General features: G+C 46.2%; 2 protein-coding genes, 2 long non-coding RNA genes, 1 other non-coding gene and 2 pseudogenes across 46 annotated transcripts; 2 read left to right on the forward strand and 5 right to left on the reverse strand.

Annotated features, from left to right (window-relative positions):
• The first annotated feature begins 363 nt into the window (after nt 1-363).
• On the forward strand, nt 364-59290 carry LOC129540271 (liprin-alpha-1-like). Its single transcript, XM_088841572.1, has 11 exons — nt 364-439; nt 11579-11835; nt 39160-39261; nt 39731-39895; nt 41003-41224; nt 43136-43282; nt 47264-47395; nt 48883-49106; nt 50880-51090; nt 56292-56461; nt 57770-59290. Exons 1-11 carry the CDS (start codon nt 364-366, stop codon nt 57816-57818), a joined length of 1755 nt encoding a protein of 584 aa, XP_088697698.1. The 3' UTR covers nt 57819-59290.
• Nucleotides 59291-65654: 6364 nt separating this feature from the next.
• Nucleotides 65655-73385, reverse strand: LOC148778636 (uncharacterized). Its single transcript, XR_016036074.1, has 3 exons — nt 73246-73385; nt 71516-71625; nt 65655-66024 (listed from the first exon to the last, which is right to left on the reverse strand). It is a non-coding gene; the product is annotated as an uncharacterized LOC148778636 (long non-coding RNA).
• Nucleotides 73183-225386, forward strand: LOC129540268 (liprin-alpha-1-like). 40 transcript variants are annotated; one of them, XM_088831295.1, is made up of 17 exons: nt 73190-73312; nt 82705-83224; nt 84604-84807; nt 90133-90280; nt 106462-106657; nt 147440-148560; nt 159352-162719; nt 163850-163944; nt 195910-196011; nt 196480-196644; nt 197778-197999; nt 199913-200059; nt 210511-210573; nt 212081-212304; nt 218581-219297; nt 219566-219732; nt 221034-225386. In XM_088831295.1, exons 8-15 carry the CDS (start codon nt 163942-163944, stop codon nt 218603-218605), a joined length of 951 nt encoding a protein of 316 aa, XP_088687421.1. In that variant the 5' UTR covers nt 73190-73312; nt 82705-83224; nt 84604-84807; nt 90133-90280; nt 106462-106657; nt 147440-148560; nt 159352-162719; nt 163850-163941; the 3' UTR covers nt 218606-219297; nt 219566-219732; nt 221034-225386. The 40 variants fall into 40 exon arrangements, with proteins under 40 accessions (XP_088687367.1, XP_088687421.1, XP_088687418.1 ...); XM_088831292.1 differs by having other exon boundaries at nt 218581-218720; nt 221034-225383; XM_088831194.1 differs by lacking the exons at nt 218581-219297; nt 219566-219732; nt 221034-225386 and adding exons at nt 91465-91576; nt 92281-92398; nt 213999-218573.
• LOC148778637 (acidic leucine-rich nuclear phosphoprotein 32 family member B pseudogene) lies at nt 81094-85003 on the reverse strand (annotated as a pseudogene). Its single transcript, XR_016036073.1, has 2 exons — nt 84901-85003; nt 81094-82042 (listed from the first exon to the last, which is right to left on the reverse strand). The product of XR_016036073.1 is annotated as an acidic leucine-rich nuclear phosphoprotein 32 family member B pseudogene (transcript).
• Nucleotides 102016-102597, reverse strand: LOC148778638 (large ribosomal subunit protein eL21 pseudogene; annotated as a pseudogene).
• On the reverse strand, nt 158472-158578 carry LOC129540270 (U6 spliceosomal RNA). Its single transcript, XR_008682653.1, has one exon. It is a non-coding gene; the product is annotated as a U6 spliceosomal RNA (small nuclear RNA).
• A 51091-nt stretch (nt 225387-276477) lies between the features above and the next one.
• LOC148778639 (uncharacterized) lies at nt 276478-285400 on the reverse strand. 2 transcript variants are annotated; one of them, XR_016036076.1, is made up of 3 exons: nt 281207-285400; nt 280195-280361; nt 276478-278893 (listed from the first exon to the last, which is right to left on the reverse strand). It is a non-coding gene; the product is annotated as an uncharacterized LOC148778639 (long non-coding RNA). The 2 variants fall into 2 exon arrangements; XR_016036075.1 differs by having other exon boundaries at nt 280630-285400.
• Between the last annotated feature and the right edge of the window lie 2958 nt (nt 285401-288358).

The following is a 288358-nucleotide window of genomic DNA, read 5'->3' on the forward strand; positions in this document are numbered from 1 at the left end:
ATTCCTTTCTAAGACAAAGTGCCACTCCTAGGATGGGAAGCTAAAATGGGAACCCCTTTACCTTGGGAGTAAGCCTGTCAGGTAAAATACAAGACATCTACTTAAATTTGGTTTTCAGTGAATAATTTTTTAGTATAAGTACATTCCAAGTATTGCAGGAGATGGGCTTCTACTAAAAAAAAAAAGTTTCCATCGTTTCCCTAAAATTCAAATTTAACTGGGATTCCTCTATTTCTGTTTGGTAAATCCAGCCACCTAAAAGGCATGATTAGAACGGATTCCTTCTTTAGCTAAAAGAGAGTACATCAGTGGTGAATGAACACAGCTCTCTCCCATCAGGGCCAGAGTTACGATCACGGGAGGATGATGTGTCATCAGGTGGCCAGTAGAGTTCGGAAGTGTAAAAGTTTGTCTTCATTGGCCCAGCGCAGACCACAAGGTACTGGCAACCCCACAAAAGAGGAGGAGATAAAGGCAGAAGAGATGAAGGCAGAGGGAGAAAACGTGGCCAGCTCAGGAAGCAGCAGCAGGTGATGGTGCCCAGGAGGCCACAGGCCAGCCTGCTGGGGTGCCTCACAGTTCCAGGTGTGAAGCACTCTTCCCAGGGTCCAGTGGTGATCACACCTGCAGAAAGGGGCACAGCTAAGCAGTAGGGGGTCACTGAAGCCCAGTGGCTACTCTGCTGCACCCTTGTTTCTTTTTCATGAAGTTACAAAATATCCATACATCCTGTTCATTGGAAGGACTGATGCTAAAGTTGAAACTGCAATACTTTGGCCACCTCATGCGATGAGTTGACTCACTGGAAAAGACTCTGATGCTGGGAAAGGTTGGGGGCGGGAGGAAAAGGGGACGACCGAGAATGAGATGGCTGGATGGCATCACCGACTCTGTGGACATGAGTTTGAGTGAACTCCGGGAGTTGGTGATGGACAGGGAGGCCTGGCGTGCTGTGATCATGGGGTCGCGGAGAGTCGGACACGACTGAGCGACTGAACTGAACTGTACTCCCGTGAACCTTGTGCAAGACCTTGATCTTAATGTGGCATCTGCTCCTTTCCGACCTGCTGTGGAATTTTCTTTACCAATAAAATTGGCCTTTATTTTTACTTTATGTACTAAGAACTCTCACAATGGGTGACGAGAGAGAAGTATCGTGTCCAGCTTATTAGATATTCCTTACTGTCTTCCATGTGAGAGGGTGAAACATGCCCCCCCAATTCCTAAAATTCCAAAAGAGTAGTACCTGGTTAAAGCTAAGGGGCACAGTGCTCCCAGAACCTTGGGGAAGATGTGTTTCAGATTGATTTAGTGTTGAGCATGTGTAAGGCTTGGAGAAATGATACAGAGAGTCTCATAGAGTAGATCAGGGTGGACCTTGAGAATCTCCATTTTTAACCACTTCCCAGGTGATGCTAACACTGCTGGTCCAGTGATGACCCTTTGAGAACCACTGACTTACACAAGGAGAGAGCTTCCACAGAAGCTGAAATGGCACTTTTGGAGACACTTCCTCTCTTCTATTCTGAGAGCTTCCTCACACGGAAAACCCAGATGCCAACCTGAAAATTAGCAGAGTAGCTCTTCCACAACTAAGGATGTAAAGAAAAAACCACATGGAGATGCATTGGAAGGGCAGAGATTCAGTCTAGTCAGGACCCATACTCCTGATGGGTGACCCAGAATTAGGAGGGGACATTTCCAACTTGGTATCTTCCCTGGGGGGACATGCTGAGCACCTGAGCCCTGGTAACCTGAATGAGGAAGACGAGCCCCCATAATATCCTGATTTGAAACCAGCAGAGCTATGTCTGGGAGAGAGCTGGGGGCTGTGGTGAGCCAAGACCCCATGCTTAATAGGTTAGTGCCAATTAAGTGCTGAACGTTGGCCCAGGTCACATGGGAAGGAGAATGATTTTAGGACACGTGCCAAAGGGGCAAGGATTTCTTGAAACTTTCTCCAGGGATGAAGTCACTGATTGATGACATTTAAAAAAATCCTCCCTGTACCCAGCTGGCCCAGTGCTAGCAGGAGACGTTTTTGACATTCCCCACTTACCTTGCCAGCACTGCTTGCCCTGCTAGTCTCTGTGTTCCCTGTGGAACAGACATATCCAACCCAGCCACGCCCACAACGCTCCTCCAAAATGGCTTCACCCCCAAGGGCCTGGATTCCCCCACAATAGCCTCCTTTCCTACCATTCACAGTGGGTGGACTCAGCCGTGACTGGCATCCCCTCAAGGTGATTTCCACTCCAGGTCACCTCCAGCCAGAAGTACATCTGCGACTGTTGAGGTAGGGCTCAAATTCAGCTGCACTGGGGGCCAGCCAGACCCACCAGCATGCCCAAAGCAACATGGGTACATCTAACAGGACACCACACTCAGCCTACAGAGGAGACACCCTGGATTTCCTGTCTCTGGTGACCTGGGGGAACTCTTCCTTTGGGCCGCACAGGAGACACTCTACATAAATCCACTTATTCAACATGGAGATATAATTTATCTACCTAATATTAATGCATAGAAACAAAAAGGCAAAATAAAGAGACAAAGAATCTATGCTAAGTGAATAGCTAAGACATAAACTCAGAAAAAGAACTAAACAAGATGGAGATAAATAATCTATGTCAGATGACTGCAAAGTAAGGATCATACTTGGGTCTTCCCTGCTGGTTCATTTGTTAAGATTTTCCTGACAACGTAGGCGACAAGGGTTCAACCTTTGGTCTGGGAACTAAAATCCCAGGCTGCGGGACAAGTAAAGCTGCATGTCACAGCTACTGAACTCATGCACCCTAGAGCCTGTGCTCCACAACAGGAGAAGACAGAACAATGGGAAGCCCACGCACCAAAACTAGAGTGTAGCCCCCACTCTATGCAACTAGAGAAAGCCAATGACACAGCAAGACCCAGTGGGCCCATTAAATCAATGAATAAAAGATGTTTACTTCTATCAGGGGAAGCATGAAAGAACGGAGTGAGAATCTCCACAGAGAGGCAATAAGTATAAAAAAGAACTGATTATAATAGAAAAATACAATAACAGACATGAAAAATACAGCAGATGAGTGAGCAGATTAGATGATTCAGAGGACAGATCAGTAAGCTGAAACACAAAGTGGTGGAAATCACCCAGTTTGAGCATCAGAAAGAAAAAAATAAGTCAGAAAACTGAGGATAGTTTAAGGCATTTGGTGGACAATATCAAGCATATTAACATTCACATTATAGGGATTCAAGGAGAACAGAAAGAGAAAGATGAAATCTCACTTAAAGAAACAATGGCCAAAAATTTCCCTCTATTGTTGAAGGAAACACACCCAGGTCCAAGAAGCACAGAGAGTCCAACACAGGGTAAATGAAAGGAGAAATATGCCAAGGCATATATTAATCAAACTAAGAGAAATTTAACAAAAAGAGAAAATATTAAAAGCAGAAAGGGCAAAGCAACAAATAACAAGGGAATCCCCATAAGGTTAACAGCTGATCTTTCAGAAGAAATGCTGCAGGCCAGAAGGGTGTGGCATGATACAGGTAAAGTTATGAAAGGGAAAATCTTACCAGCAAGATTACTCCAACCAGCTATGATCTCACTCAGATTCAAAGAACTCAGTACCTTTACAAATAAGAAAAAGTTAAGAAATTCAGCACCACCAAAGTGGCTTTACAACAAATATTAAAGGACATTCTCTAGACAGGAAATAGAAGGGAGTGAATAGACATAAAAGAAAAAAACAGAATAATAAAGTAAATAATAATAGTATCGTGCATATCAATGATTACCCTAAATTTTTATAAATGGATTAAATGGTCCAACTGAAACACAAACTGGCTGAACGGAAACAAAAACAAGCCCCATATAAATGTTGTCGCTAATACATCTACCTCAGACTTAGGGACACACACAGACTAAAACTGAGGGCCTGGAAAAAGGTATTCCATACAAATGGAAATCAAAAGAAAGCTGGAGTAGCAATTCTCATAGCACATAAAATAGACTTTTAAATAAAGACTATTACAAGAGACAAGGAAGGACACTACATAATGATAAAGAGATCAATCCAGGAAGAAGATATTGCAATAATAATACACACGCATCCAACACAGGAGCACCTAAATACATAAGACAAATACCAACAACCATAAAATGAGAAATCGACAGTAAGAAAATAATACTAGGGGATTTTAACACCCCACTTATACCAATGGACAGATCATGCACAAAGAAAATTAATAAAGAAACATACGCCTTACATCACACATTAGACTAGATGGACCTTATTGGTATCTTTAGCATATTCCATCACCAAACAGCAGAATGCATTTTTCTTTCTCAAGTGCACATGAAACACTCTCTGGAATGGATCACATCTTGGGTCACAAATCAAGCCTTGGCAAATGTAAGAAACTGAAATCCTAGCAAGCATCATTTCTGATCACACTGATACTGATTAGGGATCGTTTATAAGAAAGATTTGTAAAAAACACAGACACATGGAGAACTCAAACAGGTCACTGAAGAAATAAAAAAGGAAATTTAAAAATACCTAAAAACAAAGGGCAATGAATAAATGACATCCCAAATCCTATGTGATGCAATAAAAGCAATGCTAAGAGGAAAGTTTAGAGCAATACGAGAAGCCTACCTAAAGAGATGAAAAGAACATCAAATAAACAAGCTAATCTAACACCTAAAGAAGCTAGAAAAAGAAGAAAAAGGGCCACAAAATCTGCAAAGTTAGCAGAATGAAATAAATCATAAAGATCAGAGCAGAAATACATGGAAATGAAGGAAACACTAGCAAAGATCCATAAAACAATAAGATATGTCTTGGAGAAGATAAACAAAATTGACAAATCATTAGCCAGACTCATCAAGAAAAATAGGGAGAAGACTCAAATCAACTCGAAATGAAAAAAGAGACTTTACAACAGACAACACAGAAAGAAAAAGGATCATAAGAGACAATTAGAGAAAACTGCATGACAATAAAATGGACAACCTGGAACAAATGGACAGGTTCTTAGAAAAGTACAGTCTTCTAGGACTGAACCAGGAGAAATAGAAAATGTGAATAAATCAGGCACTAACACCAGTCACAAGCTCTAACGATGAACACATCAATCACAAGCACTACTAACTGTGATCAAAAGTCTCCAACAAACAAATGCCCAGGACTTCACAGGTGAATGCTCTCAAATGGTAGTGATGTGATGATACCTACTGTGGTCAAACTCCTCCAGAAAAGCGTGGAGGGAGGAGCATCCCAACCCACTCTGTGAGGCCATCATCACCATGAACCACAATGAGGCAGGAACGCCACCCAGGAAAGAAAACTACAGGCTAACGTCACTGACGAGCACCAGCGCAACAATCCTGAGGAAACGCGAGCAAGAGCAAAGCAAAACAAGACACATGGAAAGGGTTACACACCACGTTCAAGTGGGGTTTATCCCAGGGATGCAAGGAGTCTTCACTATGTGCACATCAGTCAATGTGATACACTATATTAACAAATTGAAAGATAAAAACCATATGATAATCTCCATCAATGCCAGGAAAAGTTTTGACAAAATTAAACACCAGTTTATGATTTAAAAAACGCCCCATAAATGGGCATGGAAGAAACCTACCTCAACATAATAAAGGTCATAAGGGAAATCTCTCAGCACATTATCCTCAATGATGTCAAATTTTAAGCATTTCCACTAAGATCAGGATCAAGACCATGGTGCCCACGCTCCTTCCTATTATTCAATATAGATTTGTACGTCATACACACAGCAATCAGAGAAGAAAACGAAAAAGAATGCATATTGGATAAGAAGAAGTCCATCTCTCATTGATTGCAGGTGGCCTGTTTCTATTCACAGAAGACCCTAAAGATGCAACCAGGAAATTACTAGAGCTCTTCAGTGAATTTAGTAAAGCACAGGATACAAAATTAATACACAGAAATCCTTTGCATACTTATAGCACAACAAGAAAAATCAGAAAGAGAAACTAAGGAAAAAGTGCCATTCCCCACTGCAACAAGAAGAATAGCATAGCTAGGAATGCTGCTGCTGCTAAGTCACATAAGTCATGTCCGACTCTGTGAGACCCCATAGATGGGAGACCACTAGGCTCCTCCGTCACTGGGATTCTCCAGGCAAGAACACTGGAGTGGGTTGCCATTTCCTTCTCCAGTGCATGAAAGTGAAATGTGAAAGTAAAGTTACTCAGTCGGGTCCGACTCTTCGGGACCCCATGGACTGTAGCCTACCATGCTCCTCCATACATGGGATTTTCCAGGCAAGCGTACTGGAGTGGGTTGTCATTTTCTTCTCCAATAGCTAGGAATAAACCTACCTAAACAGACAAAACACGTGTATGCAGAAAGACAGGCTGCATGATGAAAGATAGCAAAAATGAAACAAACGGATAGAAAGATATGCCATGTTCTTGAATTGAAAGAAATCAATGTTGTGAAAATGACTACACTACCCAAAGCAATCTACAGATTCAATTCATCCTTATCAAACAACCAGTGACATTTTTTAAAGAGCTAGGACTAATAATTTTACAATTTATATGGGGGGGAGAAAGACCCAGAAAGGCCAAAGCAATCTTGGAAAGAAATGTGGAACTGGAGGAATCAACCTTTCTGACTTCAGACTATACTACCAAGACACTATGGTCCAGGCACAAAAACGGAAACATAGAGCAATGGAACAAGACACGAAGCTGAGAGAGAAACCCGCACTCCTTTTCTTTGACAAGGGAGGCAAGGATGTACAATGGAGAAAGGACAGAAAAGAGAGCCTCTTCAGTAAGTGGTGCTGGGAAACTGGACATCTACATTCAAAAGAAGGAAATTAGAACACTTCTTCACACTGTACACAAAAACTAATTCACAGTGGATTGAAGACCAACAGGAAAGCCAGAAACTATAAAATTCTTAGAGGAAAACATAGGCAGAACACTCTTTGAGATTTATCATAGCAAGATCCTCTTTGATCCACCTCCGAGAATGACTGAAATAAAAAGAAACATAAAAAAAAATGGCACCTAGGGAAACTTCAAAGTATTTAAGCAGCAAAGAAAACTATAAATAAGATGAAAAGACAACCCTCAGAATAGGAGAAAATAATTGTAAACAAAGCAATTGACAAAGGATTATCTACAGAGTACACAAGTAGATCATCAAGCCTAATATCAGAAAAAAAGCAACCAAATGAAAAGTGAGCAGAAGACATGAATACATTTCTCCAAAGAAGACGTTAAGAAGGTGAAAACATGCTCCACATCACTCATTATTAAGGAAATGCTAATCAAAACTACATGAGCTATCACCTCACACCAGTCAGAATGGCCATCATCAACAATTCTACAAATAATAAATGCTGGACAGGACATGGAAGAAAGGGAACTCTCTTGCACTGTTCGTAGACATGTAAATGGATACAACCACTATGGAGAAGGAAAGTAAGGTTTCTTAAAAAAGTAGGAATAAAACTACTGCATGATGCAACAATCCCCTACTGGCCATATACACTGAGAAAACCACACCTCTAAAAAGACTTATGTACCCCAATGTCCATTGCAGCACTATTTAAAATAGCCAGGGCATGGAAGCAACCTAATGTCTATCAAGAGAACAATGGATAAATAAATTGTGGAACATATACACAATGGAATATTACTCAGCCATGAAAAGGAACAAATACGAGTTGGTTTAACTGAGGTGGATGAACCTAGAAACTGTGATACAGAGTGAAGTAAGTCAGAAAGAGAAAAACAAATACAGTATATTAATGCATACACATGGAATCTTGTAAAATGGTACTGGTGAATATTTGAAGGGTAGAAATAGATACACAGATGTAGGGGAAGGATTTGTGAACTCAGCTGGAGAAGGAGAGGGTGGGCCAAATTGAGAGAGTAGCATTGAAACATTGCCACTACCATACGTAAAATAGCTAGCTAGTGGGAAGGTGCTATATAACATAGGGAACCCAGCATAGTGCTCTGTGACGACCTAGAGAGTGGGATGGCAGGAAGTGGGAGGCAAGCTCGCCAAAGAGTGGATAATATACTTATGGCCTATCCGTGTTGTTGTATGAGGAAAACCAACCAAACATTGTAAAGCAGTTATCCTTCAATCAAAAATAAATAAATACAGTCTGAAAACTATCATTCAACATATCTGTACTGTAATCTAAAGTTATATGGGATCATCTTCTATTCCTAGCAATTTTTCCACTATAAGAGCTTATAAATGTCATTAAAGGTATTGAAAATATGATTTTAATAGCTACACTGTATTGCTCAATATCTCATACATAAATAATAAAATTTCAGTCTCAACATAGAAACATAATTCCAAAAAAGCTTTCCATTTTAAACTAAAGCTTGCATTTTAATTCAGTTTAATGAGAATTCCTCTGAAGATCTAAAATTCTTATGAAAAATAAATTATGTGCAGTCTTTCTTGCTTTCAACTGTCAGCCCTTATTGTCATTTACTTCTAAGGACTCTTGACATTTTTGCCTTAGACTGTAATTTTTGACTGAGATAAAATCTTAAATTTAGATATTAAGGAAGTCAAGAAGCATTCTTCTAAGTGTGAGTCACTCAGTCATGTCCAGTTATTTGTGACCCATTGACTGTAGCCCAACAGGTCCTCTGTCCACAGAATTTTCCAGGCAAGAATATTGGCGGGGGTAGCTATTCCTTTTTCGAGGGGATTTTCCTGACCCAGGGGTCAAACCCAGGTCTCCCGCATTGTAGGCAGATTCTTTACCATATGAACAACCAGAGAATCCTGACCCTGGTGTACACGCATGTAAAAATCCTCAAAAGAATATTAGCAAACCAAATTGAAGATACACTAAAAGAATCATACACTATGATCAAATGGAATTTATTCTGTGCCTGCAAGCGTGATTTTTTATCTGCACATCAATCACTGTGATACACAATATAAGCAAAATTAAGAATGAAATCGTGTGATCTTCTCAATAATTGCAGAAAATGCTTTTGACAAAGTTTAACATCAATTTTGGTACAGTCTCTCAATACAGTGGTTATACATGGAACATCCTAAAGGGTATATAAGACAAGCCCACAGCTAACATCCAACTCAATGGTAAAGAGATGAAAGATTTTCCTAAAAGATCAGGAATAGTACAAGGATACCCACTCTCACCAATCTTGTTCAACAAGTAGTGGAGGTGTCCTACCCAGAATAACCAGGTAAGAAAAGGAAATAAAAGCCATCCCCATTGGAACAGATGAAGTTACACTGCCACTATTCGATTATGACAGGATTTAAATGAAACCCTAAAAACTCCACCAAGTAACAAGTATTAAAACTAAGAAATTCAGCAGCATAGCAGGATATGAACCGTCAGAAAGAAAACAGAACAGCCCCACATACAAATGCATCAAAAACAGCAACAACAAAAAACCCTGAAATAAACTTACCCGAGGAGCAGAAACACCTGTACAGTCACGAGCTCCAAGACATAGAGTCTGGGTTCAAATCTCACCTTACCCACTGACCTGCAGAGTGACCCAGAGCAAATCACACAATGATCTGAGGCTCAACATATTCAACTGTAAAAAGAACACAAACCCAGTATCTCCTCCCAGGGCTGTGAAACTCCAAGGAAATGCTTACTTAGGCCTGGGGGTTGGAGTGTCTCTGGGAGCCTCTCCTTGTATGAAACGTCTCTAGAACTGGGCTCTTCTGATCCTGTGGGTGAGGGTCAAGTGTAGAGCCTGCGAGCCAAATGGGAATGGACAAGGACGAGGACAAAAAAATACTAGTTCTGTGTCAGGAAGGGAAGCTACCTCCTTTCCAGATCTCAGAGTGGGGCCTGCACTGGAGGCCCAGGGGATGCACAATCAGATGTGATAACTCCGAACCCCCACAGCAGGAATGGAGCCATCCTGGCAAGAAGCTGCTCTCTGGGCCAGGCTCCAGTGTGATGTGGTGCTGCTCCCTGAGTGCTCCATGTCTCCAGCAGGCAAAGAGCTCTCTGGAGTTGGAGGTCTATTAAACCACAGGTGCCTGAGAGTCAGAATGACACAAAGACTAACAACATTGAAAACTAGCTATATTAAAAAAAAAAAAAAAAAGACAGAAGTACAGACGAGGCAGGGGATGAGAAGCAGAAGGACTGACTACCTCTCAAGCCTTGAACAGAAATATCTCCACACCAGCTGAGCAGAGCCCACAGGAGGAAACTATAAAGGAAAAGCAGGCTGTGGGTGTATCTCTCCACTGTTGGATCCAGGGACCCAAGCCCCAATCCACCAGAATCACTTTGCGTATCCAGACACCAAGAGGAAGAAAAGCAGAGCTTGCCTCAGGAAGTCGCAGCCAGACTCAATATCGGGGTCGCTGAGCACGGCCACATGGTCACTGGGGACACAGCCCCTCCTCCGTGCTCACATCCTCTGTCCTCACAGAAACACAGCTCACTGCAGAGAACCCTCTGAGGGCACCCGTGCACACTAGAAACTGGCAATGGTGAGATGCGGAGAGAAGTCACAGAAGGGGAGACATACCTCTGGGGTGCTGCACAAACTACCAAAGATCTGAAGTTCTTGATACGCGGCATTTTTTAAAAAGCTTCTTAATGTGGAAACGCAGAAAGGACATTTCCAGGAGAAATGACAAACGAATTGTCCCATTGGGACAATCTGGTATCCATGTGGGACGGTAAGCTGGATCCCTACCTCAAAACACACCACCAAACCAAACAGACACATACCAAACACCAACAATTGAAGGAAAAACTTTTACAAAATTTTGAACCATTTTTGATGAGGGAATATCTTTTCTTTAAATTGAAGTCTTGTTGATTTACAATGATTTGTTTGTGTAAGGTGTACAGCAAAGTGATTCAGCGATTCAGCCTCTCATGTGCCTCCCTTTGGGAAGCCCCTGGGCCATGCCCTCTACTCAGAACAGCTAAGAATCCTGATAGGCAAAGCAGCATGTGGCGGTGCTCGTGGGGGTTTTAAGACCGAATAAATTATTCTAACATGATACAAGAAATGAGATGGCTGGATGGCATCACCGACTCGATGGACATGAGTTTGAGTGAACTCCGGGAGTTGGTGATGGACAGGGAGGCCCCTAGCATGCTGTGATTCATGGGGTCGCAAAGAGTCAGAGACGACTGAGCGACTGAACTGAACTGATACAAGAAACAAGCCCAGAGGTTAAGAGAGGATCTCCAAACCTACCTTCGAACAGGAGGTCTTGCTCCCTTGAATGTGGGTGCGTGAAACAGCACTTGGGAAGGGAAGAGGTGTCTCATGAATATCTTTCCTGCAGAGAACGCAGCAGTGTGTAGAGAAGATGCACAGTCACGTCCCAGGACACTGAGCACACGGACACAGTGACTGGAATCTCAGCCCTGCGCCGGGTGCACCGCACTGTCTCCACCCCAGACACAGGCTGAGCGGCTCGCACGTGTCCGGAAGAGTGTGGTCACATGACCTGGACCTGGCCAATCGGTGTGTTCCATCCTCCCTGGCCACCGTGATTGGCTCAGGGCTGGGGCGGTGACCAATCAGGGCCCAGGGCCGGGCCTCACGCTGGAATCAAGGGAAGAGGCGCTCTGGTTGGCCAGAAGGGGTGGGGCCAGGAGAGGTCAGGCTACAGCAGTGGGAGGGGCGTGAAGGAAGCCTGCGGCAGTTGGCAGCTTTCCCGCGCCCGTCAGGGCAGAGCCGCCGGCAGGAGAAGGAGGCCGCTGCTGGGCCCAGGGTTGAGAACGCCGTTTCCTGCTGTGGTCCCCGAGCTCCACCTGAGACCGGAGGGAAGCCGTCTGCCCGTGAGTCCTCTCCCGCTTGTCTGTCAGCTTGTTTGAACCACGCTGGATTTTCTGTCAGTGAAGACCGTGGAAATGCACCTGTGTGGGTTTTGGCTGGCTTCAGGGAAGAAATGCCAGATGACGCTGGGAGACTCCAGTTTAATCTGGATTCAGGTCCTATCTCTTGAAATTGACGTGAAAGTCCCTCAGTCGTGTCCAACTCTTGGCGACCCCATGGGCTGTACAGTCCATGGTCCTCCAGGCCAGAATACTGGAGCGGGTAGCCTTTCCCTTCTCCAGGCCATCTTCCCAGGCCAGGGGTTGAACCCAGGTTTCCCGCTTTGCAGGCAGATTCTTTACCAGCTGAGCCACAAGAGAAGTGCAAGAATACTGGAGTGGGTAGTCGGTCCCTTCTGTAGCGGATCAGCATTCCCGACCCAGGAATCAAACTGGGGTCTCCTGCATGGCAGGAGGATTCTTTCCCAGCTGAGCTATCAGGGAAGCCCAGTATCTCTTAAGGCCAGCTATTAATTGTAGGATTATCCTAATTAGTCTTCATGGGATTAAGGTAGCAACCTGCTAAGGTAGCAATCGATGTCCTTTTTCTAGAGGACAAAACTGGGGCTCAAAGAAGGGGGGTAACAGCTACAGCAAGGAAGTGTGTACCTAGACAAACCTCGCAGATCCTGCTGTTGGAACTCAGGGAAGCCATATGGTGTGGCTTGTCCATGTGACAGGGGCTAAGGCACCCGACCCACACTGGATACTGTGGGGACCTGACTTGGTGACTGCCTTCTGGCAGCTCTGAGACTCACAAACGCAATGTGCACTGAAGAAAGGAGGGACACGTCCCTCCATCCACCCCACCACACCCTCCGGGTACTCCCACACCCTGCTCCCCCCTTTTTCTTGCTTTGTGAGGGAATAAGAGTCATGCTCGTGTGACCACATTGGCTGTCCACTGTTCATGAGCTACCAACTGGAGCTGCTACAGGAGAGGCCAAGAGCCTTTGCCCCTGAGTACCTCTCTTTCCTTTGCACCGTGGGGGCCCTCCTCCTCACCTGCACACCGGAGGCCTTTTCTGAGACATTCAGGGACCCTCCTTTAGTTTGCAACAGGTTGCATCCATCGCTGTCCTTTGAAACTCAGCTCATGAGCTCCGTTGTCTGCATCACGGCCCACCTTGCTGCTAGGGGAGGGACAGAGTGACAATGAATCCAAAGATCAGACCTGACAGGCGGGAATCTGTGTATAAAGGACCTGATTAATCGCACTGTAGAGGCTGTAGTAGGCTCCAGGGATCTGTAACCAGGGCTTGGGCCAAAGTGACTCCACAGCTGTTTTAATGCCTGGGGAGGGTTCTGGCTATAGTGGGGATGGGGTGAGTCTCCTGAGGTTCAGAAGGCCCACTGTGTGCAGGTTCATGGCGCACAGAGAAGAGAAGGCGGAGTCCTTCCCTGCAGGTGGTCACAGCTCATGGGTGAGCCAGACAGGCAGGCAGGACAAGGTAGCACCTGAGCTGCCTTCATGAGTGAATGGTGTGGGGCAAAGGAAGAGAACCAGGTCTGTTCCCTTATGTGGTGCCCAAGGCGGGTTGTCACCAGACTAAACACTTCCTATGGTGACAACCATCACTGCTGCCTGCAAAGGGTTTATATTGGTGTGCGTCTTCATCTGAGTGGTCAGGCCGTCTCTAAACTACACTGGCCATGGGCATTGCCTGTCTTTGGAACTTGACATGTTTCGTCTCTTCCTTACTGAACATTCATTTCCAAGAGGGTTTTGGGGCCACAGGGATGTTGGATTTTTTTCTAGCTTTGCCTCGTGAGAAATGCTTTTCTGGTTGTTGGTGTGGTTTGTTTTTCCAGCTCTCTTTCTTGGCTTATCTTGTGAATTTGTTTCTGCCAGAGGAAGAGCTCAGAATTTGCCTTCTGGTTGAGATGTGACACTTACAACAGCAACGTCTACCTGGATATTATGACCACACTTGCCAAAAGGGTTTTGTTTTGCAGAAGACATCTTGAAAGTACCTACACTGTCCTTTCAGATGCCCAAAGTCTATTTGAAGTAAAATAAAATTAAAAAAACAAGAATTCTCAAGTTTAGTCTTACAGTATGTGGGGAGTCAGAAAAAACTCCTGCAGGAGGGAAACATTACCCACTCCAGTATTCTGGCCTAGAGAATTCCATGGAGTGTATAGTCCATGGGGTTGCAAGGAATCAGACAAAATCTGATAACTGAACAACAACAGCAATGAAGCTTCACCATTTGTCAAACAGAGACAACAACAGTATTTACACGACTGTGTGCATGTTCAGTTGCTCATTCGTGTCCAACTCTTTGCAGCCCTGTGAACTCTAGCCACTAAGATCCTCTGTCCGTGGAATTTTTCAGGCAGGAATACTGAAATGGGTTGCCATTTCCTCCTCCAGGGGATCTTCCCGACCCAGGGAGCGAACCCAGGTCTCCTGCATCTGCTACATTGGCTGGCGGGTTCTTTTCTGCTGAACCACCTGGGAAAGAAGGCATTACATCACTGGGTTATCCAGAGTGATACCGCACACAATACTGGGTGCCCTGGGCCGGGAACCCAGTGGAGGGGGCAGTGGCGGGTCTGGACAAAATATGCCCATAACTTCGTGTATAGGATGGATGGAGGCTGAGCCTGGCTGACTGGCTGTGACCACAGGTGACCCACTTGCCCCCTATTCTCTGCCAGGCACCGTGGGCCCAGAGGGACTCAGCTTAATAATTGCTTGCCCAGCCACCCACAAGAGGGACCCTGGTTGTCAAATGAGGATCTGACACCTTGATCCAAAAGACGGCCCCCGAAGTCAGTTTCACACATGAGGGTCCAGGAGGGGTGTCATGTCAGAGACCCCTGGGACAGCAGACAGGATAGAAATGGTGGGGGAAGGTCCCGGAGGCAGGCGGCCCAGGCCTGCCTTCTGCAGGAGCGCCTCTTCCGCCCACCCCCCACTCTTCTGTCCCTCCGATGGCCTTGGGGTCAGCAGCCAGGGTTCCTAGGAAATGGACACGAGCAGCTTGTGGGCCAACATGCTTCCTTGTAACTGAAACCCATCAGCATTTTTCAAGTCCGAACTCAAAGCCAGGGCATTATTTATGTCCACTGGTCATTGCTGAGAAGGCCACACAGGAAAATCCTGGCTGTGTACTGGGGATGACGGAGGCCTGCACTGACCTGATGTTGAACTTGACTCCGGCTTTGGCAGAATTGTTAAGGCCGCAGACAACGTGAACCCTACAAGGTCAGTTTGCTTTCAAGCTGCCGTTCAGGGCTCGCCACCGCACCCCGGGGCGTTCCTCCCCGGAGCTGGTGTGGGCCACAGCGGCATCTGTTTCCCCTCTTTGTGGATGTTGTTTTTTGAAAAGCGAGCGAGGAGCTGCCTGCTGGAGGATGGTAGCCACCTCCACACCAGACTCCAGGACCCACGGTCAGGTGGTGAGGGTACCTGAGCTCCCAGGGAGGCTCAGACCCTGCCTAGCCCCTCTGAGGCCACGTGTGCGGGTCCAGACCCAGCCTGACCACTTCTGGGGGCTGAGCAGCCTCAGGCACATGGCTTCCGCACTCAGAACCTCAGTTTTTCCATCTGTAGAATGGAGCTGATGGCACGTCCTCCCTGCTGGGGGGTGGGCAGGGTTGCCATGGACATGGGATAGGGGAGAGGGACGTGTTTCTTGCAGTTTCCAGCTGAGGCCTTGTGGGCATGAGCTGGTGTCCGAGACAGTTCCCCGACTTGGCTGAGTGTGGTGATGAGCATGGAGTTGGGGGCGGGGGTCTGTCCTCATAGCCTGGACATTGGGGTGGGAGTTCTAGACTTTGAGGCACCTCAAGTCTAATTTCGACAACTCCGCATGTAAGGACAGTGCAGCAGCAGGTGTTCTTGGGGACTTGTCAGCCTGGAGGCAAACCCCCATCCCCACCCTGTGTGGGCATCCCGACCCGGCTTGTGGTGCAGGGTCAGATCCCTTTACCGAGGGAAGGAACTGAGGCTCTGAGAGGTGGGGCAAGGAGACCAAGGCCACTTGGCCTGGCAGGGGCAGAGCCAGCACTTGAACTTGGGTGCTGGGCCCTCGTGTCAGACTCTTTGCCCTGAACCATGAGAATTGGACTATAGAGCAGGCTGAGCACCAAAGAATTGATGCTTTAGAACTGTGGTGTTGGAGAAGACTCTTGAGAGTCCGTTGGACTGCAGGGACATCAAACCAGTCCATCCTAAAGGAAATCAACCCTGAAAATTATTCATTGGAAGGACTGATGCTGAAGCTTAAGCTGCAGTACTTTGGCCAACTGATGTGAAGAGCCGACTCATTGGAAAAGACCCTGATGCTGGGAAAGATTGAGGGCAGGAGGAGAAGGGGGCATCAGAAGAAGAGATGGTTGGATGGCATCACTGACTCCATGGGCATGAGTTTGAGTAAGCTCTGGAGATGGTGAAGGACAGGAAAGCCTGGTGTGTTGCAGTCCATTGGGTCTCAAAGAGTCGGACGTGACTTAGTGACTGAGCAACAACAAAACGTGGTCTTCAGCCCCCATCTCACTCGTACCCCCAGGCTTAGTGCCTATGCCATGAGCCTCTCCTACAATGAGGTGTCAGGGACCATTGTCTAGTTCCGAAGCTATTCATATCTCTATTCATAATTCCACCATTACACATGCATTTCTTTGCTGGTAAAGTTTTTATGTCTCTTGAATCTTAAGTGCTGAGGCTTTTATACACCCCACCTGGCTTCCTTTGGGCCTCTCTTGGTTTTGTGGAAGCGTACTTGTTATAAACTGGAGAAGGAAATGGCAAAGTTATAAAGTGAATTCTAGACGTGTTTTAAGAGTCTTGTCTTTAAAGTTCCCCAAGGTCAGCTCTGCCCGGGTCCCAGGTTCAGTTCAGTTCAGTTCAGTCACTCAGTCGTGTCCGACTCTCCGCGACCCCATGAATCACAGCACGCCAGGCCTCCCTGTCCATCACCAACTCCCGGAGTTCACTCAAACTCATGTCCACAGAGTCGGTGATGCCATCCAGCCATCTCATTCTCGGTCTTCCCCTTCTCCTCCCGCCCCCAACCTTTCCCAGCATCAGAGTCTTTTCCAGTGAGTCAACTCGTCGCATGAGATGGCCAAAGTATTGATGTTTCAGCTTTAGCATCAGTCCTTCCAATGAACACCCAGGATCGATCTCCCTTAGAATGGACTGGTTAGATCTCCTTGCGGTACAAGGGACTTTCAAGAGTCTTCTCCAACACCACAGTTCAAAAGCATCAATTCTACGGCGATCAGCTTTCTTCACAGTCCAACTCTCACATCCATACATGACCACGGGAAAAACCATAGCCTTGACTATAGGTTCAGTTCAGTTCAGTTCAGTCGCTCAGTCGTGTCCGACTCTCCGCGACCCCATGAATTACAGCACGCCAGGCCTCCCTGTCCATCACCAACTCCCGGAGTTCACTCAAACTCATGTCCACAGAGTCGGTGATGCCATCCAGCCATCTCATTCTCCGTTGTCCTCTTCTCCTCCTGCCCCCAACCTTTCCCAGCATCAGAGTCTTTTCCAGTGAGTCAACTCGTCGCAGGAGGTGGCCAGAGTATTGCAGTTTCAGCTTTAGCATCAGTCCCTCCAATGAACATCCAGGATTGATCTCCTTTAGAATGGTAGTTGGGCTGAAATCTGTGCCCCTCGGGTTGCAGTTCTGACGTCCTCCCATGTCTCTTGGCCGGTGGTGTGCCAGAGTCAGCTCTTTCTGTCTCATCGGGAATTCTGCCAGCAGGGTGTTAACACTTTGGCCACGGCGGGAGTATTTACACCGCGGAAATTGGCAAATGATGCAGCTACAGATCAGGGTTGGTTTTTCTTCCTGGAGGGCACGGGGTTGGGCAGGGGGCTGCATACATTATCAGTATGCCCCTGCTCTGTGCCCACGTGTCTCCCTTTCCTGAAGAGGTCAACTGTCTTTAAATGTGTCTGTTGTATTTTCGCTTCTCGTTATGACACTTTTTAATTCTGCATGTTCTGTTTGGGTCTTTTCCAAGTTGGCTGTGTCATTTTCTTTAATGGTTTCCTGTCTTTGCAGGACCTTTCTATCTTGAGGTTTATTTCTCTAAACGAGGTGAGCTTAGCTGATTTATTAGATTTATAGACTCTGATGCTGGGAAGGATTAGGGGCGGGAGGAGAAGGGGATGACAGAGAATGAGATGGCTGGATGGTATCACCAACTCAATGGACATGAGTTTGAGTGAACTCCGGGAGTTGGTGATGGACAGGGAGGCCTGGCGTGCTGTGATTCATGGGGTTGCAAAGAGTCGGACACGACTGAGCGACTGAACTGAACTTAACTGAACTGAATCATCTCAGAATCCCAAAGCTGAGGGGGTCACTTCTGCTGGTTCTACTCCAGCTGTCTTTCATCCTGATGGGCCTGACGCTCTTCCCCACTGGTCACCACCCTTCCATAACCCACGGGGCAGTTCCCAAGCCTGGGAAGAAGGTGCCCTTATCCAGAAAGAATTGGCACTTGCATTCTCCACTCATCTGAGGGCGTTATGGATAGGATCCCCTTGAACCAAGGTCACGGGCTGATGTGCCTGCACCCACTGGGGTCTTCACCTGCTTCTTCCCCTGCTCGGCACCAGCACCACCTTCCTTGTAATTCCCATGGTTGGAGGAGGGAGGCCCTTTCTGGGTCACCTGAAAGTGTGAGTCTGGCTCCATGGGGAGCGAGGGGTCTTCTGTTAGATCCCTCATCTTGGGCAGTTGCTCCTCTGGGTCTTCTCAGGTCTTCAGCAACTTTAAGGTGTGACACTTTTTTTTTTTAATAATTGTTTTCCATGAGAGGCTGGATCTGAGTAACCTACTCACCCGTCATTAAAGCAGGCCTGTGAATGAATACATGTCTTTTATTCCTTCAATAAGCCAGGCCTTGGGAGCCAGACCCTATGCTGAGAGCTGAGGGAGTAAATCTGCCCCAGCCAGTCCTGCAGCCCCAGTTACCTCAGAGACCATGTTCTGGGTCCCGGTTCACTGGAGACAGTCGAGGGTACCATGTCCAGGTTGTGTAGAAGGCATGCTTGGGCCAGCACCCATGTGACCGTGCCAAAGTGACTGCAGCCGCTCTTCCAGGGCGGTGCAGATGTGGTCAGCAGGAACCACGGTGCATAAATGCCTCCCTGCAGACCCTTTCCCAGGGACTGAGCCCTTTCCTGTCCCCTCCAGGAGCCGTCCAGGTAGAGGGCAGGCGTGAGCAAGCCAGGGTCAGCCCCCAGTGGCGGTCAAGCCTGCCCCCTCGTCCAAGAGTATTAAAGTGAACCCGAGGATGCTGCCAGAGGTCGAGGAAGGACCGTGGGAACATCCTCTGCCAGCACACATTAGGAGCTCAGCAGGACTGTATCCCCACCCCACCCCCCGGATCACTCAGCAAATATCATAAAGCCACGCTCCCATGAGATGACACGTTCTGGTGACCCAGTCTTCCCAATCCAGGAACTAGAAGGAAGCTGGTCCTGGCACTGATCAGGAGAAGGAAAGGATGAGGCCCACCCCGTGCCAGATGCTCTTCCTCCCGGGAGGCATGTCTCTCACCTAAAGACCCAGCCTGGAACAGGCCTGCCAACTCACACGCATGCGGGACCCCGGTGCCAACAGAAAGAGCAGGCAGGCCCCAGGGCTGCCAAGAATGCAGCCAGTCATTAGGGACTGACCAGGCATCACATGCCTTGAACACATTCAAGGAGAACATGACCCCTCCCACAGAGCAGCCCTGGCATCAGAGGCTCTCCGAGAGGTGGTGTTATCCTTGGAGCTGAGGAAGCCTAGGGCACAGAGAAGGGGAGGTTGACCAGGCCCCTGTGGTGGTCAGAAGTCTGGCCCAGGCCTCTCACTGGGGCTTCGGGGCTTCAGGGCTTCCTGGCCGGTGGTGCTCAGGAGGCGTCCTGTGTGTCCCTGCCGTGTACACATGCTCCCCACAGCTCCTGCTGGACCGTGAGCCGAGGAGGGGTGCACACAGGATGCCATGGAGGTGCCCCCACCACCCTCGGGTCTGAGCACTCGGCACCCCCTAATTCCCTGATGGCAGTGACGGGGCCCTCTGGGGTGGGCAGCAGCCGTGGGCTCAGGGTGGGATGGGGAGGTGTGCTGCCCGGGAGCCCTCTGGGGGCAGCTAGGGACCCCATCTCGGCCTCACTGAGGCCAACCTTCCAACAAGCTCGGAGGCCGCCCCTCAGTGGAGACGGGTGACTGTGATGCACAACACACAGGCTCAGGCAGCCGTGCAGACGCAGAGGGGCCCTTGGCATCCTCAACCGCCAAGAGTCCCCCACAGGGATGGTGTTGCTTGTTCTGTGATTCCCTTTTTCCTTCGAAAAGGAAAGTGTCAGGAGTGACTGTGGTGGGGTTCCTATGAGTTGAGCTGGAGCAGAGGTTTAACCCCGTCCAGTCTGAGCTGGGCAAGCCTCCCCCTGGTTACTCTTCTGGGCCTTCTTGGCTCTTGAGCAGCTTTAAGGTGTGGCATTTGTTTGCTTACTTCTTGTCTTTGTCCAGCCTTTGGTAGCAGTCCATTGCAAGGGCCCTGACCCTGTCGCCTCCCCGAGCCCCTTGGCCCTCCCCATGCCCACGCCAAGCCTCGAGGCCCCTGCGGTTCTGTGGCCTCCAGACTCCCCACCCGTGGGGCCAGTCCGGACAGAAGCCACCGTCTGGGGCGTCTGACTCGGGGAGGGGACTGGCGTCTCTCGGTTTCTTCCCGCCAAGATCAGGCTGATGTCAGGCTGGGTGCCAGCGTTTAAAACATCCCATGTGTGTAAGAACGAGGACATCATCCCACTTGTCCAGTGAGTCCCACGACCCTTTCCTGATCTGGCCAGATGTTTTTCTTGAAGGGACCCTGTCGCTCATGTAAACAGCGGAGCGTGTTTTCCCAGGGATGCCGGCCCAGGCACTGCTTCCAGACCACCGTTGAGAGAAATCTCCATGGACTCGGAGGAATATATTTTGGGTCTTTGCGTGCGGCTGAGCAGAGCACACAGAACTAAACCTGGGCTGTAACAGGAAAGACGGGGTTGGCCATATGGGGCCATCCATGGTCACTCCCAGTGCCCCATGCGGTCAACCCCTTGCACGGGAGCCCCCAGGCTAGAGGCATTGCTGCCTCTTGGGTCTGGGTGCCCCAGTGCTCCTGGGGTAGGAGAAGCGGCTTCCAGCTTCTTTGCAAAGAGAGTCTGTGCAGGGGTGGTCTTAGCGGCCTCAAGGTCGTGGAGAGGCTGCATAGCCCCAGTCACGGGGTTGGGCGGGGCTGCTGAGAGCACTGAGAACTCCCCACAACTGTGAAGATAGTCACGTGTGGCAAAGATTTGCAGAGGAGCAAAAGGTGGGCTCAGAGAGGCTGAGTCACTCGCCAGAGACAACACAGCAGCAGACCAAGACTCCGACCCAGGTCGCTGAAACCTCGGCTCCCTCCTGTGCCCATCTGACCGGCCCCTTGAGGGCAGCAGGAAGATCTGGGCTCCCCTGGCCTGAGTCCCCGGGCCTGCCTCCTCTTGTCCATGCTGGGATGTGTCCATTCCCAAACCATGCGCTGTGTCCCCCACCCCTGGGCCGTCATGTCAGGCTCCAGGCTCCATGTAGGTGAGCCCCACACCCACCAGCACACCTCCAAGCCTTGCCCATCTGGTCCCTGTGCCCGAGTGTCCTGATCCTAAGTGTGTTCTTGAGGCAGCCCAGGACTGGAGCCCTGCTTCTTCGAAGCTCCCTGCACCAAGCCCAGTGAGGCTCTGCCTTGTGGCTTCATGACGAGTGTAGTGAGCTGAGTGGTGGCCCCAAAAGCCATCCATCCTTCTGCAGCCTGCCAAGGTGACCTTATTCCGATGAAAGGTCTTGGCAGATGGAAGTAAGTTCCTGACCGCTGCACCAGATCACCCAGGATGCATGTGGACCCTGAATCCAATGACGGGTGTCCTTGGAAGAGAAGAGGGTGTGATCTGAGGCACAGAGTCACCCAGGGGAGAAGGTTTGTGCAGATGGATGCAGAAGTCAGGGTGATGTGGCCACAAGCCCAGGGAGGCCTGGGGTCTCCCAAGGGCTGGACAAGGCCAGAGGGACCCTCCCCTGGAGCCTCTGGAGGGAGCTCAGTCCTGCCCACACCTTGATCACAGGTTTCTGACTCCAGAACTGGGGGAGAATGAATTTGTGTTAAAGCTGTCCAGTCTGTGGCCAGTGGCTGCAGCTGTCCCTGGACACTGAGAGTGAACTTGCCGGCTCCAAGGTGAGAACAGTGGCAGGACCCGCCCCCCACCCGCCGACACACAGTTTTGTCATGAGGTTAAATGAGTCAGTACGCACTGCTGCCTGAATCAGGGACTGACAGTTGGACCTCAGCCCCCTTTACCTCCCCCTCGTCATCATTTCTGGCATTGTAGGGGCCCTCATCCACTCGTTCAGCGGACACGTGGTGCTCCTGCCTGGCCCCGATGTGGGCAGTGAGGCCAGCGAGCTGGGAGGCTCCGCGCAGGACTCACCCTGCCTGCTGGGGCTGCACGGACAAGGCCTGTGCAGTGACACGGAGGCCCGGGAGAGGCTGGATCCTCCGGTCGTGGGAGGCACGGGGGCCTCAGCATCAGAGGTGGAGGGGTGAGCCAGGTTCATCCGGGGGTTGCAGCCCTTCACTCAAAGTGCGGGAAGAACCCCACGTGGCACCCAGTGTCTGGGGGCCTCCCCTTGCCCTGGTGGGCGACGGGCACAGCCATGGATGACTGCCGGGAGTCTGCATCTCACTAGGGGCCGAGGCTGGTGCTGAGTGAATCCTCAGTGAGGTTTTCTTCTTAAAAACCATCCTAAGTGACTTCAGCTCCATTACTTTCTGCCAGAAACCTGCAATGATCCCAAGAACTTTGTACACTCCAAGGGTGGTGACTGGACGTGGAGCCCAGCCAGACCCAAGTCAGCCCTACCCTGTATCCCTCGGGCTGGCCACACCATCCCCTTCCGTGGCCTGGCTTTCTTCTGCCAGGACTCCCAGAATGGTGGAAATGCAAGTGTGGCCTCAAGCTGAGGGGCCCAGTGTGGGATCCAAGCCCCTGGGGGTCCCCTTGGGAAGTCTGGTGGACCATAGTCCCCACTGCTGTCGGGCAGCTCTGTCTCAGGCAATGTCGTGTTTCTTTGCTTTCTGTTGTGATGGGGCACCCCAGTTATCTTGGGGCGATTGGGAGGTCTGCTGGGGTTACATGCTCCCACCTTAGATGGGGAAACATTATCGCTGCATTGATGCTGCTCACTCGATACTGGGAATCTGTTCAACAGAAATGGCAAGGGGAACAGAGAAAAACAGAAACAGAAAAATGGAGAGTTGCTGGGTTGCTTCAGGTCTCACCTGTGATTAAGAGTGTGTGCAGCCTGCCCGTGAACCCGGGTTCCCACACCTTCCAACTACCAGGTGTCAGGCGCTGATTTTAGACCCCCAGCTTCACTAAGGAGTCATTGACAGATACAGTTTGTGTGTATTTCAAGTCTACACGGTGATGGCTTGATGCCCATAGACGTCGTGGAATGATTGCCCAACATATGCATCGCCTCACACGGTTACCTCTGTGTGTGTGTGTGTTTTATGTTGTTCTTATAATCCATGAACACAATATAGATAGCTCTCCATTTTTTTAGATCTTTAATTTATCTTAGAAGTCTATAGTTTGCTGTAAGTCTTGCACATGTTTATATATCTTGATATTTTCAGTGCCATTATAAATTCCTAATAGATAGAGATAGAATTGACTTTTCTGTATTCACTTGCTAAATCCGTTTATTTCAAATCATCCTAATTGTATTTTCTTATGTATACACAATTATGTCTGCAAATAAGTGCTTTTTCCCCCTTCACAGCTGTGATAACCCTTTTCTTTTTCTTCCCTTATTGTGCAGACTAGGATCTCCAGTTCCGAGGACAGTGGTGGACAGAAGTAGTGAGAATGTGTATACCTTGCCTCTTTCCCGTTATCAGAGGAAAGCTTTCAGTGTTTCACCCTCACATATGATGTTAGCTTTTTTACTTTATTTCCTTATTTTTACTGCTTAAACTTATATATTTTTTTAATTTATTTTTTTATTGGAGGCTAATTACAATATTACATTGGTTGGTTTTGCCATACATTGACATGAATCCGCCCCGGGTGTACATGAGTTCCCCCTCCCGAACCCCCCTCCCACCTCCCTCCTCCCCTTATCCTCCCTCTGGGTCATCCCTGTGCACCAGTCCCGAGCATCCTGTATCATGCATTGAACCTGGACTGGTGATTCGTTTCACATATGATAATATACATGTTTCAATGCCATTCTCCCAAATCATCCCACCCTCACCTCTCCCACAGAGTCCCAAAGACTGTTCTATACACCTGTGTCTCTTTTGCTGTCTCGTATACAGGGTTAAGGTTACCATCTTTCTAAATTCCGTATATATGGGTTAGTATACTGTATTGGTGTTTTTCTTTCTGGCTTACTTCACTCTGTATAATAGGCTCCAGTTTCATCCACCTCATTAGAACTGATTCAAATGTATTCTTTTTAATGGCTGAGTAATACTCCATTGTGTATATGTAGCAAAGCTTTCTTATCCATTCGTCTGCAGATGGACATCTAGGTTGCTTCCATGTCCTGGCTATTATAAACAGTGCTGCAATGAACATTGGAGTACATGTGTCTCTTTCAATTCTGGTTTCCTCAGTGTGTACGCCCAGCAGTGGGATTGCTGGGTCGTATGGCAGTTCTATTTCCAGTTTTTTAAGCAATCTCCACACTGTTCTCCATAGTGGCTGTACTAGTTTGCATTCCCACCAGCAGTGTAAGAGGGTTCCCTTTTCTCCACACCCTCTCCAGCATTTATTGCATGTAGGCTTTTGGATAGCAGCCACTCTGACTGGTGTGAAATGGTACCTCATTGTGGTTTTGATTTGCATTTCTCTGATTATGAGGGATGTTGAGCATTTTTTCATGTGTTTGTTAGCCATCTGTATGTCTTCTTTGGAGAAATGTCTGTTTAGTTTTTGGCCCATTTTTTGATTGGGTCGTTTATTTTTCTGGAATTGAGCTGCAGGAGCTGCTTGTATATTTTGGAGATTAATCCTTTGTCAGTTGTTTCATTTGCTATTATTTTCTCCCATTCTGAAGGCTGTCTTTTCACCTTGCTTATAGTTTCCTTTGCTGTGCAGAAGCTTTTAATTTTAATTAGGTCCCATTTGTTTATTTTTGCTTTTATTTCCAATATTCTGGGAGGTGGGTAATGGAGGATCCTGCTGTGATTTATTTCGGAGAGTGTTTTGCCTATGTTCTCCTCTAGGAGTTTTATAGTTTCTGGTCTTACATTTAGATCTGTAATCCATTTTGAGTTTATTTTTGTGTTTGGTGTTAGGAAGTGTTCTAGTTTCATTCTTTTACAAGTGGCCGACCAGTTTTCCCAGCACCACTTGTTAAGGAGACTGTCTTTTCTCCATTTTATATTCTTGCCTCCTTTGTCAAAGATGAGGTGTCCATAGGTGCGTGGATTTATCTCTGGGCTTTCTATTTTGTTCCATTGATCTATATTTCTGTCTTTATGCCAGTACCATACTGTCTTGATGACTGTGGCTTTGTAGTAGAGCCTGAAGTCCTTCAAGTTGATTCCTCCTGTTCCATTCTTCTTCCTCAAGATTGCTTTGGCTATTCGAGGTTTTTTTGTATTTCCATACAAATTGTGAGATTATTTGTTCTAGCTCTGTGAAAAATATTGTTGGTAGCTTGATAGGGATTGCATTGAATGTATAAATTATTTGGGGAAGTATACTCATTTTCACAATATTTATTCTTCCAATCCACGAACACGGTATATTTCCCCATCTATTAGTGTCCTCTTTGATTACTTTCACCTGTGTCTTATAGTGTTCTATGTACAGGTCTTTTGTTTCTTTAGGTAGATATATTCCTAAGTATTTAATTCTTTTCGTTGCAACAGTGAATGGAATAGTTTCCTTAATTTCTCTTTCTGTTTTCTCATTATTAGTGTATAGGAATGCAAGGGATTTCTGTGTGTTGATTTTATATCCTGCAAATTTACTGTATTCATTGATTAGCTCTAGTAACTTTCTGGTAAAGTGTTTAGGGTTTTCTGTGTAGAGGATCATGTCATCGGCGAACAGTGAAAGTTTTACTTCTTCTTTTCCAATTTGGATTCCTTTTATGTCTTTCTCTGCTCTGATTGCTGTGGCCAAAACTTCCAGAACTATGTTGAATAGTAGTGGAGAGAGTGGGCACCCTTGTCTTGTTCCTGACTTTAGTGGAAATGCTTTCGGCTTTTCACCATTGAGGATAATGTTTGCTGTGTGTTTGTCATATATAGCTTTTATTATGTTGAGGTATGTTCCTTCTATTCCCACCTTCTGGAGGGTTTTTATCATTAATGGATGTTGAATTTTGTCAAAGGCTTTCTCTGCATCTATTGAGATAATCATATGATTTTTACTTTTCAGTTTGTTAATGTGGTGTATTACGTTGATTGATTTGGGGATATTGAAGAATCCTTTTGATGTATGATCTTCTTAATATGTTGTTGGATTCTGATTGCTAGAATTTTGTTAAGAAATTTTGCATTTATGTTCATCAGTGATATTGGCCTGTAGTTTTCTTTTTTGTGGGATCTTTACCAGGTTTTGGGATTAGGGTGATGGTGGCCTCATAGAATGAGTTTGGAAGTTTCCCTTCCTCAGAAATTTTCTGGAAGAGTTTGAGTAGAATAGGTGTTATCTCTTCTCTAAATTTTTGGTAGAATTCAGCTGTGAAGTCATCTGGACCTGGGCTTCTGTTTGCTGGAAGATTTCTGATTACAGCTTCTATTTCCGTGCTTGTGATGGGTCTGTTCAGATTTTCTATTTCTTCCTGGTTCAGTTTTGAAAAGTTGTACTTTTCTAAGAATTTGTCCATTTCTTCCAAGTTGTTCATTTTATTGCCATATAATTGCTGATAGTATTCTCTAATGGTCCTTTGTATTTCTGTGTTGTCGATTGTGATCTCTCCATTTTCATTTCTAATTTTATTGATTTGGTTCTTCTCCCTTTGTTTCTTGATGAGTCTGGCTCGTGGTTTGTCAATTTTATTTACCCTCTCAAAGAACCAGCTTTTGGCTTTGTTGATTTTTGCTATGGTCTCTTTTGTTTCTTTTGCATTTATTTCTGCCCTAATTTTGAGATGGCTGGATGGCATCACCGACTCTGTGGACATGAGTTTGAGTGTACTCCGGGAGTTGGTGATGGACAGGGAGGCCTGGTGTGCTGTGATTCATGGGGTCGCGGAGAGTCGGACACGACTGAGCGACTGAACTGAACTGAACTGAACTTCCTTCTACGAACCCTGGGGTTCTTCATTTCTTCCTTTTCTAGTTTCTTTAGGTGTAGAGTTATGTTATTTAGTTGACCTTTTTCTTGTTTCTTGAGGTCTGCCTCTATGGCTATGAGCATTCCCCTTAGCACTGCTTTTACAGTGTCCCACAGGTTTTGGGTTGCTGTGTTTTCATTTTCATTCATTTCTATGCATAGTTTGATTTCTCTTTTGATTTCTTCTATGATTTGTTCGTTATTCAGCAGCGTGTTGTTCAGCCTCCATATGTTGGCATTTTTAATAGTTTTTCTCCTGTAATTGAGATCTAATCTTACTGCATTGTGGTCAGAAAAGATGCTTGGAATGATTTCAATTTTTTTGAATTTACCAAGGCTAGATTTATGGCCCAGGATGTGATGTATCCTGGAAAAGGTTCCGTGTGCGCTTGAGAAAAATGTGAAATTCATTGTTTTGGGGTGAAATGTCCTATAGAGATCTATTAGGTCTAACTGGTCTATTGTATCACTTAAAGTTTGTGTTTCCTTGTTAATTTTCTGTTTAGTTGATCTATCCATAGGTGTGAGTGGGGTATTAAAGTCTCCCACTATTATTGCATTGTTGTTAATTTCCCGTTTCATACTTGTTAGTAATTGTCTTACATATTGCGGTGCTCCTATGTTGCGTGCATAAATACTTATAATTCTTATATCTTCTTTTTGGATTGATCCTTTGACCATTATGTAGATTCCTTCTTTGTCTCTTTTCGCAGCCTTTGTTTTAAAGTCTATTTTATCTGATATGAATATTGCTACTCCTGCTTTCTTTTGGTCTCTATTTGCATGGCATATCTTTTTGCAGCCCTTCACTTTCAGTCTGTATGTGTCCCTCGTTTTGAGGTGGGTCTCTTGTAGACAACATATATGGGGGTCTTGTTTTTGTATCCATTCCGCCGGCCTGTGTCTTTTGGTTGGGGCATTCAACGCATTTACGTTTAAGGTAATTATTGATAAGTATGATCTCGTTGCCATTTTCTTTATTGTTTTGGGTTCAAGTTTATACACCCTTTCTGTGTTTCTTGTCTAGAGAAGATCCTTTAGCATTTGTTGGAGAGCTGGTTTGGTGATGCTGAATTCTCTCAGCTTTTGCTTGTCTGTAAAGCTTTTGATTTCTCCTTCATATTTGAATGAGATCCTTGCTAGGTACAGTAATCTGGGCTGTAGGTTATTTTCTTTCATCACTTTAAGTATGTCTTGCCATTCCCTCCTGGCCTGAAGAGTTTCTGTTGAAAGATCAGCTGTTATCCTTATGGGAATCCCCGTGTGTGTTATTTGTTGCTTTTCCCTTGTTGCTTTTAATATTTGTTCTTTGTGTTTGATCTTTGTTAATTTGATTAATATGTGTCTTGGAGTATTTCGCCTTGGGTTTATCCTGTTGGGGACTCTCTGGGTTTCTTGGACTTGGGTGATTATTTCTTTCCTCATTTTAGGGAGGTTTTCAACTATTATCTCCTCAAGTATTCTCTCATGGTCTTTTGTCTTCTTCTTCTGAGACTCCTATGATTCGAATGTTGGGGCGTTTAACACTGTTCCAGAGGGCTCTAATATTGTCCTTATTTCTTTTGATTCGTTTTTCCTCTCTGTTTCATTTATTTCTACAATTCTATTTTCTAGCTCACTTATCCTGTCTTCTGCCTCCGTTATTCTACTGTTTGTTCCCTCCAGAGTGTTTCTGATCTCATCTATTGCATTACTCATTGTTTATTGTCTCTTTTTTATTTCCTCTAAATCCTTATTAAACTTTTCTTGCATCTTCTCAATCCTTTTCTCCAGGTTATTTATCTGTACCTCCATTTTGCTTTCAAGATTTTGAATCATTTTCACTATCAAAATTTGAAATTCTTTATCAGGTAGATTCTTATATCTTCCTCTTTTGTTTGTGTTGGTGGGCATTTATCCTGTTCCTTTACTTGCTGAGTATTTCTCTGCCTCTTCATCTTGCTTATATTGCTGTGCTTGGGGTGGCCTTTCCGTCTTCTGGCAGTTTGTGGAGTTCTCTTTATTATGTAGTTTCTTCGCTGTGTGTGGGGTTGGATGGGCGGCTTGTCAAGGTTCCCTGGTTAGGGAAGCTTGTGTTGGTGTACTGGTGGGTGGAGCTGGATTTCTTCTCTCTGGAATGAAATGAAGTGTCCAGTAATGATTTTGAGATGTCAGTGGGTATGGAGTGGCTTTGGGCAGCCTGCATATTGAAGTTCAGGGCTATTCTCCTGTGTTGCTGGTGAATTTGCATGGTATGTCTTTCTCTGAAACTTGTTGACCCTTGGGTGGTGCCTAGTTTCAGTATATGTATGGAGGCATTTGATGAGCTCCTATCAATTAATGTTCCCTGGAATAGGAGGTCTCTGGTGTTTTCAGGATTTGGACTTAAGCCTCTGCCTCTGGTTTTCAGTCTTATTCTTGCAGTAAGCTCAAGACTTCTCCATCTGTCACTTCCAAGGCAGTTCCTTCTGTTTAAGCTCTTCTGTTTGCTGGTTTCTTCAGTGTCTAATTCCTGTCCTGACACAAGGGAGCGGTGGTGGACACTTTTATAGGGTCACCTGTTCAGTCCTGCTGTTTGGAGGGAGGAACGCTGCTAACAAATATCACTGGCGTCTGTGGGGAGTGCTCACAGTGTCTCGGCCACACTGGGATTGCCCCCTCTCACAGCGTGTGTGCTTTCCCTGTTTATGCTGCTCAGGCTCTCAGTTGCTCTGCCGGGAACTGTCCGCGGCCGTCGCTGGGTTGCATGCACTTCCCAGGTCTGAGCAGCTCAGGTTCAGGTACTCGGGTACTCCACAAAAGCGCAGACTTGGTTGGGCCTGCGTTTTGTGCCTTCCCCGGTCTGAGCAGCTCAGGTGACCAGGCATTTGGCGAACGCGGTTTCTGTGACTTATCGCCTCCCTGGTCCCTGCCGCTCAGTTTTCTGGGTGTACAACCGGTGCACCTTCTCAGGTGGATATTGACTGGCCCGAACCCAAGAAGTCTTGGTTAGCAATGAAGCCTGCCTGCAGCTTGGTAGGGGAAGCCTCTCTGGGGCCGCGGTTGCCCCTTTCTGGCTCTGGCTGCGCTCCCCTGCCTGTCTCGGTGGGGGATGGGGGGTGGGCCGAACACAGCCAGCTAGCTCTGCTCAGTCCTTTGTTCTGTGAGTGGGTCTGGTGGTGTCTTAGGTTGGGGTTTTTTGCCTTTTTGCGGGGTCGCTATCCCACAGTCTGCTTGGCTGTCTTAAGTTAGCGCCCTCAGATTGCAACTCGGGGCACAGGCCTGGTCCTCGCTCTAAGCGATGCCGCCCGCGCCTCCCTGCCCAGCCCCTGCTTGCTGGTGGCGGGTGCGGGCGGTTGTGCTGCTTCTCCGCTGAGTTTCCTCTGGGCACTTAGTCTGTGGGTTTTAATTATTTATTTCTTTTTTTCTCCTGGTTATGTTGCCCTCTGAAGTTCCAAGGCTCGCCACAGACTCGCCAGTGAGTGTTTCCTGGTGTTTGGAAACTTCTCTCCTTTTTCAGGCCTCCCTTCCCGGGACAGAGCTCCGTCTCTCCCTCTTTAGTCTCTCTTTTTATCTTTTATACTATTTCCTATCTCCTTTCTAAGACAATGGGCTGCTTTTCTGGGTGCCTGATGTCCTCTGCTGGCATTCAGAGGTTGTTTTGTGGAATTTACTCAGCGGTCAAATGTTCTTTTGCTGAATTTGTGGGGGAGAAAGTGGTCACCCCATCCTGTTTCTCCACCATCTTCCTGTCTCTCTACTGATATTAGTTTTTTAATAGATATTTTTATCAAAATATGTAAATTCTTCTCTGTTGGCTTACTAAGATTTTTTTCGTAGTCATGCACTGAAATTATTACATTAAGTTTTCTTAAGTTTATTTTCTGTATATTTTGAAACAGGTGACTTTTCTTTTATGTGGTGATTTAACTTTAAAAAAATTTTCTGATTCTAGAACAACCCCAACCTGATCTTGATGTATTCTCCTTCTGTTGGATTTTATTTGTTAGTGTTTTATTTAGGATTATTTCATCTATATTCAGAGCCTGTAGTGTTACTTTCTTGTACTTCTTCCTTGTTGGTTTTAGTATCAAGGTTATGCTAGTCTTATAAAACAAGGTTGGAGAGTGTTCCTTGTTTATCCCGAGAGTTCCTGTGAGATTACTGTTTCCTTCCCTCGATTTTTGGAAGAATTGATTGGCAAAACCAGTTGGTTTCATTGTGGGGAGGCTTTTAATTTCAGATGTAATGTTTTTCATGCAAATAAGATTTTCTGATTTTGTATGTCTTCTTGGGTCTAGTTATGTAAAGCCTTTCCCCCCTGCTAGGAATTTATTGAGGCCAGCAGACTCTCCAATTAGTAAGTGAACTGTGGTTCATCATATCTTTCTTATCTGCAAGATGTGTTGTCTCCTTTGAAAAACCCTTGATACTGGTGATTTGTGCTTTGTCTGTTTTTCTTAATCAGTCTCTCTAGGGGTTTATCAGTTTTGGCAGTCCTTTCAAAGAGCCCACTTTTGGCTTTGTTTAGAAAAAATTCCGTATTTGCTTTCAGTTTCCTTATTTTCTGCTCCTTTTTTCCCCATCTGCCTTGTGTTTCGTTTGCTTTGCTTTTTTTCTGGTTTCTGCAGCCCATGGGATCGCTAAGGGTCGGACACGACTGAGCAACTTGACTTTTGACTTTTGACTTCATGCATTGGAGAAGGAAATGGCAACCCACTCCAGTATTCTTGCCTGGAGAATCCCAGGGATGGGGGAGCCTGGTGGACTGCTGTCTATGGGGTAGCACAGAGTCAGACATGACTGAAGTGACTTAGCAGCAGCAGCAGCAGGGATAGAGGCTTAATTGATTTTTAGCCTTCCTTCTTTCCCAGTATATGTGTGTAAGGCTTTAAGTTACCCTCTAAACACAGTTTGCTGCGTCCCACAGTTTGAGTAGGCCAGATTTTTTATGGAAAAGTATTTTCTAATTTTCATTGTGTTTTTTAAAATGATTATTCGTGAAATTCTTCAGGCAGTATGTCATTTAACAATGTTTGGGGATGTTTTTCTAGTGACCCTTGTTTGATTTCTAGCTTAGTTCCATGAAGAGCCCCGTCTTAGTCTTTTGGGGCTACTGTTATAAATACCATAGACTAGTGATAAACAACAGAAAGTTGTTTCTTATAGTACTGGAGGCTGGGAAGTCCCAAGATCACCAGCGGGCACCACGTCTGGTGAGGTCTGTCTCCTGGTTCCTAGACTGCCTGCTGCTTCTCCCTGTCCTCACAGCACAGGCGCCTGTTCCCTCCTGCCCTGAGCCCTCCCAGAGTGCCTGCCTCCTGGGCTCATCACCGCGCACGGGGTGCAGTTTGAGGCACATAGACCGTCAGCCCACTGCAGCCCCTAAGTGTACCCCGCATTAGTTCAGTCCTTTGAAAGAGTTTGAGCTTTCCTAATGGCCCAATATATTAATTTTGTGATACGTTCCTTGGGCCCTTGAAAATTATATGTATCAGTGAGAAAGCAATATTCCGTGTGTATCAGTTAGATCAGGTTTGTGACTCATGTAATTCAGATTCCAGTAGCCACGTTTTGTAAAGCAGAAGTAGGTGAAATTACTTGCAATGTATTTTATTTTAACACACCCAAAATATTATCATTTCAGTGTGTAATCAACATGATACAACCTAATGAAATATTTCACGTTCTTTTGTTCACGCTAAGTCTTTAAAATCCAGTGTGTGTTTCATGCTTGCAGCACATCTCATCGTAGAGCCAGTCGCAATTCAGGTACTTCATGGCTGCAGGTGACTACGTCTCAGGGAGCCCAGTTCCCTGAGAGATGTGTCTTTAACGTCTCCCACTGTGATTATGAACTTGGCTGTTACTCCTTTTCTATTTCTGTCAGTTTTATGTATTGATATTTTGAGGTTATGTTATTCGGTACATTCAAATGTGGAATCCTCATGTTCTTGCTGGACTGAACTTGTATCAGTATGAGAAGCTCCTTTTTAAGGCTAGTGATGCTTCTTACTTTAGACACTATTTGACAGTGATATTGCCACATCAGTTTTCTGTCCTTGTTTGTCTGGGTATCTTTTACATTCACCTGTCTAAAAGATCTTCCATCTTAACAGGAACCTCTGTGACTAGTGTACGGTTTTCATTGTCATCAGTTCAACACTTTTTATCTTTTAATGAGAGTATTTGCTCTGTTTATAATGCTGATATTTCAGTGCATAGATACTGTGTTACTGTTTGTTTTCTGTCTGTCTCACCTATTCTGTGTTCTTTTCTCTTGCTTCTTGTAGAAGTGTGAAGTCTTTTTCTAGTTCTGTACTCCTCTGTCAGGTTGTTGGGTGTCCATTCACAGATAGAGCGTGTGTTTTACATTCAAGTCTAACTTAGTACTTTTACTGCCTCCCTGACACAACTGTTTCCTCCTTGTCACTGTTATACTTTAAATTGTTAGATATATTTTTGGCGTTAACATCATTGTTTTGTAGAGTTAATATTTACCCTCACAGTTACCTCATTGTTGGTCTTTACTTGTTTTTTATATTTTTATCAGAGACCTCTTTTCTTTTTCCCAAAGCACTGCCTTAATATTTTTTTAGTTCATGTCTGTGGGTGATGAGTTGTCTCATTTCCACTTGCCCTAAAAGTCTTTATTTTGCTTTCACTTTGGAAGAGTGTTTCTGTGGGGTATAGAATTCCAGGTGGGTGGGTGGTTGTTTTCCAGCATTTTACGAATGCCAGTCCATTATCTTCTGACTTCCTTGTTCTTGAAAAGTCAGCTCTCAGTGTTGCTGTGCCATTCAAAGCCACACCTTTTTTCCTCTGAGCGCTTGAACATTTTCTTCTTGCCTTAGGCACCCGCGGAGCTGCCAAAACCAATGTGTGGTTTTCATTTCTGAGTCAATGGTCTGATTCTTGAGCCAACTCTTGCCACTGTCCCTGTCATTCAGTTCAGTCGCTCAGTGTCGGACACGTGGCGACACCATGGACTGCAGCATGCCAGGCTTCTTTGTCCATCACCGACTCCCGGAGCCTGCTCAAGCTCATGTCCATTGAGTCGGTGATACCATCCAACCATCTCATCCTCTGTCGTCGCCTTCTCCTCCTGCCTTCAGTCTTCCCCAGCATCAGGTTCTTTTCCAATGAGTCAGTTCTTCGCATCAGGAGGCCAAAGTATTGGAGCTTCAGCACCAGTCTTTCCAATGAATATTCAAGACTGATTTGCTTTCGGATTGACAGGTTGGATCTCCTTGCAGTCCACGGGGCTCTCAAGAGTCTTCTCCAACAACATAGTTCAGAAGCATTGGTTCTTTGGCATTCAGCCTTCTTCATGGGTCAACTCTCACATCCATACATGACTGCTGGCTTTGACCAAATGAACTAGTACTAAATGAACTCCAACATAGCTTTGGCTAAATGAACCTTTGTCGGCAAAGTAATGTCTCTGCTTTTTAATATGCTGTCTAGGTTTGTCATAGCTTTCCTTCCAAGGAGCAAGCATCTTTTAATTTCACCATCTGCAGTAATTTTGGAGCCCAAGAAAATAAAATCTGTCACTGTTTCCATTGTTTCCCCATTTATTTGCCATGAAGTGATGGGGCCATATGCCATGATCTTCATTTTTTGAATGTTGAGTTTTATGCCAGCTTTTTCACTCTCCTCTTTCACTGTCATTAAGAGACTCTTAAGTTTCAACCCCTGTAGGCATTTCTTATTCCCCTCTCTGTCTTTTCTCCACCATGAGGGTCTCCATTTATAGTAGTTTTTAACAACGTAGTTTAACAACGGGCTCCTCAGATATATGCTATACTTTTTTCCCCACGTATATATGTTTTTTAACTGATCCATCCTTCAGTTCACTGATCCTCTCTTCAACTACGTCTAATTTGATGTTAAGCCCAGAGACTGAGTTCTTAAATTCAGTTCACTGTTATTTTAAAGCTCTAGAATCGCTTTTGATTCTCAGAAGTTGTTCCTTTTTTCAAGTGTATTTTTGAACTGGTGACGTTTGCATCTGATCCCGCTAGCACACCTCTGATATGCTGATATACACTGATACCTCTGGATCTGTTTCGGTTCTTTTTCCCTTGCTCGTATTTGTTGTTACACCCTTTTTTGCTTTTTTGGTTGCATGTTGGACATTCTGTATGGAAAACCCTAGAGGTTCTGGTGATGCTGTTTTCTCCAGAGTTTCCTCTGACACAGACCTCTAGTGGACACAGAGCTCTCTTGTTCACTCAGGCCTTGTAAGCTCAGTCTCAGCAGCCTTCCCCCACCGTCCCCCCGACCCCAGGGAGGAGCCCTCCAGCGTCTCCATCTGGAAGCCGGGGGTGCCTCCCAGGGCCTGCCCTTCTTGGCAGGTCCTGAAGCCCACCTTCTGTCTCCTGAGCACCACGAGGCGACTGATACTCAGCACTTAGCCGGTTTGGGCTGAGTGTTGGGTGCGTTTTCTGTGCCTCCCTTTTCTTGGGGAGCTTGGTCTCTGTCATCCGGCCTGACTTGTGAGGCCTCCGCTCAAATTTTTGTCTTCCCAGCCCAAGGAACTGTCCAGAGCTGTGTTAGCCAGTCCCCTCTGCTTGACTTTTTCCCTGCCTTTTCTTCGCAGAGTCAGCTTTGTTCAGATGCCCCGAGGAAAGGAGCAGCCCTCTCAGTCTCCAGCTCCCTCACTGGGCTTCCTTTCTGTTCGAAATCTTGGATTGTGGCTGCCTAAGGACCTCTGGCTCAGACTGTAAAGCATCTGTCTGCAATGTGGGACACCCGGGTTTGAGCCCTGGGTTGGGAAGATCCCCTGGAGAAGGAAATGGCAATCCATTCCAGTACTGTTGCCTGGAAAATCCCATGGACGGTGGAGCCTGGTAGGCTACAGTCTAAAGGGTCGCAAAGAGTCGGACACGACTGAGCGACTTCACTCTCACTTTCAAGGACCTCCTTTAAATTGTGTTTAGCTTTTCTAGCTCTCGGTGGGCTGCCCTACAAGCTGCTTGCGTCTGCAACTGGAAGTGGGGACGCCCTGGGTGTCTTCTCTTATCTGAAGCCACATGTAACAGTCACAGTGATTGTATTGATCATCTCTATTTGCTACCGGGGTAAACAAGAACCAGGGGTCCTTGCCTAGTACCCACGGTTGTGTTTCTGATCAGAATCCCCAGCTTGCCTGGGCTGTTTCAGTGCCTTCAGTTCCACCTTGTGAAGAAGGTGGAACAAGCGGCCCATGCAGCCTGGGGACAGAGGAGCCGGTCAGGTCACTTCCCCTGTCCGTGCCGGCCCAGAGCGGGCCTTGTGATGATGGGCTGCTGGGGGTGGAGAAGGCTGAGGGAGGGGTTACGTGACCTGTATTCTGTGACGTGGTCACATGTGGGTTTTCTTTTTCAGTTTGAAAAATTAACTGCGTTTAGTCTTGCCTCCAGTTTCATTTTAAGGTTGAAAATGAAGATTTTATTCTTAAAGTTGAGCACAGTGATTTTACAGTCTTTTTGAAAGCAGTAGTTGAGGTATCAAAAAGACATCTCAGAGAACTCCAGTAGATAAAGCCAAAAAAAGAGAACGTGTTCAGGGTGACCTGCGGGAGGGACCCCAAACTGTCCTCTGTCTCTCCCAGAGTCTGTAATTGCTGAGATGGGTGGATATAGGACCCCAAGCACCCCGGGGCCTGAGGTCCTCAAGTGATAGCAGAGGTCCGGGCTGAGCCAGGAGCAGTGTGGCCTGTGCCCTGGCGAGTGGAGAGCCACCACTCTGGGTGGGAGTGGGGCCAGGAGAGGGGGTGGGAGACTCGGGGGCGGAGGGAGAGGCAGCACCTGGCAGGGTCTGGGAGGCGCTGGCTGCTGCGGCTCGAGTCAGGGGCACCCCAGACCTCCACCATGCAGCCCCCACGGGGCAGAGTCATCTGGTAGCCCAGGGTCGAAGTTAAGAGGGCGAGTTCGCAGCAGGTTAAATGAACCCCTGTACCCACTGTGGGTTCATTTTAAGTGCCTGGAGCGAGGTTGGTCAATCCCTTGCTGAGCTCGAGTGAGGGAGTCAGTCAGGGAGGACTTAGCTCAGGGTGAGAGTGAGGGGCGGCTGGCGCGGTGAGTCCTTCTCAGCTGGGTGGGTTCTGGGGATGCCCTTGAGTTCAGGGGTACCCTTTCTGTAGCCTCACTGAAGGCTTGTTTGGGGGGTGGAGGGGGCAGAAGGCCACTTAGAAGACATGCTCATTCCTAGTGGTGGTGGTTTCTGAAGCAGTTTCAACTGTTCGGTCCGACTGTGACCAGTACCTTGCAGGGTCATGTTTGGCGGTGGGCCTGAGCTGTTGGCACGGCCTTCCCTCTCCCGTACCCCACACTCACCTGCCATCTTTTTGGCAGCCCCTCCCCCGCTCTGCACCGTTGATGGTGGGCCCGAGCCCAGCCCCCCTGTTACCATGGAACCCCTTGTGACTGAATGGGTTCTGGTTCCGTGCTCCTGGGAGACGTGCTGGGGGCAGAGACTTCGTGCCATTTCTCCTTGAGACAGTGGTCCTGGTGGTCATAGTGTGAGAGCGGTGTGTGTGAGAGCAGTGTGTGTGAGAGCAGTGTGTGTGTGAGAGCAGTGTGTGTGTGAGAGCGGTGGTCATAGTGTGAGATCAGTGGTGATAGCTCAGGAGCTGAGGTAACCTACTGTGAAACAGCAGTTGCCCCGAGTGGGGGTCTGCCCCTATCCGCGAGGATGGGTCGCAGAAGGGCCCGCCTGTGGGCGTTATTCCAGTGCTGCAACCCCAAAGCAAAGGCCAAGACAAGGAGGAGCTTGGCCTCGGACCGAGTCCTGGAAGCAGAGTGCCCTGAGGTGAGAGCAGCCGGGGGCTGGGCCCGTCAGATTGGCCCTCACCCGGCGAAGCGTTGGGGTTGTGTTTCCTTTTGTTAGCTTGGTTGTGGGCCCTGCTGGGCAGGGCGTTTTGACCTTAGTGGGCAGGATCGACCCCAGCAGGTTGACCTTGTAAGAGGTTGGGCAGGTGCTGCACGGAGGATGGGCGGGGGCCCCACAAGAAGGGAAACACTGGCTGGAGGAGTCTCTGGGGCACGTGGACTGAGCTAGAGAGCCAGTCCTTGAAGCAAAAAGGCTAAGCCCCTTAACGTCCCCTGTCTTACAAAGAAGGGAAACACTGGCTGGAGGAGTCTCTGGAGCGTGTGGATCGAGCTAGAGAGTCAGTCCTTGAAGCAGAAAGGCTAAGCCCCTTAACGTCCCCTGTCTTACAAAGCACAGACCAGTGTGTCCAGGATTTTAATGACGGGTACCTACTGCTTACGTGTATAACATACACCCTCATGGCTTCACATGTCTACTGCATGCCTCTTACAAGTGTAGGGCACTACTCTGGGTGCTGCATACTCAGTATGGAATAGGGGATATGTAGCCCAGGATTTTTGTATCTGTGCCAAGAAAAACAGAAGAATGGATGACGCCGTGTGGTTCAATTTGAGCAAGTTCACCACGTGGACGGCCCCGCGTGCACGCAAATTGTGGTAAAATACATATAACATGAGTTTAACATTTTAACCAGTTTATTGAATGACTGTGTGACTTCAGTGGAGTCAAGCTAACAGATGGCCTTGGGGTGCCATCAGCCTTTTTCCCAGAGGAACACTCCAAAGCCTGGTGGCCTTGTAGACCTTACTGTTCTTCTTCACTCTCCCCAGTGATTCTAGGTCACTTGTCTGTGTGTCGTTTAAGAATCTCTTCATCCACTTTGTTGTTAGGTTTATGTTTAGGAACGTTTCTCAGACGTCCCTGGGTGTTGAGAAGGCAGGCTTGGATTCTGGGTTCTCCCTTGCCGCGTGCCGGCCAGGTCATGGTGGAGGCTGATGGCCGGTCTGTGTTGTGGTGGCGTGTGTGGTCTTGGGGTCGGCAGACCCCCTCTTCTGTGGGGGGGCAGGGAGATCCTTTGTGTGGAGCCTGGAGAGACTTGACAGGGTCAGTCTTCATTGTCTCGCTCTCTTTTTAACTTGTGTTTGCATTTAGTGACTCATTTAATTGTTTTCTAGAAGTCTCCAGCTTCTAACGAGGAGGTAAATGTATACAAGAAGCAGCTCCTGGAAAGGGAAGAAGAACTCGCCGAGCTCAGAGCCGAAAGAAACAACACCAGGGTCAGTAGGGGGATTCTCACGTGTTGACATTTGCCCCGCGGGGGTCACCACTGGGCTCCGTGTTAGTGACTTTAAATTCTGTCTGATTTTAAAGTCATTTTTCACATCTTCCCACTGAGCAGACTGGCGTGGATCAGTTCGGGGTTCTCATACCTTGCTTCAAATTTATGATGAGAGCTAATGTAATTTTAGTACATTCAAGGGGGAGTTCTCTTCACTTACATTTTTGTCCACGCTACACTTTTTGTGGGATCTTAGTTCCCCAACCAGGGATTAAAACCCATGACCCTGCAGAAGTGTGGAGTCTTAACTACTGGGCCACCTGGGAAGTCCACCCTAGCTTTAGACAGAACTGGCAGGATTCCGATGTGCCTTAGCATGGTTTCGGCTTTAGCGTGAGGCTGAGAGGAGTTACTGACCCTGAATGCAAGTGTGAGGTTGAAGGTGCTCCTTTGGCCCCGCCCTGCAGCTGCTGCTGGAGCACCTGGAGTTCCTGGTTTCCCAGAACATGCCGTCCCTCCAGATGACGGCGGGCAAGCAGCAGGAGCAGCCCCCAGCCAGCATGACCAGCGAGGTGGAGGTGCTCAGGGCGCTGAAATTTCTTTTTGACCACCACAAGGCCCTGGATGAGAAGGTACCAGCCACCCAAACCTCCTGGATTTGTACACTTGCTGCCTTGTTAGGTGGATGATGCATGTATTTATGTAACTAGTTGACTTTTGAGCTTCTTGAATTCTTGTAAATACATTTTTTCTGTAAGATGTCAGTTTTATATGGCTCAGGCATGTCCGTATCTTTGCGACCCTGTGGACTGTAGCCCACCACGCTCCTCTCTTCATGGGGCTTCCCAGGCAAGAATACTGGAGTGGGTGGCCATCTTCTACTCTAGGGGATCTTCGCGACCCAGGGATTGAACCTGCCCTCTTGCATTGGCAGGCAGATTCTTTACCACTGAGCCACCTGGGAAGCCCCCAGTTAAAAAGTATTAGTTGGCATAAATGTCTCAAGATTTATTATATTCTGTATATCAATTTGCAGTTAAAAACTGGGTACTAGAATTAATTTAGGATAACATTTGTTCTCTCAAACTTAGAATTTAAAGCTGTTAACAAGCAGATTTTCTTGATGTTAAGATCAATGAGAGCCATTAAAGATACTCTGTTACAGTAGCCATGTATTAGGGTGAGCATAGAATGAGGAGTGCACTAAAGTGTATACACACATCAACACACAGTGACTCGACCCCTTTTATTTGAGTTGAGAGAGCGATTACGTATAGCACACGAAAGGTGTCGTTTGTTAGAAGAAGAATTAGGTGCTACACATAAAGAGGTAAGTTTGATCAGTCATCGTGTAATTTCAGTTATGGGTTTGTCATTTGTATCCTTTCATTTTAAAAAAGTATGAAGGCTGTAGTGGTGGGCATCACATGCTATTTAGCGTTCTGATTGAGGACCCGCCCACCTGGGGTATTTTAATGACTAGCAAACTAGACTTGTGGCTCAGAGCTGCAGGATCTCTTAAGCACCCCTTTGTCCAGGAGAAGACAAAGTCTGACTCTAATCACCCGGTTCTAATCGGGATGGACAGCATCACCAATGCACCATGTAGGTCTGAGCAGCCGTGAGGGTCCTGTGAACTCCCAAGTGCAGAAGGCAGTTTTGACCTCACCGATTTCCCGGAAGTGCTGTGTTCCCTCCCTCCCAAAACAAGGCTCTCTAAGGCTTCCTTTCCCCCTTAGAGATCGTCCGACGGCTCTCTAAGCCACGAGCAAACCCTGGCTAAGATAAGCGAGCTCCAGGAAGTCATAGACAAGCAGTTGCGGGAGCAGAGCCAGATGGAAGAGCACCTGGCAGCTCTCTCTGCCCACATGAGAGAGCTGGAGGAGGACCTGGACACGGCCAGGAAGAAACTCCTCAAGTCCAAGGAAGTGAACAGGAAACTGGAGCGGGATGTCCGTGAAGTGAGTGACGGCGGCCGTGTCTGTTGCCCTGAGGTGGTTGTGGGTCCCTTGTTCTCCCGGTGATCTCAGCCTCGGGATGGCTGCGCGAGTAAGAGCAGAGCTCTGGCGAGACACGACAGGCTGTCTCCCTGCCTCTGTGTCGAGGTCTCGGGGGTAGAAGAGGCCTGATCCAGGCGGTCCATTGGCAGTGGACCAACATGAGGGTAGCCCTTGCGCTGTGCTGCACCCTGGGTGTGGACTCCTCATTCCTACAAGTTCTAGGGGCCCAGTGTGTTCCTTTTAAAACATTCATTTATCCGTTCATTCATTTCGTAGCATGTAGTTGCTTTACACTGCTGGGTCAATTTCTGCTGTGCAGCAAACTGAATCAGTCATGTATATGTGTATATATATATCTACATATATCCCTGTTGTTTAGATTTCCTACCCATTTCCTTCACCGCAGAGCACTGAGGAGCCTTCCCTGTGCTGTACACTAGGTCCTTACTCGCTGTTGACTTGATGCGTAGTATCAGCAGTGTATATATGCCAGTCCCAGTCTCCCAGTTCATCCCCCACACCTGCCTGTCGAATGTATTTCTGACGATGCTGAGATTTCCTTCTGATTCGCTCAGGCGAGTCTGGTGACGTCTGTGGAGGCCGTTCTCTCGGAGAGATGGGAGCATGCTGTGTGGGCTCTGCCGAGGCAGCTTGCCTGGCCGTTTTCTCTGGTTTGCTGAGGTTCCGCTCCTTGACAGGGATGTGTGACGGTGATCCCGGCGGTCAGACCAGTCGAGTGGCGTTTGCTCACCCTCAGGTCCTCAGGCCCAAGCTGTGTAACCGTGTAGAATCCTGATGTTTCTGGCGGTCGTGTCTGCGGGTGTCATGATTTATGAGAAACTACCTAACGGTCACTGTGAAAACAGAAGAGTGCTGGGGGTTCAGGCCTCCTCCTGTGAGCCTCACCTCTCCTCTGTACGCAGACAGACAGCGCCCACCCTGCCCCACCCCTCCCCTGTGACACCGTCTCAGACAGAGCCCCTCCAGTATGTGTTCCAGCAGGTGTACTTGTTTAGTAGCTTGGTGTGAGGAATTCTGTGTGAGAACTCAAAACAGAAATATTTGCACATGTTTGTATAACCTTCTCACACTACTCTTTGGCAACAGGAGGAGATTAGGTGGCAGAGTTTAATACGCTGAGAATTCTGGAAAAAGCGTTTTTAAGACCTTTCACTTTTAATATTAGGACTTGGCCCACATTGGTTACTTAGTGACCGCAGAGGGACCCGAAATGGATTTTGAGCTGGCAGACAGGAGTTGCACCAGCAGCAAGTTCTGGTCCTGGTTTGAGCATTTCATACATGTGGTTTAATTCTGCTTGAGAAGGCTGCTTCCAGTTGTGTTACACTTTGACTTCTGTTTCCACTCGTTAATAGTCTTACTTTAATTTTGAGGAAATTGCATGAGATTTTTCCAACTTTTACCCGAGGAAACGAGCCTCAGAGCTCCCTCTTGGGTCTGTTGTAGGTCCCTCCCTGTTCTGGATCACGTCCGCCTGTATGGTGTAGCAGACAGAGGTCCTGACTTCATGCCAGATACCTTCCCTCCTGGAATTCTTGCAATAACAGGGTAGTTTAGTATACTTTTTGTTTGCTGTTTGGATTTATTATATAGCAAAGAAGCTTGGTAAACCGAGTGGCCAGACAGAACATTCAGACAGATGGCTGCCCATCGTGGCAAATGTGACCTTTGAGGTAGGTGCGTTTTTGCTCACGTCCGAGAAAACTGCCACGTCTAGGAGTTTAATTTTGAGGACGCTAACTTTATGTTTGATTTGAAACTTAGGATTTAGTCCAGTTTTGTTACTCTTAAGTGTATCGGAGTGTTCCATGATAACGGCTTACCTTTTCTCCTCTGCAATGCCCGGTGTAGGCCATGGCCCAGACGGAGGACATGGAAAAGAGAATCACTACCCTAGCGAAACGCTCCCTCGCCGCACAGCGCGAAGCTGCCTGTGTGCATGACTTCAATGATAAACTTGAAAATGAAATCGCAAATGAGGATTCTATGCATCGACAGGTAATGGCCTTTACTGAACTGTGTCTGACTTTTATAGCATTGCATTACTGAGGAGGGAAGGTAAAGAAAGACCTTTTCATGTGACTCCCATGTTGAAAATCAAGTCCCCGTGTAAAGTTCTTATGACCCTAAAACATTGCGTTCAAAAGTGTGGATGTACGTCATGGTAAATCAGCTGTACTGGAAGGAAATACATTTTTTAAAAATTGGGGGTGACTACAACTTCCAGGTTTGAATTATGTGGGACTTGGTTTAACCATTTTGTGGAATTCCTCTCCTGACTCCCTTGTTTTACTTGAGCGTGACTCTGTTGGCTTGTTAGCGTTTTTACTGAAAGAGCAGAGAGCAGCAGGGAACTTCAGGGCAGCGGGCTGCCTGTTGAGAACTGGGTCACTGTGACAAGAGGCAGGGTTAGAGCTCCGGTCTGGTTAGGGATTGTCCTTCCTATGGTTTGGTGAGCCTTACTCGCTCCTGTTCCCGTGTGGTCTCAGATAATCAGGACTTAACCAGGAAAACCAAATCTGGCTTCTCTCAAAAAAAGTGAGTCGGGCCGGTGTGTGCCAAAGTGTATCATTGGCTCCACCACAAAAATAAAGCACTAGGAAGTCATTGAAATATATGAGGTGGAACACGTTCAGTTCAGTTGCTCAGTCGTGTCCGACTCTTTGCGACCCCATGAATCACAGCACACCAGGCCTCCCTGTCCATCACCAACTCCCGGAGTTCACTCAAACTCATGTCCATCGAGTTGGTGATGCCATCCAGCCATCTCATTCTCTGTCGTCCCCGTCTCCTCCCACCCCCAATCCCTCCCAGCATCAGACTCTTTTCCAGTGAGTCAACTCGTCGCATGAGGTGGCCAGAGTATTGGAGTTTCAGCTTTAGCATCAGTCCTTCCAATGAACCCCCAGAACTGATCTCCTTGAGAATGGACTGGTTGGATCTCCTTGCAGTCCAAGGGACTCTCAAGAGTCTTCTCCAGCACCACAGTTCAAAAGCATCAATTCTTCGGTGCTCAGCTTTCTTCCCAGTCCAACTCTCACATCCATACATGACCACGGGAAAAACCATAGCCTTGACTAGACGGACCTTGGTTGGCAAAGTAATGTCTCTGCTTTTTAATGTGCTATCTAGGTTGGTCATAACTTTCCTTCCAAGGAGTAAGCAGCTTTTAATTTCCTGGCTGCAATCAGCATCTGCAGTGATTTTGGAGCCCAAAAAAATAAAGTCTGACACTGTTTCCACTGTTTCCCCATCTATTTCCCATGAAGTGATGGGACCAGATGCCATGATCTTCGTTTTCTGAATGTTGAGCTTCAAGCCAACCTTTTCACTCTCCTCTTTCACTTTCATCAAGAGGTCTTTGAGTTCCTCTTCACTTTCTGCCATAAGGGTGGTGTCATCTGCATATCTGAGGTTATTGATATTTCTCCTGGCAATCTTGATTCCAGCTTGTGCTTCTCCCAGCCCAGCGCTCCTCATGATGTACTCTGCATAGAAGTTAAATAAGCAAGGTGACAATATACAGCCTTGATGTACTCCTTTTCCTATTTGGAACCAGTCTGTTGTTCCATGTCCAGTTCTAACTGTTGCTTCCTGACCTGCATACAGGTTTCTCAAGAGGCAGGTCAGGTGGTCTGGTATTCCCATCTCTTTCAGAATTTTCCACAGTTTATTGTGATCCACACAGTCAAAGGCTTTGGCATTGGCCCCACCACAAAAATAAAGCACTAGAAAGTCATTGAAATGTATGAGGTGGAGCGCATTACGATATACAAAATAGTGGCTGCCAAAGGCAGATCAGAAAATACTACGTACCATATGCTATTGTTTTCTGAGGATTTTAAAGCCTCACGTGTCAGTACTGTCCCCAGCATGCCTGTGTTCTTGGGCCTGGACTGCAGAGCCTCAGACGTGGGCTCCCAGCGGGCAGTGGTTCTGACTCCCATGGTGAGACCCACGGTGAGGTGCCCTCCCCGCTTAGGCAGAGAGCTCAATGTCTTCCGATCAGGGGTGCACTTCCTTACTTGCAGAACAGCTGCTCAGAGGCTGTTGAGCTCGGGATGCTGTTTATGACTAAGCCAGTTCAAAGTAAACTTTTGTTTTGCTTTAAAAATATTTGAATGCCGATGCCTTACTGTGGAAGCTGTGAGAGGTTTTGTTTCCTTGGGCACAAAAATCACTGCAGACGGTGACTACAGCCATTAGATTCAAAAATGCTTGCTCCTTGGAAAGCTATGACAAACCTAGACAACATATTGAGAAGTAGAGATATCACTTTGCGACAAAGGTCCATATAGTCAAAGCTGTCGTTTTTCCAGTAGTTACGTATGGGTGTGAGAATTGGACCATAAAGAAGGCTGAGCACTGAAGAATTGATGCTTTCGAACTGTGTTGCTGGAGACGACTTTGTTTTAACAGAAAATAACCTGTTTTTTAATTTTTTCAGGTGGAAAATTTCAAACATGCACAAAAGTGGTATAATCATATACCACTTCTATAATATAGTATAATAAATACCCATGACCCATCAATTAGCCTCAGCAATTTCTAACACAGGGCCAGTCTCAAATAGATCATTCTTTTATCTTCTCTCCATTTTTTTTTTTTATACAGTAGGTCCTAAAACAGCTTTTTAAACCATGAGGTTGATGCTCATTTTATAAAACACAGACTTGCCAACTTTGTTATTACATTTAAAAATTGCTTGAGGTAATTATTTCCAGTTTTTTAATATGAATTTTCATATTGGAAAAGACCCTGTTGCCGGGAAAGATTGAAGGCAGGAAGAGAGTGGGTGACAGAGGATGAGATGATTGGACGGCATCACCAACTCAATGGACATGAGTTTGAGCAAGTTCTGGGAGTTGGTGATGGACAGGGAAGCCTGGCATGCTGCAGTCCATGGGGCTGCACAGTCAGACACGACTGAGCAAGTGAACTGAACTGAATATGAATTATCATTGGGAGAAAAGCTATGACCAACCTAGACAGCATATTAAAAAGCAGAGACATTACTTTGCAGCTATGGTTTTTCCAGTAGTCATGTATGGATGTGAGAGTTGGACCGTAAAGAAGGCTGAGCACCAAAGAATCAATGCTTTTGAACTGAGGTGTTGGAGAAGACTCTTGAGAGTCCCCCTGGACTGCATGGAGATCAAACCGATCAATCCTAAAGGAAATCAGTCCTGAATATGCATTGGAAGGACTGATTCTGAGGCTGAAGCTTTAATACTTTGGCCACCTTATGCGAAGAACTGACAGATTGGAAAAGACCCTGATGCTAGGTAAGATCGAAGGCAGGAAGAGAAGGTGCGACAGAGGACGAGACGGTTGGATGCCATCACTGACCTGATGGATGTGAGTTTGAGCAACTTCTGGGAGATAGTGAAGGACAGGGAAGCCTGGCATGCTGCAGTCCATGGGGTCACAAAGAGTCAGACACGACTGAACAACAGCAATCATTACAAAGAATTTAAGTGATGTTGCATGTAAAGAAAAATATGTGAATGTCTATCTCCACTGGCTTTTTTCCCTAAAATGAATTTTCTCACCTTTTACTTTGTAAATTGAATTCATTTTACCCCCTAAACCAGACTCAAGCTTCTGTTTATATACTGGGAATTTCCTCTACCAACGTGTGTGTAAGCCGATCCCCTTTAAAGTCTGCTTGTTTCTGAGTGTCAATCTGCTTGCTCTCCGAGCTCCTCTGACAGGTAATGGCTGGTGACATTAAGGTCCCCCAGGTGCTCAGCCAAAGGGAAGCATTGGGAGTGACTTTTGACAGGTGAAGTCTCTGCCTCCCTCTGCACCTGTCCGTCTGCTCTGGTGATGCTCAAGAGCCCACCAGAGGTGGCCGTGGGAGGGGACCGCCTCGGGAACCAGGGCACAGGCTGCTCACGTCACGGCTCCCCGGTGCTTTTAAAAGAAGGACCGTACTTTGCTCTTGAAGTTTATGAGTTTTTGTTTTTCCTGTTTTAGGCAAGGCAGGGAGAAGACGTGAAGGAAGAACACAATAAACCCTTATCTGATACCGTGGATAAGCCTGTGTCCGAATCAGATGAGAGGCTTCAGCTTCATCTGAAGGAGAGAATGGCTGCTCTGGAGGATAAGGTGAGCCAGCCCCAGGGCCCCTTTACAAAGAGGCACATCTGGCAGGGCCTATCCCGGCCTGGTCTGTGTGTGGGGAAAAGCTCCAGGACAGGAGTTGGAAAACTGTCCCCAAGAGGGCCTCAGAGTGAATGTCTTTACTGGTTATGAATAATTGAGTAGCAGCATTTCATGCTAGTCAATAAGCGTGACAGCATCCACAGGCAGTGTGTAAAGGAACAGACGTAGACGTGTGCCCACAACCCTTACAGAAAGCATCAGTGAGCCGGATCCCCCGATGGCCCCAGTGTTAGCAGCCGCCGTGCTCGAACTTTGTTCTCGGTCCACCCTCACCCCTTCGTTTCTTTCTTAGAAGTTTATTTCTGGGGCTTTGCTGGCAGTCCAGGGGTTGAGAGCCCCCAGGGTGCTGCCCTGCGGGGCGGGGCACACTGCCTGCTTGCAGAGAGCTGGAGACCAGGCAGGGAGGGGGACAGTAGAGGCCGCTCCCAGGGAACTTTCAGAGACTCGCAGCAGGCGCTGCAGGGAGCCCTGGAGGAGGAATCTGCTGGTTCCCGTTGTGCGATTTGAAGGCGCGGGGTTGAATGGGGGTGAACCCATAGGCAGTTGGTTCGTTGGAGTGGAGCAGGAATGATGGCAGGTGGTCCTGGAGCCAGCGAAGGGGGTGGCCCTGCCCTGGGGAGGGGTCGTGATGAAGACAGGGGGCGAGGGCACTGGCCCCGGGGGACAGGGAGCCGGCAAGCCAGCATCTCGAGGTTGCCCCTCAGTTGCTTTGAGGTCATGTCTGGGAAAAGAAGGCAGGACCTGGGTGACAGTGGGGCAGGGGGGACATTTGCGGAGAGAAGGGTGTGAGGTGTGAGAGCGGGAGGGCGGCACGGGGCCCCGCAGGCACGCTCCCGTGCGTCTCTGATGACAGAGCCGCCCTTGCAGTGCGAGGGGCCGCCGCCCAGAACAGCTGAGGGCCTGTGCCCCGAGAGGAGAGCTGCGGCGGGGCTGGCCCTCCTGTCCGCTGGCTGCCCCTGCTCTCTCCTGTCTGTGGGAGTTCAGACCAGCCTGGAAAACGGAGGGCTGGGAACGTGCGAGGACGGCCCTCCTCGGTGAACCAGTATAAGTGATGACAGCTGAGGTGGACCCAGCGGCTGTGGAGCTGAAGGATTGCTTTTCCTTATTTTCCTTCAGCCTGGCTGATGGGGGCATGGATGTATTTTTTTTAATGTTTGCTTTCTGTCCCTGACTCCATCAGCCCTCGCTTGTGAATAACCTCATAGGATTGCCTTCTGTCCACGCTAAGAGCTGAGTGTCACCAGGCCATATGGGAACTGAATTCTCCTCCTGCCCGTTTCTTCAGTACTGCTCGCTTAAGAGATGCCAGTGTCTCCTAAGCATGGCCCATTTATCCTCAGTCAGGGCTTCCATGTAAAATTGTGTTCAGTTCCTGATAGACTTGAGCTGCCCTGAATGTCGCTGACGAGACGTGGTCCTCTCTTGCCCAGGTGCAGACCCTGAAGGAACAGGGCTGGGATCGCGCGCAGCAAGCCAGCGTGCTGGCCAACATGGCCCAGGCGTTCGAGAGTGACGAGGGCATGTCTGACGGCGAGGGCGACGGGGTCACCCTCTTCAGCTCGGCCACTCAGCTGTCACCGAGAGGGCAGGACGATGCCGAGACTCCGACTGTGATGCTTCAGGGGCAGCTGGACGCCATCAACGAAGAGATCTGGTGGGTGCGCCTGATGCCAGCTCCCCGGAAACTCGGTTTCTCTGGGGAACTGTCTTCTCCTTAGAGAAGTCTGAGTGTTCCATAGTAAGAAAACTGACTTCAGGTCTGCCTCAAGAATTTTCAGTTCCAAGATTGCCCTTGATTCTAGAGCTCAGTCAGCCAGGGCGTTCTGTCCACAGTGTGGTGTCAGCACTCTGCAGGGGGGGGGGGCGTTGTGGGGTGTCCCCCCCTCAGCTCTGAGCCCCAAGTTGGGTGAGGTGCCGAGGCGGTGTCCCCTGTGGCCCGTGCACCCTGCAGCACTGAGGGCGCGCCCTCATGTGTCGCTCAGAGACTCCCACGTTCTGGTGAAAAGCCGCCTGTATCAGAAAAGCTGGGGTTTTGGGGTTGGCAAATTCCCACTCAGATCTGCATTTTCCTTTTTAACTTAATACAGTGTGAAGATTGGCTTGTGGGAAGACAGTGGTCCAAGGACATGTGTTTGAGTTTTTCTCATCTCATCAGTAGATTTAAGATGTTTTCTTTAGACACGGTCTTGGCAGTTATAAAAATTTACAAAAGGGGACAGAATCCAAAGGCCCGCCTCGTGGTGAGCAGGGGGCCTTGGGTCTGGGTACAGCCGGGTGGCTGGGGGCCCCGAGGCCTGCCTGGTGCCACACCCGCACAGCGGTTCCCCTGTCCCAAGTCCACGTCCTGCACAGGACCCGGCAGAGCTGCTGCTCAGGTTGTTCTCGTCACGTCAGCTGAGGCCGAGGTGCCCGTCCCTGTCAGTCGAGCGTGGGGGGACTAGGGGAAAGGCAGGGGATGGACGGCACAACCAGCAAACGCAGGTGGTGCCGCCTGCACTTTTGACGCCATAGACAGACTGCTTTGTAGGCCGTGTTTGAGCACAGACGAGCTCAGAAAGATTGTCTTTCCCCTTCCCCGCAGGAAATATGGAACGGTTATATATTCTTATTTTTATAGCAAGTTGTCAGGTAAAAGTGATTTTTCCTTGACTTGATGTAAATGGTAAATTCTGTCCATCAACTTATCAACAGTGAAAAACTTTCAAGATGTATAAGTAGAAGTGAAACTGGAGAGTTTAGTTCCTGTAAGAATCTTGTATTTTAATTTGAAAATCATTTTATTTGCATAATCGAGTATTTAAACTGCTGTATAACATCTTCCATGACACATTAGGGGAGAAGAGCAGTAATCGTGAATTCTAGGTTAATGCGGCCCATTGACATGAATCCAGAAACTCACACAAAGCTGGGGGAGAACCTCATCAAGTGATGCGTTTGTACATATACAACCTCAAAAAAAAAAAGAAAGATCAACTCAGCACTTCATCTGGTCTGCAGACTTGTGTTTAGAAACTCCAGCTTGTTCGTGAATCGCTGTTTTGATTGTACAGAGTTCCCGACTCCCAGTGGAAAAGACTTGAGGCACTGACGTGCATCTCTGCCCTGAGAGCAGGGAAAAGGTAGAGGTTGTCAACTTCAGGTATCTCCTCACAGGGAGAGAGTCGCCACCCAGGCCCCGTCAGAATGTTAGAGTAAATAAGTGCAATCAAACGTGAATGATCAGGGGCCACTTTGTGAGACTCAGTGCTAAGTTATTCTAAGTTTGAGAATATTCAAAAGAGGGAAAGTTGAACCTTTTTGCTGAGATGTTAATTGAGCAACTGTTCCTGGAATTTGCTAATCGTGACACAGAATGCCAGCCCAAATGTGTTGTCCAGACACACTCCTCTGCTGACAAAGGCGGGTGACGGGTTTTATTCTATTTTAGGTTGATCGAAGAGAAGAACACAGAGCAGTCGGCCAAGGAGACTGAGAGCAGGGTGGACAGGGGGAGCTTAGGCAACCTCCGTCGTTGTAAAACGATGAGCTCCCTCAGCCTGTATCCCGGCTCCAGCTCGCCCAGCAGTGGGCGCTCCAAGCCCCAAAGGAGGCGGCACAGCCCGCCGCAGGAAGTAGACAAGCTGGGCATCACGACTGGGGTATGTGTCTGCCTCCTCCCTGCCGCGTCCCTCCCCCAGCACACTGGTTTTCTTTTGTTTGTTTGTTTTTTCTCTTTTTACCCAGAAGAAAATCAGGTACATTTGCTATGCTCAGAGGTCTAAGATTTTTAAAACTTCCTAGCCTTTAATCATTCCATAATGGCACAGTGACAAATTCAGTTCAGTTCAGTTCTGGACCACTGGCTTAGCACGTCATCGTGAACTCAGCCAGAGCCTGCCTCTGTAACATTGGGCCTGGCCTGTGCTGGGCACAGCAGCTGCAGGGAAGTTTCTGTTCTCAGGGAGCAGACAGCTTCGTGAAAGTTACCATAGGCAGCTCTCATGGCGTGTGAAAACCGTGCCGCACATTTTCCACTGGGGATGCCTGGCTGCAGGGTGCAGGGCATGCGGTGGGAAGAAAACCCAAGAATCTAAACTGGTCTGCTTGCTGATGGGCCTGGCCGTGCGCTCAGGCCAGCTCTATGTGTGAAACCGGGTTAAAAGCCGGGGGCCCCAGGGAAGAAGTCGGGCTTCCTCACTCTTCCGAGTCTAAAAACAGGATGACGTCCTAGGGCTTTTGGTGACAGAGTGTGTGGCTCTAAAGCACATGTCCCAGCTTGCTTTCATGTTTAGCTTAAGTTTTGTGAGTGCGTTGCTGTTTACCCCATGAAATCACGTGTACAACACTCTGCTTTGTAACTGCACTTGCATTATCACTGTTTCCGTTACCACCCATTTCATGTTAGCTATGTTGTTAGTCAGCCTATAATTAAATTCACTGTGAATCATTTTAGTGGCATGTGAAGTGGTAACTAGTCCATGTTGTGGTCTTCTGACACGCTGTTTTTATAATTTGCATCATTGACTAAGTAGTTGAAATTTAAAATTCTTTGACGATTTCTCTGTGGTTTCATGCTTGATTTCTTTCCGAGTATTTGTAAAAGAACAGTTCTGTATATGTTTTCCTTGCTGTTGGACTTCTCTGACGGTGTGTCTGCTTTCGTTATTGGTTTTGATTTCCTGTCTCATCCTGCTGTCTGCTTAGTCGTTGTCAGTCAGGCAATGGTCAATCAGTCGTTGTCAATCAGCTGTCGTTTGCCCATCCGTCTCCCCTCCCCCGTCCTCCCACTTGCTCTGGTCATAGCGGTGCTGTGGTCCACAGCGTGAGTCCCCTTAGTCGGGTTTGTGCTTTGTCTTCATGTCTCATTAAATGGTGTTTTTCCCCCATAGCAGTAAGTTTGAATTAGCGTATCACTAAGCAGTTACAGGAGAAGGCAATGGCACCCCCACTCCAGTACTCTCGCCTGGAAAATCCCATGGACGGAGGAGCCTGGTAGGCTTCAGTGCATGGGGTCGCGAAGAGTCGGACACGACTGAGAGACTTCACTTTCCATTTTCACTTCCATGCATTGGAGAAGGAAATGGCAACCCACTCCAGTGTTCTTGCCTGGAGAATCCCAGGGACGGGGGAGCCTGGTGGGCTGCCATCTATGGGGTCGCACAGAGGGGACACGACGGAAGCGACTTAGCAGCAGCAGCATGCAGTTATAAGCGTAATGTAGATGGATCCTAAACTACATAACGTGTGTAATTCATAAATGAGATGATCCTTACATAAAGAAATGACCCTCTTAAGTGTAGATTTAATGGACTTTTGACACAATATCCTTTCTGTGTAGGTGCTTGTATTTAAGACTCTCAATCTCATCAGCTTTTGCACAGTTAATGTCTCTCTTAGACTTTAAAAAAGTATCTTCTATGGCTAATAAAATGTAAAGACTGCACCTGCTATTATGCTAGCTTTCATTCTTACATATTTTCACAGGGAACCTGCTTTAATGAATTTATTTTGCGAAGTTTTAAATCAAATTCTTTGTAAGGATTTTACATTAATGTCCAGTAGGTGGTTAGATTTGTTCAATGTTGAAATAGGTATTATGGTAACTTTCTCATCAGTTAAATTACTGATTTAACGTTGAACATATTTTTTGTTGAGAGAAACTAACTTATAGAGAAGTTTGGCTGAGAATAGACAGCTGTTAAGGCCCTTTATTGTACAGAATGCTGTGCTTTATTAAATCATGATGTTGTAATGGAATTGTATCTTCTGAGTAATAATTGATAGTGTTTCTCTAGTAAATCTTCAATAGCTTATTTAATTTCTGTGGTAAAAAAAAATGTTCTGTTTCCAGTTACATGTTCTCTAAATCTTCATCTCACTTATATGTTTGCAGTCTTTTTTGCTTTACTGTCTTTGCCTATACTGATTCTTGAATTTTTAGCTTCAGAGTCGCAATAAATCTGGTTTCTCTTCATTTCTTTGCATGCATCTATCAGCCTAGTGATTTAAGGAAGCATCGTTGAAAGGTAAACTCCTTAGAACTTTAGCATGCCTTTGTTTCTCTGTGAAGTGTTAAATAGTCCTTATCGTTTAACGTGAATGAACACTATGTGGTTATGTACTGGTGAATAATTGACGTTTTAATGGAAGTAATGAAACTCACCCACCACGTAAAACATGCTGATGGTTCTGTTGGAAATAGGTCATTCGTTGGGACAATTGTAACAGTTTGCCTTTCTCCCACTTGTTTGCCTTCTAATCATCTCATGCTTATTTATAATAGACATAGTATCATTGGTTACTTTTTAAATTTTCTTTACTTATTCTTTTGGCCATGCTGCACAGCTTATGGGATCTTAGTTCCGCAACCAGGGATCAGACCAGTGTCCCGGCAGTGAAAGTGCCAAGTCCTAACCTCTGGACCACCGTGGAATTTATGCTCAGTGTTTTCTTAAAAGACGTGACTGTTAGATTTTCTTAAAAGACATAGATGTTAGATTTGCGGGAAGCCAATTTACCAACGGTGGGTAGCAGTGTGCAGGAGACTGTGTGCCGGGCACCGTGTCGAGTGCTTTGCGAGTCTGTCATCTCATCCCGCAGACACCCAGGTGAGGTCCAGGCTGCTGTTATCCCTATTCAGCAGACATGGACACTGAGGCTGAGAGAGGCTGGGCACCGTGCCCAGGCTCACACACACAGCAGTGTGGTGCGGACTGGTCTGATCAGAGCCTGGACGCGTACCCGTGGTGCCGTCCAGCCCGCTTTCCTCCTGAGGCTCTCGTGTCCATCACGGCATCCCTGATGGAAGGAGCATCAGGAGGGAGCTCGGTGCCGCTCCCCTCGGGTCACTTGGATGAGCCCCTGTTGTTGGAGTCCAGTGCCCCAAGGGCTGGCCTTCCTTGTCCCTCTCCTGCTCCCAGCCCTCTGACCGAGCACTCCTGGGGCCTTCCTGCAGGACTCGGGCAGCCGCACTCTGGTTCAGGCAGCTCAGTGCCCGGGAGCCCTCCTGCTGGGCACAGCAGGGCAGCGCCGTCACCCTGGGGTTGGTGTCCTGGGTGTGCCGCTCTGTCAAACCTTAACATGGATCAGCCGTAGGCACCCATATGTCCTCTCCCTTTTGAACCTAACTCAAATCTCCCTCCCCATTCCACTGCTCTAGGTTGATACAAGATCATCTCTTAGTGAGACCTAGGGGTGCTTTATGGAAACCACAGTGAGCAAATTACACTCGAACTGTGTGTAAGCACTTCAGGGTGTAGCCCCCAGTCTGTGTGTTCCCGAGAAATACAAGCCAGACCCATGGTGTTCGCATGGAGGGGTTAGGTACCTTTTCTGTGTTTCTCTGGTCGTGATGGGTTCCAGTAACCTGCATCATCACTACAAATGCTCTTGGGTGGTGGCACAAGCGGTGTCCTTTCCTCCTTCAAACAGAAAGGTCTGGACGGCTTTGCTGAGAGGTTTCTTCTTACTCTCGAAACTGGTGCTTCTGAGCAGCGTCTGGCGATGAGCACAGTCTTTTCATCAGGGCAGTTCATGCCATGCAGGGTTCACGGTGCTGGCATCGCTCTGCCCTCCTGCCCGGCAGGGCCATCTGGTTGTTGGATTCCAGGGAGGGCAGAGCCCGGCTGCAGGGAGGCTCTGGTCCGGGGTCTCTGCACTCAGTCGGGTGCTCTCGCTGCCCCACAACCCTGCCTCTCTTGAACAAGACAGTCCTTTAAGATGGCATTAAGCTATAACAAGGGTTTATTTTGTACTTGGGGGAAAGCATAGCTAATAGATTTTCAAATAAGTTTCTGGTTATAATGTAAAGCCTGTGAGATTGCCTTTTACGACAGTCTTTTGTTACCCAATTTTACACTTACCTCATTCCCTCAGCCGCCAGCTATCCGGGAAGAGGTAGGAGGCATCGAAGGCAAAACCTCGACGCCTGCCCCACCGCGGTCCCTTCGGCTGGACCGGTTGCACACGGGGTCGCTGCGCACAGCCAGCCACGAGGCCATCAGGGACGCCTGCAAGTAAGGGGCCTGTGCGCCTCGGCATCAGTTTCAGGAGCCCTGCGCCTCTTGTCTTGAAAGAGTTGCAAGGATGATTTTACATGAATCCCACTGGGTTCGGTGCCTGGGTTTAGTGGTGGACTTCAGGTGCTGGGGGAGGAGAGCTCAGTGACCTCAGTGATTTTAGGAAACGTCCGTCTCGATGGATTGACTCCTGTGGGAGCTTTCCTCCTGCTCTTGCTAGAGGTCTGCCCAGCCCGGGGCGCGTTCCTGCCGGTGGCGGCCCCTTGCCTCTCGGGTTCACTCTTGAGGGTCCCTCCCTTTTCCTCAAGGGTCTCCTCTCAGGAGACTCTGTCCACTCCCGTGACTGACACTGTCCTCACTCAGACGACCACCTGCTGAACTCCCGTCCTGAGCCAGGCAGCGCTCGATGGAGGGCACGTGTGGTCACCTGACCAGCAGCCCTGCATGGTGACCGTCGCTCTCCTGCCACTGCCAGGGGCAGTCACCATGCGGGAGGCAGGGGGACTGCCCAGAGCGGGGGAGCTCGCCTTCCCTGGGAGTGTCGTCACCTGCCGAGCAGCGACCCTGAGGGAAGGTTGGAGCGCCCTCTGCACCAGCTGGCCTGGAGTCAAGCCCTCCTTGGGCGAGAGCTAGAGGCAGGGAATTGCAGCTTTCCCGGGTGGTTGTCTGTGTCCAGGAGTCTGCATTGCTCGTGTGGAGTGTGCTTGGTGAAGGAGACTCCACGGTCTGCTGTGAGGTTGAGGCGCGGAGGTTGCTGGGTGCCCAGTTCTATCAGTAGGTCCTGTGGACGGGTGTATGTTTGCACGAGGGTGCTGGATAACGGTCGTTTTCTCTCCCTGAAGCTCGACAGGCTCCCAGGACAGCCCCGGGAGCAACCCCAGCAGCAGCACCAGCCAGGACTTGCCACACAAAGCAGCAAAAAACAAAAGCATCAGGTACTCCATCAGCCGCATATTTCAAAAGAAGTAAAAGGGCCGGCCCGGACACCCCGGCAAGGAGGCATTCGGACCAGGTGGGTGCTTCACCGTTCGGAGTTAGGGGGCCTGCAGGCATGTCCCTTCTGCGTCTCCCCCGTCATCCCCACGAGGCACCTGTCACTCACGCTGGGGGTCCTCCTGGGAGCAGGAGCGGAGGAGGCGTCTATCTTCTCGGTGGGTCTGAGATGATCTGATGAGTTAATGAGTGGTTGGGTGGATGGATGGATGAATTCGTCAGTGGATGGGTGGATAGATTAGTGAGTGGATAGATGGATGAACAGATGGCTGGCTGGATGGGTGGACGAAGGGAGCATGGAATGAATAAAGCAGATGTTTATACTCCAATGCTAGAAACATATTCTCCGAAATTGCTTGAGTAGGAGCTGGGCAATGGTTGTTTCCTCCAGAACAGTGACAGGTGTTTGGAAACGGCTAAGTGCTCATCAGTGAGGGGTGAGGTACAATCTGTGGACAGCCCACAAGGAAGAGCCCCCTCCTTCCTGCCACCGTCCCCACCCCCAGGAGCCTGTCAGGGGCTCTGCCCACAGCCCCCGTCCCACCCCACAGCCGCGCAGGTCCTCCTGGGGGCTCCTCAGCACACAGTGTCATCACCAGGCCCCCACCTCACTCGGCGCCATCTCCTGGAGGACAGGGTGTGTTCCTGCCTCTCCAGCCAGATATTTGCTGAGTGTCTTGTTTGTGCTGGGTGTGGGATGTACAGGGGTAAGTAACGCAGATGTGGTCTGGAGCGCAGTTTAGGGACAAGAGGGGAAAAGGAGCAGGTTATTACATCTCTCCCTGTTATTCAGAAATACAGCACTGCGAGGGATGCTGCATTGACTGTGTACCAGATGCTGCGCGTGCCCCTCACCAAGCAGGGGCTGCCACCTCCCGATTTACAGAGGAGACATGGCCCCGCGGTTAGGGAGTGGTGAGGCAGGTTCACACCCACGCAGTGGGACCGGGCACTTTGCCGAACCCCAGCCACCTCTCCGGTGGATGCAACAGGAATGAGATGGTTCTATGGCATCACTGATTCAATGGACGAGAGTTTTAGCAAACTCCAGAAATAGTGAAAAGGACAGGAAAGCCTGGAGTGCTGCCGTCCATGGAGCGGCAAAGAGTCGGGCACAACTGAGCGACTGAACTAAAACCTGAGTGTGTGCTGAACTGCTTCAGTCGTGTCCGACACTCTGCAAGCCCAGGGACTGTAGCCCAGTAGCTCCTCTGTCCAGGGGATTCTCCAGGCAAGAATACTGGAGTGGGTTGTCATGCCCTCCTCCAGGGCATCTTCTTGACCCAGGGATCGAACCCACGTCTCTTGTTATCTCTTGCATTGGCAGGCAGGATCTTTACCACGAGTGCCACCTGGAAAGCCCCAGTGAACGCTGACAACTAGGAAATGCAGAAAATAAGGGCTGCTCCTAAGTTTTTTTTTTTTTTTTCACTGACATATTCAATTCTTTATTTTTTTTTTAATTTCTAAAAAAGAATTTTATTAAAAAAGCACAAATGCAAAGAAATGAACAGAGGAAAATTTATGCGTCGAACCTGGACTGGTCACTTATGATAATATACATGCTACAATTCCATGCTCCTAAGTTAAACCAGAAGAGCAGCAAGCACAGGTTGTAAAGAGGGAAACGCAGGATGAGCGACAGCAGTGCTGACGGAAACAAGCAGGGATGCGCTAACCCACATAAAGAGAATACCTGTACCGTTCGGAAGAGGAACCCGTCAGCCCTCGGAGGGACAGTAGAACCAGAACGGAAACCGAGGCCGTGGTCAGCAGTGCCCACCCACACGGCCCAAGTGGAGTAGTGTCACTCACCAGGCTTCCTGCGTCCACAGAGCTGCCGGCGGTAACATCTCTTGAGCGCTAGGCCGGGCAGCATCCCCGAGTGAGCTAAGACATCACTGTTCTCCTTCCAGTGCTGCTGCGGGGCCCTCTGTGGGCGGCCAGGCTCATCCCCTGCCCTGCCACCCTCTGGGGCCCGGCTGTCCCCCGGGATCTTTTCAGCCCTTGATCTTGGGTGTTCCCAGCCCTCTGCCATGCAGGACTGGGACGCAACTCAGGTCTTGGGCTTGAGACATCAAGGAGACCGTGAATCTGGAAGGACCCCGCCCTGGGGCCCGTGAGAGAGCAGGAAAGCAAAGCCCCTAGTCCAGCATCAGGCCCTCCCCCACCCTCGGGGAGGATGCAGAGCTGGGGAACGTGCCCTCAGCCACCACTGCCTCCTGCACAAGTGCCTCCTCTTCGCCTGTCCTTGACCTGAAAGGAACCCCAGCTGCTGCTGCTCCGCAGGTGATTCATAAAAATGCACCTCCTGCAAGAGCTATTGTCCTGCTGCACTGGGACTGCCTGAGTGTGCTAAGGAGTGTCAGAAAAGTGGGGATGCCACACCTCATACTGGAGGTGGAGGGCCTGATACTGGGAAGGGTCTGATGCCTGGGGAGGGTCTGAGGGTGGGGGTGGGCCTGATGCTGGACTAGGGTCTCATTTTGGGGGAGGGTCTGTGACGGGGTGTGCCTGACACTGTGGGATGGTCTGATTCTGGAGGAAGGTCTGATTTGGGGAACTTCTGATGCTGAGGGGAACGTCTTATGCAAGACTAGGGTCGGAAGCTGGGGAGGGCCTGTTGCTGGGCGAGTGTCTGATGCTGGACTAGGGTCTGATGCTTGGGGAGGGCCTGCTACTGGAATAGGGCCTGATGCTGGGGGAGGGTTTATGTTGGACTAGGGCCTGATATTTTGGGTAACCTCTGATGCTGGACTAAGGTCTGATGCTGGGGGAGTGCCTGACGCTGGGGCAGGGTCTAATGCCCCAGAAGGTCTGATTCTGGACTAGGTCCTGATGCTGGGAGGGATGGTCTGATGCTGAGGGGGGAGGGAGTCTGATGCTGGGGGGGGCTTCTGATGCTGGACTAGGGTCTGATGCTGGGGGAGGGCGTGGTGCTGGACTAGGATCTGATGCTCGGGGAGGGCATGATGTTGGACTAAGGGCTGATGCTGGACTAGGATCTGATGCTGGGGGAGGGTCTGATGCAGGGGGAATGTCAGATGCTGGACTAGGGCCTGATGCTGGGGGATGGCCTGATGCTGGACTAGGGTCTGATGATGGGAGAGGACCTGCCCCCGGCAGATGCTGAAGTGATGGAGCCTCTTGGCTCCGGAGCCAAGGGCATGAACACCCCGTCGGTCGTCCTTTGGGGACACCTATGTCTTCGCCTTCTGGCCTTTCCATTGTATCCATCGACTCCTAACAGAATGCCCGTGTGATGACACGTGCTCCCATTACCAGCTCTGGTCTGTTCTCAGGGAGAGGACAGCTTACCCTCGGCACTCTTGATTGGCAGTGGGAAATTTTGCTTCAGTATTTTATTGAAAGAAAGCAATAAATAATACTGCAATAAAAAAAGTTCAAAAGTAGACTGTTCGTACTTTGTCACATATTCAGGAAGTTCACAAAAGATTAATAGGAAAACAGAACAGTAAGAATGAATTGTACGAGTAAATTAAAGGCAGAACCCACATGTAAAGAGACATGCTGTCTCTGTCTACCGAGATCCAGCTGCATATAAATATCACACCGTGATCTGAACGCATCTCTTGCTGGCTTTTTTAATGTGCCGCTGAAAAAGTAAAAGTTACATTTGCTACTTATACAATCCAGAATGGCTATGTCATTGCAATCTAAAAATGTACGCCTAGGTCCATTCTTTAAACATGTTTAGAAACAGATGTAAAAAGATGATTTACATACAAATAAGGCCTTTGTCAGAGCTGCACTACGCTGTCTGTCTGGGAAGTGGCACCTTCGCTGTCCAGCTGGATGGCTCCGCAGCAGGTGCAGGGCATCACGATTGGTCCCCGAAGAGTCTCACCGGAGAGGAGGGATCCGAGTCCAGAGACTAGGTTACCGGAGAGATTTTCATAGTCGTCTTCTAGTCATCCTTTCAGCCCAAATTTCATCAGAAGCTCACATTTAACACCCAGTACTTTTAAATCGCTTCGCGCTGCAGAGAAAAAGCATTTCTTGCCAGAAAAAGTACGGTTTAGGTCAGTCGTTAAAATCCAACAACCATTGGTTGGAATTAAGTTTGCTGATTTCAGAGTGATTGTTGGAGAGCTCGGTTACATTCTGGAAGGAGAATGCACACCGTGTCATGATGATTTTACAATCGCAGGAAAAGCCTTTCTCTCATGGTTTAACATGTAAAAATTAAACAAGAATAATTACAACAAATGCATCATTTACAAACGCCCTATATTTGTTCATAGGATTGATACAGACAAGCACTACAGTACATTCATTTGAAAGACTAAAATCAGGTATCAGAATACGAATTGATCTGAAAGGATATTTATAGCCTGAATATACAAGTAAGTAATTATATAAATGAAGTCATAAGTTTACATAAACATAAGAAACATGAAATTCTAAAATTATTTTCTCTATGGTATCCATGAGCTTTTCACTAATTAAAAACCCTGTCATAAAGTATCTTCGGGTCCATATAACAAGTATCAACAGATTAAAGATTGCATCGAGTTGAAAATGTAGTCTCTGTCGTATCCTGGACGCTGTCTAATCACCTGTAGAAGTAGTGTGGGTAAACTGGAAACACACAGACGAGTCAGTCCTGGGACGGCGGCTGGTGCCCGAGCCCCTGCCCCTCCAGACACACCCCCCCCAACCCCATTCAGGGCTTCAGGGGCTTTGAGAATTCAGAGAAACACGGAGGACCAAGCAGATGAAGGAGAGAACTCTGTGGCGGACTTTATTCTGACGTATAGCTAAAAGCTGCTGGTAACAATCCCCAAAACCCAATCCAGCTTTCTAGCTGAGAGAACAGGACAGAGCAGACAGCCTCCTGCCCTCAGAGCGTCTCGAGCAGAGCTGGGCCCCCGGGCCGGCCCCACCAGAGGACCGCCCAGAGCAGCACCTGCAAGGGAGGGTGGCCCCTCAGTGGCGGCCAAGCCCCAGCTGCCGGTGCACCTCCGTGAGAAACGCTGGCAGGGCAGCCTCGAGAACCCTGACGCCCTGGGCCCTGCTCCCTCTGAGACCGTGCACGCAGGGCATGGCCAGCAGCACTGCCGCTGTGGGAGGGACACCTGTGCGCACAGACGCGCGGGAGCCTCAGGCCGAGCTCTGACCAGTCCGGCACCAGCCATGCGCCAAGGTCACGTTCTCTGCTGCTGAGGGCTCTCGCCGGCCGACCTCCGGAGACCCGCTGACCCTCCACTCTCAGGGCGTGGCCTCCGTGCCCCCGCGGGACCAGGCCGGCCAGTACTCACCCCGAAGCTCAGCAGGAGCAAGTCCTGACTGCAGCAGAATCCAGTCTCTGCGTTCCCGCCATGCTGCCCGATCCCAGGAGCGCGGGAGGAAGCGTGCAAACACAGAGTGCGGCTAGCCGTGCAACGTCACACGGGGCACGAGGACACACTCACACCCGCAGCAGCGCCCACTCCTACTGAGGGTCTGGGGAACCTTCTAGAGGGAGGATGAGCCGAGGAGAGCGAGCCTGGCGGCTGCCATCTACAAACCCCTACCACCCGGGGGCGGGCGGTCACACTAGAGCAGCAACGGCACATTCGATGACAGAAACGCCGACATGGGGACAGCTACTCCACGTGAGCAGCTGCCACTGTTTCTCCCTGGTCTCTCATCCCCTCCTTTCCCTAATTAACAACTGCCTGAATCTGCCCAGTGGAACTCAGGGAAGGTCATGGAGGCTGAATGAAGGCCGTTAATCAAAGAAACGGGGACACAGGAAGCCCTGTGCTCAGGAGCCCCAGGGGGCCCAGCTGCGGTTTGCTCATACTGTCATCCTATTCTGGGCCACCCTTCCCTTTTCCATCCCCTGCTACATTTCACTGTCAGGGCACCGACCATGACACCCTTTCTCCGGGTTCAACCACAGCAGGGTCGAAGGGCTGCAGCTTCTCAGCCTCCCCTCTGCTGGCTCCTTCACCACACAGGACAGGGGCTGTGTGCACCCTGCTTGTTTACTACGGCTGGAGACCACAGGTGGTGTGTTTGCTCGTGTGCTCACCCCTTTCGCTTCGGGGCAGGTTTGGGGGGGTACTGGAGGAGCCCACCACAAGGCGCCCTGGAGGTGGGGCATCAAGGCCCGGACAGAAGGATAGGTTCTTCCAAAATTGCTGGGGATGGGGGATGGGGCAATTTCAGGGCCTCCTCCTCCTGACACTTGGGAGTCTGTTCTTGGTTTTACTTTGCGTGTTTGTTGCAGGCTTCCCCTTTCTCTGTGAGCACTTTCTGAGCCCCCTTCCGCTGTCCCTAGACCCTAGGAGAAAGCCTGGCGAAGGCGGAGCCAAACAGATCATTTACTCTCTGTATATCTTTGGTCGAGTTATTAACTCGTCTACACTTCGGTTTCAGAAAAACATCTATTTCTGCTTCATTGACTATGCCAAAGCCTTTGACTGTGTGGATCACAATAAACTGTGGAACATTCTGAAAGAGATGGGAATCCCAGACCACCTGACCTGCCTCTTGAGAAACCTGTATGCAGGTCAGGAAGCAACAGTTAGAACTGGACATGGAACAACAGACTGGTTCCAAATAGGAAAAGGTGTACGTCAAGGTTGTATATTGTCACCTTGCTTATTTAACTTATATGCAGAGTACATCATGAGGAACGCTGGGCTGGAAGAAGCACAAGCTGGAATCAAGATTGCTGGGAGAAATATCAATAACCTCAGATATGCAGATGACACTACCCTTATGGCAGAAAGTGAAGAGGAACTCAAAAGCCTCTTGATGAAGGTGAAGGAGGAGAGTGAAAAGGTTGGTTTGAAACTCAACATTCAGAAAACAAAGATCATGGCATCTGGTCCCATCACTTCATGGGAAATAGATGGAAAAACAGTGGAAACAGTGTCAGACTTTGTTTTTTTGGGCTCCAAAATCACTGCAGATGCTGATTGCAGCCATGAAATTAAAAGACGCTTGCTCCTTGGAAGGAAAGTTATGTCCAACCTTGATAGTATATTAAAAAGCAGAGACATTACTTTGCCAACCAAGGTCCGTCTAGTCAAGGCAATGGTTTTTCCCGTGGTCATGTATGGATGTGAGAGTTGGACTGTGAAGAAGGCTGATCGCCGAAGAATCGATGCTTTTGAACTGTGGTGTTGGAGAAGACTCTTGAGAGTCCCTTATACTGCAAGGAGATCCAACCAGTCCATTCTAGAGGAGATCAATCCTGGATGTTCATTGGAGGGACTGATGCTAAAGCTGAAACTGCAATACTTTGGCCACCTCATGCGACGAGTTGACTCACTGGAAAAGACTCTGATGCTGGGAAAGGTTGGGGGCGGGAGGAGAAGGGGACGACAGAGAATGAGATGGCTGGATGGCATCACCGACTCTGTGGACATGAGTTTGAGTGTACTCCGGGAGTTGGTGATGGACAGGGAGGCCTGGCGTGCTGTGATTCATGGGGTCGCGGAGAGTCGGACACCACTGAGCGACTGAACTGACTGAACTGACACTTCGGTTTCCTTTCTAGGAACAGGCCAGAAACTCCTAGCTCCTGGGACATCCCAGAGGATGAAAGGAGGCAACCAGTTGACAGCCCATCGCCAATCCTGGCACCAGCACATAAAGAAAGCAATGCCTTCTCTCTGTTCTCCCAAATGTCAGGCCCCAGAGTTTCCTCCCTTATGATACTCGGCCCCCGCCCCTACCCCCAGCCCAGGAGAGGTATTCAGCTCAGCTCAGCGTCAGGAGACATGGGGGCAGGTGAGGGAAATTGACGGTGATTTTCCACTAGCTGTTCAGCACTGTGCTGGATATTTTAGGCATTGCTAGATATTTCAGGTGTTATTTCGTTATTAGGCAGAAAGCACACAAAAAACGGTAATGACTCAGGCCTGCCTTGAACTTTCCTGCCTTCTGTGTGGCAGATTTCAGAGACTCAGGCCCTGGATTTCTCGTCCTCTGAGCCTGGCCACTGGGTGAGACCTGGTCCCCACTTCCCCTTTCCTGGCTGGCCCTGCAGGCCAGCACACAGACCCCTTTTTCAAAGTTTCACAGACAGACTGACAAAGGATGTAACACAAGTTTCAGAATCTCACAGGGCTCTGTGACTGCGGTCTGGATTCTGCCCCCTTTTAAGAGCTGGTTCTGAGACCCCCTTGACCTCTTGCCTGTTGCAGCCATGCCTGGGGCTGGGGGTCTGCAGTCTCCTGTTTCTTTTCCAACCTGCCCCCAACTCACCCCTGGCCGCAGAGTGTTCAGGCCACAGAGTGTTCAGGCCACAGAAAGAGGGACCTTAGGACCTCCTGAGGCATTCGCGAGGAAATCCCCTTGGGGAATTTTCTCAAAATGGGATTTGGAAATTCTGCACCTTAGTCACTCTGGACAGAGGCAGCTCTGGGCAGTGACAAGATGGGGGGACAGGGATTTAGATCTGGGCTCTGGCCCCAGTTCAGCTCCAGTCCTCTTTGTGAGATGTTGGCAGACCTCTGCCCTTTGAGGCCCTCCATTTCCTCATCTAGGAAGTGGAGGTTTGACAGTATTGTTCCTGAGGCTGTTCTCGGTTGAAAGATACAAAACTAGAGGATTTGTGGTATTCCGGAGGAGAGTTGGGGGTACGTGTGCTATTGCCCCTAAAATCGATTCACATCACTTCTCCTGCAGCTAAGGCTGAGGGGTTATCTTATTATCTCTCCTTCCTTCCCGTCCAAGGGAAGGGATTCACCAAGGCCCGGGACTCACCTTACTCCCTAGCTCATGAAGTCCTTGTGTGGGCAGTACTGGTCGGTCCTTTCACCTCACTCCCTCCGTCACTCCTTCCCTTTCTCCACCCGCTGCCGCCCCCCCCTCCCCGCCACCTTTCCATTCATTTCTACGTCTGTGACATGTAAAATTCTTCGGGGCTTCCCTGGTGGCTCAGTGGTTAAGAATCCACCTGCCAATGCAGGAAACACGGGTTCGATCCCTGGTCCAGGAAGATCCCACATGCTGTGTGACTACTAAGCCTTTGTGCCACAACTACTGAGCCTGTGCCCTACAGCCCAGGAGCCACAACTACTGAGCCCACGTGCCACAACTATTGAAGCCCACACGCCCTAGGGCCTGTGCTCCACAACAAGGGAAGCCACCGCAATGAGAAGCCTGTGCACTGCACCTTGAGGGCAGCTCCCGCCTGTGCAACTAGAGAAAAAAAGCCCTCACGGCAATGAAAATCCAGCACAGCCAAATAGAAATAAAATAATAAAAAATAGAATTCTTTGTTTATTAATGTAGAAAACAACTTAAGCAGGAGGGTATTGTACTGGGGGAGATGCTGAGTAGTTCACAGAGTGGACAGAGCATTGGAGAACCTGACTTGGAAAAAGGGCAAGTGAGAAACCAGGGCATCTGGGCGGCAGTGCTACTGGACAGTCTCATCAGGGTACCACTGTTGAACCAAATATACCCCAGCCATGTTTCCTATCCACGTCTCAATCTATTAAAGATTCATAGTCCTAGAAGAGGGAGGGTAAACAGCCAAGCTGGTGTCACTTGCTTGCTTCATCGCTGGGAGAGGATAGAACTCTGGGCTTCGCAGTACCCCTGAGACTGTAGAGCCTGGAGGAGAAATAAGTCCATAAAAGGATATCAAGATGATATTTGGAAGGGAGAATGGATACTGTGTAAGGAAGTTAAAAAACAAACACAGAAACATATTAAACCCATACTCCACCCAACCATCTACCCATTCATCTCTCCATCTGTCCATTTATCTATCTATACTTTCGGCCAACCAAGAAACACACTTAAAAAAAAAAGCCAAAACCTTTTATTTTGTATTGGGGTATAGCTGATTAACAATGTTGTAACAGTTTCTGGTGAACGGTGAAGGGACTAGGCATACATATACATGTATCCCTTCTCCCTCAAACTCCCCTCCCATCCAGGCTGCCGCAAAATAGTGAGCAGAGTTCCCTGTGCTAGATCTGTAGGTCCTTGTTGGTTATCTATTTTAAATATAGCAGAAGAAACACACTGAAAAAGCCTTTTTTTTTTTTTGGTCTGTGTGGCATGTAGGATCCTAGTTCCCTGACCAGGGATGGAACCTGTGCCCTCTGCATTGGAAGAGTGGAGTCTTAACCACTGGATCACCAGGGAAGTCCCTGAAGAAACATTTTTTATTCAGCACCGCTGGCTCAGTCGGTAAAGCGTCTGCCTGCAATGAGGGAGACCCAGGTTCGATCCCTGGGTTGGGAAGATCCCCTGGAGAAGGAAATGGCAACCCACTCCAGTACTCTTGCCTGGAAAATTCCACGGACTGAGGAGCCTGGTAGGCTATAGTCCATGGGGTCGCAAAGAGTCGGACACGACTGAGAGACTTCACTTTCCCTTTCATGTTCCAGAGGCCATACCAGGCACCTGATAGAGTGCAAACGTATCCCTCAGAAATATCCCAAGAGTCTTCTTGGATGTACATACAAAGGATGTATTTATGGAGCTGAAACAAAGAAGAGGACCCAGAGAAAGGAATTCATGTCTATCTACGCACTGGAGGGCCTCTAACAACATTTCTAGGGACAGAGTGACTCGCTTTGCATGCGGGCAGACAAGGGATGGTTTTTGTGGACGTGTATTGCAGGAGATTGCTCACCACAAGTGCACAACAGGGTGTGGCCAGGATTTAACCTCTGAATCCTAGGCTCTGCCTCTAGTCTCTTTACCTCTCTAGCAGTAAGGAAGTCCTAGTTCCTTTTTAACAGCTCTCAAACGGGGACTGTGAATATAAGAATCCCTGCCCGGCAGTGTTCTTGCCTGGAGAATCCCAGGGACGGGGGAGCCTAGTGGGCTTCCGTCTATGGGGTCACACAGAGTCGGACACAACTGAAGTGACTTAGCAGCAGCAGCCCGGTATAACTCAGAGAAGTTCTGTGAAGTGGGGTGAGTTAGTGGGTGTGAGGTACTTTCCAAGTACAAAGACAGAGAACTATTTTTGCTGTGCTTATTTCTGTCTCCAGAATGGCTAATGAGAACACTCCTGGCTCACGTGTCCCTCTCACTTCTTTCCAGTCCTCACTGCCCTCCACCTAGCGGTCACCACGGAGAGAGTCTGGTGAGATTTTTGGTTCTTTAGGCTGGTGGATGAATGTCCAGGATAATCACTGCTATTCACCTTGGAACCTTGGATCTGTGAATGGTCAGGGCTCTGTGGGCCCCATCCTGGTTGGAAACAGTCCCTGGGTGAGTGTGTGTGTGTGTGTGTGTGTGTGTGTGTGTGATAGATCCCGGTTTCTTGTAGAGGTGAATACAGTGACTCAGAAAGCCCTGAAATACGTGGGTGGCTCAGCTTTCAGTTCACAGTAGAAAGGAGCTGGTTCTCCAAGTTTTTGCTAAGTCAGCGCAAGAGATCAGAGCTGAGATCAGAGGGTGAAACAGATATTGTCTGGAAATTGCCCCATGCTTACAGGACCCAGGCCATGACCCTGGGTGAAGCTTGTCAATTCCCAGTGCCTGTTTTGTCATCTGTAAAACGGGTGGCTTGCCTGTTGGTGGTGTTGCCTGATCTTTGTCACTTGTCCTAGGATGAATATCTGTCCACGCACAGGCCCCCAGCTCAGCTCTTGCAGCTAACAGTCATTCCTCATATGGAAAGCACTCTCTGCGCTGCCTTTCATTGCTGGTGGTCTAAACACACTGCCACCTCTCTGGAGGGTTGCTTGGCAAAATTCAGTCGAATTTTTAAAGCGCATACTGTATTTAATAAGCACTAGCAATTCTACTTCTAGGAATTGATCTTACATTCATATGCACACGTGCACAAACTAATATTTACAAAATAGTCATGGTCTGTAACAATGAACGCTGCAGACAGCCTCATTGTCCATCAGGAAGGGGCTGACTGGGGCTTCCCCCATGACTCAGTGGTAAAGAATCTGCCTATTGACATGCAGGAGCTGCAGGAGATGTTTGTTCGATTCCTGGGTCAACAAGAACCCCTGGAAGAGCGCATGGCAATCCACTCCGGTATTCTTGCCTGGAGAATTCCATGGACAGAAGAGCCTGGTGGGCTACAGTCCACAGGGTTGCAAAGAGTTGAAAACAACTGAAGGGCCTGAGCATGCAAGGGGCTGATTAATCTGGTGCTTCCATATAATGGAATTTTAGGCCGCTACTAAAAAGAATGATGTAGTTCTTTATGTGCAGTTATGAAATGATCTCTAAGATACAAGCGGTAAGAAACAGAGTAGCTTTTGAAGTGTGCTTCATGTGTGTGACAAAAGAAAACTCATCCATGCTTGTAAATATACAGATTCTCTTCTGGAGGCTCGTGGGAAACTAGTAATAATTACCTTCCCTTCCTATCAGAAAGGGCAATGCAAAGGAGGCCTGGGGGCATGGGTAAGAGGGGCAGTGCTTTTTTTCTTTTAAGCTTTCAGACACTTAAACCATGAGTTTAGGGACTTCCCTGGCAGTCCAGTGGTTAAGACTCCAAGCTCTTAATGCAGGGGGTACGGGGTTCAATCCATGGTAGGGGAACTAAGACCCTACATACTGCATGGCAGAGCCCAAAAGAAAAAGGTGAGTTTATTTAGGACAAAAGTACACTTTGAAACATTGACATGAGTCCTTCTTTTTTAATTTGTTATTATTATTATTATTTTACTTTTTGGCCACGCTGCACAGCATGTGGGCTCTTAACTCCCTGACCAGGGGTTGAACCCAGGTTCCTGGCATTGGAAACACGGAGTATTAACCACTGGAGCACCAGGGAAGCCCCAACATGTATCATTTTAAACAGTTCAGTTCAGTCGCTTAGTCGTGTCCGACTCTTTGCGACCCCATGAACCACAGCACGCCAGGCCTCCCTGTCCATCACCAACTCCCGGAGTTCACTCAAACTCATGTCCATCGAGTCGGTGATGCCATCCAGCCATCTCATTCTCTGTCGTCCCCGTCTCCTCCCACCCCCAATCCCTCCTAGCATCAGACTCTTTTCCAGTGAGTCAACTTGTCGCATGAGGTGGCCATAGTACAGTATAACCATTCAAAATTATTATAGTATATATTTTCAGTTTCTGGTAAAAAAGAAATAACCTTTTTTACATGACTCCTTCACCCAACTTGCTTGATCTTTTTTCTAAAATTTTAATTTTATATTGGAGTGCCACTTTGCTGACAAACGTCTGTATAGTCAAAGCAATGGTTTCTCCAGTAGTTATTTATGGATTTGAGAGTTGTTCCTCTGCTTCATTGACTATGCCAAAGCCTTTGACTGTGTGGATCACAATAAACTGTGGAACATTCTGAAAGAGATGGGAATCCCAGACCACCTGACCTGCCTCTTGAGAAACCTGTATGCAGGTCAGGAAGCAACAGTTAGAACCGGTCATGGAACAACAGACTGGTTCCAAATAGGAAAAGGAGTGCGTCAAGGTTGTATATTGTCACCTTGCTTATTTAACTTATATGCAGAGTACATCATGAGGAACGCTGGGCTGGAAGAAGCACAAGCTGGAATCAAGATTGCTGGGAGAAATATCAATAACCTCAGATATGCAGATGACACTACCCTTATGGCAGAAAGTGAAGAGGAACTCAAAAGCCTCTTGATGAAAGTGAAAGAGGAGAGTGAAAAGGTTGGCTTGAAGCTCAACATTCAGAAAACAAAGATCATGGCATCTGGTCCCATCACTTCATGGGAAATAGATGGAAAAACAGTGGAAACAGTGTCAGACTTTGTTTTTTTGGGCTCCAAAATCACTGCAGATGCTGATTGCAGCCATGAAATTAAAAGACGCTTGCTCTTTGGAAGGAAAGTTATGACCAACCTTGATAGTATATTAAAAAGCAGAGACATTACTTTGCCGACCAAGGTCCGTCTAGTCAAGGCAATGGTTTTTCCCGTGGTCATGTATGGATGTGAGAGTTGGACTGTGAAGAAAGCTGATCGCCGAAGAATCGATGCTTTTGAACTGTGGTGTTGGAGAAGACTCTTGAGAGTCCCTTATACTGCAAGGAGATCCAACCAGTCCATTCTAAAGGAGATCAATCCTGGATGTTCATTGGAGGGACTGATGCTAAAGCTGAAACTCCAATACTTTGGCCACCTCATGAGACGAGTTGACTCACTGGAAAAGACTCTGATGCTGGGAAAGGTTGGGGGCGGGAGGAGAAGGGGACGACGGAGAATGAGATGGCTGGATGGCATCACCGACTCTGTGGACATGAGTTTGAGTGTACTCCGGGAGTTGGTGATGGACAGGGAGGCCTGGCGTGCTGTGATTCATGGGGTCGCGGAGAGTCGGACACGACTGAGCGACTGAACTGAACTGAACTGAACTGAACCATAAAGAAGGCTGAATGCCTAAGAATTGATACTTTTGAACTGTGGTGTTGGAGAAGACTCTTGAGAGTCCCTTGGATTGCAGGGAAATCAAACTAGTCAATCCAAACGAAAAGCAGCCCTGAATATTCACTGGAAGGGCTGATGCTGACGCTGAAGCTCCAATCCTTTGGCCACCTGATGCGAAGAACTGACTCATTGGAAAAGACCCTGATGCTGGGAAAGATTGAAGGCAGGAGGAGAAGGGGACGACAGAGGATGAGACGGTTGGATGGCATCAGTGGACATGAGTTTGAGCAAGCTCCAGGACAGAGTGAAGGACAGGGAAGCCTACTGTGCTGCAGTCGAAAAGAGAAGGACATGACTTAGCGACTGAACGACAACAGTTGATTAACAATGTTGTGTTTCATGTGTTCAAGAAAGTGATTCAGTTAAACATATACATGTATCTGTTCTTTTTCAAAATCTTTTCCCATTTAGGTTATTACAGAATATAGAGCGGAGTTCCCTGTCCTTGTTGATTATCTATTTTAAACGTAATAGTGTGTGTATGTCAATCCTGAACTCCCAACTTATTCCTCCCCACCAGAGGGATGCTATTTTTGTATCTTCAGAATTTAGTATCATGTGGATTTTCTGTCAGTTTATAAACAGTCATCTGGCAGGAAGTGCCCAGGAGTCCCTTGGCATTTCAGGCTCGGTCTTAGAGTCTCTTTGATCTCTAAGTCCAGTGAGGGACCCAGGTCTCACGGGGGTGGGAAAACTCACCCAGAGGCTCATCCTTGCTGCAGTCTTTCACCCAATCCCTCGTCCCACCAGCTGCATTGGCTTTTGGAATCGTGCTTTGGCCCCAAAAACACAGCCTTCTGTGCCTTCCCCTAGAAGAAGAATGACGTCTGAACCCTGGGAAAGGAGGGACGGATTACTATCCCCTCCAATAGAGGGTGTTGTGTAGTGGAAACTGCACCGGCTTTGCAGCTGCACAAGCTTAGTTTCCAATTCCAGCTTCTGCTGCAGAAGCTGTGAAAGTTCAAGAAACTGCCGTGATCTTGCTAGACGGTCTGCTCATCTGTAAAACGGGCTGACTGCTACTGAGTCCTGGGGCTGGAAAGATGAGAGGAGGTCATTGTATACAGTGCCTGGCACACAGCAGCTGCTCCGCGAATAGCTGCAGCTGCGCCCATGGTCACTGAAGTTGGGGTGGCCTCTTCTCACGAGGGAGGGAAGAACGGTGGTGGGTGGAATTGAGGGCCCCCTGAGCTTGGCCCCTTGCTGGGTAGAGGTGAAAGGGCATGGTGCCTGCCTGCCAGGAATGCTCGGTGATTAAGTAGTCTGAGAGAGCCTCAAGTCTGCAGCCGCCTCTCTGTAGCTCTGACGTCTGGAGATGGTGTGGTCGGCCCCAAGGTGACTGTTTGCAGGACGGGACTTGCCCTGGTATTCATGGTGGTGACTCTGGTCAAGGAAGAGCCTGACTCAGGAAGAAGCAGGAGTGCTGGAAGCTGCTCTGGGAGGCTGGCATGACCCCGGCATCAGGGGTTCTTATTTCCTGGCTCCACACGTGTCTCTGCAGCACACTGGCCTTTCCTGCCACTTGGAAATTGTTTTAAAAATGGGCTTTTCCTCCCAGCTACAGAAACACCCGCGCCTTCAAGGCGGGGGCAGTGGTGGAGGGCACAGAGTTTCGAGTAAGGCCCGCCTGGCTTGGAGTCCTTGCCTGGATGTTGATTCACTCATTGGCTGTGTTCTTTAACTTTTCAGAGCCTCAGTTTCCTTGTCTGTGAAATGGGGATAATAATGCTGCCTACTTTTCACTGTGAGGATTCACAGAGATGTGTGAGGCAGTACAAAAATGTCTCAGGAGAGCTGGTTAAAGCTGAGCTGATTGGTCTAAAATGAGGGCAAAAATCTTCTTAGGGAGGGAATTACTGTTGGGTTTGGGGAAAAGGTGCATAATGGGCATGTCTGATTAAAAAGGGGAGACTCCCTGCCTTACCCCACCCTTCCTCTGTTGTCTAGAGAGGGCTAATTTTTCTGCAAAAGAAAGAAACAGGTTTGAGAGTTTTCATGGTCAGTGTGAGAGCTGGTGTGGAGTCGTGAGGGAGAAGAAGGGAGATGCCCAAGGGTCCCAGGGCTCCCCCATCCCTGGCATTCTCCAGGCAAGAACACTGGAGTGGGTTGCCATTTCCTTCTCCAACGCATGAAAGTGGAAAGGGAAAGTAAAGTCGCTCAGTCCTGTCTGACTCTTCGCAACACCATGTACTGCAGCCTACAGGGCTCCTCCGGCCATGGGATTTTCCAGGTGAGAGTACTGGAGTGGGTTGCCACTGCCTTCTCTGATTTAACTGCTACCCAGAAGCTGGGCTCAAAATGCGAGCTCGCAGCCGAGCGAGCGCAGCGCGCCTGCGCCGTACGTGCGCGCGCATGCTCCCCGCCCCCGCCCGCCCCCGCGCCCTGGCAGTTGGAAAAGCTCGCCGGCGCTCGTCGCTGATGCCGCTTACCTGAGGGACCCGCGGCCGCCCCCGGCCGGCGTCGCAGCCTCCCGGGAACCCGGCCCCGAGGTGTGAGGTGAGCCCCGGGTCGTGCAGGCCCCTTCCCGTCCGGCGCAGCGGGAAAAGGAGTCGGGAGTGGGGACTGAGGAGGTGCCGCCGCGGCTGCCCGCTCCTCGGTCTGACCCTGTGCCGAGGAGGCACCAGCGGCCGCGGCCCCTCCTCCTCAGGGAGCGTTATTCGCGTCGCCGCCGAAACAACAGCCGCGGGCGCCGCGCTGTGGAGGGGTGTGTCGGGGCTTTCTCGGGGCGGGCGGCGGGCCGGCGGGGCGCGGAGGAGCCCGAGTTTGGGGCTGGGCGCCGGGGCGGGCCGATGCCCGCGGACGGGGTTGACCCTCTGGGTCCCGAGCCCGCGCCGATCAGCCTGTTGGAGGGCGGCCCGCGCTCCCTCCGCGCCGCGCTCCCTGCGCCAGCCCTGGGGCTCGGTCGGCGCCGCGGGGGCGTGTGGCGCTCCCGGGCCGCTGGGGGCTGTGGGGGGAGGCCGCGGCCGCTGGCGGGAGGGCAGTGCGCCGAGGGCTGGGCGCGGGGGCGCGGGGGGCGTCGGGGCTTCCCGGGGCCGGGCGGCGTCGCAGCATCTGGACTGCCTCCTGTTTCTAGTCCTGAATGTTGTCCCCTCTCTTCCCTCCCGTCAGTTTTGCAAAGTCTGCATATTCCTCCTCGAGCTTTCCCCCTCTGCCCCCTTGGACGCTCCGTGTGTTTGCCCTGGGGTAGGGCGGTGAGATTCATCCGTAGCCTCTGAGACTTAGCAGCAGCAGCAGCAAACATGTCAAGGCATTGTAGCATCTTCCTAGAGGCCTTTATCAGAGTTAGGTGCCTTCCTCAATAAGAGAAAAAGGGGTGTGTTTTCTTTCGTTCTTAAAAGAACAAAAGCATGTGCCACTAATTTAGGCAGAGGAGCCAACTTGAAGTTGCAGCATATCTAGGAAGGAGGACAAAAGGTCTGGGTTTTGGCCCAGAATAAATGAAATTTTGAATTTTGGTTCCCTTCTGAATGTAGGCAGACAGAACAGCAGAGCAGCTCAGCAGCTATAGAAATAAATGACTGCTCTATAAGGTTGGTCAAGCAAGATATTATTTTATAGAAGTAGTTTGGAGAGACCTGTAATGTTTACTTACGGGAATTGGGTTACTTGGCAAAGCTAATATCGCAGGAGCAAGGAAACAGAGACTTGACAAGGGGGATGTTACCTCCCTCTTGAGCCTTCTTTTAGCCTTTAGTGATGTGCTGACAGTCAAAGGGATAGAGGAATCCATAGTTCTGTTATTAAGAACCATTTACTCCTCAAGATAATGCTTTCCATCCGTACTTTTTTTTTTCCCCCATCTGTACTTTTAGGCAAATCAATGCCATCTTTTTCCTCCAGAAGAAGAAGGAAAATAACAAAAAAGTGTTTGTTTGAAGTACCAAACCACAACATAGAGGTAATAAGATAGGAAAGTGATGTAAAAGCTTAAGTGGCCTGGCTTCCAAAGAGAGAGCTGAAAATAAAAGATAATCGAGATGCAATTCTTCTTACAGTGTTGTTTTTTCTATAGGGGGTTCTTCCTCTACCCCCCTCCCCCCAAATGCTTTGAAACTGTCAGGAAAGTAAGGTAATTAGTAAAGCCTAGTGTCCTACCTTCTCTTTCCTCCTCCTCCGTTATTTATTTTTTTCTCATCCGCTGATATTCCCTGCCTCTCCGTCTCTCCCGAATCTACCAGTGCCCTATTAATAGAAGAAGAAAGGACTGTAGGTTCTTTCATCCCGTTTTCATCTTAGGTACTGTATTCCTCTGAACTTTGTTTTGTGCTTTGAACATTGAGGTGGATTTTTGTAGAGAGATCCCCAGCCATGATTGAGATATTTGAAGTAGGGAGCCTTGCGGGGAAGATAAACAGTAAAGTGCACGTTCTTTCTTTGTATAGCACAGTGCTGTGAGAGCGTCATCATTGGACAGAGAGAGGGGCTTTTAAATTCCCTGTAAGTCCTCTGTTGCCCACTTCACAGGCAGAGAATCTCTCTCTCCAACTTAAGTTTCGTATGTGTTGGTAAAACTATGAGATTTCATACTGAAAACTTACTCTGAGCTTGTTAGTTTGTTGATGCTAGACTGCTGTTGACTTTATTTTCTTCAGGAGACTTGTGATAGGAAACAGTTCTTACTGCATCTTTACCTTCTTTCACAGGGAAGAGCAGTGTTGGCCTCAAGTGTTTTTTAACCCCTAAATCTCTAGAGTTAGAGACGTTTAAAGCTGCAGTTGGCCACAAAAAGAGCAGTAGTGCAAATGAAAAGCAAGATTTTGAAATATGTACCAGAGGAATTGTTCAGTATAGATTTGTGAGAAGGGTCACAGCGTCTTGAGGAAACAAGGGAAGGTTTTTAATAGTGGCATTTCTGGAAGGTTAGGAATGAATGTTTGAAGAGTAACAACTCCTCCTTGACTAGAAAACAGTTTTAACTGACTGTTGCATCGTAAATGGTGAATCTATCTTTGAGTTACAGTCTTTGAGTTATGCTGAGAACTAGCAACAGTTTCGGTGGATCCAAGGAATGCACTGTGAATGAAGTTTAAGAAAAAACAACTAGGCTAGTAGGCCTAAAAAAATCTTGGTCCCCAAAGTTTATCTCATTAAACTAATTTTATAGTCAAAACATGCAACCATGCTAAAGGGGGGGAAAAATCAGGAGCTTGATATTAGAGCATTTTCTGAACACATTTTAATGAAAAAGGGAAACCAGGCTGGAATTTCAACCTGATTTTTTTTTTTAAAGTCCAGATTCTGGCCATCTTTCCAGTTTTGCTTTTAGTTTTAAAAGAGCTTCTGCTTTCTCTAGTCTTAAAAGTAATGTATAATTTGTAAGATGGACTGGATTTTGATGCCTACTGTTCATTTTAATCTTGAACTTGAATGTTTTCCCTGTATTTTTTTAAGCCCCATCACTCAGCACACTGGAAGATTAGATTATCTTTTGTAATCAGTAGATGACTAGATGGACTTTAAAAATTAGATAAAGTAGCAAAGTGATACCTTGAGATTAGTAAGAATCTAGGCCCTCAGAATTAAATATGGAGCTATATAAACTTTAGCAACCAGAAAACAGTATCCTGAGAGTGAATTTATTTAAAAAAAAAAAAAAAAAGATATGGAAAACAAAAGGCCAAAACCCACATGAGTTTTAGGAAAAGGAATCTAGCACTTTGAGCAGTGATATGCTCTCAGTGTGTACTTTGCTGTTTATGTTCCTTGAGAGAAGAAGCTTCAGAGGTAGTGATTGCTAATCCTTATAATGCAGTCTTGGAAAACTCTGAAAGAAGACAAAAGAATATCCTCCTGTTCCCATTGTAGCCAGTGTGTTTGAGGCAACCTTTAATTTCTGAATTGGAAACGCAAAATATTACGTACATTTGTAGTGTGTCAAGATAAGTAAATCTAAGCTGAGAAAGATGAAAGGAATCACTTTCTGTACAGGAAGTGTGAATTGGAATAGAATTGCTAACATCTTTTGTTGCAGGGCCTTGCTGACAAGCCCCCAGGGCCCACTTTTGTCATTGTCTCTTCTGGGATTCAGCCTGCTTTCTTTCCTCTTCACAGTTGCCATCTCCTGCTTTTCCCACCTGAGTTCTTTGGGTCTGGCTTTGTAGCCAGCCTCTGAAGACAGTTCCAAGACTGCATCCCCTTTATTGCTGTTCTTCAGGACAAATACTCACCTTATTTTATGGGCTTTTACTTTTTATCTTCAAAAGAGAACTGGTAAATTGGGGAATATCAGATTCCTGATGTTACACATTGATAAAAATTAAAGTGTAGGGTTCAGTGTATCTAGTCCTTTTTGTTTTCTGATGAAATAATCATCAGGTCACTTAATCTGAAATTAGTTTTCCCAGATATCTTGTATTGCTCTGTAAAGAAGTGAATGTCTCTTTTCTCAGGGTTAGGGCATGGAAAACTGTTTACAGACCCCTCATTTTCTACTGGTCCTTGGCGCCTGAGACTGTTCCCTCCAGTTAATCCAGCAATTCCCTTATTCAGCTGAGATTCTGCAGATTTCTGTAGTCAAAGATATAATATCAAAAAGAATACAAAAAGTCTTTTAACCTTTATGTAATCAGTTGCTGTATTTTGTCAGTATTTCTTGGTTTGCTCAATCTTCTGTGTCCTGCTGTCTGAAACTTACAGCTTCTTCAAGGATGGTTCTCTTAGGAAAAAGGATTGTTGCTATCCATACTCACGTGATCCTGATTAGAAGCATTTATTTCACTATATTATTGAAAAACAATTTAGAATATATATCAACTTTTTTTTTTAAATTGTGCATAATATTTGGTTCAGCTGAGAGGTGATCTGATTTTTTTTCAGTAGTGAAAATCAATTTTTGACTCAGTCTGAGTTTATCATCTTTTTTTTTTTTGCTTTTCTTGCTGCCTGTAGTAGGGCATTTTTGTGTCCCTTGGCTTGTTACTTAATCAACAGTCAGTAAACATTGATTCAAGTAGTAGTATTGTCAGCACACATTTACAGATTTAGCAGACTTAATTTTCCCGTACACAAATAACATGTGACAGATTTAAAAATAACATTTCAGCATTTATAATACTTTACTCCTTTTTTGTTTTGTTTCTGTTTTTTGACCACGCTGTGCAGCTTGTGGCACCTTAATTCTCTGACAAGGGATCAAACTCGAGCCCCCTGAAGTAGAAGTGTGGAGTCCTGGGAAGTCCCTATAATATTGTATTTTTAAACAATTCAGGTAGTTTTATTCTGTTTCATGTATGTATATTTTTGACAAAAGTGGGAGACTCTATGCTGTTTTGTAAACCATTTAAAATTTTATTTTTCACTTACTGTATTGTTACTGTCTTTTCAAGTCAGCATATACAGATCCTGCTCATCATTTTTAGTGAGTGTGTTATGTGTTGGTTGTGCTGTAGTTTAACCAATTCCTTATTGGTAGACTTTCAGATTGTCTCTGGGTTTTTATTTTATAAACAGTGTTGTACTAACATTTCAGTTATACATCATGTGTACTTGTGTTTACTTGCTTAGAATAAATTGTAGAATAGGTCTGCTGAATCAAAGTATATACATTTTAAGAGCTTTTGATGTCCATAGCTATTTTTTTGAAATACCAACTAGTTTACTTTTCCTCCAGTAGTACTTGAAAATGGAGAATTTCCTGGCGGTCTAGTGGTTAGACACTTCACTGCCTTGGTCTGGGTTCAGTCCTTGTTTGGGGAACTAAGACTCTGCAAGCTGTGAAGGAGTGAAGGACAGCCAAAAAAAAAAAAAAAAAAGAAAAATGTATCTCCAAGTGTGGGAATGTTGAAGATATTCTTTTTTCTGCACCCTCTCCTATGCTGTGTTCTGTTATTCTTTTTGCTCATCTGATTGGCAAAAATGTTATATATCATGTTTGTATGTTTTTATTAGTAAAGTTGAATATCTTTTCATGTGTTTGTTGGCCATTTGTATTTCTTTTGTAAATGTATGTCCTTTTTCCATTTTTCTGTTAAAGTAGTATTCTTTATCTGCTTTTTAAAAAAATTCATTTTATATATTACTTTTGCTCAGCACATAATTCGGAGGAGGCAATGGCAAGCCACTCCAGTACCCTTGCCTAGAAAATCCCATGGATGGAGGAGCCTGGTAGGCTGCAGTCCGTGGGGTCGCTAAGGGTCGGACACGACTGAGCGACTTCACTTTCACACATTGGAGAAGGAAATGGCAACCCACTCCAGGGTTCTTGCCTGGAGAATCCCAGGGATGGGGGAGCCTGGTGGGCTTCCGTCTATGGGGTCACACAGAGTTGGACACGACTGAAGTGACAGCAGCAGCAGCAGTGTTCCCTTTAGCTTTTATTTTTTAAGTTGCAAGCAGATGAACATGCTGCATAAGCAGCAAACTACAAACATGGAACTTATATGGATGTTTTGATACTGCAGCGAAATAAAGCTTTCAGGGCTTGACATATTTAATGATATGCATAATTGTTACCGTGCTGCATGATAAGCTTCCATATACATGACTGTGTTTAATATCACTTTTCCATAGCCAGACATCACATTTCTGGGCCCAGCTTGAAGGAGGAAACAATACAATGGCAGGCCAAGAAGCTTTAACAAATATTTCTTACTTAGAGATTTCAGTATTAGATTAGACGTGTGGGGCAGAGGTCGCTTGTAACTTTGGTGTTCCTAATTCCTAAGGTTGTAGACTTTGCTTTTCCCTTCTTCTACTCAAGACCATGTGCTTGAGGGAAAAATTGGGAAGATTCAGCCATGGCTTTACTTTCTCCAAATAGTTTTTTCTGCCCAGTAATTAAAGCTTGGGATGCAGAGGTCCCTGTCATTGGTAGTGCACAAAGGACAGTTTCTTTCTCTGCTTTAGCCAAGCCAGTTCAAGTTTTCAAGGTCTAAGCTGTCACGGGCCCTAATATCTATTTGAATTGTCCTGTTAACCTGGGTCTCTGAGAATTTCTGAACCTGACTTTCTCATGTTTTCCCAACTGAGGTTGTGTACTTCAAACAGAAATATTTGCCATCTGTGAAACGAAAATAAAGTAAAAGCAGGCTTAACATCATTACAAAACCAAATGGAAGTATGATAGTTTTAGAATATGCTTTTTTCCTACCAGTCCTGTCTTCCATTCTACCTACCCTTCCAGCCCCCAGAGAGATGCATATTTTTGTCCCTAGAAAAAAAGTGAAAGTTGCATCCAACTTTCTGCGACCCCTTGGACTGTAGCCTGCCGGGCTCCTCTGTCCATGGAGTTCTCCAGGCAAGAATACTGGTGTGGGTTGCCATTTCCTCCTCCAGGAAATCTTCCCAACCCAGGGATCAAACGCATGTCTCCAGCATTGCAGGCGGATCCTTTACCGTCTGAGCCACCAGGGAAGCCCCCAGCAAAGGCAGTGTCAAATCGGACTCTGAAACTTGGTAGAAACTCTTAACTGGAAATCATTCGTATCCCACACTGTAACTTTCTAGGGTTGACTCTTCTCTGCAGCCTGACTGTGTGTAATGAAGCATTTGTTGGTCAAACGTTTTCTATGTACTGAATTTTTGTACTATCTAAAAGGATGAAGCGTTGTTGGGAAAATGTCCTGATAATACTCTTAGAATCTTCTGTTTGCCAGTTCAGTATTGGTTGATAGAAGTAAGTCTTTGTATCCGCAGTAATTCAGTAATGAAACTACCTAAAGTTTGATGTTGCTTTACCTTTTATAGAGTACATTATTTTATAATTCACTTATGTACCATCTTTGATAGGGAGGTGCAATGTTTAGAAAGGAAAATTCTGAGCTCAGAGAAGTTAAGTGATTCACATAGTTGGGAAGAGGCTTGAATCCATATCTATTGATTTCTTTATATTTTACACCTTTCACAGATACCATCTGCTGAATTTATTTATTTATTTTTAAATGTTAAGATTTTATTTACAAAACTTCTTTGTTGTACAGAAAGTAAAAATGCTGTTACGATCTTGGTGTGACTGGTAGCCACGGACAGTTGACTCACCAATCACAGCTATCCACACTACAGCAAGTCTTACACAAAAACCTAACAACGCTTACAATTTTGTTGGGGTGAAGTCCCCAAGCTTGGTGGTGGATTTCCAAGAGGGACTAAATGGAGGAAGGTGGAATGTCACAGGAACTATTCTTTGGCTCTTTGGGTGGGTGGGTGTCCTGGGGTTTGTATCACAGCTACCTTTTTTTTTTTTTCTTAAAAAAAAAAACAAAAAACAGCAGCTACCAGATCCATGTCAGCAGTCCAGCCAATACTGAACAGTTCTTTTTTTGCAGGTTATTGGGGTCTTATTAATCATCTTCTCCTTTGTCATCTGTTTCTCTCTTCCTCTTTTCACCTTTCCCGCTTTCTTCCTCTTCTTCATCCTCATCTTCATCAACTGCTCCATGATGTCCAAATTCTTCTTCCTCCCCACTGACTTCATCTTCCTCCTCCTCCCTTCTACATCTTCATCGTCATCCTCTTCATCATCAAACTCTTCTTCCTCACCATCTTCATCTTCCTCCTTATCCTCATCTTCTCCTTCTTCATCATCCTCTTCTTCATCCACACCATCCACCTCGGCATCTGAATCTGGGGCTTCACGATCCTCTCGGTCATAGCCATCCAGATAGGTCAGCTGGGGCAGGAGCTTGAAGACACTCTCTCGGTAGTCGTTCAGGTTAGTAACCTCACAGTTAAACAGATCCAGGCTCTTCAGACATTCCAACTTTTTCAAAGGTTCCAGGGTGCTGATATCTTTCAGTTTATTTCCACTTAAGTTGAGATGTGTAAGATTTGGAAGTTTTTCTGCTAACATATCCAGACCTCCACAGATTCTGTTGTCACCGAGCTCAAGCTTTTTCAATTTAGGTAGTTTGGGAAGATTTGAAACTGAAATCAAGCCTACATTTATTAAACTGGGGAACTCGTAAGTTCACAAATTCAGCTGTTACGCCCTCAATTTTCCCATCATTTGATTTGCAATTGTCCAGGACAAGTTCTCGAACAGCTGCCGGGGTCCGGTTCCTCAGCTCCAGGTGGATCCTCCTCTTCATGCCCATGTTTCTCTCTCTTCCCCCCTCTTCAAACTTAACTTTCCGTGGAGAGGGGAGAGGCGTCCCAGCCTGCGCAGCGAGGGCCATCGGAAGGGGTCTGCTCGAGGCAGAGGCCGACGGCACGGTCCTGGGTGGCGGGCGGCGTGCAGGCAGGCGAGCGGAGGCCCTGGAGCCAAGTTACTCGCGGGAGCAGAGAGAAACCCTGGAGGGAAAAGCTGAATCATTTAATGATTAAAACATTTATAATAAAATGTAAATAACTTGTTATTAAGTGTGGCAGATATTTAAATAAAATTTAGGACAACAGCATGCAAGTTTTTCCCAATGGATCAATTATGTCTTGTGACAAATGAAAAACTACCATTATAGATGGGAAGTTAAACTGTATGGTATATAAACAACTGAGGGAGGAAACAGTGCCTTTAAATGCTATTTATGGATTCTCTGGTATATCTAGAGCAAGAATGCTAAGGTAGAAAAGCTATAGGATTTGTTTATGAAATACCCATGTGTTTTATCTGTAAGGCAGTATTGTGTCTCTCGGTCAAAGTCTGTGATTGTTGTTGTTGTTTGCCACACGCCCGGCATTTGGAATTTTAGTTCTCCACCAGGGAGTGCACTGGTGCCCCAGGAGTGGATGTGTGCAGCTTTAATCACTGGACCACCGGAAGGTCCCAAAGGCAGTATTTTAAAATTTCTCTTCCTAGAACTGATTGTTAGTGTGTAGAAACGCAACTGATTTTTGTATACTGATTGTGTATCCTGCAACTGTACTGAGCTAATCAAAGTTTTAATATCAAGCCTGTAATATTTCAAGAGGAAATTGCTAATTTCTCCCATTTTTAAAAAACAATTATTTTTCAGATAGTTCAGCCAAAGGCAGAAAGAGTTCTTCTCCTAAGATGGAGTCTGTTGTTTGGGAATGTGGTTGATCCACTTGACACGTTGGCCAGATGGTGCCCAATGTAATAAAATGAAAACAAGAGGCAAGATGATGTCATTTTCCCATATTGTGAAACCAAAAACAAATGCCTCTCATGAGACCAAGCTAACAAACCTCTGATGGTGCAAAGAATAACTCTGTTTGAAGAACTTAACAGCAAGATAGAAGAAGTACTTTCAAGCTGAGGTGTACAAAGATCTAAAATACATATTGAGTAGGCCTGATCATCTGAATCTCATTCAGTCGAGAAAGCATGGCTGTGAGTTGGATCGTCTTCTGTCCGTGGCCCTTGACTATGTTTGTGGGCTGTATAGATGGGCACAGTTTGTTTTCTTTGAGCCTATTACCTTGAGGATGTGCCAAGATTTGCCTTGTAACACTGCCCTCATTCCCAATCTTCTGAATCATTATGACCAACAGACGGCAGCTTTAGCAGTGGAGGTAAGACTTCATCTATTATTTGGCATGTCGTAGAAAATTGTTCTTGTATTGCCCTTTTAATCAGTCTAATGAATGTATTTGATAAACAACAGGAAAAACTAATATGTTATTTTGAACTGCATCTTGTACATTAAAAAGTTATGTATTTAGGTTCAGACTCTGATCGATTGAAGATTTCAGGTTTGGGGAATGTTACTCATCTTAGTTTTCAGATATTATTGTTTTATGAAGAAATTTGGAAGTTTGGAACTGGGGAAGTAATAGCCTTTCAGAAGTTTAAATTGTCCAAGTTATGGTTACATCTTTTCTGCTATTTGATAATAAGACTTTAAAGAGCAGACTATAATAATAATAATATTCATGATTCACTTAGTAAATATTGAAGGTAACATGATTTTGAAAATGGGTTCTTTGGTTCAGCCTTCAGGCTGGTGGGTTTACAGTATTTACATTGTCTTAAATAATTAAGATGGTATCCTGGTCTTACTATCTTCACATCGATTTAAGAACAGCAACTCCCAAGCAGTGATAAAGGTTTTGTTGTGTGAATTATCTGTTCTTGACCTCAGGGCTTCATGAAAATCTGTTGCCTTACTTGAATTTTTCTAATGGTAATTCTTTAGGCACTTTTTAATTCTTTTACTTTAGAAGCTATGACCAGTTAATGGATATAGTTAATAATAGGTTTAAATAATTTCGTATGTGTTTCAATAATGGTTTTAGAATTGTGGACAAAGATATGTTGACCAGATAGGAATTAGGGGGCAGTAAACTGTGACAGTAAGAGGTAAAAGCTTTGGAGTTGTATAAACTGCAGCAGCAGCTACCACTTTCTATCTGTATTACTTTGGGCAAGTTACTTGAGTTTTCTTACCATTGTCACTTTGCTTGTAAACTAGAGTTAACACTTTGGAAGATACAAAATGAAGTGTTTCTAAAGTACTTGGCACAGTACTTTTGGAGTAAGTTCTCTGAAAGTGATAGCTTTTACCATTTTCCCATATTCTAATATTAATGTAGCTACATAGTACATAGAATTTAAAGTACTTGAAAATATTTTAGAGGTTGAATGAAATATTTCTGCTCTTCCACTGACTACACACAGTCTAACTGGTAAGGAGAGATTTGGTATAGACTGTGAGATTGAGTATATGAAAATGGGTATTGGTTTCATATAGGAATTTGGTTCGGGCATGGTAGTCCCTGCCGGGTATTAAAACTACCCAGTTCTCTCACCAAGAAAATGAAGGAGGAATATCTTTGGTTCTGGTGTCATTTTAAGTCAGTGTAACTCCTTTGGACAGCAAATAGGGTTGTAAGAAATAAGTCATAAAGATTTATGTACTGATTTGGGTTTAACTTTTGCCTCTTTCACGTAGTAGCTTTCAGACTTTGAAATTAAGTCACCTAACATCTCTGTGATCTGGAGAAGGAAATGGCAACCCACTTCCAGTACTCTTGCCTGGAAAATCCCATGGACGGAGGAGCCCGGTAGGCTACAGTCTATGGGGTCGCAAAGAGTGGGACATGACTGAGTCACTTGACTTCACTTCAGCATCTTTGTGAAAATCATTTGTGAAAAGGTACTGATAACAAAAATACTTTGAACGGCTATTAGGATTAAATGAGAGATTTAAGTAGCTAGCACAGTGCATGACGCAGACTAGATGACCCACCAGTGTTACTTCTATTCCAAATGTCATTTCTAAGTGACACTAGAGCGAAAGTGCGAGAAGGACGATGTATTCGTTTCAGATGAGTTTGCATCTCTCATTGTGGGCTCTGGGGGCTTTCATGATGGTGGCATGGTGGGCTGTCTGTCCTCTCTTCAAACATGCCCATATAGGCTAGACATTTTGCTGGCAGTGAGACTGCATCTTTTTGAATTTCACTCATTCTAGGGAGAGCACCTAGATGAGAAAGAGAAAGCTTTGGTGATGTGAAGTGATGTTGGGGATAGTTGGCTTGGTTGTCATATCAGGATAGTGATGCCACTGACAGTCTCCTGACAGTCTGAGAGTGTAAAGTTTCTATAATAGCGAAGGATATGGAATCTCAGCAATCAACACAGCACACTTGCAAATAGAAGTAAGGATTCTTAGATCCTTACAAGGACTTGTCTGCTGATGACACGCTCCTTTCTCTGACCCAGGACCTTTGGATCAACTTGTCAGCTTTTAGTGGGAGCAAATAATTGGAGCAGGTAACCCCAGCACATTCTTGAGTGTTCTTTGTGGGACTGGATGAGTTGAAAGACATTTCCTAGGTAATAGCATCGTTCAGCAGACTCAGGCTTCAAGCCTACCTCAGGTTCATTCCTGTACTGATATTTGGTGAAATCAAAATGAGTGCTTCAAATGAAATAATATATGGTATTGAGCTAAGGGTGCCAGGAGAGAAATTGCAGAATGTGGGTTATTTCAACTTTGCTTATTATTGTTCACAGTCAACAAGTTGGGTGTTCTTTCATTGTATATTGAGAATTCCTCCTCAATACTTCGATTGAAATTGGAACATGTTCAAATAAATGGGGTGAATGTCCACTTATTAAATTGGAGAAAAGATCCTTGTTAGTTTGTTAGTATGTATATTTTTCTTACTTTACAAAAAGTGCGTTTCTACATAAACACATACATTAAATGTTTCTTAAGTTCTTAACTTGATGTCTGTCTTTTCCCCGAGTATTGTGGCTTTTGATAGAAACAAGATTGCTCATTCCTCAGTTTCCCACACCATTTTGAACTGTCTAAATTGCCAAGTACAGGATGCAGTGCAGTTGTCTCCAATGTACAGCTGACATTGTACAGGAGACAGGAATCAAGACCATCCCCAAGAAAAGAAATGCAAAAAAGCAAAATGGCTGTCTGAGAAGGCCTTACGAATAGCTGTGAAAAGACTGGAAGCGAAAAGCAAAGGAGAAAAGGAAAGATACACCCATTTGAGTGCAGAGGTCCAAACAATAGCAAGGAGAGATAAGAAAGCCTTCCTCAGCGATCAGTGCAAAGAAATAGAGGAAAACAATAGAATGGAAAGACTAGAGATCTCTTTGGAGACGGGAATGGCGGCCCACTGCAGTACGCTTGCCTGGAGAATCCCATGGGAGGAGCCTGGTAGGCTGCAGTCCATGGGGTCGCTTGGAGTCGGACACGACTGAACGGCTTCACTTTCACTTTTCACTTTCTTGCATCGGAGAAGGAAATGGCAACCCACTCCAGTGTTCTTGCCAGGAGAATCCCAGGGACGGGGGAGCCTGGTGGGCTGCCGTCTATGGGGTCACACAGAGTCGGACATGACTGAAGTGACTTAGCAGCAGCAGCAGAGATCTCTTCAAGAAAATTAGAGATACCAAGGGAACATTTCTTGCAAAGATGGGCTCAATAAAGGACAGAAATGGTAGGGACCTAACAGAAGCAGAGGATGTTATGAAGAGGTGGCAAGAATACACAGAAGAACTGTACAAAAAAGATCTTCACGACCCAGATAATCACGATGGTATGATCACTCACCTAGAGCCAGACATCCTGGAATGTGAAGTCAAGTGGGCCTTAGGAAGCATCATTACGAACAAAGCTAGTGGAGGTGATGGAATTCCAGTTGAGCTATTTCAAATCCTGAAAGAAGACACTGTGAAAGTGCTGCACTCAGTAGGCCAGCAAATATGGAAAACTCAGCAGTGGCCACAGGACCAGAAAAGGTCAGTCCTCATTCCAATCCCAAAGAGAGGCAATGCCAAAGAATGCTCAGACTACCGCACAATTGCACTCATCTCACACGCTAGTAAAGTAATGCTTAAAATTCTCCAAGCCAGGCTTCAGCAATGCTTGAACTGTGAGCTTCCAGATGTTCAAGCTGGTTTTAGACAAGGCAGAGCAACCAGAGATCAAATTGCCAACATCCGCTGGATCATGGAAAAAACAAGAGAGTTCCAGAAAAACTTCTATTTCTGCTTTATTGCTATGCCAAAGCCTTTGACTGTGGGGACCACAGTAAACTGTGGAAAATTCTGAAAGAGACAGGAATACCAGACCCCCGACCTGCCTCTTGAGAAACCTGTATGCAGGTCAGGAAGCAACAGTTAGAACTGGACATGGAACAACAGACTGCTTCCAAATAGGAAAAGGAGTACATCAAGGCTGTATATTGTCACCCTGCTTATTTAACTTCTATGCAGAGGACATCATGAGAAACGCTGGGCTGGAGGAAGCACAAGCTGGAATCAAGATTGCCGGGAGAAATGTCAATAACCTTAGATATGCAGATGACACCACCCTTATGGCAGAAAGTGAAGAGGAACTCTAGAGCCTCTTGATGAAAGTGAAAGAGGAGAGTGAAAAAGTTGACTTGAAGCTGAGCATTCAGAAACCTAAGATCATGGCATCTGGTCCCATCACGTCATGGCAAAAAGATGGAGAAACAGTGGAAACAGTGGCTGACTTTATTTTTCTGGGCTCCAAAATCACTGCAGATGGTGACTGCAGCCTTGAAAGTAAACGACGTTTAGTCCTTGGAAGGAAAGTTATGACCAACCTCGACAGCATATTAAAAAGCAAGAGACATTACTTTGCCAACAAAGGTCCATCTAGTCAAGATTGTGGCTTTTCCAGTGGTCATGTATGGATGTGAGAGTTGGACTGTGAAGAAAGCTGAGCACAGAAGAATTGATGCTTTTGACCTGTGGTGTTGGAGAAGGCTCTTGAGAGTCCCTTGGACTGCAAGGAGATCGAACCAGTCCGTCCTAAAGGAGATCTGTCGTGGGTGTTCACTGGACGGACTGATGTTGTAGCTGGAACTCCAGTACTTTGGCCAGCTGATGCGAAGAGATGACTCATTGGAAAAGACCCTGATGCTGGGAAAGATTGAGGGCAGGAGGAGAAGGGGACGACAGAGGATGAGACGGTTGGATGACATCCTCGACTTGATGGACATGGATTTGGGTGGACTCCGGGAGTTGGTGATGGACAGGGAGGCCTGACCTGCTGCGGTTCCTGATGTCGCACAGAGTGGCACACGACTGACGCGACTTAGCAGCAGCAGCAAAATGGTGATATTCTGTCATTCTTCATTTCTCAGCTAGAATACTTTAAACAGAAACTTGCTCATTTTGATTATTGGACTGTTGAATTACTCTTATGTTCAGTTTATGTAAAAAAAAGACAGCAAATATGCAACTGTTCTCCTTTGTTAGTTTTTAGGATAATAAATTGATTCACAAGAATCTTTCAAAAGTGGCTAATGAGATCTTTCTCCTTTCAAATATCATTGTTCCCCTTTCAAGTATCATTGTGAACTCATGGATTTTTACCATATTTTATGCGTTTGAGTCCACTGCAGTTGTTATTTTGTTGTGGCTGAGTCTGTTCTGTTTTTGGTAGTGAGCACCTCTTCAAGATAGCTCCTAAGTGTTTTTGATACTACCCTAGTGGTTTCTGATAGCTTCCTTGCTTTCTGGTATGATCCAACCTTATTTCATAAAATTCTGCCTCAGAACTTGAATTATCACTTTCTTTAGGGAGTGCTGGTTCCTTTTAGTTGGAGAGAATTTTCACGGATTTTTGCAGACTGCTATCTGGGTGCTATGCTTATTGATACTAGGTTAGTAATTTATAGGTCTCGTCAAAGATGGAGCTAGGAAATAACTTTTTTTAGAAAAAGACAGTGCAGCATGAGTTTTTACTGATAACTTGTAATTAAATAATATTGGAGAGTTTTTATTTAATATTTTAGAATTTTTGTTTCTTCTCGTGCCGAAAGCTTATGATATATAGACAGTACTTAATTTCAGAATCATATCAGTATCGTTACTGAGAGCCCTGTAAGGTTTCTTTGTATTTCTTATGTCCTTAGGATGTATTTCACCAAGGATGTGCAGTCAGATTACTGTGTTTTAGAGTTAAGTACTCCTCTGTTTGGTTTAACTCAATACACAGTTTAGGTGTGTGTTTCATTTTGATTTTGAGAAACGACTTAAAATTTTTTTTGTTTGAATTTATTTTATAATCGTGTTTAAAAACTTGATATATACGACAAGGTACATTCAGAGGAGTCTAGTTTCTGGACTGTGTTTGTGCTCAGTCACTCATCGTGTCTGGCTCTTTGAGACCCAATGGACTGTAGCCTGTTAGGCTCCTCTGTCCATGGGGATTCTCCAGGCAAGAATACTGGAGTGGGTAGTCATGCCCTCCTTCAAGGGATCTTCCCAACCTAGGGATCGAACTCAGGTCTCCCGAATTTCAGGCAAATTATTTACCATCTGAGCCACCAGGGAAGCCCACGAATACCGGAGTGGATAGCCTATCCTTTCTCCAAGGGATCTTCCCGACCCAGGAACTGAACCGGAGTCTGCAGGTGGATTCTTTACCAGCTGAATCCTAACCTTATTCTTTCCTTCCCTTGGGGGTAGTTGTTTTTTTTTAAAGCTTTTTGTTTATCCTTCCGTTAAAAATTATAGTAATTATAGAAAACGTCTGTATAATATTTCTATATAGCTATATATTGTTTCACGCTCTTTTGATACAGTGTCATACTGTTTGTTTTCTCTACCTTGTTTTTTTACTTAACAGTATATCCTGGTTATTTCATAGTAGCACTTATAGATAATGTTCCTCAGCATTTTTTTTTAATTGTGGCAAAATATACATGTTGCACTAGTGGTAAAGAAACCGCCTGCCAATGCAAGAGGTGTGGGTTCAATCCTAGGGTGGGGGAGATCCCCTGGAGGAGGACATGGCTTCCCAATCAAGTATTCTTGCCTGGAGAATCCAATGGACAGAGGAGTGTGACAGGCTACAATCCATAGTGTTGCAAAGAGTTGGAGATGACCGAAGTGACTTAGCATGCATGTACGCAAAATATAACATAAAATTTACCACTGGAATCTTTTCTTGTTTGTTTTTTGGCATACCGTGCAGCTTGTGGTATCTTAATTCCTCGACCAGGGATTGAACCCAGTTCCCGGCACTGAAAGTTCGGAGTCCTAACCATGAGACCACCAAGGAATTCCCCCATTCCAATCATTTTTAAGTGTGCAGTTCAGTGGAGTTAAATACAGTCACCTTGGTATGTCATTACCACTATCCTTCTTGAGCACTTTTTCAGCCTCTGCAACTGAAACACTATACGTGCTAAACAATAATTCCCTGTTCTCTCCTCCCCTCAACCTTTGGCGGCCACCGTTCTACTTTTTTTCTTTCTCTCTGAATTTGATGACTCCAGTACCTCATTTAAGTGAAATCATAAAATATTTGTCCATTTGTGATTGGCTTATTTCACTTAGCACACTGTCTTCACGATTCATCCATGTTGTAACAAGTGTCAGAATTCCCTTCCTTTTTAAGGCTGAATAATATTTCTTTGTAATTTATGCCCAGCGTTTAGTTTAATCATTCATTCATCAGACTCTTGAGTTCCTTCCACCTTTTGGCTATTATGAATATAGCTGCTCTGAGTACAGATATATAAATATTTGTTCCAGTCTTGATTTAAGTGTTTTTTGGGTCTTCCCAGAAGTGAAATTTTAGGATAGCATGATAATCCTGTTTAATTTTTTGAGGAGCCACTGAACTGTTTTGTATAGCAGCTGCTCCATTTTACATTTTTGCTAGCGATGCACAAGGGTTCCAGTATCTCTACATCCTCACCAACACTAGTTATTTTCTGGGTTTTTGTTTTGGAATGATAGCCGCTGTATTGGGTACCAACTTGTCCTCATTTTTTAGTTCAGGTCCTGCTGAAGGACATTTGCTTTTGAAAGCAGAACTTGCTGTTGAGGTCCTTATTCATCTTTGTAGGGCCAGCAGCTACCATGGTACCTCACACATAATAGCTGCTGAATAAATGTCTGAGTGAGTTAATGAACTTCATAAACTGAATTCCGGAAGGGGCGGTAGTCAGTCGTGGTTGTGTTACAGAGGTGTACTCAGCACGTGATCTCCTGGAATTGTCAGTAGTTGTGGGTTTGTTGGGGTTAGTAATGGTAGTCCTGACAGGAGTACCAAAGATACCACTTTCCTGTGAACACCAGTGTTTGCCTTTGCCCTTTTATTTTTGGAGCGGGAAAAGGTCAAAGCGACTTGAAGCTTTCAACATTATGTATTTACACTTGTAAGTAGTATAGTAAAGTAAAGGAACAAAACTGACCAGCTTTCTTATTTCTAGACCTCTCATTCTCTTTCTGCCTAAATAATCTCATCTCCATCTTTGCCTGTCAAATTCTAATGGTTGTACTTGATGTATCCCTCCAGGCTTCTCTGTCCATGGGATTTCCCAGGCAAGAATACTGGAGTGGGTTTGCCATTTCCTCCTCGAGGGAACCTCCCCGACCCAGGGATTGAACCAGCGTCTCCTACTTGGCAGGTGGATTCTTTACTACTGAGCCACCAGGGAAGCCAAATTTGATACATTAATTAATAGGAAAAAATAGGAATAGATAATAAAATAATGTATGTGGTATCATCCTGTTTTTGTTGAAGAAAAGAAGTGTATTCATGTTCATGTAGAGTAAGTGATCTGGAAAGATTTTTGTCAAGACCAGCAGTGATTGTTCTTGAATTAACACGATTTATTTGTGTTTTCTGTGTTTTTCATTTAATGTTTGTGTTTTCTGATTTTTTTTGTAAGAAACAAAATAGTAAAATTAGTACGGAAACTTTATTTTTAAAAATCCCAGCTGTCCTTTTTTGTCTAGCTCCCAGTTTCAGTGTCTCAGTATTTATTAAATATGTTTTTATCCGAATGACTGAAACTTAAGGAAGAACTTGGTAAATGCCATAAATAGGCATATAGTGCTCAGAGGATTCAAAAGAGAAAGGATCATGTGTGGAAAGGATCAGTTGCAGATGTTTGAATTGACCTTGAAAGGCAGGGTTTTGTTTTGTTTTTGTTTTTTTTTTCAAGAGGATACTATAATTTAATACCCCTTTGTACCAGTGATTAACATTTTGTGGATAGGCATTTGAGGAAATGAAATTTCTTTGATTGTATTTATTCTTTAAATTCATGGCTTATATTTTTAGGATATATGCATTATCAGTCAGACTGACTTATTATCTTCTATTTAGGTTAGTATTAATAAGGTGGTTTTCCCTAAGCAAACAACAGCCTGGTGAAGTGGATTGAAGAGCCTATCGTGTGACAGGGAAATGAGCCAGGAACTAGGAAACTTCTAAATTGAAAAAGGTGAAAAATACACACGTAGTGGAGAATTAATTGCATTTAGTTATTTCTGACTTTAGGAAAAAAATAAACTTTTTGACAGTTTGATTTTCTTGCATTTTAGATCACTACACTTGGGGCAGATTCATGTCAATGTATGGCAAAACCAATACAATAATGTAAAGTAATTAGCCTCCAATTGAAATAAATAAAAGAAAAAAAAAAGAATGCCTTAAAATGCTTATTTTAAATTAAAGTATTAATTCTGATGAGTTTGGTTTGTAAAGTTTTATCTTTTGAGACAGACTATAATTCATAACCATTCATGATACTTGAAATGCTAAAAGTTTACTTCCTGAAGAAAAGTCAAATTTTATGGGCTGCTTTAGGAGCTCCCCTTTGACTTAAGATAAATATACTCCTGTGATAAAGTCATATTTCTGCAAACTAGCTCACTGAACTAATATTGGGAAATATTTAATATGCTGTCATAAGATATTAACAAAATAAATTTGTAAAAGAAAAGCAAATCTATGGGACTAAAGGTATTTTACAAACGTAGTATTATATATATATATATATATATATATATATATATATATATAATATAAAGTAATTCTTAAAGTTTTAGACCTTTTCTCTTTAGAATTTTATTCTTAGAAAAAAGTTATTAAAGATCTTCTTTTACATCACTTAAAATTATCCTATTTAAAAATAATTTCTTACTCTAATTTGGATCTAAAATGGAATGAATACCATTTTTGAATTTTCAAGGCCGTTCCACATTTGGTTTCACATTTAGTGAATTTAGTCATAATATTCCCAAACCCAGTAGGATACAGTTTCTACGGTTATCAGACCCTTTGTAGAGTGACAGAGATTGGCATTCTGATTCTCGTGAATCAAATTTTAGCCTTTAACTCTGTTCCCCTTTCACACTCCTTGCTAAGCTTGGGCTGTTGCTGTGCTTGAAGGCTTGGAAATTTCAAAGAAGAAAGAGAATTGGAGCACAAAGGCTTGGTTGATTTGAATTTGAACAAAGAATAGAAGGTTCCCTGTCTTGCACCTTTGTTGAAGAAGCCAGAAATTTAATTTTAGAAAGTTATTTTTCAGTTTGTAAACTTCGTATACCCTGGTCTTAATTTAGTGAATAAAAGTACTGCAGCTTAAGGGAGTACTCAGTAAGAATCTTTTAAAAATTTTATCAGCTGAAGATTCTTTTTTCCTCCTTTATAGAGCTTTGATAGTCTGTGTTCCTTATATATATTCTCAACTTGGCAGTATGCTGGCTAACTCATTTAACTTTTACTTTGCTGAAGTTAAAAATTGTTAGAGTTATAATCAGGGCAGTTTGCTTATTTGGAAAAGATGAATGCTTTTTGTTTTTGCATAACTCTGTTGAGGTATGATTTGTATACAGTTAACTGTACCCATTTAACAGTGTTCAGCTTGAGTTCTGACAGAAGTATATATCTGTGAAACCATCATCACTATCAAGATATCATACATGTCCATCACCTCAAAAGCTTCCTGGGGATCGTCCCTGTGGCTCAGACAGAATCGAACCCAGGTTCGATCCCTGGATCGGGAAGATCCTCTGGAGAAGGGAGTGGCAATCCACTCCAGTATTGTTGCGTGGAGAATCCCGTGGACAGAGCCTGGTGGGCCACAGTCCATGGGGTCGCACAGAGTTTGACACGACTGAGCGAGTAACAGTATTACACTACAACAGCTTCCCTGTGCCCATTGTAGTCCACCCCTCTGAGTTGACTCCCTGCTGTAAGCAACCTCTGATCTGCTTTCTGTCACTGTGGGTTAGTGTTCATTTTCTAGAGTTTTATATGAATGTACCTGTAGTATCTACTTTTTTATGTCTGGTTTCTTTCACCCAGAGTCGTGATGTAGAGATTAATGCATGTTTTCTTTTGCTTTTTTAAAAACACCATTCCAGTTGACAGTTGACTTTTTCACTTGGTAGTTGAGCACAGGCAATTGAGCAGGGTTCCTCGTGCCCATCAAATAGGCCTTCTGCAGCTTTATTAATTTGTACCTCTTTCCTAATCTCTTTTTAAGCTGTCATTTACTAGGTGCTGTATCCTATTTTATATATTCTTATTTGTCTATATTGTTGTTGTTTGGTCGCTAAGTTGTGTCCGACTCTTTGCAACCCCACGGACTGCAGCATGCTAGGCTTCCCTGTCCTTCGCCATCTCCTGGAATTTGCTTAAACTCATCTCCATTGAGTCTGTGATGCCATCCAATCGTCTCATCCTCTGTCATCTCCTTCTCCTCCTCCCCTCAGTCTTTCCCAGCATCAGGGTCTTTTCCAGTGAGTTGGCTCTTCACATCAGGTGGCCAGAGTGTTGGAGCTTCAGCTTCAGCATCAGTCCTTGTGGTGAATATTCAGGGTTGATTCCCTTTAGGATGGACTGGACTGGTTTGATCTCCTTAATGCATCTATATATATTAACACCATTTTATAGAGGAAAAGCTGAAATTTAGAGAGGTTACAGAGAACAAACTGGTTAATGAGCTCAAGGGCTCTGGATAAGAATGCCACGGTTTAACTCTTGGGACTGTCTTTGTAACTATGTGATCTTTGGCAAGGTACTTAACTTTCTATGTCTTCTTTTCTTCACATTTATTATAAAATGGTGTGACTGATTATAGTACCTCCCTTATGGGATTGTTGAGAAGATTAAGTTAGGTGTGTGAAGCACTTACAACACTGCCCAGCCTGTAGTAAGTGTCCATAAATGCTAGCTGAGATACAGCACAAGATACTTCTAGCTAGTGAGTGACAGAAGCATAAACTTAAAGCCTTATACTCAGTGCTGGCAGCACAAAATAGTGATTCAGGTCAATTTTAAAATTCATGATGGTGCTCACAAATGGAGGTTTTACTACCATGGTGACATGTCAGTATCAGCTTAGTTGGTGTTGTATGGTTGGGGACTGAGCGGGTCTGAGGCTGCCTTAGGGCATGCACATGCTTGCATGCATGATGTCTACACACGTATCAGCTGTGAATATAATGCAGTTTTCAGCTTTGAAGTTCTTTTTTTTTTTTTGGTGGCACTGGGTCTTCGTTGCTGTGCACAGTCTTTCTCAAGTTGTGGTTTAAGAGCTTCTCCGATGCAGTGGCTTCTCTTGTTTCAGGGCACAGGCTCTAAAGTGCATAGGCTTCAGTAGTCGTGGAGCGTGGGCTTAATAGTTGCAACTTGCAGTCTCCAGAGCTCAGGCTCATTAGTTGTGGCCCACTGGCTCAGTAGCCCTGTGGCATGTGGGATCTTCCCAGACCAGGGATTGAACTGGTGTCCCTTGCATTTCAAGGTGGATTCTTAACCACTGGACCACCAGGGAATCCCTAAACTTTAAAATAGTTATAGACTCACAGGGAGAAGGCAATGGCAACCCATTCCAGTACTCTTGCCTGGAAAATCCCATGGATGGAGGAGCCTGGTAGGCTGCAGGCCATGGGGTGGCTAAGAGTCAGACACGACTGAGTGACTTCACTTTCCCTTTTCACTTTCATGCATTGGAGAAGGAAATGGCAACCCACTCCAGTGTTCTTGCCTGGAGAATCCCAGGGACGGGGGAGTCTGGTGGGCTGCCATCTATGGGGTTGCACAGGGTCGGACACGACTGAAGCAACTTAGCAGTAGCAGCAGCTCAGGAAGTTAAAGTAGTGTAGGAATTCTATATACTGTAGCTAGTTTCACCAGGGGCTTGGAGGGGGCAGTGTCTTGCTATCTTATGTAGCTATTAGTATCAAAACTGGGTCATTGGACTTCCCTAGTGGTCAAGTGGTTAAGAATCCTCTTGCCAGTACAGGGGACACCAGTTTGATCCCTGATCCAGGACGATCCCACATGCCTCGGGACAGCTAAGCCCATGTACCACAACTACTGAAGCTTCTATGCCCTAGAGCCTGTGTTCTGCAACAAGAGAAGCCACTGCGATGAGAAGCCTGCACAATGCAACTAGAGAGTAGCCCCCACTCCCTGCAGCTAGAGAAAGCCTGCACTCAGCAATGAAGACCCAGCACAGCCAAATAAATAAATAAAAAAATTTAAAGGCACAGGTGATCTAAAAAAAAAAAAAAAGGAAAGTTATCATTGGTATACTCTTTAGCCCTTTATCACATTTCACCAGTTTTTACATGTACTCATTTTTGTGTCTGTATATGCACATGTACATGTATTTTTATTGTCTGTGCATTTTTATCACATGTATATGTTCATGTAGCCATCACTTTGGTTAAGATACTGTGGAAATTCCCTGGCAGTCCAGTGGTTAAGATACTGTGCTTCCACTGCAGGGGGCAGGAGTTCAGATCCCTCGTCGGGGAACTGAGATCCCACAAGACCCGCAGTGTGGCAAAAAGAAAACAAAACACCAAAAACGATACAGAACTGTTTTTATCACCACATCTTTCTTGTGCTTCCTTTCTCCCTACCACCCTTTCCTATTCCCAGGCAACGACTAATTTGTTCTCTGTCCCTATAATTTTGTCATTTCAAGAATGTTATATAAATAGAATCATACAGTATATAATCTTTTGAGATTGACTGTTTTCATTTAGCATAATACCCTTGAGATCCATCCAGGTTGTTTCATGTACCAGTCGTGACTGTTTTTAATTGCTGAGTACTATTCCGGTATAGAGATGTTCCGCCGTTTGTTTAATCATCCACTGAAGGATACTGAGTTGTTTCCAGCTTTTTGCTATTACAAGTACAGCTGCTATGAACAATCATATACAGGCTTTTGTGCAGACATAAATTTTCCTTTTGGGTAAATAAATGCCCAGGAGTGTGATTGCTGCCTTATATGATAAGCATGTGTTTGAATTTTTAAGAAACTACTCACTTATTTTTCATAGAAGTTCTACCGTTTTACATTCTACCAGCAGTGTATGAGAGACGTACGTTCTCAGCATTCTTACCACCATTTGGTATTTGCACTTTTTTATTCAGCTTTTCTCAGATGATGTGGTATCTTACGTGATTTCAATTTGCATTTCCCTTATGGCTAATAATATTGGACATCTTTTCATGTGCCATTCATATATCTTCTTTGATCAAATGTCTGTTCATGTCTGTTGTTCATTTTCAGTTGAATTGTTTTTGACTTCTGAGCTTTGAGAGTTCTTTATATATTCTAGATACAAATCCTTTGTTGGAAATGTAGTTTGTAAATAGCTTATTCTCGTCTATAGCTTGCTTTTTCATTCTTTTAACAAAGTCTAGGAGAATAGAAGTCTTAAATTTTAACAAAGTCCAGTTTACCAAGTTTTTTTCCTTTTAGAGACTGCGTGTTTGGTGTCATTTATAAGAACTCTTCAGTTGGTCTGCAAATTCTCTGAAGTTTTATACCTTTATGTCTTACATCTAAATCTATGATCAATTTTGAGTTAATCTGTATAAAGTAAGTTTCATTTTTTTGCCACTAGCTTCAGCGCTATTTGTTGGAAAGGCTCTCTGTCCTTACACTATTGAACTGCTTTTCCTTCTTCCTCAAAAATCCGTTATCTGCCCTTGTATAGATTTATATTTCGGTTCTCTATTCTGTCCTGTTGATCTTTGCGTCTATTTCACCACCAGTACCACAGTGTCTTGATTTTTGTTAGCTATATAGTAAATCTTAAAACTGGATAGTAAGATTTTTCCCACTTTTTTTTTTCCAAAATTGTTTCATTTATTTTACTTTTTTTTTTTCATATAAAATCTCGAATAAGCTTGTCTTTAACTACTAAAAGTGTTACTGGATTGTGACAGAAATGTTACTAAATCTAGAGGTCAGATGTTGAATTTCCAATCCATAAACAGTGTTGCTGTGGATTGACTTGAGTCCCCCTGAAAAGTGAAAGTGTTAGTCGTGTCTGACTCTCTGTGACCCCATGGACTGTATAGCCCGTCAGGCTTCTCTCTCCATGGAATTCTCTCCAGGGAAGAATACTGGAGTGGGTAACCATTCCCTTGTCCAAGGGTTCTTCCTGATCCAGGGATTGCACCTGGGTCTCCCGCATTGCAGGCAGATCCTTTACTGTCTGAGCCATCAGCGGAGTCCCTTGAGTGCCTCTAATAAACCCTAACCTCCAGTACCTCAGAATGTGACCTTATCTGAAAATAGGGTCATTCTCAATGTTATTAGTTAAGACAGATGTATACTGAAGTAGTGAGGGACTCCTGTTCCAATATGACAGGTGTCCTTAGAAAAGGCCATTTTAGACACAGGTGCGCATAGAGGGTCGATGCGTGTAGAAGCATGGAGAGGATGCTTTGTGAAGCTAGGCGTGTGCTGCCACGAGCCAAGGAGCAGCTAGAAGCTGAGAAAGATACCTGGAACATATCTTTCCCTATCACCCTTAGAGGGAGTGTGGCTCTGCTAGCACCTTGGTCTCGGACTTTTAGCTTCCAGAAATGTGACACAATCAATTTCTGTTGTTTAAGCCACTCAGTTTGAGGGACTTTGTTACAGCAGCCCTAGCAGACTAATAAAACATATATCTGTTCATTTATTTATATCTTCCTTTCAGCACACAAGCCGTATGTGTTTTGTTAAGTATATACCCAGGTGTTTCTTTTTTAAAAAATAAATGGGATTATAAATGTGTTGTTTTAATTTTGTTTCTGCATGTTCAATATATATAAAAGCACAATTGTATACAGAAATTCATTTTTTAGGTATGTTTTTCTTGTATTCTGCAATCTTGTTGAACTTATTCTAGGACTAATAAATTTTATTAGTTTTTTGTTGTTGTTACTAATTTAAAAATGCTTTTTTGAGATTCCTTGGGATGTTCTACGTAGACAGTAATGTCACATGCAAATACGGACAGTTTTCTTTTTCCAGTCTCTACACTTTCTGTTTCCTTTTCTTGTTTTGTGCTGATGGGACTTCTAGGACTCTGCTGAATATGAGTGGTGGGACTAGGCATTCTTCCCTTGTTTCCAGTGTTGAATATAGAAATCCAGTGTTTCACCACAAAGTATGATGTTTACCATAGGGTTTTTGTATATATACTTTGTCAAGGTGAAGAAGTTACTTTCTATATCTAGTCTGCTGAAAACTTTTAAAATCATGAATGCTTTTTTGGCATCATTTGGTATGATCGTGTGATTTTTCTCTTTGTTATGTTAGCCTGTTGATTTGGTGGATTACATTGATGTTGGAATATTGAACCAGTTTTGGATTTCTGGAACAAATCCTACTAAGTTATGGTGTTGTATAATGGTTTTCATGTATTTTTGGACTTGATTTCCTACTATTTTATGAAGGATTTTTGCATTTTTTTAAGGGGGTGGTATTAGTCTACAGTTTTCATCTTTTGTATTATCTTTGTTGGGCTTCCTTGGTGACTCAGAAAGTAAAGACTCTGCCTGCAATGCAGGAGACACAGGTTCAATTCCTGGGTCAGGAAGATCCCCTGGAGAAGGGAATGGCATCCCACTCCAGTATTCTTGCCTGGAGCTTTCCATGGACAGAGGAGACTGTTGGGCTGCAGTCCATGAGATCTCAAAGAGTCAGATATGACTGAGCGACTGATACACTTGTTTTGCTTTAATATTAAAGAATTCTTCTGTGTATTCTTGCCACCTCTTCTTAATATCTTCTGCTTCTGTTAGGTCCGTACCGTTTCCGTGCTTTATTGAGCCCATCTTTGGATGAAATGTTCCCTTGGTATCTCCAGTTTTCTTGAAGAGATCTCTAGTCTTTCCCATTCTAATGTTTTCCTCTATTTCTTTGCACTGATCACTGAGGAAGTGATCTCTTATCTCTCCTTGCTGTTCTTTGGTATAGCAAGATTGTTTGGCTCCATAGCAAGATTGTTTGGCCACCTGATGGGAAGAAGTGACTCATTGGGAAAGACCCTAATACTGGGAAAGATCAAAGGTGGGAGGAGAAGGGGACGACAGAGGATGAGATGGTTGGATGGCATCACCAACTCAGTGGACATGAGTTTAAGTAAACTCTGGGAGTTGGTGATGGACAGGGATACCTGGCTTGCTGCAGTCTACGGGGTCTCAAAGAGTTGGACACAACTGAGCAACTAAACTGAACTGAATATCAAATAATCCGAAGTTCACAGAATTTGTTCGCATTAGTTCTCTGCTGTTTTCTGGAAGAGATTGTGTAGAATTGGTATTCTTTTAAAATTGTTAGATTTTTACCAGTGAAAGCATCAGGCCTGAATATCTTTTTTCAGGAGATTTTAAACTACAAATTCAATTTGTCGAATAGTTATAGGACTGTTCAGATTATCAGTTTCATCTTGGGTGAGTTTTGGTAGTTTGACTTATGAAGAATTGGTCTACTTCATCTGAATTGTCTGGTTTATATTCATAGAGTTGTTTGTAATATTACTTATATATTTTTAGCATTTTTATTGGAAAGTGAAAGTTAGTTTTGGCTGTGCCGGATTGTCATTGCTGCGTGCAGTCTTTCCCTAGTTGCAGAGTGTCGGGGCTACTCTTTCTTTGAGGCTTTTCATTGTGCTGGCTTCTCTTGTTGGAGAGCCTGGGCTTTAGAGTGTGGGCTTCAGTAGTTGTGGCACATGGGCATGCCACTCTGAAGCATGAGGGATCTTCCTGGACCAGGGATCGAACCTGTGTCCCCTGCATTGGCAGGCGGATTCTTCGCCACTGGGCCACTAGGAAAGTCCTTCCTTATTATATTTTTAATGTCGGTACAGTCTCTAATGATACCCTCTTTTTAGTTCTTGAAATTGGTTAAGTTGTGTTTCTCTGTCTTTTTAAGTCATTCGTACTAGAACCTTATCAATTGTACTAAAGTTTTCAAAGAACCATCTCTTGGGTTGAGTGATATTTTTTAAAAAATTGATTTTCTGATTTTAGTGTCATTGACTTCTCTTCTTTATTATTTCCTTTCCTTTGCTTGCTTTTGCTTTATTTTGCTCTTTTTGGTAATTATGAATAACACTACTCTGTTATGAACATTCATACGCACTTTTTTTGCTTCAGTTCAGGTCAGTCGCTCAGTCGTGTCCAACTGTTTGCAACCCCATGGACTGTAGCGTGCCAGGCCTCCCTGTCCATCACCAACTCCCAGAGCTTGCTCAAACTCCTGTGCATTTAGTCGGTGATGCCATCCAACCATCTCATCCTCTGTCGCCCCCTTCTCCTCCTGCCTTCAGTCTTTCCCAGCATCAGGATCTTTCCCAATGAGTCAGTTCTTCCCATTAGGTGGCCAAAGTATTGGAGTTTCAGCTTCAGTATCAGTCCTTCCAATGAGTATTCAGGACGGATTTCCTTTATGATAGAGTGGTTTGATCTCCTTTCTGTCCAAGGGACTCTCAAGAGTCTTCTCCAACACCACAGTTCAAAAGCGTCAATTCTTCGGCACTCAGCTTTCTTTATAGTTCAACTCTCGCATCCATACATGACTACCTGAAAACCGATAGCTTTGACTAGACGGAACTTTGTTGGCAAGTGATGTCTCTGCTTTTTAATATGCCATCTAGGATGGTCATAACTTTTCTTCCAAGGAGCAAGTGATCTTAATTTCATGGCTGCAGTAACCATCTGCAGTGATTTGGGAGCCCCCCAAAATAGTCTCTCACGGTTTCCAATGTTTCCCTGTCTACTTGCCATGAAGTGATGGGACTAGATGTCGTGGTCTTAGTTTTCTGAATGTTATGTTTTAAGCCAAGATTTTTTGTTGTTGTTGTTTTGTTTTTTTACAGTCCAGGTCTTTATTTTTACACCCATCAGGCCATGAATTCATAGGGAATGGGCTCCAACATTTCGGGTTCCTTTCCATTGGTCCTCACAAAGTGTGCTTCTCTGGGTGGAGCAGGCTGGCGCTTCAGCTGAACCCAAGTCCCTTTCTCTTTGGCTTCCTTCTTTTTCTGATCGTTTTCCTTCACACGTTTCAGAAAGCTATCTCGGCTCTTAGAGTGCTTAATATGCTCGATACGCACATTAATTCTCTTGGCAAGAATCTTGCCCTTAACTTGTTTGTTTACAGTGATGCCAACAGCATGCTGGGTGATTGTAAACTCTCCCAGTTTTGCCATGGTAACATTTGTGGGGCATTCCTTGTTGAACAGTACCCATTCCCTTGATATCTACAATAAGCCCCTTCTTGTAGATTCGCACGTCTGTGGCCAAAGGAACAACTCCGTGTTTTCTAAAAGGCCTAGAGAACATGTAGCGGGTGCCCCTCCTCTTTCCCTTTGTGTTGGTCGTTTTGGCGAATTAGCCTGAGGGGCTGGGGGAGAGAGAGAAGGCGGCGGGATAAGCTGACTTTTTCACTTTGCTCTTTCACTGTCATCCAGAGGCTCTTTGGTTCTTTGCTTTCTGCCATAAGGGTCTTGTCATCTGCGCATCCGAGGTTATTGATATTTCTCCTGGCAGTCTTGAGTCCGGCTTGTGCTTTGTTGAGTCTGGCATTTTGCATGATGTACTCTGCATAGAAGTTAAATAAGCAGGGTTATTTTTGCTTAGACATGATTTAAAGTTATTTGGGGTAATTCCTAGGAGTGGAATTGCAGGGTCATGTGAAAGTTTTATGTTTAACTGCTTGAATAGTCGCCAAATTGTTTTCCATAGTGGTTGCCTCATTTTGCATTCCTGTCAGCAAACTTTTTTTGTACCTAGTCCAGCAATCTTCCTCTCTTATGGAGTCAGTAGTTCATTTATATATAATGCAGTTGGTGAGGTACTTGGGTTAAATCCGCCATCTTGTCATTCGATTTCAGTGTTTCCAAACTCTTTTTCTTTTTCTCTCTCCTGTCTTGACTTCTTTTGTATTACTGTGTTTCTCTCTCTGATTACCTAGTTAGTTGTGCATTCTTGTATTGCTTACCCCAGAAATTAGGATATGTAGTCTTGACTTACAATATTCTAATAAAAATAATAACTTTGGTCACTCTCCCATTAGTGTTCCTCTGACCCCTGTCTTTATCATTTTATTATTACACATAATTATTTTGTATTCTATATGTCTTTAAGGCATTGTGTTTTGTCTTTAAGAGAATCCGTTCCGTCGCTCAGTCGTGTCCGACTCTTTGCGACCCCGTGGACTGTAGCCTACCAGGCTTCTCCGTGCATGGGATTCTCCAGGCAAGAATACTGGAGTGGGTTACCGTTTCCTTCTCCAGGGGATCTTCCCGACCCAGGGATCGAACCCGGGTCTCCCGCATTAGAGGCAGACGCTTTAACCTCTGAGCCACGAGGGAAGCCCTTACAGAGAATATTCATTTCTATTTTCCCACACATTCACCTATTTGTGGCTTTTAATTCCTTTAGAATTTTCATCTTGGATTACTTTTATCTTTTAGTGTAGGTTTGGGCCAGTAATTTTTCTGTTTTTGCCTATCCAGAAATGTCTTTACTTTGCCTTCACTTATTAAAGGGTATTTCTGCTGACCATAGTATTATGGTGAGCAGTTGTTTTCTCTTAGTTCTTTGAATAAGTCATTCTGTTGTTTTCTAGCATTCCAAAGTCCAGCAGTAGTTGTTCTGTTGAAGGTAAGGTATGTTTTTCCCCTCCACCGGTTGTTTTTCCGATATTTTTCGTTGGTTTTCCACAGTTTAAATGTGATATGTTTAGGTGTGTTTTTTGTATATATTCTTCTGGGGATTTGCATAACTTTTTGAATCTATAAAAAAGTGAAAGTGAAGTCGTTCAGTCGTGTCCGACTCATTGTGACCCCATGGACTGTAGCCTACCAGGCTCCTCTGTCCATAGGATTTTCCAGGCAAGAGTACTGGAGCCGGTTGCCAGATCTATGGGTTGTCTTTAATCAGTTTTGACAAATTCTTGACCATCATCTTGTTATATATTGCCTCTGTTCCTTCTTTCTTCCCTCTTTTGAGGTTCCAGTTATGTATATCCTAAACATTTTCGTGTGTTTTACACATCTACTATGTCTTTTTCTGTATTTTTCAGTAGGTTTTGGTCTGTCTGCTTCTGGTTTGGATATTTTCTATTGCCTTGTTTTCCATTTTGTCTGTTCTTTCTTCTGGTATATCTAATGAGCTCTTTACAGCATCATTTATGTATTTCACTTACAGAATTTCCATTTGGTCCTTCTTATGATCGATTCCAATTTTCTGGAATCCTTCATCTTTTATTTTCTCAAACATATTTCTCATGTACCGTCTTGGGACTGAGCTGAGTTGAGGCTGGGTTTCAGTTTTGACCGGCCTCTGCCTCCCTGTCATTTGCCCCCACTGCTGACATGTGGTCACTCAGGGGAGGGGCTTCCAGCTGCGAGTGAGTTATGCCCATTTCCCCTAGCTGGACTTGAGCCTCTAATTTATGTTTCCTCATACTGATAACACTGCCAAAATCTCCACTCTGCTTTTCAGAGGCATTGTGCTTAGCTTCCTAACCTCCTGCCCTATGCATTTCCAGACTTTTTAAATATCTTGAAGGGAAAATTAGCTCTGTGTCAGGCCCAAACCTCGGAACTTCCCTGTTCACCCATTTGTCCCTTTTGTTTTGAATTTTGTCTGTAGTCTTTTTTTTCCTTCTACTTTTTATTTTATATTGGAGCATCATCGATACAGTGTTGTGTTAGTTTCAGGGGGTACAGCAAGGTGATTCAGTTATATATATACATGTACTGTCTACGGTCTTGCACGACTACCAGAGCCCTGCTGGTTTCTTGGTTCTCTAGCATCAGCCTGGGCAAAAGTTGCATCTCAGTCTCTTGCCTTACACCCAGGTTCAGCAGATACCTCCTTGGAGAAGTGGCCTCGCTTATCGGGCCACCTCTGCCTGCTTTCCTGCTCTCTGATTCCTGGTCTGTCTAGTTCTTTTCCTTCAGTAGTTCTCTGGTAGCCTTCAAGAGTTACTTTAAAACTTTTCCTATATTTTGAAGTTGTTCTTGATGGGAACATTGATTTAATTTAAAGTTATTCATTTAAAATGATTTCTTCATGCTTGGAAGTGCTGGTTGCATATAGTTTGTTATATGTTATTATATATAAATATATGTTATATTCTTATATATAGTGTATATATATACTATTATATGTAGTGTTATTTTATATATTACTATATACTATGTAGTAATAGTGATAATAAGTGGTAAAGTGATTGTCCCATATAGTTATGTATCATTTATCACATCTCTTACACAGTTAACTTCTTTGAACACAAGTTTCTCTAAGTGACGCTCGGTTTTGTGACGGCGTTGTGTATAGAAGTCTTCTGGAAAATGTTTTATATCAATGTAGAAATAAATTGAGTCTTAGTGGAAAGGCCTTGTGGTGAGAATATGTTACGAGGTAAAAGTCAGCAATGACTCTGAAACTGATTATATAAACATGTGAAAAAAATATTTGGTAGTCAAAAGCCCAGATGTACATTTCTTGGGATAATTGATGATTTTAGTATGGTTTTATGTTTGGGGCCACTATTTTTTCTTTTTGTTTCCTTAATATCAGCTTACAGTGTTAGCTCTGTTTACATCATGTGATTTCAGAGTTCAAAGAACTCTAATGTGTGTTTTTAAATTTTGCTTTTAATGTAAAAAGAACAGGAAAATATGAGACCAAAGTGATATCTCTTCCTTTACCTGCCACCTCAAAATGTGTCCCACTGTGTATAATGACTGCTCTTCCTCTCCTACCCTCTCCTTTCATTTTTTGTCCTCCTTTCCTATTGATACATGTTAGTTGGCAAAAATACAGAAATTGAAGTACTTAAGAAAAACAAATTTGAAATCTCTTGTAATCCCATTACCAAGCAGTAATCAGGTTTCTGAGCATTTGACACGTATCTTTTGTGGGGTTTTCTATGTAAAATGGACTGTATGTATTGTTATTTGTCGTTCTCAGCCAGGCCTTTTCATTAATATCACCTGTAATAATTAAAATATCCGTATAGATTCTGCAATACACCTCATACTTAACCAAATCAGAATCTCTAGGGGTAGGGTGAAGAGGGTTTTGTTGAGAAAAACAAAAACTTCCCTTCAGAAAATTTTAATTGCCTTCAGAAATCTTCTAAAACAGAAAAAACCAAGAATATTGCCATATTATATGTGAAGAAAACTTTGACTTGTATACAACTCTCCGTCTAATGATTTGGTTTGGACTTTTTCCCAGCCATTCCGCCCTGGGGTGAATTTGGACTGCTGTCGGGATTTCCGCCATCTCTCTGTGCGCTCTGTTATTCTATCTGTGTGGAGTACGGACGTGTCACACTTCCCTGCCGCAGGCTCTGTCAGTGGGCTCACAGTGAGTGCTCGAGGCTCATGGAGCTGTTTGGTGTTCCTTGGCCTGAAGATATGGAATGCAGTAGGTGCGAAAATCATAGATTTTTCATGGACCATTGCTTCTTTTGCAGCATATTTAAAATTATTTGTCTTCTAGTTCATCAGTTTTTAAGAACTTTTCGAAGTGTGTATATTACTTATAATTTTGAACAGAAGTTTCATGCCTCAGAGCTGTTCATTTCCTTAGGAATTTGGAATAAAATGAAAAAGGTGGAAAAAGAAAAACATTTCAGTGAAGAAAATTTTAAAGTAATTAAGAAAAACATAAGATATTGATTGTTTGATATCTTTCCCTTAGTTTTTTTTTTTTTTCTGGTTATAAAAGTAATGCCATTTATAAAGCATTAGAAGATATAGAGAACATAATCATTTGTTGCCTCATTATTAAATATCTCTAATGACTTAATGGGACTCAAATATCTTTATGATTTCGGTGTTATTGACTACAGTAGTTCTGTCATTTCTGTTTTTCTTCCTTTTTTTCAATGTTGGTTTTTTGATCATGCAACATGTGGGATCTTAGTTCCCTGATCAGAGATAGAACCCGTGGCCTCTGCACTGGAAGCACGGAGTCAACCACTGGACTGCCAGGAAAGTCCCTTTGTTCTGTTTTACTATCATGTATTACCATACCCAGACCCAGAAAATGTCAGATACTTTTCAAATCACTTCCAATATATAGATTGTAAGCATTTCCTAAAGGTTTGAGGACATTTACCTGACAGTCTTATAGATTTGTTTAAGAGAACATAATTGTCAGTAATAACGTGTATGATAGTAATACTGCATTTTTTTATACTATAATGTTGTGCCTTTTCGTGTTCTTAAATGTTTCAAGGATAAAGCATAGATGAATACCTATAAAGCTCTTACTGTCTAGCTTTGTCCAATAATATTTTGCAGTGTTTGCTTCAGACTTTTTTTTTTTTTTTTGGCCACACCCAAGATCCCACATGGCTTGCAGGATCTTAGTTCCCCCAACTAAGGATGGAACCTGGGGCCCAGACAATGAGAATACCAAGTCCTAACCTTTGGACCACCAGGGAATGCCCCAGATTTCTTTTTTAAAGAAATAAAACAGTACAGGTAGAGTTGAAGATTCCTTCGTTAGTATTCATCTTGATTTCATTTCCTTCTTTTCTCCCCAGAGATGAGATCATCAGTGTTGAATCTGTCGTTAATTCTTCTTGTGTTTGTTTTTACAGTCTTAGTGTACATCACAAGCATATCCATAAGCAACATTCTATGCTTTTTTACGTTCCATATATATATATAAATATATAATGTTGTACATGTATCTGTGTTTATATCTGTATCTGTTGTTTATATTTGTTAGCCTGGTTCTTTCCTCTTAATTGCTGTGTAATGGCCAACTGTGTTAATACTACTATCTGTAGTTACTTAGCCATCTTCTACTGATGGTCATTTAAGTTATTTCCAAGGGTTTGCTATTATGGGCAGTGCTGCACAGAACACTTAATTCTCCTTCATGTTTAAAATCAATTTTATTTATCATCTGTCAATAGCCCTTGGAGATAGGTAAAAAGCCCACGTTGTCACTGTCATTTGATAGATGGAGAAACTTAAAACATGTGTTAGTTACTTGTAGTCAGTTCACTGACAGCTGGCTTTCTTTGTCTACTCTGTTTTTCACCTGTTTGACATACTCTCTTGTCTAGACCCATCAAACCATTCATCCACTGTCTCCCCAAAACCTTATAGTATTTATTGTTCCTCTTTTAGAAATCTAAATTTATTGGTATTTATAACAACAGTTATGAATTACCTTGGCAGGAATCCTATTTTAAGTTTTGTGTCTAACTACAATTGTTTAGTGGTCTTTTTATTTTAATAGATTATGTACAGTTATAGAAATGTCATTATGATCTCTGTTTTGTTAGTATTAAATCTGTTTTATGTCCTCAGTATTTTGCCTGGAGTTGCCTAACTCTGAATTCTTCCTTAACTTCTGACAAACTGATCTCTCATAATAACCTTTCATTCTTCCACATCTCTCATATCCTTGTTCATACTGTACCTCTTCTTCAGTTTTATGGATACCCCAGAGTTATGGGGTTTGATCTCAGCTTTCCTAATAGCTCCCTTCCTGATCTCATTTCTTTTCTTACTTAGGTTAAACTTTGTTGTCTGTCACATAAAATAGTACTTTTGCTAACAATTTCAACTTATTCCATCTACTGTGCTTGTTCAGATCTCTAGCTGGACCAATTCAACTAATTTATTACAAGTTAATTATGCTGCATATTTAATTATTTAAATCATAGCAACACCTTTTTTTTTTTATTACAGTCCAAATTCTATCATTGTTTTATTATATTTGCTTTATCACATCTGTCCATCCCTCTACTGATCTACTAATCTACATTACTCTTTGAGTGTATTTAAAAATAAAAGAGAGACAACAGTTACTGTCCTCACAAATATTTTATTAGGTCCTTCACCAAACATTTGTCTGTAGTGTTTTTTTTTTTTCTTCCGTTTAAAACTTTACAAGGAAATGCACAGATCTAAAGACAGCACCTGAGTTTTGATTAAAAACCTGCAGCTTAGAAAGCCAAATCCTTAGAAGGGTGTAGAACCTGATCATTACCATTGCCTCACGCTCTTATGCTCCTTGCTAGTCAGCCCATGTCTGTGCCATCCTCTGGAGGCAACTGCTGTTTAGTATCCTTCCTAGATGATCACTGTGTGTATTCTAGAGCTTCATACAAATGAAGCCATACGTGTATAACTCTCATTGTGCTTGAGTGAAGAGTGCTCTTCTTTGCTCTGTTTTCAAGACTCATTAATGGTTTTGTGTTCATTAATAGTTCTTTCCTTTTTCTTGTCTTCCATTGTATAGATTACTATATTTGGCTTATCCATTCTCCTGTTGCTAGACAGTTTAAACCATAGCCGCTCTGTTTGCTCTTTGTCTTTAGTCAGTTTTCAGTGTGGTCAACGGGAAAGTTTCTATTCATTCTCCCCAGCACTTATGCCAAATCTACGTCACTCACTTCAAACCTATATTTCATTTCACAGTCATTCCGTATGTGACCCTTACTCCCCTCAACCTCAGTCTGTCCTCCTTCCCTGAAAATCACTTCAGCATTTTGTGCACACTATTGTGGTCTGCTAGTCTGCTACATGTCACTCAGTCCAGTCCTTCTTAATTTCCTTTCTTGCATCTTCTTCTTCCTGGTGCTTCTTAGCAATCTGTTTCTGTTCTTTTTGATTCTACATGTTTCCTCTGGATAATTTCATCTCACTGATTTTAACCATTCCCCACACGCTGATGCCTCCTAAATCCAAATCTATACCCTTGTCATCTTTCTGGTAAGTTCCAAATCTGCCTAACAAGCAGCCATTGGATATCCTAACCTGAATTTGTCTCAAGTACCTCAACTTCAACATGTCTAAAATTGATTTTACTTCTTGCTCATTTTATTTTTTTTAATTCCTAGAAGGCATATTCCTCCTTCATTGACCCAAGCTCCCACATCCAGTCAGTTGTAGATTCTGTTGCTTTTATTTAACTAATTTCACAGCTGTCTCATTCTCACTGCCTGATCTGGTTTTAGTTATGGCTCATCGGATATCTCTGCTCTCAATTTTGTACAGCTCAAATGTCTTCCATACTCCTTCTAGTCATCTTTCTAATTAACTTGTATGTGGGGTGAGCGCTCAGTCATGTAGAACTTTTTGAGACCCCGTGGACTATATATATAGCCCACCAGACTCCTCTGTCCATGCATGAAATTTTCCAGGCAAGAATATTGGAGTGGGTTGCCATTTCCTTTTCCAGGGAGTCTTTCCGACCCCAGGATCGAACCCACGTCTCTTGTGTCTCCTGCAGTAGCAGGCAGGTTCTTTACCAGTTGAGCCACCAGGGAAGCTGTTAAGTTGGGTAAGGGCCATATGAATATATTTAGTCAACAGTCATCCATTCAGCAAATATCAATTGGATGTCTTCCATGTGCTTGACCGGAGAAGGCAGTGGCAACCCACTCCAGTACTCTTGCCTGGAAAATCCCATGGGCGGAGGAGCCTGGTGGGCTGCAGTCCATGGGGTCACTAAGAGTCGGACACAGCTGAGCGACTTCATTTTCACTTTTCACTTTCATGCATTGGAGAAGGAAATGGCAACCCACTCCAGTGTTCTTGCCTGGAGAATCCCAGGGACGGGGTGACCCTAGTGGGCTGCCGTCTGTGGGGTCACACAGAGTGTGACGTGACTGAAGTGATTGAGCAGCAGCAGCAGCATGTGCTAGACACTACTCCAGATAGTGGAGATGAGTAGTGAACAAAACCTGGTCTGTTCTAATGGAGCTACAGTTCAAGTGATGGCTGTAATGGTAGGATATAGATAAGCAGATAATGTCAGATAGCAGTGACTGCCAATAAGAAAGAATAGAGTTAGGTGACATTAGGGAAGTCCTTTTTTAATAAGGAGACAGTGTGACAGGGACGTGAATGAAATGAGAGAACAAATGATACAGATATCTAGGGAAGATCGGTCCAGGCAGAGGAAGCAGAGCAACAAGTGCAGAGGCTCTGAAGTGGAAGCGTGCTGGTTATATTCACAGAACAACGGGGACACCACAGAGGCTCGAGCCGTGTGAGTAAGGGAGAAGGGAAGGAAATTCGATCAGAAAGCACTGGGGTTGGGAGGTGTCTTTAGAGCTCCTTTATGGAATTTGGATTTGATTCTGAGTGAGTCAGAAGATGTTGAGCAGAAGAGACATGATCATGAGCACAGGGGTGGCATGTCTTTAAAGAATCACCCTGGTTCTTGTGTACAAATGGAGATGAAGTGGAAGACACTCCAGAAATCCAAGGATGAGGTACTAATCGCTCAAACTGGGTGGATGCTGTGGAGGATGTGGAAAGTGGTCAGATTCTAGATACGTTGCGAAATCGAATGACAAGAAGTGCTGGTAGGTTGTGAGGTGGATACTCAGAAGCAGTTTCAAGGAGGACCCCAAGGGTTTCGGCCTGAGCAACTAGAAGAGTGGGATTACCATTTGTGAAAATGGAGAAACTAAGGAGTGGAAATCAAGAGTTTGGTTTTGGAAGGATTGGAAAGTAAGGAGTGTGTCTGTGATGAGTTGGTGGTTGGATGTAGAGATGTGTCCATTGATATGTTTATGTCAGTGTTTACACACACACGCATACACATGTTTCTGAAAGTGTTTACCTCTTGTGCTTACAGTTCATGCGCTCTTCGTGCCCCAGCAACACTACACACACCCTGTTTGAACCTCTGTGCCTTTGCTCGCATTTTTTGTTAGAATACTGATTGCCATACTGCCAGTACAGGCAAATACTGATTCAAAAATCCTGTGTTGAGGGACTGACATGAAGTCTTTCATAATTTTGATTGCTTCATATGTCATGCTGCTGTATCTTGTATTGTGTTTACAAGTTTGTGCCTTCTTTTGAACTCAAGGATAGAGTGTTTTTTAGGTGTTTTTCTCTTAAAGCCCTGGCTTACTGCAGAGTTCTAATAAATGCCTCTGTGCAGTGAGTTTCTGTCATTTCTCTTTATAATCCAAGCCTTGTGAAGAAAACGGTTTGTATTAATCAGCTTCAGTATAAGCTTATACATGTATTTGGCAAACTTAATATCAGTGACAGTTTCTTGGAAACGATTTGATCCATGTAACTACTGAATATCTAGTTGATGGGAGTCTGAAGGCTTAGAAACTGGTGCTGCCAAGAAAACTGAAAATGCAGGAAGTTCATGAGAACAGTACTTGCGATCATGTGAGAATGTCTGCAGCACGTCCCTGATTTTTTCTGTACTGTGCGTGTGATGCTTTCTCAAGTCTGGAAAACTGTCAAAATGCAGATTTCTTGGGCCCTAACATAGGCATAATAAAATAGAATTTGAGGTGCTGAAGAATGTCTCATCCTCTCCTACCCTCTCCCCATGTCCATAAGTGTCTTCTCCATGTCTGTTTCTCCGTTGTTGCCCTATAAATAGATTCTTCAGTAGTGCTTTTCTAGATTCCATATATATGCATTCGAATACAATATTTATCTTTGTCTTTCTTACTCACTTCACTCTGTGTGATAGCTTCTAGGTTCATCCACCTCATTAGAACTGACTCAGATGCCTTCCTTTTGATGGCTGAGTCATATTCCATTGTGCATATGTACCACAATTTCTTTATCCATTCATCTGTCAATGGACAACTAGGTTGCTGCAGTGAACAATGGGATACATGGGTCTCTTTCAACTTTGGTTTCCTCAGGGTATATGCCTAGGAGTGGGATTGCTGGGTCATATGGCGGTTTTATTCCTAATTTTTTAAGGAATCTCCATACCGTCTTCCATAGTGGCTGTATCAATTTACATTCCCATCAACAGTGCAAGAGTGTTCCCTTTCCTCCACACACTCTCGGCATTTATTGTTTGTAGATGTTTTTGATGATGGCCGTTCTGGCCGCTGTGAGGTGATATCTCATTGTAATTTTGATTTGCATTTCTCTAATAATGAGCAGTGTTGAGCATCTTTTCATGTGTTTGTTATCCATCTGTATGTCTTCTTTGGAGAAATGTCTGTTTAGGTCTTTTTCCCACGTTTTGGTTGGGTTGTTTGTTTTTCTGGCATTGAGTTGTAGGAGCTGCTTGTATATTTTGGAAATTAATCCTTTGTCAGTTATTTCATTTGCTATTATTTTCTCCCACTCTGAGGGCTGTCTTTTCACCTTGCTTATCGTTTCCTTTGCTGTGCAAAGGATTTCAAGTTTAATCAGTTTCCACTTGTTCACTTTTGTTTTTATTTCCATTACTCTAGGAGGTGGGTCATAGAGTATCTTGCTTTGATTTACGTCATTGAGTGTTCTGCCTATGTTTTCTTCTAAGAGTTTTATAGTTTCTGATCTTACATTTAGGTCTTTAATCCATTTTGAGTTTATCTTTTTGTAGGTGTTAGAAGTGTTCTAATTTCATTATTTTACATGTAGCTGTCCAGTTTTCCCAGCCCCGTTTATTGAAGAGCCCGTCTTTGCCCCATCGTAAATTCTTGCCTCCTTTGTCAAAAATAAGGTACCCATAGGTGCATGGTTTTATTTCGGGCTTTCTCTCTTGTTCCATCAGTCTATATTTCTATTTTTGTGCCAGTACCATACTATCTTGATGACTGTAGCTTTGTAGTATAATCTGAAGTCAGGAAGGTTGATTCCTCCAACTCCATTCTTTGTCAGGACTGCTTTGGCTGTTTGGGATCTTTTGTGTTTCCATATGAATTGTGCAGTTTTTTGTGCTAGTTCTGTGAAAAATGCCATTGGTAATTTGATAGGGATCACGTTGAGTCTGTAGATTGTGTTTGGTAGTATAGTCATTTTCACAGTATTGACTCTTCCTACCCAGAAACATGGAATATCTCTCCATCTGTTTGTGTCATCTTTGATTTCTTTCACCAGTGTCTTATACTTTTCTGTGTACAGTTCTTTTGTCTGCTTAGGTAAGTTTATTCCTAGATATTTAATTGTTTTTGTTGCGGTGGTGAATGGGATTGATTCCTTAGTTTCTCTTTCTGATTTTTCATTGTTAGTATATAGAAATGCAAGTGATTTCTGTGTATTGATTTTGTGTCCTGCAACTTTGCTAAATTCACTGATTAGCTCTAGTCATTTTCTGATACTGTCTTTAGGGTTTTCTATGTACAGTATCATGTCATCTGTAAACAGTGAGAGCTGTACTTCTTCTTTTCTGATCTGAATTCCTTTTATTTCTTTTTCTTCTCTGATTGCTGTAGCTAGGACTTCCAGAACTATTTTGAATAATAGTGGTGAAAGTGGACACCCTTATGTTGTCCCTGATCTTAGGGGGAATGCTTTCAGTTTTTCACCATTGAGAATAATGTTTGCTGTAGACTTATCATATATGCCCTTTACTAGGTTGAGGAAAGTTCCTTCTGTGCCCATTTTTTGAAGTTTTAATCATAAATGGGTGCTAAATTTTGTCAAAGGCTTTTTCTGCATCCATTGGATTTCGTAGTGCCAGTAAAATCGACAGCTCCAACAGAGGGGGGGCAGGGAAGGAGAAAAAGAAGAAAAAAGCCAAAAGAATCTACAGAAGAAGTCAAAAAATAAGAATAATAAATGTTTTTCTTGAGTCATTGCTGTCAGCGTCCTTTCCCTCGCTGGGAGTCACAGTCCACTTTTACCTCCCTAGGATGCCCTCCAGCACTGTGCTGATCTCTGGACCTGCTGTGGGGGCAGCTTAGATTCTAATCTGGTCCAACTCCTGTGTGTTCTTGCCTCCAGTGTCCAAAGCTATCAGAACTAGTGAGTTTTCTTTTGTGGGAGTTCTCAATGACCTTTTATATATTCCATAGACACAGAGTCTGCCTAATTGATCGTGTGGATTTAATCTGTAGCTTGTACAGCTGGTGGGAAGGTTTTAGGTCTTCTTCCTTAGCCACACTGCCCCTGGGTTCCAGTTGTGGTTTTATTTCCACCTATACATGTGGTCCTCCACTGGGGTTTGCTCCTGCGGCTGCCCTGGAGGACTTGGGTTTGCCCCTGTGAAGGCCAGGTGTGGAGGTGGTTCCTCTGCTTGGGTTGCAGGGGTTCTGGCAGCACCAGGTACTCAGGGGAGTTGGCGACGAGGGCAGCAGGACGTACAGTGCTCTAGAAGGGTATGGCAACCAGTATTGGCCAATACGCTCCAGTATTCTTGTCTGGAGAACGCCCCTCCTCCCTGACAGAGATGCCTGGCAGGTCACAGTTTACAGGACAGCAAAGAGTTGGACAGGACTGAAGCGACCCTGTGGGCGTAGATGCAAGATAGCGGACAGCTGCCTGTGGCAGCTCTGCCCCAGTGAGAGTTGAACTTGAAGGTGGTGCAGCTGCTTGGGTTGCAGGGACCCTGGCAGTGCCTAGTGTGCAAGGATACGGACTTCCTCCGCTGCCAGAGTTACGTCCCTATCAGAGCCTCTTGTAGCCGGCGATCGAAAGGCCTCTTTGGCCATTCTACCTTAGCTCCGCCTGCTCGAACACTTAGAGGGCTACCTTGCCTGGGGTCCTTCTCTGTTGTTCGGTGTGTCAGGCACATAGAGGGGCCCCCCTGGCTAGAATCCTAGTCTGTAGGTTGGCGCCTCTGGCACTTAACGTGGCACCCTGGGTGGGGTCCTACTCTGTAGTTCAGTGTGTCAGGTGTTTGATGGGCCAGCCTATTGTCCAGCTGCCGATGCTGGCGTGTGGGGAGAGAGAGGCTATGGTGATGGCTCCATCCCCTACCTGTGACTCCACTTGAATGGATTCCACTTGATCGGGAGAGAAGCCAAAGACTCTGCCTACCTGATTCAGAGCCAAAGTCTCGGAAACAATAATTGTACTTAGGCCACCACAATAACGATACATATATCCTTGGTGTTTTTCTTCTTCTGTGAGGCTTTTTTCCCACTTTAGCGTGAATAATTTTTTCTATTTAATTAAAAAGAATTTAAGCCCCAGCGTCTTTGGTAGATGATGGATCTAAATTGGGAAAATATTTTCCATATTGTGTTGAAATAAAGTCACGTTGCAAAATTCTGTTGATTGACATTAGAGTGTTGTTAGTGGAGACTGGTTGTTGAAAAGATAGGAAAAGTAGGCTCTTCACAGCGAGGCAGGCAGCTGTAGAAAAAGGACGATGACCAAGATATAGGGATAGTGGTGGAGGCGGATTGTGTGCCTTTTCTGCTGGGGATTCTCCATCAGTTCCCAGTAAAGAAACCGAAGAAATACATCAGATGAGGCTTTTCCACTGTTAAGGTGGTATTTTAAAATTTAACTTTATTTTATATTGGAGTAATGTTGATTTATGATACTGTGCTAGTTTCAGGTGTACCGCAAGGCGATTCAGTTATGCATGTACAGATATCCATTCTTCTTCTATTCTTTCCCCATATAGGTTATTACAGAATATTGAGTGCAGTTGTTGATTCTCTGTTTTATATACAGTAATGTGTATCTGTTAATCCCAAACCCAATTTATCCCTCCTTTCCACTTTTCCCCTTTTGTAACTGTAAGTTTATTTTCAAAGTCTATGAGTCTCTTTCTGTTTAGCTTGAGTTGCTTTCTCACTGTATCGTTATCATGGCAGGTACTGACTTGTCTTCCCTGGGGATTTGGCTTTAACCAGAACCGTGTAATACACAGTGTCCCACGTTACAACCTTCTGACCTACAATTCTCCTCTTTACTGTCTTGCTCAGTTGAAGGTTTTGGTTGTTGCTGTTATTACTGATTTTGTTTTTAGCACTCCTTTAATATAAGCATTTGTGATATATGGACAGTATTTCTAATTTATGAAAGATAATACAATGCAGTTAAAAAGTACTGAAGGAGTCATCGGATGCGGTTTCTCCCCCAAGTTCCCTTTTTCTCCTCTCCTCCTTTTCTGGGTAAACGTATTCAGTCCCATACTTTGGATTATATAGGTCAACTTTTCTTCTGAACTGCGACGTGTATCTGTTTATATGACATCTCCAACTCAACGTGTCTGAAATACAATTCTTAATTTTTCTTCTTAAACCCTGTCACTGTTCCTGCATTCCATCCCCAATTATTTCCATTCAGTAAATGGTATTGTCATCTGTGAGTAGTTGTTCATTTGCTAAGTCGTGTCTGACTCTTTGCAACCCCGTGGACTGCAGCCCACCAGGCTCCCCGTCTCATCGACTTTGCTCACCTTCATATGCATGAAGTCAGGGATGCTGTCTAACGGTCTCATCCTCTGCTACCTGCTTCTCCTTTTCTCTTCAGTCTTTGTCAGCATCAGGGTCTTTGCCAGTGAGTCGGTTCTTCACATCAAGTGTCCAAAGTATTGGAGCTTCAGCATCAGTCCTTCCATTGAATACTCAGGGTTGATTTCCTTTAGGATTGACTGGTTTGATGTCCTTGAAGTCAAGGGGACTCTCAAGAAGCTTCTTCAACACCACAGTGAACTAAAGCATCAGTTCTTTGGCACTCAAACTTCTATATGGTCCAACTCTAACAGCTGTACATGAATACTGGAAAGATCATATCTTTGACTGTATGGACCAGTCCAGCTATAATCATGCGCCGGTTAGAGATAAAGTGTAATAAGGGAATTTTTAAACAGAGTCAGCCTAAAAGACAAAATAAGCTAATTTGTAGAATAGAAATGCAAAATGATGACTGGAGATAAAAGCGTGGGCTACTAGAATCCAGGTCTGAAGTGGCTGGGGTGGCTAGGCATTCAGTTTCTATGGGTATACAGAAGTAAAAGTGTTACATGGGAGTCAGAGAGTCCTCTGACTAGGCTTATCAGTTAAAAGTAGGAGTCAGAAATGGAACTCTCCTGCTCCTAGAAGAAAGTTTACATGAAAGGTGGAACCAGCTCTTTTCTGAAACTGCATTTAGCATAAAAACACTTAAAATATTTATCTAGAGATGGGAGAGGGCCAAACTTGAATGACTCAGTAGCTGAGTCTATGGTAGCTGATAATGCCTGGAGTGTGCAGTCATCAGTATTAGACCTGGTTTTTAACTAGGGCCCCATAAAGTAAAGTGAAGTCGCTCAGTCATGTCCGACTCTGCGACCCCATGGACTGTAGCCCACTAGACTCCTCCGTCCATGGGATTTTCCCAGCAGGAGTACTGGAGTGGATTGCCATTTCCTTCTCCAGAGGATCTTCCCAACCCAGGGATCAAACCTGGGTCGACCGCCTGAGCCCCCAGGGAAGTCCAGGGCCCCATGGGTACTGGTAAAGACAAAAATGAATGAAACATGGTGGATAAATAGAGGGAGTGAGTAAACAGAAATTCCAAAGCACAATTAAAGAAAAAAAGCTAAACCTAAAAAGTCATTCAATAAAATCAAGTCAGGAGATGGATTCACTCCCAAATGTAATGAAAGTAATAAATAGAAAGTAATAATTTTCTAAAGACTTATTTTAAAAATATGTATGTTTAGGATTCTTCAATAGATAAATAATAAAAAGCACTTTAAAAGAATAAGAACTTATGATAAATTAGCAGAAATGAAATAAGAATAGACAAACATAAAAGTCAATTTGCCTAGAAATGTAGTTATAGGAATTAGGTCAATAGATGGAATGAATTCTAAAGTAGACATGATTAAAGAGAGAACTAGTAAAGTGGAAAATTGTTCTAACTCTAGATCACCCAGAATGCATAATAAAGACATAAAATACTCAAAATTACCTAATTATGCCATTAAGAGATATTAAAAATAGGTTGAGAAGCTTCAGTATACATCGAATGGGAGTTCTAGAACAAGGGGCTGTAAGAATGACTAAGAAATGATAACTAAAGAACTACATCCTGAATTTATCAGAACTGAAAACTTGAAACCTCACATTAAAAGTACGCTCTGCATACTAAGCAGGACAAGTAAAAACCAATCACAGTGAGAAACATTCTTTGCAAGTATAAGGATAGAGCAACTAGAAGGCTAGAGACATTTAAAAGTTACCAGAGAGAAGAAATCTCCAAAAGATTATCAACTGTGCAGGCTTCTCCACAGCAACAATCGTGGCTAGAAGATAATGAACTAATATCTTTAAAATGCTGAGTGATGATAACTTTATCCATCTAAAGCACCACTGAAGATTGAGGACAAGAGAAAGACATTTTGGGTCAAGGATAAAATAATTTATCTTCAGCATACCCTATCTATAAGAATTTCTAAAAAGCATCCTTTAGCAGAAAGAAAAGAGAACCCCAAGATAGGATGAGGGTGTACTTTTTGGCAAAGCCACTAAACAATGATAATAACAAAACCAATTATTTTTGTAAAGGTTATTCTGATTCTCTGGAAAATAATAACAAGGAGTATTAGGTAGCTCAAGTGTGCTAGGAGCATAGTCTTGTTCAAGAAGATGGAAGTGCTGAATACTTTCAACTATAACTTTTTCTCATAAAGCCAAGTATAAGTACATATTGTAAATGTATGTATGTATTTAATGAGCACCTGCTATGTCCCAGACACTGATCTAGGCTCTGGGAATAAGACCACTGGGGGAAAAAAACTCCTCGTTGAGTTTATACTTTAGTAGGAGGAAACTATATATTGTTTAAAAACAGTAGTATAGCACAGACAGGCTTGAAAGAAATACATTGGTAAATAGGAAAAGATACGCTTGACAAATGTGATGGTCTGATGAGGAAACACACTGGTGTGGCAACAGTGACGTGAGATAGAATACTGTTGACAGTGAGCACTGAAGTGCATTGGGCAGCTGGAGCATTGATATAACACCTAACACAGCCTTAAAAGTGAAAAGTGACAGGATCAGAAGGAAAACGGAGGAGCCCACAGATTAGCATATCTCTATTAAAACAGATAGGTAGGGACTTACCTGGTGGTCCAGTGGTTAGGAATCGCCTCGCAGTGCAGGGGACATGGGTTTGATCCTTGGTCAGGGAACTAAGATCCCATGTGCTGCAGGGCAACCAAGCCCACACACCGCAGCTAAGACTCGATGGAGCCAAAGAAATACATATCCTTAAAAACAAAAATGAATAGGTAAACAGAAAATTAGTCAAGAAAGCACATATACCTTGTTTTGTTGCACTTCCCTTTATTGTGCTTTGCAGACACTTCACTTCAGTCACTTCAGTCGCTCAGTCATGTCCAGCTCTCTGTGACCCCATAGACTACAGCCCGCCAGGCCTCCCTGTCCGTCACCAATTCCCAGAGTTTACTTCAACTCATGTCCGTTGAGTTAGTGATGCCATCCAACCATCTTATCCTCTGTCGTCCCCTTCTCCTCCCACCTTCAATATTTCCCAGCATCAGGGTCTTTTCCGATGAGTCAGTTCTTTGCATCAGGAAGCCAGAATATCAGAGTTTCAGCTTCAGCATCAGTCCTTCCAAAGAATATTTAGGACTGATTTCCTTTAGGGTGGATCGGTTGGATCTCCTTGCTGTCTAAGGGACTCTCAAGGGTCTTCTCCAACACCACAGTTCAAAAGCATCAGTTCTTCAACGTTTAGCTATCTTCATCGTCCAGCTCTCACATCCATGCATGACTACTGGAAAAACCATAGGACTAGATGGACTTTTGTTTACAAAGTAATGTCTCTGCTTTTTAATATGCTGTCTAGATTGGTCATAATTTTTCTTCCACAGAGTAAGTGTTTTTAATTTCATGGCTGCAGTCACCATCTGCAGTAATTTTGGAGCCCCCCAAAAATAAAGTCTGTCACTGTTTTCCCATCTATTTGCAATGAAGTGATAGGACCAGATACCGTGATCTTAATTTTCTGCATGTTGAGGGTTTGCTTTTTTTCTTATTTTTTAAAAATTTATTTATTTTAATTGGAGGCTATTCCTTTACATTATTATATTGGTTTTTCCATACATTGACATGAATCTACCTCTGGTGTACATGTGTTTCCCATCTTGAACCCCCCCCCCCACCTCCCTCCCCGTCCCATCCCTCTGGTTTATCCCAGTACACCAGACCCGAGCATCCTGTGTCATGCATCGAACTTGGACTGGCGATAACCCTGTATGCTGCTGCTGCTAAGTCACTTCAGTCGTGTCCAACTCTGTGTGACCCCATAGACGGAAGCCCACCAGGCTCCCCTGTCCCTGGGATTCTCCAGGCAAGAACACTGGAGTGGGTTGCCATTTCCTTCTCCAATGTGTGAAAGTGGAAGGTGAAAAGTGGAAGCGAAGTCGCTCAGTCATGTCCGACCTTTAGCGACCCCATGGACTGCAGCCTACCAGGCTCCTCCATCCATGGGATTTTCTAGGCAAGAGTACTGGAGTGGCTTGCCATTGCCTTCTCCGATAACCCTGTATACGAGACAGTAAAAGAGACACAGATGTATAGAACAGTCTTTTGGACTCTGTGGGAGAGGGTGATGGTGGGATGATTTGGGAGAATGGCATTGAAACATGTATATTATCATATGTGAAACGAATCGCCAGTCCATGTTCGATGCATGTTGAGTTTTGAGCACACTTTTTCACTCTCCTCTTTCACTTTCATCAAGAGGCTCTTTAGTTCTTTGCTTTCTGCCATAAAGTTGGTGTCATCTACATATCTGAGGTTATTGATATTTCTCCCGGAAATCTTGATTCCGGCTTGTGCTTCCTCCAGCCCAGCATTTCTCATGATGTCCACTGGATAGTAGTTAAATAAGTAGGGTGACAATATACATCCTTGACGTACTCCTTTTGCTACTTGGACCCAGTCTGTTGTTCCATGTCCAGTTCTAACTGTTGCTTCTTGACCTGCATACAGATTTCTCAAGAGGCAGGTCAGGTGATCTGGTATTCCCATCTCTTTAAGAATTTTCCAGTTTATTATGATCCACACTAAGGCTTTGGCATAGTCAATAAAGCATGAATAGATGTTTTTCTGGAACTCTCTTGCTTTTCCGATGATCCAGCGGGTGTTGGCAATTTGATCTTTGGTTCCTCTGCCTTTTCTAAAACCCGCTTGAACGTCTGGAAGTTTACGATTCACGTATTGCTGAAGCCTGGCTTGGAGAATTTTGAGCATGACTTTACTAGCGTGTGAGATGAGTGCAATTATGGGGTAGTTTGAGCATTTTTTGGCATTACCTTTCTTTGTGATTGGAATGAAAACTGACCTTTTCCAGTCCTATGGCCACTTCTTGAGTTTTCCAAATTTGCTGACATACTGAGTGCAGCATTTTCACAGCATCATCTTTTAGGATTTGAAATAGCTCAACTTGAATTCCATCACCTCCACTAGCTTTGTTCGTAGTGATGCTTCCCAAGGCCCACTTGACTTTACATGCAATGATGTCTGGCTCTAGGTTGGTGATCATACCATCGTGAATATCTTGGTCATGAAGATCTTTTTTGTATAGTTTTTCTGTGTATTCTTGCCACCTCTTAATATCTTCTGCTTCTGTTAGGTCCATACTATTTCTCTTCTTTATTGAGCCCATCTTTGCATGAAATGTTCCCTTATTATCTCTAATTTTCTTGAAGAGATATTTTGTCTTTTCTATTCTGTTGTTTTCCTCTATTTCTTTGCACTGATCACTGAGGAAGGTTTTCTTATCTCTCCTTGCTATTTTTTGGAACTCTGCATTCAAATGAGTGTATCTTTCCTTTTCTTCACAGCTATTTGCAAGACCTCCTCAGACAACCATTTTGCTTTTTTGCATTTCTTTTTCTTGGGAATGATCTCGATCCGTGTCTCCTGTATAGTGTCACGAACATCCATTGATAGGTCATCAGGCACTCTATCAGATCTAATCCCTTGAATCTATTTCTCACTTCCACTGTATAATCGTTATGGATTTGATTTAGGTCATACCTGAATGGTCTAGTGGTTTTCCGTACTTTCTTCAATTTAAGTCTGAATTTGACAATAAGGAGTGCATGGTCTGAGTCACAGTCAGCTTCCAGTCTTGTTTTTGCTGACTGTATAGAGCTTCTCCATCTTTGCCTGCAAAGAACATAATCAATCTGATTTCAGTATTGTACATCTGGTGATGTTCATGCGTAGAGTCTTCTGTTGTGTCATTGGACGAGGGTGTTTGCTATGACCATTGCATTCTCTTGCACAACTCTATTAGCCTTTGCTCTGCTTCATTCTGTACTCCAAGGCCAAATTTTCCTGTTACTCCAGGTGTTTCTTGACTTCCTACTTTTGCATTCCAGTCCCTTATAATAAAAAGGACATCATTTTGGGGTGTGAGTTCTAGAAGGTCTTGTAGATCTTCTGAGAACCATTCAACTTCAGCTTCTTCAGCATTACTGGTCAAAGCATAGTCTTGGATTACTGTGATATTGAATGGTTTGCCTTGGAAATGAATAGATCATTCCGTTGTTTTTCAGATTGCATCCTGGTACAGCATTTCAGACTCTTGCTTTGCAGACACCACAGTTTTTACAAATTGAAGGTTCGTGGCAACCCTGTGTTGAGCAAATCTGTTGGTGCCTTTTTTCCCAAAAGCATTTGCTCACTGCATATCCCTGTGTCACATTTCGGTAACACTTGCATAACAGGCATATCTCTGAGATATTGCAGGTTTGGTTCCAGACTACTTCAATACAGCAAATATCACAATAAAGCAAGTCATGCAAGTTTTGGGGGTGGATTTATATATAAAAGGCTCTCCATGGGCCTCCCTATTCACTTAGTCACAATGATGCTGAAATCAGGTCAACTAATCTTACAATGGCCGCTAAGGGTTCAAGTGAAAGGAGTTGCATACCTCTCACTTTAAATCAAAAGCTAGACATGATTAAGGTTAGTGAGAAAGTTATGTTGAACGTTGAAACAGGCCAAAAGTTAGGCCTTTTGAGCCCAGCAGCCAAGTTGTGAATCCAAAGGGAAGGTTTTTAAAGAAAATCGAAAATGATAACTCTAGTGAATTCATGAATGATAAGAAAACAAAACAGCCTTATTGCTGATACAGAGAAAGTTTTGGGATCTGCATAGATCAGCCAGCCATGGCATTCCCTTAAACCCAAGCCTAATCTAAGACAAGGCCCTAACTCTAATTCTGTGATGGTTGAGAGGAATGAGACAGCTTCAGAAGAGAGGTTTGAAGCTAGCAGGGGTCAATTTCGTGAAGATTAAGGAAAGATATCATCTCTGTAGCATCAGAGTTCACGGCAGAGCAGCAAGTGCTGATGTAGAAGCTGCAGCAAGTTATCCAGAAGATCTAGCTAAGATCATTCATGAAGGTGGCTGTTCTAAACAACAGATTTTCAGTGTAGACAGAACAGTCTTCTATTGGAAGAAGATGTCACCAGGACTTTCATAGCTAGAGAGGAGAGGTCAGTGCCTGGCTTGAGAGCTTCACAAGGCAGGATGACTCTCTTGTTAGGGGCTAATGCAGCTGGTCTGGTGGCTCAGTGGTAAAGAATCTACCTGTCAATGCAGGAGATGTGGGTTTGATCCCTGAGTCGGGGAAAATCCCCTGGAGCAGGAAATGGCAACCCACTCCAGTATTCTTGCCTGGGAAATTCCATGGACAGACGAGCCTAGTGGGCTACAGTCCATGGGGTTTCAAAAAGAGTAGGATATGACATGGCAACTGAAGAGTAACAAAATGCTCATTTGCCATTCTGAATTATGCTAAATCTTTTCTTCCTGTACTCTGTAAATGGAACAACAAAGCATGGGTGACAGCACATCTGTTTACAACATGGTTTACTAAATATTTGAAGCCCACTGTGGAGATCTGCTGCTCAGAAAAAAGAGATTCCTTTGGAAATATTACTGCTTATTGACAATGCGTCTGGTCACCCAAGCACTCTGATGGAGATGTACAAGATTAATGTTGTTTAATGCCTACCTTCTCAACATCCATTCGGCAGCCCACAGATCAAGGAGTAATTGGAACTTTTAAGGCTTTATTATTTAAGAAACATATTTTGGGAGTGGCACACCTCACAGCTTGCATGATCTTCGTTTCCTGACCAGGGATTGAACCACAGTGAAAAACCACAGTGCCAAATTCTAACCACTGGACTGCCAGAGAAGTCCCATAAGAAATACATTTTTAGGCTGTAACTACCGTAGTGACTCCTCTGATGGATTTGGGTGGTTAAATGAAAACATGGAAAGGATTCACCACTCTAGATGCCATTGAGAACATTCGTGATTCAAGGGAAGAGGTCAAAATATGAATATTAGCAGAGTTTGAAAGAAGTTAATTCCAACCCTCATGGTGCCTTGTGGGGCTGTAAGACTTTCGTGGAGGAAATAATACCTAGTGTGGTAGAAAAATCGCAAGAGAACTAGAATTAGAAGGGGAACCTGAAGATGTGACTAAGTTGCTTCAATCCCATGATAGGACTTTAATGGATGAGGAGTTGTTTCTCATGGGTGAGCATTAAGAAAATGATTTCTAGACATGGAATCTACTCCTGGTGAAGATGCTGTGAGGACTGATGAAATGACAACAGAGGACTTAGAATATTACGTAAACTTAGTTGATAAACAGAAGCAGGGTTTGAGAATATTGACTTCAGTTTTGAAAGACATTCTACTTTGGGTAAAATGTTGCTGCTGCTGCTAAGTCGCTTCAGTCGTGACCGACTCTGTGCGACCCCATAGACGGCAGCCCACCAGGTTCCGCCGTCCCTGGGATTCTCCAGGCATGAACACTGGAGTGGATTGCCATTGGGTAAAATGTTACCAAACAGTCATTCATGCTACAGAGAAATTTTTCATGAAAGGAAGAGTCAATGGATGTGGCACACTTCAATATTATCTTATTTTAAGAAATTACCATAGTTATCTCTCCTACAGAAACCACCGCGATCAGTCAGCAGCCTTCAACATCGAGGCAAGACCCTCCACAACAAAAAGAGTATGACTCACTTGAAGGCTCAGGTGACGGTTAGCATTTTTTAGCAATAAAATATTTTTTAATTTAGACATGAACATTGTTATTTAGACTCTTATGAGTTGATACTACATTCTACATTATAATATAAATATGGGTTTTATATGTACTGGGAAACAAAATAATCCCCATGCCTCACATTACTGTGGTATTTGTTTATTGTGGTGGTATGGAACCAGACTACAATATCTTTGAGAATGCCTATATAGAAGACTTGAACAACACAACTAATAAATTTGGTCTAATACATATAGAAAATTTTGTACCTAACAAATAGAGAATAAGCGTTATTTCTGAGCACAGAAGGAGTACTTTAAAAAATGGACTATGTCAAATCATAGGCTCCAGTTTCATCCACCTCATTAGAATTGATTCAAATGTATTCCTTTTAATTGCTGAGTAGTTCTCCATTGTGTAAATGTACTACAGCTTTCTTATCCATTCGTCTGCAGCCAGTCCAAGTACAATGCATGATACAGGATGCTCGGGGTTGGTGTACTGGGATGAACCAAAGGGATGGGAGGGGAAGGGAGGTGGGAGGGGGGTCAGGATGGGGAGCATGCGTAGAAAAAAAATGCAAACAACTGTTCTACTTCAAAAAAATAAATATATAAAATTAAACATAAAAAAATAAAAGTTGAATTAAATCAAACGTATTTTTGTTACTAAGATTTCTCTAAATCCTCTTTCTGCTATGGGTTATTATTCTTGGTTTCAAATGTTAATGGAGATGTTACTTGCATATTAAACTCTGAACTGAGGGAAAAAAAATGGACTATGAAAAAAAAAAAAAAAGGACTATGTCCTAAATCACAAAAGAAGTTTCCAAAATATAAGGTTCAGTTCAGTTCAGTCACTCAGTCGTGTCTGACTCTTTGCCACCCCATGAATCACGGCACGCCAGGCCTCCCTGTCCATCACCAACTCCCGGACTTCACTCAAACTCATGTCCATCGAGTTGGTGATGCCATCCAGCCATCTCATTCTCTGTCGTCCCCTTCACCTCCTGCCCCCAATCCTTCCCAGCATCAGAGTTTTTTCCAGTGAGTCAACTCATCGCATGAGGTGGCCAAAGTATTGGAGTTTCAGCTTTAGCATCAGTCCTTCCAATGAACACCCAGGATTGATCTCCTTTAGAATGGACTGGGTGGGTCTCCTTGCAGTCCAAGGGACTCTCAAGAGTGTTCTCCAGCACCACAGTTCAAAAGCATCCATTCTTCAGTGATCAGCTTTCTTCACAGTCCAAGTCTCACATCCATACATGACCACTGGAAAAACTATAGCCTTGACTAGACGGACTGTGGCTGTACTAGTTTGCATTCCCACCAACAGTGTAAGAGGGTTCCCTTTTCTCCACACCCTCTCCAGCATTTATTGCTTGTAGACTTTTGGATAGCAGCCATTCTGGCTGGCGTGAAATGGTACCTCATTGTGGTTTTGATTTGCATTTCTCTGATTATGAGTGATGTTGAGCATCTTTTCATGTGTTTGTTAGCCATCTGTATGTCTTCTTTGGAGAAATGCCTGTTTATTTCTTTGGCCCATTTTTTTATTGGGTCGTTTATTTTTCTGGAATTGAGCTTCAGGAGTTGCTTGTATATTTTGGAGATTAATTCTTTGTCAGTTGCTTCATTTGCTACTATTTTGTCCCATTCTGAAGGCTGTCTTTTCACCTTGCTTATAGTTTCCTTTGCTGTGCAGAAGCTTTTAATTTTAATTAGGTCCCATTTGTTTATTTTTGCTTTTCTTTCCAATATAAGGTGTGTCATGGAGAATCCTGCTGTGATTTATGTCGGAGAGTGTTTTGCCTATAGGAGTTTTATAGTTTCTGGTCTTACATTTAGATCTTTAATCCATTTTGAATTTATTTTTGTGTATGGTGTTAGAAAGTGTTCTAGTTTCATTCTTTTACAAGTGGCTGACCCGTTTTCCCAGCACCACTTGTTAAAGAGACTGTCTTTTCTCCATTGAATATTCTTGCCTCCTTTGTCATAGATAAGGTGTCCATAGGTGTGTGGATTTATCTCTGGTCTATCTGTTTTGTTCCATTGATCTATATTTCTGTCTTTATTGCCAGTACCATACTGTCTTGATGACTGTGGCTTTGTAGTAGAGCCTGAAGTCCGGCAGGTTGATTCCCCCAGTTCCATTCTTCTTCCTCAAGATTGCTTTGGCTATTCAAGTTTTTTTGTATTTCCATACAAATTGTGAGATTATTTGTTCTAGCTCTGTGAAAAATACCATTGGTAGCTTGATAGGGATTGCATTGAATCTATAAATTACTTTGGGTAATATATTCATTTTCACAATATTTATTCTTCCAGTCTACAAACACGGTATATTTCTCCATCTATTAGTGTCCTCTCTGATTTCTTTCACTAGTGTTTTATAGTTTTCTATATATAGGTCTTTTGTTCCTTTAGGTAGATACATTCCTAAGTATGTAATTCTTTTCATTGCAATGGTGAATGGAATTGTTTCCTTAATTTCTCTTTCTATGTTCTCATTATTAGTGTATAGGAATGCAAGGGATTTCTGTGTGTTGATTTTGTATTCTGAAACTTTACTATATTCATTGATTAGCTCTAGTAATTTTCTGGTAGAGTCTTTAGGCTTTTCTGTGTAGAGGATCATGTCATCTGCAAACAGTGAGAGTTTTGCTTCTTTTCCAATTTGGATTCCTTTTATGTCTTTTTCTGCTCTGATTGCTGTGGCCAAAGCTTCCACTACTATGTTGAATAGTAGTAGTTAGAGTGGGCACCCTTGTCTTGTTCCTGACTTTAGTGGAAATGCTTTCAATTTTTCACCATTGAGGATGTTTGCTGTGGGTTTGTCATATGTAGCTTTTATGATGTTGAGGTATGTTCCTTCTATTCCCGCCTTCTGGAGCGTTTTTATCATAAATGGGTGTTGAATTTTGTCAAAGGCTTTCTCTGTATCTATTGAGATAATCATATGGTTTTTATTTTTCATTTTGTTGATGTGGTGTATTTACATTGATTGATTTGTGGATATTGAAGAATCCTTTCATTCCTGGGATAAAGCCCACTTGGTCATGATGTATGATCTTCTTAATGTGTTGTTGGATTCTGATTGCTAGAATTTTGTTAAGGATTTTTGCATCTATGTTCATCAGTGATATTGGCCTGTAGTTTTCTTTTTTTGTGGTATCTTTGTCAGGTTTAGGGATTAGGGTGATGGTAGCCTCATAGAATGAGTTAGGAAGTTTACCTTCCTCTGCAATTTTCTGGAAGAGTTTGAGTAGGGTAGATGATAGCTCTTCTCTAAATTTTTGATAGAATTCAGCTGTGAAGCCTTCTGGACCTGGGCTTTTGTTTGCTGGAAGATTTCTTATTACAGTTTCAATTTGGAAAGTTGTACTTTTCTAAGAATTTGTCCATTTCTGCCAAGTTGTCCGTTTTATTGGCATATAATTGGTGATGATCCTTTGTATTTCTGTGTTGTCTGTTGTGATCTCTCCATTCTCATTTCTAATTTTATTGATTTGGTTTTTCTCCCTTTGTTTCTTGATGAGTTTGTCAATTTTATTTACCCTCTCAAAGAACCAGCTTTTGGCTTTGTTGATTTTTGCTATGGTCTCTTTTGTTTCTTTTGCACTTATTTTTGCCCTAATTTTAAGATTTCTTTCTTTCTACTCACCCTGGGGTTCTTCATTTCTTCCTTTTCTAGTTGCTTTATGTGTAGAGTTAGATTATTTAGTTGACTTTTTTCTTGTTTCTTGAGGTGTGCCTGTATTGCTATGAACCTTCCCCTTAGCACTGCTTTTACAGTGTCCCACAGGTTTTGGGTTGTTGTGTTTTCATTTTCATTCGTTTTCTGTGCATATTTTGATTTCTTTTTTGATTTCTTCTATGATTTGTTGGTTATTCAGCAGTGTGTTGTTCAGCTTCCGTATGTTGGAATTTTTAATAGTTTTTCTCCTGTAATTGAGATCTAATCTCACTGCATTGTGGTCAGAAAATATGCTTAGAATTATTTCAATTTTTTTGAATTTACCAAGGGTAGATTTATGGCCCAGGATGTGATCTGTGCTTGAGAAGGTTCCGTGTGCGCTTGAGAAAAAGGTGAAATTCATGGTTTTGGGGTGAAATGTCCTATAGATATCTATTAGGTCTAACTGGTCTATTGTATCATTTAACGTTTGTGTTTCCTTATTAATTTTCTGTTTAGTTGATCTATCCATAGGTGTGAGTGGGGTATTAAAGTCTCCCACTATTATTGTGTTATTGTTAATTTCCCCTTTCACATTTGTTAGCATTTGTCTTACATATTGTGGTGCTCCTATGTTCGGTGCATATATATTTATAATTGTTATATCTTCTTGGATTGATCCTTTGAGCATTATGTAGTGTCCTTCTTTGTCTCTTTTCACAGACTTTGTTTTAAAGTCTATTTTATCTGATATGTGTATTGCTACTCCTGCTTTCTTTTGGTCTCTGTTTGCGTGGGATATCTTTTTCCAGCCCTTCACTTTCAGTCTGTATGTGTCCCTTGTTTCGAGGTGGGTCTCTTGTAGACAACATGTATGGGGGTCTTGTTTTTGTATCCATTCTAGTCAGCCTTTGTCTTTTGGTTGGGGCATTCAACGCATTTACATTTAAGGTAATTATTGATAAGTATGATCCCATTGCCATTTACTTTATTGTTTTGGGTTCGAGTTTATACACCTGTTCTGTGTTTCCTGTCTAGAGAAGGTCCTTTAGCATTTGTTGGAGAGCTGGTTTGGTGATGCTGAATTCTCTCAGCTTTTGCTTGTCTGTAGAGCTTTTGCTTTCTCCTTCATATTTGAATGAGATCCTTGCTGGGTACAATAATCTGGGCAGTAGCTTATTTTCTTTTAGCACTTTAAGTATGCCCTGCCATTCCCTCCTGGCCTGAAGTGTTTCTATTGAAAGATCAACTTTTATCCTTATGGGAATTCCCTTGTGTGTTACTTGTTGTTTTTCCCTCGCTGCTTTTAATATTTGTTCTTTGTGTTTGATCTTTGTTAATTTGATTAATATGTGTCTTGGGGTATTTCGCCTTGGGTTTATCCTGTTTGGGACTCTCTGGGTTTCTTGGACTCGGGTGATTATTTCCTTCCCCATTTTAGGGAAACTTTCAGGTATTATCTCCTCCAGTATTTTCTCATGGTCTTTCTTTTTGTCTTCTTCTTTTGGGACTCCTATGATTCGAATGTTGGGGTGTTTAACATTGTCCCAGTGGTCTCTGAGATTGTCCTCATTTCTTTTAATTCGTTTTTCTTTTTTCCTCTCTGTTTCATTTATTTCTAGCATTTTGTCTTCTAACTCGCTTATCCTATCTTCTGCCTCCGTTATTCTACTGTTGGTTTCCTGCAGAGTGTTTTTGATCTCATCTATTGCATTATTCATTGTATACTTACTCTTTTTTATTTCTTCTAGATCCTCGTTAAACCTTTCTTGCATCTTCTCAATCCTTGTCTCCAGGTTATTTATCTGTAACTCCATTTTGTTTTCAAGATTTTGGATCATTTTCACTATCATTACTTGGAATTCTTTATCAGGTAGGTTCCCTATCTCTTCCTCTTTTGTTTGGGTTGGTGGGCATTTATCCTGTTCATTTTCTTGCTGGGTATTTCTCTGCCTCTTCATCTTGCTTATATTGCTGTGTTTGGGCCTGCTGTGATTCATGGGGTCGCAGAGAGTCGGACACGACTGAGCGACTGAACTGAACTGAACTTCCGTCTTCTGGCAGTTTGTGGAGTTCTCTTTATTGTGGGGTTCCCTCGCTGTGGGTGGGGTTGGACGGGTGACTTGTCAACGCTCCCTGTTTAAGAAAGCTTGTGTTGGTGTTCTGGTGGGTGGAACTGGATTTTTTCTCTCTGGAGTGCAATGAAGTGTCCTGTAATGAGTTATGAGATATCAGTGGTTTTGGAGTGACTTTGGGTAGCCTTTATATTGAAGCTCAGGGCTATTTTCCTGTGTTGCTGGAGAATTTGTGTGGTATATCTTGCTCTGGAACTTGTTGGCCCTTGGGTGGTACTTGGTTTCAGTGGAGGCGTTTGATGATCTCCTATTGATTAGTGTTCCCTGGAGTCAGGAGTTCTCTAGTGTTCTCAGGATTTGGACTAAGCCTCTTCCTCTGGTTTTCAGTCTTATTCTTGCAGTAACCTCAAGACTTCTCCATCTGTCACTTCCAAGGTGGTTCCCTCTGTTTCAGCTTCTTCTGTTTGCTGGTCTCTTCAGTGTCTAATTTCCTCCCTGACACAAGGGGACGGTGGTGGACACTTTTTTAGGCTCCTTTGTTCAGTTGTGCTGTGGGGAGGGAGGAACGCTGCAAATAAATATCACTCGCATCTGTGGGGAGTGCTCGCAGTGTCTCGGCCACACTGGGTTTGCCCCCACTCACGGGCACACAGTGTGTGTGCTTTCCCAGTCTATACTGCTTAGGCTCTAGGTTGCTCTGCCAGGAACTGTCTGAGGCAAGCCCTGGGTTGCATGCACTTCCCGGGTGAAAGTTGCTCAAGTTCTGGTACTCGGGTACTCCACAAAGGTGCAGACTCGGTTGGGCCAGCGTTTTGTGCCCTTCCGCGGTCCGAGCAGCTCAGGTGACCAGGTGTTTGGCTAGTGCTGTTGCTGTGACTTATTGCCTCCCCGTCCCTGCCTCTCGGTTTTCTGGGTGTACAACCAGCGCACCTTCTCAGGTGGATGTTGACTGGCCAGAATCCCAATAAATCTTGGCTAGCAACGAAGCCTGCTTGAAGTTTGGTAGATGACGCCTCTCTGGGCCCGCGATTGCCCCCTTCCGGCTCTGGCTGCCCTCCCCTGCCTGTCTTGGCGAGGGATGGGGGACTGGCCGCCCGCAGCCAGCTAGCCCTGTTGAGTCCCCCACTCTGGGAGCAGGTCTGGCAGTGTCCTAGGTCAGGGCTTTTCACCTTTTCACAGGGTAGCTATAACACAGTCTGCTTTGCTATCTCAAGTTAGTTTCCTCAGATTGCCCTCCCATGCATTCTTTAGTTGGAAGGGACCTTAGAAATCATAAAGTTCAACTTCGAACCCAGCACCAACATCCTCCAAAACCATCTTTTATAAGCCTCTGCTTGAGTGATTTCAGTAACAGGAAGCTTACTACTCTAAGGCCTTCCATTCCATTTTGAAGTCAGCTGACAACCAAAATGAGCAAAGTGAGCAAGGAAATTAACACTTCCCTAAAGTCTTCATAAAAGGCTACCCACTCCAGTATTCTGGCCTAGAGAATCCCATGGGTTATATAGTCCTTGGAGTCGCAAAGAGTTGGCCACAACTGAGTGCCTTTCACTTTCAAAGTCTTCATAAAGGAGCTGCTGACATCTTCATTTTAGCCCCGTGAGACCCATGTCAGACTTCTAACTTACAGAAGGTGATAAGTTGCTTAAGTGTTGCTTAAGCCCATAAATTTAGGGTAATTTATTAGAGCAGCAGTAGAAAACTAAAATATTCAGCCTCACACTTGCACATCTGCAAAGTGTGGGCAGTGAACAAAAGAGGAATGGAAAATGGCCCAAGGAATCCATTAAAGACCAGAAACATTACATTGCACAGAACTGGCCTGTTGCCATGAAACAGACTGTTGAGGTGGCTTGGAGAAGTTGGAGGTACTGAGATTAATAAGAGCAATCAGTCTCTGGTGCCCTTCTTCCAATATTATCCTTCAGTTTTTTTCACCATTATTGTCCAGTTTTCTTTTTATTCCCACTTCTCCTTTATCTTCTCCTCCATCATACTTTCCTCCATTTTTAAACAATGCTCTTTATTTTTATCTGCTAATCAAGTGTATGTTTTTTATCAACCTCACACTCCCACTAGCATACCCACCCAATTTGTTGGAAGGAGATAAGGAGCAGAATATGAGAGGAGTATTGGGAGAAGTTTGAGATTTTGCAGCGTGCCAAGAATTAAAGTGGTAAGGAACATAGCTTTAGCACCTGGTCTCTGAGTACTCCAGTGCAGCACACGAATTCACAAATCAGGGTTACACACAAATCCATTTATTAGGAAAAAAAAATCAAAACTAAGCAGGCACTCAAAAGTATTTTGAAAATAATAAAAGGTTTTTACTAAGGTACCAATTAGTGACTGTCTCCTAGTTTTGCTGCTGAAAAACTATGTTGACCCCTTTTCACTATCTCTAAGCTCAAAACTAAGGCCTTAAGGAGCTAACGGAAGGTTTTCATCAGCGTCAAGTAACATTAGATGAGCTACTGAACAACAGTAAATACAAGAGAAGCATCTAAACACTTAAGTGAATCAGTGGCACATGTACATTTTTATTTTAAGAATTGTTTGGCACCAGATTTTTAGGAACATGTTTGCTGAGTGTGATGACTAAGATCAGTGCACTAATGTCTATGTACAAGTTTCTGATTTCCCACATGTCCTGCTGGCTACAAGGGCAGAAGGGACATTGTTCTCTGGCGACAGATTGGGCTTTGGTGGAGCCAGCTTAGGGGCACTATTGGTAATAATCCAAAGGGCACAGGTATTACCTCAGTCATCAATTTAATAGATCCCAAATGAACCCTTAGCACAAAGACAAGGAGAGAAGTCTCTTTCCTTTTCAATGTGATGATAAGCATTCCTGAAAATTCCAATAATTATGTGGGCCACGTGACTGTCAGAAATTGGCTTGTTTCTAGAGCCATTGCTGCAGCACTAAAATTGATGAGCAAATACAGAGGAGATCAAAGTCATTTAACCTGAAAGTCCTTTTCTTCCTCTCTCCTGTCCTAATCGTTGTTAGGAGTTCTTTTGCAGAAGCATGACAAATTTAATTAGAGGCTTGATTTTGCTGTCACCGTTTTAGTTGTTTTTCCAGAACCAGAGGTTATGTTCATGTTGTTTTTCTTGTCTGTTGATGAAAGCAATTTTAGAAAATGAGTTTTCAAGTCTCTGTGACTGTTCATTAGCATTTATTCATTCATTTATTCAGTAAACATGCATTTGTTTACCTATTCCTTATCAGGTAGTGAATAAGACCCTAGAATTCTAATTTGAAGAAGAAAATGTCGTGATTTACACTCCTGCAAAGTTCACACTCTAGTAAGGAGATACACTTGTAGACACCTGAGTACTATAATGGTGGTGTGTTCAAAGCGTTATTTGAGCACAAATGTGGAAGTAGTTACTTCTGCCATGAAGACTGGGTGTTCAGAGAACTATTAGAATATGAATGATCCAAACAATAAGAATTTATTAATCACCTAATAATTGCTGAAGTTATGTTAGGGAACAAATAGACAGTTGTCCTGTTGTAGTTCTATAATGGAAATTTTGAGTCTAAAGAGAGGAAGCAGAAAATAAGTAAAGACATTAACAGATTAGTTTTATTTACTTTTTTTTTTGGTAATTTATTTTTTATTGGAGGCAAATTATTTTACAATATTATATTGGTTGGTTTTGCCATACATTGACATGAATTTGCCCCGGGTTTACATAAGTTCCCCCTCCTGAACCCTTTTAATTTCATGGCTGCAATCAGCATCTGCAGTGATTTTGGAGCCCAAAAATAAAATAAAGTCTAACACTGATACCACTGTTTCCCCATCTATTTCCCATGAAGTGATGGGACCAGATGCCATGATCTTTGTTTTCTGAATGTTGAGCTTCAAGCCAGCCTTTTCACTTTCCTCTTACACTTTCCTCAAGAGGCTTTTGAGCTCCTCTTCACGTTCTGCCATAAGGGTGGTGTCATCTGCATATCTGAGGTTGTTGATATTTCTCCCGGCAATCTTGATTTCAGCTTGTGCTTCTTCCAGCCCAGCCTTCCTCATGATGTACTCTGCATATAAGTTAAATAAGCAGGGTGACAATATACAACCTTGACGTACTCCTTTTCCTATTTGGAACCAGTCTGTTGTTCCGTATACAGTTCTAAATGTTGCTTCCTGACCTGCATACAGGTTTCTCAAGAGGCAGGTCAGGTGGTCTGGTATTCCCATCTCTTTCAGAATGTTCCACAGTTTATTGGGATCCACACAGTCAAAGGCTTTGGCATAGTCAATGAAGCAGAAATAGATGTTTTCTTGGAACTCTCTTGCTTTCTCCATGATCCAGTGGATGTTGGCAATTTGATCTCTGGTTCGTCTGCCTTTTCTAATACCCTCTTGAACATCTGGAAGTGCACGGTTCACATATTGCTGAAGCCTGGCTTGGAGAATTTTGAGCATGACTTTCCTAGTGTGTGAGATGAGTGCAATTGTGCGGTAGTTTGAGCATTCTTTGGCATTGCCTTTCTTTGGGATTGGAATGAAGACTGACCTTTTCCAGTCCTGTGGCCACTGCTGAGTTTTCCAAATTTGCTGGTATATTGAGTGCAGCACTTTCACAGCATCATCTTTGAGGATTTGAAATAGCTCAATTGGAATTCCATCACCTCCACTAGCTTTATTCATAGTGATGCTCTCTAAGGCCCATTTGACTTCACATTCCAAGATGTCTGGCTCCAGGTGAGTGATCACGCCATCATGATTATCTTGGACGTGAAAATCTTTTTTGTACAGTTCTTCTGTGTATTCTTGCCACCTCTTCTTAATATCTTCTGCTTCTCTTAGGTCCATACCATTTCTGTCCTTTATTGAGCCCATCTTTGCATGAATTGTTCCCTTGATATCTCTAATTTTCTTGAAAAGATCTCTTGTTTTTCCTATTCTGTTGTTTTCCTCTATTTCTTTGCATTGATCGCTGAGGAAGGCTTTCTTATCTCTCCTTGCTATTCTTTGGAACTCTGCATTCAGATGCTTATATCTTCCTTTTCCTTTGCTTTTTGCTTCTCTTCTTTTCACAGCTATTTGTAAGGCCTCCTCAAACAGCCATTTTGCTTTTTTGCATTTCTTTTCCATGGGGATGGTCTTGGTCCCTGTCTCCTGTACAATGTCACGACCCTCCGTCCAGAGTTCATCAGGCACTCTATCTATCTAGTTCAAAACTCTAGCCTTGCATACCCTCCAAAATCAATGAATGGAAGGAACCCAGCATATCAACTGAGAGAAGAAAAATCATATGAACATACTAATAGATACAGCAAAGGTACTTTACAAAATCCAACCCCCATTCATTATATATTTTATAGAAAATTAGTAATTACTTTTTCAGCAAAGGTCCATCTAGTCAAGGCTATGGGTTTTCCAGTGTTCATGTACTGATGTGAGAGTTGGACTGTGAAGAAAGCTGATCACCGAAAAATTGATGCTTTGAACTGTGGTGTTGGGGAAGACTCATGATAGCCCATTGGACTGCAAGGAGATCCAACCAGTCCATTCTAAAGGAGATCAGTCCTGGGTGTTCATTGGAGGGACTGATACTAAAGCTGAAATTCCAATACTTTGGCCACCTCATGCGAAGAGCTGACTCATTGGAAAAGACTCTGATATTGGGAGGGATTGGGGGCAGGAGGAGAAGGGGACAACAGAGGATGAGATGGCTTGATGGCATCACCAACTCGATGGACATGAGTTTGAGTGAACTTTGGGAGTTGGTGATGGACAGGGAGGCCTGCCCACCTCATGCAAAGAGTTGACTCACTGGAAAAGAGTCTGATGCTGGGAGGGATTGGGGGCAGGAGGAGAAGGGGACGACAGAGGATGAGATGGCTGGATGGCATCAACGACTCGATGGACATGAGTTTGAGTGAACTCCGGGAGTTCGTGATGGACAGGGAGGCCTGGCGTGCTGTGATTCATGGGGTCGCAAAGATTCGGACACGACTGAGTGACTGAACTGAACTGAACTGAATAATAACAATTCTTCATGAATAGATAGTTGTCAAGAACAGTAAGAATATTCCCCTTGCAAAATTTTTAAAACATGTTATAAATGGACAACCACCCAAAGGGATGGGATTAAAACACCATGAGAATTTCTTCAGTGAAGATAGATTTTGACCAAAACATCATGCTGTCAGCCGGGTGCTGCATTTCCTTTCTACCATCAGAATGATCTTCAAGATCCAGACTGGCAAACATCAATTAAGAAAGAACCCTTTGCTGTTGGCAAAGGAAGTGGTGATCCCAGAACGCTCATCAGGATGATGAGGTCTGGGGTGACAGTCAGGCTACTGCAGCTCAAAGTGAACAGAATCAATTCCGTATTTAACCCCGTGTTTGACATTTCTCTGACAAAACTGGTTTCAAAGCACAAGGATTTAGAAAATGAGAAGCATTTTCCAGAGAGAAAGAAAAAGAAGAAGAAACCAAGAGCTATAAACAAGGGGAACAAAGAAGCTATGTCTGTATCCTTTCTGTGTCTAAGTGACCTTTCACTCCTGGGTGTCAGGGTAACAAATCCACTCTACAAGCGATAACCCTTTTGCAGTGAAAGGGTGAAAGTGACACTCTGGCTAAAGCACGTCACTCACAATATGATTCAAAACTCTTTCTTAGAAAAGTGGAAAATTAAGCATTCAAATGCATTTAAAATCCAGAATATCAGAGCTAGATAAACCCATAAAAATAAAAAATGTTATGTTCCATTTAATAAACGAAGACAGATTTTTAACCTGGTTAAAGATCTAGCCCTTGGGTACATGACAAGGTGAAGCAATACAGGACAATACTTTCCAATAGACCAGGGCTTGATTCCCAAACACCAAGAAGTCATTGCACCCGTCTGAGCCCTTGTTTCTTCATCTGTAAAATAGGCATAATAGGAATCACTTCACAGGACTGCTGTTTAAATTAAGACTGAAACCTGGAGAGCACTGGCACAGTTTTGCCACATAAGAATTCTCAATAATCATTTTCCTTCTTTCTTTTGGATCTCAGGGTCAGAGCTAGAGCTCAGTGCTGGGCTCTGGAGTCACAGTTCATTCCTGTTTGCTCTGGTCCCAATGACAGCAACAGGCAGAGTATTTGCAGGTATCAGGTTCAGGCTGGGGATGAAGGGACCCCTAGATGATTTACCATGTCTCTGTAGTTCTGCTCTTCAGCAAATGAGATACAGAATGGGGCTTAGTTTCTGCCTCTACCCCGATAAGCTGTACATGAAAACCTAGATCCACCTGCAGTTCAGTTTTTCCATCAGAGAAATAGGGTGTGGGTCTGTTAGTTGATCAGTCGTGTCTGCCTCTTTGTTACCTCATGGACTGTGTAGCCTATTAGGCTTCTCTGTCCATGGAGTTCTTCAGGCAAGAATACTAGAGTGGGTTGCCATTCCCTTCTCCAGGGGATCGTCCCTACCCAGGGGTCGAACCTGAGTCTCCCACATTGCAGGCAGATTCTTTACCTCTGAGCCACCAGTAAAGGTGATTAAAAATTGATATTATCGTTTGATATTGATATTTTGGAAGCCTCCCCAACTGCTCAATTCAATGAGTTTTCTTTAACCTGTATTTACATATATATGCTGTAAGATCCAGAAGTGTGTGTGTGTATGTTTGTATAACTGGGGATACCTATTCCTATATTTCCAACATGGAAAAATGATCAGGGTCAATAAGAACTTTGATCAGCCTAGGTCATCACACATACAAAAAAAAGCCAGTAGATCAAGAAAAGAAGGCTGCATGGTCTTAGGAGAAGAGAATGTGGGCAGAGGAAGACAAAAAGGAAGGAAAGAATTAGTTGCTCAATCGTATCCAGCCCTTTGTGACCCTATGGACTGTAGCCTGCCAGGTTCCTCTGTCCATGGAATTCTCCAGGCAAGAATACTGGAGTGGGGAGCCATTTCCTCCTTCAGGAAATCTTCCAGACTGAGGGATCGAACCCAGGTCTCCTACCTTGCAGGCAGATTCTTTACCATCTGAGCCACATGGAATCAGAGGAAGACAAAAGCAATAGGGGATTCTGCCTACAGCCCAATGGCTCCCCAAACTGGTATTTTCAGCCCTGACCTCTGCCCAGAACTCCAGATGAAGACTTGAATGGTTTCACAGGCATCTCAAATGAACTTGCTCAGAAGAGAGTTCTTGATTCTACCTTCCCACATCCAGACCAGCTCCTCTTTCAAGCACTCCATCTCAGAAAAGGACAACACAATCCACTTGGTTACTTAAGCCAAAAATCTAGGAATGTTCCCGGGTCTTCTTCTTTCATCTTCCTCAGGGCCGTCAATGCACAATGCACCCTAATCCATCCTCTTCTCCACATCTCTACTTCGACCACTCCCCCACCATCAAGTCTGGGCCACCGTGAATTTCTGTTTTACCACTGTGGTATCCACCCTGATCCCAGACTCGTTCCCTCTTCACAAACCCACCTAACCTTTTACAAACATGTGTGCACATGCTTTAGTCACTTAGTCACAGCCAACTCTTCTGCAACCCTATAGACTGTAGCCCGCCAGGCTCCTCTGTCCATGGGATTTCCCATGCAAGAATTCTGGAGTGGGTTGCATGCCCTTCTCCAGGGTATGTTCCCGACCCAGGGATTGAATTTTCATTGCAGGCAAATTCTTTACCATCTGAGCCAATATCAGTTCAGTTCAGTTCAGTTCTGTCGCTCAGTCGTGTCTGACTCTTCGCGACCCCATGAATCACAGCACGCCAGGCCTCCCTGCCCATCACCAACTCCCGGAGTTAACTCAAACTCATGTCCATCGAGTCGGTCATGTCAACCAGCCATCTCATTCTCTGTCGTCTCCGTCACCTCCTGCCCCCAATCCCTCCCAGCATCAGAGTCTTTTCCAGTGAGTCAACTCGTCGCATGAGGTGGCCAAAGTATTGGAGTTTCAGCTTTAGCATCAGTCCTTCCAGTGAACACCCAGGATTGATCTCCTTTAGAATGGACTGGTTGGATCTCCTTGCAGTCCAAGGGACTCTCAAGAGTCTTCTCCAGCACCACAGTTCAAAAGCATCAATTCTTCCGCGCTCTGCTTTCTTCACAGTCCAACTCTCACATCCATACATGACCACGGGAAAAACCATAGCCTTGATTAGATGGACCTTGGTTGGCAAAGTAATGTCTCTGCTTTTCAATATGCTATCTAGGTTGGTCATAACTTTCCTTCCAAGGAGTAAGCGGCTTTTAATTTCCTGGCTGCAATCAGCATCTGCAGTGATTTTGGAGCCCCAAAAAATAAAGTCTGACACTGTTTCCCCATCTATTTCCCATGAAGTGATGGGACCAGATGCCATGATCTTTGTTTTCTGAATGTTGAGCTTCAAGCCAACCTTTTCACTCTCCTCTTTCACTTTCCTCAAGAGGCTTTTGAGTTCCTCTTCACTTTCTGCCATAAGGGTGGTGTCATCTGCATATCTGAGGTTATTGATATTTCTCCTGGCAATCTTGATTCCAGCTTGTGCTTCTTCCAGCCCAGCGTTCCTCATGATCTACTCGGCATATAAGTTAAATAAGCAGGGTGACAATATAGACCAGATCAAATTATCCCTAAGCTTAAGCTTTCCAATGATTTCCCACCAAACTTGGAAAAAAAATTCCAAATTCCTTCTTTTGAGTCAGAAAAGCCTCAGTGATCCCCCCTACCCTCCACTGCCTTTCCAACTCACCCCACACCTCTCTGCTCATTCACTGGGCTCAGGACAAGTGAGCCTTGTCTCTGTTCCTCATATGTTCCAAGGTTAGTCCTGGGCTGGGGCCTTTGCATCAGCCTGCAATGTGTCCCCTCATATCTTGGCAGGGCAGGGGCCTCTGGTACTCCGAGTGATGTCACCAGCTCAGACGACCCATGCCAGAAGACCACCCAGTCACTCACTATTACAGCCACTTCTTGTAATTATCTGTGTAGCTCATGTTACTTGCTGATAGATTTCTTGTTTATTTCTTTGGTTACTGCCGGTCCTGCTCTGTGAGAAGAGAATCTCTGTGAGACTGCAGGGATCTTTCAATCCACCCTGTTTCCTGCTCTGGCATGTGGAAGTCATGCAACAAATAGTTGTTGTTTGAATCGAAAAAGAAATAAACTCAAGACCACCAAAAGTGAACTAAAGAGTCTTATCTTGGAGGAGCATTCATTTCAACTGAATCCCAAAACTGTCCCACAAAAATCTGCTGATGTTCAGAAGTGCACCAACCAGGTCAAAGGGAATGAGGAGAGACTGGGCAAGCCCAGCACAAAACCCTGAATCCTTTTCTATAGGATCTCAGTTTTCCTGACCTCCAAAGGCCTCAAGATCCCCTGGAGAAGGAAAGGGCAACCCACTCCAGTATTCTTATCTGAAGAATCCCATGAACAGAGGAGCCTGGTGGGCTACAATCCATGGGGTCTCAAAGAGTCGGACATGACTGAGCGACTAAACAGCAGCAGTGACTCATGAATTACCACAAATTCCAGAGCAGAAAACTAGCCGTGCTCTCCTCCTCTCCCCCACATTCTAATTTAGCTGCATCTTCTTGGGCTCGTGCCAGGATGGCAGATGATGAGTGCTGTTAGCAGATGATTTGGGGAGACGTGAAAAGCAAGCAGACAGCCTGGCAGATGGAAGCACACTCACCTTGTGAGGGGAACAGATTTAGACCTTCCTTCTGCAGTTTCGCCTGCTGTGGGTCTAGAAGATGAGCACATGCTCTGAGAAAGACGGCGGAGTTAGCAGTTTCTCTAGGACTCTTTTCCTGGATTTCCCCCTCACCTCATAGGCAAGGAAAACTTAAGGTGCTAACACCCAGTCTTTACTTTCTACCCACTTAAGTCATTCCGGGCACGTAATACAGGAACCATTATGCCACTTTTCTTTCCCTTTTCTCTTCATCACTTTTTCACCCTCTTTTCCTCAGGTCAAACTCCATGCCCTCCTCCCACTGTATCTTCCTTATCTTCCTACTTCTTTTCCTACCCCAACCCTCTGTGTGACCCCCTCTCTCTTCCCAATCTTGCCACTTCTATCTTTCCTCTTGTCATGTGGGGAAAAGACCCACCTGTTTTCTACAACATTCTGGACTGTTTCGTTTTTAAAAGGAATTTGGAAAAAGGCTAGATTTTGTTAACACCTTTCCCATTAATTTAGACGCACATTTACGTGATCACCCAGAAATTGACTTTTTAACTAGCTGTCACTCTAAAAGTTAAAAAGCAAGGCCTGTTGTAATTATAGTATGGTGGGCTTGCTATTTTCCCCCTGGTGAAACAATTTCCAGCAACGTTGTTATTAAGGACTGAAGAGATTTACCCAAAGTGAAGGTCACATAAAATTGTCAAACGACCTCCATGGATAGACACAACAACAAAGTGCCTAGCGGTGGAAAAGCAGCTCCAGGAGGTTTCCTTCATTGCCACCTTATGATCCTCAGAGAGAGGAGCAGGAGCAGGGAGAAAGAGAAAAACTGGAGAAAGGAAAGAGATGCGGGTGGAGACCAGGCTGGGGCTAGAGCTGCGCGGTGGGTGTGGACGGGTCTGGGGTGCAGGAAGGAGCGAAGGGCGCCTTCTGGTGGCAGCAGCTCCGCCCTTCCTGAGCGGTCCCAAACCTTCGGCTGTCTCTAACCTTGCCTATCACCTCAGCAAACCAGAGACATGAGTTAGTCACTGCCTTCTCCACAAGGACGGCTAGGAGCCAGGGGTTATAACTCCCTTTCACTGCCAGAAGCCCATCGACTATTCCTTACAGCTTTTTATTCTATTCTCTCTAAGAGAAAGTGCTGGGCGGGGCAGGGGTGGGAGTGGAATTAACTTCTCCACGTTACTATATTCCTGCAAGGATGGAGAGTCCTTAGAGAGTGATGTCTGGACAACTACAGCTGACCACACCTTTGATTCAGCTTTGCAGGGAGTTATTGTGGGATACTTCAGAAAATTCATCATAGGAACATGAAAAAATCATGCCGTTTAACCTGATTCTCAGTTCTCGATTCTTGAAAACTAGGGCTAATACTACCTACCACCCAGAGCTGTTTTGAAGGTTAAATGAGAGGCAGCGAGTGGCATACGGTAGGTGCTCAGTAATTGTTGGTTCCCACTCCCATCTCACACCACCTCATCCCATATCCCTTAAAAAGGATGAGATGCTAAGTTCATTTCTTCCCACTGCTTGGCCTGCAATCAGTATAAACTGCCCCTATATGGTTCCCTCCCAGTGCCTTGGTAACTGAGTATTTTACTAGTCTGAGAGTTCGGTGCAACTGCTTTGATGTAGGAGCATTTTGACAACAGCCTCTAACACCATCGTTGTTTTTCACCTTCATAACCATCTCCTCCCTTGGCCCCTGAGGCTCCCATGGATGCTATCTTTCTCCCATCCCCAGATGGATCTCAGTTTTGCACATTACAAAGGAACAAGATGAACGCCTGGGGAACAACAACGATTTTACATTTGGACACTATAGAATTCTGGGGAGGGAGGAACCTCCCTTTGCACTTCTGTGTAGCGCAGTCTCATGGTTAAAGAAGGTGGATATCTATGTTGAAACCTTCCACCTGAAGTGTCTAATGCTGACCTTTGCCCCAGGCTTCTTTCCTTTCCTTGGGGTGTCATCTGGGGCTGGTCCAAGGAAGGTACTCTGGAATTAAGCTCCACAAATTCCACCTTATCTTCCAACTTATTTTTTAACTCCAAACAGATAAACATGGCTCTTGTGTTTTTATTCTAGAGTTCTTTATCTAAGAGTTCCAAGAAAAAGGTACTTTAGGGGGTTTGAAGCAGGAATAGTCACTAAGTCGTATCCGACTCTTTGTCATCCCGTGGACTGTAGCCCACCAGGTTTCTCTGTCTTGGGGTTTTCCAGGCAAGAATACTGGAGTAGGTTGCCATTTCCTTCTCTTGGGATAATATGAGAAATGAAATTTCTGAAGTCTGAAAATGGAGACTCATTCTTGTAAGAGATTTTCTGTCAGTTGATTTTCTTTCTCTTCTTGAATGTTATACAGGCATAAAAGAACACTTTCCAGATGAGTAAACTTTATCATTTGAAAATTAATGCAGTGTCTAACTCTCTAAATATATCTCAAGATGCATTTAAGATTTTTTACATTACCATAATGGTAGCATTATGCCAGCAAAATACTGGAATGTTAATATCTCAAAACATCAAAACACCAGAAGGTGGGATTGCAGTCTGTACTCTTTAAGGACAAAGATCCACTCTATCTAATGGTTGAGGTGTCTTGTATTGCTCCGATGACAAAGAGTCAGACCCTTCCCTGTTCCCTCTGCCTCTTTCTCTGTGAAGCCCCCCAGTTTGGATAGACCAGCAAGCTGCTGAAAGCAATCCTGCTCATAGATTCAAATTCTATTAAATAATTAGATTTCTTGCCTTTGGAGGTGACTTCCTCATCTAACCCAACATGAAATCTAAAACTGTGACACTAGGGGGCGCAATTGCCCTCCCAATGTTTGATTAGACCGCGGGCAGGAAGCTATGCTCTCATTCACAGTTGAGGGCTCACAGTGGGTAGAATGAACCATCACAGATGACTTTTAAAAAAAGTAGCCAGCAATTACCCCTCGTGAATTTTTTTTTTTTTTTAGAGAAAAATATCCAGTTCAGTGGCTTTTAAAATTAAGAACATAACTAGGGAAATTAAACCTTCATTTACTGAACACTGTCCAATATGTGACAATTATTAGTATTCACTTTTTATTATACCCTATTTTCAGGAAAAAAAAAGAAAGGATGGCATGGGGCAAAGACAGAAAGAGAAAGAGAGAAGGTAGGAGAGAAGAAGGGCTTTCCAGATGGCGCTAGTGGTAAAGAACTTGCCTGCCAAAGCAGGGGACAAAAGAGACAGGGATTTGATCCCTGGGTCAGGAAGATCCCCTGGAGGAGGGCGTGGCAGCCCACTCCAGTATTCTTGCCTGGAGAATCCCACGGACAGAGGAGCCTGGCGGGCTACAGTCCATGGGGCCACAAAGAGTCAGACATGACTGAGCGACTCAGCATATGAGCACATGAGAGAAGAAACGGGAGCCATGGCTCAGGGAGGAAGAGTCACAGCAGCACAAGAGCCAGAACCCAAGGGGGCAGCGAGAAGGAGAAGTTGAAGGCAGAGAAAGGAGAAGTTGAGAATGACTGTTCTTTTTTCTCAGTCCACTTTGACAATGTGAAAACTGTGGGCTTTTCCCCATAAAATAGACGTATTCTTGTATATTCAAGGGATCCATGAACCATAGGTTCAGAACTCCTGGTTTAATGGAGTTTCCTGGTGGCCTAGTGGTTAGGATTCTGGGTTTTCACCGCCATATCCCAGGTTCAACTCTCCTTAGGGAATTAAGATCCCACAAGCTGAGTGGTGCAGCCAAAATAAGATCTCCTGGTTTAAACAAGACTGTTGTTGCTTAGTCACTCAGTTGTGTCCGATTCTTTTGTGACCCCCTGGGCTGTAGCCCACCGGGTTTCTCTATCCATGGGATTTTCCAGACAAAAATACGGGTGTGGGTTGCCATTTCCTTCTGGGAATCTTCCCAACCCAGGGATCAAACATGAGGCTCCTGCTTGGCAGGTGGATTCTTTAAATAACACTGAGCCACCAGGGAAGCCTTAAATAGAGAGCTTCAGAGGAGCAAAAGCAAAGAGAAAGATGCCACGAGGCAGAAACATGGAGAAATGGGCAAAAAGAGCTGCAAGGAAAGAAAGGAAGATGGGCATTCCCCTCGCCACCCCAGCTTCTCTCTCATCTAACCTTATGCCCCACGTTCAAAGGGAGCACCGTGGTCTTCAAACGTGATGATGGGATCCATTCTAGAATGACATCAGATTGGAGCCAACCCCCTGAGCAGTGTTACCTTAGCAAATACTCATGTCTCAAGACCTAGTGAAGGGACTCCCACTGATGAAAACAGACATTTTTGAATCGATACAAGGTGAGCCCAGAAGTTGTCCAGGGGCCAGTAGGAGTCCTGGGTGCAAAGGATGGAGAACTGAAGCCAAGGCTGCAGGAAGAGGAGCTAAGGCTTCTCTCATTTCCAGTCCCTGTGGGCTATAGAACCAGGAGCCAGGATGAAGTGAACCTTCCTCTTCTGGGGAGGGAAGAACCTCCCCTATGCCTCTGTACAGAGCCGTCTCATGATTAAAGAAGGTTGTTTACGTTGAAACCATCAACTTAAAGTGCTGGCTGTGGCTGGTCCAGGAAGGCACTTCGGAGTTGAGCTCCACAAATTCCACCCTGTTTCCCAACTTAATTTTTAACTCCAAATATGTTTGGCTCTAGGGGCTTTATTTGAGAGTTCTACCAAGAGACAAAAATGTACTGTAGGATTTTGAAACAAGGACAACATGAGAAATGAAGTTTCTGGATTTAGGCCAGCCCTTTTACAGGAATAGGGATACTGACATGATATTCTTTAACCTCATGCTGTTTTCTTAGGGGTTATGTTTCTGAAGCATCTGGGGGCTGGAGTGGAGGGGCAGGAATTGCTCAAAAGAACAGAGGCTTTGTTTTGGATGACTTGGAGCAGACAATGTCCCTATTCAAAGGATCAAGGTGGGCTGGGCAAGGGGTAATGGATGGAGGAAGAAAGGAATAGATCAAGTGTGAAAATTCTCTGCCAAACAGCCTCATAAGCTTCCTTCCAGCTAATCTCTTTTCAATGAGAAGGTTGCTTGGATGATCTTTCCACTTTTTTCCCCACAGATGTGAACATGGAGGAAGCTGCGGGGCCTCTGTTCCTTTGCAATCAAGAGAGAAGGCCCTGGGCCAAACATGAATAATGAGCTCCTTCCCTCCAGTCAGTCAACAAGCGATGCTCATTAGGAAAGGTGACTCAGAACTGCCCTGTCCTTCCCCGGAGCTGAGCTGCACCCACCAGGCTGGCTGGTAGGTGTCCACACTTCCCACGTGCCCACCCCACAGCACAGGCAAGCTGCTGCAGAGCCAAGGATTCGGGGACAAAGGGGAAAGGGAAAAAAAATCTCAAGAATTATTGAAAATAACTCATCATCACCTGCTTATTTGTGCTTCTGTGATACAGAAGATGTGCTTGCTGCCTAATGGGTTCGAGAATCTATGATGTGTAGGAATGTTTTTCTAAGTGTGGTCCTCAGGCCACAGGCATCAGAATCATGTGTGCTTTCAGATTCAGATTCCTGGGCCCCACATCGGACCTACTGAGTATACATCTCTGAGGGGCTACAAAATTGATGCTTTCGATTTGTGGTGTCAGAGAAGACTCTTGAGACCCTTGGGCTGCAAGGAGATCAAACCAGTCAATCCCAAAGGAAATCAACCCTGAATATTCATTGGAAGGACTGATGCTGAAGCTCCAATATTTTGGTCACCTGATGCAAAGAACTGACTCATTATAAAAGACCCTGATGCTGGGAAAGATTGAAGGCAGGAGGAGAAGGGGGCAGTAGAGGATAAGATGGTTGGATGGCATCACCAATTTAGAGGACATGAATTTGAGCCAACTCTGGGAGATAGTGAAGGACAAGGGAGCCTGGTGTGCTGCATCCATGAGGTTGTAAACAGTCAGACACAACTTAGTGACTAAACAACAACAACAACAAGGCTGCTGGGTGGGGCAGGTCTTGGTGAGAAAATGGTGGCCTCCAGGACGGCTCACACCAGTGAGGACTCCCCACAGCTACTGCCACCAGTGGCCTTTTCCCTCTAGTGAGCCACAGGACCCGCCCCATCACCTGAGAGGAGACCCTCCAATGCTAGCAGATCCTGCCATCACCAGCCGAACTTTTTGTGCCATTAAGAGCTTGCCCCAGTGCCCCAGCTGGACCTGCAGCAGCATCTTCCCCAAGGTAAGTTCATAAAGATGGAGCAATGCCTCAAGCTACTTCAGCCCTCAGGAGGATCAATTAGTATCTTTCCACAGAGAAACTCGTAGGCCGTAGGGGTGAGGCTGAAGCACCCATCTGGACCACAGAGACTGCGGAGGACCACATTTGAAGGCAGAAGGAGCAAGTACAGTCTGACCACGCTGTTCCTCCCCCAGGCTGTCATAGCCCCCCCATCCTCGCCCCCCCCCCACCTAGTTTCTCTGGCAGGCAAAAAGAGAACCCCAAATGGACACCCTGCTTTCTCAGCATTGTGGAACATGCTTCCGGGGAGGTCTGTTTGGGTCTTGCCTCAAAGAAATTACTTGAGGGAGTGGCAGGGCTCCACCATCAGGGATCAAATAGACACAGGGTGCCAGGCTTGCAGGGACCTGCTTGCGGCCCTCTGTGAACCATGTTCCCACTTAACATGTGCGGGAGCAGACATCCCAGCCAGTGGCTTTGCTGGGGGTCCCATCTGGCCAGGGAATATGGTTGTTTGGCCGTTCTGTCTGACCTGAGCCTCCAGTCAAGGGGCCCCACCAGCTTATTCTTCTGCCTCACTTCAGCAGGAAAGCAAATAACTCGGCCTTGGTTCCTGCCCATCCAGGGAATCTGACTGGAGAACACTGAGCAGCAGCAGAGCGCACCCATGGTGCTGGGTGTTCTAGGATCCAAACTGACATATTTTCAAAGAAGATAGTCAGATGACCAACAGGTACCTGAACAGATTGGTCAACATCACTGATTGTTGGGGAAGTGCACATCAAGGGTCCCCTTCCATTATCTGATGTCACTGTCTTCATATGGAGCCTCCAGATCACTGGTTTAGTATAAAACGAGGTAACACAGGAGGAGCCAGATGGGTGAGATGTCCAGTGCGAGGTGTGGAGAGACAGCATGGAGCTTCCACACCCCTCCACGTATGCCACTCTGAGGTAGTGGGCCCCAGGCTGAGAGCTGGAGTCTGTCCCCCTGTGGACAGAGACTCTAAGATGAAGGTAATAGCAGGAGTGAGAAGGAGCTGAGCCTGCCCAGATAAGAGGTGAAGAAACCACATGGTTCTCACTCTGGAAATCAAGGCGACCTTCCCAACTGCACATGTACAGAAAGTCTCCTCCAGGGTCAAAAAGGGAGAGGGCGCCACCCCTTAGTAGGTGATATCAGCCTACTCCGAAGCCTCTTTGCTAGAATCCGTCTTCATCTCCTTGCAGTCCAAGGGACTCGCAAGAGTCTTCAACACCACAGTTCAAAAGCATCAATTCTTCAGTGCTCAGCTTTCTTTACAGTCCAACTCTTACATCCGTACATGACTGGAAAAACCATAGCTTTGACTAGATGGACCTTTTATATACTACTATATATAAAATAGATTTGAAAAAAAAACAGGAACCTACTATATGACACAAGGAGCTATATCCAATATCTTATAATAACCTACAGTGGAAAAGAACCTAAAACAGAATATGTGTGTGTGTGTGTGTGTTTGAATCACTATGCTATATACCTAAAACACTGTAAAATAACAGTGCTTCAATTTAGAATTTTTTTTAAAAAAGAGAAAGATACTGGGCAATTACCAAATTCATGTACAGTTAATTCTTCCATGGATTATCTACTTTTTGGATTATTCCCAGCACCTTTTAAATTCCAAGGGGATTTCCCCAGCTTTTAAGCATTCTTCTCAGTCATCTACCCACCTTCAACTGGTAGAAGTTCAAGGAATGCAAATTCATTTTCTATTAGACTAAATAAACACAATTAGAAAGGAGAAACCCCCGAGGCAAAGAACACCTGCTGCTGCTGCTAAGTCACTTCAGTGGTGTCCGACCAGGCTCCCCGGTCCCTGGGATTCTCCAGGCAAGAACCCTGGAGTGGGTTGCCATTTCCTTCTCCAATGTGTGAAAGTGAAAAGTGAAAGTGAAGTCGCTCAGTCGTGTCCGACCCTTAGCGACCCCACGGACTGCAGCCTACCAGGCTCCTCCATCCATGGGATTTTCTAGGCAAGAGTACTGGAGTGGCTTGCCACTGCTATCAAAGCCAAATATAAATTATCTTTGACCGTTATAATCAGGGAAATAAATGAGAAACCAATGTAATTATCTTTTTAATCTCTAGAGGAAAAGGTTTGAATGTTTTCTTTTATAGATTTCTTCAGCGCTTTATAATCCTAATATTCTTTTATATTGATTCTAAATCACTGTTCTTCAATCTGAGCCTGTTCTCTTTTTCTGGGCATCATGAAAATAATTGAGCTGACCTCAATTCTTCAAAATATGCTTCCTGTACTTGTTAATGTACAAACATGGTAACTTTATGCTTTGTAATTTAATTATTGTATATCTAATGATTTATCCCTCATGCTTATTATTTTTAACATCACTAAGATATTTTATAACAGGGGTCCCCAACCTCTGGGCCACAGACCCATTGGTACCTCCCATCAGATCAGCAGTGGCCTCACATTAGAAATAAAGTGCACAATAAATGTAATGCTGTAGTTTTTCCAGTTTCAAGTATGGATGTGAGAGTTGGACTATAGAGAAGGCTGAGCGATGAGGAACTGATGCTTTTAAACTGAGGTGTTGGAGAAGACTCTTGAGAGTCCCTTGAACTGCAAGGAGATCAAACCAGTCCATCCTAAAGGAAGTCAGTCCTGAATATTCATTGGAAGGACTGATGCTGAAGCTGAAACTCCATACTTTGGCCACCAGATGCGAAGAGCTGACTCATTAGAAAAGACTGATGCTGGGAAAGATTAAAGGCAGGAGGAGAAGGGGACAACAGAGGACCAGATGGTAGGAAAACATCACTGACTCAATGAACATGAGTTTGAGCCAGCTCCAGGAGATGACGAAGGACAGGGAAGTCTGGCATGCTGCAGCCCATGGAGTTGCAAAGAGTTGGACATGACTGAGCAACTGAACTACAACAAAATGTAATGCGCTTGAATCACCCCGAAGCCATCCCTCCCTGCCTGCTCCCCCAGTCTGTGGAAAAATTCTCTTCTATGAAACTGGTCCCCAGTGTCAAAAAGGTTGGGGACCGCTGTTTATAATATTAGCTACCATGAGTACAATGAGTCATATACTCTTCTAGGAATTTTATACATTATTTTCATTTATTTAATCTTCCCAGTAACTCTAAATTTAGACATAATTATTCTCAATGTGTAAATGAAGAAATTAAGAGATTCTTAGTGAGACACTGAATGGCCTCACTCCCAAAGCCCCCATGCATCCTCAATGCCATATTTTCTCTCATCATGTTGCTGAGCTGATTCACTATTGTGAGGCATTTGGGGTTATTTCTGATTTACTGTAGTGATGATTATATCCCATACGAATTTTTTCATAACCCTAATCATCCTGGGTCCCCATGTAGCTCAGTTTCTACAGAGTAGCATGTTGCACTACCCAAAGTAATTTTACAGATGAATACCAATTTTCATGTTGTCTCTCAAAGAAAAATCACAGGGGATCCAATTCAGAACTCATAACACTACTTACCAGATCCCCTTTCTTCATTCCCCAGTTCTCTCACACTGTATAACTGCTGGAAAGGCAGTTACAGCCTGAACTGCCACGAACTACCTACAAGCCAAAACCCTGCAGCTCTCTGTCTCCATATGCCCCCACTGGCTCCTTGTTTTATAGATCACCGCAGCATCGTGGGCTGGTCCTTCTCCTGGCCCTCGCCACTCTGGTCTGGCTTCTCTATCATTCTAATAGTCCATCCCCAAAGGAAAGAAGTCTCATTTTATGTTAGTTGGAAATATGGACTGTGCAGAAACAGGCCAAGAGGAAATCTGGGAACATTCATCCACGAATACATTTTATTCACTTATTTGTAAGTTAAGGTTTCTGATTTTTTTTTTCCATTTTAGAGTCCCCCCTCCCCCTTGAATGATAGTGTCCACAGTGTGATTCATGAGCACTGAATAGATCTGGTAACAGCGAATAGGTTTCTTTTATTTAAAATTCTTTGTTTTGGCTGCACTGGGCCTTTGTTGCAGCACACAGGCTTCCTCTAGTTGTGGCATGTGGGATCTTAGTTCCCCGAGCAGGTATCAACCCTGTTCCCTTGCATTAGAAGCCAGATTCTTTTTATTTGTTTATGGCTGAGCTGGGTCTTCGTTGCTGTGTGCTGGCTTTCTCTAGTTGTTGTGAGCATGGGACCACCCCTCTCTACTTGCAGTACGCGGTCTCCCTACTGCAGTGGCTTCTCTTGTTGCAGAGCACAGGCTCTAGGCTGCTTGGGCTTCAGTCGCTGTGGCGTGTGGGCTCAGTAGTTGTGGCTCTCAGGCTTACTTGCCTTGCAGCATGTGGAATCATCCCAGACCAGGGATGGAACTCATATCCCCTGCACTGGCGGATTCTTAGTCACTGGACTTCCAAGGAAATCCCACAGTGAATGGTTTTAATCAAGAAGTACTCCAAATAATTAAAAAAAAAAAAGATCCTATGATTATAAAGAAGTTGACTTATCATAAGGCTTGTCAAAAATACATTTTTACTTCATATGCCTTTTTAGGTGGTCAATGTATTTAATGATTAAAACTAAAGTATTATAAAATTCTGATTACTTGATAATAACTAGCAAATATCTATTGGTGAAATGCAGTAGCGTATAAAATACAAGTAGCCCCAAACTTCCCTGTTTTCTCTTCTCTAATGGACTAAAGAAGAAAAACAGAGATTTAGACTCTGATAACAGCTCCTTCAGTTGCTAACCTTTCTTTTGATTTTGGCCAGCTCTCATGTTCTCATCTTTGATCAGTCACTAATCTTGGGACTGGTTTGGGGTCATCACTGGGGAAGATTGTGTGTAACCTGAGCGTTTGTTCGGCATGCCCCAGATTACTTCGGCATGCGCTTCCTGTCTCTGACACTCTTTTTTTTTTCCAGGTCCTCCTATCCACTTTTCCTTTCCAATCATATCAATTATTTACATATTAGCAAAACTTTAACTGGGGCTTGCCAGGTGGTGCTAGTGGTAAAGAATCCACCTGCCAGTGCAGGAGACCAAAAGACACAGGTTTGATCCCTGGGTCGGGAAGATCCCTTGGAATAGGAAATGGCCCCTCATCCCAGTATTCTTGCCTGGAAAATTCCATGGACAGAGGAGACTAGCGGGCTCAGCAAAGAGTCAGACAACAGTGAGTGACTGAGAACACACACAGAGGACTTTAACCCTCTATACTCCCCCTTCTCAGAGATATTTCCTTGTATTGCTTTATCTCTAATTGTGAACGCAAAGGTTTGTTTCTGGTCCTGGAGTCTTAATCACTAATGAGCTGCTGCAGAAACTGTGGGGGAGGCTGACTGCCCAGGTGTCTTCCCTTAAGTTTGTTTGGGCAGTCCGTGGCTTAAGATGCTTTGGCTTAGCAACTTTTTGGCTTTATAGTGATGCAAAAGTAATAGATGTTCAGTGGAAACCATACTTTAAATTTTGTATCTGGATTTTTTGGGAGGGGTGGCTAGCCATGTGCAGTAGGATACTCATTTTTAGTGCTGGGCAGCCAGTGAGCCACAGCTCCCAGTTAGCCACTTGGTCACAAGAGTACAGGCCAAATACACTAAAACCATCAGTACCCAGACAGCCATTCTGGTTTTCAAGTTCAGTGTGCTTGTGCACGTGCTAAGTCGCGTCAGTTGTGTCCAACTCTGTGCAACCCCATGGGCTGTAGCCCACCAGGCTCCTCTGTCCATGGAACTCTCCAGGCAAGAATACTGGAGTGGGTTGCCATTCCCTTCTCCAGGTGTAGTAGTCAACACTTTATTATAAAATAGGCTTTGTGGTAGATGATTTTGCCCAACTGTAGGTTCATGTGAGGGCTTCCTGGTGGCTCAGTGATAAAGAATACCCCTGTCAATGCAGGAGACTCAGGTTTGATCCCTGGGTCAGGAGATCCCATGGAGGAGGGCACAGCAGCCCACTCCAGTATTCTTGCCTGGAGAATCCCATGGACATGGGAGCCTGGAAAGCAACAGTCGTGTCCGACTCTGTGAGACCCCATAGATGGCAGCCCACCAGGCTCCTCCGTCCCTGGGATTCTCCAGGCAAGAACACTGGAGTGGGATGCCATTTCCTTTTCCAATGCATGAAAGTGAGAAGTGAAAGTGAAGTCTCTTAGTCATGTCTGACTCTCAGCGACCCCATGGACTGCAGCCTATCAGGCACCTCCGTCCATGGGATTTTCCAGGCAACAGTACTGGAGTGGGGTGCCATCACATTCTCCGACAAACTATGAGCACAATTGGACATTTCTCTGGCTTAAAAAGCAAAACAAAAATCAAAGGCTAAACAGAAACCCTCCCTCTGGGTTTTTGACATTGACCATCTGTCACCCTCTAGCAGGACTTGCATAAGTTAAAATAGTCATAAATTAAAGACTTCAAAAGTTGTGCTCATTCAAGCTGAAAGGAAAAGCAGGGCAAAGGAAACAAGGATGGAACACCATTAAGCTATGAGTAGGTGAAGTGTGCGATTATATGGATCTACTTGTGTTTGTTATTTGCTCAGTCATGTCTGACTCTTTGCGACCCTGTGGACTGTAGCCTGCCGGGCTTCTCTGTCCATGGAATTCTCCAGGCAAGAACACTGGAGTGGGTTGCCATTTACTTCTCCAGGGGATCTTCCAACCCAGGTATCAAACCTGGGTCTCCTGCATTGCAGGTAGGTTCTTTACCATCTGAGCCACCAGGGAAGCATACTGGTGTGGTTTCTGCAAATGTGCTAATTAGAATCACTATTTCTGCTTAATTATGATAACGAGCATTAAGGCATAATTAAACCCTCCACAAGTGAGCTGGGATGTGCTCAGTCTTGTCTGACTCTTTGCAACCCCATGGACTGTAGCCTGCCAGGCTCCTCCTTTCCATGCAGTTTTCCAGACAAGAATACTGCAGTGGGCCATTTCCTACTCCAGGAGATCTGTCAGACCCAGGGATCCAACCCAAGTCTCCTGCGTCTTCTGTATTGGCAGGCAGCGTCTGTGCCACTGCGCCACTGGGGAGCCTTGTGGCTGTTTGGGCTGCAGGCTGCAGGTGGCGAAGGCACCCTCCCTCACTGCACCAGTGTGCCCCACCGCCCACCACCCTCCCTAAGAGGAGAGGAGCAGCCTCCTACGTGAGGCAAGCTGACTGTGAAAATGGAACACTAGCTATGGGGCCTGAGATGAGAGGAACTGGGTTTTGAGGAAACTCATTTAGGGGACATAAGGAAAGTAAGGAGTAAATAAAACCTGACAATAAAATGGATAATAAAGGACCTCCTGTACAGCACAGGGAACTCTGCTTAATGTTATGTGGCAGCCTGGATGGGAGAGGGGTTTGGGGGAAAATGGGTACATGTGTACATATGTCTGAGTCCCTTTGCTGCCCACCTGAAGCCATCACAATGTTGCTAATCGGCTGTACTCCAGTGTAAAATAAAAAGCTGAAAACGAAACAGAAACGACAAGTGCAGCTGTGGAGAGAGTGTGGCAGACACAACCCAGGTGTGATTAAACTGGAGAAAGTAACATATTCATTAGATAGTTCTTGCATCATTTAGGCAGGTTTGTCTAGGAAGATTCAAGAGGAACTAGAAAAACAGTGTAGCAGGAAAACCTTAGGGGAACACCTCACACAGCCAGGATGAGAAGGACAGACCAGCAGCACCCAGGGGGGCCCTGAGGCCTGAGCACTGGCGGGCACCCTGCCCCTCACAGGAAGGGACGTGTGACACTCCGAACAGGTAAAGCTTTGTGGGATGGGGTGGTTAGAAGAAAAACAGCGCAGGTGTGAAAGACAAAGAATATTCCTTTGAATATCCCCAAACTTTTTGGCACCAGGGACCAGTTTCATGGAAGAGAATTTTTTCCATGAATTGGAGAAGGGGGGTGGTTTCAGGATGATTCAAGTGCATTACATTTATTGTGCACTTAATTCCTATTATTATTACATCAGCTCCACCTCAGATCATCAGGTATGAGATCCTGGAGGTTGGGGACCCCTCTCTCGGCTATCTCTCCAGGGCATGGCTATCAGGTCACTGAGGCATCATCACTGTTAGCCTGTCATTACTTAGAGTCTTCAAATAATAGAATTATCCCCCCAAACAGAAACGTTCTCAAGGAAACAGTTTCAGATCTGTGTATACTGCTGTGAGTGGGTGATGTTTTCTACTATTATTAGGTTTGAGTTTCAAGGGTACCTGATTCCCCTTTTAATTCTAGCACTGCCTCATCATCGCTGCTTCATTGAACCACCTTTTGGTGTGAATCATTGATAGAAGCTAGCCTTCCCATGTGGCTCAGTGGTAAAGAATCCACCTGCCAATACCGGAGACACGGGTTTGATCCCTGGGTTGGGAAGATTCCCCTGGGAGAGGAAATGACAACCCACTCCAATATTCTTGCCTGGGAAAATCCTATGGACAGAGGAGCCTCGCGTGCTACAGTCTGTGGGGTCCCAAAGAGTTGGACACGACTGAGTGAACTCTATTTGATTACTAATGCTTTATCATTTTGAAGGTGATTTATTAAAATTATATAAACATCAAGGTATGTTCATTCCCATTAGTTTTTTGTTGTGGTGATTGTTTTGCTTTTTGGCCACATCATGTGGCATATGGAATCTTAATTCCCTGACCAGGGATTGAACCTGTGAACCCGTGCATTGGAAGCTCAGAATCTTAACCACTAGACCATTAAGGAAGTCCCATCAGTAGTTATTATAATAAAATTCCAGACAGAACAAAGCCTTGAAAAAATATAAACACCACAGGACAGCCAGGTGCCACCTTAAACTTCAGAGATTTTTCCCATCTTGAGTAAAGACATGAAAAAAATATTTTTTAAAAATCTTAACAGTTGGCCCCACAATTCCTTTTTGGGAAGAAGAAGGAGGGAGCTGTCTCCTTGGGGGAAAGCCACAAAGGAGCAAATGCTACAGGCACCTGGACTCCAGGGGAGGGAAAACCTGCCAGGCTGGAGATTAGAGGAAGAGCTTCTTGTTTCTGCTCCTGCAAGGCGAGGGGAGGGGGGCAGAGGGTGGAAAGGAAAGAAATAAGCCCAGGAAAGAAAAGCCAGCTGGATGGAGGGAAGCCGAGCCCAGGCAGGGGAAAATGACATGTCAGTGTTAGATGGTAACCCAACCATTCCCAGTCAAATTTGTTCCCTATTCAGTTCAGTTCAGTCGCTCAGTAGTGTTCAACTCTTTGTGACCCCATGAATCACATACTGGGATATAAAGCCTGCCTTCCATCTCTTTAGGAAATTGTACTCAATTTACACATGGAAGCAAGATCTCAGTAGTCTAGAAACCAAGAAAGTCCCATTGTAGGGGGCCTGGGTTTGATCCCTGCTCAGGGAACTAGATTCCACATGCCACAGTGAAGACCTGAAGCAGCCAAATAAATAAAATTTAGCAGCAAAACAACAATATATTTTTTTAAACAATGGAATATGGGCTTTGCAGTCTGAGAGACCTGGGGTTTTTTTGTTTTTTCATGGTAGTAAGCAAGCAGGATTTATTTCAGACAGAAAACAGACACTGAGAGGAGGTGCAGGGCCCCAGACCGGGACTCTTTCACTAAGCAGTGCGACTTTAGATAAGTTACTTAACCTCTCTGAGCCTCAATTTTTAAAAAATCGTCCCCGTTTTATTCATACTTTTTAATTTTTTAAAAATTTATTTATTTTAATTGGAGACTAATTACTTACATTATTGTATTGGTTGTGCCATACATTGACATGGATCTGCCCTGGGTGTACATGTGTTCCCCATCTTGAATCCCACTCCCACCTCCCTCCCCACCCCATCCCTCTGGTTCATCCCAGTGCACCGGCCCCGAGCATCCTGTATCATGCATCAAAAATCGCTTTACAATGTTGTGATGGTTTCTGCCATAAAAACATGAAATGCTTCCCCAGTTTGCATGTCATCCTTGAGCAGGGGCCATGCTAATCTTCTTTGTATCATTCCTGTTTAAGTGTATGTGCTGCCACAGTGAGCACCGAGCCTCAGTTTCTTCATCTATAAAATGGGAATAATGATACCTCCCTTGCGGGACTGTTGTGAGGATTACATGCCAGGTATATATTAAGGACTCAATACATGTTCACGTTCTCCTCCATTAAACACCATCTTATTTTTTACTTTGCTCACCAAGAGCACATGCTTGGGCCTGAAACAGCCTAGGTTCAATGCCTGATTCCACAACTTTAGCAACTCAGTGATTTGGGACAAGTTGTTAACAATCTCGGAAGCATTGTTTTCTCATCTGGAAAATAGAGCTAGCAACAACAGTGCCCAGCTCCAGGAAGCGTTCATGAACTAGTCACATCCATCAGAATCACATTAAATCACCATGGAGACAGCAGGGATGCTGAGAGAGTGCTGATGCTGAGTGGCTGCCGAGTTGCTGCCGAGGGGTCAGCCAGGTGGCCAGGAGGAGGCTCCAACCTTCTCTTTTTCAACTTTACCTTTCCTTTCCCCACTTTTCTTTTTAAATATTTTTAGTGGATTATTTTTTGGCTGTGGTGGGTCCTGATTGCAGCGTGTGGGGTCTTTTACTGTAGGGCGCGGGCTTCTCTCTAGATGTGGCTCCCAGGCTCAGTAGTTGTAACTTGCAAACTTAATTGCCCTGTGGCTTGTGGGATCTTAGTTCCCCTACCAGGGATCAAACACTCGTCCCCTGCATTGGAAGGCAGACTCTTAACCACTGGACCACCAGGGAAAGCCCCTCCCCACTTTTCTTTGTCTTTCTCCTTTGTCTTTTCTCTCACAGATTCTGCTGTGTGAAAAATGGTTGCATCCAGAGCGGTATGACATGTAACCCATATATTTCCTTTCCCTGCATGGCCTCCATAAATCTTGTGTCTGTGCATGACCCCTTCTCAGTGCTGGGTTTCTGATTCCACGCTCCCAGGTAGGATGCTGTGTGTTGCACTCTGTGCCATGGATTTGGTGCTGTGCGCCCTCTCCTGCCCTGATACCTCCAAGATGTAAAGACCCAATTGCTAAGAATCCTGGGGGCAAAATTAATTCTCAGGAAGGACCACGACTTAGCATCTTTGCATTTCTCTTTGTGGCCTCTTGTTTGATCATGCTATGCGTAATAAATTAACGTGGCATTTCCAACCGGAGTAATTCTACTTGCTTCTTTCCCTGAATATTTAGACTGGGGCCAAATGGATTCCTGTTTTTGCTTAAGAGTTAAACAAAAGGGACTTCCCTGGTGGTGCCATGGTTAAGACTGGGCCTTCCAATGCAGGGGCTGCAGGTTCAATCCCTGATGGGGGATCAAGATCCCACATTCCTCACTGCTCAAAAACCAAAACAAAAAACAGAAGCAATATTGTAACAAATTCAATAAACAACTTTAAAAATGGTCCACATCAAAAATATCTTTTAAAAATATATATGTGTGCATATGTAGTCTATACGTATGTGCACGTGTGTAAACCTTTGTATTAAATAGTTTGCCTTTTTACAACAAACTGCATCAGAAGCCAATTTTTTTCAGACATGGATTCTTTGAAATATAATTCATAGTCCCTACTAAGAAACAACCATAGGAATTCTATGTCTGTGCACATTTGGCTGCACATCCCGACTTTATGTCACCTACTTGGGAGGCTGACTGGTGCCATCATATAATCTTGGACTTAAATTTCAAAACCCTGGCTAGAATTTTCTTTTTAGCCTTTCCCCCACAACTGACAGTTTTACCCCAGAGCTAAAGACAAACGAAGAACAAAAACAGGCCTGTTGTTGTGTTGATTATTTCTTGCTCACCTCTATCTATTTAAAAAAATTTTTAAGGTATATATTTTTTAATGTGGATTAATTTTTTTTTTTAATGGCCACATCATACAGCATGCAGGATCTTTAGTTGGGGCATGCAAACTCTTAGTTGGGGCATGTGGGATCTAGTTCCCTGACCAGGGATGGAACCCCAGCCCCTTTAGGGTATTGGTAGCTCGAGTCTTAGCCACTGGACCACCAGTGGAGTCCTAGACCCATTGTTTCTTGACTGCTTTCCCTTTGTTCCTGCAGTCCTTTCTTCCCTTAAGATCATTAATTACTGAGACCTGTTTAAGGGCAAGCATTGTAGCCAGGCTTAGATCACAGAATGTCTTGGACCAAAATGGGTTCTCTTATGTCAAAGAGGTCATGCCTGATTCTTTTTCTCCAGGGACCCACTGCCCTATCTGCTTACAACACCCAATGTTGACATAAAAGAAATTTCTAGTTATCTCAACCAGATCATCAGATGCTCTGGACCAAACTCAAGACTGTCAGATTTGTACCCTTTGTATATTTCCTCAGGCTTCCCAGGTGGCTCAAGTGGTAAAAAAAACAAAAACAAAAAACCACCTACCAATGCAGGAGATGCAGGCAGTAGATACAGGTTTGATCCCTGGGTCGGGAAGCTCCCCTGGAGGAGAAAATGACAACCCACTCCAGTATTCTTGTCTGGAAAGTTCCATGGACAGAGGCGCCTGGCGGGCTACAATCCACAGGGTTGCAAAGAGTCAGACACAACTTAGCCACTGGAAACACACACACACATGTAATTCCCCATATTTTGTCTTTCCTCTTGTCATGATGGGCATTAAAGTCTTAAAATGAAGAGGGTCTATAAGCTTTTTTTCAGGGACAACCAGGAAGGGTGGTGGCTGACCAGCCCACTCAAGATGGCTGTTCTCTTGCTCTCTGTCTATCCCCTGCCTGACCAGTGCCTGCTTCACTTACACTGACTCTGGCCTTCCTACATACTTGCTTTGGGCCTTGGCCAGTGATTGTTCTTATCAAAGGGGCAGTGAAGGGTGTGCCCTTCTGTTGGTTTCCCTGGTAATCGATAAGCCCATATGACATCAATTCCCCTGTAACTGGCAATCTCCCCCTCCACCAGGAGCAAAGACTGCTGCCACGTCCTGAAGGTGTCTGCTGCACAAGGTGGGGGTGCCACTCTAGGACTTTGCTTCAGATACGTAAGCTCCCCGTCTGTCAAACTACTGATGTCTCTGTTGCTTGATGCATGTGTACATGCTAAGTCACTTCGGTCATGTCTGACTCTTTGCAACCTTATGGGCTGTAGTCTGGCAGGCTCCTCTGTTCATGGGATTCTCTGGTCAAGAACACTGGAGTGGGTTTGCCATTCCCTTCTCCAGGGGATCTTCCTGGCCCAGGGATCAAACCCCCATCTCCTGTGTCTCATGCATTGCTAGTGGATTCTTTACCGCTGAACCGCTGGGGAATCCCTCTCTTGCCCAATGCAGGCTTTCTTCAGTCTTGAAGCTGGGCAAATTCAAGCTTTGTAGGCCTGTGAGGTGCAGTCCCACAGGTGGGCATAAAAAGACCAGCTTCCAGAGCCCCTCAGGAAGGGGTGGGAAACTTGACAGTTTGGGTAGGTAGTGAAAATTACCAAGAAGAGAGGTGGCGGGGCGGGGGAGCCCCGGGACCTGCCAGGGTGGAATGGAGAGCTTGAGAGGAGCCTGCCTGGGGCTGTGGCTCTCCCCTGGGGGGACTTAGGAGAAAGGGTTCCTCAACACAGTGATAAATATACTTTGCACTGTAATATGATTCCATTTGAAACTGTTACAGCCGAGGTGTTACGAGCCCATTCTTGTGTCACAGCAAGCTAGGCTGTTCCTGCATTTGGAGGGTATTAATTTATTTTCCGTGTTCCTAAAATAGCACAGAGGAAGGCTTCTGTTGTTCTCTTACCTTGTGCTAATCTTAGAGCAACATGAAAATGCTGACTGTACGCGGATCTTGAAACACCACCGAAAACTTCCAACACGGGAAGACAATTAATTCCCACTCCTTCCCCCTTTCCTCTTGGATTCCAACGACTGGCTGTGTTTAACCCTAGTTTTGCCTACTCTTTCCCAGAAAAGTCACAGCTAACATGCATGGATCTACCGCAGGAGCATAGATGCAAGAGGGTGGATTCCAGCTTGATTCTCCAGGGGCTGATGTCTCATCAGAGAACTAGTACTGAAGAGCATGTGTTCAGTGCTAAATTTGGGGTCTGGATGATAATGGCTTCAGGAATGCAGCTGAGACAAGAATCCCTCAGGGCTGAAACACTCAAGCTTCTTGGAGAAGGTGAGCCTCCACGGATAGAGGAAGAAGTAAAGAGACCAGGTGAGTATGTCAGAAAGAGAAAAAGAAATATTGTGTATTAATGCATGTATGATATGCATTATGGCAGGCTACAGTCTGTGGGGTGTGTATGACCACAGTCACGACCAAAGTGACTTAACATGCACACACCTCACATATATACAGAATCTAGGGAAACAGTACTGATGAACCTATTTACAGAGAAGAAATGGAGATGCAGATGTAGGGGATGGACTTGTGCACATGGCGGGGGAACGAGAGGCTGGGACACACTGAGAAAGCAGCATTGATGTATACACACTCACTCCCTCTCAGTCACTCACATGTGTCTGACTCTTTGAGACCCCATGGACTGCAGCCTGCCAGGCTCCTCTGTCCATGGGATTTCTCAGGCAAAAATACTGGAGTGGGTTGCCATTCCCTTCTCCAGGAGATCTTCCCAATCCAGGGATCAAACCTGAGTCTCCTGCATTGCAGGCAGATGCTTTACCATTTGAACCACCAAAGAAGCCCCATGTATGCTCATAACTTGTGGGAGGCGGCTATATAGCACAGGGAGCCCAACCTGGAGCTCTGTGATGACCTGGAGGGATGGGATGCAGGGGAGGGAGGCTCCAGAGGGAAGGGAGATATATATATAGATACATATGCATCATTATGACTGATTAACACTGATGTATGGCAGAGAGCACTACAACACTGTAAGGCAATTATCCTCCAATTTAAACAAGAGAGAGACAGGTGGGTGGAGGGAGCAGGCGAGACCAGCCTGTGTGGGGCATCTCTGTGGAGAAAGAGGGACCCAGTTCACTGGAGACAGCAGTCATGGCTGAAGCAATTTCTGATTCAGTGAAAGCCTAAAGTAGGATTTTCCCCAGATTAATGGAAACCCTGTGTGTTGCAAACGTATTCATCAGAGTATTAGAGGGAGGTAACGGGTGACCTGACTCCTGGGACCTGCCAGCTGAATATGGAGTCGGGAGGGGGACCGTGATCGGAGAGGCTCAGCCTCTGTACCTCTGCTTGCTCTGTGTTGCTCTGCCCAGTTGGGGCCGAGATAAGGGTGCATGTGCCCACTCCGGTTCCCTGTAAACTCAGCTCATGTTATGTCTCTCTCACTCTCTCCCTTTCTCTGCCTTTTCTGCTCACAGACAGATGCTGAGAAGCCCTTCCTCGCTGTGAGTTTGGGTGGAATGTCCACCTGTGACGTCAGTCTTTTGTATGCATGCCCGGATGAGCAGGGATGGTAAGCGATGGGAACTCTATCAATACCCACCTGGTCTCAGGAGCACGAGCCTCCAGGCCCAGCTCTAAAACCTTTTAGCTCCTTGAAACCTGGCATTTCAACTACCTGCCCTTCAGTTTCATTGATTTGTGAAATGAAGACGTTAATGCTCCTCCTATCTACCTCACAGGATTTCCTTGAGGCTCAAATGCAATATGGTTGTGAAAGTGCTTTGGAGACAAAGAAATGTATTTATTAGGAGTAACTCAATACTTGAGGGATTGTGTGTGGGGGAAGGTGGTAAAACTGGGATGTCTCAATAAATCCCATCCAGCCCTATGATTTTATAAAATTGCTTTATACTACTTTGTTGTTGTTTAGTAACTAGTTTGTGTCCGACTCTTTTGCAACCCTGTGGACTGTAGCCCACCAGGCTCCTCTGTCCATGGAATTCTCCAGGCAACAATACTGGAGTGGGTTGCCATTCCTTTCTCCCAGGATCTTCCCAACCCAAGAATTAAACCCACATCTCCTGCTTGGCAGGTGGATCCTTTACCACTGAGCCACTAGGGAAGCCCTTTATATTCCTTAAATAAGTTGAATTAGATAGCTTTTTCTGCTGTTCTAACCACTCTCACTCCAGTGGTATCTTTTCACCTCCCTGCTGCTGCTGCTAAGTCGCTTCAGTCGTGTCTGACTCTGTGCGACCCCATAGACGGCAGCCCACCAGGCTCCGCCGTCCCTGGGATTCTCCAGGCAAGAACACGAGTGGGTTGCCATTTCCTTCTCCAATGCATGAAAGTGAAAAGTGAAAGTGAAGTCACTCAGTCGTGTTGGACTCTTTGCGATCCCATGGACTGTAACCTACCAGGCTCCTCTGTCCATGGGATTTTCCGGGCAAGAGTACTGAAGTGGGTTGCCATTGCTTTCACCTCCCTAGATCTCCTTAAATGCAGAACCCAGGGACTCCCTACACGTTCCAGCTCACCTTGCTTGGCTTCCTTACCAGCCACTGGGCCCCCCAGCCACTGAATCAGCAAGAAAAACTCTCACACAGCATCTCCAGAGACTCTCTGGACTTCAGTCATCACCCCAGGCCTTCCAGCAGCAGTTAATGTTAAAAATGTGAAAAGATTTTTCCAAAAAAGACAAGATGCTCTACACAGAGACTTGGATGTCACTTGGCTCCTTGCTTAGAAACGGCTTAGGAACCTTATTGTGAAAGCAAGTCCTGTAGTATTTCAGGAACAGGTATTCACAGCACAAACGTTGGCACATTTAGAAACTTAGGAACGTGATGATAGATACCGTGGAGTGGATAAAGGGACATATGATAGTGTCCTTGGTGAGGTTGGCTGTGTGAGACCAGGTCCGAGAAGGATATAACCAGCACATTCCCAAGGCTCCACAAGTGGTTTAGTGATGGGATGATTGACCGTGGTGTCATAGTTTGCTGGGGTTGCTGTAACAAAGTCTTAGTCCGTTTAGGCTGCTGTAACAAAAGTACCATTGATAAGTGGGCTTCCCTGACGTCTCAGAGGTAAAGAAACAGCATGCAATGCAGGAGACTTGGGTTTGATCCCTGGGTTGGGAAGATGCCCTGGAGAAGGAAATGGCAACCCACTCCAGTATTCTTGCCTGGGAAATCACACGGACAGAGGAGCCTGGTGGGCTACAGCCCACAGGGTCACAAAGAGTTGGACACGACTGAGTGACTAAACCACCACCACCATTGATGAGTGGCTTAAAAACAACAGACATTTATTTTCTCGAGGCTGGGAAGTCCAAGATTAAGATGTGGGCAGGGTTGGTTTCTTCTGAGGCCTCTCTCCTTGGTTGCAGATGGCTGCCTTCCCCACAGACTGTCTTCCTTCTCTGCATGTTGATGTCCTAATCTTCCCTTACTGTGCATATGCTAAGTTGCTCAGTCGTGTCCGACTCTTTGCCACCCCATGGACTGTAGCCTGCAAGACTCCTCTGTCCACGGGATTCTCCAGGCAAGAATACTGGAGTGGGTTGCCATGCCCTCCTCCAAGGTGATCTTCCAGACCCAGGGATCGAACCCACCTCTCTTATGTCTCCTGCATTGACAGGCGGGTTCTTTACCACTAGTGCCACCTGGGGCTCTTATTATACGGACATAAGTCAGATTGGATTAGGGTCCACCTGTATGACTTTGTTTAACTTTAATTACCTTTTTGAAGACACTATCCTAAGACAGTCACACTCTGAGGTCTTGGGAGTTAGAACTTCAACATAGGAATGGGGGGCAGGGGTTACAACTCAACCCTTAACTCACACTGTGGGCAAGGTAAAGAGAATCAAGACGAGATGGAGAAGACACTGGGAACTATTAGCAGCAGAAGCCTCTGTCATCCTTGGGCCTGGAGAAACAAAAGAGAAAGGGTGTGCTATTCCTCGAAGCCATCCAGAGCTGTGGTCACAGGAGAGGGACCGCCCAGCGTGGGTGCTGTATGACAGAGGAAGGCACCCATGGTGGAGACCAGGCTGTGGCAGAGAGGGAGGGAGAAGGCCCACCCCCCTCTCTCCCTGCCCTTCGCACTCCTTCCTTCACACTCTGATAGTGCTTCCCTTTGGCCAAGAGCCAAGAAAGAGGAGCTGAGAACAGCGAGGCCTGGGGGCTGCAGCTTGTAGAGTCAGGCTTTGAGGCAGGGAACGGGCTGACAAGTGTGGCCAGGGGTGGGAGGGGAGTGGTAGGATTTGAGTGGGACGATGAAGAATCACCAGCTCAGTGGAGAAAACAAAGGCATTTCCACAGGAGGAATTAATTATGCATTCTCAGGTGACATAAATGGGCTTTAAAGTGTCATTGGAAAACAGAAAATGCTACTTAGCTGCAAAAAATATTAGTCACACATTCGAAACTGAACCACATATTCATGTAACCATTCCCAGTCCCAGAAGTTACTATTCTAATATACTTCTCCGCAGAAGTAAAGCAGAATGATAGAAAAATAGGTTTGTCAATCTTGTCATGTTGAACACTTATGTTCTTAAAATGGGATGGGAAGTATTACTGGAACTGTTTTGGAATAGAAAGCAGCTCTCTGCCTCAGGAGGGTGCCTGTGTGACCACACCCATCACTGGTCACAGCCTGGTTTTATGAACTGGGTACGTCCCCTGTGTTATCGCGCTGGGGCTGCCGTAACAAACTACCGTGGGCTGGTGGCTTTGACAACAGGAATTTGTTTTCTCGCCACTCTGGAGACTAGAAGCTTGAGACTCAGTGTTGACAGGGTGGATGTCTGCTGAGAGCTCCCTTTGGGTTGCCTTTTCAGTGTGTGCTCATATGGTGTTTCCTGGGCAACTTTGCAGGGGAAAAAAGCGAGAGGGATGGAGGGAGGGAGAGAAAAAGCGATCTCTTGGTGTCTCTTCTTTTTTTTCCTAAGTTCAAATCATCCTGATTTTATGATCACAGAAATAGTACAAATATCCACAGTTGGTGAACTTCATTATAACAAATACAGATAGAAGAATGGAGAGAGAGCTACACAGAGTGACTGTAACAGGAATAGGCTCAATCTGCACATGCTGTTTGTAAATTATAGTGTTGAATTTAGTGTTATTTGAGTTTTAAAAAAAAATTTATTTGACCACACCAGGGCTTAGCTGTGGCATGTAGGATCTAGTTTGCTGACCAGGGATCAAACCCAGGCCCCCAGCACTGGGACACAGGCTTGATCCCTGAGTCAGGAAGATCTCCTGAAGGAGGAAATGGCAACCCACTCCAGTATTCTTGCCTGGAAAATCCGATGGACAGAGGAGCCTGGCAGGCTACAGTCCTTGGGGGTTGCAGAGAATTGGAGATGACTGAGCGACTTAGCACACACTCATGAATTTCCTTAAGGGCCCCATGTCCAAATACAGCCCCTCTGGGGGTTCAGACTTCAACATACGAGTTTTGGAGGGGACCCAAACATTCAGTCCATAACATCCCACGTAGTGATATGAAATAGATGGCACTTGATACGTTGATATGATAGTCATTAAATCAAGAAAACTTCATTGCATACCTACTGTGTGCCAGAATCTCTGCTAGGCTCTGAGATTATAGGTAAAAGGAAAAAAAAAAAACTGCCTCGGTCTTTAATAAGTCTATAACTTGAAGAAAGACAGAGCAGCTGTTAGAACACAGTGGTCACTGCCAGGAGAGCTTGAGCATTTGTGCTCAGTCACTCGGTCATGTTTGGCTCTTTGAGACCCCATGGACTGTAGCCCGCCTGGCTCCTCTATCCATGGGATTCTGCAGGCAAGAATACTGGAGTGGGTTGCCATTTCCTTCTCCAGACCCAGGGATCATCTCTTGGATCTCCTGAATTGGCAGCGGGTTCTTTTCCACTAGCAGCCCTGGTGGCTCAGATGGTAAAGATTTCACCTGCAATGCAGGAGACCTGGGTTCTATCCCCAGGTCAGGAAGATCTCCTGGAGGAGGGCATGGGTACCAGTATTCTTGCCTGGGATTTCCATGGACAGAGGAGCTTGGCAGGCTACAGTCCATGGGGTCTCAAGAGAGTCAGGACACCACTGAGCCACTAACACTTTCACTTTCTGTTCAGTGCCTCCTGGGAAACCCCAGAGCACCTAGATAGGATGAATAAACCACTCCCTGGGGGCTGCAGAAGTGATGTGCAAGCAGAAACGGAGGATGAGAAATATTGGATAGTAAACACGGGGTGGGACAGACAAGGCGGAGCATTCAGGATTGAGGAAGACGATACACAGAACTAGGGTGACCAGGATCCTGGTTTACTCGGGGCTGTCCTGGATTCAGTTCAGTTCAGTCGCTCAGTCGTGTCCGACTCTTTGCGACCCCATAAATCACAGCATGCCAGGCCTCCCTGTACATCACCAATTCCCGGAGTTCACTCAAACTCATGTCCATCGAGTTGGTGATGCCATCCAGCCATCTCATTCTCTGTCATCCCCTTCTCCTCCTTCCCCCAATCCTTCCCAGCATCAGAGTCTTTTCCAGCAAGTCAACTCATCGCATGAGGTGGCCAAAGTATTGGAGTTTCAGCTTTAGCATCAGTCCTTCCAATGAACACCCAGGATTGATGTCCTTTAGAATGGACTGGTTGGATCTCCTTGCAGTCCAAGGGACTCTCAAGAGTCTTCTCCAGCACCACAGTTCAAAAGCATCAATTCTTCGGTGCTCAGCTTTCTGTCCTGGTTTAGGCACTAAAAATCCCACATCCGGGAAAGCTCGGGGTCTCTGAGCCTTATATGATGCTGCTGCTGCTAAGTCACTCCAGTCGTGTCCGACTCTCTGTGACCCCATAGACGGCAGCCCACTCAAATGAACTCAAAATGAAAAAGGCGATGTTACAACAGACAACACAGAAAGAGAAAGGATCATAAGAGACAATTAGAAACAACTGCATGACAATGAAATGGACAACCTGGAACAAATGGACAGATTCTTAGAAAAGTACAATCTTCTAGGACTGAACCAGGAAGAAACAGAAAATGTGAATAAATCAAGCACTAACACCAGTCACAAGCTCTAACTATGAACACATCAATCACAAGCACTACTAACTGTGATCAAAAGTCTCCAACAAACAAATGCCCAGGACTTCACAGGTGAATGCTCTCAAATGGTAGAGATGTGATGATACCTGTGCTGGTCAAACTCCTCCAGAAAAGCGCAGAGGGAGGAGCATCCCAACTCATCCTGTGCGGCCACCATCACCCTGAACCACAATGAGTCAGGAACGCAACCCAGAAAAGAAAACGACAGGCTAACGCCACTGACGAGCACCAATGCAACAATCCTGAGGAAACGCGAGCATGAGCAAAGCAAAACAAGAACACAGGGAAAGGACCACACACCACGTTCAAGTGCGGTTTATCCCAGGGGTGCAAGGATTCTTCACTATGTGCACATCAATCAATGTGATACACTATATTAACAAACTGAAAGATAAAAACCATATGGTAATCTCTATCATGCAGAGAAAGAGTTTGACAAAATTAAACACCAGTTTATGATTTAAAAAACGCCCCATAAATGGGCGTGGAAGAAACCTACCTCAACATAATAAAGGTCATAAGGGAAACCTCTCAGCACATTATCCTCAATGGTGTCAAAATTTAAGCATTTCCCTAAGATCAGGATCAAGACCATGGTGCCCACGCTCCTTCCTGTTATTCAATATAGATTTGTACGTCATAGACACAGCAATCAGAGAAGAAAATGAAAAAGAATGCAAGTTGGATAAGAAGAAGTCCATCTCTCATTGATTGCAGGTGGCCTGTTTCTATTCACAGAAGACCCTAAAGATAGAACCAGAAAATTACTAGAGCTAATCAGTGAATTTAGTAAAGCACAGGATACAAAATTAATACACAGAAGTCCTTTGCATACTTATAGCACAATAAGAAAAATCAGAAAGAGAAACTAAGGAAAAAGTGCCATTCCCCACTGCAACAAGAAGAATAGCATAGCTAGAATGCTGCTGCTGCTAAGTCACATCAGTCATGTCTGACTCTGTGAGACCCCATAGATGGCAGCCCACCAGGCTCCTCTGTCCCTGAGATTCTCCAGGCAAGAACACTGGAGTGGGTTGCCATTTCCTTCTCCAATGCATGAAAGTAAAACGTGAAAGTGAAGTTGCTCAATCGTGTCCAACTCTTCGGGACCCCATGGACTGTAGCCTACCAGGCTCCCCCATCCATGGGATTTTCCAGGCAAGTGTACTGGAGTGGGTTGCCATTTTCTTCTCCAATAGCTAGGAATAAACCTACTTAAACAGACGCAACACGTGTATGCAGAAAGACAGGCTGCATGATGAAAGATAGCAAATATGAAACAGATAGATATGCCATGTTCTTGAATTGAAAGAAATCAATGTTGTGAAAATGACTACACTACCCAAAGTAATCTGCAGATTCAATTCATCCTTATCAAACAACCAGTGACATTTTTTAAAGAACTAGGACTAATAATTTTACAATTTTTATTGGCGGGGGAGAAAGACCCAGAAAGGCCAAAGCAATCTTGGCAAGAAATGTGGAACTGGAGGAATCAACCTTTCTGACTTCAGACTATACTACCAAGACACTATGGTCCAGGCACAAAAACAGAAACATAGAGCAATGGAACAAGACACGAAGCTGAGAGGTAAACCCGCACTCCTATAGGCACCTTTTCTTTGACAACGGAGGCAAGAATGTACAAAGGAGAAAGGACAGAAAAGAGAGCCTCTTCAGTAAGTGGTGCTGGGAAACTGGACAACTACATGCAAAGGAAGGAAATTAGAACACTTCTTCACACTATACACAAATATTAATTCACAGTGGATTGAAGACCAACAGGAAGGCCAGAAACTATAAAATTCTCAGAGGAAAACAAAGGCAGAACACTTTGAGATCTATCACAGCAAGATCCTCTTTGATCCACCTCCGAGAATGACTGAAATAAAAAGAAACATTAAAAAAATGGCATCTAGGGAAACTCCAAAGTATTTAAGCAGCAAAGAAAACTATAAACAAGATGAAAAGACAACCCTCAGAATAGGAGAAAATAATTGTAAATGAAGCAATTGACAAAGGATTATCTCGAGTACACAAGTAGATCATCGAGCCTAATATCAGAAAAAAAGCAACCAAGTGAAAGCGAGCAGAAGACATGAACACATTTCTCCAAAGAGGATGTTAAGAAGGTGAAAAGATGCTCCACATCGCTCATTATTAAGGAAACGCTAATCAAAACTACATGAGCTATCACCTCACACCGTCAGAATGGCCATCATCAACAATTCTACAAATAATAAATGCTGGACAGGACATGGAAGAAAGGGAACCCTCTTGCACTGTTGGTAGACATGTAAATAGATACAAACACTATGGAGAAGGAAGGTGGGTTTCTTAAAGAAGTAGGAATAAAACTACTGCATGATGCAACAATCCCCTACTGGCCATATACACTGAGAAAACCACACCTCTAAAAAGACTTATGTACCCCAATGTCCATTGCAGCACTATTTAAAATAGCCAGGGCATGGAAGCAACCTAATGTCTATCAAGAGAACAATGGATAAAGAAGTTGTGGAACATATACACAATGGAATATTACTCAGCCATGAAAAGGAACAAATACGAGTCGGTTTATCTGAGGTGGATGAACCTAGAAACTGTGATACAGAGTGAAGTAAGTCAGAAAGAGAAAAATAAAGTATATTAATGCATACACATGGAATCTTGTAAAATGGTACTGATGAATATTTGAAGGGCAGAAATACATACACAGATGTAGGCGAAGGACTTGTGAACTCAGCTGGAGAAGGAGAGGGTGGGCTGAATTGAGACAGTAGCATTGAAACATTGCCACTACCATACGTAAAATAGCTAGCTAGTGGGAAGGTGCTATGTAAGATAGGGAACCCAGCATGGTGCTCTGTGACGACCTAGAGGGTGGGATATTGGGAAGTGGGAGGCAGGCTCACCAAAGAGTGGATAATATACTTATGGCCTATTTGTGTTGTTGTATGAGGAAAACCAACCAACCATTGTAAAGCAGTTATCCTTCAATCAAAAATAAATAAATACAATCTGAAAACTATCATTCAACATATCTGTGCTGTCATCTAAAGCTATATGGGATCATCTTCTATCCCTAGCCATTTTTCCACTATAAGAGCTTATAAATGTCATGAAAGGTTTTGAAAATATGATTTTAATAGCTACACTGTATTGCTTAATATCTCATACATAAATAATAAAATTTCAGTCTCAACATAGACACATAATTCCAAAACAGGTTTCCATTTTAAACTAAAGCTTGCATTTTAATTCAGTTTAATGAGAATTCCTCTGTAGATCTAACATTCTTATGAAAAATAAATTATGTGCAGTCTTTCTTGCTTTCAACTGTTAGGCCTTATTGTCATTTACTTCTAAGGACTCTTGACATTTTTGCCTTAGACTGTAATTTTTGACTGAGATAAAATCTTAAATTTAGATATTAAGAAAGTCAAGAAGCACTCTTCTAAGTGTGAGTCAGTCATGTCCAGTTATTTGTGACCCATTGACTGTAGCCCAACAGGTCCTCTGTCCACAGAATTATCCAGGCAAGAATATTGGCGGGGGTAGCCACTCCTTTCTCGAGGGGATTTTCCTGACCCAGGGGTCAAACCCAGGTCTCCCGCATTGTAGGCATATTCTCTACCATATGAACAACCAGAGAACCCTGACCCTGGTGTACACTGATGTGAAAATCCTCAAAAGAATATTAGCAAACCAAATAGAAGATACATTAAAAGAATGATACACTGTGATCAAATGGAATTTATTCTGTGCCTGCAAGCATGATATTTTTATCTGCACATCAATCACCGTGATACACAATTTGAGCAAAATTAAGAATGAAATCATGTGATCTTCTCAATAATTGCAGACAATGCTTTCGACAGAGTTTAACATCAATTTTGGTACAATCTCTCAATACAGTGGTTATATGTGGACCATCCTAAAGGGTATAAAAACAAGCCCACAGCTAACATCCAACTCAATGGTAAAGAGATGAAAGATTTTCCTAAAAGATGAGGAATAGTACAAGGATACCCACTCTCACCAATCTTGTTCAACATAGTAGTGGAATTGTCCTACCCAGAATAACTAGGCAAGAAAAGGAAATAAAAGCCATCCCCATTGGAACAGATGAAGTTACACTGCCACTATTCGATTATGACAGGATTTATATGAAACCCTAAAAACTGCACCAAGTAACAAATATTAAAACTAAGAAATTCAGCAGCATAGCAGGATATGAACCGTCAGAGAGAAAACAGAACAGTCCCACATACAAATGCATCAAAAACAACAACAACAACAAAAATCCTGAAATAAACTTACCCGAGGAGCAGAAACACCTGTACAGTCACGAGCTCCAAGACATAGAGTCTGGGTTCAAATCCCACCTTACCCACTGACCTGCAGAGTGACCCAGAGCAAATCACGCAATGATCTGAGGCTCAACATATTCAACTGTAACATGGACACAAACCCAGTATCTCCTCCCAGGGCTGTGAAACTCCAAGGAAATGCTTACTTAGGCCCGGGGGTTGGAGTGTCTCCGGGAGCCTCTCCTTGTATGAAACGTCTCTAGAACTGGGCTCTTCTGATCCTGTGGGTGAGGGTCAAGTGTAGAGCCTGCGAGCCAAATGGGAATGGACAAGGACGAGGACAAAAAAATACTAGTTCTGTGTCAGGAAGGGAAGCTACCTCCTTTCCAGATCTCAGAGTGGGGCCTGCACTGGAGGCCCAGGGGATGCACAATCAGATGTGATAACTCCGAACCCCCACAGCAGGAATGGACTCCTGGCAAGAAGCTGCTCTCTGGGCCAGGCTCCAGCGTGATGTGGTGCTGCTCCCTGAGTGCTCCATGTCTCCACCAGGCAAAGAGCTCTCGGGAGTTGGTGGCCTATTAAACCACAGGTGCCTGAGAGTCAGAATGACACAGGGACTAACAATATTGAAAATTAGCTATATTAAAAGAAAGAAAGACAGAAGTACAGACGAGGCAGGGGATGAGAAGCAGAGTGACTGACTACCTCTCAAGCCTTGAGCAGAAATATCTCCACACCGGCTGAGCAGAGCCCACAGGAGGAAACTATAATGGAAAAGCAGGCTGTGGGAGTATCTCTCCACTGCTGGACCCAGGGACCCAAGCCCCAATCCACCAGCACCACTTTGCATAGCCAGACACCAAGAGGAAGAAACGCAGAGCTTGCCTCAGGAAGTCGCAGCCAGACTCAATATCGGGGTCGCTGAGCACAGCCACACAGTCACTGGGGACGCAGTGCTCACATCCTCTGTCCTCACAGAAACACGGCTCACTGCAGAGAACCCTCTGAGGGCACCCGTGCACACTAGAAACTGGCAAGGGTGAGATGCGGAGAGAAGACACAGAAGGGGAGCCATGCCTCTGGGGCGCTGCACAAACTACCAAAGATCTGAAGTTCTTGATACGTGGCATTTTCTAAAAAGCTTCTTAATGTGTAAACGCAGAAAGGACCTTTCCAGGAGAAAGGACAAAAAAAATCTTCCCAATGGGACAATTTGGTATCCATGTGGGAAGGCAAGCTGGATCCCTACCTCAAAAAATACCACCAAACCAAATAGACACATACCAAAAACCAACAATTGAAGGAAAAACTTTACAAAATTTTGAACCATTTTTGATGAGGGAATATCTTTTCTTTAAATTGAAGTACTGTTGATTTACAATGAATTTGTTTGTGTAAGGTGTACAGCAAAGTGATTCAGTGATTCACCATTTGGGAAGCCCCTGGGCCATGCCCTCTACTCAGAACAGCTAAGAATCCGGAATAGGCAAAGCAGCATGTGGCGGTGCTCGTGGGGGTTTTTAGACTGAGTAAATTATTCTAACATGATACAAGAAACAAGCCCAGAGGTTAAGAGAGGATCTCCAAACCTACCTTCAAACAGGAGGTCTTGCTCCCTTGAATGTGGGTGCGTGAAACAGCGCTTGGGAAGGGAAGTGGTGTGTCATGAGTGTTTTTCCTGCAGAGGGCACAGCGGCGTGTAGAGAGGATGCACAGGCACGTCCCAGGACACAGCACACAGACTCAGTGTCTGGACTCCCAACCCTGCACTGGGTGCACCGCACTGTCTCCACCCCAGACACAGTGTGAGCGGCTCACAAGTGTCCTGGAGAGTGTGGTCACATGACCTGGACCTGGCCAATCGGTGTGTTCCATCCTTCCTGGCCACCGTGATTGGCTCAGGGCTGGGGCGGTGGCCAATCAGGGCCCAGGGCCGGGCCTCACGCTGGAATCAAGGGAAGAGGCGCTCTGGTTCGGCCGGAAGGGGTGGAGCCAGGAGAGGTCAGGCTACAGCAGTGGGAGGGGCGTGAGGGCAGCCTGTGGCGGTTGGCGGCCCTCCGGCGCCTGTCAGGGCAGAGACGCTGGCCTGAGAAGGAGGGCGCTGCTGAGCCCACGGGTTGAGAGCTCCGGTTTCTGCTGTGGTCCCCGAGCTCCACCTGAGACCCGGAGGGAAGCCGTCTGCCTGTGAGTCCTCTCCTGCTTGTCTGTCAGCTTGTTTGAACCACGCTGGGTTTTCTGTCAGGCTGGCTAAGTGGAGACCCTGGAAATGCACCTGTGTGGGTTTTGGCTGGCTTCAGGGAAGAAATGCCAGATGACACTGGGAGACTCCAGTTTAATCTGGATTCAGGTCCTATCTCTTGAAAGTGAAGTGAAAGTCCCTCAGTCTTGTCCTACTCTTGGCGACCCCATGGGCTGTACAGTCCATGGAATCCTCCAGGCCAGAATACTGGAGTGGGTAGCCTTTCCCTTCTCCAGGGGATCTTCCCAGGCCAGGGATTGAACCCAGGTTAGCTGAGCCACAAGAGAAGTGTAAGAATACTGGAGTGGGTAGCCGGTCCCTTCTGTAGCGGATCATCATTCCCGACCCAGGAATCAAACTGAGGTCTCCTGCATGGCAGGAGGATTCTTTACCAGCTGAACTATCAGGGAAGCCCAGTATCTCTTAAGGCCAGCTATTAATTGTAGGATTACCCTAATTAGTCTTCACGGGATTAAGGTAGCAACCTGCTAAGGTAGCAATCGATGTCCTTTTTCTAGAGGACAAAACGGAGGCTCAAAGAAGGGGGGTAACACAGCTACAGCAAGGAAGTGTGTACCTAAACAAAAGCCCCAGATCCTGCTGTTGGAACTCAGGGAAGCCATATGGTGTGGCTTGTCCATGTGACCGGGGCTAAGGCACCTGCCCACACTGGATACTGTGGGGACCTGACGACTGCCTTCTGGCAGCTCTGAGACTCACAAAAGCAATGTGCACTGAAGAGAGGAGGGACACGTCCCTCCATCCACCCCACCACACCCTCCGGGTACTCCCACACCCTGCCCCCTTTTTCTTGCTTTGTGAGGGAATAAGAGTCACGCTCATGTGACCACACTGGCTGTCCACTGTTCACGAGCTACCAACTGGAGCTGCTACAGGAGAGGCCAAGAGCCTTTGCCCCTGAGTACCTCTCTTTCCTTTGCACCGTGGGGGTCCCTCCTCCGGAGGCCTTTTCTGAGACATTCAGGGACCCTCCTTTAGTTTGCAACAGGTTGCATCCATCGCTGTCCTTTGAAACTCAGCTCATGAGCTCTGTTGTCTGCATTGCGGCCCACCTTGCTGCCAGGGAAGGGACAGAGTGACAATGAATCCAAAGATCAGACCTGACAGGTGGGAATCTGTGTATAAAGGACCTGATTAATCGCACTGTAGAATCTGTATTAGGCTCCAGGGATCCATAACCAGGGCTTGGGCCAAAGTGACTCCACAGGTGTTTTAATGCCTGGGGAGGGTTCTGGCTATAGCGGGGGTGGGGTGAGTCTCCTGAGGTTCTGAAGGCCCACTGTGTGCAGGTTCATGGCGCACAGAGAAGAGAAGGCGGAGTCCTTCCCTGGAGGTGGTCACAGCTCATGGGTGAGCCAGACAGGCAGGCAGGGCAAGGTAGCACCTGAGCTGCCTTCATGTGTGAATGGTGTGGGGCAAAGGAGGAGAACCAGGTCTGCTCCCTTATGTGGTGCCCAGGACAGGTTGTCACCAGACTAAACACTTACTCTGGTGACGACCATTACTGCTATCTACAAAGGGTTTACATTGATGTGCATCTTCATTTGAGTGGTCAGGCCGTTTCTAAGCTACACTGGCCATGGGCATTGCCTCTCTTTGGAACTTGCCGTGTTTCATCTCTTCCTTACTGAGCATTCATTTCCAAGAGGTTTTTTGGGGCACAAGGATGTTGGGATTTTTTTGAGCTTTGTCTCATGAGGAATACTTTTCTGGTTGTTGGTGTGGTTTGTTTTTCCAACTCTCTTTCTTGGCTTATTTTGTTAATTTGCTTCTGCCAGAGGAAGAGCTCAGAATGTGCCTTCTGGCTGAGATGTGACACTTACAACAGCAACGTCTACCTGGATATTATGACCACATTTGCCAAAAGGGCTTTGTTTTGCAGAAGACATCTTAAAAGTACCTACACTGTCCTTTCAGATACCCAAAGACTATTTGAAATGAAATTAAAAAAACAAGAATTCTCAAGTTTAGTCTTACAGTATGTGGGGAGTCAGAAAAATCCCCTGGAGGAGGGAAACACTACCCACTCCAGTATTCTGGCCTAGAGAATTCCATGGAGTGTATAGTCCATGGGGTCGCAAGGAATCAGACAAAATCTGATGACTGAACAACAACAGCAATGAAGCTTCACCATTTGTCAAACAGAGACAACAACAGTATTTACACGACTGTGTGCATGTTCAGTTGCTCATTCATGTCCAACTCTTTGCAGCCCTGTGAACTCTAGCCCCTAAGATCCTCTATCCATGGAATTTTTCAGGCAAGAATACTGCAATGGTTGCCATTTCCTCCTCCAGGGGATCTTCCCAACCCAGGGAGCGAACCCAGGTCTCCTGCGTCTCCTACATTGGCTGGCGGGTTCTTTTCTGCTGAACCACCTGGGAAAGAAGTCATTATATCACTGGGTTATCCAGAGTGATACCGCACTCAATACTGGGTGCCCCGGGCCAGGAACCCAGTGGAGGGGGCAGTGGCGGGTCTGGACAAAACGTGCCCATAACTTCGTGTATAGGATGGATGGAGGCTGAGCCTGGCTGACTGGCTGTGACCACAGGTGACCCACTTGCCCCCTACCCTCTGCCAGGCACCGTGGGCCCAGAGGGACTCGGCTTAAAAATTGCTTGCCCAGCCACCCACAAGAGAGACCCTGGTTGTCAAATGAGGATCTGACACCTTGATCCAAAAGACGGCCCCCGAAGTCAGTTTCACACATGAGGGTCCAGGAGGGGTGTCATGTCAGAGACCCCTGGGACAGCAGACAGGATAGAAATGGTGGGGGAAGGTCCCGGAGGCAGGTGGCCCAGGCCTTCCTTCTGCAGGAGCACCTCATCCACCCATCCCCCACTCTTCTGTCCCTCCGATGGCATTGGGGTCAGCGGCCAGGTTTTCTGGGAAATGGACAAGAGCAGCTTGTGGGCCAACATGTTTCCTTGTAACTGAAACCCATCAACATTTTTCAAGTCCAACCTCAAAGCCAGGGCATTATTTATGTCCACTCTGAGAAGGCCACACAGGAAAATCCCGGCTGTGTACTGGGGATGACGGAGGCCTGCACTGGCCTGATGTTGAACTTGACTCCGTCTTTGGCAGAATTGTTAAGGCCTCAGACACATGAACCTTACAAGGTCAATTTGCTTTCAAGCTGCCGTTCAGGGCTCGCCACCGCACCCCAGGGCTGGCGGGCTGTAGTTTCTCCTCGTTTCTCCCCGGAGCTGGTGTGGGCCACGGCGGCATCTGTTTCCTGTCTTTGTGGATGTTGTTTTTTGAAAAGCGAGCGAGGAGCTGCCTGCTGGAGGATGGTATCCGCCTCCACACCAGACTCCAGGACCCACGGTCAGGCGGTGAGGGTACCTGAGCTCCCAGGGAGGCTCAGACCCTGCCTAGCCCCTCTGAGGCCACGTGTGCGGGTCCAGACCCAGACTGACCACTTCCTGGGGGCTCAGCAGCCTCAGGCACATGGCTTCCACACTGGGAACCTCAGTTTTTCCATCTGTAGAATGGAGCTGATGGCACGTCCTCCCTGCCAGGAGACATGGGACAGGGGAGAGGGACGTGTTTCTTGCAGTTTCCAGCTGAGGCCTTGTGGTCATGAGCTGGTGTCCAAGACGGTTCCCCGACTTGGCTAAGTGTGGTGATGAGCATGGAGTTGGGGGCGGGGCCCGTCCTCATAGCCTGGACAGTGGGGTGGGGGTTCTAGACTTTGAGATACCTCAAGTCTAATTTTGACAACTCCATATGTAAGAACAGTGCAGCAGCAGGTGTTCTCGGGGACTTGTCAGCCTGGACACAAACCACCATCCCGACCCGGCTTGTGGTGCAGGGTCAGATCCCTTTACCGAGAGAAGGAATAGAGGCTCTGAGAGGTGGGGCAAGGAGACCAAGGCCACTGGGCCCGGCAGGGGCAGAACCAGCACTTGAACTTGGATGCTGCACCCTCGTGTCAGACTCTTTGCCCTGAACCATGAGAACTGGACTATAGAGCAGGCTGAGCACCAAAGAATTGATACTTTTGAACTGTGGTGTTGGAGAAGACTCTTAAAAGTCCCTTGGACTGCAAGGACATCAAACCAGTCCATCCTAAAGGAAATCAACCCTGAAAATTATTCATTGGAAGGACTGATGCTGAAGCTTAAGCTCCAGTACTTTGACAAACTGATGTGAAGAGCCGACTCATTGGAAAAGACCCTGATGCTGGGAAAGATTGAGGGCAGGAGGAGAAGGGGGCATCAGAAGAAGAGATGGTTGGATGGCATCACTGACTCCATGGGCATGAGTTTGAGTAAGCTCTGGGAGATGGTGAAAGACAGGGAAGCCTGGTGTGTTGCATTCCATGGGGTCTCAAAGAGTCGGACGTGACTTAGTGACTAAGCAACAACAAAACGTGGTCTTCAGCCCCCATCTCACTCGTACCCCCAGGCTTAATGCCTATGCCATGAGCCTGTCCTACAATGAGGTGTCAGGGGCCATTGTCTAGTCCCGAAGCTATTCATATCTCTATTCATAATTCCACCATTACACATGCATTTCTTTGCCCGTAAAGTTTTTATGTCTCTTTGAGTCTTAAGTGCTGAGGCTTTTATACACCCCACCTGGTTTCCTTTGGGCCTCTCTTGTTTTTGTGGACTCACTGGAAAAGACTCTGATGCTGGGAAAGGTTGGGGGCGGGAGGAGAAGGGGACGACGGAGAATGAGATGGCTGGATGGCATCACCGACTCGATGGACATGAGTTTGAGTGAACTCCAGGAGTTGGTGATGGACAGGGAGGCCTGGCGTGCTGTGATTCATGGGGTCGCGGAGAGTCGGACACGACTGAGCGACTGAACTGAACTGAACTTGTTATAAACAGGAGAAGGAAATGGCAAAGTTATAAAGTGAATTCTAGACATGTTTAAAGAGTCTTGTCTTTAAAGTTCCCCAAGGTCGGCTCTGCCCAGGTCCCAGGTATTTGGGCTGAAATCTGTGCCCCTCGGGTTGCGATTCTGACGTCCTCCCATGTCTCTTGGCCGGTAGTTCTGTTTCATGGGGAATTCTGCCGGCAGGGTGTTAACCCTTTGGTACATGAATCAGGCCACTGTGGGAGTATTTACACTGCGGAAATTGGCAAATGATGCAGCTACAGTTCAGGGTTGGTTTTTCTTCCTGGAGAGCAGGGGGTTGGGCAAGGGGATGCATACGTTATCAGCATGCCCCTGCTCTGTGCCCACGTGTCTCCCTTTCCGGAAGAGGTCAAGTGTCTTCAAACGTGTCTGTTGTATTTTTGCTTCTCGTTATGACACTTTTTAATTTCTGCATGTTCTGTTTGGTTCTTTCCCAAGTTGGCTGTGTCATTTTCTTTAATGGTTTCCTGTCTTTGCAGGACCTTTCTATCTTGAGGTTTCTTTCTCTAAGCGAGGTGAGCTTAGCTGATTTCTTAGATTTATTATCCATCTAATTGTCTCAGAAGTGAAGTCACTCCCAAAGCTGAGGGGGTCACTTCTGCTGGTTCTCCTCCAGCTGTCTTTCATCCTGATGGGCCTGGCGCTCTTCCCCACTGGCCACCACCCTTCCATAACCCACGGAGCAGTTCCCAAGCCTGGGAAGAAGGTGCCCTTATCCAGAAAGACTTGGCACTTGCATTCTCCACTCATCTGAGGCGTCATGGATAGGATCCCCTTGAACCAAGGTCACAGGCTGATGTGCCTGCACCCACTGGGGTCTTCACCTGCTTCTTCCCCTGCTCGGCACCAGCACCACCTCCCTTGTAATTCCCGTGGTTGGAGGAGGGAGGCCCTTTCTGGGTCACCTGAAAGTGTCGTCTTCTGGGAGTCTGGCTCCATGGGGAGGGAGGGGTCTTCTGTTAGATCCCTCATCTTGGGCAGTTGCTCCTCTGGGTCTTCTTAGGTCTTCAGCAACTTTAAGGCATGACACTTTTTTTTTTTTTAATAATTGTTTACCATGAGAGGGTGGATCTGAGTAACCTACCCACCCATCATCAAAGCAGGCCTGTGAGTGAATACATGTCTTTTATTCCTTCAATAAGCCAGTCCTTGGGAGCCAGACCCTATGCCGAGAGCTGAGGGGTAAATCCGCCCCAGCCAGTCCTGCAGCTCCAGTTAACTCAGAGACCACGTTCTGGGTCCGGGCTCACTGGAGACAGTCGAGGGTACCATGTCCAGGTTGTGTAGAAGGTATGCTTAGGCCAGCACCCATGTGACCGTGCCTGAGTGACCACAGCCGCTCCTCCAGGGTGGTGCAGATGTGGTCAGCAGGAACCATGGTGCAGAAATGCCTCCCTGCAGATACTTGCCCAGGGACTGAGCCCTTTCTTGTCCCCTCCAGGAGCTGTCCAGGTGGCAGGCGGGCGTGAGCAAGCCAGGGTTGGCCCCCAGTGGCAGTCAAGCCTGCCTCCTCATCCAAGAGTATTAAAGTGAACCCGAGGATGCTGCCAGAAGTCAAGGAAGGACTGCGGGAACATCCTCTGCCAGCACACAGTAGGAGCTCAGCAGGACTGTCCCCCACCCCCCAGATCACTCAGCAAATATCATAAAGCCACGCTCCCATGAGATGACACGTTCAAGTGACCCAGAAATGGCCCTTGTCTTCCCAACCCGGGAACTAGAAGGAGGCTGGTCCTGGAGGCAATCAGGGGATGAGGCCCACCCCGTGCCAGATGCTCTTCCTCCCAGGAGGCACGTCTGTCACCTAAGCAGACAGACCCAGCCTGGAACAGGCCTGCCAACTCACATGCATGCGGGACCCCGGTGCCAACAGGAAGAGCAGGCAGCCCCCAGGCCTGCCAAGAATGCAGCCAGTCATTAGGGACTGACCAGGCATCACGTGCCTTGAACACATTTGAGGAGAACACGATCCCTCCCACAGAGCAGCCCTGGCATCAGAGGCTCTCCGAGAGGTGGTGTTATCCTTGGAGCTGAGGAAGCCGAGGGCACAGAGAAGGGGAGGTTGACCAGGCCCCTGTGGTGGTCAGAAGTCCGGCCCAGGCTTCGCACTGGGGCTCCAGGGCTTCCTGGCCTGGCGGTGCTCAGGAGGCGTCCTGTGTGTCCCTGCCATGTACACACGCTCCCCGCAGCTCCTGCTGGACCGTGAGCCGAGGAGGGGTACACACAGGATGCCATGGAGGCGCCCCCACCACCCTCGGGTCTGAGCACTTGGCACCCCCTAATTCCCTGATGGCAGTGACGGGGCCTTCTGGGGTGGGCAGCAGCCGTGGGTTCAGGGTGGGCTGGGGAGGTATGCTGCCTGGGAGCCCTCTGGGGGCAGCTAGGGACCCCATTTCGGCCTCGCTGAGGCCAACCTTCCAACAAGCTCGGAGGCTGCCCCTCAGCGGAGACAGGTGACTGTGATGCACAACATGCAGGCTCAGGCAGCCGTGCGGACGCAGAGGGGCCCTTGGCATCCTCGACCGCCAAGAGTCCCCCACAGGGATGGTGTTGCTTGTTCTGTGATTCCCTTTTTCCTTCGAAAAGGAAAGTGTCAGGAGTGACTGTGGTGAGGTTCCTGTGAGTTGAGCCGGAGCGGAGGTTTAACCCCGTCCAGTCTGAGCTGGGCGAGCCTCCTCCTCCACTACCCCACCTTGGACGGCGCAGTCCTGGTCACTCTTCTGGGCCTTCTTGGCTCTTGAGCAGCTTTAAGGTGTGGCATTCGTTTTCTTACTTCTTGTCTTTGTCCAACCTTTGGTGGCAGTCCATTGCAAGGGCCCTGACCCTCTCGCCTTCCCAAGCCCCTTGGCCCTCCCCACGCCCACGCCAAGCCTCGAGGCCCCTGTGGTTCTGTGTCCTCCAGACTCCCCACCCACAGGGCCAGTCCGGACAGAAGCCACCGTCTGGGGTGTCCGACTGGGGGAGGGGACCTGCATCTCTCGGTTTCTTCCCGCCAGGATCAGGCTGTTGTCAGGCTGGGTGCCAGCGTTTAAAACATCCCATGTGTGTAAGAACGAGGATACCCCATTTGTCCAGTGAGTCCCACGACCCTTTCCTGATCTGGCCAGATGTTTTTCTTTTAGGGACCCTGTCGCTCATGTAAACAGCAGAGCGTGTTTTCCCAGGGATGCCAGCCCAGGCACTGCTTCTTGACCACCGTCGAGAGAAATCTCCACGGACTCGGAGGGATATATTTTGGGTCTTTGCGTGCGGCTGAGCAGAGCGCACAGAAATAAACCAGGGCTGCAACAGGAAAGATGGAGTTGGCCATATGGGGCCATCCATGGTCACTCCCAGTGCCCCACGTGGTCAACTCCTCGCCCGGGAGCCCCCAGGCTAGAGGCATTGCTGCCTCTTGGGTCTGGGTGCCCCAGGGCTCCTGGGGTAGGAGAAGCGGCTTCCAGCTTCTTTGCAAAGAGAGTCTGTGCAGGGGTGGTCTTAGCGGCCTCAAGGTCGTGGAGAGGCGGCATAGCCCCAGTCATGGGGTTGGGCGGGGCTGCTGAGAGCACCAAGAACTCCCCACAACTGTGAAGACAGTCACGTGTGGCAAAGATTTGCAGAGGAGCAAAAGGTGGGCTCAGAGAGGCTGAGTCACTCGCCAGAGACAACACAGCAGCAGACCAGGACTCCGACCCAGGTCGCTGAAACCTCGGCTCCTTCCTGTGCCCATCTGACCGGCCCCTTGAGGGCAGCAGGAAGATCTGGGCTCCCCTGGCCTGAGCCCCCGCGCCTGCCTCCTCTCATCCGTGCTGGGATGTGTCCATTCCCAAACCATGCGCTGTGTCCCCCACCCCTGGGCCATCATGTCAGGCTCCAGGCTCCCTGCAGGTGAGCCCCACGCCCACCAGCACACCTCTGAGCCTTGCCCATCTGGTCCCTGTGCCCGAGTGTCCTGATCCTAAGTGTGTTCTTGAGGCAGCCCAGGACTGGAGCCCTGCTTCTTCGAAGCTCCCTGCACCAAGCCCAGTGAGGCTCTGCCTTGTGGCTTCATGACAAGTGTAGTGGGCTAAGTGGTGGCCCCAAAAGCCATCCATCCTTCTGCAGCCTGCCAAGGTGACCTTATTCTGATGAAAAGTCTTGGCAGATGGAAGTAAGTTCCTGACCGCTGCACCAGATCACCCGGGATGCATGTGGACCCTGAATCCAATGACGGGTGTCCTTGGAAGAGAAGAGGGCATAATCTGAGGCACAGAGTCACCCAGGGGAGAAGGTTTGTGCAGATGGACACAGAGGTTGGGGTGATGTGGCCACAAGCCTAGGGAGGCCTGGGGTCTCCCAAGGGCTGGACAAGGCCAGAGGGACCCTCCCCTGGAGCCTCTGGAGGGAGCTCAGTCCTGCCCACACCTTGATCACAGGTTTCTGACTCCAGAACTGAGGGAGAATGAATTTGTGTTAAAGTTGTCCAGTCTGTGGTCAGTGGCTGCAGCTGTCCCTGGACACTGAGAGTGAACTTGCCGGCTCCAAGGTGAGAACAGTGGCAGGACCCACTCCCCACCCGCTGACACACAGTCTTGTCATGAGGTTAAATGAGTCAATACGCACTGCTGCCTGAATCAGGGACTGACACTTGGATCTCAGCCCCCTTCACCTCCCCTTCATCATCCCTGGCATTGTTGGGACCCTCATCCACTCGTTCAGTGGACATGCGGTGCTCCTGCCCAGCCCCGATGTGGACAGCGAGGCCAGCGAGCTGGGAAGCTCCACGCAGGACTCACCCTGCCTGCTGGGGCTTTACGGACAAGGCCTGTGCAGTGACACGGAGGCCCGGGAGAGGCTGGATCCTCCGGTCGTGGGAGGCACGGGGGCCTCAGCATCAGAGGTGGAGGGGTGAGCCGGGTTCATCCAGGGGGATGCAGCCCTTCACTCAAAGTGGGGGAAGAACCCCACGTGGCACCCGGTGTCCGGGGGCCTCCCCTTGCCCTGGTGGGTGATGGGCACAGCCATGGATGACCACCGGAAATCTGCATCTCACTAGGGGCCGAGGCTGGTGCTGAGTGAATCCTCAGTGAGGTTTTCTTCTTAAAAACCATCCTAAGTGACTTCGGCTCCATTGCTTTTTGCTAAAAACCTACAATGATCCCAAGAACTTTGTACACTCCAAGGGTGGTGACAGGACGTGGAGCCCAGCACAGACCCAAGTCAGCCCTACCCTGCGTCCCATGGGCCGGCCACACCATCCCCCTTCTGTGATCTGGCTTTCTTCTGCCAGGACTCCCAGAATGGTGGAAATGCACGTGTGGCCTCAAGCTGAGGGGCCCAGCATGGGATCCAAGCCCCTGGGGGTTCCCTTGGGAAGTCTGGTGGACCATAGTCGCCACTGCTGTCGGGCAGCTCTGTCTCGGTTAATGTCGTTTCTTTGCTTTCTGTTGTGATGGGGCACCCCAGTTATCTCGGGGCAATTGGGAGGTCTGCTGGGGTTACATGCTCCTGCTGTAGATGGGGAAACATTATCGCTGCATTGACGCTGCTCACTCGATACTGGGAATCTGTTCAACAGAAATGGCAAGGGGAACAGAGAAAAACAGAAACAGAAAAATGGAGAGTTGCTGGGTTGCTTCATGTCTTACCTGTGATTAAGAGTGTGTGCAGCCTGCCCGTGAACCCGGGTTCCCACACCTCCCAGCTACCAGGTGTCAGGCGCTGATTTTAGACCCCCAGCTTCACTAAGGAGTCATTGACAGATACAGTTTGTGTGTATTTCAAGTCTACATTGTGATTGTGATGACTTGATGCCCATAGATGTCGTGGAATGATTGCCCAACACTCGCATCGCCTCACACGGTTAACTCTGTGTGTGTGTGTTTTATGCTGTTCTTATAATCCATGAACACAATATAGATAGCTCTCCATTTTTTTTAGATCTTCTTTATCTTAGAAGTCTATAGTTTGCTGTAAGTCTTGCACTTGTTTAATTAGATATCTTGATATTTCAGTGCCATTATAAATTCCTAATAGAGATAGAATTGACTTTTCTATATTCACTTGCTAAATCCATTAATTTCAAATCATTCTAATTGTATTTTCTTATGTATACACAATTATGTCTGCAAATAAGTGCTTTTTTCCCCCCTTCGCAACTGTGATAACCCTTTTCTTTTTCTTACCTTATTGTACGGACTAGGATATCCAGTACCGAGTACAATGGTGAACAGAAGTACTGAGAATAAGTAACTTTGTCTCTTTCCCATTATCAGAGGAAAACCTTTCAACCTTTCAGTATTTCATCATCCCATATGATATTAGCTTTTTTATAGATAATTTTATCAAAATATGTAAATTCTTCTCTGTTAGTTTACTAAGAGTTTTTTCTTAGTCATGCACTAAAATTATTACATTAAGTTTTCTTAAGTTTATTTTCTGTAGATTTTGAAACAGGTGATTTTTCTTTTATATGGTGATTTAACTTTTAAAAAATTTTGTGATTCTAAAACAACACCAACCTAATCTTGATGTATTCTCCTTCTGTTGGATTTTGTTAGTGTTTTATTTAGGATTATTTCATCTATATCCAGAGTCTGTAATGTTACTTTCTTGTACTTCTTCCTTGTTGGTTTTAGTATCAAGGTTATGCTAGTCTTATAAAACAAGGTTGGAGAGTGTTCCTTGTTTATCCCCAGAGTTCCTGTGAGATTACTGTTTCCTTCCCTCGATTTTTGGAAGAATTTATTGGCAAAACCAGTTGGTTTCATTGTGGGGAGGCTTTTAATTTCAGATGTAATGTTTTTCATGCAAATAAAATTTTCTGATTTTGTATGTCTTCTTGGGTCTAGTTATGTAAAGCCTTTCCCCGCTGCTAGGAATTTATTGAGGCCAGCAGACTCTCCAATTAGTAAGTGAACTGTGGTTCATCATATCTTTTTATCTGCAAGATGTGTTGTCTCCCCTTTGAAAAACCCTTGATACTGCTGATTTGTGCTTTGTCTGTTTTTCTTAATCAGTCTCTCTAGGGGTTTATCAGTTTTGGCAGTCCTTTCAAAGAGCCAACTTTTGGCTTTGTTTTGAAAAAATTCCATATTGCTTTCGGTTTCCTTATTTTCTTCTCCTTTTTTCCCCATCTGCCTTGTGTTTTGTTTGCTTTGCTTTTTTTCTGGTTTCTGCAGCCCATGGGGTCGCTAAGGGTCGGACACGACTGAGCGACTTCATTTTGACTTTTGACTTCATGCATTGGAGAAGGAAATGGCAACCCACTCCAGTATTCTTGCCTGGAGAATACCAGGGACGGGGGAGCCTGGTGGGCTGCTGTCTATGGGGTCGCACAGAATCGGACACGACTGGAGTGACTTAGCAGCAGCAGCAGCAGGGATAGAGGCTTAATTGATTTTTATCCTTCCTTCTTTTCCAGTATATGTGTGTAAGGCTTTAAGTTACCCTCTAAACACAGTTTGCTGCGTCCCACAAGTTTTAGTAAGCCAGATTTTTATGGAAAATTATTTTCTAATTTTCATTGTGTTTTTAAAAAATGATTATTCATGAAATTCTTCAAGCAGTATGTCTTTTAACAATGTTTGGGGATGTTTTTCTGGTGACCCTTTTTTGATTTCTAGCTTAATTCCATGAAGAGCCCCGTCTTAGTCTTTTGGGGCTACTGTTATAAATACCATAGACTAGTGATAAACAACAGAAAGTTGTTTCTTATAGTACTGGAGTCTGGGAAATCCTAAGATCACCAGCAGGTGCCATGTCTGGTGAGGCCTGTCTCCTGGTTCCTAGACTGCCTGCTGCTTCTCCCTGTCCTCACAGCATGAGCGCCTGTTCCCTCCTGCCCTGAGCCCTCCCAGAGTGCCTGCCTCCTGGGCTCATCACCGCGCACGGGGTGCAGTTTGAGGCACATAGACCGTCAGCCCACTGCAGTCCCTAAGTGTACCCCGCATTAGTTCAGTCCTTTGAAAGAGTTTGAGCTTTCCTAATGGCCCAATATATATTCATTTTGTGATATGTTCCTTGGGCTCTTGAAAATAATATGTATCAGTGAGAAAGCAATATTCCGTGTGTATCAGTTAGATCAGGTTTGTGACTCATGTAATTCGGATTCCGGTAGCCACGTTTTGTAAAGCAGAAGTAGGTGAAATTACTTGCAGTGTATTTTATTTTAACACACCCAAAATATTATCATTTCAGTGTGTAATCAATATGATACAACCTAATGAAATATTTCACGTTCTTTTGTTCACGCTAAGTCTTAAAAATCCAGTGTGTGTTTCATGCTTGCAGCACATCTCATCGTAGAGCCAGTCGCAATTCAGGTACTTCATGGCTGCAGGTGACTACGTCCCAGGGAGCCCAGTTCCCTGAGAGATGTGTCTTTAACGTCTCCCACTGTGATTATGAACTTGGCTGTTACTCCTTTTCTATTTCTGTCAGTTTTATGTATTGATATTTTGAGGTTATGTTATTCGGTACATTCAAATGTGGAATCCTCATGTTCTTGCTGGACTGAACTTGTATCAGTATGAGAAGCTCCTTTTTAAGGCTAGTGATGCTTCTTACTTTAGACACTATTTGACAGTGATATTGCCACATCAGTTTTCTGTCCTTGTTTGCCTGGGTATCTTTTACCTTCACCTGTATAAAAGATCTTCCATCTTAACAGGAACCTCTGTGACTAGTGTATAGTTTTCATTGTCATCAATTGATCGTTTTTATCTTTTAATGAGAGTATTTGCTCTATTTATAATGTTGATATTTCAGTGCATAGATACCGTGTTACTGTTTGTTTTCTGTCTGTCTCACCTATTCTGTGGTCTTTTCTCTTGCTTCTTGTAGAAGTGTGAAGTCTTTTTCTAGTTCTGTACTCCTCTGTCAGGTTGTTGGGTGTCCATTCACAGATAGAGCGTGTGTTTTACATTCAAGTCTAACTTAGTACTTTTATTGCCTCCCTGACACGACTGTCTCCTCCTTGTCACTGTTATACTTTAAATTGTTAGATATATTTTTGGCGTTAACATCATTGTTTTGTAGAGTTAATGTTTACCCTCACAGTTACCTCATTGTTGGTCTTTACTTGTTTTTTATATTTCTGTCAGAGACTACTTTTCTTTTTCCCAAAGCGCTGCCTGAATATTTTTTTAGTTCATGTCTCTGCGTGATGAGTTGTCTCATTTCCATTCGCCCTAAAAGTCTTTATTTTGTTTTCACTTTGGAAGAGTGTTTCTGTGGGGTATAGAATTCCAGGTGGGTGGGTGGTTGTTTTCCAGTATTTTACAGATGCCCGTCCATTATCTTCTGACTTCCTTGTTCTTGAAAAGTCAGCTCTCAGTGTTTCTGTGCCATTCAAAGCCACACCTTTTTCCCTCTGAGCTTGAACATTTTCTTCTTGCCTTAGGCACTCGCAGAGCTGCTGAAACCAATGTGTGGTTTTCATTTTTGAGTCAATGGTCTGATTCTTGAACCAACTCTTGCCACTGTCCCTGTCAGTCAGTTCAGTCGCTCGGTGTCGGACACGTTCCGACCCCATGGACTGCAGCATGCTAGGCTTCTTTGTCCATCACCAACTCCTGGAGCCTGCTCAAGCTCCTGTCCATCGAGTCGGTAATACCATCCAACCGTCTCATCCTCTGTTGTCCCCTTCTCCTCCTGCCTTCAGTCTTCCCCAGCATCAGGTTCTTTTCCAATGAGTCAGTTCTTCGCATCAGGAGGCCAAAGTATTGGAGCTTCAGCACCAGTCTTTCCAATGAATATTCAGGACTGATTTGCTTTAGGATTGACAGGTTGGATTTGCTTGCAGTCCACGGGGCTCTCAAGAGTCTTCTCCAACACCATAGTTCAGAAGCATTGATTCTTTGGCATTCAGCCTTCTTCATGGGCCAACTCTCACATCCATACATGACTGCTGGCTTTGACTAAATGAACTAGTACTAAATGAGCTCCTACATAGCTTTGGCTAAATGAACCTTTGTCGGCAAATTAATATCTCTGCTTTTTAATATGCTGTCTAGGTTTTTCATAGCTTTCCTTCCAAGGAGCAAACATCTTTTAATTTCACCATCTGCAGTAATTTTGGAGCCCAAGAAAATAAAATCTGTCACTGTTTCCATTGTTTCCCCATTTATTTGCCATGAAGTGATGGGGCCGTATGCCATGATCTTCATTTTTTGCATGTTGAGTTTTATGCCAGCTTTTTCACTCTCTTCTTTCACTTTCATTAAGAGACTCTTAAGTTTCAACCCCTGTAGGCATTTCTTATTCCCCTTTCTGTCTTTTCTCCACCATGAGGGTCCCCATTTATAGTTTTTAACAACGTAGTTTAACAATGGGCTCCTTTGATATATTCTATACTTTTTTCCCCACATATATATATATTTTAACCGATCCATCCTTCAGTTCACTGATCCTCTCTTCAGCTACGTCCAATTTGATGTTAAGCCCAGAGACTGAGATCTTAAATTCAGTTCACTGTTATTGTAAAGTTCTAGAATCGCTTTTGATTCTCAGAAATTTTTCCTTTTTTCAAGTGTATTTTTGAACTGGTGACATTTGCATCTGATCCCTGTAGCACACACACACCTCTGATATGCTGATATATATTGATACCTCTGGGTCTGTTTCGGTTCTTTTTCTCTTGCTCGTATTTGTTGTTACACCCTTTTTTGCTTTTTTGGTTGCATGTTGGGCATTCTGTATGGAAAACCCTAGAGGTTCTGGTGATGCTGTCTTCTCCAGAGTTTCCTCTGACGCAGACCTCTAGTGGACACAGAGCTCTCTGTTCACTCAGGGTTTGAGTGACTTGAGGCTAGGGGGTCCTTGTAAGCTCAGTCTCAGAAGCCTTCCCCCACCGTCCCCCCCTGACCCCAGGGAGGAGCGCTCCAGCGTCTCTGTCTGGAAGCCTGGGGTGCCTCCCAGGGCCCCCCCTTCTCAGCAGGTCCTGAAGCCCACCTTCTGTCTCCTGAGCATCACGAGGTGACTGATACTCAGCACTCAGCCGGTTTGGGCTGTGTTGGGTACGTTTTCTGTTCCTCCCTTTTCTTGGGGAGCTTGGTCTCTGTCATCCGGACTGACATGTGAGGCCTCCACTCAAATTTTTGTCTTCCCAGCCCAAGGAACTGTCCAGAGCTGTGTTAGCCAGTCCCCTCTGCTTGACTTTTTCCCTGCCTTTTCTTCACAGAGTCAGCTTTGTTCAGATGCCACGAGGAAAGGAGCGGCCCTCTCGGTCTCCAGCTCCCTCACTGGGCTTCCCTCCTGTTCGAAATCTTGGATTGTGGCTGCCTAAGGACCTCTGGCTCAGACTGTAAAGCTTCTATCTGCAATGCGGGACACCCGGGTTTGAGCCCTGGGTTGGGAAGATCCCCTGGAGAAGGAAATGGCAATCCACTCCAGTACTGTTGCTTGGAAAATCCCATGGACAGAGGAGCCTGGTAGGCTACAGTCTAAAGGGTCGCAAAGAGTCAGACACGACTGAGCGACTTCACTCTCACTTTCAAGGACCTCCTTTAAACCGTGTTTAGCTTTTCTAGCTCCCAGTGGGCTGCCCTACAAGCTGCTTGCGTCTGTAACTTGAAGTGGGGACGCCCTGGGTGTCTTCTCTTATCTGAAGCCACATGTAACAGTCACAGTAATTGTATTGATCATCTCTATTTGCTACTGGGGTAAACAAGAACCAGGGATCCTTGCCTAGTACCCACGGTTGTGTTTCTGATCAGAAGCCCCAGCTTGCCCGGGTTGTTTCAGTGCCATGTGAACTTGTGAAGAAGGTGGTGCAAGCGGCCCACATGGCCTGGGAACAGAGGAGCTGGTCAGGTCACTTCCCCACCCCTGCCGGCCCAGGGCAGGCCTTGTGATGACGGGCTGCTGGGGGTGGAGAAGGCTGAGGAGGGAGGGGTTACATGACCTGTATTCTCTGACGTGGTCACATGTGGGTTTTCTTTTTCAGTTTGAAAAATTGACTGCGTTTAGTCTTGCCTCCAGTTTCATTTTAAGGTTGAAAATGAAGATTTTATTCTTAAAGTTGAGCACAGTGATTTTACAGTCTTTTGAAAGCAGTAGTTGAGGTATCAAAAAGACATCTCAGAGAACTCCAGTAGATAAAGCCAAAAAAAGAGAGTGTTCAGGGTGAACTGCGGGCGGGACACCAAACTGTCCTCTGTCTCTCCCAGAGTCTGTAATCGCTGAGATGGGTGGATATAGGACCCCAAGCACCCCGGGGACTGAGGTCCTCAAGTGACAGCAGAGGTCTGGGCTGAGCCAGGAGCAGTGTGGCCTGTGCCCTGGCGAGTGGAGAGCTGGGAGCGTGGGAGTGGGGCCAGGAGAGGGGGTGGGAGACTTGGGGGTGGAGGGAGGGGCAGCATCTGGCATGGTCTGGGAGGTGCTGGCTGCTGCGGCTCGAGTCAGGGACACCCCGGACCTCCACCGTGCAGCCCCCACGGGGCAGAGTCATCTGGTAGCCCAGGGTTGAAGTTAAGAGGGTGAGTTCGCAGCAGGTTGAATGAACCCCTGTACCCACTGTGGGTTCATTTTAGGTGTCTGGAGCTAGGTTGGTCAAGCCCTTGCTGAGCTCGAGTGAGGGAGTCAGTCAGGGAGGACTGAGCTCAGGGTGAGAGTGAGGGGCGGCTGGCGTGGTGAGTCCTCCTCAGCTGGATGGGTTCTGGGGATGCCCTTGAGTTCAGGGGTACCCTTTCTGTAGCCTCACTGAAGGCTTGTTTGGGGGGTGGAGGGGGCAGAAGGCCACTTAGAAGACATGCTCATTCCTAGTGGTGGTGGTTTCTGAAGCAGTTTCAACTGTTCGGTCCGACTGTGACCAGTACCTTGCAGGGTCATGTTTGGCGGTGGGCCTGAGGTGTTGGCACGGCCTTCCCTCTCCCGTACCCCACACTCACCTGCCATCTTTTTGGCAGCCCCTCCCCCGCTCTGCACCGTTGATGGTGGGCCCGAGCCCAGCCCCCCTGTTACCATGGAACCCCTTGTGACTGAATGGGTTCTGGTTCCGTGCTCCTGGGAGACGTGCTGGGGGCAGAGACTTCGTGCCATTTCTCCTTGAGACAGTGGTCCTGGTGGTCATAGTGTGAGAGCGGTGTGTGTGAGAGCAGTGTGTGTGAGAGCAGTGTGTGTGAGAGCAGTGTGTGTGTGAGAGCGGTGGTCATAGTGTGAGATCAGTGGTGATAGCTCAGGAGCTGAGGTATCCTGCTGTGAAACAGCAGTTGCCCTGAGTGGGGGTCTGCCCCCATCCGTGAGGATGGGTCGCAGAAGGGCCCGCCTGTGGGCGTTATTCCAGTGCTTCAACCCCAAAGCAAAGGCGAAGACAAGGAAGAACTTGGCCTCGGACCGAGTCCTGGAAGCAGAGTGGCCTGAGGTGAGAGCAGTGGGGGGCTGGGCCCGTCAGATTGGCCCTCACCTGGCGAAGTGTTGGGGTTGTGTTTCCTTTTGTTAGCCTGGTTGTGGGCCCTGCCAGGCAGGGCGTTTGACCTTAGTGGGCAGGATCGACCCCAGCAGGTTGATCTTGTAAGAGGTTGTGCTGGTGCTGCGGTGCTGCACAGAGGATGGGCGGGGGCCCCACAAGAAGGGAAATACTGGCTGGAGGAGTCTCTGGACCACGTGGACTGAGCTAGAGAGCCAGTCCTTGAAGCAGAAAGGCTAGACCCCTTAACGTCCCCTGCCTTACAAATCACAGACCAGTGTGTCCAGGATTTTAATGACGGGTACCTACTGCTTGAAATTAAAAGACGCTTACCCCTTGGAAGGAAAGTTATGACCAACCTAGATAGTATATTAAGAAGCAGAGACAATACTTTGCCAAAAAAGGTCCATCTAGTCAAGGCTATGGTTTTTCCTGTGGTCATGTATGGATGTGAGAGTTGGACTGTGAAGAAAGATGAGTGCTGAAGAATTGATGCTTTTGAACTGTGGTGCTGGAGAAGACTCTTGAGAGTCCCTTGGACTGCAAGGAGATCCAACCAGTCCATTCTAAAGGAGATCAGTCCTGGGTGTTCATTGGAAGGACTGATGCTAAAGCTGAAACTGCAATACTTTGGCCACCTCATGCGACGAGTTGACTCACTGGAAAAGACTCTGATGCTGGGAAAGTTTGGGGGCGGGAGGTAAAGGGGACGACCGAGAATGAGATGGCTGGATGGCATCACCGACTCTATGGACATGAGTTTGAGTGAACTCCGGGAGTTGGTGATGGACAGGGAGGCCTGGCGTGCTGTGATTCATGGGGTCACAGAGAGTCGGACACGACTGAGTGGCTGAACTGAACTGAACCTACTGCTTATGTGTATAACATACACCCTCATAGCTTCACATGTCTACTATATGCCTCTGACAAGTGTAGGGCACTGTTCTGGGTCCTGAATACTCAGTATGTAATAGGGGATACGTAGCCCAGGAGTTTCGTATCTGTGCCAAGAAATACAGAAGAATGAATAATGCTTTGTGGTTCAATTTGGGCAAGTTCACCACTTGGACATCTCCGTGTGCACGCAAATTGTGGTAAAATACATATAACATGAATTTAACATTTTAACCAGTTTATTGAATGACTGTGTGACTTCACTAGGGTCAAGCTAACAGATGGCCTTGGGGTGCCATCAGCCTTTTTCCCAGAGGAACACTCCAAAGCCTGGTGACCTTGTAGACCTTGCCTTTCTTCCTCACTTTCCCCAGTGGTTCTAGGTCACTTGTCTGTGTGTCGTTTAAGAATCTCTTCATCCACTTTGTTGTTAGGTTTATGTTTAGGAACGTTTCTCAGATGTCCCTGGGTCTTGAGAAGGCAGGCTTGGATTCTGGGTTCTCCCTTGCCGCGTGCGGCCAGGTCGTGGTGGAGGCTGACGGCCGGTCTGAGTTGTGGTGGTCTGTGTGGTCTTGGGGTCAGCGGACCCCCTCTTCTGTGGGGGGACAGGGAGATCCTTTGTGTGGAGTCTGGAGAGACTTGACAGGGTCAGTCTTCATTGTCTCGCTCTCTTTTTAACTTGTGTTTGCATTTAGTGACTAATTTAATTGTTTTCTAGAAGTTTCTGACTTCTACCAAGGAGGTAAATGTATATAGGAAGCAGCTCCTGGAAAGAGAAGAAGAACTCGCTGAGCTCAGAGCCGAAAGGAACAATACCAGGGTCAGTAGAGGGATTCTGACGTGTTGACATTTGCCCCGCGGCAGTTACCTCTGGGCTCTGTGCTGCTGACTTTAAACTCTATCTGATTTTCAAGTCATTTTTCACAACGTCCCACTGAGCAGACTGGGGTGGATCAGTTCGGGGTTCTCATACCTTGCTTCAAATTTATGATGAGAGCTAATGTAATTATTACATTTGAGGGGGAGTTCTCTTCACTTACATTTTTGTCCATGCTATACTTTGTGTGGGATCTTAGTTCCCCGACCAGGGATTAAAACCCATGACCCCTGCAGAAGTGTGGAGTCTTAACTACTGGGCCACCTGGGAAGTCCACTCTAACTTGAGACTGAACTGGTGGGATTCTGACATGCCTTAGCATGGTTTCGGTTTTAGAGTGAGGCTGAGAGGAGTTACCGGCCCTGAATGCAAGTATGAGGTTGAAGGTGCTCCTTTGGCCCCACCCTGCAGCTGCTGCTGGAGCACCTGGAGTACCTGGTTTCCCGGAATGTGCCATCCCTCCGGATGACGGCTGGCAAGCAGCAGGAGCAGCCCCCAGCCAGCATGACCAGCGAGTTGGAGTTGCTCAGGGCGCTGAAATTTCTTTTTGACCACCACAAGTCCCTGGATGAGAAGGTACCAGCCACCCAACCTCCTGAATTTGTACACTTGCTGCCTTGTTAGGTGGATGATGCATGTATTTATGTAACTAGTTGACTTTTGAGCTTCTTGAATTCTTGTAAATACATTTTTTCTGTAAGAAGTCAGAGTTTTATATGGTTAAGAAACATTGCCTACGTATATGCTCAGTCATGTCTGTATCTTTGTGACCCTGCGGACTATAGCCCACCATGCTCCTCTCTTCATGGGGTTTCCCAAGCAAGAATACTGGAGTGGGTGGCCATCTTCTACTCCAGGGGATCTTCCCAACCCAGGGATCGAACCTGCCCTCTTGCATTGGCAGGCGGATTCTTTACCACTGAGCCACCTGGGAAGCCCCCAGTTAAAAAGTATTAGTTGGCATAAATGTCTCAAGGTTTATTATATTCTGTATATCAATTTGCAGTTAAAAACTGGGCAATATAATTAATTTAGGATAACATTTTATTCTCTCAAACTTAGAATTTAAAGCTGTTAACAAGCAGATTTTCTTGATGTTAAGATCAATGAGAGCCATTAAAGATACTCTGTTACAGTAGCCATGTATTAGAGTGAGTATAGAATGAGGAGTGCACTAAAGTGTATACACACATCAACACACAGTGACTCGACCTCTTGTATTTGAGTTCAGAGAGCGGTTAGGTATATCACTCGAAAGGTGTCATTTGTTAGAAGAAGAATTAGGTGCTACACATAAAGAGGTAAGTTTGATCAGTCATCGTGTAATTTCAGTTAAAGGTTTGTCATTTGTATCCTTTCGTTTTAAAAATGTATGAAGGCTGTAGTGGTGGGCATCACATTCTATTTATCGTTCTGATTGAGGACCCGCCCACCTGGGGTATTTTAATGACTAGCAAACTAGACTTGTGGCTCAGAGCTGCAGGATCTCTTAAGCACCCCTTTGTCCAGGAGAAGACAAAGTCTGACTCTAATCACCCGGTTCTAATCGGGATGGACAGCATCACCAATGCACCATGTAGGTCTGAGCAGCCGTGAGGGTCCTGTGAGCTCCCAGAGCAGAAGGCAGTTTTGACCTCGCCGATTTCCCGGAAGTGCTGTGTCCCCTCCCTCCCAAAACAAGGCTGTCTAAGGCTTCCTTTCCCCCTCAGAGATCGTCTGATGGCTCTCTAAGCCACGAGCAAAACCTGGCTAAGATGAGTGAGCTCCAGGAAGTCATAGACAAGCAGTTGCGGGAGCAGAGCCAGATGAAAGAGCGCCTGGCAGCCCTCTCTGCCCACGTGAGAGAGCTGGAGGAGGACCTGGACACGGCCAGGAAGAAACTCCTCAAGTCCGAGGAAGTGAACACGAAACTGGAGCGGGATGTCCGTGAAGTGAGTGACGGCGGCCGTGTCTGTTGCCCTGAGGTGGTTGTGGGTCCCTTGTTCTCCCGGTGATCTCAGCCTCGGGATGGCTGCACGAGTAAGAGCAGAGCTCTGGTGAGACCACGACAGGCTGCCTCCCCGCCTCTGTGTCGAGGTCTCTGGGGTAGAAGAGGCCTGATCCAGGCGGTCCATTGGCAGTGGACCAACATGAGGGTAGCCCTTGCGCTGTGCTGCACCCTGGGTGTGGACTCCTCATTTCTACAAGTTCTAGGGGGCCCAGTGTGTTCCTTTTAAAACATTCATTTATCCGTTCATTCATTTCTTGGCATGTAGTTGCTTTACACTGCTGGATCAATTTCTGCTGTGCAGCAAACTGAATCAGTCATGTATATGTGTATATATATATCTACGTATATCCCTGTTGTTTAGATTTCCTACCCATTTCCTTCACCACAGAGCACTGAGGAACCTTCCCTGTGCTGTACACTAGGTCCTTACTGGCTGTTGACTTGATACGTAGTATCAGCAGTGTATACATGCCAGCCCCAATCTCCCAGTTCACCCGCCCCCCCACCTGCCTGTCGAATGTATTCCTGACGATGCTGAGATTTCCTTCTGATTCGCTCAGGCGCGTCTGGTGACGTCTGTGGAGGCCGTTCTCTCGGAGAGATGGGAGCATGCTGTGTGGGCTCTGCCGAGGCAGCTTGCCTGGCCGTCTTCTCTGGTTTGCTGAGCTTCCGCTCCTTGACAGGGATGTGTGACAGTGATCCCGGCGGTCAGACCAGTCGAGTGGCGTTTGCTCACCCTCAGGTCCTCAGGCCCGAGCTGTGTAACCGCGTAGACTCCTGATGTTTCTGGCAGTCATGTCTGCGGGTGTCATGATTTATGAGAAACTACCTAACGGTCATTGTGAAAACAGAAGAGTGCTGGGGGTTCAGGCCTCCTCCTGTGAGCCTCACCTCTCCTCTGTATGCAGACAGACAGCGCCCACCCTGCCCCACCCCTCCCCCGTGACACCGTCTCAGACAGAGCCGCTCCAGCATGTGTTCCAGCAGGTGTACCTGTTTAGTAGCTTGGTGTGAGGAATTCTGTGTGAGAACTCAAAACAGAAATACTTGCACATGTTTGTATAACCTTCTCACACTACTCTTTGGCAACAGGAGGAGATTAGGTGACAGAGTTTAGTACGTTGAGAATTCTGGAAAAAGTGTTTTTAAGACCTTTCACTTTTAATATTAGGACTTGGCCTACATTGGTTACTTAGTGACCGCAGAGGGACCCAAAATGGATTTTGAGCTGGCAGACAGGAGTCGCGCCAGCAGCAAGTTCTGGTCCTGGTTTGAGCATTTCATACATGTGGTTTAACTCTGCTTGAGAAGGCTGCTTCCAGTTGTGTTACACTTTGACTTCTGTTTCCACTCGTTAATAGTCTTACTTTAATTTTGAGGAAATTGCATGAGATTTTTCCAACTTTTACCCGAGGAAACGAGCCTCAGAGCTCCCTCTTGGGTCTGTTGTAGGTCCCTCCCTGTTCTGGTCACGTCCGCCTGTATGGTGTAGCAGACAGAGGTCCTGACTTCATGCCAGATACCTTCCCTCCTGGAATTCTTGCAATAACAGGGTAGATTAGTATACTTTTTGTTTGCTGTTTGGATTTATTATATAGCAAAGAAGCTTGGTAAACCGATTAGTCGGGCAGAACATTCAGACAGATGGCTGCCCATCATGGCAAATGTGACCTTGGAGGTAGGCGTGTTTTTGCTCACGTTCAAGAAAACTGCCACGTCTAGGAGTTTAATTTTGAGTACGCTGACTTTATGTTTGATTTGAAACTTAGGATTTAGTCCAGCTTTGTTACTCAAGTGTATCGGAGTGTTCCATGATAACAACTTACATTTTCTCCTCTGCAATGCCCGGTGTAGGCCATGGCCCAGAAGGAGGACATGGAAAAGAGAATCATTACCCTAGAGAAACGCTCCCTCGCCACACAGCGTGAAGCTGCCTATGTGCATGACTTCAATGATAAACTTGAAAAGGAAATCGCAAATGAGGATTCTATGCATCGACAGGTAATGGCCTTTACTGTACTGTGTCTGACTTTTATAGTATTGAATTACTGAGGAGGGAAGGTAAAGACCTTTTCATGTGACCTCCCACGTTGGAAATCAAGTCCCTGTGTAAAGTTCTTATGACCCTAAAACATGTACATAATGTAAATTATGTACATCATGGTATATCATGGTAAATCATGATGTACATCATGGTAAATCAGCGTACTGGAAGGAAATACATTTTTTAAAATTTGGGGGTGACTGCAACTTGCAGGTTTGAATTATTTGGGACTTGGTTTAACCATTTTGTGAAATTCCTCTCCTGACTCCCTTGTTTTATTTGAACGTGAATCTGTTGGCTTGTTAGCGTTTTTACTGAAAGAGCAGAGAGCAGCAGGGAACTTCAGGGCAGCGGGCTGCCTGTGGAGAACTGGGTCATTGTGACAAAAGGGTTAGAGCTCCGGTCTGTTTAGGGATTGTCCTTCCTATGGTTTGGTGAGCCTTACTCGCTCCTGTTCCTGTGTGGTCTCAGATAATCAGGACTTAACCAGGAAAACCAAATCTGGCTTCTCTCAAAAAAAGTGAGTCGGGCCGGTGTGTGCCAACATGTATCATTGGCCCCACCACAAAAATAAAACACTAGAAAATCATTGAAATGTATGAGGTGGAATGCATTACGATATACAAAATAGTGGCTGCAAGAGGCAGATCAGAAAATACTACGTACCATATGCTATTGTTTACTGAGGGTTTTAAAGCCTCACGTGTCAGCACTGTCCCCACCATGCCTGTGTTCCTGGGCCTGGACTGTAGAGCCTCAGACGTGGGCTCCCAGGGGGCAGTGGTTCTGACTGCGATGATGAGACCCACGGTGAGGCGCCCTCCCCGCTTAGGCAGAGAGCTCAATGTCTCCCAATCAGGGATGCACTTCCTTACTTTCAGAACAGCTGCTCAGAGGCTGTTGAGCTTGGGATGCTGTTTATGACTAAGCCAGTTCAAAGTAAACTTTTGTTTTGCTTTAAAAATATTTGAATGCCGATGCCGTACTGTGGAAGCTGTGAGAGGTTTTGTTTCCTTGGGCTCAAAAATCACTGCAGACGGTGACTACAGCCATGAGATTTAAAAATGCTTGCTCCTTGGAAAGCTATGACAAACCTAGACAGCATATTGAGAAGTAGAGACATCACTTTGCCGACAAAGGTCCGTATAGTCAAAGCTATCGTTTTTCCAGTAGTTACGTATGGGTGTGAGAATTGGACCATAAAGAAGGCTGAGCACTGAAGAACTGATGCTTTCGAACTGTGTTGCTGGAGAAGACTTTAACAGAAAATAAAACAGTGTCAGACTTTGTTTTTTTGGGCTCCAAAATCACTGCAGATGCTGATGGCAGCCATGAAACTAAAAGACTCTTACTCCTTGGAAGGAAAGTTATGATCAACCTTGATAATATATTAAAAAGCAGAGACATTACTTTGCCAACAAAGGTCCGTCTAGTCAAGGCTATGGTTTTTCCCATGGTCATGTATAGATGTGAGGGTTGGACTGTGAAGAAAGCTGATCGCCGAACAATTGATACTTTTGAACTGTGGTGCTGGAGAAGACTCTTGAGAGTCCCTTGTACCACAAGGAGATCCAACCAGTCCATTCTGGGGGAGATCGATCCTGGGTGTTCATTGGAAGGACTGATGCTAAAGCTGAAACTGCAATACTTTGGCCACCTCATGCGACGAGTTGACTCACTGGAAAAGACTCTGATGCTGGGAAAGTTTGGGGGCGGGAGGAGAAGGGGACGACCGAGAATGAGATGGCTGGATGGCATCACTGACTCTATGGACATGAGTTTGAGTGAACTCCGGGAGTTGGTGATGGACAGGGAGGCCTGGCGTGCTGTGATTCATGGGGTCGCGGAGAATCGGACACGACTGAGCGACTGAACTGAACTGAACCTGTTTTTTAATTTTTTAAGGTGGAAAATTTCAAACATGCACAAAAGTGGTATAATCATATACCACTTCTATAATATAGTATAATAAATGCCCATGACCCAGCAATTAGCCTCAGCAATTTTTAACACAGGGCCAGTCTCAAATAGATCATTCTTTTGTCTTCTCTCCATTTTTTTTTTTTTTTATATAGTAGGTCCTAAAACAGCTTTTTAAACCACGAGCTTGATGCTCGTTTTATAAAACACAGACTTGCCAACTTTGTTATTACATTTAAAAATTGCTTGAGGTAATTATTTCCAGTTTTTTAATATGAATTTTCATACTGGAAAAGACCCTGATGCTGGGAAAGATTGAAGGCAGGAAGAGAGTGGGTGACAGAGGATGAGATGGTTGGACACCATCACCAACTCAATGGACATGAGTTTGAACAAGTTCTGAGAGTTGGTGATGGACAGGGAAGCCTGGCGTGCTGTGATTCATGGGGTTGCACAGTCAGACACGACTGAGCAAGTGAACTGAACTGAATATGAATTATCATTGGGAGAAAAGCTATGGCCAAGCTAGACAGCATATTAAAAAGCAGAGACATTACTTTGCCACCAAAGGAACACCTAGTTACAGCTATGGTTTTTCCAGTAGTCATGTATGGATGTGAGAGTTCGACCGTAAAGAAGCTGAGCACCAAAGAATCAATGCTTCTGAACTGAGGTGTTGGAGAAGACTCTTGAGAGTCCCCTGGACTGCATGGAGATCAATCAATCCTAAAGGAAATCAGTCCTGAATATGCATTGGAAGGACTGATGCTGAGGCTGAAGGTTCAGTACTTTGGCCACCTGATGCAAAGAACTGACAGATTGGAAAAGACCCTGATGCTAGGAAAGATCGAAGGCAGGAGGAGAAGGTGCGACAGAGGACGAGACAGTTGGATGGCATCACTGACCCGATGAATGTGAGTTTGAGCAACTTCTGGGAGATAGTGAAGGACAGGGAAGCCTGGCATGCTGCAGTCCATGGGGTCACAAAGAGTTAGACACGACTGAACAACAGCAATCATTACAAAGAATTTAAGTGATGTTGCATGTAAAGAAAAATATGTGAATGTCTATCTCCACTGGCTTTTTTCCCAAAATGAATTTTCTCACCTTTTGCTTTATAACTTGAATTCATTTTACCCCCTTAAACCAGACTCAAGCTTCTGTTTATGTACTGGGAATTTTCTCTACCAACGTGTGTGTAAGCTGATCCCCTTTAAAGTCTATTTGTTTCTGAGTGTAAATTTGCTTGCTCCCCGAGCTCCTCCAACAGGTAATGGCTGGTGACACTAAGGTCCCTCAGGTGCTCAGCCAAAGAGAAGCGTTGGGAGTGACCTTTGACAAGTGAAGTCCCTGCCTCTCTCTGCACCTGCCCGTCTGCTCTGGGGATGCTCAAGAGCCCACCAGACATGGCTGTGGGAGGGGACCACCTCGAGAACCAGGGCACAGGCTGCTCACGTCACGGCTCCCCGGTGCTTTTATTTATTTATTTATTTTTTGGTAATTAATTTATTTTTTATTGGAGGCAAATTATTTTACAATATTATATTGGTTGGTTTTGCCATACATGAATTCGCCCCGGGTTTACATAAGTTCCCCCTCCTGAACCTCCCTCCCACCTCCCTCCTCCCTTTATCCTCCCTCTGGGTCATCCCCGCATGCCAGCCCCGAGCATCCTATAACATGCATTGACCCTGAACTAGTGATTCGTTTCACATATAACAGCATACGTGTTTCAATGCCATTCTCCCAAATCATCCCACCCTCACCCTCTCCCATAGAGTCCCAAAGACTGTTCTATACATCTGTATCTCTTTTGCTGTCTCATATACAGGGTTATCATTTGCATCTTTCTAAATTCCATATATATGCGTTAATATACTGTATTGGTATTTTTCTTTCTGGCTTACTTCACTCTGTATAATAGGCTCCAGTTTCATCCACCTCATTAGAACTGATTCAAATGTATTCTTTTTAATGGCTGAATAATACTCCATTGTGTATATGTACCAAAGCTTTCTTATCCTTTCGTCTGCAGATGGACATCTAGGTTGCTTCCATGTCCTGGCTATTATAAACAGTGCTGCAATGAACATTGGAGTACATGTGTCTCTTTCAATTCTGGTTTCCTCGGTGTGTATGCCCAGGAGTGCGATTGCTGGATCATATGGCAGTTCTACTTCCAGTTTTTTGAGGAATCTACACACTGTTCTCCATAGTGGCTGTACTAGTTTGCATTCCCACCAAAAGTGTAAGAGGGTTCCTTTCTCTCCACATCCTTTCCAGATTTATTGCATGTAGACTTTTGGATAGCAGCCATTCTGACTGGTGTGAAATGGTATCTCATTGTGGTTTTGATTTGCATCTCTCTGATTATGAGGGATGTTGACCATTTTTTCATGTGTTTTTTAGCCATCTTTATGTCTTCTTTGGAGAAATGTCTGTTTAGTTCTTTGGCCCATTTTTTGATTGGGTCATTTATTTTTCTGGAATTGAGCTGCAGGAGCTGCTTGTATATTTTGGAGATTAATCCTTTATCAGTTGCTTCATTTGCTATTATTTTCTCCCATTCTGAAGGCTGTCTTTTCACCTTACTTATAGTTTCCTTTGCTGTGCAGAAGCTTTTGATTATAATTAGGTCCCATTTGTTTATTTTTGCTTTTATTTCCAATATTCTGGGAGGTGGGTCATGGAGGATCCTGCTGTGATTTATGTTGGAGAGTGTTTTGCCTACGTTCTCCTCTAGGAGTTTTATAGTTTCTGGTCTTACATTTAGCGCTCTAATCCATTTTGAGTTTATTTTTGTGTATGGTGTTAGGAAGTGTTCTAGTTTCATTGTTTTACAAGTGGCCGACCAGTTTTCCCAGCACCACTTGTTAAAGAGACTGTCTTTTCTCCATTTTATATTCTTGCCTCCTTTGTCAAAGATGAGGTGTCCATAGGTGCGTGGATTTATCTCTGGGCTTTCTATTTTGTTCCATTGATCTATATTTCTGTCTTTATGCCAGTACCATACTGTCTTGATGACTGTGGCTTTGTAGTAGAGCCTGAAGTCCGGCAGGTTAATTCCCCCAGTTCCATTTTTCTTCCTCAAGATTGCTTTGGGTATTCGAGATTTTTTGTATTTCCATACAAATTGTGAGATTATTTGTTCTAGTTCTGTGAAAAATATCGTTGGTAGCTTGATAGGGATTGCATTGAATGTATAAATTACTTTGGGTAGTATACTCATTTTTACAATATTTATTCTTCCAATCCATGAACATGGTATATTTCTCCATCTATTACTGTCCTCTTTGATTGCTTTCAGTAGCGTTTTATAGTTTTCTATGTACAAGTCTTTTGTTTCCTTAGGTAGATATATTCCTAAGTATTTAATTCTTTTCGTTGCAACAGTGAATGGAATAGTTTCCTTAATTTCTCTTTCTATTTTCTCATTATTAGTGTATGGGAATGCAAGGGATTTCTGTGTGTTGATTTTATATCTTGCAACGTTACTGTAATCATTGATTAGCTCTAGTAGTTTTCTGGTAGAGTCTCTAGGGTTTTCTGTGTAGAGGATCATGTCATCAGCGAACAGTGATAGTTTTACTTCTTCTTTTCGAATTTGTATTCCTTTTATGTCTTTTTCTGCTCTGATTGCTGTGGCCAAAACTTCCAGAACTATGTTGAATAGTAGTGGTGAGAGTGGGCACTCTTGTCTTGTTCCTGACTTTAGGGGAAATGCTTTCAGTTTTTCACCATTGAGGATAATGTTTGCTGTGGGTTTGTCATATATAGCTTTTATTATGTTGAGGTATGTCCCTTCTATTCCCACTTTCTGGAGGGTTTTTTTTTTAATCATAAATGGATGTTGAATTTTGTCGAAGGCTTTCCCTGCATCTATTGAGATAATCATATGATTTTTATTTTTCAGTTTGTTAATGTGGTGTATTATGTTGATTGATTTGCGGATATTGAAGAAAACTTGCATTCCTGGGATAAAGCCCACTTGGTCATGATGTATGATCTTCTTAATGTGTTGTTGGATTCTGATTGCTAGAATTTTGTTAAGGATTTTTGCATCTATATTCATCAGTGATATTGGCCTGTAGTTTTCTTTTTTTGTGGGGTCTTTACCAGGTTTTGGGATTAGGGTGATGGTGGCCTCATAGAATGAGTTTGGAAGTTTCCCTTCCTCAGCAATTTCCTGGAAGAGTTTGAGTAGAATAGGTGTTAGCTCTTCTCTAAATTTTTGGTAGAATTTGGACCTGGACCTGGGCTTTTGTTTGCTGGAAGATTCCTGATTACAGCCTCTAGTTCCGTGCTTGTGATGGGTCTGTTCAGATTTTCTATTTCTTCCTGGTTCAGTTTTGGAAAGTTGTACTTTTCTAGGAATTTGTCCATTTCTTCCAGGTTATTCATTTTATTGCCATATAATTGCTGATAGTATTCTCTAATAATCCTTTGTATTTCTGTGTTGTCAGTTGTGATCTCTCCATTTTCATTTCTAATTTTATTGATTTGGTTCTTCTCCCTTTGTTTCTTGATAAGTCTGGCTAGTGGTTTGTCAATTTTATTTACCTTCTCAAGGAACCAGCTTTTGGCTTTGTTGATTTTTGCTATGGTCTCTTTTGTTTCTTTTGCATTTATCTCTGCCCTAATTTTTACAGTTTCTTTCCTTCTACTAACCCTGGGGTTCTTCATTTCTTCCTTTTCTAGTTCTTTAGATGTAGAGTTAGGTTAATCAGTTGACTTTTTTATTGTTTCTTGATGTGTGCCTGTATTGCTATGAAATTCCCCCTTAGCACTGCTTTTACAGTGTCCCAGAGGTTCTGGGTTGTTGTGTTTTCATTTTCATTCATTTTTATGCATATTTTGATTTCTCTTTTGATTTCTTCTATGATTTGTTCATTATTCAGCAGCGTGTTGTTCAGCCTCCATATTTTGGCATTTTTAATAGTTTTTCTCACGTAATTGAGATCTAATCTTACTGCATTGTGGTCAGAAAAGATGCATGGAATGATTTCAACTTTTTTGAATTTACCAAGGCTAGATTTATGGCCCAGGATGTGATCTATCCTGGAAAAGGTTCCATGTGCACTTGAGAAAAAGTTGAAATTCATTGTTTTGGGGTGAAATGTCCTATAGATATCTATTAGGTCTAACTCGTCTATTGTATCATTTAAAGTTTGTGTTTCCTTGTTAATTTTCTGTTTAGTTGATCTATCCATAGATGTAAGTGGGGTATTAAAATCTCCCACTATTATTGCATTATTGTTAATTTCCCCTTTCATACTTGTTAGTAATTGTCTTAAATATTGCGGTGCTCCTATGTTGGGTGCATAAATATTTATAATTATTATATCTTCATCTTGGATTGATCCTTTGATCATTATGTAGTTTCCTTCTTTGTCTCTTTTCACAGCCTTTGTTTTAAAGTCTATTTTATCTGATATGAATATTGCTACTCCTGCTTTCTTTTGGTCTCTATTTGCATGGAATATCTTTTTCCAGCCCTTCACTTTCAGTCTGTATGTGTCCCTCGTTTTGAGGTGGGTCTCTTGCAGACAACATATATGGGGGTCTTGTTTTTGTATCCATTCAGCCAGCCTTTGTCTTTTGGTTGGGACATTTAACCCATTTACGTTTAAGGTAATTATTGATAAGTACGATCCCGTAGCCATTTTCTTTATTGCTTTGGGTTCGAGTTTATACACCCTTTCTGTGTTTCCTGTCTAGAAAAGATCCTTTAGCATTTGTTGGAGAGCTGGTTTGGTAATGCTGAATTCTCTCAGCTTTTGCTTGTCTGTAAAGCTTTTGATTTCTCCTTCATATTTGAATGAGATCCTTGCTGGGTACAGTAGTCTGGGCTGTAGATTATTTTCTTTCATCACTTTAAGTATGTCTTGCCATTCCCTCCTGGCCTGAAGAGTTTCTGTTGAAAGATCAGCTGTTATCCTTATGGGAATCCCCTTGTGTGTTATTTGCTGTTTTTCCCTTGCTGCTTTTAATATTTGTTCTTTGTGTTTGATCTTTGTTAATTTGATTAATATGTGTCTTGGAGTATTTCACCTTGGGTTTATCCTGTTGGGAACTCTCTGGGTTTCTTCGACTTGGGTGATTATTTCTTTCCTCATTTTAGGGAAGTTTTCAACTATTATCTCCTCAAGTATTCTTTCATGGTCTTTCTTTTTGTCTTCTTCTTCTGGGATTCCTATGATTCGAATGTTGGAGCGTTTAACATTGTCCCAGAGGTCTCTAATATTGTTCTCATTTCTTTTAATTTGTTTTTCTTTTTTCCTCTCTGTTTCATTTATTTCTACAATTCTATCTTCTAGCTCGCTTATCCTGTCTTCTGCCTCTGTTATTCTACTGTTTGTTCCCTCCAGAGTGTTTCTGATCTCATCTATTGCATTATTCATTGTATATTGATTCTTTTTTACTTCCTCTAAGTCCTTATTAAACCTTTCTTCCATCTTCTCAATCCTTTTCTCCAGGTTATTTATCTGTAACTCCATTTTGCTTTCAAGATTTTGAATCATTTTCACCACCAAAATTCGAAATTCTTTATCGGGTAGATTCCCTATATCTTCCTCTTTTGTTTGTGTTGGTGGGCATTTATCTTGTTCCTTTACTTGCTGGGTATTTCTCTGCCTCTTCATCTTGCTTGTAATGCTTTGCTTGGGGTGGCCTTTCCCTCTTCTGGCCGTTTGTGGAGTTCTCTTTATCATGTAGTTTCCTCGCTGTGTGTGGGGTTGGACAGGTGACTTGTCAAGGTTCCCTGGTTATGGAAGCTTGTGTTGGTGTTTTGGTGGGTGGAGCTGGATTTGTTCTCTCTGGAGTGCGATGAAGTGTCCAGTAATGAGTTATGAGATGTCAGTGGGTTTGGAGTGACTTTGGGCAGCCTGTATATTGAAGCTCAGGGCTAGTTTCCTGTGTTACTGGAGAATTTGCGTGGTATGTCTTGTTCTGGAACTTGTTGACCCTTGGGTGGTGCTTGGTTTTAGTGTAGGTATGGAGACGTTTGATGAGCTTCTATTGATTAATGTTCCCTGGAGTCAGGAGTTCTCTGGTGTTCTCAGGATTCGGGCTTAAGCCTCTTGCCTCTGGTTTTTGGTCTTATTCTTGGAGTAGCCTCTAGACGTCTCTATCTGTCATTTCCAAGGTGGTTCCCTCTGTTTTAGCTTCTGTTTGCTGGTCTCTTCAGTGTCTAATTTCCGCCCTGATACTAGGGGGTGGGTGGACACTTTTTAAGGCTCAGTTGTTCAGTCCTGTACTGGGAAGGGAGGAACACTGCAGACGAATATCTCTGGCGTCTGTGGGGAGTGCTCGCAGCGTCTCGGCCACACTGGGTTTGCCCCCGCTCACAGCACGTATGCTGTCCCAGTCTACACTGCACAGGCTCTAGGTTGCTCTGCCAGGAACTGTCCGAGGCCAGCGCCGGGTTGTATGCACTTCCCAGGTCTGAGCGGCTCAAGTTCAGGTTCTCAGGTACTCCACAAAGGCGCAGACTTGGTTGGGCCTGCGTTTTGTGCCTTCCCCGGTCCGAGCAGCTCAGGGGACCAGGTGTTTGGCGAGCGCGGTCTCTGTGACTTATCGCCTCCCCAGTCCCCGCTACTCAGTTTTCTGGGTGTACAACTGGCGCACCTTCTCAGGGGGATATCGACCGGCCCGAGCCCAAGAAGTCTTGACTAGCAACAAGCCTGTCTGCAGTTTGTATCAGATGCCTTTCTGGGGCCGCGGTTGCCCGCTCCAGCTCTGGCTGCGCTCCCTGCCTGTCTCGGTGGGGGATGGGGGATGGGCCGACCGCAGCTGGCTCACTCTGCTCAGTCCTTTATTCTGTGAGCGGGGCTGGCTGAGTCTTAGGTTAGAGCTTTCCGCCTTTTCGTGGGGAAGCTGTCCCACAGTCTGCTTTGCTCTCCCCAGTTCTCTCAAAATGTTCTTGCGGCATTCAAGCCCAGTCCTCTCTCTAAGTTCAGCCGGCTCCTCCCTGCCCAGCCGCCGCTTGCTAATGGCATATGCAGGCGTCTGCGCTGCTTCTCTGCTGGGAGTTACCGTTTGGCGGGTAATCTGTGGGTTTTAAAAAAATCTTAAAAAAAAAAAAGAGGGTTATGTGGCCCTCTGAGCTTCCAAGGCTCGCCACAGATTCTCCAGTAAGAGTGTTTCCTGGTGTTTGGAAACTTCTCTCTTTTTAAAGCCTCCCTTCCCGGAACGGAGCTCCATCCTTACTTCTTTTGTCTCGCTTTTTATCTTTTATGTTTTTTCCTACCTCCTTTCGAAGACAATGGGCTGCTTTTCTGGGTGGCTGACGTCCTCTGTCAGCATTCAGAAGTTGTTTTGTGGACTTTACTCCGCGTTCAAATGTTCTTTTGATGAATTTGTGGGGGAGAGAGTGGTCTCGCCGTCCTATTCCTCCGCCATCTTGTTCCTTCTCCCCTCCCCGGTGCTTTTAAAAGAAGAACCGTACTTTGCTCTTGAAGTTCATGAGTTTTTGTTTTTCCTGTTGTAGGCAAGGCAGGGAGACGACGTGAAGGAAGAACACAATAAGAGAATGGCTGATCTGGAGGATAAGGTGAGCCAGCCCCATGGCCCCTTTACAAAGAGGCACATATGGCGTGGCCTGTCCCGGCTTGATCTGTGTGTGGGGGAAAGCTCCAGGACAGGAGTTGGAAAACTGTTCCCAAGAGGGCCCCAGAGTAAATGTCTTTACTGGTTACGAATAATTGAGTAGCAGCATTTCATGCTAGTCAATAAGCATGACAGCATCCACAGGCAGTGTGTAAAGGAACAGACGTAGACGTGTGCCCATAACCCTTACAGAAAGCATTAGTGAGCCGGATCCCCCGATGGCCCCAGTGTTAGCAGCCGCCGTGCTCGAACTTTGTTCTCGGTCCACCCTCACCCCTTCGTTTCTTTCTTAGAAGTTTATTTCTGGGGCTTTGCTGGCAGTCCAGGGGTTGAGAGCCCCCGGGGAGCTGCCCTGCGGGGCGGGGCACACCGCCTGCATGCAGAGAGCTGGAGACCAGGCAGGGAGGGGGACAGTAGAGGCCGCTCCCAGGGAACTTTCAGAGACTCGCAGCAGGCGCTGCAGGGAGCCCTGGAGGAGGAATCTGCTGGTTCCCGTTGTGTGATTTGAAGGCGCAGGAAGGGAGAGGATGTGCTGACCGGGCTGATGGGGGTGAACCCATAGGCAGCTGGTTCGCTGGAGCGGAGCAGGAATGATGGCAGGTGGTCCTGGAGCCAGCGAAGGGGGTGGCCCTGGCCTGGGGAGGGGTCGTGACGAAGACAGGGGACGAGGGCACTGGCCCCTGGGGACAGGGAGCCGGCAAGCCAGCATCTCGAGGCTGCCCCTCAGTTGCTTTGAGGTCATGTCTGGGAAAAGAAGGCAGGACCTGGGTTACAGTGGGGCAGGGGGGACATTTGTGGAGAGAAGGGTGTGAGGTGTGAGAGTGGGAGGGCAGCACGGGGCCCTGCAGGCACCCTCCCGTGCGTCTCTGATGACAGAGCCGCCCTTGCAGTGCGAGGGGCCGCCGCCCAGAACAGCCGAGGGCCTGTGCCCTGAGAGGAAAGCCGTGGTGGGGCTGGCCCTCCTGTCCCCTGGCTGCCCCTGCTCGCTCCTGTCTGTGGGTGTTCAGACCAGCCTGGAAAATGGAGGACTGGGAACCTGTGAGGGTGGCCCTCCTCAGTGAACCAGTACAAGTGATGACAACTGAGGTGGACCCAGCGGCTGCTGAGCTGAAGGACTGCTTTTTCTTATTTTCCTTCAGCCTGGCTGATGGGGGCATGGATGTATTTTTTTAATGTTTGATTTTTGTCTCTGACTCCATCAGCCCTCCCTTGTGAATAACCTCATACGATTGCCTTCTGTCCACGCTAAGAGCTGAGTGTCACCAGGCCATATGGGAACTGAATTCTCCTCCTGCCCGTTTCTTAGTACTGCTCGCTTAAGAGATGCCAGTGTCTCCTAAGCATGACCCATTTATCCTCAGTCAGGGCTTCCATGTAAAATTGTGTTCAGTTCCTGATAGACTTGAGCTTTCCTGAATGTCGCTGACGAGACGTGGTCCTCTCATGCCCAGGTGCAGACCCTGAAGGAACAGGGCTGGGATCGCGTGCAGCAAGCCAGCATGCTGGCCAACGTGGCCCAGGCGTTCGAGAGTGACGAGGGCGTGTCTGATGGCAAGGGCGACGGGGTCACCCTCTTCAGCTCGGCCACTCAGCTGTCGCCCAGCGGGCAGAACGATGCTGAGACTCCGACTGTGATGCTTCAGGGGCAGCTGGACGCCATCATCGAAGAGATCCGGTGGGTCAGCCTGATGCCAGCTCCCCGGAAACTCAGTTTCTCTGGGGAACTGTCTTCTCCTTAGAGAAGTCTGAGTGTTCCATAGTAAGAAAACTGACTTCAGGTCTGCCTCAAGAATTTTCAGTTCCAAGATTGCCCTTGATTCTAGAGCTCAGTCAGCCAGGGCGTTCTGTCCACAGTGTGGTGTCAGCACTCTGTGGGGGGCATTGTGGGGTGTCCCCCCCTCAGCTCTGAGCCCCAAGGTGGGTGAGGTGCTGAGGCGGTGTCCCCTGCCGCCCGTGCACCCTCCAGCACTGAGGGCGTGCCCTCCTGTGTCGCTCAGAGCCTCCCACGTTCTGGTGAAAAGCCGCCTGAATCAGAAAAGCTGGAGTTTTGTGGTTAGCAAATTCCCACTCAGATCTGCATTTTCCCTTTTAACTTAATACAGCGTGAAGATTGGCATGTTGGAAGACAGTGGTCCAAGGACATGTGTTTGAGTTTTACTCATCTCATCAGTAGATTGGGCCTGGGTACAGCCGGGTGGCTGGGGGCCCTGAGGCCTGCCTGGTGCCACACCCCCACAGCGGTTCCCCTGTCCCTAGTCCACGTTCAGAGTGGCTGCAGGCCGGCGACCCTGCACAGGACCTGGCAGAGCTGCTGCTCAGATAGTTCTCGTCACGTCAGCTGAGGCGGAGGTGCCCGTCCCTGTCAGCTGAGCGTGGGGAGACTGGGGGAAAGGCAGGGGATGGACGGCACAACCAGCAAATGCAGGTTGTGCCACCTCACTTTTGAGGCCATAGACAGACTGCTTTGTAGGCCGTGTTTGAGCACAGACGAGCTCAGGAAGATTGTCTTTCCCCATCCCCCCAGGAAATATGGAATGGTTATATATTAATATTCTTATTTTTACAGCAAGTTGTCGTAAAAGTGATTTTTCCTTATACAACAAGTTGACTTGATGTAAATGGTAAATTCTGTCCATCAACTTATCAACAGTGAAAAACTTTCAAGATGTATAAGTAGAAGTGAAACTGGAGAGTTTAGTTCCTGTAAGAATCTTATATTTTAATTTGAAAATCATTTTATTTGCATAATCGAGTATTTAAACTGCTGTATAACATCCTCCATGACACACTAGGGGAGAAGAGCAGTAACCATGAATTCTAGGTTAATATGGCACATTGACATGAATCCAGAAACTCACACAAAGCTGGGGGAGAACTTCATCAAGTGATGCGTTTGTCCATATACAACCTCAAAAAAAAAAAAAAAAAAAAGATCAACTCAGCACTTCATCTGGTCTGGGGACTTGTATTTAGAAACTCCAGCTTGTTCGTGAATCTCTGTTTTGACTGTACAGAGTTCCCGATTCCCAGTGGAAAAGACTTGAGGCACTGACGTGCATCTCTGCCCTGAGAGCAGGGAAAAGGTAGAGGTTGTCAACTTCAGGTATCTCCTCACAGGGAGAGAGTCGCCACCCAGGCCCCGTCAGAATGTTAGAGTAAATAAGTGCAATCAAACGTGAATGATCAGGGGCCACTTTGTAAGACTCAGTGCTAGTCAAAAGAGGAAAAGTTGAACCTTTTTGCTGAGATGTTAATTGAGCAACTGTTTCTGGAATTTGCTAATCGTGACACAGAATGCCAGCCCAAATGTGTTGTCGAGACACACTCCCCTGCTGACAAAGGCACGTGACGGGTTTTATTCTATTTTAGGTTGAACGAAGAGAAGAACACAGAGCAGTCGGCCGAGGAGACTGAGAGCAGTGTGGGCAGCGGGAGCTTAGGCAACCTCCGTCATTTTATTTATTTTTTATTTATTTATTTATTTTTTCAGCTTGTCAAATTTATATTTTATTAAAGGGATGTCTATGTGTCCTGTCAATGGGTTTATGTCTTCCTTCAGTGTATTTATTTATTTATTTATATTATTCTTTTTGGAGGCTAATTACTTTACAATATTATATTGGTTGGTTTTGCCATACATGCTCCCTCAACCTGTATCCCTCCTCCTCGCTTGCCAGCTCCTGCTCGCACAGCAGTGGGCGCTCCAAGTCCCAAAGGAGGTGGCACAGCCCGCCGCAGGAAGTAGACAAGCTGGGCATCACGACTGGGATATGTGTCTGGCTCCTCCCTGCCGCGTCCCTCCCCCAGCACACTGGTTTTCTTTTGTTTGTTTGTTTTTTCTCTTTTTACCCAGAAGAAAATCAGGTACATTTGCTACGCTCAGAGGTCTAAGATTTTTTAAAACTGCCTAGTCTTTATGGCACAGTGACAAATTCAGTTCAGTTCAGTTCTGGACCACTGGCTTAGCACGTCATCGTGAACTCAGCCAGAGCCTGCCTCTGTAACATTGGGCCTGGCCTGTGCTGGGCACAGCAGCTGCAGGGAAGTTTCTGTTCTCAGGGAGCAGACAGCTTCATGAAAGTAACCATAGGCAGCTCTCATGGCGTGTGAAAACCGTGCCGCACATTTTCCACTGGGGATGCCTGACTGCAGGGTGCAGGGCATGCGGTGGGGACAAAACCCAAGAATCTCAACTGGTCTGCTTGCTGATGGGCCTGGCCGTGCGCTCAGGCCAGCTCTACGTGTGAAACCAGGTTAAAAGCCGGGGGCCCCAGGGAAGAAGTCGGGCTTCCTCACTCTTCCGAGTCTAAAAACAGGATGACTACCTAGGGCTTTTGGTGACAGAGTGTGTGGCTCTAAAGCACATGTCCCAGCTTGCTTTCATGTTTAGCCTGGGTTTTGTGAGTGCATTGCTGTTTACCCCATGAAATCACGTGTACAACACTCTGCTTTGTAACTGCACTTGCATTATCACTGTTTCCGTTACCACCCATTTCATGTTAGCTATATTGTTAGTCAGCATATAATTAAATTCACTGTGAATCATTTTAGTGGCATGTGAAGTGGTAACTAGTCCATGTTGTGGTCTTTTGACACGCTGTTTTTATAATTTGCATCATTGACTAAGTAGTTGAAATTTAAAATTCTTTGATGATTTCTCTGTGGTTTCATGCTTGATTTCTTTCCGAGTATTTGTAAAAGAACAGTTCTGTATATGTTTTCCTTGCTGTTGGACTTCTCTGACGGTGTGTCTGCTTTTGTCATTGGTTTTGATTTCCTGTCTCATCCTGCTGTCTGCTTAGTCGTTGTCAGTCAGGCAACGGTCAATCAGTCGTTGTCAATCAGCTGTCGTTTGCCCATCCGTCTCCCCTCCCCCATCCTCCCACTTGCTCTGGTCATAGCGGTGCTGTGGTCCACAGCGTGAGTCCCCTTAGTAGGGTTTGTGCTTTGTCTTCGTGTCTCATTAAATGGTGTGTTTCCCCCATAGCAGTAAGTTTGAATTAGCGTATCACTAAGCAGTTACAGGAGAAGGCAATGGCACCCCCACTCCAGGACTCTCGCCTGGAAAATCCCATGGACGGAGGAGCCTGGTAGGCTTCAGTCCATGGGGTCGCGAAGAGTCAGACACGACTGAGCGACTTCACTTTCCGTTTTCACTTCCATGCATTGGAGAAGGAAATGGCAACCCACTCCAGTGTTCTTGCCTGGAGAATCCCAGGGACGGGGGAGCCTGGTGGGCTGCCATCTATGGGGTCGCACAGAGGGGACACGACTGAAGCGACTTAGCAGCAGCAGCAGCAGCAGCATGCAGTTATAAGCATAATGTAGATGGATCCTAAACTACATAACGTGTGTAATTCATAAATGAGATGATCCTTACATAAAGAAATGACCCTCTTAAGTGTAGATTTAATGGACTTTTGACACAATATCCTTTCTGTGTAGGCGCTTGTATTTAAGACTCTCAATGTCATCAGCTTTTGCACAGTTAATGTCTCTCTTAGACTTTAAAAAAGTATCTTCTATGGTTAATGACTGCACCTGCTATTATGCTAGTTTTCATTCTTACATATTTTCACAGGGAACCTGCTTTAATGAATTTATTTTGAGAAGTTTTAAATCAAATTCTTTGTAAGGATTTTACATAAATATCCAATAAGTGGTCAGATTTCTTCAATGTTGAAATAGGTATTATGGTAACTTCCTCATCAGTTAAATTACTAATTTAATGTTTAACATTTTTTTTTGAGAGAAACTAATTTATAGAGAAATTTGGCTGAGAATAGACAACTGTTAAGGCCCTTTATTGTACAGAATGCTGTGCTTTATTAAGTCACGATATTGTAATGGAATTGTATCGTCTGAGTAATAATTGATAGTGTTTCTCTAGTAAATCTTCAATAGCTTATTTAATTTCTGTGGTCAAAAATATGTTCTGTTTCCAGTTACATGTTCTCTAAATCTTCATCTCACTTATATGTTTGCAGTCTTTTTTGCTTTACTGTCTTTGCCTATACTGATTCTTGAATTTTTAGCTTCAGAGTCACAATAAATCTGGTGTCTTTTCATTTCTTTGCATGCATCTATCAACCTAGTGATTTAAGGAAGCATCGTTGAAAGGTAAACTACTTAGTACTTTAGCATGCCTTTGTTTCTCTGTGAAGTGTTAAACAGTCCTTATCGTTTAACATGAATGAACACTATGTGGTTATGTACTGGTGAATAATTGACGTTTTAATGGAAGTAACGAAGCTCACCTACCACTTAAAATATGCTGATGGTTCTGTTGGAAATAGGTCATTTGTTGGGAGAATTGTAACAGTTTGCTTTCTCCCACTTGTTTGCCTTCTAATCATCTCATGCTTATTTATAATAGACATAGTATCATTGGTTATTTTTAAATTTTTCTTTACTTATTTTTTTTGCCATGCTGCACAGCTTATGGGATCTTACTTCCGCAACCAGGGATCAGACCAGTGTCCCGGCAGTGAAAGTGCCAAGTCCTAACCTCTGACCACCATGGAATTTACATTCGGTGTTTTCTTAAAAGTCACGACTGTTAGATTTTCTTAAAAGACATAGATGTTAGATTTGCGGGAAGCCAATTTACTGACGGTGGGTAGCAGTGTGCAGGAGACTCTGTGCACCGGGCACCGTGTCAAGTGCTTTCCAAGTCTGTCATCTCATCCCACAGACACCCAGGTGAGGTCTAGGCTGCTGTTATCCCCATTCAGCAGACATGGACACTGAGACTGAGAGAGCCCAGGCTCACACACAGCAGAGCGGTGCGGACTGGTCTGATCAGAGCCTGGACGTGTACCCGTGGTGCCGTCCAGCTCTCTTTCCTCCTGAGGCTCTCGTGTCCATCACGGCATCCCTGATGGAGGGAGCATCAGGAGGGAGCTCGGTGCCGCTCCCCTCGGGTCACTTGGATGAGCCCCTGTTGTTGGGATCCAGTGCCCCGAGGGTTGGCCTTCCTTGTCCCTCTCCCGCTCCCAGCCCGCTGACCGAGGACTCCTGGGGCCTTCCCGCAGGACTCGGGCAGCCGCACTCTGGTTCAGGCAGCTCAGTGCCCGGGAGCCCTCCTGTTGGGCACAGCAGGGCAGCGCCGTCACCCTGGGATTGGTGGCCGGGGTGTGCCGCTCTGTCAAACCTCAACATGGATCAGCCGTAGGCACCCATATGTCCCCTCCCTTTTGAACCTAACTCAAATCTCCCTCCCTATTCCACTGTTCTAGGTTGATACAAGATCATCTGTTAGTGAGACCTAGGGGTGCTTTATGGCAACCACAGTGAGCGAATTACACTCGAACTGTGTGTAAGCACTTCAGGGTGTAGCCCCCAGTCTGTGTGTTCCCTAGAAATCCAAGGCAGACCCGTGGTGTTCGCATGGAGGGGTTAGGTACCTTTTCTGTGTTTCTCTGGTCGTGATGGGTTCCAGTAACCTGCATCATCACTACAAATGCTCTTGGGTGGTGGCACAAGCGGTGTGCTTTCCTCCTTCAAACAGAAAGGTCTGGACGGCTTTGCTGAGAGGTTTCTTACTCTTGAAACTGGTTCTTCTGAGCAGCGTCTGGCGATGAGCACAGTCCTTTCATCAGGGCAGTTCATGCCATGCAGGGTTCACGGTGCTGGCATTGCTCTGCCCTCCTGCCCGGCAGGGCCATCTGGTTGTTGGGTTCCAGGGAGGGCAGAGCCCGGCTGCAGGGAGGCTCTGGTCCGGGGTCTCTGCACTCAGTCGGGTGCTCTCGCTGCCCCACAGCCCTGCCTCTCTTGAACAAGACAGTCCTTTAAGATGGCATTAAGCTATAACAAGGGTTTATTTTGTACTTGGGGGAAAGCATAGCTAATAGATTTTCAAATAAGTTTCTGGTTATAATGTAAAGCCTGTGAGATTGCCTTTTACGACAGTCTTTTGTTACCCAATTTTACACTTACCTCATTCCCTCAGCCGCCAGCTATCCGGGAAGAGGTAGGAGGCATCGAAGGCAAAACCTCGACCCCTGCCTCGCCGTGGTCCCTTCGGCTGGACCGGCTGCACACGGGGTCGCTGCGCACAGCCAGCCACGAGGCCATCAGGGACGCCTGCAAGTAAGGGGCCTGTGCGCCTCGGCATCAGTTTCAGGAGCCCTGCGCCTCTTGTCTTGAAAGAGTTGCAAGGATGATTTTACATGAATCCCACTGGGTTCGGTGCCTGGGTTTAGTGGTGGACTTCAGGTGCTGGGGGAGGAGAGCTCAGTGACCTCAGTGATTTTAGGAAACATCTGTCTCGATGGATTGACTCCTGTGGGAGCTTTCCTCCTGCTCTTGCTAGAGGTCTGCCCGGCCCGGGGTGCGTTCCTGCTGGTGGCGGCCCCTTGCCTCTCGGGTTCACTCTTGAGGGTCCCTCCCTTTTCCTCAAGCGTCTCCTCTCAGGAGACTCTGTCCACTCCCGTGACTGACACTGTCCTCATTCAGACCACCACCTGCTGATCTCCTGTCCTGAGCCAGGCAGCACTCGATGGAGGGCACGTGTGGTCACCTGACCAGCAGCCCTGCACGGTGACCGTCGCTCTCCTGCCACTGCCAGGGGCAGTCACCGTGCGGGAGGCAGGGCTACTGCCCAGAGCCGGGGAGCTCGCCTTCTCTGGGAGTGTCGTCACCTGCCGAGCAGCGACCCTGAGGGAAGGTTGGAGCGCCCTCTGCACCAGCTGGCCTGGGGTCAAGTCCTCCTTGGGGGAGAGCTAGAGGCAGGGAATCACAGCTTCCCGGGGTGGTTGTCTGTGGCCAGGAGCCTGCTTTGCTCGTGTGGAGTGTGCTTGGTGAAGGAGACTCCACGGTCTGCTGCGAGGTTGAGGCGCGGGTGTTGCTGGGTGCCCGGTTCTATCAGTAGGTCCTGTGGACGGGTGTGTGTTTGCACAAGGGTGCCAGATAACGGTCGTTTTCTCTCCCCGAAGCTCGACAGGCTCCCAGGACAGCCCCGGGAGCAACCCCAGCAGCAGCAGCCAGGACTCGCCGCACAAAGCAGCAAAAAACAAAAGCATCAGGTACTCCATCAGCCGCATATTTCAAAAGAAGTAAAAGGGCCGGCCCGGACACCCCGGCAAGGAGGCATTCGGACCAGGTGGGTGCTTCACCGTTCGGAGTTAGGGGGCCTGCAGGCATGTCCCTTCTGCGTCTCCCCCGTCATCCCCACGAGGCACCTGTCACTCACGCTGGGGGTCCTCCTGGGAGCAGGAGCGGAGGAGGCGTCTGTCTTCTCGGTGGGTCTGAGATGATCTGATGAGTTAATGAGTGGTTGGGTGGATGGATGGATGAATTCGTCAGTGGATGGGTGGATGGATTAATGAGTGGATGAACAGATGGCTGGCTGGATGGGTGGATGAAGGGAGCATGGAATGAATAAAGCAGATGTTTATACTCCAATGCTAGAAACATATTCTCCCAAATTGCTTGAGTAGGAGCTGGGCAATGGTTGTTTCCTCCAGAACAGTGACAGGTGTTTGGAAACGGCTAAGTGCTCATCAGTGAGGGGTGAGGTACAATCTGTGGACAGCCCACAAGGAAGAGCCCCCTCCTTCCTGCCACCGTCCCCACCCCCAGGAGCCCGTCAGGGGCTCTGCCCACGGCCCCCGCCCCACCCCACAGCCGCGCAGGTCCTCCTGGGGGCTCCTCAGCACACAGTGTCATCACCAGGCCCCCACCTCACTCGGCGCCATCTCCTGGAGGACAGGGTGTGTTCCTGCCTCTCCAGCCAGATATTTGCTGAGTGTCTTGTTTGTGCTGGGTGTGGGATGTACAGGGGTAAGTAATGCAGATGTGGTCTGGAGCACAGTTTAGGGACAAGAGGGGAAAAGGAGCAGGTTATTACATCTCTCCCTGTTATTCAGAAATACAGCACTGCGAGGGATGCTGCATTGACTGTGTACCAAATGCTGCACGTGCCCCTCACCAAGCAGGGGCTGCCACCTCCCGATTTACAGAGGAGACATGGCCCCGCGGTTAGGGAGTGGTGAGGCAGGTTCACACCCACGCAGTGGGACCGGGCACTTTGCCGAACCCCAGCCACCTCTCCGGTGGATGCAACAGGAATGAGATGGTTCTATGGCATCACTGATTCAATGGACGAGAGTTTTAGCAAACTCCAGGAAATAGTGAAAAGGACACGAAAGCCTGGAGTGCTGCCGTCCATGGAGCGGCAAAGAGTCGGGCACAACTGAGCGACAGAACTGAAACCTGAGTGTGTGCTGAACTGCTTCAGTCGTGTCCGACACTCTGCAAGCCCAGGAACTGTAGCCCAGTAGCTCCTCTGTCCAGGGGATTCTCCAGGCAAGAATACTGGAGTGGGTTGTCATGCCCTCCTCCAGGGCATCTTCTTGACCCAGGGATCGAACCCACGTCTCTCGTTATCTCTTGCATTGGCAGGCAGGATCTTTACCACGAGCGCCACCTGGAAAGCCCCAGTGAATGCTGACAACTAGGAAATGCAGAAAATAAGGGCTGCTCCTAAGTTAAACCAAAAGAGCAGCAAGCACAGGTTGTAAAGTGGGAAACGCAGGATGAGCGACAGCAGTGCTGATGGAAACAAGCTAGGATGCGCTCACCCACATAAAGAAAATACCCATGCCATTCGGAAGAGGAGCCCGTCAGCCCTCGAGGGACAGTAGAACCGGAGCGGAAACCGAGGCCATGGTCAGCAGTGCCCACCCACAGGGCCCGAGTGGAGTAGTGTCACTCACCGGGCTTCCTGCGTCTCCAGAGCTGCTGGCGGTAACATCTCTGAGTGCTAGACTGGGCAGCGTCCCCGAGTGAGCTAAGACATCACTGCTCTCCTTCCAGTGCTGCTGCGGGGCCCTCTGTGGGCGGCCACGCTAATCCCCTGCCCTGCCACCCTCTGGGGCCCGGCTGTCCCCTGGGATCTTTTCAGCCCTTGATCTTGGGTGTTCCCAGCCCTCTGCCACGCAGGACTGGGACGCAACTCAGGACTTGGGCTTGAGACATCAAGGAGACCGTGAATCTGGACGGACCCCGCCCTGGGGCCTGTGAGAGAGCAGGAAAGCAAAGCCCCCACGGGGAGGAAGCAGAGCTGGGGAACGTGCCCTCAGCCACCACTGCCTTCTGCGCAAGTGCCTCTTCTTTGCCTCTCCTTGACCTGAAAAGAACCCCAGCTGCTGCTGCTCCGCAGGTGATTCCTAAAAATGCACCTCCTGCAAGAGCTGTTGTCCTGCTGCACTGGGACTGCCTGAGTGTGCTAAGGAGTGTCAGAAAACTGGGGATGCCACACCTCATACTGGAGGTGGAGGGCCTGATACTGGGAAGGGTCTAATGCCTGGGGAGGGTCTGAGGGTGAGGGGGGCCAGATGCTGGACTAGGGTCTCATGCTGGGGGAGGGCATGATGCTGGACTAGGGCCTGATGCTGGGGAACGGCCTGATGCTGGACTAGGGTCTGATGCTGGGAGAGGACCTGATACTGGATTAGGGTCTGACCCTGGGGGAGGGTCTGATGCTTGGGAAAGGTCTGATCCCGGGGGAGGGCTTAATGGTGGGGGGGAGAGCCTGATAGTGGACTAGGGCCTGATGCGGGGGGAACCTCTGATGCTGGCCTAGGGTCTGATGCTGAAGTAGGGCCTGATGCTGGGGGAGGGTCTGATGCTGGGTCGTGTCTGAAGCGGGACTAGGCCCTGATGTTGAGAGAGGGTCTGATGCTGGAGTGGGCCTGATGCTAGGGGCAAACGTCTGATGCTGGGGGGACCCTCTGATGCTGGATTAGGGTCTGATGCGTGGGGAGGGCCTGATGCTGGGGGAAGGCCTGATGCTGGACTAGGGCCTGATGCTGGGGGAAGATCTGATGCTGGACTAGGGCCTGACACTGGGGGTGGGCCTGATGCTAGGGGGCAGGTCTGATGATGGGGTGCAGCCTGCTCCCAGATGTTCACAGAGTTGAGTATAAACCTCTGTGAGAAATCTTTTTCTCATACATTCCTAGCCGCCCTTCTATGTTCTCTTTTTCCGAAGCATAGTTGCTGTGCACTATCGGTTTAATTTCTGCCGTACATCAGCATGAGTTAGCCATAGGTGTACGTGTGTCCCCTCCCTCTTGAATCACCCCCCACCTCCCCTTGCTGCATTCTTGTTTCTATGGATACATGAATAGTAAAGACTGTTGACTAAGATAACATAAAAAGCTCCCACACACAAGCGTGCACAGGCACACTCCCTAGTGCATCATTCGGGTCCGCGTCAGGGTTGCCCTCGGCCAACCCCCTGGGACCCACAGTGCGCCTTGACACCTGCACTTTGTTCCCACCCTTGGCCCGCTGCCCACGCCTCAGCAGCAGCGGGGCCCTGTCCCCGCAGATGCTGAAGTGATGGAACCCCTTGGCTCCGGAGCCAAGGGCACGAACACCCCGTCGGTCGTCCTTTGCGGACACCTATGTCTTCGCCTTCTGGCCTTTCCACTGTATCCATCGGCTTCTCCTAACAGAATGTCCGTGTGATGACACGGGCTCCCATTACCAGCTCTGGTCTGTTCTCAGGGAGAGGACAGCTTACCCTCAGCACTCTTGATTGGCAGTGGGAAATTTTGCTTCAATACTTTATTGAAAGAAAACAATAAATAATACTGCAATAAAAAAAGTTCAGAAGTAGACTGTGCGTACTTTGTCACATATTCAGGAAGTTCACAAAAGAGTAATAGGAAAACAACGGTAAGAATGAATTGTACAAGTAAATTAAAGGCGGAACCTACATGTAAAGAGACATGCTGTCTCTGTCTACCGAGATCCAGCTGCATAATAAATATCGCACCATGATCTGAACGCATCTCTTGCTGGCTTTTTTAATGTGCCACTGAAAAAGTAAAAGTTACATTTGTACTTATACAATCCAGAATGGCTATGTCATTGCAATCTAAAAATGTACACCTAGGTCCATTCTTTAAACATGTTTAGAAACAGATGTAAAAAGGTGATTTACATACAAATAAGGCCTTTGTCAGAGCTGCACTACGCTGTCTGTCTGGGAAGTGGCACCTTCGCTGTCCAGCTGGATGGCTCCGCAGCGGGCACAGGGCATCGCAATTGGTCCCCGATGAGTCTCACCGGAGAGGAGGGATCCGAGTCCAGAGACTAGGTTACCGGAGAGATTTTCATAGCCGTCTTCTAGTCATCCTTTCAGCCCAAATTTCATCAGAAGCTCACATTTAACACCCAGTACTTTTAAATCGCTTCACGCTGCAGACAAAAAGCATTTCTTGCCAGAAAAAGTACGGTTTAGGTCAGTCGTTAAAATCCAACAACCATTGGTTGGAATTAAGTTTGCTGATTTCAGAGTGATTGTTCAAGAGCTCGGTTACAGTCTGGAAGGGTAATGCACACTGTGTCGTGATTTTACAATCGCAGGAAAAGCCCTTCTCTCATGGTTTAACATGTAAAAGTTAAACAAGAAGGTTCTCGTATCGGTTTGACTTCTGTGCTCCTGTTCGCCTCCGCGGGCAGACCCACCGGATCCACCCGCTCTTTGACGTTTCCGTTTTCTTTTTCAGATGTGTCGAGTTTGTTCCTAGCGGTTATGTGTGTGTGTGTGTGTGTGTGTGTGTGAGTGAGTGAGTGAGTGAGTGAGTGACGAGTGCGTGCTTCTGATTTTCGTTGCGTCGCCACGATACGAGTGTGTTTCCAACACTGAGGCCCGTTTATTTGTGCCATTGTTGAAGGTTGCTTTTGCTGACAGCCGTCGTCGGGGCTCACCCAAAGGGTTTCTCCTGGCACGCCCAAAGAGTGGTGACAGGGACGGGGATGATGGCGAGTTATTTCTTCGGGGCGGGTGCTCGTGCCGCCTGACGTTGGCCTGCGGTCCCCCTCGGATGGGTGTGCATTCCGCTGCCCCCCAGGTAGGGTGCGAAGCATCCTTCCCTTCCCCTCCCGGTCGTACGTCCGTCGTACCTCGCCCAGGGACGTTGTCCTGTCCCCGTCGTGACTGAGCGGAGAAACGGCGCCCTAAGAGAGGAGCCACATCTGGCAACGAACGCGTCGCCCCCGAAACTCCTACGCTGCGGCCGGCTCTCTGGACAGCGTGCTGGGTGTCGGGCGCCACCTGCCGGCCATATATTTGTTCATAGGATTGACACAGACAAGCACTGCAGTACATTCATTTGAAAGACTAAAATCAGGTATCAGAACACGAATTGCTCTGAAAGGATATTTATAGCCTGAATATACAATAAAAAGTAAGTAATTATATAAATGAAGTCATAAGTTTACATAAACATAAGAAACATGAAATTCTAAAATATTTTCTCTATGGTATCCATGAGCTTTTCACTAATTAAAAACCCTGTCATAAAATATCTTCGGGTCCATATAACAAGTATCAACAGATTAAAGATTGCATCGAGTTGAAAATGTAGTCTCTGTCGTATCCTGGACGCTGTCTAATCACCTGTAGAAGTAGTGTGGGTAAACTGGAAACACACAGACGAGTCAGTCCTGGGACGGCGGCTGGTGCCCGAGCCCCTGCCCCTCCAGACACCCCCCCACACCCCATTCTGGGCTTCAGGGGCTTTGAGAATTCAGAGAAACACGGAGGACCAAGCAGATGAAGGAGAGAACTCTGTGGCGGACTTTATTCTGACATATAGCTAAAAGCTGCTGGTAACAATCCCCAAAACCCAATCCAGCTTTCTAGCTGAGAGGGGAACAGGACAGAGCAGACAGCCTCCTGCCCTCAGAGCGGCTGGAGCAGGGCTGGGCCCCCAGGCCGGACACACCAGAGGACTGCCCAGAGCAGCACCTGCAAGGGAGGGTGGCCCCTCAGCGGCGGCCGAGCCCCAGATGCTGGTGCACCTCCGTGAGAAATGCTGGCCTCCGCACAGAGAGGCCCAGGGCAGGGCAGCCTCGAGAACCCTGACGCCCTGGGCCCTGCTCCCTCCAAGACTGTGCACGCAGGGCATGGCCGGCAGCACTGCCTCTGTGGGAGGGACACCCGTGCACACGGACGCATGGGAGCCTTGGGCCGTGCTCTGACCAGTCCAGCGCCAACCGGGCGCCAAGGTCACATTCTCTGCTGCTGAGGGCTCTCCCAGGCCGACTTCCAGAGACCCGCTGACCCTCCACTCCCAGGGTGTGGCCTCCATGCCCCCGCGGGACCAGGCTTGCCAGTACTCACCCCGAAGCTCAGCAGGAGCAAGTCCTGACTGCAGCGGAATCCAGCCTCTGCATTCCTGCCACGCTGCCTGATCCCACGAGCGCGGGAGGAAGCGTGCAAACACAGTGCGGCTAACCGTGCAATGTCACACGAGGCACGAGGACACACACACACTCACACCCGCAGCAGAGCCCACTCCTACTGAGGGTCTGGGGAACCTCCTAGAGGGAGGATGAGCCGGGGAGAGCGAGCCTGGCAGCTGCCATCTGTGAATCCTACCCACCGGGGGGGTGGGCAGTCACACTAGAGCAGGAACGGCACAGTCGATGACAAAAACACCGACATGGGGACAGCTACTCCACGTGAGCAGCTGCCACTGTTTCTCCCTGGTCTCTCATCCCCTCCTTTCCTTAATTAACAACTGCCTGAATCTGCCCAGTGGAACTCAGGGAAGGTCATGGAGGCTGAATGAAGGCCGTTAATCAAAGAAACGGGGGACACAGAATGCCTTGTGCTCAGGAGCCCCAGGGGGCCCTGCATGGTATCGCCGGTTGGCCCAGCTGCAGTTTGCTCATCCTGTCTTCCTATTCTGGGCCACCCTTCCCTTTTCCATCCCCTGCTACATTTCACTGTCAGGGCACCGACCATGACACCCTTTCTCCGGGTTCAACCACAGCAGGGTCGAAGGGCTGCAGCCTTTCAGCTTCCCCTCTGCTGGCACCTTCACCACACAGGACAGGGTCTGTGTGCACCCTGCTTGTTTACTGCAGCTGGAGACCACAGGCGGTGTGTTTGCTCATGTGCTCACCCCTTTCGCTTCGGGCCAGGTTTGGGGGGTACTGGAGGAGCCCACCACAAGGCGCCCTGGAGGTGGGGCATCAAGGCCCGGACAGAAGGATCGGTTCTTCCAAAATTGCTGGGGATGGGGGATGGGGCAATTTCAGGGCCTCCTCCTCCTGACACTTGGGAGTCTGTTCTTTGTTTTACTTTGCGTGTTTGTCAGAGGCTTCCCCTTTTTCTGTGAGCACTTTCTGAGCCCCCTTCCGCTGTCCCTAGACCCTAGGAGAAAGCCTGGCGAAGGCGGGGACAAACTTGGGGCTGAAATCAAACAGATCATTTACTCTCTGTATATCTTTGGTCGAATTATTAACTCGTCCACACTTCGGTTTCCTTTCCAGGAACAGGCCAGAAACTCCTAGCTCCTGGGACACCCCAGAGGATGAAAGAAGGTGACCAGTTGACCGCCCATCCCCAGTCCTGGCACCAGCACACAAAGAAAGCAATGCCTTCTCTCTGTCCTCCCAAATGTCAGGCCCCAGAGTTTCCTCCCTTATGATACCCGGCCCCCCACCCTACCCCCGCCCAGGAGAGGTATTCAGCTCAACTCAGTGTCAGGAGACATGGGGGCAGGTGAGGGAAATTGACGGTGATTTTCCACTAGCTGTTCAGCACTGTGCTGGATATTTTAGGCATTGCTAGATCTTTCAGGCATTATTTCGTTATTAGGCAGAAAGCACACAAAAATCGGTAATGACTCAGGCCTGCCTTGAACTTTCCTGCCTTCTGTGTGGCAGATTTCAGAGACTCAGGCCCTGGATTTCTCGTCCTCTGAGCCTGGCCACTGGGTGAGACCTGGTCCCCACTTTCCCTTTGCTGGCTGGCCCTGCAGGCCAGCACACAGACCCCTTTTCAAAGTTTCACAGACAGACTGACAAAGGAAGTAACACAAGTTTCAGAATCTCACAGGGCTCTGTGACTGCAGTCTGGATTCTGCCCCCTTTTAAGAGCTGGTTCTGAGACACCCCTTGACCTCTTGCCTGTTGCAGCCATGCCTGGGGCTGGGGGTCTGCAGTCTCCTGTTTCTTTTCCAACCTGCCCCCAACTCACCCCTGGCCGCAGAGTGTTCAGACCACAGAGAGAGGGACCTTAGGACCTCCTGAGGCATTTGTGAGGAAATCCCCTTGGGGAATTTTCTCAAAATGGGATTTGGAAATTCTGCACCTTAGTCACTCTGGACAGAGGCAGCTCTGGGCAGTGACAAGAGAGGGGGGACAGGGATTTAGATCTGGGCTCTGGCCCCAGTTCAGCTCCAGTCCTCTTTGTGAGATGGTGGCAGACCTCTGCCCTTTGAGGCCCTCCATTTCCTCATCTAGGAAGTGGAGGTTTGACAGTATTGTTCCTGAGGCTGTTCTCGGTTGAAAGATACAAAACTAGAGGATTTGTGGTATTCCGGAGGAGAGTTGGGGGTACGTGTGCTATTGCCCCTAAAATCGATTCACATCACTTCTCCTGCAGCTAAGGCTGAGGGGTTATCTTATCATCTCTCCTTCCTTCCCGTCCAAGGGAAGGGACTCACCAAGGCCCGGGACTCACCTTACTCCCTAGCTCATGAAGTCCTTGTGTGGGCAGTACTGGTCGGTCCTTTCACCTCACTCCCTCCGTCACTCCTTCCCTTTCTCCACCCCCCACATCCCCCACCCCCGCCACCTTTCCATTCATTTCTACGTCTGTGACATGTAAAATTCTTCGGGGCTTCCCTGGTGGCTCAGTGGTTAAGAATCCACCTGCCAATGCAGGAAACACGGGTTCAATCCCTGGTTCAGGAAGATCCCACATTCTGTGTGACCACTAAGCCTTTGCGCCACAACTACTGAGCCTGTGCCCTACAGCCCAGGAGCCACAACTACTGAGCCCATGTGCCACAACTATTGAAGCCCGCACGCCCTAGGGCCTGTGCTCCACAACAAGGGAAGCCACCGCAATGAGAAGCCTGTGCACTGCACCTTGAGGGCAGCTCCCGCCTGTGCAACTAGAGAAAAAAAGCCCTCACGGCAATGAAAATCCAGCACAGCCAAATAGAAATAAAATAATAAAAAATAGAATTCTTTGTTTATTAATGTAGAAAACAACTTAAGCAGGAGGGTATTGTACTGGGGGAGATGCTGAGTAGTTCACAGAGTGGACAGAGCATTGGAGAACCTGACTTGGAAAAAGGGCAAGTGAGAAACCAGGGCATCTGGGCGGCAGTGCTACTGGACAGTCTCATCAGGGTACCACTGTTGAAACAAATATACCCCAACCATGTTTCCTATCCACGTCTCAATCTATTAAAGATTCATAGTCCTAGGGGAGGGAGGGTAAACAGCCAAGCTGGTGTCATTTTCTTGCTTCTTCTCTGGGAGAGGATAGAACTCTGCGATTTACAGTACCACTGAGACTGTAGAGCCTGGAGGAGAAATAAGTCCACAAAAGGATATCAAGATGATATTTGGAAGGGAGAATGGATACTGTGTAAGGAAGTTAAAAAACAAACACAGAAACATATTAAACCAATACTCCGCCCAACCATCCACCCATTAATCTCTCCATCTGTCCGTTTATCTATCTATACTTTCGGCCAACCCAGAAACACGCTTAAACAAAAAAAAAGCCAAAACCTTTTATTTTGTATTGGGGTATGGTGCTGGAGAAGACTCTTGAGAGTCCCTTGGACTGCAAGGAGATCCAACTATTCCATCTGAAAGGAGATCAGTTCTGGGTGTTCATTGGAAGCACTGATGCTAAAGCTGAAACTCCAATACTTTGGCCACCTCTTGCGACGAGTTGACTCACTGGAAAAGACTCTGATGCGGGGAGTGATTGGGGGCAGGAGGAGACGGGGACGACAGAGAGTGACATGGCTGGATGGCATCACCCACTCGATGGACATGAGTTTGAGTGAACTCTGGGAGTTGGTGGACAGGGAGGCCTGGCATGCTGTGATTCATGGGGTCGCAAAGAGTCGGACACGACTGAGCGACTGAACTGAACTGAACTGAACTGATAGCTGATTAACAATGTTGTAACAGTTTCTGGTGAACGGTGAAGGGACTAGGCATACATATACATGTATCCCTTCTTCCTCAAACTCCCCTCCCATCCAGGCTGCTGCAAAACAGTGAGCAGAGTTCCCTGTGCTAGAGCAGTAGGTCCTTGTTGGTTATCTATTTTAAATATAGCAGAAGAAACACACTAAAAAAGCCTTTTTTTTTTTTTTTTTGGTCTGTGTGGCATGTAGGATCCTAGTTCCCCGACCAGGGATGGAACCTGTGCCCTCTTCATTGGAAGAGTGGAGTCTTAAACACCGGATCACCAGGGAAGTCCCTGAAGAAACACATTTTTATTCAGCACCGCTGGCTCAGATGGTAAAGCGTCTGCCTGCAATGCGGGAGACCCAGGTTCGATCCCTGGGTTGGGAAGATCCCCTGGAAAAGGAAATGGCAACCCGCTCCAGTACTCTTGCCTGGAAAATTCCACGGACTGAGGAGCCTGGTAGGCTACAGTCCATGGGGTCGCAAAGAGTAAGACACGACTGAGAGACTTCACTTTCACTTTCGTGTTCCAGAGGCCATACCAGGCACTTGATAGACTGCAAACGTATCCCTCAGAAATATCACAAGAATCTTCTTGGATTTACATACAAAGGATGTATTAATGGAGCTGAAACAAAGATGAGGACCCAGAGAAAGGAATTCATGTCTAGCCACGCACTGGAGGGCCTCTAACAACATTTCTAGGGACAGAGTGACTCGCTTTGCATGCGGGCAGACAAGGGATGGATTTGTGGACGTGTATTGCAGGAGATTGCTCACCACAAGTGCACAACAGGATGTGGCCAGGATTTAACCTCTGAATCCTAGGCTCTGCCTCTAGTCTCTTTACCTCTCTAGCAGTAAGGAAGTCATAGTTCCTTTTTAACAGCTCTCAAACGGGGACTGTGAATATAAGAATCCCTGCCCGGTATAACTCAGAGAAGTTCTGTGAAGTGGGGTGAGTTAGTGGGTGTGAGGTACTTTCCAAGTACAAAGACAGAGAACTATTTTTGCCGTGCTTATTTCTGTCTCCAGAATGGCTAATGAGAACACTCCTGGCTCACGTGTCCCTCTCACTTCTTTCCAGTCCTCACTGCCTTCCACCTAGCGGTCACCACGGAGAGAGTCTGGTGAGGTTTTTGGTTCTTTAGGCTGGTGGATGAATGTCCAGGATAATCACTGCTACTCCCCTTGGATCTGTGAATAGTCAGGGCTCTGTGGGCCCCATGCTGGTTGGAAACAGTCCCTGGGTGAGTGTCTGTGTGTGTGTGAACAGATCCCGGTTTCTTGTAGAAGTGAATACAGTGACTCAGAAAGCCCTGAAATACGTGGGTGGCTCAGCTTTCAGTTCACAGTAGAAAGGAGCTGGTTCTCCAAGTTTTTGCTAAGTCAGCACAAGAGATCAGAGCTGAGATCAGAGGGTGAAACAGATATTGTCTGGAAATTGCCCCATGCTTACAGGACCCAGGCCATGACCCTGGGTGAAGCTTGTCAATTCCCAGTGCCTGTTTTGTCATCTGTAAAATGGGTGGCTTGCCTGTTGGTGGTGTTGCTTAATCTTTGTCACTTGTCCTAGGATGAATGTCTGTCCAGGCACAGGCCCCCAGCTCATCTCTTGCAGCTAACGGTCATTCCTCATATGGAAAGCACTCTCTGCACTGCCTTTCATTGCTGGTGGTCTACACACACTGCCACCTCTCTGGAGGGTTGCTTGGCAAAATTCATTCAAATTTTCAAAGCGCATACTGTATTTAATAAGCACTAGCAATTCTACTTCTAGGAATTGATCTTACATTCATATGCACACGTGCACAAACTAATATTTACAAAATAGTCATGGTCTGTAACAATGAACGCTGCAGACAGCCTCATTGTCCATCAGGAAGGGGCTGACTGGGGCTTCCCCAATGACTCAGTGGTAAAGAATCTGCCTATTGACATGCAGGAGCTGCAGGCGATGTTTGTTCGATTCCTGGGTCAACAAGAACCCCTGGAAGAGGGCATGGCAATCCACTCCGGTATTCTTGCCTGGAGAATTCCATGGACAGAAGAGCCTGGTGGGCTACAGTCCATAGGTTTGCGAAGAGTTGAAAACAACTGAAGGGCCTGAGCATGCAAGGGGCTGATTAATCTGGTGCTTCCATATAATGGAATTTTAGGCCGCTACTAAAAAGAATGATGTAGTTCTTTATGTGCAGTTATGAAATGATCTCCAAGATACAAGAGGCAAGAAACAGAGTAGCTTTTGAAGTGTGCTTCATGTGTGTGACAAAAGAAAACTCATCCATGCTTGTATATGTACAGATTCTCTTCTGGAGGCTCGTGGGAAACTAGTAATAATTACCTTCCCTTCCTATCAGAAAGGGCAATGCAAAGGAGGCCTGGGGGCATGGGTAAGAGGGGCAGTGCTTTTTTTCTTTTAAGCTTTCAGACACTTCAAACATGAGTTTAGGGACTTCCCTGGCAGTCCAGTGGTAAAGACTCCAAGCTCTTAATGCAAGGGGTACCGGGTTCAATCCATGGTAGGGGAACTAAGACCCTACATACTGCATGGCAGAGCCCAAAAGAAAAAGGTGAGTTTATTTAGGACAAAAGTATACTTTGAAACATTGACATGAGTCCTTCTTTTTTAATTTGTTATTATTATTATTACTGTTTTACTTTTTGGCCACACTGCACAGCATGTGGGCTCTTAACTCCCTGACCAGGGGTTGAACCCAGGCTCCTGGCATTGGAAACACGGAGTATTAACCACTGGAGCACCAGGGAAGCCCCAGCATGTATCATTTTAAACAGTATAACCATTCAAAATTATTATAGTATTTATTTTCAGTTTCTGGTTAAAAAAAAAAAAATTACCTTTTTTACATGACTCCTTCACCAAACTTGCTTGATTTTTTTTCTAAAATTTTAATTTTATATTGGGGTACCATTTTGCTGACAAACGTCTGTATAGTCAAAGCGATGGTTTCTCCAGTAGTTATTTATGGATTTGAGAGTTGTACCATAAAGAAGGCTGAATGTCTAAGAATTGATGCTTTTGAACTGTGGTGTTGGAGAAGACTCTTGAGAGTCCCTTGGATTGCAAGGAAATCAAACTAGTCAATCCTAACGAAAAGCAGCCCTGAATATTCACTGGAAGGACTGACGCTGAAGCTGAAGCTCCAATACTTTGGCCACCTGATGCGAAGAACTGACTCATTGGAAAAGACCCTGATGCTGGGAAAGATTGAAGGCAGGAGGAGAAGGGGACGACAGAGGATGAGATGGTTGGATGGCATCAATGGACATGAGTTTGAGCAAGCTCCAGGAGAGAGTGAAGGACAGGGAAGCCTACTGTGCTGCAGTCGCAAAGAGAAGGACATGACTTAGCGACTGAACAACAGTTGATTAACGATGTTGTGTTTCATGTGTTCAAGAAAGTGATTCAGTTAATTATATACATGTATCTGTTCTTTTTCAAAATCTTTTCCCATTTAGGTTATTACAGAATATAGAGCAGAGTTCCCTGTCCTTGTTGATTATCTATTTTAAACGTAATAGTGTGTGTATGTCAATCCTGAACTCCCAACTTATTCCTCCCCACCAGAGGGATGCTATTTCTGTATCTTCAGAATTTAGTATCATGTGGATTTTCTGTCAGTTTATAAACAGTCATCTGGCAGGAAGTGCCCAGGAGTCCCTTGGCATTTCAGGCTCGGTCTTAGAGTCTCTTTGATCTCTAAGTCCAGTGAGGGACCCAGGTCTCACGGGGGTGGGACAACTCACCCAGAGGCTCATCCTTGCTGCAGTCTTTCACCCAATCCCTCGTCCCACCAGCTGCATTGGCTTTTGGAATCGTGCTTTGGCCCCAAAACACAGCCTTCTGTGCCTTCCCCTAGAAGAAGAATGATGTCTGAACCCTGGGAAAGGAGGGATGGATTACTATCTCCTCTGATAGAGGGTGTTGTGTAGTGGAAACTGCACCGGCTTTGCAGTTGCACAAGCTTAGTTTCCAATTCCAGCTTCTGCTGCCGAAGCTGTGAAAGTTCAAGAAACTGCCGTGATCTTGCTAGACGGTCTGCTCATCTGTAAAACGGGCTGACTGCTACTGGGTCCTGGGACTGGAAAGACGAGAGGAGGTCATTGTGTACAGTGCCTGGCACACAGCAGCTGCTCCGCGAATAGCTGCAGCTGCGCCCATGGTCACTGAAGTCAGGGTGGCCTCTTCTCACGAGGGAGGGAAGAAAGAGTGGTGGTTGGAATTGAGGGCCCCCTGAGCTTGGCCCCTTGCTGGGTAGAGGTGAAAGGGCATGGTGCCTGCCTGCCAGGAATGCTCAGTGATTAAGTAGTCTGAGAGAACCTCAAGTCTGCAGCCGCCTCTCTGTGGCTCTGACGTCTGGAGATGGTGTGGTCGGCCCCAAGGTGACTGTTTGCAGGACGGGACTTGCCCTGGTGTTCATGGTGGTGACTCTGGTCAAGGAAGAGCCTGACTCAGGAAGAAGCAGGAGTGCTGGAAGCTGCTCTGGGAGGCTGGCATGACCCCGGCATCAGCGGTTCTTATTTCCTGGCTCCACACGTGACTCTGCAGCACACTGGCCTTTCCTGCCACTTGGAAATTGTTTTTAAAATGGGGTTTTCCTCCCAGCTACAGAAACATCCACGCCTTCAAGGCGGGGGCAGTGGTGGAGGGCACAGAGTTTCGAGTAAGGCCCGCCTGGCTTGGAGTCCTTGCCTGGATGTTGATTCACTCATTGGCTGTGTTCTTTAACTTTTCAGAGCCTCAGTTTCCTTGTCTGTGAAATGGGGATAATAATGCTGCCTACTTTTCACTGTGAGGATGCACAGAAATGTGTGAGGCAGTACAAAAATGTTGTCTCAGGATAGCTGGTTAAAGCTGAGCTGATTGGTCTAAAATGAGGGCAAAAATCTTCTTAGGGAGGGAATTACTGTTGGGTTTGGGGAAAAGGTGCATAATGGGCATGTCTGATTAAAAAGGGGAGACTCCCTGCCTTACCCCACCCTTCCTCTGTTGTCTAGAGAGGGCTAATTTTTCTGCAAAAGAAAGAAACAGGTTTGAGAGTTTTTCATGGTCAGTGTTAGAGCTGGTGTGGAGTCGTGAGGGAGAAGAAGGGAGATGCCCAAGAGTCCCAGGTCTCGGGAAGAAAGTCAGGCCAGGAAGAGATTAATATTTTTCTGTCAGGAAATGGCCAGTGGGGTTTAAAAATAAATTTATCTAGCTAGGTAGCTATTTATTTATTTTTGGCTGTGTTGGGTCTTTCTTGCTGTACCCGGGCTTTCTCTAGCTGAGGTGAGCAGGGGCCACTCTTCATTGAGGTGCGGGGCTTCAGTAGTTGGAGCTTAGTTGCCACATGGTGTTTAGTTGCCCGTGGCACGTGACGTCTTCTGGAACCAGGGATCAAACACGTGTTCCCTACATTGGCAGGCAGATTCTTAACCGGTGGACTACCAGAGAAGTCTCTGGCCAGTGGATTTTTAAAGCAGGGATTTTTACGGCTAATATCTCATTTTATTATTTATTTATTTTTAAATTTATTTATTTGGCTGTGCTGAGTCTTAGTTACAGCACGCAGGCTCTTCAATCTTTATTGCAGCATATGGGATCTGTAGTTGCTGCAACGAAACTCTTAGTTGCAGCATATGAACTCTTAGTTGTGGCATGTGGAATCTAGTTCCCTGACCAGGGATTGAACCAGGATCAGACACCCTGTACTGGGAGCACAGAGTCCTAGCCACTGGACTGCCAGGGAAGACCCTAATACCTAATTTTAAGTTCTCACCCAAATTATTCTGTGCTACATTCAGAACCTATCTTATGCCCAAATTTCCAGTAAACATCTGTTAACACCCAATAACTCACAGAGGGGTTACTTTGGGGAGATGAGGGCCCTGCGTGTGAAGGAAGAAAGAATTCAGTGGAAGCTGGGAACTGGAGAGGAGAGGTGGCAGGACCCAGCCCCAGCCTTCGGTTCTCACGAGGGCATGTGGATGGGCTGAGCTTCCTGACAGCTTGCAGACGCTGAGATGCCGGAGAGAACCAGTTTTGGGGATATTTTGGTGAGGCTCCAGATGACCCCAGAGCAGGACCTGCCAGGTGGGTGGCTTAAAAAGGAGGGAGGACACGCTGAGACTCAGGTCGAGGAGAACGGGGTGGGGCAGAGGCTGCAAGTGAGGGGCCAGGGGCTCTGGCCACCACGCCCAGTGAGCAGACTGAGAGTCCCCGGAGCTCAGAGCAAGGTGAGGTGACACCTCCTCAGGCAGAAACCGGAACCCGCAGGGTGAGAGTCACACCCCTCACCCCCAGCCAGGGCCTCCAGGCCACTTCAGTGCCCCTTGCATCCCCAGGCCCTCTTGGAGAGGGTTTCCCATCGTCCATCCTTGAGGATGGGATCCAGTGTGGGATCAGTTCCCGAGAACAAAGAGAACATCCGTCTTTGGGGGTGTAGCTAAGTGGTGACATGTCCGTTTTTTACACTGCCGCATGATGCACGGTAAAGGATCACCCCGCTGTCGCAGATGAGAGACACTCTCCAGCCACAAAACCACCCTCTTGGGTTGCAGACACACAGGCTGCTCTCCGGCCTCAGTGCTGCAGATACTCAGAGCATCTGTCTCTGCAAAGCCCTGCTGGTGCGGCTGAGAGCACAAGGGACCCTCCTTTTTCTGTCATGTAGCTGTCCTGTGACTTGTAGCTTCAGTCTCTTAAAAAAAAAAAAAGAAAGAAAGAAAACAACAAAACTTTTTATTTATGTGACTGGGCCAAGTCTTATTTGGGGCACATGGAATCTTCGATCTTTGCTGTGGCGTGTGGGGTCTAGTTCCCTGACTTGGGATTAAATCTGGGCCCCCTGCATTGGCAGTGTGGAGTCTCAGCCATTGGACTACCAGGGAAGTCGCCTTCAGTCCTCTTTATGAGGCTTAATTTCCCTCCCAGGGACCAGGTAGAAAAGGCTCAGAGAGTAGGATGTGGAATGGTTTTGTTAAAAAATTAGAAAGAAAAGAAATGGAAAGTATGGAGGTTGAGTCACAGGGCAGTGGGGCTAGACCCAGGCCACCAGGACATCAGGTGGGTAGATTTTCTCTTTACTGTTCTGTTGAACTTGTCCTTTCTCCCTTTCTGTTAAATAGGGAATAATTTAAACAATTCTTCCCCTATGGCTTTGGCAAGATTCTCTGAGATAACATAAAGGATTGAATAGGATTTAGCACAGATGGACATGAGTTTGTGTGAACTCTGGGAGTTGGTGATGGACAGGGAGGCCTGGCGTGCTGTGATTCATGGGGTTGCGGAGTCGGACTCGACTGAGCGACTGAACTGAACTGAAGCACTCAGTACAGACCAGCCGATATGGTCTTGCTTATTCTCGCCTCCCCTTTGTACTTTTGGTCTCTCTCTCTCTCTTTTCGTTCTCTCTTGCCTCCATTTTTCCACCAGTGATAAGGTGAGTGGAAGCATCATTCAGAATCCCAATAGTAGAACAGACATGTGGACACAGGGGGACGGGAAGGATGAGACGAATTGAGAGATTTGGATCGGCATATGCACACTCCCATGTGTACGATAGATAGCGAGTGGGAAGCTGCTGTATTGCACAGGGAGCTCACCTCAGTGCTGATGAGCTGGAGGGGTGAGATGGGGGTGCTGGGAGGCAGGTTTACGAGGAAAGGGATATGTGTGTCCAGCTGATGCCCTTTGCTGTATAGCAGAAAATGACTCAACATTGTAAAGCATCTATACTCCAATAAAAGACTTAAAAATGAGAAGAGAAAAAAAAGGCATAAAGCACACCTAGAATAAACATCAAATGCTTATCATAAAAAAAGAAAAAAGAATCTCTATTGTGAGGAAAGGGGAACTTTCCTGTTAGGAGTGAGGATCTGGCTCCTGGTAATTAGGGATCGTCAAGATCCCAGGTTTTGGGCCCAGGCCAAAGCAGTGTGAACTTGCTACTTCCCTCAGCTCCTTGAAAGCCAGTTCCACCACTTACTAGCTGTTTGACCCTGGGCAAAGGGGTGAACTTAATCAAGCCTGTTTCCTTATTGGTAACATGGGGCTGATCCTGTGCAGGACACGCTGGGGCTGGGATAGTTGATCGGCATGTTCCATGTCATGGGCCCAGCTGAATGTGTAAGGCAGGTGCTCCAGATAAGTAGCTGCTTAAGCTAAGATGATGAAACTCTACTGCTCAGGCCAACAACCTGGGAGTCGTCGTCCTTGACTTTTCATTCTCACACACTTCTTTGAGCCTGGCGTGAGTCCATGAGGTTTGGAAGAGTTGGATGTGACTTGGCTACTGAGCAACAACAACTTCCCTGGGAGATGATTCCAGGAGTTTCCAGGAGGCACACAAAGAAATGGAGCATAAAAAGTAAGAATGCCCCTGCAGGTTTCTTTACTGAGCAGATTGCTATTGTAAATGGGCTTCCCTGGTAGCTCAGCGGTAAAGAATCTGCCTGCCAAGGCAAGAGACTGTAGGTTCGATCCCTGAGTTGGGAAGATCCCCTGGAGAAGGAAATGGCAACCCACTCCAGTGTTCTTGCCTGAAGAATCCCATGGACAGAGGAGCCTGGTGGGCTACCATCCACGGGGTCACACAGAGTTGGACATGACTGAGCAACTAAACAACAGCAAACCATCATAATGGGGCACTTTGGACTCAAAGTCTTCTTTGAGGACCCTGGCACATGGTGTGGAGGGAGAAGCTGAATGATTTGCCCACCAGCGTGGGTCTATCATTGATCAAGGGCTCTTCAGGATGACTTCCCCAGCATTCCCATCTTGCTGGGGGTGGGCCCTGGGGCAGGGAGGCAGCGGCTTGCTGTAGAGGGCCAGCCAGTGGTCGTGGGGCCTGGATTAAAAGGATGAGCTGGACCAGAAAGATTTCTCTGCTGTGGCCTTGGAGATGGAGAAAAAGTGGGGGCACAGGACCTTCCTCAGCTAGTAGGCGTGGACATTGAGCTGGGCGTGTAGATGCTATGACTATGGCCCATAGAGACAGGCATTGATCGGTCCCTCTGGGAGCCTTGGCATCAGACAGACACAGATTTGAATTTTGGCTTGGTCACTGACTAGCTGGGTGTGTTGGAGCAAGTTGCTTGAATTCTGAATTCTCCATGGTTTTCTCGTATGCCCTATGGCTAAAATCCCTGCCCTGCAGGGTAGATATTAGGATTAAGAGACATAAAGGATGCTGGGCGTCAGAAGAATTGATGCTTTTGAACTGTGGTGTTGGAGAAGACTCTTGAGAGTCTCTTGGGCTGCAAGGAAATCAAAGCAGTCAATCGTAAAGGAAATCAGTCCTGAATATTCATTGGAGGAACTGATGCTGAAGCTGGAACTCCAATACTTTGGCCACCTGATGCAAAGAAATGACTCATTGGAAAAGACCTTGATGCTGGGAAAGATTGAAGGTGGGAGGAGAAGGCGACGACAGAGGATGAGATGGTTAGATGACCTCACCAACTCGGTGGACATGAGTTTGAGTAAACTTCGGGAGCTGCTGATGGACAGGGAGGCCTGGTGTGTTGCAGTCCATGAGGTCTCAAAGAGTCGGACATGACTGAGCAACTGAACTGAACTGTCAGGTACCTGACACAGAACAAGATGGTCACTGAGTGTGATTTTCCTTTTCATTTCCCACTGCCCCACCCCTTGCTTCTTGGAGCTGGGCTGTGACAGGGTTGTGGGTCACAAGTGGGTTTGAGAATGGAGGCTTCTTAGGAAGAACTGAGGAGGACTCCAGCTAGAAAAGGGGAAGTGGAGGCATGCTCATGACTCAGAATTTCTATTTCAGGCTCCCAGGCAGGATTGGGAGGACAGTTCCCCAGCCATTGTGAGATATAAGCAGACAAGAACGAGCGAGGCCAGGGCTGGCTAGGCAGTGGGGGGTTTTCTGAGCTTGGGCCCTTCCCTTCCCCCTCCTCTCCCCTGGGGGGTGAGGGTGGGATGGTGGTCCTGGCAGGGACTCTGCTTTGTAGTAAGGCAAGAAAGGAGGTGGGGGAAGCACCCTGTCAGTTATGCAGCCAGGAGCCTCAGGCTGCTCTGTGAGCCCAAGAGGGAGACAGCTAGCTATCCAACTGTGGTCCACCCTCAGGATGAAGGGGCAAGGGCATCTGTGGGCAGACAAAAGTCTCAGGGAAGCCAGGGTGGGAGCACCTCCAGTGGACCCCTCCCTTGTAGGTCTCCATGCTGGAGACACAGGGTAACAAGAATGAGGGGAAATGATGCAAGTAAAACGCAAACACAGAAAACATTCAGATCATTAAAACGGATCCAAGTAATGCAGAAGCACCTAGAGCTGTGGCTGGAATCTAAGTTATAGACTCAGGTTTATAGGAAAGAGAACTTTACCACTATAACCTGGTCTGAAATGTATTTTTATCCTGCCCTGTTGCTGGCCTGGTGAGAAGCTTTGATGTCACCTTTCTGGGGGGTGTTCCAGGCATTGGGGCCCCCATTTGGTGACCTGTCACCACTAGTTATTGCTGAGCCTTCCTCCCTGGGGTTAGTGTGGACTGGGGGGTGTGGTGGTGTTCCGATAGTCTGGGGCTCGCTTGAGGACACAGAGACCTTCCCCAGGACTTGGGCCTTCTGTCTGAATGTTCTTCACAGCCCTTCTTCTTTGGGGTCTCCCCTGTGTCGGCCTAAAGAAAAAGACACAGTGTGTGAGCTGTGGCTTCGGGTTTCCTTCAGGGACTGGCTGAGGACTGCAGCCCGGGAGCCAGCCTCTCAGTCGCTCTGCAGAGTTGCTCTAAGGAAGTGTGTGGGGGGAGCCAGGGTGTGTGCGACTATCGGCTGAGGGTTATGAGCAGTCAAGCAAACACCTTGGTGAAAGGGCACCACTAGTCACGGAGCACAGCTGTCTCAGGTGAAAGGTGTCAGTGACGTTCAGTGCATGGGAAGAGGTGAGAATCCGGGTCATTCAAGTTCTTCCTGAGATAAGCAACTGAGGGGTCTGCTTCTCTGAGGCCCAGAGTGTCTCATCTTGTTGTGGTCTTCTCTTTTTTCCTTTATAAATTATGAAAGTATGATAACACATTTACAGGAGGCTTGGAAAACACAGAGCAAGGTTATATATAATTCCACTATGCATTACAGTTTCTGTATTTATTTTTAAGTTTAAATTATGAAACTTTAATAACGCATTTACAGCAGTCTTGGAAAATACAGAACAAGGTTACATATAGTTCCACTATATATTACAATTATTTTTTAAGTAGATAAATTAAGATTTCTCTTTAAGTTGGAGTTTCAATGTCAAACTCTCAAAAATTAATAGGATGAAAAGATAGAAAGGTAGAAGGATATGGTAGACCTGAGAAGCACTATGAACCAATTCACATAGTTAAGTTTATACAATTTCCACACAATATCAGAATACAAATTCTAGTCAAGTCCCCGTAGTCTATAAGCCAGGAGACACTGGAACATATACAGGGACATAAAACAAGGTGCAAAAATTTAATGGTCTGCAGGTACAGAAACCATGGAGTCTGTCCTCTTATCACTGAAGAATTATGTTAGAAATCAATATCAAAAGATATTTGAAAATAACCCACATGTTTTCAAGTACACTGTGATGTTTACCAAGAGAGATCTTTGACTTAGCCTTTGAAAGCCTCAATAAAGATGAAAGACTGAAGAAACACAGAGGCTGATTGCAGAGAAGAAAGTGCTTAAATGAGAAATTAATGTCAAAATGGAAAATTAATATCAACGATACTTAAAAAAACCCATGTATTTTGAAATTAAATGTCCACTTTTAAATGACGGGTGTGTCCAAGAAGACATGACAGGGAAAATTAGAAGTGTCTGTACATCCTGTTGTGGGCTTCATTTCCCCTCAGAGCGTGCCGTCGGCAGCTTCTGCAGCAGGTTATGACCTAACCTTCGTAAAGCCGGGTGCTGAGCAATGCTCTTGTTTATCTGTCTTGACACCTGCTTCCCGGCAGTGGTGCTGGGATGCGAGGTTGCACCTGCCTCCCTCCAGCCCAAACCAAGACTCCCTCTCTTTCTTTTCTTGGCCATGCCGAAGTGCAGGATCTTAGTTCCTTGATCAGGTCAAACCCGGGGCCCTAGCAATGAAAGTCCAGAATCCTAACCACCGGGTCAGCAGGAAATTCCAACCCCATCTTTTTTTTTTTTTCCTTCTAAATGAGTGTTTCATTATCTTTCTTTCTTTTTTTTTTCAATTGAGGTGCAGTTGATTTACAATATTGTGTTAATTTCTGCTGAACAGCAAAGTGACTCTGTTATACACATGCATACATTTAAAAAATACCCTTTTCCTTTAAGGTTTATTCCAGGAGATTGGATACAGTTCCCTGTGCTATCCAGTAGGACCTTGTTGTTTATCCATTCTATTCTTTTTGGCTGTGCCACAGGGCATGTGGGATCTTAGTTCCCTGACTGGGGACAGAACACTCGCTCCCTGCAGTGGAAATCTTAACCACTGGACCACTAGGGAAGTCCCTGTTTATCTGTTCTAAAGGTAATAGTTTGCACCTACTAACCCTGGATTCTCAGCAGAACTCTCTTTTTTTTGTCCTGGAAGAAATCCTCCCTCTTTAATAATTCTGGTGAAGACATGAAGGAAATGCACTTTGAATCTTCTTTTATTCTTTGTGCAGAGGGCGTCGGCTTTTAGAACACAAGCCAGAGACCTCCAGTTTTGCTCTCTGCCCTGCATCAACTCTCCCCTGCAAGGGCTGCAGGAGCCCTCAGGGAAGGGAAGAGGGGACAGAAATAGGAAAATATCCCTAAATATCCTGACAGGGAGTAAAATGTGGCAGTCTGTTTTCCAACAGTGCTCCCTTCTCCCTGTTCACTCCTAGAGCAATGTGTCCTGCATTTGCATGTGTGTGGATTTGGTAGCCTGGGTTAGTCCTTAAGAGGGTCATGCCCCTCTACAGCCAGGAGCATTTCCCCATCTCCTCCCCATTCCCTGTTTCCCATTTTAAAATGCCATGTAGATTACAGTTTAGAATATGCTACACCTAGAGTAGAGCCAGACAGTTTGGTGACGTCAGCTCCCTCTGCAATACCAGCTGCCCTTCGCCTGGTAGATACCCAGTTCCCAAGAGCATAGTACAGAACTGCTATCTCTGCTTTACCGTTCCCCCAGCTCCCTATTAAAAAAATTATTGAAGGGCTTCCCTGGTGGCTCAGTGGTGGGGAATCTGCCTGCCAATACAGGAGACACAGCTTCGGTCCCTGGTTCGGGAAGATCCCACATGCTGCAGAGCCGCTAAGCCTGTGCACCCTAACTCCTGAGCCTGTGCTCCAGGGCCTGGGAACCACAACCACTGAAGTCCATGCGTTCTGTAGCCTGTGCTCCAAAACAAGAGAGGCCACTGAAATGAGAAGCCCGTGCTCTGCAACGAGAGAGTGGCCCCTGCTCATCACAGCTAGAGAAAAGTCCAAGCAGTGACAAAGAACCGGCACAGCCAAAAAACGAAATAAAAAACTTAAAAGGAATTATTGAGGTGTGGCTTTGCATAGAGCTAAGTGTGTGCCTCTTACAGCTTGATGAATTTTGGCACATGGATATGTGTGAGTAGTCATCACCCAGACCCAGATAAAGAACATTGTCAGCTCCTCAGAAGTTTCTCTCTTGTTCACTCTCTTTTTTCGCCTTGCCAAAAGGCTTGTGGAATCTTAATTCCTTGAACAGGGATTGAACGCTGGCCACTGGGAGTGGAAGTGCAGAGTCCTAACCACTGGACCACCAGGGACTTCCCTCCCTCACATTTCTTTCTTTCTTTTCTTTTTTTTTTTTTTTTTGCAGTGAATCCCCTAAAAGTAACCACTATTTGATATCTATGACTGTTTTTTTTTTTAAGACTTTTTGGAAGTGGATCATTTTTTAAAAGTCTTTGTTGAATTTGTTACAACATTGTCTCTGTTTTGGTTTTCTAGCCTCAAGACATGTGGGATCTTAGGTCCCCCTACCAGGGATCAGACCTGCACCCCCTGCCTTGGAAGGTGAAGTCTTAACCACTGAATCATCAGGGAAGTTCTTCTATGATTGTTTTGACTGTTCTTGATTTCACATAAATGGGAAAAAGTATTTACCCTCATGAGTCTGACTGTTTTGCTCCAAACCATGTCTGTGAAATCCATTCATACTGCATCTATCAGTGGTTTGCCTGGTGGTGTGTCCCATTGCATGGATGCACCACAATGACTAAGGCTGCACACAAGCTTCTCTGAATTCAAGTTTCCCCCCAACCTCTGGTCTGAAGGGAGAATTGCATGACAAACTGCTCTCCACTTGTTCACCCAGTTCAGTTCAGTTGCTCAGTCTTGTCCGACTCTTTGTGACCCCGTGAACTGCAGCACACCAGGCCTCCCTGTCCATCACCAACTCCCGGAGTTCACTCAAACTCATGTCCATCGAGTCGGTGATGCCATCCAGCCATCTCATCCTCTGTCATCCCCTTCTCCTCCTGCCCCCAATCCCTCCCAACATCAGGGTCTTTTCCAATGAGTCAACTCTTTGCATGAGGTGGCCAAAGTATTGGAGTTTCAGTTTCAGCATCAGTCCTTCCAATGAACACCCAGGATTGGTCTTTGGGATGGACTGGTTGGATCTCCTCGCAGTCCAAGGGACTCTCAAGAGTCTTCTCCAACACCACAGTTCAAAAGCATCAATTCTTCGGCGATCAGCTTTCTTCACAGCCCAACTCTCACATCCATACATGATCACTGGAAAAACCATAGCCTTGACTAGACAGACCTTGGTTGGCAAAGTAATGTCTCTGCTTTTTAATATGCTGTCTAGGTTTGTCATAACTTTCCTTCCAAGGAGTAAGCATCTTTTAGTTTCATGGCTGCAGTCAGCATCTGCAGTGATTTTGGAGCCCAAAATAATAAAGTCTGACACTGTTTCCACTGTTTTCTCATCTATTTCCCACGAAGTGATGGGACCAGATGCCATGATCTTAGTTTTCTGAATGTTGAGCTTCAAGTCAACTTTTTCACTCTCCTCTTTCACTTTCATCAAGAGGCTTTTTAGTGCCTCTTCACTTTCTGCCATAAAGGTGGTGTCATCTGCATATCTGAGGTTATTGATATTTCTCCCAGCAATCTTGATTCCAGCTTGTGCTTCCTCCAGCCCAGCGTTTCTCATGATGTACTCTGCATAGAAGTTAAATAAGCAGGGTGACAATATACAGCCTTGACGTACTCCTTTTCCTATTTGGAACCAGTCTGTTGTTCCATGTCCAGTTCTAACTGTTGCTTCCTGACCTGCATACAGGTTTCTCAAGAGGCAGGTCAGGTGGTCTGGTATTCCCATCTCTTTCAGAATTTTCCACAGTTTATTGTGATCCACACAGTCAAAGGCTTTGACATAGTCAATAAAACAGAAATAGATGTTCACCCTGAGGTCCCGCCTTCTACTCTTCTGCAACTCTTGGAGTAGAAGGGGCAGCGTTTCCAGGTTCTCCAGCTGTCTCTTACTTTATGCCTTTCTCCTTCCAAGGAGGCACTGGCCCTGCCTTCTTTCTTGAGCTGGGAGAGCAACTGGTTTGCCAAGGAGGACATTCAGTACGACAGGACCTGCTGCTGGACCTGTGTGGGACTCCCGATTGGGGAGGGCAGTTGGAGAGGGAGAAAACGGGCCAAAGGAATAGAGGGAAATCTCGGGTGTGGAGTCTGGATTTCTGCAAGGCTGTGGCATTCAGGTTGCACCAAGTTTAATCAGGTATCCCAGGGGCAGAGAACCTCGAACTGGAGTCTTGGTTTCATACAAGGATGCCCAAGATCAGAGGTCATCTTGGTTCCTAGCCTAGTGCAAAGCAGGGCAAGCTGGATTGACTCAGATAGGACTTGGAAAAGGCTGGCTGGACTGAGCTGGGGAAGCTGGCTGCGGCTGCTTGGGAGGACAGACCTTCACCTGGGAGGTCCCTGTCCCCAGGAGGCCTTAGCTAAAGGGTAGGATGGCCTTCCGGGGGCATCAGATGGCTTCTGAGCAGATGACTATTTCTGGACCCCACTGAGGAGTAGGGCACATCACACCGATACCCCACAGGCAACACTGTAGAGGGAGAAGTTTGTCTGCAGAGGTCAGGATGAGAGCTGGACTGTGGCAGATACGGTCCAGAAGGCCCCTTGAAGACTTTCTGTTTCCAGGAACCCTCATTTAAGTGTCCACTTCAACCCTGACCTCTCCAGGAAATTCCCCATAATCCATAATACTCTCACTTCCTCTTTTCCAAAACTTTCCATCTCTCAGGATGGTGGGAATGGACAGCACCAGCCTGTGTGATAGTTTCCTAAAGGTACTAGCATGTAAAAGCAGTGTTCCTGGCTCCTAAATTGAGGTGCCAATTAGGAGGATGACAGGCACATGACCCTGGTGAAGGACAAGGCTCCTCATCATGACTGCAAGTTCTTTGCCATCATCTCCTCTTCTCCCAGGCAATCCCACTGCATCTCAGATTATACCATTACAGTGGCTCACTACTGGCTCACTACTTGCCCAAGCAATGTCTCAGCGTTGCCAATTCCCAGACAACCTTTTCCCTTTCCAAGTTAACCCTCCAGGATTAGTTTTGGAGAAAGTGGCTTTTCCCACCCCTGTTTATGTGTCTCCTCCAAGTGCAGCCACATCTCCGTCCTGTCGGTAATATGAGGGACCACATTCACTCTGCAGTTTGTCTGGTCTGATTTTTGGAGGTACTAATTTTTGGCTTAAGTGGCAGAAATCTAGCTTAAATGAACTTGCTCATAAAGGAAACATAATGGTTCATGGAACTGGAAAGTGCAAGCAGCTCCCGGCTTCAGATCCAGCTTGATCCAGAGACTCAAACAATGTCATCAGGAGTTTCTTGCCCTCCACTTTTCACTTCTGCTTTTTCTGAAGATACAGAATAGTCGGGATACTCAGAAATTATCCAGAAATGCTTGGACACAGCTCTCTCTCTTTGAGAGAGCCAAGACTCAACTTCAGTCATTAGCTGTGGACATGTTGTGACAGATTAAAGCAAGGGACATGGCACACAAACTCAAATTCCCATCGAGTCCAGGCAGTAATCTAAAAGAGTGAAATAGGCCAGCTGGAGAATGCACGCCTCATGAAAAGAGGGGCAATCACTATGTGGGATGTTGACCCATGGCTACCAGATCTGTTCATTTTTCTGAGTAGACATAGTGTTAACCTTTATTTCTGCATTATACTGTCTTGGATCAAACAAAATAATATTTTCAAAGTACATAAATCAGCAGGAAAAAGTGTATAACCAGTTTTCTCTGTAATAATATATTTTGAATATAAAGGTCAAAAATCATCTTAATACTGATTTTATCCAAGAGATAGATCTATTTTCCGTATCAGCCTGACAATTAGGGACAAAAGAGGAAAAAATAAAAACAGTAAAAGAAAATTTAAAATGGAAGCATTTAAAAATTATTTAAAACATTTTTATTTATATATTTATTTATTTTAATTGGAGGCTAATTACTTTACACTATTGTATTGATTTTCCCATACATTAACATGACTCTGCCCCGGGTGTACATATGTTCCCCATCTTGAACCCCCTTCCCACCTCCCTCCCCATCCCATCCCTCTGGTTCATCCCAGGACACCAGCCCCAAGCATCTTGTATCATGCATCGAACTTGGACTGGCGATTCGTTTCACATATGATAATATACATGTTTCAATGCCATTCTCCCAAACCATCCCACCCTCACCCTCTCCCACAGAGTCCAAAAGACTGTTCTATACATCTGTGTCTCTTTTGCTATCTCGTATATAGGGTTGTCGTTATCATCTTTCTAAATTCCATATATATGCGTTAATATACTGTATTGGTGTTTTTCTTTCTGGCTTACTTCACTCTGTATAATAGGCTCCAGTTTCATCCACCTCATTAGGACTGATTCAAAGGTATTCTTTTTAATTGCTGAGTAATACTCCATTGTGTAAATGTACCACAGCTTTCTTATCCATTCGTCTGTAGATGGACATCTAGGTTGCTTCCATGTCCTGGCTATTATAAACAGTGCTGCGATGAACACTGGGGTACATGTGTCTCTTTCAATTCTGGTTTCCTTGGTGTGTATACCCAGGGGTGCGATTGCTGGGTCGTATGGCAGTTCTATTTCGAGTTTTTTAAGGAATCGCCACACTGTTCTCCATAGTGGTTGTACTAGTTTTCATTCCCACCAACAGTGTAAGAGGGTTCCCTTCTCTCCACACCCTCTCCAGCATTTATTGCTTGTAGACGTTTGGATAGCAGCCATTCTGACTGGACTGAAATGGTACCTCATTGTGGTTTTGATTTGCATTTCTCTGATTATGAGTGATGTTGAGCATCTTTTCATGTGTTTGTTAGCCATCTGTATGTCTTCTTTGGAGAAATGTCTGTTTAGTTCTTTGGTCCATTTTTTGATTGGGTCATTTATTTTTCTGGAATTGAGCTGCAGGAGTTGCTTGTATATTTTTGAGATTAATCCTTTGTCAGTTGCTTCGTTTGCTATTATTTTCTCCCATTCTGAAGGCTGTCTTTTCACCTTGCTTATAGTTTCCTTTGCTGTGCAGAAGCTTTTAATTTTAATTAGGTCCCATTTGTTTATTTTTGCTTTTTTTCCAATATTCTGGGAGGTGGCTCATGGAGGATCCTGCTGTGATTTATGTCGGAGAGTGTTTTGCCTATGTTCTCCTCTAGGAGTTTTATAGTTTCTGGTGTTACATTTAGATCTTTAATCCATTTTGAGTTTATTTTTGTGTATGGTGTCAAGGAGTGTTCTAGTTTCATTCTTTTACAAGTGGTTGACCAGTTTTCCCAGCAGCACTTGTTAAAGAGATTGTCTTTTCTCCATTTTATATTCTTGCCTCCCTTGTCAAAGGAAAGGTGTCCCTAGGTGCATGGATTTATCTCTGGGCTTTCTATTTTGTTCCATTGATCTATATTTCTGTCTTTATGCCAGTACCATACTGTCTTGATGACTGTGGCTTTGTAGTAGAGCCTGAAGTCCGGCAGGTTGATTCCCCCAGTTCCATTCTTCTTTCTCAAAATTGATTTCACAAATAAAGACCAAAAGAAAGCAGGAGTAGCAATACTCATTTCAGATGATATAGACTTTAAGACAAAGGCTGTGAAAAGAGACAAAGAAAGACACTACATAATGATCACAGGATCAATCCAAGAAGAAGATATAACAATTATAATTATATATGCACCCAGCATAGGAGCACCGCAATATGTAAGACAGATACTAAGAAGTATGAAAGGGGAAATTAACAATAACACAATAATAGTGGGAGACTTTAATACCCCACTCACACCTATGGATAGATCAACTAAACAGACAATTAACAGGGAAACACAAACGTTAAATGGCACAATAGACCAGTTAGACCTAATAGTTATCTATAGGACATTTAACCCCAAAACAATGAATTTTACTTTCTTCTCAAGTGCACACGGAACCTTCTCCAGGATAGATCACATCCTGGGCCATAAATCTAGCCTTGATAAATTCAAAAAAATTGAAATCATTCCAAGCATCTTTTCTGACCACAATGCAGTAAGACTAGATCTCAGTTACAGGAGAAAAACTATTAAAAATTCCAACATATGGAGGCTGAACAACACGTTGCTGAATAACGAACAAATCATAGAAGAAATCAAAAAAGAAATCAAAATATGCATAGAAATGAATGAAAATGAAAACACAACAACCCAAAACCTGTGGGACACTGTAAAAGCAGTGCTAATGGGAATGTTCATAGACATACAGGCATATCTCAAGAAACAAGAAAAAAGCCAACTAAATAACCTAACTCTACACCTAAAGCAACTAGAAAAGGAAGAAATGAAAAACCCCAGGGTTAGTAGAAGGAAAGAAATCATAAAAATTAGGGCAGAAATAAGTGCAAAAGAAACAAAAGAGACCATAGCAAAAATCAACAAATCCAAAAGCTGGTTCTTTGAGAAGGTAAATAAAATTGACAAACCACTAGCCAGACTCATCAAGAAACAAAGCGAGAAAAGCCAAATCAATGAAATTAGAAATGAAAAGGGAGAGATCACAACAGACAACACAGAAATACAAAGGATCATAAGAGACTACTATCAGCAATTACATGCAAATAAAACGGACAACTTGGAAGAAATGGACAAATTCTTAGAAAAGTACAACTTTCCCAAACTGAACCAGGAAGAAATAGAAAATCTTAACAGACCCATCACAAGCATGGAAATTGAAACTGTAATGGGAAATCTTCCAGCAAACAAAAGCCCAGGTCCAGACGGCTTCACAGCTGAATTCGACCAAAAATTTAGAGAAGAGCTAACACCTATTCTACTCAAACTCTTCCAGAAAATAGCAGAGGAAGGTAAACTTCCAAACTCATTCTATGAGGCCACCATCACCCTAATACCAAAACCTGACAAAGATGCCAGGAAAAAAGAGAACTACAGGCCAATATCACTGATGAACATAGATGCAAAAATCCTTAACAAAATTCTAGCGATCAGAATCCAACAACACATCAAAAAAATCATACATCATGACCAAGTGGGCTTTATCCCAGGGATGCAAGCATTCTTCAATATCCGCAAATCAGTCAATGTAATACACCACATCAACAAATTGAAAAGTAAAAACCATAGGATTATCTCAATAGATGCAGAGAAAGCCTTTGACAAAATTCAACATCCATTTATGATCAAAACCCTCCAGAAGGCAGGAATAGAAGGAACATTCCTCAACATAATGAAAGCTATATACGACAAACCCACAGCAACATTATCCTCAATGGTGAAAAATTGAAAGCGTTTCCCTTAAAGTCAGGAACAAGACAAGGGTGCCCACTCACACCACGACTATTCAACATAGTTTTGGAAGTTTTGGCCATATCAATCAGAGCAGAAAAAGGCATAAAAGGAATCAAAATTGGAAAAGAAGAAGTAAAACTCTCACTGTTTGCAGATGACATGATACTCTACACAGAAAACCCTAAAGACTCTACCAGAAAATTCCTAGAGCTAATCAATGACTATAGTAAAGTTGCAGGATATAAAATTAACACACAGAAATCCCTTGCATTCCTATACACTAATAATGAGAAAATAGAAAGAGAAATCCGGAGAAGGCAATGTCAAGCCACTCCAGCACTCTTGCCTAGAAAATCCCATGGATGGAGGAGCCTGGTAGGCTGCAGTCCGTGGGGTCGCTAAGGGTCGGACACGACTGAGCGACTTCACTTTCACTTTTCATTTTCACACATTGGAGAAGGAAATGGCAACCCACTCCAGTGTTCTTGCCTGGAGAATCCCAGGGATGGGGGTCCCTGGTGGGCTTCCGTCTATGGGGTCACACAGAGTCGGACATGACTGAAGCGACTTAGCAGAGGCAGAAAGAGAAATTAAGGAAACAATTCCATTCACCATTGCAACGAAAAGAATAAAATACTTAGGAATATATCTACCTAAAGAAGCAAAAGACCTATATATAGAAAACTATAAAACACTGGTGAAAGAAATCAGAGAGGACACTGATAGAGAAATATACCGTGTTCATAGATTGGAAGAATAAATATTGTGAAAATGAATATATTACCCAAAGTAATTTATAAGGTCAATGCAATTCCTATCAAGGTATCAACAGTGTTTTTCACAGAGATAGAACAAATAATTTCACAATTTGTATGGAAATACAAAAAACCTAGAATAGCCAAAGCAATCTTGAGAAAGAAGAATGGAACTGGGGGAATCAACCTGCCGGACTTCAGGCTCTACTACAAAGCCACAGTCATCAAGACAGTATGGTACTGGCATAAAGACAGAAATATAGATCAATGGAACAAAATAGAAAGCCCAGAGATAAATCCATGCACCTAGGGACACCTTTCCTTTGACAAGGGAGGCAAGAATATAAAATGGAGAAAAGACAATCTCTTTAACAAGTGCTGCTGGGAAAACTGGTCAACCACTTGTAAAAGAATGAAACTAGAACACTCCTTGACACCATACACAAAAATAAACTCAAAATGGATTAAAGATCTAAATGTAACACCAGAAACTATAAAACTCCTAGAGGAGAACATAGGCAAAACACTCTCCGACATAAATCACAGCAGGATCCTCCATGAGCCACCTCCCAGAATATTGGAAAAAAAGCAAAAATAAACAAATGGGACCTAATTAAAATTAAAAGCTTCTGCACAGCAAAGGAAACTATAAGCAAGGTGAAAAGACAGCCTTCAGAATGGGAGAAAATAATAGCAAACGAAGCAACTGACAAAGGATTAATCTCAAAAATATACAAGCAACTCCTGCAGCTCAATTCCAGAAAAATAAATGACCCAATCAAAAAATGGACCAAAGAACTAAACAGACATTTCTCCAAAGAAGACATACAGATGGCTAACAAACACATGAAAAGATGCTCAACATCACTCATAATCAGAGAAATGCAAATCAAAACCACAATGAGGTACCATTTCAGTCCAGTCAGAATGGCTGCTATCCAAACGTCTACAAGCAATAAATGCTGGAGAGGGTGTGGAGAGAAGGGAACCCTCTTACACTGTTGGTGGGAATGAAAACTAGTACAACCACTATGGAGAACAGTGTGGCGATTCCTTAAAAAACTCGAAATAGAACTGCCATACGACCCAGCAATCGCACCCCTGGGTATACACACCAAGGAAACCAGAATTGAAAGAGACACATGTACCCCAGTGTTCATCGCAGCACTGTTTATAATAGCCAGGACATGGAAGCAACCTAGATGTCCATCTACAGACGAATGGATAAGAAAGCTGTGGTACATTTACACAATGGAGTATTACTCAGCAATTAAAAAGAATACCTTTGAATCAGTCCTAATGAGGTGGATGAAACTGGAGCCTATTATACAGAGTGAAGTAAGCCAGAAAGAAAAACACCAATACAGTATATTAACGCATATATATGGAATTTAGAAAGATGATAACGACAACCCTATATACGAGATAGCAAAAGAGACACAGATGTATAGAACAGTCTTTTGGACTCTGTGGGAGAGGGTGAGGGTGGGATGGTTTGGGAGAATGGCATTGAAACATGTATATTATCATATGTGAAACGAATCGCCAGTCCAAGTTCGATGCATGATACAAGATGCTCGGGGCTGGTGTCCTGGGATGAACCAGAGGGATGGGATGGGGAGGGAGGTGGGAAGGGGGTTCAAGATGGGGAACATATGTACACCCGGGGCAGAGTCATGTTAATGTATGGGAAAATCAATACAATAGTGTAAAGTAATTAGCCTCCAATTAAAATAAATAAATATATAAATAAAAATGTTTTAAATAATTTTTAAATGCTTCCATTTTAAATTTTCTTTTACTGTTTTTATTTTTTCCTCTTTTGTCCCTAATTGTCAGGCTGATACGGAAAATAGATCTATCTCTTGGATAAAATCAGTATTAAGATGATTTTTGACCTTTATATTCAAAATATATTATTACAGAGAAAACTGGTTATACACTTTTTCCTGCTGATTTATGTACTTTGAAAATATTATTTTGTTTGATCCAAGACAGTATAATGCAGAAATAAAGGTTAACACTATGTCTACTCAGAAAAATGAACAGATCTGGTAGCCATGGGTCAACATCCCACATAGTGATTGCCCCTCTTTTCATGAGGCGTGCATTCTCCAGCTGGCCTATTTCACTCTTTTAGATTACTGCCTGGACTCGATGGGAATTTGAGTTTGTGTGCCATGTCCCTTGCTTTAATCTGTCACAACATGTCCACAGCTAATGACTGAAGTTGAGTCTTGGCTCTCTCAAAGAGAGAGAGCTGTGTCCAAGCATTTCTGGATAATTTCTGAGTATCCCGACTATTCTGTATCTTCAGAAAAAGCAGAAGTGAAAAGTGGAGGGCAAGAAACTCCTGATGACATTGTTTGAGTCTCTGGATCAAGCTGGATCTGAAGCCGGGAGCTGCTTGCACTTTCCAGTTCCATGAACCATTATGTTTCCTTTATGAGCAAGTTCATTTAAGCTAGATTTCTGCCACTTAAGCCAAAAATTAGTACCTCCAAAAATCAGACCAGACAAACTGCAGAGTGAATGTGGTCCCTCATATTACCGACAGGACGGAGATGTGGCTGCACTTGGAGGAGACACATAAACAGGGGTGGGAAAAGCCACTTTCTCCAAAACTAATCCTGGAGGGTTAACTTGGAAAGGGAAAAGGTTGTCTGGGAATTGGCAACGCTGAGACATTGCTTGGGCAAGTAGTGAGCCAGTAGTGAGCCACTGTAATGGTATAATCTGAGATGCAGTGGGATTGCCTGGGAGAAGAGGAGATGATGGCAAAGAACTTGCAGTCATGATGAGGAGCCTTGTCCTTCACCAGGGTCATGTGCCTGTCATCCTCCTAATTGGCACCTCAATTTAGGAGCCAGGAACACTGCTTTTACATGCTAGTACCTTTAGGAAACTATCACACAGGCTGGTGCTGTCCATTCCCACCATCCTGAGAGATGGAAAGTTTTGGAAAAGAGGAAGTGAGAGTATTATGGATTATGGGGAATTTCCTGGAGAGGTCAGGGTTGAAGTGGACACTTAAATGAGGGTTCCTGGAAACAGAAAGTCTTCAAGGGGCCTTCTGGACCGTATCTGCCACAGTCCAGCTCTCATCCTGACCTCTGCAGACAAACTTCTCCCTCTACAGTGTTGCCTGTGGGGTATCGGTGTGATGTGCCCTACTCCTCAGTGGGGTCCAGAAATAGTCATCTGCTCAGAAGCCATCTGATGCCCCCGGAAGGCCATCCTACCCTTTAGCTAAGGCCTCCTGGGGACAGGGACCTCCCAGGTGAAGGTCTGTCCTCCCAAGCAGCCGCAGCCAGCTTCCCCAGCTCAGTCCAGCCAGCCTTTTCCAAGTCCTATCTGAGTCAATCCAGCTTGCCCTGCTTTGCACTAGGCTAGGAACCAAGATGACCTCTGATCTTGGGCATCCTTGTATGAAACCAAGACTCCAGTTCGAGGTTCTCTGCCCCTGGGATACCTGATTAAACTTGGTGCAACCTGAATGCCACAGCCTTGCAGAAATCCAGACTCCACACCCGAGATTTCCCTCTATTCCTTTGGCCCGTTTTCTCCCTCTCCAACTGCCCTCCCCAATCGGGAGTCCCACACAGGTCCAGCAGCAGGTCCTGTCGTACTGAATGTCCTCCTTGGCAAACCAGTTGCTCTCCCAGCTCAAGAAAGAAGGCAGGGCCAGTGCCTCCTTGGAAGGAGAAAGGCATAAAGTAAGAGACAGCTGGAGAACCTGGAAACGCTGCCCCTTCTACTCCAAGAGTTGCAGAAGAGTAGAAGGCGGGACCTCAGGGTGAACATCTATTTCTGTTTTATTGACTATGTCAAAGCCTTTGACTGTGTGGATCACAATAAACTGTGGAAAATTCTGAAAGAGATGGGAATACCAGACCACCTGACCTGCCTCTTGAGAAACCTGTATGCAGGTCAGGAAGCAACAGTTAGAACTGGACATGGAACAACAGACTGGTTCCAAATAGGAAAAGGAGTACGTCAAGGCTGTATATTGTCACCCTGCTTATTTAACTTCTATGCAGAGTACATCATGAGAAACGCTGGGCTGGAGGAAGCACAAGCTGGAATCAAGATTGCTGGGAGAAATATCAATAACCTCAGATATGCAGATGACACCACCTTTATGGCAGAAAGTGAAGAGGCACTAAAAAGCCTCTTGATGAAAGTGAAAGAGGAGAGTGAAAAAGTTGACTTGAAGCTCAACATTCAGAAAACTAAGATCATGGCATCTGGTCCCATCACTTCGTGGGAAATAGATGAGAAAACAGTGGAAACAGTGTCAGACTTTATTATTTTGGGCTCCAAAATCACTGCAGATGCTGACTGCAGCCATGAAACTAAAAGATGCTTACTCCTTGGAAGGAAAGTTATGACAAACCTAGACAGCATATTAAAAAGCAGAGACATTACTTTGCCAACCAAGGTCTGTCTAGTCAAGGCTATGGTTTTTCCAGTGATCATGTATGGATGTGAGAGTTGGGCTGTGAAGAAAGCTGATCGCCGAAGAATTGATGCTTTTGAACTGTGGTGTTGGAGAAGACTCTTGAGAGTCCCTTGGACTGCGAGGAGATCCAACCAGTCCATCCCAAAGACCAATCCTGGGTGTTCATTGGAAGGACTGATGCTGAAACTGAAACTCCAATACTTTGGCCACCTCATGCAAAGAGTTGACTCATTGGAAAAGACCCTGATGTTGGGAGGGATTGGGGGCAGGAGGAGAAGGGGATGACAGAGGATGAGATGGCTGGATGGCATCACCGACTCGATGGACATGAGTTTGAGTGAACTCCGGGAGTTGGTGATGGACAGGGAGGCCTGGTGTGCTGCAGTTCACGGGGTCACAAAGAGTCGGACAAGACTGAGCAACTGAACTGAACTGGGTGAACAAGTGGAGAGCAGTTTGTCATGCAATTCTCCCTTCAGACCAGAGGTTGGGGGGAAACTTGAATTCAGAGAAGCTTGTGTGCAGCCTTAGTCATTGTGGTGCATCCATGCAATGGGACACACCACCAGGCAAACCACTGATAGATGCAGTATGAATGGATTTCACAGACATGGTTTGGAGCAAAACAGTCAGACTCATGAGGGTAAATACTTTTTCCCATTTATGTGAAATCAAGAACAGTCAAAACAATCATAGAAGAACTTCCCTGATGATTCAGTGGTTAAGACTTCACCTTCCAAGGCAGGGGGTGCAGGTCTGATCCCTGGTAGGGGGACCTAAGATCCCACATGTCTTGAGGCTAGAAAACCAAAACAGAGACAATGTTGTAACAAATTCAACAAAGACTTTTAAAAAATGATCCACTTCCAAAAAGTCTTAAAAAAAAAAAAACAGTCATAGATATCAAATAGTGGTTACTTTTAGGGGATTCACTGCAAAAAAAAAAAGAAAAGAAAGAAAGAAATATGAGGGAGGGAAGTCCCTGGTGGTCCAGTGGTTAGGACTCTGCACTTCCACTCCCAGTGGCCAGCGTTCAATCCCTGTTCAAGGAATTAAGATTCCACAAGCCTTTTGGCAAGGCGAAAAAAGAGAGTGAACAAGAGAGAAACTTCTGAGGAGCTGACAATGTTCTTTATCTGGGTCTGGGTGATGACTACTCACACATATCCATGTGCCAAAATTCATCAAGCTGTAAGAGGCACACACTTAGCTCTATGCAAAGCCACACCTCAATAATTCCTTTTAAGTTTTTTATTTCGTTTTTTGGCTGTGCCGGTTCTTTGTCACTGCTTGGACTTTTCTCTAGCTGTGATGAGCAGGGGCCACTCTCTCGTTGCAGAGCACGGGCTTCTCATTTCAGTGGCCTCTCTTGTTTTGGAGCACAGGCTACAGAACGCATGGACTTCAGTGGTTGTGGTTCCCAGGCCCTGGAGCACAGGCTCAGGAGTTAGGGTGCACAGGCTTAGCGGCTCTGCAGCATGTGGGATCTTCCCGAACCAGGGACCGAAGCTGTGTCTCCTGTATTGGCAGGCAGATTCCCCACCACTGAGCCACCAGGGAAGCCCTTCAATAATTTTTTTAATAGGGAGCTGGGGGAACGGTAAAGCAGAGATAGCAGTTCTGTACTATGCTCTTGGGAACTGGGTATCTACCAGGCGAAGGGCAGCTGGTATTGCAGAGGGAGCTGACGTCACCAAACTGTCTGGCTCTACTCTAGGTGTAGCATATTCTAAACTGTAATCTACATGGCATTTTAAAATGGGAAACAGGGAATGGGGAGGAGATGGGGAAATGCTCCTGGCTGTAGAGGGGCATGACCCTCTTAAGGACTAACCCAGGCTACCAAATCCACACACATGCAAATGCAGGACACATTGCTCTAGGAGTGAACAGGGGGAAGGGAGCACTGTTGGAAAACAGACTGCCACATTTTACTCCCTGTCAGGATATTTAGGGATATTTTCCTATTTCTGTCCCCTCTTCCCTTCCCTGAGGGCTCCTGCAGCCCTTGCAGGGGAGAGTTGATGCAGGGCAGAGAGCAAAACTGGAGGTCTCTGGCTTGTGTTCTAAAAGCCGACGCCCTCTGCACAAAGAATAAAAGAAGATTCAAAGTGCATTTCCTTCATGTCTTCACCAGAATTATTAAAGAGGGAGGATTTCTTCCAGGACAAAAAAAAGAGAGTTCTGCTGAGAATCCAGGGTTAGTAGGTGCAAACTATTACCTTTAGAACAGATAAACAGGGACTTCCCTAGTGGTCCAGTGGTTAAGATTTCCACTGCAGGGAGCGAGTGTTCTGTCCCCAGTCAGGGAACTAAGATCCCACATGCCCTGTGGCACAGCCAAAAAGAATAGAATGGATAAACAACAAGGTCCTACTGGATAGCACAGGGAACTGTATCCAATCTCCTGGAATAAACCTTAAAGGAAAAGGGTATTTTTTAAATGTATGCATGTGTATAACAGAGTCACTTTGCTGTTCAGCAGAAATTAACACAATATTGTAAATCAACTGCACCTCAATTGAAAAAAAAAAGAAAGAAAGATAATGAAACACTCATTTAGAAGGAAAAAAAAAAAAAGATGGGGTTGGAATTTCCTGCTGACCCGGTGGTTAGGATTCTGGACTTTCATTGCTAGGGCCCCGGGTTTGACCTGATCAAGGAACTAAGATCCTGCACTTCGGCATGGCCAAGAAAAGAAAGAGAGGGAGTCTTGGTTTGGGCTGGAGGGAGGCAGGTGCAACCTCGCATCCCAGCACCACTGCCGGGAAGCAGGTGTCAAGACAGATAAACAAGAGCATTGCTCAGCACCCGGCTTTACGAAGGTTAGGTCATAACCTGCTGCAGAAGCTGCCGACGGCACGCTCTGAGGGGAAATGAAGCCCACAACAGGATGTACAGACACTTCTAATTTTCCCTGTCATGTCTTCTTGGACACACCCGTCATTTAAAAGTGGACATTTAATTTCAAAATACATGGGTTTTTTTAAGTATCGTTGATATTAATTTTCCATTTTGACATTAATTTCTCATTTAAGCACTTTCTTCTCTGCAATCAGCCTCTGTGTTTCTTCAGTCTTTCATCTTTATTGAGGCTTTCAAAGGCTAAGTCAAAGATCTCTCTTGGTAAACATCACAGTGTACTTGAAAACATGTGGGTTATTTTCAAATATCTTTTGATATTGATTTCTAACATAATTCTTCAGTGATAAGAGGACAGACTCCATGGTTTCTGTACCTGCAGACCATTAAATTTTTGCACCTTGTTTTATGTCCCTGTATATGTTCCAGTGTCTCCTGGCTTATAGACTACGGGGACTTGACTAGAGTTTGTATTCTGATATTGTGTGGAAATTGTATAAACTTAACTATGTGAATTGGTTCATAGTGCTTCTCAGGTCTACCATATCCTTCTACCTTTCTATCTTTTCATCCTATTAATTTTTGAGAGTTTGACATTGAAACTCCAACTTAAAGAGAAATCTTAATTTATCTACTTAAAAAATAATTGTAATATATAGTGGAACTATATGTAACCTTGTTCTGTATTTTCCAAGACTGCTGTAAATGCGTTATTAAAGTTTCATAATTTAAACTTAAAAATAAATACAGAAACTGTAATGCATAGTGGAATTATATATAACCTTGCTCTGTGTTTTCCAAGCCTCCTGTAAATGTGTTATCATACTTTCATAATTTATAAAGGAAAAAAGAGAAGACCACAACAAGATGAGACACTCTGGGCCTCAGAGAAGCAGACCCCTCAGTTGCTTATCTCAGGAAGAACTTGAATGACCCGGATTCTCACCTCTTCCCATGCACTGAACGTCACTGACACCTTTCACCTGAGACAGCTGTGCTCCGTGACTAGTGGTGCCCTTTCACCAAGGTGTTTGCTTGACTGCTCATAACCCTCAGCCGATAGTCGCACACACCCTGGCTCCCCCCACACACTTCCTTAGAGCAACTCTGCAGAGCGACTGAGAGGCTGGCTCCCGGGCTGCAGTCCTCAGCCAGTCCCTGAAGGAAACCCGAAGCCACAGCTCACACACTGTGTCTTTTTCTTTAGGCCGACACAGGGGAGACCCCAAAGAAGAAGGGCTGTGAAGAACATTCAGACAGAAGGCCCAAGTCCTGGGGAAGGTCTCTGTGTCCTCAAGCGAGCCCCAGACTATCGGAACACCACCACACCCCCCAGTCCACACTAACCCCAGGGAGGAAGGCTCAGCAATAACTAGTGGTGACAGGTCACCAAATGGGGGCCCCAATGCCTGGAACACCCCCCAGAAAGGTGACATCAAAGCTTCTCACCAGGCCAGCAACAGGGCAGGATAAAAATACATTTCAGACCAGGTTATAGTGGTAAAGTTCTCTTTCCTATAAACCTGAGTCTATAACTTAGATTCCAGCCACAGCTCTAGGTGCTTCTGCATTACTTGGATCCGTTTTAATGATCTGAATGTTTTCTGTGTTTGCGTTTTACTTGCATCATTTCCCCTCATTCTTGTTACCCTGTGTCTCCAGCATGGAGACCTACAAGGGAGGGGTCCACTGGAGGTGCTCCCACCCTGGCTTCCCTGAGACTTTTGTCTGCCCACAGATGCCCTTGCCCCTTCATCCTGAGGGTGGACCACAGTTGGATAGCTAGCTGTCTCCCTCTTGGGCTCACAGAGCAGCCTGAGGCTCCTGGCTGCATAACTGACAGGGTGCTTCCCCCACCTCCTTTCTTGCCTTACTACAAAGCAGAGTCCCTGCCAGGACCACCATCCCACCCTCACCCCCCAGGGGAGAGGAGGGGGAAGGGAAGGGCCCAAGCTCAGAAAACCCCCCACTGCCTAGCCAGCCCTGGCCTCGCTCGTTCTTGTCTGCTTATATCTCACAATGGCTGGGGAACTGTCCTCCCAATCCTGCCTGGGAGCCTGAAATAGAAATTCTGAGTCATGAGCATGCCTCCACTTCCCCTTTTCTAGCTGGAGTCCTCCTCAGTTCTTCCTAAGAAGCCTCCATTCTCAAACCCACTTGTGACCCACAACCCTGTCACAGCCCAGCTCCAAGAAGCAAGGGGTGGGGCAGTGGGAAATGAAAAGGAAAATCACACTCAGTGACCATCTTGTTCTGTGTCAGGTACCTGACAGTTCAGTTCAGTTGCTCAGTCATGTCCGACTCTTTGAGACCTCATGGACTGCAACACACCAGGCCTCCCTGTCCATCAGCAGCTCCCGAAGTTTACTCAAACTCATGTCCACCGAGTTGGTGAGGTCATCTAACCATCTCATCCTCTGTCGTCGCCTTCTCCTCCCACCTTCAATCTTTCCCAGCATCAAGGTCTTTTCCAATGAGTCATTTCTTTGCATCAGGTGGCCAAAGTATTGGAGTTCCAGCTTCAGCATCAGTTCCTCCAATGAATATTCAGGACTGATTTCCTTTACGATTGACTGCTTTGATTTCCTTGCAGCCCAAGAGACTCTCAAGAGTCTTCTCCAACACCACAGTTCAAAAGCATCAATTCTTCTGACGCCCAGCATCCTTTATGTCTCTTAATCCTAATATCTACCCTGCAGGGCAGGGATTTTAGCCATAGGGCATACGAGAAAACCATGGAGAATTCAGAATTCAAGCAACTTGCTCCAACACACCCAGCTAGTCAGTGACCAAGCCAAAATTCAAATCTGTGTCTGTCTGATGCCAAGGCTCCCAGAGGGACCGATCAATGCCTGTCTCTATGGGCCATAGTCATAGCATCTACACGCCCAGCTCAATGTCCACGCCTACTAGCTGAGGAAGGTCCTGTGCCCCCACTTTTTCTCCATCTCCAAGGCCACAGCAGAGAAATCTTTCTGGTCCAGCTCATCCTTTTAATCCAGGCCCCACGACCACTGGCTGGCCCTCTACAGCAAGCCGCTGCCTCCCTGCCCCAGGGCCCACCCCCAGCAAGATGGGAATGCTGGGGAAGTCATCCTGAAGAGCCCTTGATCAATGATAGACCCACGCTGGTGGGCAAATCATTCAGCTTCTCCCTCCACACCATGTGCCAGGGTCCTCAAAGAAGACTTTGAGTCCAAAGTGCCCCATTATGATGGTTTGCTGTTGTTTAGTTGCTCAGTCATGTCCAACTCTGTGTGACCCCGTGGATGGTAGCCCACCAGGCTCCTCTGTCCATGGGATTCTTCAGGCAAGAACACTGGAGTGGGTTGCCATTTCCTTCTCCAGGGGATCTTCCCAACTCAGGGATCGAACCTACAGTCTCTTGCCTTGGCAGGCAGATTCTTTACCGCTGAGCTACCAGGGAAGCCCATTTACAATAGCAATCTGCTCAGTAAAGAAACCTGCAGGGGCATTCTTACTTTTTATGCTCCATTTCTTTGTGTGCCTCCTGGAAACTCCTGGAATCATCTCCCAGGGAAGTTGTTGTTGCTCAGTAGCCAAGTCACATCCAACTCTTCCAAACCTCATGGACTGCAGCACGCCAGGCTCAAAGAAGTGTGTGAGAATGAAAAGTCAAGGACGACGACTCCCAGGTTGTTGGCCTGAGCAGTAGAGTTTCATCATCTTAGCTTAAGCAGCTACTTATCTGGAGCACCTGCCTTACACATTCAGCTGGGCCCATGACATGGAACATGCCGATCAACTATCCCAGCCCCAGCGTGTCCTGCACAGGATCAGCCCCATGTTACCAATAAGGAAACAGGCTTGATTAAGTTCACCCCTTTGCCCAGGGTCAAACAGCTAGTAAGTGGTGGAACTGGCTTTCAAGGAGCTGAGGGAAGTAGCAAGTTCACACTGCTTTGGCCTGGGCCCAAAACCTGGGATCTTGACGATCCCTAATTACCAGGAGCCAGATCCTCACTCCTAACAGGAAAGTTCCCCTTTCCTCACAATAGAGATTCTTTTTTCTTTTTTTATGATAAGCATTTGATGTTTATTCTAGGTGTGCTTTATGCCTTTTTTTTCTCTTCTCATTTTTAAGTCTTTTATTGGAGTATAGATGCTTTACAATGTTGAGTCATTTTCTGCTATACAGCAAAGGGCATCAGCTGGACACACATATCCCTTTCCTCGTAAACCTGCCTCCCAGCACCCCCATCTCACCCCTCCAGCTCATCAGCACTGAGGTGAGCTCCCTGTGCAATACAGCAGCTTCCCACTCGCTATCTATCGTACACATGGGAGTGTGCATATGCCGATCCAAATCTCTCAATTCGTCTCATCCTTCCCGTCCCCCTGTGTCCACATGTCTGTTCTACTATTGGGATTCTGAATGATGCTTCCACTCACCTTATCACTGGTGGAAAAATGGAGGCAAGAGAGAACGAAAAGAGAGAGAGAGAGACCAAAAGTACAAAGGGGAGGCGAGAATAAGCAAGACCATATCGGCTGGTCTGTACTGAGTGCTTCAGTTCAGTTCAGTCGCTCAGTCGAGTCCGACTCCGCAACCCCATGAATCACAGCACGCCAGGCCTCCCTGTCCATCACCAACTCCCAGAGTTCACACAAACTCATGTCCATCTGTGCTAAATCCTATTCAATCCTTTATGTTATCTCAGAGAATCTTGCCAAAGCCATAGGGGAAGAATTGTTTAAATTATTCCCTATTTAACAGAAAGGGAGAAAGGACAAGTTCAACAGAACAGTAAAGAGAAAATCTACCCACCTGATGTCCTGGTGGCCTGGGTCTAGCCCCACTGCCCTGTGACTCAACCTCCATACTTTCCATTTCTTTTCTTTCTAATTTTTTAACAAAACCATTCCACATCCTACTCTCTGAGCCTTTTCTACCTGGTCCCTGGGAGGGAAATTAAGCCTCATAAAGAGGACTGAAGGCGACTTCCCTGGTAGTCCAATGGCTGAGACTCCACACTGCCAATGCAGGGGGCCCAGATTTAATCCCAAGTCAGGGAACTAGACCCCACACGCCACAGCAAAGATCGAAGATTCCATGTGCCCCAAATAAGACTTGGCCCAGTCACATAAATAAAAAGTTTTGTTGTTTTCTTTCTTTCTTTTTTTTTTTTTAAGAGACTGAAGCTACAAGTCACAGGACAGCTACATGACAGAAAAAGGAGGGTCCCTTGTGCTCTCAGCCGCACCAGCAGGGCTTTGCAGAGACAGATGCTCTGAGTATCTGCAGCACTGAGGCCGGAGAGCAGCCTGTGTGTCTGCAACCCAAGAGGGTGGTTTTGTGGCTGGAGAGTGTCTCTCATCTGCGACAGCGGGGTGATCCTTTACCGTGCATCATGCGGCAGTGTAAAAAACGGACATGTCACCACTTAGCTACACCCCCAAAGACGGATGTTCTCTTTGTTCTCGGGAACTGATCCCACACTGGATCCCATCCTCAAGGATGGACGATGGGAAACCCTCTCCAAGAGGGCCTGGGGATGCAAGGGGCACTGAAGTGGCCTGGAGGCCCTGGCTGGGGGTGAGGGGTGTGACTCTCACCCTGCGGGTTCCGGTTTCTGCCTGAGGAGGTGTCACCTCACCTTGCTCTGAGCTCCGGGGACTCTCAGTCTGCTCACTGGGCGTGGTGGCCAGAGCCCCTGGCCCCTCACTTGCAGCCTCTGCCCCACCCCGTTCTCCTCGACCTGAGTCTCAGCGTGTCCTCCCTCCTTTTTAAGCCACCCACCTGGCAGGTCCTGCTCTGGGGTCATCTGGAGCCTCACCAAAATATCCCCAAAACTGGTTCTCTCCGGCATCTCAGCGTCTGCAAGCTGTCAGGAAGCTCAGCCCATCCACATGCCCTCGTGAGAACCGAAGGCTGGGGCTGGGTCCTGCCACCTCTCCTCTCCAGTTCCCAGCTTCCACTGAATTCTTTCTTCCTTCACACGCAGGGCCCTCATCTCCCCAAAGTAACCCCTCTGTGAGTTATTGGGTGTTAACAGATGTTTACTGGAAATTTGGGCATAAGATAGGTTCTGAATGTAGCACAGAATAATTTGGGTGAGAACTTAAAATTAGGTATTAGGGTCTTCCCTGGCAGTCCAGTGGCTAGGACTCTGTGCTCCCAGTACAGGGTGTCTGATCCTGGTTCAATCCCTGGTCAGGGAACTAGATTCCACATGCCACAACTAAGAGTTCATATGCTGCAACTAAGAGTTTCGTTGCAGCAACTACAGATCCCATATGCTGCAATAAAGATTGAAGAGCCTGCGTGCTGTAACTAAGACTCAGCACAGCCAAATAAATAAATTTAAAAATAAATAAATAATAAAATGAGATATTAGCCGTAAAAATCCCTGCTTTAAAAATCCACTGGCCAGAGACTTCTCTGGTAGTCCACCGGTTAAGAATCTGCCTGCCAATGTAGGGAACACGTGTTTGATCCCTGGTTCCAGAAGACGTCACGTGCCACGGGCAACTAAACACCATGTGGCAACTAAGCTCCAACTACTGAAGCCCCGCACCTCAATGAAGAGTGGCCCCTGCTCACCTCAGCTAGAGAAAGCCCGGGTACAGCAAGAAAGACCCAACACAGCCAAAAATAAATAAATAGCTACCTAGCTAGATAAATTTATTTTTAAACCCCACTGGCCATTTCCTGACAGAAAAATATTAATCTCTTCCTGGCCTGACTTTCTTCCCGAGACCTGGGACTCTTGGGCATCTCCCTTCTTCTCCCTCACGACTCCACACCAGCTCTAACACTGACCATGAAAAACTCTCAAACCTGTTTCTTTCTTTTGCAGAAAAATTAGCCCTCTCTAGACAACAGAGGAAGGGTGGGGTAAGGCAGGGAGTCTCCCCTTTTTAATCAGACATGCCCATTATGCACCTTTTCCCCAAACCCAACAGTAATTCCCTCCCTAAGAAGATTTTTGCCCTCATTTTAGACCAATCAGCTCAGCTTTAACCAGCTATCCTGAGACAACATTTTTGTACTGCCTCACACATTTCTGTGCATCCTCACAGTGAAAAGTAGGCAGCATTATTATCCCCATTTCACAGACAAGGAAACTGAGGCTCTGAAAAGTTAAAGAACACAGCCAATGAGTGAATCAACATCCAGGCAAGGACTCCAAGCCAGGCGGGCCTTACTCGAAACTCTGTGCCCTCCACCACTGCCCCCGCCTTGAAGGCGTGGATGTTTCTGTAGCTGGGAGGAAAACCCCATTTTAAAAACAATTTCCAAGTGGCAGGAAAGGCCAGTGTGCTGCAGAGTCACGTGTGGAGCCAGGAAATAAGAACCGCTGATGCCGGGGTCATGCCAGCCTCCCAGAGCAGCTTCCAGCACTCCTGCTTCTTCCTGAGTCAGGCTCTTCCTTGACCAGAGTCACCACCATGAACACCAGGGCAAGTCCCGTCCTGCAAACAGTCACCTTGGGGCCGACCACACCATCTCCAGACGTCAGAGCCACAGAGAGGCGGCTGCAGACTTGAGGTTCTCTCAGACTACTTAATCACTGAGCATTCCTGGCAGGCAGGCACCATGCCCTTTCACCTCTACCCAGCAAGGGGCCAAGCTCAGGGGGCCCTCAATTCCAACCACCACTCTTTCTTCCCTCCCTCGTGAGAAGAGGCCACCCTGACTTCAGTGACCATGGGCGCAGCTGCAGCTATTCGCGGAGCAGCTGCTGTGTGCCAGGCACTGTACACAATGACCTCCTCTCGTCTTTCCAGTCCCAGGACCCAGTAGCAGTCAGCCCGTTTTACAGATGAGCAGACCGTCTAGCAAGATCACGGCAGTTTCTTGAACTTTCACAGCTTCGGCAGCAGAAGCTGGAATTGGAAACTAAGCTTGTGCAACTGCAAAGCCGGTGCAGTTTCCACTACACAACACCCTCTATCAGAGGAGATAGTAATCCATCCCTCCTTTCCCAGGGTTCAGACATCATTCTTCTTCTAGGGGAAGGCACAGAAGGCTGTGTTTTGGGGCCAAAGCACGATTCCAAAAGCCAATGCAGCTGGTGGGACGAGGGATTGGGTGAAAGACTGCAGCAAGGATGAGCCTCTGGGTGAGTTGTCCCACCCCCGTGAGACCTGGGTCCCTCACTGGACTTAGAGATCAAAGAGACTCTAAGACCGAGCCTGAAATGCCAAGGGACTCCTGGGCACTTCCTGCCAGATGACTGTTTATAAACTGACAGAAAATCCACATGATACTAAATTCTGAAGATACAGAAATAGCATCCCTCTGGTGGGGAGGAATAAGTTGGGAGTTCAGGATTGACATACACACACTATTACGTTTAAAATAGATAATCAACAAGGACAGGGAACTCTGCTCTATATTCTGTAATAACCTAAATGGGAAAAGATTTTGAAAAAGAACAGATACATGTATATAATTAACTGAATCACTTTCTTGAACACATGAAACACAACATCGTTAATCAACTGTTGTTCAGTCGCTAAGTCATGTCCTTCTCTTTGCGACTGCAGCACAGTAGGCTTCCCTGTCCTTCACTCTCTCCTGGAGCTTGCTCAAACTCATGTCCATTGATGCCATCCAACCATCTCATCCTCTGTCGTCCCCTTCTCCTCCTGCCTTCAATCTTTCCCAGCATCAGGGTCTTTTCCAATGAGTCAGTTCTTCGCATCAGGTGGCCAAAGTATTGGAGCTTCAGCTTCAGCGTCAGTCCTTCCAGTGAATATTCAGGGCTGCTTTTCGTTAGGATTGACTAGTTTGATTTCCTTGCAATCCAAGGGACTCTCAAGAGTCTTCTCCAACACCACAGTTCAAAAGCATCAATTCTTAGACATTCAGCCTTCTTTATGGTACAACTCTCAAATCCATAAATAACTACTGGAGAAACCATCGCTTTGACTATACAGACGTTTGTCAGCAAAATGGTACCCCAATATAAAATTAAAATTTTAGAAAAAAAATCAAGCAAGTTTGGTGAAGGAGTCATGTAAAAAAGGTAATTTTTTTTTTTTTAACCAGAAACTGAAAATAAATACTATAATAATTTTGAATGGTTATACTGTTTAAAATGATACATGCTGGGGCTTCCCTGGTGCTCCAGTGGTTAATACTCCGTGTTTCCAATGCCAGGAGCCTGGGTTCAACCCCTGGTCAGGGAGTTAAGAGCCCACATGCTGTGCAGTGTGGCCAAAAAGTAAAACAGTAATAATAATAATAACAAATTAAAAAAGAAGGACTCATGTCAATGTTTCAAAGTATACTTTTGTCCTAAATAAACTCACCTTTTTCTTTTGGGCTCTGCCATGCAGTATGTAGGGTCTTAGTTCCCCTACCATGGATTGAACCCGGTACCCCTTGCATTAAGAGCTTGGAGTCTTTACCACTGGACTGCCAGGGAAGTCCCTAAACTCATGTTTGAAGTGTCTGAAAGCTTAAAAGAAAAAAAGCACTGCCCCTCTTACCCATGCCCCCAGGCCTCCTTTGCATTGCCCTTTCTGATAGGAAGGGAAGGTAATTATTACTAGTTTCCCACGAGCCTCCAGAAGAGAATCTGTACATATACAAGCATGGATGAGTTTTCTTTTGTCACACACATGAAGCACACTTCAAAAGCTACTCTGTTTCTTGCCTCTTGTATCTTGGAGATCATTTCATAACTGCACATAAAGAACTACATCATTCTTTTTAGTAGCGGCCTAAAATTCCATTATATGGAAGCACCAGATTAATCAGCCCCTTGCATGCTCAGGCCCTTCAGTTGTTTTCAACTCTTCGCAAACCTATGGACTGTAGCCCACCAGGCTCTTCTGTCCATGGAATTCTCCAGGCAAGAATACCGGAGTGGATTGCCATGCCCTCTTCCAGGGGTTCTTGTTGACCCAGGAATCGAACAAACATCGCCTGCAGCTCCTGCATGTCAATAGGCAGATTCTTTACCACTGAGTCATTGGGGAAGCCCCAGTCAGCCCCTTCCTGATGGACAATGAGGCTGTCTGCAGCGTTCATTGTTACAGACCATGACTATTTTGTAAATATTAGTTTGTGCACGTGTGCATATGAATGTAAGATCAATTCCTAGAAGTAGAATTGCTAGTGCTTATTAAATACAGTATGCGCTTTGAAAATTTGAATGAATTTTGCCAAGCAACCCTCCAGAGAGGTGGCAGTGTGTGTAGACCACCAGCAATGAAAGGCAGTGCAGAGAGTGCTTTCCATATGAGGAATGACCGTTAGCTGCAAGAGATGAGCTGGGGGCCTGTGCCTGGACAGACATTCATCCTAGGACAAGTGACAAAGATTAAGCAACACCACCAACAGGCAAGCCACCCATTTTACAGATGACAAAACAGGCACTGGGAATTGACAAGCTTCACCCAGGGTCATGGCCTGGGTCCTGTAAGCATGGGGCAATTTCCAGACAATATCTGTTTCACCCTCTGATCTCAGCTCTGATCTCTTGTGCTGACTTAGCAAAAACTTGGAGAACCAGCTCCTTTCTACTGTGAACTGAAAGCTGAGCCACCCACGTATTTCAGGGCTTTCTGAGTCACTGTATTCACTTCTACAAGAAACCGGGATCTGTTCACACACACACAGACACTCACCCAGGGACTGTTTCCAACCAGCATGGGGCCCACAGAGCCCTGACTATTCACAGATCCAAGGGGAGTAGCAGTGATTATCCTGGACATTCATCCACCAGCCTAAAGAACCAAAAACCTCACCAGACTCTCTCCGTGGTGACCGCTAGGTGGAAGGCAGTGAGGACTGGAAAGAAGTGAGAGGGACACGTGAGCCAGGAGTGTTCTCATTAGCCATTCTGGAGACAGAAATAAGCACGGCAAAAATAGTTCTCTGTCTTTGTACTTGGAAAGTACCTCACACCCACTAACTCACCCCACTTCACAGAACTTCTCTGAGTTATACCGGGCAGGGATTCTTATATTCACAGTCCCCGTTTGAGAGCTGTTAAAAAGGAACTATGACTTCCTTACTGCTAGAGAGGTAAAGAGACTAGAGGCAGAGCCTAGGATTCAGAGGTTAAATCCTGGCCACATCCTGTTGTGCACTTGTGGTGAGCAATCTCCTGCAATACACGTCCACAAATCCATCCCTTGTCTGCCCGCATGCAAAGCGAGTCACTCTGTCCCTAGAAATGTTGTTAGAGGCCCTCCAGTGCGTGGCTAGACATGAATTCCTTTCTCTGGGTCCTCATCTTTGTTTCAGCTCCATTAATACATCCTTTGTATGTAAATCCAAGAAGATTCTTGTGATATTTCTGAGGGATACGTTTGCAGTCTATCAAGTGCCTGGTATGGCCTCTGGAACACGAAAGTGAAAGTGAAGTCTCTCAGTCGTGTCTTACTCTTTGCGACCCCATGGACTGTAGCCTACCAGGCTCCTCAGTCCGTGGAATTTTCCAGGCAAGAGTACTGGAGCGGGTTGCCATTTCCTTTTCCAGGGGATCTTCCCAACCCAGGGATCGAACCTGGGTCTCCCGCATTGCAGGCAGACGCTTTACCATCTGAGCCAGCGGTGCTGAATAAAAATGTGTTTCTTCAGGGACTTCCCTGGTGATCCGGTGTTTAAGACTCCACTCTTCCAATGAAGAGGGCACAGGTTCCATCCCTGGTCGGGGAACTAGGATCCTACATGCCACACAGACCAAAAAAAAAAAAAAAAAGGCTTTTTTAGTGTGTTTCTTCTGCTATATTTAAAATAGATAACCAACAAGGACCTACTGCTCTAGCACAGGGAACTCTGCTCACTGTTTTGCAGCAGCCTGGATGGGAGGGGAGTTTGAGGAAGAAGGGATACATGTATATGTATGCCTAGTCCCTTCACCGTTCACCAGAAACTGTTACAACATTGTTAATCAGCTATCAGTTCAGTTCAGTTCAGTTCAGTCGCTCAGTCGTGTCCGACTCTTTGCGACCCCATGAATCACAGCATGCCAGGCCTCCCTGTCCACCAACTCCCAGAGTTCACTCAAACTCATGTCCATCGAGTGGGTGATGCCATCCAGCCATGTCACTCTCTGTCGTCCCCGTCTCCTCCTGCCCCCAATCACTCCCCGCATCAGAGTCTTTTCCAGTGAGTCAACTCGTCGCAAGAGGTGGCCAAAGTATTGGAGTTTCAGCTTTAGCATCAGTGCTTCCAATGAACACCCAGAACTGATCTCCTTTCAGATGGAATAGTTGGATCTCCTTGCAGTCCAAGGGACTCTCAAGAGTCTTCTCCAGCACCATACCCCAATACAAAATAAAAGGTTTTGGCTTTTTTTTTGTTTAAGCGTGTTTCTGGGTTGGCCGAAAGTATAGATAGATAAACGGACAGATGGAGAGATTAATGGGTGGATGGTTGGGCGGAGTATTGGTTTAATATGTTTCTGTGTTTGTTTTTTAACTTCCTTACACAGTATCCATTCTCCCTTCCAAATATCATCTTGATATCCTTTTGTGGACTTATTTCTCCTCCAGGCTCTACAGTCTCAGTGGTACTGTAAATCGCAGAGTTCTATCCTCTCCCAGAGAAGAAGCAAGAAAATGACACCAGCTTGGCTGTTTACCCTCCCTCCCCTAGGACTATGAATCTTTAATAGATTGAGACGTGGATAGGAAACATGGTTGGGGTATATTTGTTTCAACAGTGGTACCCTGATGAGACTGTCCAGTAGCACTGCCGCCCAGATGCCCTGGTTTCTCACTTGCCCTTTTTCCAAGTCAGGTTCTCCAATGCTCTGTCCACTCTGTGAACTACTCAGCATCTCCCCCAGTACAATACCCTCCTGCTTAAGTTGTTTTCTACATTAATAAACAAAGAATTCTATTTTTTATTATTTTATTTCTATTTGGCTGTGCTGGATTTTCATTGCCGTGAGGGCTTTTTTTCTCTAGTTGCACAGGCGGGAGCTGCCCTCAAGGTGCAGTGCACAGGCTTCTCATTGCGGTGGCTTCCCTTGTTGTGGAGCACAGGCCCTAGGGCGTGCGGGCTTCAATAGTTGTGGCACATGGGCTCAGTAGTTGTGGCTCCTGGGCTGTAGGGCACAGGCTCAGTAGTTGTGGCGCAAAGGCTTAGTGGTCACACAGAATGTGGGATCTTCCTGAACCAGGGATTGAACCCGTGTTTCCTGCATTGGCAGGTGGATTCTTAACCACTGAGCCACCAGGGAAGCCCCGAAGAATTTTACATGTCACAGACGTAGAAATGAATGGAAAGGTGGCGGGGGTGGGGGATGTGGGGGGTGGAGAAAGGGAAGGAGTGACGGAGGGAGTGAGGTGAAAGGACCGACCAGTACTGCCCACACAAGGACTTCATGAGCTAGGGAGTAAGGTGAGTCCCGGGCCTTGGTGAGTCCCTTCCCTTGGACGGGAAGGAAGGAGAGATGATAAGATAACCCCTCAGCCTTAGCTGCAGGAGAAGTGATGTGAATCGATTTTAGGGGCAATAGCACACGTACCCCCAACTCTCCTCCGGAATACCACAAATCCTCTAGTTTTGTATCTTTCAACCGAGAACAGCCTCAGGAACAATACTGTCAAACCTCCACTTCCTAGATGAGGAAATGGAGGGCCTCAAAGGGCAGAGGTCTGCCACCATCTCACAAAGAGGACTGGAGCTGAACTGGGGCCAGAGCCCAGATCTAAATCCCTGTCCCCCCTCTCTTGTCACTGCCCAGAGCTGCCTCTGTCCAGAGTGACTAAGGTGCAGAATTTCCAAATCCCATTTTGAGAAAATTCCCCAAGGGGATTTCCTCACAAATGCCTCAGGAGGTCCTAAGGTCCCTCTCTCTGTGGTCTGAACACTCTGCGGCCAGGGGTGAGTTGGGGGCAGGTTGGAAAAGAAACAGGAGACTGCAGACCCCCAGCCCCAGGCATGGCTGCAACAGGCAAGAGGTCAAGGGGTGTCTCAGAACCAGCTCTTAAAAGGGGGCAGAATCCAGACTGCAGTCACAGAGCCCTGTGAGATTCTGAAACTTGTGTTACTTCCTTTGTCAGTCTGTCTGTGAAACTTTGAAAAGGGGTCTGTGTGCTGGCCTGCAGGGCCAGCCAGCAAAGGGAAAGTGGGGACCAGGTCTCACCCAGTGGCCAGGCTCAGAGGACGAGAAATCCAGGGCCTGAGTCTCTGAAATCTGCCACACAGAAGGCAGGAAAGTTCAAGGCAGGCCTGAGTCATTACCGATTTTTGTGTGCTTTCTGCCTAATAACGAAATAATGCCTGAAAGATCTAGCAATGCCTAAAATATCCAGCACAGTGCTGAACAGCTAGTGGAAAATCACCGTCAATTTCCCTCACCTGCCCCCATGTCTCCTGACACTGAGTTGAGCTGAATACCTCTCCTGGGCGGGGGTAGGGTGGGGGGCCGGGTATCATAAGGGAGGAAACTCTGGGGCCTGACATTTGGGAGGACAGAGAGAAGGCATTGCTTTCTTTGTGTGCTGGTGCCAGGACTGGGGATGGGCGGTCAACTGGTCACCTTCTTTCATCCTCTGGGGTGTCCCAGGAGCTAGGAGTTTCTGGCCTGTTCCTGGAAAGGAAACCGAAGTGTGGACGAGTTAATAATTCGACCAAAGATATACAGAGAGTAAATGATCTGTTTGATTTCAGCCCCAAGTTTGTCCCCGCCTTCGCCAGGCTTTCTCCTAGGGTCTAGGGACAGCGGAAGGGGGCTCAGAAAGTGCTCACAGAAAAAGGGGAAGCCTCTGACAAACACGCAAAGTAAAACAAAGAACAGACTCCCAAGTGTCAGGAGGAGGAGGCCCTGAAATTGCCCCATCCCCCATCCCCAGCAATTTTGGAAGAACCGATCCTTCTGTCCGGGCCTTGATGCCCCACCTCCAGGGCGCCTTGTGGTGGGCTCCTCCAGTACCCCCCAAACCTGGCCCGAAGCGAAAGGGGTGAGCACATGAGCAAACACACCGCCTGTGGTCTCCAGCTGCAGTAAACAAGCAGGGTGCACACAGACCCTGTCCTGTGTGGTGAAGGTGCCAGCAGAGGGGAAGCTGAAAGGCTGCAGCCCTTCGACCCTGCTGTGGTTGAACCCGGAGAAAGGGTGTCATGGTCGGTGCCCTGACAGTGAAATGTAGCAGGGGATGGAAAAGGGAAGGGTGGCCCAGAATAGGAAGACAGGATGAGCAAACTGCAGCTGGGCCAACCGGCGATACCATGCAGGGCCCCCTGGGGCTCCTGAGCACAAGGCATTCTGTGTCCCCCGTTTCTTTGATTAACGGCCTTCATTCAGCCTCCATGACCTTCCCTGAGTTCCACTGGGCAGATTCAGGCAGTTGTTAATTAAGGAAAGGAGGGGATGAGAGACCAGGGAGAAACAGTGGCAGCTGCTCACGTGGAGTAGCTGTCCCCATGTCGGTGTTTTTGTCATCGACTGTGCTGTTCCTGCTCTAGTGTGACTGCCCACCCCCCCGGTGGGTAGGATTCACAGATGGCAGCTGCCAGGCTCGCTCTCCCCGGCTCATCCTCCCTCTAGGAGGTTCCCCAGACCCTCAGTAGGAGTGGGCTCTGCTGCGGGTGTGAGTGTGTGTGTGTCCTCGTGCCTCGTGTGACATTGCACGGTTAGCCGCACTGTGTTTGCACGCTTCCTCCCGCGCTCGTGGGATCAGGCAGCGTGGCAGGAATGCAGAGGCTGGATTCCGCTGCAGTCAGGACTTGCTCCTGCTGAGCTTCGGGGTGAGTACTGGCAAGCCTGGTCCCGCGGGGGCATGGAGGCCACACCCTGGGAGTGGAGGGTCAGCGGGTCTCTGGAAGTCGGCCTGGGAGAGCCCTCAGCAGCAGAGAATGTGACCTTGGCGCCCGGTTGGCGCTGGACTGGTCAGAGCACGGCCCAAGGCTCCCATGCGTCCGTGTGCACGGGTGTCCCTCCCACAGAGGCAGTGCTGCCGGCCATGCCCTGCGTGCACAGTCTTGGAGGGAGCAGGGCCCAGGGCGTCAGGGTTCTCGAGGCTGCCCTGCCCTGGGCCTCTCTGTGCGGAGGCCAGCATTTCTCACGGAGGTGCACCAGCATCTGGGGCTCGGCCGCCGCTGAGGGGCCACCCTCCCTTGCAGGTGCTGCTCTGGGCAGTCCTCTGGTGTGTCCGGCCTGGGGGCCCAGCCCTGCTCCAGCCGCTCTGAGGGCAGGAGGCTGTCTGCTCTGTCCTGTTCCCCTCTCAGCTAGAAAGCTGGATTGGGTTTTGGGGATTGTTACCAGCAGCTTTTAGCTATATGTCAGAATAAAGTCCGCCACAGAGTTCTCTCCTTCATCTGCTTGGTCCTCCGTGTTTCTCTGAATTCTCAAAGCCCCTGAAGCCCAGAATGGGGTGTGGGGGGGTGTCTGGAGGGGCAGGGGCTCGGGCACCAGCCGCCGTCCCAGGACTGACTCGTCTGTGTGTTTCCAGTTTACCCACACTACTTCTACAGGTGATTAGACAGCGTCCAGGATACGACAGAGACTACATTTTCAACTCGATGCAATCTTTAATCTGTTGATACTTGTTATATGGACCCGAAGATATTTTATGACAGGGTTTTTAATTAGTGAAAAGCTCATGGATACCATAGAGAAAATATTTTAGAATTTCATGTTTCTTATGTTTATGTAAACTTATGACTTCATTTATATAATTACTTACTTTTTATTGTATATTCAGGCTATAAATATCCTTTCAGAGCAATTCGTGTTCTGATACCTGATTTTAGTCTTTCAAATGAATGTACTGCAGTGCTTGTCTGTGTCAATCCTATGAACAAATATATGGCCGGCAGGTGGCGCCCGACACCCAGCACGCTGTCCAGAGAGCCGGCCGCAGCGTAGGAGTTTCGGGGGCGACGCGTTCGTTGCCAGATGTGGCTCCTCTCTTAGGGCGCCGTTTCTCCGCTCAGTCACGACGGGGACAGGACAACGTCCCTGGGCGAGGTACGACGGACGTACGACCGGGAGGGGAAGGGAAGGATGCTTCGCACCCTACCTGGGGGGCAGCGGAATGCACACCCATCCGAGGGGGACCGCAGGCCAACGTCAGGCGGCACGAGCACCCGCCCCGAAGAAATAACTCGCCATCATCCCCGTCCCTGTCACCACTCTTTGGGCGTGCCAGGAGAAACCCTTTGGGTGAGCCCCGACGACGGCTGTCAGCAAAAGCAACCTTCAACAATGGCACAAATAAACGGGCCTCAGTGTTGGAAACACACTCGTATCGTGGCGACGCAACGAAAATCAGAAGCACGCACTCGTCACTCACTCACTCACTCACTCACACACACACACACACACACACACACACATAACCGCTAGGAACAAACTCGACACATCTGAAAAAGAAAACGGAAACGTCAAAGAGCGGGTGGATCCGGTGGGTCTGCCCGCGGAGGCGAACAGGAGCACAGAAGTCAAACCGATACGAGAACCTTCTTGTTTAACTTTTACATGTTAAACCATGAGAGAAGGGCTTTTCCTGCGATTGTAAAATCACGACACAGTGTGCATTACCCTTCCAGACTGTAACCGAGCTCTTGAACAATCACTCTGAAATCAGAAAACTTAATTCCAACCAATGGTTGTTGGATTTTAACGACTGACCTAAACCGTACTTTTTCTGGCAAGAAATGCTTTTTGTCTGCAGCGTGAAGCGATTTAAAAGTACTGGGTGTTAAATGTGAGCTTCTGATGAAATTTGGGCTGAAAGGATGACTAGAAGACGGCTATGAAAATCTCTCCGGTAACCTAGTCTCTGGACTCGGATCCCTCCTCTCCGGTGAGACTCATCGGGGACCAATTGCGATGCCCTGTGCCCGCTGCGGAGCCATCCAGCTGGACAGCGAAGGTGCCACTTCCCAGACAGACAGCGTAGTGCAGCTCTGACAAAGGCCTTATTTGTATGTAAATCACCTTTTTACATCTGTTTCTAAACATGTTTAAAGAATGGACCTAGGTGTACATTTTTAGATTGCAATGACATAGCCATTCTGGATTGTATAAGTACAAATGTAACTTTAACTTTTTCAGTGGCACATTAAAAAAGCCAGCAAGAGATGCGTTCAGATCATGGTGCGATATTTATTATGCAGCTGGATCTCGGTAGACAGAGACAGCATGTCTCTTTACATGTAGGTTCCGCCTTTAATTTACTTGTACAATTCATTCTTACCGTTGTTTTCCTATTACTCTTTTGTGAACTTCCTGAATATGTGACAAAGTACGCACAGTCTACTTCTGAACTTTTTTTATTGCAGTATTATTTATTGTTTTCTTTCAATAAAGTATTGAAGCAAAATTTCCCACTGCCAATCAAGAGTGCTGAGGGTAAGCTGTCCTCTCCCTGAGAACAGACCAGAGCTGGTAATGGGAGCCCGTGTCATCACACGGACATTCTGTTAGGAGAAGCCGATGGATACAGTGGAAAGGCCAGAAGGCGAAGACATAGGTGTCCGCAAAGGACGACCGACGGGGTGTTCGTGCCCTTGGCTCCGGAGCCAAGGGGTTCCATCACTTCAGCATCTGCGGGGACAGGGCCCCGCTGCTGCTGAGGCGTGGGCAGCGGGCCAAGGGTGGGAACAAAGTGCAGGTGTCAAGGCGCACTGTGGGTCCCAGGGGGTTGGCCGAGGGCAACCCTGACGCGGACCCGAATGATGCACTAGGGAGTGTGCCTGTGCACGCTTGTGTGTGGGAGCTTTTTATGTTATCTTAGTCAACAGTCTTTACTATTCATGTATCCATAGAAACAAGAATGCAGCAAGGGGAGGTGGGGGGTGATTCAAGAGGGAGGGGACACACGTACACCTATGGCTAACTCATGCTGATGTACGGCAGAAATTAAACCGATAGTGCACAGCAACTATGCTTCGGAAAAAGAGAACATAGAAGGGCGGCTAGGAATGTATGAGAAAAAGATTTCTCACAGAGGTTTATACTCAACTCTGTGAACATCTGGGAGCAGGCTGCACCCCATCATCAGACCTGCCCCCTAGCATCAGGCCCACCCCCAGTGTCAGGCCCTAGTCCAGCATCAGATCTTCCCCCAGCATCAGGCCCTAGTCCAGCATCAGGCCTTCCCCCAGCATCAGGCCCTCCCCACGCATCAGACCCTAATCCAGCATCAGAGGGTCCCCCCAGCATCAGACGTTTGCCCCTAGCATCAGGCCCACTCCAGCATCAGACCCTCTCTCAACATCAGGGCCTAGTCCCGCTTCAGACACGACCCAGCATCAGACCCTCCCCCAGCATCAGGCCCTACTTCAGCATCAGACCCTAGGCCAGCATCAGAGGTTCCCCCCGCATCAGGCCCTAGTCCACTATCAGGCTCTCCCCCCCACCATTAAGCCCTCCCCCGGGATCAGACCTTTCCCAAGCATCAGACCCTCCCCCAGGGTCAGACCCTAATCCAGTATCAGGTCCTCTCCCAGCATCAGACCCTAGTCCAGCATCAGGCCGTTCCCCAGCATCAGGCCCTAGTCCAGCATCATGCCCTCCCCCAGCATGAGACCCTAGTCCAGCATCTGGCCCCCCTCACCCTCAGACCCTCCCCAGGCATTAGACCCTTCCCAGTATCAGGCCCTCCACCTCCAGTATGAGGTGTGGCATCCCCAGTTTTCTGACACTCCTTAGCACACTCAGGCAGTCCCAGTGCAGCAGGACAACAGCTCTTGCAGGAGGTGCATTTTTAGGAATCACCTGCGGAGCAGCAGCAGCTGGGGTTCTTTTCAGGTCAAGGAGAGGCAAAGAAGAGGCACTTGCGCAGAAGGCAGTGGTGGCTGAGGGCACGTTCCCCAGCTCTGCTTCCTCCCCGTGGGGGCTTTGCTTTCCTGCTCTCTCACAGGCCCCAGGGCGGGGTCCGTCCAGATTCACGGTCTCCTTGATGTCTCAAGCCCAAGTCCTGAGTTGCGTCCCAGTCCTGCGTGGCAGAGGGCTGGGAACACCCAAGATCAAGGGCTGAAAAGATCCCAGGGGACAGCCGGGCCCCAGAGGGTGGCAGGGCAGGGGATTAGCGTGGCCGCCCACAGAGGGCCCCGCAGCAGCACTGGAAGGAGAGCAGTGATGTCTTAGCTCACTCGGGGACGCTGCCCAGTCTAGCACTCAGAGATGTTACCGCCAGCAGCTCTGGAGACGCAGGAAGCCCGGTGAGTGACACTACTCCACTCGGGCCCTGTGGGTGGGCACTGCTGACCATGGCCTCGGTTTCCGCTCCGGTTCTACTGTCCCTCGAGGGCTGACGGGCTCCTCTTCCGAATGGCATGGGTATTTTCTTTATGTGGGTGAGCGCATCCTAGCTTGTTTCCATCAGCACTGCTGTCGCTCATCCTGCGTTTCCCACTTTACAACCTGTGCTTGCTGCTCTTTTGGTTTAACTTAGGAGCAGCCCTTATTTTCTGCATTTCCTAGTTGTCAGCATTCACTGGGGCTTTCCAGGTGGCGCTCGTGGTAAAGATCCTGCCTGCCAATGCAAGAGATAACGAGAGACGTGGGTTCGATCCCTGGGTCAAGAAGATGCCCTGGAGGAGGGCATGACAACCCACTCCAGTATTCTTGCCTGGAGAATCCCCTGGACAGAGGAGCTACTGGGCTACAGTTCCTGGGCTTGCAGAGTGTCGGACACGACTGAAGCAGTTCAGCACACACTCAGGTTTCAGTTCTGTCGCTCAGTTGTGCCCGACTCTTTGCCGCTCCATGGACGGCAGCACTCCAGGCTTTCGTGTCCTTTTCACTATTTCCTGGAGTTTGCTAAAACTCTCGTCCATTGAATCAGTGATGCCATAGAACCATCTCATTCCTGTTGCATCCACCGGAGAGGTGGCTGGGGTTCGGCAAAGTGCCCGGTCCCACTGCGTGGGTGTGAACCTGCCTCACCACTCCCTAACCGCGGGGCCATGTCTCCTCTGTAAATCGGGAGGTGGCAGCCCCTGCTTGGTGAGGGGCACGTGCAGCATTTGGTACACAGTCAATGCAGCATCCCTCGCAGTGCTGTATTTCTGAATAACAGGGAGAGATGTAATAACCTGCTCCTTTTCCCCTCTTGTCCCTAAACTGTGCTCCAGACCACATCTGCATTACTTACCCCTGTACATCCCACACCCAGCACAAACAAGACACTCAGCAAATATCTGGCTGGAGAGGCAGGAACACACCCTGTCCTCCAGGAGATGGCGCCGAGTGAGGTGGGGGCCTGGTGATGACACTGTGTGCTGAGGAGCCCCCAGGAGGACCTGCGCGGCTGTGGGGTGGGGCGGGGGCCGTGGGCAGAGCCCCTGACGGGCTCCTGGGGGTGGGGACGGTGGCAGGAAGGAGGGGGCTCTTCCTTGTGGGCTGTCCACAGATTGTACCTCACCCCTCACTGATGAGCACTTAGCCGTTTCCAAACACCTGTCACTGTTCTGGAGGAAACAACCATTGCCCAGCTCCTACTCAAGCAATTTGGGAGAATATGTTTCTAGCATTGGAGTATAAACATCTGCTTTATTCATTCCATGCTCCCTTCATCCACCCATCCAGCCAGCCATCTGTTCATCCACTCATTAATCCATCCACCCATCCACTGACGAATTCATCCATCCATCCACCCAACCACTCATTAACTCATCAGATCATCTCAGACCCACCGAGAAGACAGACGCCTCCTCCGCTCCTGCTCCCAGGAGGACCCCCAGCGTGAGTGACAGGTGCCTCGTGGGGATGACGGGGGAGACGCAGAAGGGACATGCCTGCAGGCCCCCTAACTCCGAACGGTGAAGCACCCACCTGGTCCGAATGCCTCCTTGCCGGGGTGTCCGGGCCGGCCCTTTTACTTCTTTTGAAATATGCGGCTGATGGAGTACCTGATGCTTTTGTTTTTTGCTGCTTTGTGCGGCGAGTCCTGGCTGCTGCTGCTGGGGTTGCTCCCGGGGCTGTCCTGGGAGCCTGTCGAGCTTCGGGGAGAGAAAACGACCGTTATCTGGCACCCTTGTGCAAACACACACCCGTCCACAGGACCTACTGATAGAACCGGGCACCCAGCAACACCCGCGCCTCAACCTCGCAGCAGACCGTGGAGTCTCCTTCACCAAGCACACTCCACACGAGCAAAGCAGGCTCCTGGCCACAGACAACCACCCCGGGAAGCTGTGATTCCCTGCCTCTAGCTCTCCCCCAAGGAGGACTTGACCCCAGGCCAGCTGGTGCAGAGGGCGCTCCAACCTTCCCTCAGGGTCGCTGCTCGGCAGGTGACGACACTCCCAGAGAAGGCGAGCTCCCCGGCTCTGGGCAGTAGCCCTGCCTCCCGCACGGTGACTGCCCCTGGCAGTGGCAGGAGAGCGACGGTCACCGTGCAGGGCTGCTGGTCAGGTGACCACACGTGCCCTCCATCGAGTGCTGCCTGGCTCAGGACAGGAGATCAGCAGGTGGTGGTCTGAATGAGGACAGTGTCAGTCACGGGAGTGGACAGAGTCTCCTGAGAGGAGACGCTTGAGGAAAAGGGAGGGACCCTCAAGAGTGAACCCGAGAGGCAAGGGGCCGCCACCAGCAGGAACGCACCCCGGGCCGGGCAGACCTCTAGCAAGAGCAGGAGGAAAGCTCCCACAGGAGTCAATCCATCGAGACAGATGTTTCCTAAAATCACTGAGGTCACTGAGCTCTCCTCCCCCAGCACCTGAAGTCCACCACTAAACCCAGGCACCGAACCCAGTGGGATTCATGTAAAATCATCCTTGCAACTCTTTCAAGACAAGAGGCGCAGGGCTCCTGAAACTGATGCCGAGGCGCACAGGCCCCTTACTTGCAGGCGTCCCTGATGGCCTCGTGGCTGGCTGTGCGCAGCGACCCCGTGTGCAGCCGGTCCAGCCGAAGGGACCACGGCGAGGCAGGGGTCGAGGTTTTGCCTTCGATGCCTCCTACCTCTTCCCGGATAGCTGGCGGCTGAGGGAATGAGGTAAGTGTAAAATTGGGTAACAAAAGACTGTCGTAAAAGGCAATCTCACAGGCTTTACATTATAACCAGAAACTTATTTGAAAATCTATTAGCTATGCTTTCCCCCAAGTACAAAATAAACCCTTGTTATAGCTTAATGCCATCTTAAAGGACTGTCTTGTTCAAGAGAGGCAGGGCTGTGGGGCAGCGAGAGCACCCGACTGAGTGCAGAGACCCCGGACCAGAGCCTCCCTGCAGCCGGGCTCTGCCCTCCCTGGAACCCAACAACCAGATGGCCCTGCCGGGCAGGAGGGCAGAGCAATGCCAGCACCGTGAACCCTGCATGGCATGAACTGCCCTGATGAAAGGACTGTGCTCATCGCCAGACGCTGCTCAGAAGAACCAGTTTCAAGAGTAAGAAACCTCTCAGCAAAGCCGTCCAGACCTTTCTGTTTGAAGGAGGAAAGCACACCGCTTGTGCCACCACCCAAGAGCATTTGTAGTGATGATGCAGGTTACTGGAACCCATCACGACCAGAGAAACACAGAAAAGGTACCTAACCCCTCCATGCGAACACCACGGGTCTGCCTTGGATTTCTAGGGAACACACAGACTGGGGGCTACACCCTGAAGTGCTTACACACAGTTCGAGTGTAATTCGCTCACTGTGGTTGCCATAAAGCACCCCTAGGTCTCACTAACAGATGATCTTGTATCAACCTAGAACAGTGGAATAGGGAGGGAGATTTGAGTTAGGTTCAAAAGGGAGGGGACATATGGGTGCCTACGGCTGATCCATGTTGAGGTTTGACAGAGCGGCACACCCCGGCCACCAATCCCAGGGTGACGGCGCTGCCCTGCTGTGCCCAACAGGAGGGCTCCCGGGCACTGAGCTGCCTGAACCAGAGTGCGGCTGCCCGAGTCCTGCGGGAAGGCCCCAGGAGTCCTCGGTCAGCGGGCTGGGAGCGGGAGAGGGACAAGGAAGGCCAACCCTCGGGGCACTGGATCCCAACAACAGGGGCTCATCCAAGTGACCCGAGGGGAGCGGCACCGAGCTCCCTCCTGATGCTCCCTCCATCAGGGATGCCGTGATGGACACGAGAGCCTCAGGAGGAAAGAGAGCTGGACGGCACCACGGGTACACGTCCAGGCTCTGATCAGACCAGTCCGCACCGCTCTGCTGTGTGTGAGCCTGGGCTCTCTCAGTCTCAGTGTCCATGTCTGCTGAATGGGGATAACAGCAGCCTAGACCTCACCTGGGTGTCTGTGGGATGAGATGACAGACTTGGAAAGCACTTGACACGGTGCCCGGTGCACAGAGTCTCCTGCACACTGCTACCCACCGTCAGTAAATTGGCTTCCCGCAAATCTAACATCTATGTCTTTTAAGAAAATCTAACAGTCGTGACTTTTAAGAAAACACCGAATGTAAATTCCATGGTGGTCAGAGGTTAGGACTTGGCACTTTCACTGCCGGGACACTGGTCTGATCCCTGGTTGCGGAAGTAAGATCCCATAAGCTGTGCAGCATGGCAAAAAAAATAAGTAAAGAAAAATTTAAAAATAACCAATGATACTATGTCTATTATAAATAAGCATGAGATGATTAGAAGGCAAACAAGTGGGAGAAAGCAAACTGTTACAATTGTCCCAACAAATGACCTATTTCCAACAGAACCATCAGCATATTTTAAGTGGTAGGTGAGCTTCGTTACTTCCATTAAAACGTCAATTATTCACCAGTACATAACCACATAGTGTTCATTCATGTTAAACGATAAGGACTGTTTAACACTTCACAGAGAAACAAAGGCATGCTAAAGTACTAAGTAGTTTACCTTTCAACGATGCTTCCTTAAATCACTAGGTTGATAGATGCATGCAAAGAAATGAAAAGACACCAGATTTATTGTGACTCTGAAGCTAAAAATTCAAGAATCAGTATAGGCAAAGACAGTAAAGCAAAAAAGACTGCAAACATATAAGTGAGATGAAGATTTAGAGAACATGTAACTGGAAACAGAACATATTTTTGACCACAGAAATTAAATAAGCTATTGAAGATTTACTAGAGAAACACTATCAATTATTACTCAGACGATACAATTCCATTACAATATCGTGACTTAATAAAGCACAGCATTCTGTACAATAAAGGGCCTTAACAGTTGTCTATTCTCAGCCAAATTTCTCTATAAATTAGTTTCTCTCAAAAAAAAATGTTAAACATTAAATTAGTAATTTAACTGATGAGGAAGTTACCATAATACCTATTTCAACATTGAAGAAATCTGACCACTTATTGGATATTTATGTAAAATCCTTACAAAGAATTTGATTTAAAACTTCTCAAAATAAATTCATTAAAGCAGGTTCCCTGTGAAAATATGTAAGAATGAAAACTAGCATAATAGCAGGTGCAGTCATTAACCATAGAAGATACTTTTTTAAAGTCTAAGAGAGACATTAACTGTGCAAAAGCTGATGACATTGAGAGTCTTAAATACAAGCGCCTACACAGAAAGGATATTGTGTCAAAAGTCCATTAAATCTACACTTAAGAGGGTCATTTCTTTATGTAAGGATCATCTCATTTATGAATTACACACGTTATGTAGTTTAGGATCCATCTACATTATGCTTATAACTGCATGCTGCTGCTGCTGCTGCTGCTAAGTCGCTTCAGTCGTGTCCCCTCTGTGCGACCCCATAGATGGCAGCCCACCAGGCTCCCCCGTCCCTGGGATTCTCCAGGCAAGAACACTGGAGTGGGTTGCCATTTCCTTCTCCAATGCATGGAAGTGAAAACGGAAAGTGAAGTCGCTCAGTCGTGTCTGACTCTTCGCGACCCCATGGACTGAAGCCTACCAGGCTCCTCCGTCCATGGGATTTTCCAGGCGAGAGTCCTGGAGTGGGGGTGCCATTGCCTTCTCCTGTAACTGCTTAGTGATACGCTAATTCAAACTTACTGCTATGGGGGAAACACACCATTTAATGAGACACGAAGACAAAGCACAAACCCTACTAAGGGGACTCACGCTGTGGACCACAGCACCGCTATGACCAGAGCAAGTGGGAGGATGGGGGAGGGGAGACGGATGGGCAAACGACAGCTGATTGACAACGACTGATTGACCGTTGCCTGACTGACAACGACTAAGCAGACAGCAGGATGAGACAGGAAATCAAAACCAATGACAAAAGCAGACACACCGTCAGAGAAGTCCAACAGCAAGGAAAACATATACAGAACTGTTCTTTTACAAATACTCGGAAAGAAATCAAGCATGAAACCACAGAGAAATCATCAAAGAATTTTAAATTTCAACTACTTAGTCAATGATGCAAATTATAAAAACAGCGTGTCAAAAGACCACAACATGGACTAGTTACCACTTCACATGCCACTAAAATGATTCACAGTGAATTTAATTATATGCTGACTAACAATATAGCTAACATGAAATGGGTGGTAACGGAAACAGTGATAATGCAAGTGCAGTTACAAAGCAGAGTGTTGTACACGTGATTTCATGGGGTAAACAGCAATGCACTCACAAAACCCAGGCTAAACATGAAAGCAAGCTGGGACATGTGCTTTAGAGCCACACACTCTGTCACCAAAAGCCCTAGGTAGTCATCCTGTTTTTAGACTCGGAAGAGTGAGGAAGCCCGACTTCTTCCCTGGGGCCCCCGGCTTTTAACCTGGTTTCACACGTAGAGCTGGCCTGAGCGCACGGCCAGGCCCATCAGCAAGCAGACCAGTTGAGATTCTTGGGTTTTGTCCCCACCGCATGCCCTGCACCCTGCAGTCAGGCATCCCCAGTGGAAAATGTGCGGCACGGTTTTCACACGCCATGAGAGCTGCCTATGGTTACTTTCATGAAGCTGTCTGCTCCCTGAGAACAGAAACTTCCCTGCAGCTGCTGTGCCCAGCACAGGCCAGGCCCAATGTTACAGAGGCAGGCTCTGGCTGAGTTCACGATGACGTGCTAAGCCAGTGGTCCAGAACTGAACTGAACTGAATTTGTCACTGTGCCATAAAGACTAGGCAGTTTTAAAAAATCTTAGACCTCCGAGCGTAGCAAATGTACCTGATTTTCTTCTGGGTAAAAAGAGAAAAAACAAACAAACAAAAGAAAACCAGTGTGCTGGGGGAGGGACGCGGCAGGGAGGAGCCAGACACATATCCCAGTCGTGATGCCCAGCTTGTCTACTTCCTGCGGCGGGCTGTGCCACATCCTTTGGGGCTTGGAGCGCCCACTGCTGTGCGAGCAGGAGCTGGCAAGCGAGGAGGCGGGATACAGGTTGAGGGAGCATGTATGGCATAACCAACCAATATAGTATTGTAAAGTAATTAGCCTCCAAAAAAAATAATAATAAAAAAATAAATAAATACACTGAAAGAAGACATAAACCCATTGACAGGACACATAGACATCCCTTTAATAAAATATAAATTTGACAAGCTGAAAAAATAAATAAATAAATAAAAAATAAATAAAATGACGGAGGTTGCCTAAGCTCCCGCTGCCCACACTGCTCTCAGTCTCCTCGGCCGACTGCTCTGTGTTCTTCTCTTCGATCAACCTAAAATAGAATAAAACCCGTCACGTGCCTTTGTCAGCAGGGGAGTGTGTCTCGACAACACATTTGGGCTGGCATTCTGTGTCACGATTAGCAAATTCCAGAAACAGTTGCTCAATTAACATCTCAGCAAAAAGGTTCAACTTTCCCTCTTTTGAATATTCTCAAACTTAGAGTAACTAGCACTGAGTCTTACAAAGTGGCCCCTGATCATTCACGTTTGGTTGCACTTATTTACTCTAACATTCTGACGGGGCCTGGGTGGTGACTCTCTCCCTGTGAGGAGATACCTGAATTTGACAGCCTTTACCTTTTCCCTGCTCTCAGGGCAGAGATGCACGTCAGTGCCTCAAGTCTTTTCCACTGGGAATCGGGAACTCTGTACAGTCAAAACAGAGATTCACGAACAAGCTGGAGTTTCTAAATACAAGTCCCCAGACCAGATGAAGTGCTGAGTCGATCTTTTTTTTTTTTTGAGATTGTATATGTACAAACGCATCACTTGATGAAGTTCTCCCCCAGCTTTGTGTGAGTTTCTGGATTCATGTCAATGTGCCGTATTAACCTAGAATTCATGGTTACTGCTCTTCTCCCCTGCTGTGTCATGGAGGATGTTATACAGCAGTTTAAATACTCGATTATGCAAATAAAATGATTTTTAAATTAAAATATAAGATTCCTACAGGAACTAAACTCTCCAGTTTCACTTCTACTTATACATCTTGAAAGTTTTCACTGTTGAAAAGTTGATGGACAGAATTTACCATTTACATCAAGTCAACTTGTTGCATAAGGGAAAATTACTTTTATCTGACAACTTGCTGTAAAAATAAGAATATTAATATATAACCATTCCATATTTCCTTTGGGGGTGGGGAAAGGCAATCTTTCTGAGCTCGTCTGTGCTCAAACACGGCCTACAAAGCAGTCTGTCTATGGCGTCAAAAGTGAGGCGGCACCACTTGCATTTGCTGGTTGTGCTGTGCACTCCCTGCCTTTCCCCCAGTCCCCCCACTCTCGGCCGACAGGGACGGGCACCTCGGCCTCAGCTGATGTGACGAGAACAATCTGAGTAGCAGCTCTGCCAGGTCCTGTGCAGGGTCGCCGGCCTGCAGCCACTCTGAACGTGGACTAGGGACAGGGGAACCGCTCTGCGGGTGTGGCACCAGGCAGGCCTCAGGGCCCCCAGCCACCCGGCTGTACCCAGACCCAAGGCCCCCTGCTCACCACGAGGCGGGCCTTTGGATTCTGTCCCCTTTTGTAAATTGCTATAACTGCCAAGACCGTGTCTAAAGAAAACTTCTTAAATCTACTGATGAGATGAGTAAAACTCAAACGCATGTCCTTGGACCACTGTCTTCTAACATGCCAATCTTCACACTGTATTAAGTGAAAAAGGAAAATGCAGATCTGATAGGGAATTTGCCAACCACAAAACCCCAGCTTTTCTGATGCAGGCGGCTTTTCACCAGAACGTGTGAGGCTCTGAGCGACACAGGAGGCACTCCCTCAGTGCTGAAGTGTGCACGGGCTGCAGGGGACACCGCCTCAGGACCTCACCCACCTTGGGGCTCAGAGCTGAGGGGAGGACACCCCACAACGCCCCCCCCCCAGAGTGCTGACACCACACTGTGGACAGAACGCCCTGGCTGACTGAACTGTAGAATCAAGGGCAATCTTGGAATTGAAAACTCTTGAGGCAGACCTGAAGTCAGTTTTCCTACTATGGAATACTCAGACTTCCCTAAGGAGAAGACAGTTCCTCAGAGAAACCGAGTTTTCGGGGAGCTGGCATGACTCCCCTGTTGAAACTTCATAAGAACAGTGAGCTCCGTGTCAGAAATTGAGAGGTACCTGAGGTTAGCACTTCAACTCCACATGAGACCCTAGGCCTTTGCACTCCCTCGAGAGGAATCCCAAAATCTACTCACACCTCAAAAGTATTCCAGACTTCCCAGAGACAACTTGAGAGTCTCCGTGAGGCACCTGTTGCAACTTGAGAAATTCGAAAGTTTCCTGCCCCAACTCGAGAAACACTTTGTGGTTACCCCTTTCAATGCCAATTGAAGCTCGACTCCTCTGCAGTGACTTGAGCAATCTCGAGCTTTCCCTCGTAACTTACTTCCCTGACACAACACAAGAGTCTCCCCGAGTTCCCCATCGTCACTCGAAAGGAAAGCCAAAATTCTCTCTCCAGCTCCCCAAAAGCCACGATATGCCCAAGGCAACAAAACATGAGGCCATTTTTTCCTGCAGCATCTGGAGTGCAATCCCGAATTCTCTGTTAAGAATCCATAGGAGGCTTGAATCCATATTTACAACTCAAAGGGCTCCCAAAATACCCGTATTTAATCTAGAGAAACCCCGAGTTTCTGTGCACACCTCTAGAAGAGCCCCGTTTTCCCCACCTCCTCACGATATGTGCGTCCAAT

The sequence above is a fragment of the Moschus berezovskii genome, chromosome 2, assembly GCF_049115385.1.
Source record: "Moschus berezovskii isolate FMDL1 chromosome 2, NW_MosBer_1.0, whole genome shotgun sequence".
NCBI lineage: Eukaryota > Metazoa > Chordata > Mammalia > Artiodactyla > Moschidae > Moschus > Moschus berezovskii.

Excerpts from the sequence above, each read along its gene's own strand:
- LOC129540271 (XM_088841572.1), top strand. The coding sequence starts at position 364 with ATGATGTGTCATCAGGTGGCCAGTAGAGTTCGGAAGTGTAAAAGTTTG. Across the intron at positions 11,836-39,159 it reads CGGAGGGAAGCCGTCTGCCC|AAGTCTCCAGCTTCTAACGA; the intron begins GTGAGTCCTCTC and ends ATTGTTTTCTAG. Across the intron at positions 56,462-57,769 it reads CAAGGAGGCATTCGGACCAG|GCAGGATCTTTACCACGAGT; the intron begins GTGGGTGCTTCA and ends TTGCATTGGCAG.
- LOC129540268 (XM_088831241.1), top strand. Across the intron at positions 210,574-212,080 it reads TGGCTGATCTGGAGGATAAG|GTGCAGACCCTGAAGGAACA; the intron begins GTGAGCCAGCCC and ends TCTCATGCCCAG. Across the intron at positions 212,305-213,998 it reads GCCATCATCGAAGAGATCCG|GTTGAACGAAGAGAAGAACA; the intron begins GTGGGTCAGCCT and ends ATTCTATTTTAG.